This window comes from Balaenoptera physalus, assembly GCF_965194825.1.
Source record: "Balaenoptera physalus genome assembly, chromosome: 16".
NCBI classification, from domain to species: Eukaryota; Metazoa; Chordata; class Mammalia; order Artiodactyla; family Balaenopteridae; genus Balaenoptera; species Balaenoptera physalus.
In genome coordinates this window covers 26,415,335-26,665,950 of record NC_138898.1, presented here as the reverse complement: position 1 = coordinate 26,665,950, position 250,616 = coordinate 26,415,335, and the positions used below count along the sequence as shown (strand labels likewise).

Here is a 250,616-nt window from a genome sequence, read left to right as displayed (position 1 = left end):
TGTCTTCTCATCTTCCGGGTTGTTTAAAAAAAAAAAAAAAATCAAGAAACTACTCAAACCTTGTGTGATGTAGTAAGAAATATGTAGGGTCTTTATCCCCCCAAACAAGCCCCTTTCAACCATACCTGAGCTTATGCTAATAAAGTGACCCATGGGTAGCTTCAGGATGGAGGCTGGTTGCCAGAGGAACCTGATCTCCAGGGAGGGGAGAGGAACTGTAGATTGAGTTAATCACCAATAGTCAATGATTCAATCAATCGTGCCTACCTAATGGAACCTCCATAAAAGCCTCTAAACGATGGGGGTTTGGAGCGCTTCCAGGTTGGCGAATGCACGAAGGTGCTGGGAGGATGGCATGCCCGAAAAGGGCACGGAGGCTCCGTGTTCTTCCCCCAACCTTGCACTATGCATTTCTTCCATTTGGATGTTCCTGAGTTGCATCCTTTATAGTAAACCGGTAATAGTAGCTACAGTGCTTTCCTGAGTTCTGTGAGCCATTCATTCTAGTAATTATTTAACCTGAGGACAGGACTGTGGAAACCCTCGACAGTTACAGCTGGTTGGTCAGAGGTACAGGTGGCAACCTGGGACTTTGGACTAGCATCTGAAGTGGGGGCAGTCTTGTGGGACCAAGTCCTTAAATACTGGGAGTTAGTGTCAGTACTGAATTGAATTGTAGGACACCCACTTGGTGTCTGGAGAATCAGAGACTTAATTATCGGGTGGAGGGAGAAAACCCATACATTTCATCATCAGAAGTACTGTGAATAAAAACAGTTGACCTTGGAAACTGTTTTGAACTTCACACTGGTATTTTGTCTCGGGGCGCGTGATTTTGGCAGGTCCTTTTGTATTAGAGTTGCCATCTGATTGAATTTTACCCTGAGAATCTGGTCTCCAAGGACTATGCGGTGGTCACATCTGCCAACTGGGTTGTCGGTGGCATTTATCAAGGACGTAACTGTAGCTCTCACAGCTGCTCCTGTTTCATCCTCTGTTTCTATCAGCAGCCTGTGGTAAACCGTCCCCGGGTGCTTCGGTTAGGCGAGCTGACTGGGGACTGGCTTTTGGGGCGGGGCAACGGGCAGAGAGCGAGGTGGCTCACCCGCATGGCTGGGGACAGTGCAGCCCACAGGAACTTGTTGAATGCTTGTTGAGTGCCAGGTGTCTTACTCTGCACGGGAGACAGAGAAGAGTGAGATGCTCTCCAGCCCTTCTGAGGCGGGGAGAGACAAAAACACCGAAGGACGGTGATTCAGAGTGGTTAGGACCTCCGAGAAGGCCGGCCTCCTCTCCTCCCGCTGCTCTCCCGGGCCTCCTTTTGGTTCTGGGTTATGCCAAGCGCTTTCATGGCGTGACACCTTCACATGTGCTGTGCCCTCTCTCTGGAAATTTCTCTCCACTCTTTGCTTGGCTCACTCGTACTCATTGATCAGGTACCAGTTTAACGTCATCTCTTCCAAGAAGCCTTCCCCAACCATCCATTCTGGTTTCCCCCCATCTCCACCTGGCTGTGTGGTGTCTCTCACTAAATAAACCGTGCTTCCTTCTTAGCCCTTTCCCCAACTTGCAATGAATGTATTTCTTTGCGTTGGTCTCCCCCACTAGACAGTAAGTTCCCTGAGGGCATGTCCTGTTGTCTTCTTAGGTTTGACACTTAGATGGGTCAGATGGTTGGATCGGTGCTGACACCCACAGCTCGGGACGGAGTGTTTTCTGTCAGAGGAAGGAGTGACAGGACAGGAGAGGTGGAGGAAGGCTTCACAGAGGAGGTCGCATTTGAGCGGTGCTCCTGAATATTGGGTAGGGTTTCACCTGCCTGAGGAGGGAAGGACATGCCAGACGAAGGCAACAGCATGAACGAGACACGGGGCTCATGCTGGGGAACCCGAGGCCTGGAGTGCTGGGAGTGGAGAGTGAAAAGGGGTTCAACTCCAAGGCACAGCCTGTAGATAGAGGGGCAGCCCTCGGAGGCTTTTGGGGGTGTTTGTCGGGGGCTGGGGTGACGCCCAGCCCTATTTCTTGCACTCCAGCGTTTTCTCCTTAAGCCAGCCTCTCATGCTACTATTTCTCTCTGAGATAACAGGAAGCAATTTCACTAAGTGCTCCTTTAAGTTTGCCTGCTGTTCACACAGGTTTTCTGGGCTCGGTTGGCAAATTCCATTCTGCAAGGAGCTTTCCCTGGCACAGCTCAGAACCCAAGGCATTCCAAGGGTTGACTGTGGCTTGGTTCCTTAGGAATGGGGCTGAGGCATTTTTCAGGGTAGCAGAATGGAAGGTGGTTCCTTTGCTACGTTTAAGAACAGAGAAATTAAACTTCTGCCATTGGTTTTGAAATTCATCTTCTTTGGCCAGTGAACAAAAGATTTACATAATGCTGTTCAAACTGTGTGCCAGATGTCATGGGCTACATATGGCTCAGGGCTTCCGGAGCTCCCATTCTGGTAGGGAGGTATCGTCATTCACAAATACGTACAATTCAAAGTGATCCGTGGCTCAGATCCGGCGCTCGGAGCGTGCTTGGGGGCGGGGGGCGGGGGGCGCAGATTTCCGAGGAGGGTGTGTTCAATGCAGTGATCCGTCTTCTTTGCTTGGTTGTCCTGGGGCAGTGAGAAGAGCCAGGGCGCCAGATTCCTTTCTTCATTCTTCTGAGTACCTACCATGTTGTGGGCATTGTTCTAGTCCTCGGCATCCAGGATGATGATCTAGTCCTCGGGATCCTGCTCCCAGGGGTGGCACATTCTAGTGGGGGAGACAGATGGTTAACAAAGAAGGATGGACTGTCAGGTGGTCAGAGGTGCCCTGAAGGACAGCAAGGCAGGGCAGGGGTTAGAGAGTGAAGAGCTGGGGGTGGTGGCTGGGTTAGGTTGGGAGGTTGGGAGGTCGGCCGGGGCTTCTCTGCAGTGGTGACATGCTCTCTTCAAGCAGAGGCCTGAGTGAAACTGGGGAGCAAGCGTGTAGGTATCTGGTACTGGGAGGAAGAGTATTCCAGGGAAATGGAACCACGGTGCAGAGGCCTGGCGGTGGGGTTGTGTTTGGGGACAGCAAAGTGTGGCTAGTGGGCAGTGGGGTTGGACAGGTGGGGGGGGACCAAGGCTGAATTGTAAGTGAATTTTATTTTTAGACCATTGGAGGCTTTTAAGCAAAAGAGGTAGAGAGCAAGAGAGGGAAATCCGACAGGAATGCTTAAAAGAATCCCTCTGGCTGCGCTGTGGAGAACAGAGCAGAGGGAGCAAGGGGAGAGGAAGGAGACTGCCTAGAAGGGGTGCGGTGGTTGGGAGGGGAGGTGGTGGCTTGGACCAGGCAGTGGGAACGGCGGAGAGAAGTGGTAACATGTCTTAAGATGCATGCTGATTGCTGATAACTGTATGTGAGAGGTGAGAGACAAAGAAGAGGCAACAGTAGCTCCAGAGTTTTTGATCTGAAGCTGGTGAAAATTCCACCTCTGCCACTTCCTTCCATGTGCCCCCCCGGCCCGCTTTTAAGATAAAAGGCTTTATTAAGATATAATTCACCTACCACGCAATTTGCCCATTAAAGTGTCTAATTCATTGGTTTTTAGTATATTCACCTAGCTGTGCAATCATCGCCACTACCAATTTTAAAACATTTTCATCACCCACAAAAGTACCCATTAACTGCCACTCCCCATTTCCTCCCAACCACACAGCCCTAGGCAACCACTAATCTACTCTGTATCTCATCTGTCTGGTGCTTTTAGGGTCTCAGAACTCCCCGTTTCCTCATCCATAACTTCACAGGGTGATTGTGAGGTTGAAAAGAGAACGTGAAAAGAATACAGGAGAGCATGCCTAACAGGCCAGGCCGAGTGGCCTTGGCCTTAGTAAGTGCTCCGGAAATCCCAGCCCTCCCCCACTGCTCTGACTCCTGCTTTGCCATCTTACGAAGGCAGCGTGGGCAGTGGTGAAACGCGTGGGCACTGGACCCAACTGCTGGATTGTGAATTCTGAACTCACCATTGACTAGTTGTATGATTATTGCAAAGTTTTTTTTAACCTCCCTGGGGCTTCCGATTCCTCAACTACCAGAAAGGCATCATAGCAAGTACTTCCTAAGTTGCTCTGAGTCAAAATGTGTGAAGCACTGGGAACAGTGCCTGGCCTGTAGCAAGTACTCAGTGAGTGGCTATCATTATTAGTCAAGTAAGGAGCAGGCAGGTGGCGGCTCCCAACGTCAAGGCCAGAAATGGACATTTCTGAATCCAGGCTGTTGCAGGGGTAATGGGGAGAGAGAGAGAGAGAGAGACCACGGATGTATTTTTAGTCTTGTCCTCTTGTTGGATCTCTACCTTTGGAAAAGTCACTTGTCCCTTCTTAGCCTCAGGTTGCTCATCTGTAAAGTGGGGATGAAAAATCCTCCTTACCTTGTGGAGCTCTGTGGAGGATTCAGTAACCTATTCAGCAGTAAGTACTGTTTTGAACACAACAGGAAAAAAATCCCTGCTCCCCTAGAGCTTGTGTGGAGCTAGTGGAGAGAGACAAAGTAAATATTAATCATAAAGACAATAACAATCATAATAAATAAAATACATGAATAAGAAAGCAGATGTGTAAAGCACCTGGCGCCTGGCATGTGGCGAGCATTCTGTCAACAGTAGCTGTTATGATTATTATATGAAAGCACTTTGTAAAGCTGGACAGCACCGCATGGAGGTGGGTCTCCAGGTGACTTTGCGAGCATGTTGCCTTCCCTTCGTCTAAGCCTACCCTCATCTCCGCTCAATTAAATTTCACTCAGCCTCCAAGGCCCCTTTCGAGTTGCCTGGTTGAGATCTTTGTCTCTCATGGTAGAGTTTTCTTTTTCCCTCCCTTCAGCTGGCGTTTACTGAATGCCACTTTGGGCCAGTCCTGCTGCTGGATGCTGGGGCTTTTATGTTGAAAAACCCAGGAGGGGCGTGGTCAGGAGTGTGAATGGAGGGAGCCCAGGGCACTCTGGGCTAGACGGTGTAGGAGACTGGCTGCCTTGGTTTTAGTCTGCCCAGGGAGACCCCAAGGCTTCTGAGCCGAGTGATAAAATTAGCAGATAAACTAAGACTTCACACATTCTTCTTCAAATACTGCATGGTAAAAGTAAACATTTGCATTATGGTCAAATACATAATCTCTGTTTAAGCACTATAATCTATCCAAAGAGCTACAAGATGGAGATGTAAGGACATGTAGAAGAGCAAAGACCTCAGGGCAAACAGTGTCTCAAGGGTAAGACAGTGTTCTACCAGATCAGCAGGAAATGTGGCAAAACGGAGCAGGGAGGTTTTGGAGCTAGATAAACCTGGGTTAGCACTTATTACCCGAAGCAAGCTATTGCACCTTGGTAGGAGGGTTAATACCCACCCTGCTGCTCTCAAGAGTTGCTGGAAGGATTAAAGAAAACATCCATCAAGGATCTGGCACTTAATAGGCATACAATAAGAGGCATATATTATTAAATATTAATAGCAGTATTAATTATTAGTAACAGTGCAGCATTATGGAAAGAGCTCGTGTGTCAGCCAGACCTGTGTTCAAATCCTGATACTTCCATCGCAAGTTGCTTAACCTTTCTGAGCCTTGGATTGTGTCCCTTCCTGTAGAATGAATAATACCTTCCTTGTAGGGTTGATATATGTTGATATATGATAAATGTGATAATATAAATTTCCTAGGTTGTATAATAAGTGTTAAGTGCTATTTCAAAATCAAAATATAGCAAGCTTTATTGAATATTCTGATTATAAAAATTATATATTCTGATGGTAAAACATTCAAACAATACAAAAACACTTAAAGAAGTAATTACAGATCACTGGAAATTCTATTTCTTATAGCTGATAGCCAGTTTTTTAGATATCTCTTTATGCAAACTCTTTTAGTTCGACCTTCATAATATATATGGGTCCATAGTACACACCTGTCCTGTTTTCACTCAATAATATGTTATGGACATATGTCCTATTAATAAATATGGATTTATATTATTATTCTAAATGGCTTCCTAGTAATCTATTGTATGGAATACCAGAATTTATTTAACGCTATAGATAATCATTGAAGTCATTTTCAGATTATTTTGTTTTATACAATACTGTATAAAGCAACCTTATATATAGATCATTGTTCACTTGTTTAATTTCCTTCCTGGGATAAATCACTATAAATGAATTACTAGATCAAAGGGTTTTCCCATTATAATTTTGTCCCATATTGGTAAACTGCCTCCCAAAATGCCTATATGAATTTGCACTCCCACTGGCAGTGCATAAATTATGCCCATTTCCCTATATCCTTGTTAACACTAGGTTCTGCCAATCTTTTTAACCTTTTCCAGTCTGAAAATTTTCAATTCTATTGAAAAATGGTATCTCAATTTTGTTTCTATCTGTAGTTCCAGGATTACTAATGAGGTGGAAAATATTTTCAAGTATTTATTTCCGTTTGTGATTCTTCTTTTGTTAATTGCCTTTTTAGGCCATTGTTATTTGACTGTTTTTCTAATTCAGGTGTTTCCTATTGACTTTTAAAAACTTTGTTTATTAGGAAGCTTTTTAAAAAAAAAAAAACTTATTTATTTATTTGGTTGCACCATGTCTTAGTTGCAGCAGGCAGGCTCCTTAGTTGCAGCTCGCTGGCTCCTTAGTTGTGGCACACGTGTGGGATCTAGTTCCCTGGTTAGGGATCGAACCCAGGCCCCCTGCACTGGGAGCACGGAGTCTTAACCACTGCACCACCAGGGAAGTCCCTGTTGATTAGGAATCTTAACTCTTTGTCATGTATGTGACAGATATCTTCCTCCACTTCATTGGTTGTCTTTAACCTTGTGTGTGGTATTTTATTGCCACATATGAAGTTTTAATTTTATAAAGTCAAATCTTGACTTGATTTTACTGGACGGATTTTTTAAAAACTTTTATAACATGCTTAGAAAGTCTTCCAGTTCCAGGATTATTAAAACATTCACTTGTTTTTTTCTTCCAATGCTTTTATTGTTTCTTTTATAACATGTACATCTTTTATCTAAGAGGTGGAATTTAGATTTAGGGAGGGAGATGGAGCTCCAACTTAATTTTTCTCCAAATGGCTACCCAGTGGTCCCGTTCTGTTTATTGACTTCCATCTTTTCTCCACCAATATGAAATGTTACCTTTACTGTACACTGAAATTCCTTATACACTTGGCTCTATTTCTGTACTCTGTTCAGTTTAATAGGTCTGTCAGTTCCTTTGTCAAAACTGTACTGTTTTAGTTGGTGTAGCTACCTAATGCATTTTAATATCTGGTAGAACAAGTCCCAACTCATTAATCTTCAAACTTCTTTTGGCAGTATGGCGGAGTGGTTAAATTCGCAGAGTTTGGGTTCGTTCAGCCAGCCTGAGCTTTAATCCCAGGTCAGCCACCTGCTAGCTGTGTAATCTTGGGCAAGTTATTTTTTTCTCTCTGAACCTCTGCTTCCTCGCCTGTCTAAAGTTAATAGTAACCGTATCTACCTTACAGTGTTTTTTGTGAAGATGAGATGAAATGATGCATAGCAAGTCATTGGGCCAGAGTCTGGCACATGGCAAGTTGTCAGTAAATGTTCAGTCTTTTTGTTATGAAAACGATGCATCTATTTTTCCAGTTGAATTTTAGGATCACTTTGACAATAAAATCTCACTGGGATCTTGATTGGGATGACATTTACTGGATAGGCTAATTTTGAGATAATGAATATCCACATGTTATAGGGTCTTCCAGCCTGAGGCAAGCTGTGCTCTTTATTGATCTAAGACTTTATGCTCCTTGGTGGAGTTTATAGTTTTCTTCATATAAGATGTGTGATTTTATATTAACTTTATTTCCAGATGGTGTAAGTTTTGTTGTTGTTGTTTTTGTGAATGTGACTTTCTTAGTACATAAGAAAGTTATTCATTTTTTTGAAATTGAGATATAATTGACATATAACATTATATTAGTTTAGGGTGTACAACATATTGATTCTGTATTTGTATATATTGTAAAATGATCACCACAATAAGTCTAGTTAACATCTATCAGCATATGGAGTTGTACATTTTTTTTCTTGTGATGAGAACTTTTAAGATCTACTCTCTTAGCAACTTTCAAATATACAATACAGTATTATTAACTATAGTCACCACGCTGTACATTACATCCCCAGGACTTATTTTATAACTGGAAGTTTGTACCTTTGACCACCTTTACCCATCTTGTCCACACCCCCACCTCTGGCAACCACCAGTCTATTCTCTGTATCTAGTCATTGATTTTTTTTTTTTTTTTTTTTGGCTGTGTTGGGTCTTCGTTTTGTGCGAGGGCTTTCTCCAGTTGTGGCAAGTGGGGGCCACTCTTCATCACGGTGCGCGGGCCTTTCACTATCGCGGCCTCTCTTGTTGCGGAGCAGAGCTCCAGACGCGCAGGCTCAGTAGTTGTGGCTCATGGGCCTAGTTGCTCCGTGGCATGTGGTATCTTCCCAGACCAGGGCTCGAACCCGTGTCCCCTGCGTTGGCAGGCAGACTCTCAACCACTGCGCCACCAGGGAAGCCCTAGTCATTAATTTTTAAATGTTTATTTTGCACCCAGAGTAGCTATAATTGTTGATTTGGGAAATAATTTCTCCTCTACATAGTGTCAGCTTTGAGATATCCCCTTCCCTCAGCTCCAGGAGCACCCCAGGTTTCTATCACTAGGGCACCTCCCACATTGACTTGCCATCACTTGAAATCCATCTATAAGATGCAGGAACTGTGTCTAATTGGACTGTTAGTCCCCAGGGCTCAGCACAGGGCTTGTATCAGTACTAACTTATCAGTGCCAATTAAAGAAGGTGCCCCATGCTGTACTACTGTTTTCTGGGATAGAAGAGCCTCTCTTCTAGGACAGAGGGCAGGACGGTAAATAGGCCCACAGTCCCTGACCTTATCTGGCTGATAGTCTAATTGGGGAGCAGACATTGAGCAAGTCATTATTAATGTCAAGAGTGAATTATATTTTTCCTCATTACATTTTGAAGGAAGCTTTGGATGCTATGGGAGTGTAAAGGACTTAGTGAGTATAGGGCAGCAGAGAAAGCCTTGCCGAAGAAATATTCAAGGAGGAGGCTGGGGCGACTCTGCACCCGTCTTGCTCCCCCTCCACTGCAGACCAGTGTTAGCACCCAGTCCTGCTTGAACGTATCCATTCAGCAAACAAAGAGCATCTGCTCTGTGTCAGGCCCTGTGCTGTTGGGTCTGGGACCACAGGGTTGGGTAAGAGTCAGTATCTGAGCTCAAATCAGAGTTCTGTTGATTCCTGGTAGTTACAGGAGGCAATCAAAACTCCTCAGCCTGGGGATCTACCTCCTGTCCCTCCCTTATGCCCCTACTAGGCCCCAGCCCACCTTTCTGCCCTTGGGTCCTCCTGCCCCACTGGACTGCTGGCCCCTCCCCAACTGAACACACTTGTACTTTCACACACACGTGGAGGCTGCCACCCCCTTCCCCCATCAAACTCACTGTCACTTCTACCTAGAACTCCCCTGAGCCACTCCTTTTTCCTCTGGGCCTTCAAGAACCAGGGAATCACCAGCTCTGTGAAGTCCGCCCTCCCAGCGTTTGTTACTTCATCCTTGTCCAAAATTGATGGTGGGTCTTAAGAATGTGTATAGTTATTTGTTTCCATGTCTGTGATCCCAGTAGACCAGGGCGCCCTCAGAGTCAGTGACCTTGTCTTTGTCTCTTTGGTGAGAACTAGGACGCAGTGGATAACTTAGGAACTGCCATTAAAATAGGGTAAGAGAAATGCAACTTCTATAATTAGAGGGGAAGGGTACAGAAGTTAGAGAAGGGATGGGATTACTTAGCTTAGAGCAGTGGTTCTGAACCTAGGGCTCCGGGATCATAGGAGCAAGGTGGCAAAGAGTGTGAGGTATGTGCAAAGTTAGGTTACTTGGGTTTCAACCCTGGCTCTGGCATAGAGTAGCTCCACAAGTTGGGACAAGTGGTTTTATTTCTCTGAGCCTTTGAGAAAAGGGGGAGTACTACTGTTACTAGCATTACTATATTGGCTTCAGGGGGTCTGGGCACACCCTGAAATGCTATAAAGAATTTTGTATAAATAGGTGTAAGTAAAGTTTTTCCAGAAAGAGGGTCCCTTGATTTTCAGCAGCTTTCACAGAATGTACAAACTAAGCAGAAGGGAGGCACTGTCTTTCTCAGTTGTCTAGTTCTGTGTAACAGATTACCTGAGAACTTAGTGACTTAAAACAATAAACATTATCTCACACAGTTCCCAGGAGCAGCATATTTGGGTGATTCTGGCTCTGGATCTCTTATGAGGTTGATCTCTCAAGATGTTAGCCAGGGCTGAAGTCATTTGAAAGCTTGTCTGGGGCTACTGGCCGTGTAGACATCACCTCTCCATACGGCTGCTTGAGTGTCCTCACGACAGGGTGCCTGGCCTCCCCCAGAGCCTGTGATCTAAGAGAACAAGGCAGAAGCTGCAATGTCTTTTATGACCTAGCCCCAGAAGCCACACATGGTCATTTGCAAAATATCCTATTGGTTCCATAGTTCAGCCCTATTTCAAAGTGGGAGGGGACTAAAAAGGATTTGAATGTCAGGGCTGGGAACCATGTGGTGGGGGGCATTTTGGAGGCTGGCTACCACAGTGCCTTAGAAGGAATTTGGAATGAGGAGTTTTAAGTTTAAATCTCGACTCCAACAACTAATTGTGCGATCTTGGGGAAAGCGCCTTTGCTTTACTGGCCCTGCCAATTTTCTTACTCAGCTCACATGGTGGGTTGTGATATTCAAGAGTTAAGGCCTGTGAAAGCCATTTATCCAGACCCTCAACTTCACATTCAGTTATTAGCAATCATTAAAGATGAGGGGGGACAAAAGCCATTTGAGGCAGTGTGTAAGTTAATGTTTTCAGTATAAAAAATTGAAAATGAAGAAACAACCCAATTTCATCAAATTAGCACCACTCTTAAAAAATTTTGGTGTTTAAATGCACTTTAAAGTTTCTTTTCCTTCTTCACAGAGAAGGAATAGAGGAAATGTCTTAAATTGAGACGAGGAAGATTTATGGTAGATGAGTACATCTCACTGGCATTAAGAGAGACTGAAAATTGGGATGGGCTCCTCAGTGGGGTCCTGAAATCTCCACCTGAAAACCTTAAAGAATCAGGCAGAGGGCTGTTATTATCTATACTTTTAGGAAAAACTAGCTCAGGTCATCCTTTGAGGCCATTTGGGAGGGGATTCCACAAATCTTTTTAAGTAAAATGAAAAGAAGTATTATTAAAGGTGTTCTCACACTGTTAAGCATTAAAATCTTTATTTTCTTCATCATACTCAAATGAGTATGAGTAGCACATACTCATTCTAGAAGATTTGGAGACTACAGACAAGTGTAAAGAAGTGAAAAACATTATATCTGCCACCTTAATCTAAATGCTTTGTTTTGTGGTTTAGATGAAAAATAATTTTTTTCAATTAAAAAAATGTAATACTTTGTAGGAAATACCCTCCCCCCAAATTGGCTGTAGTCTCACAAACCAGAAGTAACCATTATTAACATTTTGGTGGCGTAAAATGGGATTTAAACACTTTTTCAGCCTCATGGGAGACTAAAAAACAGGAATGGATTTAAGTGATGGTGAATGGCAGGTAAGCTGAGTTAGGGCTGCCCATCACGTGGGCAGATTCTGTGCCTAACAACCACAGTGAGGTGAGGAGGTCTCCACCCCTAAGCATCTTTACAACTCGCATAGGTCTGTTTGGGTGAATCCTGCCCCACTGTTTACCAATTCTGCCTGGGCAGGTTCGAAATACTGGATGGGGCTCATTCCATGGGAAATTAGTAGTTAGGGACTTTGTCCAATAAAGTAATTATTGAGTAAAGTCATCCAGATTGAGTGCCTACCATGTGCCAAGACTGTGCCAGATGTTGGTGTGATGATGACCCCAAGAAGATGCTAACAAGAGCACAGACGTTAGACCAAAAATCATACAAGGAAATGAAATGTGGGAGGTACCAGGAGAGGTGCACATTTGTGGATCATCTGCTATACTGGAAGTTTAGCAGATGTGATCTCACTGGGACTGGAGGGAGGTAATTTGACCGCTCTGAACCTCAACTTCATTTGAAAATGGGGACAGAGTCACTGGGAGAGAACATTCGTTAGTGTGGCAAACTCTGTTTTAGGGTTCACTGAAGGTTCACTGAAGTATAAAAATGAGGCACTTTTTACACTTCAGACTCTAAACCTTCTCGGTGGCAAAGAGAGCTGGCCTTCAGTGAGTCTGCTGTGTTCACGGTGTTTTACAAAGGTCCCATTTAATCCCAATTCCACCCTTTGGGTTTATGTACCCCATTGTCTAAATTGATGGCTCTGAGTCAATGGGAGTTTTCATAACTTGACCAAGACCACACAGCTGGAGAATGACTGCAAGAAGATTCAAACCCAGGCCTGCTGAAGTCCAAAGCCAGTGGCAATGAATTATCTCATAGTGAGGTTTCAGGGGTATATGTGTCCTTTTGGGAATGCTTGGGTCTGCTGGTGGTGTGTTTGTTATTCAGATTCCTGAATGTGTGCTTCGCTCGTAACTGTGCAGTTTGAAAACACTGACTCACCCCCAAACAGGGCAGGTTGAATATCAGTCCCGTTTATCTTATACTGCCCTGTGGCACCTGTGTGACTTCAAACAAATTTTGTAATAAAAGCTCTGTGATTGGGGCTTCCCTGGTGGCGCAGTGGTTGAGAGTCTGCCTGCCAATGCAGGGGATACGGGTTCGAGCCCTGGTCTGGGAAGATCCCACATGCCACGGAGCAACTGGGCCCGTGAGCCACAATTACTGAGCCTGCGCGTCTGGAGCCTGTGCTCTGCAACAAGAGAGGCCACGATGGTGAGAGGCCCGCGCACCGCGATGAAGAGTGGCCCCCACTTGCCACAGCTAGAGAAAGCCCTCGCACAGAAACAAAGACCCAACACAGCCATAAATAAATAAATAAATAAATTTAATACTTGCTACTCTAACTAGCTCCTCTGACATCTCTCTGTATTCACTATAAAATAAAAATAAAAATAAAAGCACTGTGATTAAAAAAAAACACACACCAAAAAAATGTATAGGTTTGTCTTTGGTGCTTGTGACAAGAGAATATACTCATGAGTGTCATTAACTTTAAAAATGACAGCTATTTAAGGTTTAGTGACTAAAGCCAATTTTCTACCACATCTTGTATAGTCCTCTGAACATACTCTTTTCACACTTAACTATGATGTTGTCATTAGTTTCCGTTTGATTCTGCAAGGGCAGAGACCTTGAAACATTCACATCTGGATTCCCCCATGGCTTGACCCAACTGAGAGCCAGGCAGAATTGGCTGAAAAACTTAAAGGCGTTTCCACGGTGCCTGCCTGCATTAGCTTTCTTTTGCTACTGTAAAAAGTTACCAGATTTAGTGGCTTAAAACCTTCTGTCTCACACTTTCTATGGGTCAGAAGTCTGGACTGTGTGGCTCAGCTGGTTCTCGGATGCGGCTAAAATCAAGGTGTTAGCAGGACTGGACTCCTCTCTGCAGATTCCGGGGTTGGGGTGGGGAGAACCTGCTTCCAAGCTCAGTCAGGTTGTGAAAGCTCAGTCCCATGAGGCCGCAGGACTGAGGTCCCATTACTTGCTGACAGGGCTTGTTCTCAGCTTCTAAAGGCTGCCTACATTCCCTGGCTCATGGCCCCTTCATCAACAGTGGGTTGAGTTCCTCTCGAGCTTCGAATCTGATTCTTCTCCTGCCTCTTCTCTCCAAAGCATCTCTTTTGCATTCCTCTTCTGCTTTTTAAGGGTCCATGTGATTACACTGGGTCCACCCTGATAATCCAGGATAATCTCCCTATTTTATGGTCCTTAGTTCCATCTGCAATGTCCCTTTTGCCATGGAATGTAACATTCACAGGTTCCAGGGACTAGGGCATAGATAGTTTTCATTTTTTGGGGGGGAGGGGGCGAGGAGGACGTTATTCTGCCAACCACAGTGCCTGTACTAAACATGTAAATTTTAGAATGAATCTTCTCTAGTGACTCCTTGGAGGTCAGAGGGGTGTGAAGCTACTCAAGAAGAAAACATTTGAAACAAGCCAAATGACTTGTCAAAGGTCACTGTGTCTGCTGTAGATTAAACCACCACCACCACCACCACCCCTTTGTGAAAAATCAGGTCAAACAATTTTTTGGTCGTGGAGGTGGGGTTCTTCCTTGCCCCCTCTTGGGGTTAAGTTAGAAGGGGACAGAAGATTTAAAAACATGTCTATTTCACCTTCTACAGTCTATTCACTTTGCAGGGTTTTGTTTATTGGACGTGAAAGTCTTCTGGGTGACGAGCATTAGAAGCAGGAGCACTGAACTCCGTGATGTTAGGCTTTGGCAGCACGTGTTGATCTTCCCTAAGCACTGTGCTAACACCAGGGAGTGGAGGGTGTGCTTCCTCACCCTGGGAAAACTTTCAAATGTGGCCATTGACCCTTCCTCCCTAATTTTAAAGAACTGGCCACTACCCAGTTTAGGACTGATGCTAGGAATGTTTCTGGATGTTGATTGATTCAACAAATAGGCACAGAAAACCTATGTGTTGGGTACTCTGAACCCTTATTTCATTTCATGCTCTGCAACCAAGGCTCAGAGAGGGTAAGTACAGTGCCCATTGCCCCTCAGCTGGTACCAATTATTAAACACTTGCTTTATGTCAGGAGCCAAATTATATGGACCTAATGTCATGGTCCCCCTTCACACCCTCTTCCAACCTGCCAGGTGTTTTATGTTGATTTTAATCTCAATAATGCTGTGAGGTATTAGGCTGATAGCCATGGAGTGGCTTAGCCAGGATTCCAGTCTAGGACCGTTTGACTCCAGGTTCTGTGTTCCCTTCAGGGTATTGCCTCTAAAAAGGCCTCAGGTGCATTCCGGTATGTCCCCAAAGTCCAAGTTCTTCACACAACCCATAATCGTATCACCAAGTTCACCAGGTGGCATGAACGCTGTAGGCTGCGTGTGCAGCTTCTGCAAATACAGCTTCTGCAAATACATAGCGGCATGAAAGCACAGGAGGAAATGGGGAACTGTCTAGGTTCATCAATCGTGAAATAACCGTTTTACTGGTATGAGTATCTTTTTGTCTCATTATTATGCGGCAGTGAGTCATTTAGGGGAGGACCAAAAGGGAAAGTCCTGTCTCTTGTTACCTACAAGAAGTGTCAGTGAAAACCGCTCAGGCGGAGAGAGGCACAAAGTGGGCGCTGGAAGTCGAGCTACCAGTTCTCGATCCCCACCTTTACCCGCGTGGCGGCCCCAAGGCGAGAAGCGCCGAAGGGGTTAAACAGAGCTCAGGGTGGTGGGGCACAGGGCCACCGCCCCTTCCCAGCATCGCCTCCCAGAATGCCTCAGGCCCCCAGCCAGTTCCCGCACCTCGCGAGACTCCGCCCAGCCCCTTTCCCGAACGACTGTCCGGCCCCCTTCCTTATCGAGCTCTGCGCGGGGCAGAGGAAGGGAGGGGAGGGCGGAAAAGACGGGCCGCGGGGCACGCTGGGAAGTGTGGTCCAAGAGTTTCACTCAGCCATATTCTTCCGGAGCGGGGGAGGCCAGAGAGGCAGCCGGGACTACGACTCCCAGCCGCCCTTTCGGTTTGTTTTTGTTCAAAAAAAAAAAACCCCACACTCCCCCTCCTCACTCTTCACACACACTCACACACACCCACGGCAGACACGCACACACCCGGGCGCCGAAGGGAAAGCCGCGTCTCGCCTTCCCGCCCCGCCGCCAGTCCGGTCTTGGCCTCGCAGCAGAGCGGGAAAGCGGAGGCCGGAGCCGTGACCTCTGACCCCGTGGTTATGCGGAGCCGCCGCATTCCTTAGCGATCGCGGGGCTACCTCCTCCTTCGCCGCTGCTGCCGCCGCCGCGGGCAACTGACGCAGCGCGGGCGCGTGGAGCCGCCACCCCTCCCCCACCGCCGCCCTCGCGCCGGGTCTAGCGCCAGCCGGTCCCCGCGCGTCCGCCCCCTCTCCCCGGCCGCACCCGACTTCTCGCGCGCCGCCGCCGCCACGCGCCCCCCGCCGCCGCCACCGCCGCCGCCGCCGCCGCCGCCGCCCCAGCCCCAGCCCCGCGCCGCCGCCCCAGCCCGCCCCGCCCGGAGGTCCCGCGTGGAGCCGCCGCCGCCGCCGGGGAGGAGGAGGATGAAGGACAAACAGAAGAGGAAGAAGGAGCGCACGTGGGCAGAGGCCGCGCGCCTGGTGAGGCGGGCCGCCGAGGGGGGCTCGATGGGGGGCGTGGGGGGTTGGCTCGCCGAGCACCCCCCACTGGGAGGGGGGAGGGGCGAAGCCCTGCCCACTGTAGGAGGGGGCGGGCCACCCTTCCTGCTGGAAAGGGACAATCCCCCAAGGCGTTGGGTGGGGAGAGGTCCCCCGCCGGGTCGGAGGTGGCGCCTTTTTCTGCACGTCCCCCCTCTAAATTCCTGCGGAGGGGTCGAGCTGGCAGGCCGGCTCCTCCCCCTCCGGGCGGCGGGGCCCCCGCCTCCCCTCCCCCACTATTTGGCAGCTTCTAGGGGGTCTGGGGAAGCTTCGTTTATGCACTCGGGGGAGTTAGGTTTCCGGGAAGGGTCGGAAGCTCCTCCCTCGCTTCCTGGTGGGCAGTGGGGTGGTGCGTTTGACTCCAGGGGTTGGAAAGAGCCCCCAGTTTCAAGGACGCGAGTGGCATTTTGAGCTTTCGCAATCTAAACCAGGTGTATGGAGGGAAGCAAATGCTTAACTCCCAGCTTGAACCCTGAGCCTTGGTTCTCAAACTTTAGTGTCCTGTGGTGACACCTGGGGAGGTTGTTAGGAATGCTCATCCTAGGGCCCTACTTAAGACCTACTGAGTCTGAGATTCTGGAGTAGAGCTTGAATATCTTCATTTTAACCAGCTTCTCGGGTTGGTTGTAAAGCAGGTGGCCCACGTACCACGCTTCTGAGATTCTGCTGACCGGACTTCACAAGCTAGACTGGAAATAGGCACTCTGCAGAGAACTAACTACACTTTGCAAAGAATGTATGCGTGTGTTCTCTATTCCTTAGTGTTCTGGTGCATGTATACATGAAGTGTTGGGCAAAGACCAAGTGTATCTGAAGATAATGCTCAGTGAGGACTTAGCAAAGGAGAGAGTAATTTGAGTATTTGAAGCTGCCTGGTAATGGGGGTTGTGAATTTTCTGTTCTTAAAGTGTTAGAGGACTTGCAAGTGAAATATATATTCCTTTTGGATTTGCACCCAGAAAGCTAAGACACTTTGAGACATGTTCTCATAAAATCTTGCTGATGACAATAGTAACAGGTTATGCTTGTCTCAGAGATGTCACTTTCTCATAACTGTCACAAAGCAGGGTTATAGTGCAGATAGTATACTTGTCTCATGACACCCTGTAGTTTATATGTAATTGCTGTAATTCACTTTTAATGATGAATGAAGCTCAACCTTCTAATCTTTCATTTTATTGGGAAGTAGGGTTCCTGCCTCAAAGGTGTTGTGCAAAAAAAGACAAATATGTGTTGGAGGTTTTTACAAATCTTTGGTACACCTTTTTCTTTCTTGGAGCCTGTAAAACTCAGTTATTGACTTAAAAGAACTAACACTGGTTTATAGGAGAAATTAAACTGGTGTACCTGATCATCTTCCCCAGGCATTTGTTCCCCAAGAAACAGAAGTAGCAATTAGTTTGTATGCTGAAGTTTTGTGCTTCAGTTAATTTGTTTGGTTTGGCATATGAAATTTGAAGATTTTGAAGTACAATACTTTTTGCAGGTTCAGTCAGATTTGGAAGCTTTGGTTAGCTTTCAGGATCTCTTGGTAGTTTCAGGATTTCTCCATTGTTGCTTTACCTGGAAACAAATTTAGGCCTGAAGGAGAGTAGAGGAGAGCCAAAAGGACATGCTCTCTTTCTTCTGGAGGTTGAGTCTGTTCATTGAAATTCTCCTCTGAGTTCTGCAGGTGTTTATGACTTTGGGCACCAAAAGGAAATTTGCTTGCCAGAGTTTTACTTGTTAGAGGTAGGTGAAAGTACCTTTAAATCCTGTGTTATTTATGTCTTGACAGAGTTCTAAAGTCTGCTCGTCTCAAAGCTTTGTTGGCTCTTCCTAGTTGAAAGTCTCTAGGAATTTGGGGTCCACTCTTAAGCCTCTTTAGTTTCTTGAATTTACTGTGATCTGCACTCCAGTATCTAGGTTGCTATTTCTGTTTTATCGTTGGCTCAACTCATGCCAGATTATCCCAGTAAGTTCTTTCTCTTCTTTTACTTCTGTGGTTCTTCATTAAAAAATAGTAAGTCCTACTTGGAATTACTTGTGGTGCTCTTAAACACATGAAAGATGACTTGTGGGAATATGGTGTGTAGTTTTGCCTGTCTTTTATTGTTTTTTGTTTAGAATTTTCTGTCCCTTTGGATGGGAGTAGTTGGTGAGCAAGGGGGAACTTTTAGAGTTCTCTCCTCATTTGGGGAAAAAAAAATTGTTGTAACAAACCAAGTGCTGGAGAGTTGTGAGCGCTTATACTGGCTAGAGAAAAGCTTGACTCCAGTGAGCTATAATGGTAGGGCAGTAGATTAGATCTAATTACTCTTTGGACAGGTGAATTTGGAGTGCTTGCAGTGGTGATCAGATGCACTTGCTTGGGGGCAGTTTCATATTGCTCCCAACCTTGCTCACATTGGTGGCTAAAGTGATACCAGGAACCCTTTTAAAACTATTTTGGTAGGAAAGAAGAGACTTCTGGACAATTTCAGTAGTGTAGTAAGCCCCAGGAGGTTGATTTTTGCAGCTGTTAATTATGTTGTTGAGAAGTAGATATTCTTCTTTCAAACATTTTGTAGTCTTGTTTTTCCTAGATGTAGGAGGTAGACTTTTGGGGGTTGGGTGGGTATAAATCCTCCTACTTGCTAGGAACAATTTGTTTGGGAGAAATAGCTGAGTGGATTTCCCTTTAGATTGAATGCCCTTAAATGGATTCTCCCTGGCTTTGAGAAACTCTTCATTGCATGCTTTATCTTTCACTTTGATTCATGACTGACCATTCTTACATCAAACATTTTTTTCCCTTTGAAGTTGGAGAAGAGATACTTTTTTTTTTTTTCTTAAGTGTGCTTTAGAAAGACAGACTAGGGATAGAACACTGCTGAATTGTCTTTATACTAAAAGCCCGAGGCATATACAGTTTTAATAAAAGTGAAAACTTTGTATCTTTTGATCTAACTTCCCTTTAGAGATTTTGTTTCCTCTCTCTTAGATTCTCAGGCTCTTCCTGACTGCTGTTTAAATAATTGGTAGCTAATTTTTCAGAGTCATGCTTCTTTAAAAAAAAAAAAAAAAAATTAGCATACAAAAATTCACTAGCTTAGCTTACAATTAGTATCAAAGAAGTTATATCTGTGGCAGTGAACATTAGTAGCTTGTATTGTGGGTTTGTTCAAGTCAACACTGCTTAACTTGGCACTTAGGTTCTTGGAATACAGAGATGGATAAGGTTTGCCCTTGAGGAGCTTATGGTTTTTCTGGGGATGGAGAAGGTCCAGACAGGTGAATAGAATTTCATTACAGGCATGGTAAGTGCCATCATAGATGTATAAATGGTAATAGACATCCTGGTTCCTGCTCATTGTCTAAGCATAATTATGAATAGCTCCTCCTTTTACTCTCAAGTGTCCTGCTTTGGAAGATAAATTATCAGTGTTGTGCAACTATGGGGCACTGAAAAGAGACATTGAACTGTCTGGCAGAGAGCAGAGAAGGCTTCCTGGAGGAAGGTGATTTCCGAACCGAATCTTGAAGGGTCAGTGGGAGTTAGGCCTGTCACAGAGGACGTAAGCAGGAGCTGGTAACAAAAAATAGGAGTGTGTGTGTTTATTTGCAGGGTGGAGAGTGTGGGAACTGGGTAGAACTACACATAGTTATTGGAACATAAAGTTTGTGGAGTATCAGAGAGACAGGCAGAGATCAGATTGTGAGGGCCTTGTACGCCAGGCCAGCACACACCTACTTTGTGCCAGGCACTGTAAGCACTCATACATTATCTCTAATCTCTGCAGCAACTCTGAGAGGAAGATCTCAGCATCCTTCCTTCACAAACGAAGGAGCCTAGGCTTAGGGTGGGGAGGTAACTTGCCCAAGTTTAGAAGACCAGAATTTGAATTCCTTAGAACCAGGTCTGTCTGGTTCTAAAGCCTGTGCTTTTCCAGTGGGCTAGTGGTCTCTCTGGAAACTTCAGCTTTCGCTGTATATAATTAGGTTGCTGTTGAAGGACTTTAAAGTGGGAAAGTGATGAGGGCAGGTTTATTTTGTTGGACTGAACTGGGGCTATAGCAGGGTAAGTTCTGCAAAAACGGGGATTTGGTCTTTTTTTACTGGTGAATTTTTAGAATTGTCCCTAGCACAAAGTGAGTATTTCACGTATTTGTTGAATGAAGGATGGCAGCGGAGTACGAGTGAATTTGAGGAAAGCAGGGCTGGTTGCAGGGATGTTAGCGAAAACGCTATTGTGTCAGGTCGGGTCAGAAACTGGTGGTGGGGACTGGGGGACAGGTGAGAGTGAAGGGTGATGCCTGGGTTTCTGAATTAGGTGATGAGACAGGCTGCCGACCAAAGAGAGGAATGTTAGAAGGGGGGGGATGAATTAGAGTAGGTGAGCATGTGGGACGTCCAGTACAGAACTGAGTATTTGGAGTCTGAAGCTTGGGGAGCAGTCTGCAGTCCAGGCTAGAGGTAGAGATTTGGGAGTTATTAGAATTTGGGTAGTAGTTGAAACTGTGAGAGATGATAATGACGCCCAAGGAGGATGTAAAAACTGAACAGAGAGAGGCTAAGAATGGGACCATGGTAGACAGAGGTTTTATTTCAGCAGCTACTCCTCCAAAACTTGACTTCCTTTAGTGCTCAGGGTTCATGTTCTTCCACAGAGAGAACCTTCGCAGCAGTCCTGTCGGGCTTCTGGCTGTACATTTTACTTGTGACAGAGCAGTACAGTACTTCGTTGTTACGGTTGTTAAATGACTGCAAGATGTTGGTGTGGTTTGGAGTAACCTCAGCAGCTGCACTGGTAGAGATGGTACAGAGATATTGACAGCCTCTCTTTTTTCCTCCCTGAGAAGAATAACATTTCTAAAACAACTCAGCTTCTTCAAGTGAGAGAGCTCCGGCTGCTCACTATGACCTTACTGCCAGGACTTAGTTATAGATGTCGCTAACGTAAGTGGGATGTTCCATTTCTCATTGTTTGCTTGCACCAATCATATAGGATCACAGCATCATGTTGCCAAATGGCAAAATGTACTGTGGCAGTTAACAACAGAATTTCACAACCCAGTGGCACAAAAGCCATCATTTAAAAAATATGGGTACTGGGAATTCCCTGGTGGTCCAGTGGTTAGGACTCTGTGCTTTCACTGCCAAGGGCACAGGTTCAGTCCCTGTTTGGAGAACTAAGATCCCGCAAGTGTGGCCCAAAAAAAAAAAAAAAAAAGATAAAAATATATGGGTACTAATCAAAGTTCCTTGGGAAAGAAAATCTGAATGCATTTCTGTCTTATAATTTATTGTGTAGAAAACTATGTATTCTATGGTTTAACTGTATTAACAGCATCAAGTTAAGCGGTAATCTCAAGGTTGCTAAGGCCCCACATACCATAACATGTATGCTAAGAGGTTGTGTGTTTTCAGAATTGAGAATTAGAATATTTCATCTAATTGCAGTCACTTTCAGCAACTAGTTAAGATATATGTGTAATTTAGTTTCGGAAGTAATTTTGTCTGTGGAAAGACTAAATTGTCAGCAGCGGGGCTTCCCTGGTGGCACAGTGGTTGAGAATCTGCCTGCCAGTGCAGGGGACACGGGTTCGAGCCCTGGTCTGGGAAGATCCCACATGCCACGGAGCAACTGGGCCCGTGAGCCACAACTACTGAGCCTGCGCGTCTGGAGCCTGTGCTCCACAACAAGAGAGGCCGCGATAGTGAGAGGCCTGCGCACCGCGATGAAGAGTGGCCCCCGCTTGCTGCAGCTAGAGAAAGCCCTCGCACAGAAACAAAGACCCAGCACAGCCAAAAATAAATATAAAAATAAATTAAAAAAAAAAAAGAAAAAAAAATAAATTGTCATCAGCGGTACCTCATAGCAGAATTGTAGCCCATGTTATATAGTGATGGATGTAAATAGAAGTTGCACACTGAAATCAGAACATTTATATTTCTTCAGGTACTAGAAAACTACTCAGACGCTCCAATGACACCAAAACAGATTCTGCAGGTCATAGAGGCAGAAGGACTAAAGGAAATGAGGTTTGTATGGCTCTTGTTGCTTAATGTGAGGGTTTCATAGGACACGTGTCTTCCTGCACTCAGGCAGTGATATTAGAAAGTCCGCATGTGCATATATGTGTACACACACACACACGTCTGGTGGTGGTGTGGAACTATCTCCCATGTTGTGTGTCCTCTGGGTGGAAGGCGGGAGTGGCTAAACATTCATTTGTTTTCATCAGAGGTGCAGTGGCTTTCCCTATCCTTGCTCTCCCATAAATTTCGACATGGAGCTTGTTTTTTGTGTAAGGAGTCAGCACATTTTCTCGTATACTCTGTTTTGCAAGTTTCAGTGATAGAGAAGGGACAGACTCTGATAGGCTCCATCGTGTCTAAAACTTCCCTTCTCTCTATACCATATCTTTGAAGTCCTTCGTTTTAGGATCAAAGAAGGGTGGTCTAATCACCATAAAACCCACTGGCTTTTTTCCCCCCTACTGATTGTAGGCATTCATGATATGAGCATACTAAATTTGGAGGTGACCTTGATTTTCTTATCCTATGATATATTTTTCCTAGAGAAGCAACAAATTGGAAACACAGAAAGAATTGCAGGCACAAACAAAAACCAGTGCCTGTCCTGGATCCTTTCTCTCCTCACCCCAACCTTTTTTTAAAATTAAAATGAAAGAGGAGAGCACAACACAGTTCCTTCTTGGGATTCAGAACAGACAGCATATATTTTGCTGGTTAAGCTTTAGCTGCTTGAAATTGATCTTTTAGGATCAAAAGATCCTCACTTTCCAGTTGTCAGTTCAAACATTCTCTAGCTGACGTTTTGTGGGGAGGGAAGATCAGGATTGTCTAGATACATCCATTTAAATACTACCTATGCACTGTGTAGTGTTATAATTGTTATTTTTGTTTGTTTTGTTTTTATGGGCTGTTTCCCATCATGCTGCTGTCTGCACTGCTGTTGGACCACTGTGCCTATAGAAGGTAAATTAGTCCCTTTGGGACAGATGGAGTTGAGAACCTAACTTGTTTCTGCTTCTAGCTCTTACAGGAATTTTGAAGTAGTCATGGTGGCTCGTGATGAGTGAGCAGCTCTGTGATTTGTAGACAGAGGTATAGTGTGTAGGAGTCACACTGTTTCAAGAAAGACTCTGCCAGCATGCCCTTCCCCACTGTAGCAGAGACATTAGCACACCCACTTGATACTCCAGATTCTGCACAAGGTTTCTTTTAAAGATTGGTTCTTGGTGAAATTTTTTTTTTTTTTTAAACATCCAGTGTGTTCCAAAGCCAAATAAGTAATAGGGTTTTTTTGGATGGCTTTTTTAGACTCAATTTATTTTTAACACTCTGCATAAATTAGGGCCTCTAATTCTGAAAAATGCTGAGAGGCTTTACTTGAGATATTTATATTTATTTAACCTGCTGGGGAGAGGGAAGAGAAGGTGCACAGGTGAACCCTAGCACTAACATACTAGCGCCAAACTCAGTTAATATTAATAATGGGCATTTGTCTGTATTTTTGACAGCTTTTCTATTTTAAGATTTAGTAAGTAGTCGCTAACTCACATGAGTTGTCATTGTTTTGCGACCTTCTGTTGTAGCAGGGACCATGATATAACTTAATATGCTATCTCTTTTTTTTTGGTTTAATGTTTGAGCATTATTGGGTACTAAATCCATTTGACTTTTTATATTCAAATTTAAATTATTGCTCCTGGGTAGATATAAAATAAAACCCATCTTTCCCCCTTCCCAACTGAGAAAAAGCAAATGAAATACTGTTCCTTTTGTGTGTTTATTAGAAAATGTTAACTGGAAAAAAAAAGTGTGCTTATTTTCTTGGGACAGCACCAGTGATTCTGTGGTTTTTGTGTTGAAAATGTTATGTGGCAGTTTCTGAGCATGATATGCAGGTTGGAATATAGATGCTAGGAAACTCTCGGTTTTGTTTTTAATTAACATTAAAATTTAAATATTTTGGGTAAATAAAAATATTGGGTAATTTTTTTTTTCAAAACTCCTGAGTGTACCTGAAAAATCATTGTGTAGTGTTTCTAAATTTCTTGAGAGTTTGGTTCATATTGTCAAAAGGCACTGAAGTGGAGATATCAGATAGCATGTCTTATCCCAGAGCTCTCTGGGTGTGATTTATGTGAATTTCATTTGTTGCTCTTTTGCCACTTTCAAAGTAGAATTCTTGTCATGGGATGTTTTCTTTTATATTTCTTCCTCTTTTTCTTGATTTAAGAGTGAGTTAAAGGGTATTAGAGCTTTGAGTAAGTAGACATATTGATTTGTATGACCTTCCATCCTTGTATGTTTTTACAGTGGGACATCCCCTCTTGCATGTCTTAATGCCATGCTACATTCCAATTCAAGAGGAGGAGAGGGGTTATTTTATAAACTACCTGGCCGAATCAGCCTTTTTACACTCAAGGTAAGTAATATAAACTCTACTTTAGTGCAGTGGTTCTTCAACTTTTAGTGTTGATAAGCATCACCTGGTAGGTCTGGACTGTGGCCCATGAATTTGCATTTCTAATAGGCAGGCAGGTGATGCTGATGCTGTTTTTCTGAAATGGCGCATTGAGATGTTCTAGTGTGAACAGAATATTAGGAATTATTTAGTCATATCAGCTATTGTGTCTGTATTCAGTTTTTCCTTGTTTATATCTTTGCAGATTGTATGCAATAGAGGGATAAGTATGTGTGGGGGTAATTGCAAATGTGCCTTAATTATAGTTTTGTTTGTAATAATATGTGAAGGATAAATTACTGAACAGCCAAGTAAGACCTACTCTATGGAAAATAACTGAAATGTGAAAATACTTGTGGAAATTCAAAAACTCAGCATTTACCAAGTGACAGTAATTACAAAGGAAGAGAACTTAAATCAGGTTCAGTTCATAAGCTTAAATAGAGCTGAAATGAACAAGCTAATTATTTTTCTACCATTTGTGATATACATCATTTAAACCAGGGATTGGCAGATTTTTTTCTGTAAAGGACCAGAAAATAAATATTGTAGGTTTTGTGGGCCACAATGTCTCTATCGTAACTATTCAACTCTGCCACTGAAGCAGGAAAGCAGCCACAGAGAATGCACAAACGAATGGGCATGGGTGTGTTCCAATAAAACTTTATTTATAAAAACAAGCAGTGGGCTAGATTTGGCTTGGGGGTGTAGTTTGCTGACTCCTAACTTAGACATAGTTGACCTGTTGATGGTGAGAAACTGAAAATTTGATGCTGATCCTTATAATCTTCCATAATGTAGTTATAAATTGCAGTAGTCCGTAAACAGACTTTTCTCTTTTAGTTTTGTTTTGATAGACTTGTTTTCTTTAATTAAAAATTAAACACTTGAACAAATACCAACTGTATAACCTGTGGTCATAAAACTTGATCTTTAGGTACACATCAGATGTATCTTATGTTCAGATATCTGTGCTGTTCTCTATATTGTTTTTATTTGTAGTATTTCAGACTTTAAAAGGCAGCATAATGTAATGTCAGGAACTGAGCCTTGGAAGAGTCAGAGCCCTGAGTTCAAAATTTAGCTTTGTAACCTGGGACAGATTTAACCCCTCTTTATGGTGGTGTATGCCTCCCTGACACAGTCAGTCCTTAATAAATGGTACCCTGTATGATATTCCTTTAGGTTCCTTATCCTTAATTGCTTGTTAATGGCATTTTTCTATTATATATTATTATATATATTGTAATTATAGGTAATTATGTATAGTTATAGTTGTGTGTATTATATGTGTTACAAATGTGCCTGTTAATGGAACATTTCTCTTTTAAGAGGGAGGAGAAATACCTATTTCTATGGATACCTTAAGGATAGGAATTGAGTTTCATTTGTCCTTGTAATTTGTCTCTGGGCAGAATTCTTGGCATAGTCCATGCTTAATAATTTTTTTTTTTAATAAATTTATTTATTTATTATTTTGGCTGCATTGGGTCTTCGTTGCTGCATGCGGGCTTTCTCTAGTTGCAGTGAGCGGGGGCTAGTATTTGTTGCGGTGCGCAGGGGCTTCTCATTGTGGTGGCTTCTCTTGTTGCAGAGCATGGGCTCTAGGCACATGGGCTTCAGTAGTTGTGGCACGTGGGCTCAGTAGTTGTGGCTTGCGGGTTCTAGAGCGCAGGCTCAGTAGTTGTGGCACACAGGCTTAGTTGCTCTGCGGCATGTGGGATCTTCCTGGACCAGGGCTCGAACCCGTGTCTCCTGCATTGGCAGGCAGATTCTTAACCACTGCGCTACAAGGGAAATCCCTGGTAGACTTTTAGCTTGATTGATTATCCGTGCGTGCTATCCGTGCGTGTCTCTTTTAATATTTTGACCTGTTAGAAAGTGATATGTACAAATGCAACAGAAAGTAAAATGCAACAGAGAAAGTGAAGGTAGCCCATAAATTCTGCGACTTGTAACCTAAATGATAATTTATGTTAATGATGTTTGAAAAAATTGGATTATAATTTCCTTATAACTTTGCTGCTTGTTGTATTCAGTTAATATATTTGCCATGATGGTATTGATACATACAGGCACACCTTATTCTCCACCGCTGCCCCCGCCCCTCCCGGGGCTCCTTGAGAGTGTGAAGTGTCGATTAGTCTTATTAATTGCCTCATCACCACGCTATCTTCCAGAAGTTGTGCAGGCATTTACTTTATTGTTATTTGGGAATGGATAAGAAAGGATACCAAAAATCTGAACCAGCTGATTACCATCCTCATCACCCGAGGACCCAGGTCTGCTGAATAAAGTGCAAGGTGGTGCATTTTTTCCTTTTTTATCCTCATTTGAAGAAATTTCAAACCTACAGAAAAATTGGAGTACTACACTGAACACCCCACCTATCTTGCTTTCTTCCTAATTGTTACGGGTTTGCCACATTTGCTTTATCCCTCTCTACGTATGTATGCTTTTTTTCCCAGAACCATTTAAAAGTGTTCAACTAGTACTGGTACTTCACCCCTACATATCTTAGAATGTATGTCTTAGGAGCAAGGACATTATCCTACATAACCACAATACCATTGTTATAGTCAAGAAATGTCATGATACGGTAGTATATAATATATAGTCCATATTCAGTTTTTTTCTAGTTCTAAAAATATTCTTTATGCCTTTATTTATTTATTTATTTTTGGCTGAGTTGGGTCTTCGTTGCTGCGCGCAGGCTTTCTCTAGTTGTGGCTAGCGGGGGCTACTCTTTGTTGCGGTGCGTGGGCTTCTCATTGAGGTGGCTTCTCTTGTTGCGGAGCACGGGCTTTAGATGCGCAGTCTCAGTAGTTGTGGCGCACGGGCTTAGTTGCTCTGTGGCACGTGGGATCTTCCCCGACCAGGGCTCGAACCCTCGTCCCCTGCATTGGCAGGTAGGTTCTTAACCACTGCGCCACCAGGGAAGTCCTGTGGCATTTTTTTGGTCTGTTTTTCTCATGTGTTAAGGAGAAGCATGTGCAGAATGGCTTGGTATTTTTCTTCCCACTGCTTGGAAATCTCTTCTAGTGGGCCATCAAGGTCAGAAACCATGTGGTTCCACTACTTAGTTGAAAATAGGAGTTTTCTCAGTTCTGAATACATTTGTGTGACCTTATCTATGGTTACCAAAGCTTTACTGATAAGCTGGAGTCTTTAGGGGCATGCCACAGGGTTCCTTCTCTGATAAAAGTTGTTCTGGGTAATGTGATGGTACATTTGACACTTTATATGTAGATGCTTGCATCAGGCCTTAGAATTAGTCCTCAGGGATGTGTGGGATAGATGAAATCTATCCATGCTTTGAATTCTTGTTTTGAATTGCTTTTCTTAAGCTTTTCCTGAAGTCAGCTGTCAGTGTCCATCATTGCCTGGTTAGAGGTGGGATTTATATTGTTTTTTACACTTGGAATTTCCTATCCTTGTAAAACCAGTGAGAGCTCCTTTGTAGTGTTCTACATTTTTATGACTTTCATGCTGAACTACTTTGCTTTTGTGACTAGGTGTTTGTGTCATTGGTGAGTTTAACCTGGGTTGGTGAGTGGTCACTGCAGCACTCGCTGTCAGGCATGACTGCAGTCATCTGAACATTGTTCAGTTTTATTGTGGAATGATGCTCAAGTCAAGGTGTCATGGCCATTTGCACTTTATTATACCTCATGTAGTGATACAGGGCTCAGCCTTAGGGGGTCCTTTAATTCAATTAACAAGTCCAGTTGAATCTTTTTAATATGTAGAATATATATTTATAAAGTATTAAAAAATCTTCCTGGTAAAAAAATAAATGACTACACTTAAAGTATCCATCCATTAAAATTCACTGTTTGCAAATAAAAGAAAAGCAAATGGAGGAAGAGAGGTAGGTAATTTTTGCAGTTTCACAATGTTATTTATAGATCTACAATTAAATTTTTCACATACAACTCCACACTTGCAGTGATTCCAGAACTATATATATTACCATTAAATACTGAGGAGACTTCCATACAGTCAAATCATAGAGTCTGTCATTTGCAAGGCAGTACCAGAATCCATTTTGATTTCTGATAGGTGCACATCAAGCAAAGTGGGCTTCTAAAAATGCAAGTCATGTCATACCACTATCCTGCTTGGCCCTTGCCTACCTCTCTGATCTCTCCTGGCACCTTCTCCTTGGTCATTATACTTCAGCCACCCTGGCCTTCATTCACTCTGTTTCTCAAAGGCCCCAAACTTGTGTCCACCTCAGAGCCCTTGCACTTGCTAGCCCCTCTGTCTGGAAAGCTCTGGGGTAACTTCTTGTCATTTGGTTGTTAGTCCAAAAGTATCTTCTCAGTGAGGCTTTCTCTAACGGTAGTTCCAGTTCCACAACACTATGAGGGTTTTGGTTGTTTCACAGTCCTACCTTGTTTGTTTGGTTACTTGGTTATCATTAGCCTCCCTCCACTTGAATGTCATTGCAGGGACTTGGTTTTCACTGTATCTCCTGTGTCTGGCAAATAGTACATAATGTAATAAATATTGGCTGAATGGAAGGTAGAAGATAGCATCATCAAGATCTTAAGCCAACTAGTTCTCCTTGTAGTCTACCTTTCTTTTATGTTTTATTATAGAATATGCATATTCTGGGTTATTTTTTCTTCTCAGCAAGGCAACTTCTAAGAACCCTTTTTTTTTCTTGCTGTCTTTAGAGCAATTCTACGTTAATCTGTGAAAGAATCTGCTGACACTAGAAATAAATCTTGGGACTTCCCCAGTGGTCCAGTGGTTGAAACTCCACGCTTCCAGTGCAGGGGGCATGGGTTTGATCCCTAGTTGGGGAACTAAGATCCCACATGCCATGCGTGGTGTGGCAAAAAAGAAAAAAAAGAAAAAAATCTTTCTCAGGCTGTGGCCATAATGTGGTTCTTCTAATTGCTGAAGGCAGAAACTGAGCCATTCGAAACAGTTTGAATGTTTTAGGTATCTTTTAGATATCATGTTATGCTTTTTAGTTTTGAACTTTGGTCATCATCTTTGTTAGAAAAAAGAATTTCTTCTTTCATATATAATGGTAGTGACGTTTTTAGATGATGTCTCTTATAGTCCGTGTTAGCTTTATCAAATATATGATCTTTTTAGTGCGTAGAATCCTAGAATTTTACTGTGGAAGGGGCTCTCAAATCATCCGGTTCATTTGCATTTTGCAGGTAGAAAACTGAACTTCTAACAGATTAGGTTTATCCATGACCATGTGTCCTTGCAACAAATGCATTTGGCCGAGTTGGGACTAGAACCCACGGCCCTACCTTTTGAGTTTGATTTATTTTCATTATGCCAATTCAGAATAAAGAGTTTTTCTTCAGGTTTTAGGATCTTTGGTTACTTCATCTTTTTGAAGCGTCTTATGAGTACCTTGATATTTCTCAGAATGTTAGTTTTATTCTTGTAATGAAAATTCTTATAATTGTTAAGCAAAAGTAGCTTTTCATATCCTTAGATGTGTACTCTTCAGTTATGGGCGGTTGGTTTGAATTTCTGCCCTCTGCATTAATCATATTGGCATTTCTGATCGTGGTCGTTCTTTTCTGTACCAGAGTGAGTGGTATACGGTGGTAGTAAGAGCACTGGAGTCAGCTTGAGGTCTGGGGTCCAGCATAGTGCCTCAGGTCCTATGGAATATCTCCATTTATACTTCTTTGTCTCTAACACTGAGAAGTTGAAATAGATTGGCCGTTTAAATACTTCAGGTGTAAAACCTTTTATATCATGAAATGGAGCTGCGTGATGTAGATGACTGTGAAACTCCTCTGGTTGAAACAAACACGAAGACCCCGCTTCTCCATCTCTCATGGATTCTGCCATCCCCATCCCATTCCCCAAGCACCCAAGGCATCTTTCCCAGACCCAGGAGCTCTGTTGAAAACCTCCTAGAGTGAAAATTCAGTGAAGATCCTTCCTGTGCTCACATTTTAGCATCTAGACTATTTTGTGTGAAAAGTAAGTCAGCCCTGGATATTTTTCTTTCCTGTTCTTTTGTGATGCATTCAGTATTTACTGGAGGCTGACTGTTTTATTGCAAACCCTTTCCCACTCTGTACTGCATAGAAGGCCTACTTAGTAGAGCAGTACCATTTACTCTGGTTAATGGTAGCAGTAGTTTGGTCTTGATGGAGGCTTTGACCCGTCAGTTGGTAAAAGTTTCCTTATTGGAGTAATTCTCAAGGGCCGCCTGGATCCACCTTTGAAAAATGGGGTATTCTGTTGTCTGACAGGATATTCAGCAAGCTCAGGGAGAAAAGAGAACTTGATTGTTAATGGAGCCCTGGTCAGGCTCTGGTTTGCCTAAGAGGTGAGCAGCCTTTTGTCCTGCTACCTCCTGAAGTTCAAAGCCCTGTAAGAATGAAGTGGTAAACGATAAAGGTCAGGGAACAGAGATTTGGAAAGCACTACCACTGGAATTATTTTTTGTAGCTCAGAGGGGTGGCAGGATGATGATTTCAAGGTTTCTAAAGCAGTATATATATTTTTAACAAAAAGGTTATAAACATTTTTTAAGTGTGATTTTAAAGCATCAGGGTTCTAGGAAAATGAGGAGCTTGTATGTGCTTCAGGCTTCCTTGGGACTGTGTGTGAAAAATGCTTAAACTTTTCTATGGTCAGCCAGTATGAAAACTGCGTTTGAGCTCTTCTCAATCCTTCATATCAGACTTTTTGGGAGGGTTGGTTGAGGAACTTGTTTAGTGTAAGAAAGTTGCTTCTTATTCTAGTTTAGATAATCTGGTAGAAAAGATGGAAACTAATGCTTAATTGAGTGCTAACTATATTCCAGACAGGCATCATACTGCTCATATTGGTCTTTTGAAACATAAATATGTTTCCTACTCCTGTACTAATGGGGGAAACAGCCTGAGAGAGTTTAAGTAAATGGTATGAAGTCACGTTTTTGGTTATTTGAGAGGTTGGTATTTAACACCCGGAGGACAGGTCAGGATATTCTAAGTTTCTACCAAATGAGTTGGCTCTCAAATAGGTGAGATGCATACTCAAGGTTCTGAAGGAATAACTTCAAATTCTTTGTCCATCATGAGGCAGGAGAAGAATAGGGAGCCAAAAAGATGTCTATTTGCTTCTGGAAGATGCGGTCTTCTTCGATTCAGTTGTACTAGATGGGCTTTGAAATGTGTGCCTTTCAGTCAGGTAATCCTTTTGTTTTAGTTTTCTCTTTGGCTCTTTATGCCAGCTTTTCTTTGGTAAATTAACTCCTGACAATTCTTTTAAAACTACTTTTTTTTTTTTTTTTTGGTCTGCATTTCCACTGCCACCTTAGTCTAAGTTATCCTTGTATGCTAGCTACTGAAAGAGCTCCTGCCTAGTCTACTTGTTTTCACTTTTGCCTCCTTAGAATCCAGTTTGCTCTTTTGTAATCCACAAAGCAGCCAGAGGGGTTTTTTTAAAAAACAATTTGATCATGACACATTTCTGTTTGATTCAAGTCTGTGGTTTCCTGTGGTGTTTACCAAAAAATCCAAACCTTGCTCAGCCACACTGCCCTTCTTTCAGTTCTTTGAATTCCTTAAGCTCTTTCCAGGTTTAGGGTCTCCTATTTGGAACTCTCTTCTCTCCACTCCTGCCTGGCTCAACTTAATGGGTATCAACTTAAATCTCAGTCCCTTAGAGGAGCCTTCTGTCTAAATTGGGTTTTCCTGTTGTGCCCTGAACTTTACTTCTTTTCACTTACAACTTTATAATTATATAATTATTTGGGTGATTGTTTGATGTCTCTCCTGATCAGGCCTTAGGGCAGAGAATCTGTATTATTTTGTTCTGGTCTATATCCTCAGCATCTATCATAGTAGGTGCTTAAAAATGTTTGTTAGATAAATGCAGTGGAAAAAGCATAGAAGGAGGTTGTTATGACTTGATTGGTAGCAGTTCTCTATGCCAAACAGTTGAATTGGTTCAGAATAGTAATTTTAGTATTAAAATTGAAACATGTAGTACAGAATGTTTATCAGGATCTCTTTTTCAGGGAATGGAGTGTTTGAAAACCTCCAAAGTGTAAGCTTTGTTTTCTCAAAAGAAAGAAAAAGTAATGTCCAGTGTTGCTTTTGAAATCTAGTGCCGTATTGATTCCTGATATTCTGTGTTTGCCCGCCTTCTTTTTTTCTATTGCCTCTCCCTGAAAACTTTTAGGATCTTATTTCCATGATTATATGCTTTAGTGTGGGTCTTTTTTCACTCCGCATGTCTTACTCAAATGTCTGATGATTTTTGGTTGAGGGCTATTCTTGACTCTTAAATATTAGCAGGAAATTCAGTGTATTGTGGTTTTGTGGCTTCACTTGTCTCCTGCAGCAGTAGGTAGTGGTTGTCACTTAGATGTATGGTACTGGAGTAAGGGTGTCCATCTCCTCCTAATGTAGACTTAGCAATTCCCACGTTCTCAATTCCATACCTCATCCTTGTCTGCCATGTACCTGGTTTAAGTTCTGAGCCTGTCTGGAATTTAGGGGAGCAATCTGCTTGGGTCTTTTCAGTATCTCTTAGATTACTGTAGTAGCTTCCTAACTGGTCTCCTTACTTTGCTCTTGCCACCCTCCTCAACACTGGAGCCAGGAAATTTTTTTAAAAGTTCAGTCAGACTGTGTCATTCCTCCCACCCTGCTTCACTCAGGGTAAAGGCCAAAATCCTTGGAGTTGCTTGCAGTGCCCTTTCGCCATCTTCCTCCCACCCTCACTCCCATCTCTCTTCCTCTTACTCTCTCCCCTTGTTCACTCTGCTTGACAAACACAGTGGCTTCTTTGGTGATCCTTTAACATGCTGTCGCTATTCGTCTCCGGGATTTTGCCCATGCTGCTTCAGCTGTCTGCAGTGCTTTCCCCCAAACACCTTCATGCCTCGCTCCCCCACCTCCTTCAAGTCTGTGCTCGAATTGCACCCTGATGCCTCCACACCACATAGCTCTCCCAGTCCCCCTGTTCCCTGCCTTACGTTTTTTTTCTTGGTATTTATCACTGTGTGATATACCATATTATATATGTTTTGTTTATTGTTATTGTATGTCTCCTTTGACTAGAACTAGTCCTCTAGGGGAGGAGTTTTTAATTTTAGTTAATGCTATCTCTTCAGCCCCTAGGAAAAAAGTAGGTACTCAGTAAGTATTTGTGTGAGTAAATGAATCATAGTTTATTTCTTTTAATTTGGTAATATAGTGAATTAGTTCAGTAGAATTTTTTCCAGTGCTCAAGCATCCTTGTATTCCTAGGGTAAATGTCACTTTGACATGGTTTTCTTTTAAATAACACATCGTTGGATTTAGAGTATGAATAATTTATTGAGGATTTTTACATCTGTATTCGTAAGTGACCGATCTGATATTTTGATTTCAAACCTTGCCGTGTTTTGGTATTAAAACAAGCTGCGCTGTTTTCCCTCCGTTGATTCTTTGCAGTAGTCTCTTTAAGACAGAGATTATTTGGTTTTTTTGGTAGAACATGCCTATGAAACCTACTGGGTGTGATGTGTCTTACTTTGAGAATATGTTGTTTTTAACTTTTTAAAATTGTGAAATATATAAATTATACAAAAGAGAATATATGCAAAATTTGTTATTTTAGATAATAATAACTAAGAAATAAACTGCACACTCCTGTATCCACCAGCCAGCTCAAGAGCAGAACATCCTCTACACTCTTTGAAACCTCTGTGCACATCCCTTTCTCTCACTGTGGAAGATAACCACTATTCTAATTTTCATATTAATCATTACCTTGCTTTTATTTCCAGGTTTACCCACGTGTGTATGTATTGTTGAACATGCTTTAAAAATATCTTTATGTGAATGGAATCACATTGTATGTATTTTTCTCTCACTTGCTGCTTTTGTGCTTATCATTTCTGAGCTTGATGTGTGTTGGTGCATTTAATTGAAATACATCATATTTTCTGCTATATGCTGTCTTATGGTTTGAATATTTCACGATTTCTTTGTCCATTCTGCTCTTGGTGTGCATTTGGGTTGTTTCTAGTTCTCGCTGTAACAAACACTGCTGCATTGAATACTCTTGTACGTCTCTTGGCGCATGTGTGCGGTAGCTTCTCTAGGGTGTATACATTGCTAGGAATGGGACTGACCAGGAGGTTTTGCACCTAATCATCATGACTAGGTAGTACAGCTGTTTTTCGTATGTAATCGTATGAATTTGTAAAGTAATCATATGAATTTACATTGCTTTCATAGTACATGAGAATTCCTGTTGTTCCACAGCCTGAGTATTGTGGGTGTAAATAAGTATTTTTGTTCTGTTTTTAAATTACGGTATCATTTACCTACAGTAAAATTCACCCATTTTGATGTACTAGTGTACAGTTCTATGAGTTTTTTTTAAAAATTCATTTTTTTTTTTTTTTAGTTCACATTTGTTTGGACATTTTATTTGGCATTTTAACAGTGCTATTTAAAGGTATGCCATACGTGTCTTGAATGCAGTTGCTCCAGTAAATGCTTTTGCTAAAACATGCTTCTCCCTCCCCTAAAAATTCCGTTTTACATTTATGTACCGTAAAATTCACCCTTTTCCGGTTATAGTCCTTTGAGTTTCGACAGACACATACAGATGTGTAACTGCCACCATAATTAAGATATAGAACAGTTCCATCACCCCAGAAACTACCCCCTTGCTTGTTTGTAGTCAGTTCCTCTCCCGACCCCAGCTCCTGGCCAGCCATTGATTTGTTTTCTATCCTTGCAGTTATGCCTTTTCCAGAATGTCATATAAATGGATTTATACATTATGTAGCCTTTTGAGTCTGGCTTCCTTCGCTTAGTGTGAGGTATCTGAGATTTAGCTATCTTGTAATGTACAGTATAGTTCCCCCTTACCCGAGGTTTCACTTCCTGCAGTTTCAGTAACTGGTGGTCAACTGCAGTCTGAAAATATTAAATGGAAAATTCCAGAAGTCAACGATTCATAAGTATTAAATTACACACTGTACTGAGTAGTGTGATGAAATCTTGAGCCATCCTGTGCTATCCCGCCCGTGATCACCAGCCATCAACCTCATCTCCTCCTGGCATCCAGCCACTGATGTTGTCATGGCTCAGTGATCTAGGATTACCTGAAGCAGATGATCTTCCTCTTGAAGAAGATCAGTAGTAGCCTAACACTACGTCACAGTGCCTACATCATTCACCTCACTTCATCTCATCACGTAGGCTTTTTATCATCTCATATCATCACAGGAAGAAGGGTGAGTACAGTACAATAAGATAATTTTGAGACAGAGACCACATCTACATAACTCTTACTATAGTTCTGTTTTATTACTGTTGTTGTTAATCTCTTACTGTGCCTAACTTATAAATTAAACTTTATCATTGGTGTGTATGTATAGGGAAAAACAGAGTATATATATATATATATATATATATATATATATAGAGTTCGGTACTGTCTCGGTTTCAGGCTTCCACTGGGGGTCTTGGAACATATTCCCCGTGGATAAGGGGGGACTACTGTATATCAATAATTTGTTCCTTTTCAGTGCTGAATAATATCCCATTGTATGGATCTACCATGTTTTGCTTATTCATTCCTCAGCTGATGGACATTTGGGTTGTTTTCTTCTTTGGACTACTAAGAGTAGTGCTATGAATATTTGTAGACAAGTCTTGTGATAAACGTTTTAATTCCTCTTGGGTAGATGCCTAGGAGTGGAATTGCTGAGTTGTGTTGTAATTACTGTTTACTTTTCTAAGAAACAGCCAACCTGTTTTCCAAAGTGGCTGTACAATCTTACATTCAAGTTTTTTGTTCTTTAGTAAAATTTTTTTCTTTTTTCCCCCGGCAATATTATTTTTTCCCTGAAGTCTATTTTGTTATTGACATAGCCCATCCAACTGTCTTATAATTAGTTTTTGCATGGTATATTTTTTCCATCCTTTTGCTGTTAACCTGTCTATGTCTTTCATATTTTAGGTTTCTTTATAGTTTTAGTTGGATCTTATTTATTTTTATCCAGTCTAATAATTTCTACCTTTTAATTAGGATGCTTGGACCATGTACATTTAGTGTAATTACTGTGATAAGGTTGGATTAAGTCTTCCATCTAGCTCTTTGTTTTCTCTTTGTCCTATTTTCCTTTTTTTCTTTTCCTGCCTTCTTTTGGATTGAGTATTTTTATTTTTGATTCATATTTCTTTGAGACATTTATTAAATTTTTTTATTGAAGTATAGTTGATTTACAATGTTTCAGGTGTACAGCAAAGTGATTCAGCTATATATACACATATATATCTATTCTTTTTCAGATTCTTTTCCATTATAGGTTATTACAAGATATTGAATATAGTTCCCTGTGCTATGCAGTAGGCCCTTGTTTATCTGTTTTATATATAGTAGTGTGTATCTGTTAATCCCAAATTCCTAATTTATCCCCCCCCCACCTTACCCCTGGATTGAGTATTTTTAATATTCCCTTTTATCCTCACTGTTAGCTTATTAACTGTATCTGTTTTTTCCCCAGAGGTTGCTTTATTATTTACAAAATGCATCTTTAACTTCTCACAGACTACCTTTAAATAGTATTATACATTTCACATAAAATACAGCATCCTTGTGATGCTGTTCTTCCATTTACCCCCTCCTAGCCTTTGTGCTATTCTTTTCATACATTCTACTTCTATATAGGTTATACACTTCACAAAGCATTACTACTTTTGCTTTAAACAATTCTTGTAAAGAAATTTAAAAATGGGGGAAACGTCTTATTTTACCCACATATTTACCATTTCTAGTATTCTTCATTTCTTTGTGGAGGTCAAGGTTTCCATTTGTTACTGTTTTCCTTCCTTCTGAAGAACTCTCTTTAACAGTACTGTGGTGCAGATATGCTGTGACAGATTCTCTCAGCTTTTCCTTGTGTGACAACGTCTTTATTTTGCCTTGAAGGCTGTTTTATCTAGATACATTGAAAGGTCCCCCCCATCCCCCCAGCATTTTAAAGATGCCAATTCTTTGTTTTCTGGTTTGCGTAGTTTCTGATGAAAAGTTTGTGGTAATTCTTACATGTGTCCCTCTTTTTTCTGTTGCAGGTTTGAAGATTTTTCTCTGTATTATAGGTTTTGACAATTTGGTTATGAGGTACCATGGTGAACTCAGATCTGTGGGTCAAATTTGAAATATTTTCAGCCATTTTTTCTTTAATTTTTTTTTTTCCTGTCCTGTTTCTTCTGGGATGACGTGTATTTTTGACCACTTTATAATATACCACAGGTCACTGATGCTCTGTTAATTTTTTCCAGTCTTTTGTTTCTGTGCTTCATTTTGAATACTTTCTGTTGCTACTTATCTTTTCTCCTGCAGTGTGTAATTTGCTTTTAATCTGATCCAGTGAATTTTTCATTACAGAAAATGTATTTTACATCATTAGAAATTCCATTTTTTTCTTATTTTATATCTTCCTTTTTTCTCATTGTGTTCATTCTTTTAATCCTTGATCATAGTGCATGCATTTATAGTAGCTGTTTTAAGTCTTTGTCTACTAATTCCATCTCTGTCATTTCTGGGTCTTTTGCTGTTGACTCTTCTGCTTGTGAGTCATATTCTCCTGCTTCTTGGCATATCTAATAGTTTTTGTTTGGATACTGACAATGTGAATTTTACAATGTTCAGTGCTACAGTCTGTCTTCCTTTCAAGAGTGTTGGGCTTTATTTTGGCAAGTCATTAGGTTACTCCCTTTGGATTAGTTTACTCCCTTTGAGGCTTGTTTTTAAGCTTTGTTAGGGCAGGTCAGAGTAGCCTTTTCTCTAAGGATGATTTAACTCTCCTACTAAGATACTTCCCTTCTGGGGTCTCTACCAAATGCCTCCCATGGTTAACAATGTCCCTCCACTCTGACTAGTTGTTAACTCCTAAGTCTCTAGGCCTTCTGTTTGGCGGAATTACCTCTGGGAATTACTCAGCCATTCATTGCCCAGCCTAATGGAATTTCACCGTATACATATGCAGAGACCCTATGCAGATTTTTCTGCAAAGCTTCCTTCTCTCTGGAATTCTGTTGTGCAACCTCAAGCCATTTTAGCCAATCAGAACTTTGATTCGTGTCTCAGCTCAGGAAACTGCTGTGCTCTGCTTGAGATGCCCCATATATGTGTGTGTGTGTATTTTTTTTTTTTTTTTGAAGATAAACTGTTTCATGAGTTCTTGTTGATAATTCCAATCCAAGACTATAGGTTTTTTGCTTGACCTTTTTCAGTTTTACATGTATACCTCCTTTCTTACGTGGAAATTCTGGTTCCCAGTGAAACCACATAATTACTCATTTGCTTTTTCCAATAATCTCAGAATAACAATACCAGCACTACCACCACCAATATGAATACTCTAAAGGGTTTTTGTTGTTGTTGTTGGCCTTAGGTATATCTTACTAGGGATTTAACACATCACTGTAATTTAAAAATCACTTGAAATAATTCATTTGTGTGTGGTTATGCCATCAGCTTGATACACAGTTTGGTTTATTCGTTTTACCTACTTTTAGAGATTGCATTTATAAATTTTAATTTTGCTATATAATGATGTAAAATATTTATGGTTAAATACACAGCACAGTGTTCATTTAATGAATTCTGTCTCCTTTCCAATCTCCTTTACCTGCTTCTTTTCCCTGTGGGTAAGCATTTTATTTAATTTATTTTTTGTTATTTTCCTTCCTTTTCGGAAATATAAACAAATAACGTATTTGTATTTGTATCCTCCTTTTTTAGAATGGCATCGTTACACACTTTTCCCCACTTTATTTTTTTACTTAACAGTATGTCCAGGAGATCACATGGCCTATTATAGAGCTATTCATTGTTCCTCTTAACAGATGTTTAGCACTGTATTTTGTGGATTTACCATTGCCAGTAATAATCAAAGTGTGATCCACAGACTGCTCTCAGTTTGTGAACTATTGTTCCTATCTGTGATGAGCTAAGTACAGAAATTTGGTATTTAGAAACTTTTATTGCAATTTGACATTGCCACAACACCTGAGTGTGATTGGTGGACTCATCCCTACTCTAGAACAGTGTATAGATCAGCTTGGGTGTTTTCGGGCTTGCACAGTGAGTCACGTGGACTAGTCCTGTGCAGTGGGACCACATACTGGTCTTTGATGGGTTGGGGGAAAAAACCAAAACTGGTCCTTTAACCCAGATAGATTGAGAAGGAGTGTATCTACTCTGTGTACCCTTTTGGTGTACCTGGCGCCACAGGTTTCAACATGTGTACTTTTAAAATATTTCTTCAGTTCTAAATATTTTGAGATTTCTATTATGAAATCTTATTTAATTCATGAATTAAAGTGGTTTTTTATAAGTTTCCAAATATATTTATTGTGTTTCCCACCTCCCATTGTATCCATTTTATTAAATCAGTGTCAAAGAAGTGGTATGTGTGTTTTGGATTCTGTTGAGACTTCTGGCTTAATATTATGGTCAGTTTTTTAAGTGTTTAAGCTGTGCTTTAACAGTATATATTTTTTTACTTGTCTATGTTCTGTATTAGTATTCTATCTACTTTCTGTCTCTATGACTTTGACTACTCTAGTACCTCATATAAGTGGAATCATATAGTATTTATCCTTTTGTGACTGGCTTATTTCACTTAGCATAATGTCTTCAGGGTTCATCCATGTTGTAGCGTGACTCGCTTTTAAAATTCCTCTTTTTTACCCTCTGCTGGCTTGGAAGTTATTTATTCTCTTTCCATCATATAGGGTACCTTTACGTTTTTCACCATGAATACTTACAGCCTAAACTGAATATCTATCTTTCCTCATGAACGATAATTGCATTTTCATGTGTTTTAATTCTCAGTGTTTCATCTCTCCCATGCTCTTCTCTAGTTCCACCTTACTTTTAGCTCTCTCAAAGACAGGCATTAAAAAATGTTTAAAAGTTAGTATTTATGTTGAGATATTCCAAATTTATTGGTTTACCATTGCTTCTGGCATCCCATTCCTTCATTCTCTGTTTCCTTTCTTTTGTATTAATGTACATCATTTATCTAGCACTTCCAGTTTGGATCTGTAAGTAATAAACTACCTTTCTGTATCTTAAGGCCTCTTTGTTTTTACTCTTAGATGGCGTTTTACTTGTGTAATGATTTGTAGTTAACTGTTATTTTCCCTCATAGGAAGATGTCATTCCCTTGTTTTCTGGCATCCATTGTTGCATTTGAGAAGCCTGGTGTCCGTTGCTAGTTTATAATCATTCTTTTCTTTTGGTTGCTTTTACTACCTTTTGCTTGTCTTTATTGTTCTGCAGTTTTGCTATAGTGTATATTTGAGTAAATTACCCTGGCAATCTGAAAACTCATGTGTTCAATTTTGGTCAGTATGTCTTTGAATATAATCTTTCTTGCTTCCTCTTCCGTTGTTGATATTTATTGGTATTTCACCATGTTAAAACTTCTCATTCTGTCTTCCATACTTTCCATTGCTATCTTTTTGTGCTACATTCTGAGATTATTTCAGATCAAGAATACAGTTTACTAATTCTTTAGTTTTGACTGAGCATTCAGCTTTATAGTCACATTTTTATTTCTAGATTTTTTACCTGATTCTTTTTGAAATTTGTGTATTCTCATTCTATCCTGTTCTTGTCTTGTGGTTTTTCTTTCTAATTTTCTTTCTGTACATTTTTAAAATAATTATTTAAAAGCCTCTTTATTCTACTTTACTTAGATCTGGAGGCCTGAGTTTGTCTGTTTGTTGTGTCTGCTGAAAATCCTTCCTGTCTTTGAGGGCTCATTTCTTTATGTAGTTTTTAATTTTGACTTATAGGTTTATCATCTGTGGGATTTGTTTTTTTATGTGAGTCAAGTTGTGGAGGTGTCCCTGTAAGAGTTTGGAGCTTCTGCTGAACCTGGCAGGTGTCTGTAGTGTGATTCCTGTGGTTAGTGTAATTTCTTGGCTTGGCGTTCCTGGACTGCTTGGGTACAGTGATTTTTGGAACTCATACTTGTGATAATGGGGTTTCATTTTCTCAGAGGTGACTTTTTCACCTCTTGACTTCTGGCATATGGCATACTTCTTTTTCATGGACTGGAAATGGGAGTTCATATTATTCCTGTGTAGTTCTTTCGCGGCTTTTGGTATTTTATGCATTTGACTCATTTTCAATTTCTTGTCTCTTAGTTTCTTTCAGGCATTAAAACACCTGTCCCAAGCCCTAAGCCCTGTGTCTGGTTTTAGTAGCCCTATGAGTTATTTGGCCTTGTAGCTTGTTTCTAGCATCAGGGAATTTCCCTTTCTTGCTTTTGGGCTTGCCTTTGTGTATGTGTTATATTTTGCACAGTTTTTCTGTGTATTTGGATTGGGAAACGAGTGTTGCTGTGTCAGGCCTGTCTGCCATATTCACTGGAAGATCCGTGACACATTTGCTCACTTGCAGTTACATCCTGTAAAACAGGTGTAACTCAATAAAACATAGACGTTTCTGGGTTCTGTCAGAATGGTGCTACTAGTGATGCAGCTGTGGTGTCACTGAGATTGTTTCACCTCGCTCACAGAAAGCACTGTGTCAGACTGCAAGGATATATCAGTTGACATCATTAATGGGCTCTTTATAGTTTGATCAGAGTGCTTTTGATTGCCTTGTGTTGTAGCACAGTTCTTTCTCATCAGCCGTTCTTATGGGAAAGAATTGCTGCAGTGGCCCAGTGTTGTTTTCTGAATTTAGGTATATCTTGGGATAGACCTCAACTTTTCTTTTAGTGATCTACTCCATACCACGCGGCATGTGGGATCTTAGTTCCCCGACCAGGGATCGAACCCACGCTCCCTGCAATAGAAGCACGGAGTCTTAACACTGGTCTGCAAGGGAAGTCCCTAGTGATCTAATCTCCAGCTATCACAGCTGAATGGGCAGATGCCCAGGTTTCTGTCTGTAATTCAAGAACTCCAGATCTGCACACCCAAAAGGACATTTCCATGCAAAGATTCCACCGGTATCACAGATTCACCTTTCTCTTCATCTCGTGTCCTCTTACTGACATCCCAAGTCATCCTTCCTGTTATGTTTCCTGTTTCTGTCTACACCCTCACTGTCTTCTCAGTAACCCAGACTCAAAACCTGAGTTACTCCTGACTTCTTTTTCTTCTTCTACATGCAGTCAGCTGCTAGATCACGTTACCACTTTCTCATAGTAATCCTGTCTTTTCTCTTACCATGACAGAATCAAGGTATATATTCTAGATGACAGTCTCTCATTATCTCTCCTAATATTCCTCTCTGATCAGTCTGTTTATCTTATCTTTAGCTCAGACCAAGATCTCACGTTCTTATCCTCCTTTCTCATCTTAAACTTTTGGTGAAGTTCCACAAAATGTCCTGTTTGTGGCTGTTTGTGTGTGGTGGGGATATTTTTCCTTTAGGCATATTAGGACATAACTAGGAAAAGAACCAGAAATGTATTTCCCGTTTTTGTTCTGTTTTAAACAAGTTAGTGAGTCATTAGGAAATTGTGTCTGTGGTGGTCAGGGAGTAGGGGAAAGGCTGATCCTAGAGACTGGACTTTTAGTCATTAACTAATAGGATGACTTTGGATAAATTACTTATATTCTTTGAGCCTCAGTTTCATCGTCTATAATATGAGGGTTGGGAACTTCCCTGGTGGCACAGTGGTTAAGAACCCGCCTGCCAATGGCAGGGGACACAGGTTCAATTCCTGGTCTGGGAAGATCCCACATGCCGCGGAGCAACTAAGCCTGTGCGCCACAACTACTGAGCCTGTGCTCTAGAGCCCGCGAGCCACAACGACTGAGCCCACGTGCCACAACTACTGAAGCCCACGTGCCTAGAGCCTGTGCTCCGCAACAAGGGAAGCCACCGCGGTGAGAAACCTGTGCAGCGCAACAAAGAGCAAAGAGTAGCCCCCGCTCGCCGCAACTAGAGAAAGCCCGCACGCAGCAACGAAGGCCCAATGCAGCCAAAAATAAAATAAATAAATTTATAAAAAAAAAAATATAATATGAGGGGTTGAATTAGGTGATTATATTATAGTCAGCATTTATTGAGCTCTTAATTTGTTCCAGGAACTGGGCTAACAGTATTTTCATGTGTTGTTACTTTTAAAAAAACTTTTTATTTGGAAATAATTCTCAACTCACAAAAAAGTTGCAAGGATAAAATAAATAGAACAAAAACATCCTTATTCCATATACCCAGATTCATCTATTGTTAACATTTAATATTTGTTAGCAATGGAAATACTTGCATCTATGTTCATGAAGTGTATTGGACTGTAGTTTTCTTTTCACGTGAGAGTAGTGCTGTTCTTACAGAATGAATTAGTGCCTTAGTTTGTTTGGGTTGTTATAACAAAATACCACAGACTGGGTAGTTTATAAACAACAGAAATTTATTTCTCACCATTTCAGAAGCTAGAAGATCAGGGTGCCAGCATGGTAGGGTGAGGGCCCTCTTCTCTGAGTTGCAGACTTCTTCTTTTTTTCTTTTTTTTTTTTTCTTTTTGGCCATGCCACACAGCTTGCGGGATCTTAGTTCTCCAACCAGGGATTGAACCTGTGCCCCACTGCACTGGAAGCACAGAGTCTTAACCACTGGGAAATACCCTGAGTTGCAGAGTTCTTATTGTACCCTCACATGGTTGAAAGGGCTAGGGAGCTCTGTGGGATCTCTTTTATAAGAGTGCTAACCCCATTCATGAGGCCACTAATAATCCACCTCATGACCTAATCACCACTCAAAGTCCCACCTTCTGACACTATCACATTGGGCATAAGGATTCCAGCGTTTGAATTTGGAAGGGGGTGCGGGGGACACATTCAGACTATAGCAATTGGGAACTATCTTTTCCTTTTAGATTTTTCTGAAAGAGTTTTTATAGAATTGGTATTATTTCTTCTTTAAATAGAACTCACCTATGGAGCCATCTGAACTTGGAGATTTTTAATTATAAATCCAGTTTCTTCTGTAGACGCAGAGCTGTTAAGGTTGTCTATTTCTTCCTGGGTGCGTTTTAGTGGTTTGTGTCCTTTTCGTCCAAATTGGCAAAATTATTTTCATAAGGATATTCATAATATGTCTTTATTATCCTTTTAATATTTGTAGAATCTGTAATAATGTCACTGATCTCTTCCTGATATTGGTAATTTGTGTTTTCTGTCTTTACCTTATTAGTCTGGCTGGTGTTTCATCAGTTTTAGTAATTATCTCAAAAATCAGGTTTTGGTTTCTTTGACTCTGTTGTTTTTCTGTTTTCTGTTTCTTCGATCTCTGCTCTTGTTTTTATTATTTTCTTTCTTACACTTGATTTGGGTTTAATTTGCTCCCTTCTCCTTCCCATTTTTCTCATGAGGGAAGCTGAGGTATTTATTTGAGACCTTTCCTCTTTTCTAAGTTAAGCATTTAATCTGTACAACAAAATTGGATGTGTTTTTGTTTTTATTCAGTTCAAAATATCTTTCTAATTTTTCTGTTGCTTCTTTAAATTTTTGGTTATTTGGAAGTTGATAGTTAGTTTCTGTATATTTGGGGAATATCCAGAGATCTTTCTGTTTTTGATTTTTAATGTAATTCTGTTATGATAAGAGAAATACCTTATATGATTTGAACCCTTTTATATTTATTGAGGCTTGTTTTTTGGCCCAGAATACAGTCTGTCTGGGTAAATGTTCCATGTGTACTTGAAAACAGTGTGTATTCTGCTGTTGTGTTCTGTAAATGTTGACTAGCTTGTTGGTGGATAGCATTTTTCAAATCTACATATATTCTTACTGATTTTCTATCAACTTTTTCTAGCAGTTATAACTATAGGGAGGGGATGTGGAAATCTCTAATTGTGGATTTGTGTGTTTCTTTTAGTTTTATCAGTTTTTACTTCATGTATTTAAAAATTCACTTTAAAAGGTACAGGAACATTTAGGTTCCTCTTGATAACTGACTCCTCTGTCATTTTGAAATGATCATCTTTACCCCTGCTAATATTCTTTGCCCCAGAATCTACTTTATCTCATAATAATATAGCCAGTCCTGCTTTCTTTTGATTAGTATTTGCACAGTATATATTTTTTCCTTTTTTTTTTATAGTTAGACAATAATTTATTGTAGAACAAATAATACAGTTAGAAAACCAGAAACTATTTGGATATAAAAAGTTATACCACTTAAAAGTTTTTTTGGAGAGGTAATAGGAATAATTAAATACATATATTTTGTTTGTTTCTCTTTTTTTTTAATTGGAGTATGGTTGCTTTACAATATTGTGTTAGTTTATACTGTACAGCAAAGTGAATCAGCTATACATATACATATGTCCCCTCTTTTTTGAATTTCCTTCTCATTTAGGTCACCACAGAGCATTGATTAGAGTTCCCTGTGCTATACAGTAGGTTCTCATTAGTTATCTATTTTATACATAGTATCAATAGTGTATATATTGTCAATCCCAATCTCTCAATTCATCCCATCCCCCCCTTCCCCCTTGGTATCCATATGTTTGTTCTCTACATCTGTGTCTCTATTTCTGCTTTGTAAAGAAAATGATCTACACCAATTTTTTTAGATTCCACATATATGAGTTAATGTGTGATATTTGTTTTTCTCTTTCTGACTTACTTCACTCTGTGACAGTCTCTAGGTCCATCCATGTCTCTACATATGACCCAATTTCGTTCTTTTTTATGGCTGAGTAATATTCCATTGTATATATGTACCACATCTTCTTTATCCATTCCTCTGTTCATGGACATATAGGTTGCTTCCGTGTCCTGGCTATTTTAAATAGTGCTGCAGTGAACGTTGGGGTGCATGTGTCTTTTTGAATTATGGTTTTCTCTGGGTATATGCCCAGTAGTGGGTTGCTGGGTCAGACGGTAGTTCTATTTTTAGATTTTTAAGGAATCTCCATACTGTTCTCCATAGTGGCTGTATCAATTTACATTCCCACCAACAATGCATGAGAGTTCCCTTTTCTCCACACCCTCTCCAACATTTATTGTTTGTAGATTTTTTGATGATGGCCATTTTGACCGGTGTGAGGTGATACCTCATTGTAGTTTTGATTTGCATTTCTCTAATAATTAGTGATGTGGAACATCTTTCCATGTGTTTGTTGGCCATCTTTATGTCTTCTTTGGAGAAATGTCTATTTAGGTCTTCTGCCCATTTTTTGGATTGGGTTGTTTGCTTTTTTGATATTGAGCTGCATGAGCTGTTTGTATATTTTGGAGATTAATCCTTTGTCAGTTGCTTTGTTTGCAAATATTTTCTCCCATTCTGAGGGTTGTGTTTTCGTCTTGTTTATGGTTTCCTTTGCTGTGCAAAAGCTTTTAAGTTTCATTAGGTCCCATTTGTTTATTTTTGTTTTTAGTCTTATTACTCTAGGAGGTCGGTCAAAAAAGATCTTGCTGCGATTTATGTCAAAAAGTGTTCTGCCTATGTTTTCCTCTAAGAGTTTTATAGTGTCTGGACTTACATTTAGGTCTTTAATCCATTTTGAGTTTATTTTTGTGTATGGTGTTAGGGAGTGTTTTGATTTCATTCTTTTACATGTTTTCCTGGCACCACTTATTGAAGAGGCTATCTTTGCTCCATTGTATATTCTGATCTCCTTTGTCATAGATTAGGTGAGAAAGGAGGTGCGTGGGTTTATCTCTGGCTTTCTATCCTGTTCCGTTGATCTGTATTTCTGTTTTTGTGCCAGTACCATACTATCTTGATTACTGTAGCTTTGTGGTATGGTCTGAAGTCAGGGAGCCTGATTCCGCTAGCTCCATTTTTGTTCCTCAAGATTGCTTTGGCTGTTCGGGGTCTTTTGTGTCTCCATACAGATTTTAAGATTTTTTTGTTCTAGTTCTGTGAAAAATGCCATTGGTGATTTGATAGAGATTGCATTGAATCTGTAGATTACTTTGGGTAGTATAGCCTGTGTCTTTGTATTTCAGGTGGGTATTTTGGTTTGTTTGTTTTTGCAGGCATCATATAATTGTGTCTTGCTTTTATCCAGTTTGTTATTCTCTGCCTTTTTGTTGGGGTGTGTAGACCATTTACATTTAGTGTGATTACTGACATTAGAGTTTAAATCTACCATCTTGTTAGTTGTTTTCTGTTTGTCCCATCTATTCTTTGTTCCTTTTTTTCTTCTTTTTCTGCCTTCTTTTCATTACGGATTTAAAAATATATATATTTTAAATTCCCCTTTGTCTCTTAGTTGAACTTTTTAAAAAAAAAATTTATTTATTTTTGGCTGCATTGGGTCTTCGTTGCTGCACGCGGGCTCTCTCTAGTTGCGGTGAATGGGGGCTGCTCTTCATTGTGGTGTGCGGGCTTCTCATTGCAGAGCATGGGCTCTAGGCCCGCAGGATTCAGTAGTTGTGGCTCGAGGGCTCTAGAGCACAGGCTCAGTAGCTGTGGCACATGGGCTTAGTTGCTCCGAGGCATGTGGGATCTTCCCGGATCAAGGATCGAACCTGTGTCCCCTGCTTTGGCAGGAGGATCCTTAACCACTGTGCCACCAGGGAAGTCCCTGAACTTTTAAATTTTGTTTTAGTGGTTACATTAGTACTTACTGTATAGATATTTAACATCACAGTTTGCCTTCAAGTAGTATTATACCACTTTACCTGTATTTAAGAACCTTATAGCAGTATACTTTCACTCACCACCACCCCCCAGTCTTTGTGCTGCTGTTGTCATACACTTCACTTCCACAGATGTTATAAACTCCACAGTACATTGTTATTATTTTTCATTTAAAAAGTCTTTTTGAGAATCTTTTTGAGAGATTTAAAAAATAAGAAAAAGTCTTATTTTTACCTACATGTTTTCCATGTCTAGTACTCTTCATTGTCTAGCTGGTATTATTTTCATTCTGCCAGAATGACTTTCGTTAATATTTCTTGTAGTGCTGGTCTGCTGGTGATGGTATTTTAAAGCATTTGTGTGTCTGAAAAATTATTTCTCCTTCTTTCCTAAAGGATATTTTCACTTGGTACAGAATTCTAAGTTGATAATTTTTTTCTTTCTGTACTTTAAAGATCTTGCTCCACTGTTTCTGGCTTGTATTATTCTTGATCAGATGTCTGCTGTTACTGTAATCTTTGTTCCTAAGTAAGTCATGTATCTTTTCTCCTCCTTTTTGTTAATTTTAAGATTTCTCTTTTTTATTTCATTTTTTTTCTGACTGTGTGGTGCAGCTAGCGGGGATCTTAGTTCCCTGACCAGGGATTGAACCCGGGCCCACAGCAGTGAAAGCATGGAGTCCTAACCACTGGACCACCAGGGAATTCCCAATATTTTCTTTTCATCACTGCTTTTCAGCAGTTTCATTATGATGTGCCTTAATGTGGTTTGTTTCATGTTTCTTGTTGCCTGGGTTTTGTTACGTTTCTCGGATCAAATTTGATAAATATTCTGCCATCATTTCTTCAAATATTTTTCTCTTACATCTCCCCTCCCCCTTTCGGGACTATAATTACATATATGTTTGGCCACTTGAGGTTGTTCCAAAACTTATTGATGTGCTATTCATATTTTTTCCAGTCTTTTTACTTTTCTTTGTTCTGGGTAGTTTCTGTTGGTACGTCTTCATGGTCACTGATCTTTTTTTCTGTAGTGTTAGGTCTCTTTGGGTGTTGTTTATGTCTTACATGTCTCTGCTTAATGTGCTCAGCGTTCAACACATGAAATACAGTTATACAGGCATACCTTGCGCTTTGCTTTATTGTCCTTTGCAGAAGTTGCTTTTATTTTTTTTAAACAAATTGAAGGTTTATGACAACCCTGCATCAAGCAAGTCTGTTGGCATCATTTTTCCAACAGCATTTGCTCACATCATGTCTCTGTGTCACATTTTGGTAATTCTCACAATATTTTAAACTTTCTCATTGCTGTTATTATATTTGTTGTAGTGATCAGTGATCTTAGATATCACTATTTTAATTGTTTTGGGGTGCCATGAACTGTGCCCATATAAGACAGCAAACTTAATTGATAAGTGTTGTGTGTGTTCTGCTGTTCCACTGACTAGCTGTTCCCCCATCTCTTTCCTTCTCCTTGGGTCTCCCTATTCCCTGAGACATTACAATATTGAAATTAGGCCAGTTAGTAATCCTACAATGGCCTCTAAGTGTTCAAGTGAAAGAAAGAGTCTCATGTTTCTCATTTTAAGTCAAAAGCTAAAAATGATTAAGCTTAGTGAGAAAGGCACGTCAAAGCCCAAGATAGCCCGAAAACTAGACCTCTTGTGCCAAATAATTAGCCAAGTTGTGAATGTAAAAGAAAAGTTCTTGAAGGAAATTAAAAGTGCTACCTTAGTGAACACAAGAATGATAAGAAAGCAAAACAGCCTATTGCTGATGTGAAGAAAGTCTGAGTGGTCTGGATAGAAGATCAGACTAGCCGCAACTTTCCTTTAAGCCAAAGCCTTAGCCAGAGCAAAGCCCAACTCTCTGTAATTCTGTGAAGGCTGAGAGAGGTGAGGAAGCTGCAGAAGAGAAGTCTGAAGCTAGCAGAGGTTGGTTGATGATGTTTAAGAAGAGAAGCCCATCTCTGTAACATAAAAGTGCAAGGTAAAGCAGCAAGTGCTGATGTAGAGCCTGTAGCAAGTTATCCAGAAGATCTAGCTAAGATAAGTAATGAAGGTGGCTACACTAAACAACAGATTTTCGGTGTAGACAGAACAGCCTTTGATTGGAAGAGGACGCCAACTAGGACTTCCATAGCTAGAAAGGAAAAGTCAAAACCCAGCTTCAAAGGACAAGCTCTCTTGTTAGGGGCTAATGCAGCTAGTGATTTTAAGTTGAAACCAGTGCTCATTTATCATTCCAAAAATCCTGGGACCCTAAAAACTTATGCTAAATCTACTCTGCCTGTGCTCTAGAAATGGAACAACAAAGCCTGGATGACAGCACATCTGTTTATAACATGGTTTACTGAATACTTTAAATCCGCTGTTGAGACCTACTGCTCAGAAAAAAAGATTCCTTTCAAAATATTACTGCTTATTGACAATGCACCTGGTCACCCAAGAGGTCTGATGGAGTTGTAGAACATGATTAGTGTTTTCATGCCCGCTAACCCAACATCCATTCTGTAGCCATGGATGAAGGAGTCATTTCAACTTTCAAATCTTATTATTTAAGGAATACATTTTATAAGGCTATAGCTGCCATAGATAGTTACTCCTCTAATGGATCCTGGCAAAGTAAGTTGCAAACGTTCTGGAAAGGACCCACCATTCTAGATGCCATCAAGAACATTCGTGATTCATGGGAAGAGGTCAAAATATCGACATTAACAGGAGTTTGGAAGAAGTTGATTCCAACCCTCATGAATGAGTTTGAAGGGTTCAAGATTCTAGAGGAGGAAGTAACTGCAGACGTGGTGGAAATAGCAAGACAGAATTACAAGTGGAGCCTGAAGATGGGACTGACTTGCTTCAGTCTCATGATAAAAGTGGAACAGATGAAGAGTTGCTTCTTGTGGATGAACAGAGAAAGTGGTTTCTTGAGGTGGAGTCTACTCCCGGAAAAGATGCTGTGAGGATTGTTAAATGACAACAGAGGATTCAGAATATTACATAAACTTCGTTGATAAAGCAGTGGCAGGGTTTGAGAGGATCGACTCCAATTTTTTTTTTTTTAATTTTATTTATTTATTTTATTTTTGGCTGTGTTGGGTCTTCGTTTCTGTGCGAGGGCCTTCTCCAGTTGTGGCAAGCGGGGGCCACTCCTCATCGCGGTGCGTGGACCTCTCACCGTCGCGGTCCCTTTTGTTGCGGAGCACAGGCTCCAGACGCGCAGGCTCAGTAGTTGTGGCTCGCTCCACGGCATGTGGGATCCTCCCAGACCAGGGCCCGAGCCCGTGTCCCCCACATCGGCAGGCGGACTCTCAACCACTGCGCCACCAGGGAAGCCCCTCGACTCCAATTTTGAAAGAAGTTCTACTGTGGGTAAAATGCTGTCAAATAGCATTACCTGCTATGGAGAAATTATTCATGAAAGAGTCATTCGATGTGGCATATTTTATTTTATTGTCTTATTTTAAGAAATTGCAACGGCCACCCCAGTCTTCAGCAGCCACCATCCTGACCCGTCAGTAGCCATCAGCATTGAGGTGAGACCCTCCACCAGCAAAAAGATCATGACTCGATGAAGGCTTAGGTGATGGTTAGCATTTTTTAGCAGTAAAGCTTTTTAATTTTTATTTATTTATTTTTTAACAATTTTCTTAAATTAATTATTTTTGGCTGAGCCGGGTCTTCACTGCTGTGCGCGGGCCCTCTCCAGTGGCGGCAAGTGGGGGCCACTCCCCGCCGTGGTGCGTGAGCCTCTCACCACAATGGCCCCCTCCCATTGTGGAGCATGGGCTCCAGGCATGCGGGCCTCAGCAGTTGTCGCATGCGGGCTCAGCAGTTGTGGCTTGCGGGCTCCAGACTGCAGGCTCAGCAGCTGTGGCACATGGGCTCAGTTGCTCTGAGGCATGCGGGATCCTCCTGGACCAGGGATCGAACCCATGTCCCCCTGCATTGGTAGGCGGATTGTTAACCACTGTGCCACAAGGGAAGTCCAGTAAAGCTTTTTTAAATTAAGGTATGCACATTGTTTTTTTAGACATAACGCTATCATGCACTTAATAGACTACAGTGTAGTGTAAACATAACTTACATGCATTGGGAAACCAAAAACTTGGTGTGATTTGCTTTATTGTGATAATCACTTTATTGCAGTGGTCTGGAACTGAACCCAAACTCACAGTATCTCCAAGGTTTGCTTGTAATAACTTTCTGTAGAGTCTTCAGTAGTCCTACCATTTGTCATTTTTGGGTCTGTTTCTATTTATTTTTCTTGTCATTATGGGTTAAATTTCTCTGGTTTGCATTCTTTTTTTTTTTTTTTTTTTATTTTATTTATGGCTGTGTTGGGTCTTCGTTTCTGTGCGAGGGCTTTCTCTAGTTGCGGCAAGCGGGGGCCACTCTTCATCACAGTGCGCGGGCCTCTCACTATCGCGGCCTCTCTTGTTGCGGAGCACAGACTCCAGACGCGCAGGCTCAGTAATTGTGGCTCACGGGCCCAGTCGCTCCGCAGCATGTGGGATCTTCCCAGACCAGGGCTCGAACCCGTGTCCCCTGCATTGGCAGGCAGATTCTCAACCACTGCGCCACCAGGGAAGCCCCTGGTTTGCATTCTTAATAATTTTTTATTAGATACCAGACGTGAATTTAACTTTGGGTCCTGGATATTTTTGTATTCATGTTAATATATATTTTTAAGTTTTATTTATTTTTGGCTGCATTGGGTCTTCGTTGATGCGCACAGGCTTTCTCTAGTTGTGGTGAGTGGGGACTACTCTTCCTTGCGGTGCACGGGCTTCTCATTGCGGTGGATTCTCTTGTTGTGAAACATGGGCTCTAGGTGCACGGGCTTCAGTAGTTGTGGCTCATGGGCTCTAGAGCACAGGCTCAGTAGTTGTGGCGCATGGGCTTAGTTGCTCTGCGGCATGTGGAATCTTCCTGGACCAGGTCTCAAACCCGTGACCCCTGCATTGGCAGGTGGATTCTTAATCACTGCTCCACCAGGGTAGTCCCCATGTTAATATTTTTGAGCTTTGTTCTGAAATGCAGGTAAAGTTACTTGGAAATGTATCCTTTTGGGTCTTGCTTTTAGCTGTGTTAGGTGGAGTTTATCCTTCCTGTGTTTATTTTTATAAAGATACACAGATAAATGTTTTCTGATTTCCTTTTCTTTCTTTTACAAAAATAGCCTATATGTGTTCTTTTCATTCATTCTTCCTTCATGCTCATAACTGTCTTTTTCCTTACAGTTCTAATATTCTTACTCAGGCAGTAATTACCCCTGGCCTAACTATTGCATTTGTCTCTTAATTAGTGCTCTAGTTTTCAGACTCTTACCATCTCTAATGCGGTGTTCCAGTTGCTGTCGGAATGATTCTAAAGTACAACTCTGATAATGCCACTGCACTGCTTTTCAGTGCCTACAGCAGTGGGATTCACATTTTTTTAAATTATTTCCCCAATGGTAATAAAAAAAATATACTGAGTTCACATCCTCAGTGTGTGTATGTATATATTTGTTTATTTATATATCATATATATAGACTATTAGACGTAAGCATATGTTCTTTTATAATATGTCCATTGTGAAATACACCCTAAAACAAATTTTAAAGTATTTTAAAATTACACTATATTTTGAAAATAAATAGTTAACATTACAGTGAAATTATTAAATGGCAGAAGGTATGTTTCAACTAGTCTTATCTCATTTTGAATGTTTGGGCTAACATCTTTTTGGGCATGATTTGCTCGTTGTTGACTTTATCGTGTATCATACCTGATGAAGAGTTTATATACTTGCTATAAAATTGTCAGCTCTTCTGTTTTCTTAGTGTCCCTTGTACTTGCATTAATAGTATTACCTCAAAACTGCCTTTTCCTTATGGTAATGTTAGTAAGCCTGGTTAAAATTAGATAGTAAAGTCTGTTAATCTGCCTAACTATGCATATGAAACTTGCTGAAAAGAATTACAGAATACTGAATATGATGTAGGAGTGATGTAGGAATTGAGGAAGGGCAGCTGTGTCATTCCATATACTAAATGGGTAAAGCTTAATTTCTTGTTCTATCTTTGGATTAAAAATGTGTGGGGAATTCCCTGGTGGTCCAGTGGTTAGGACTCTGTGCTTTCACTGTTGAGGGCATGGGTTCAGTCCCTGTTTGGGGAACTAGGATCCCACAAGCTGCGTGGTGTGGCCAAAAAAGATGTTAAAAATATGTGTGTATGTACATTTTATTTTGGCAATTACTGGCCCCATCGATAGACACATCTCTGCCTAATCCTTGAGCACCTCCTGATTATTCTGTATGGTTAAATATTTTAGCATTTTGTATCAGTTAGCTTTGCTGTGTAACAAATCATCTCCAAATGTGGTGCTTTAACTCAGTTCCTTGGGAGAATTGGTTGAATGGGCTGTGTTTCTGGTTTGGTCTGGTTCAGATTATCCGATTATCTGGGCTTGGTCTTTCATGTATCCATGGTCAGCTGGAGGGATGGCTGGAGGCTGGATATGTTAGGCAGAATTCTAAAATGATCCTAGGGGGCTTCCCTGGTGGCGCAGTGGTTGAGAATCTGCCTGCTAATGCAGGGGACACGGGTTCGAGCCCTGGTCTGGGAAGATCCCACATGCTGCGGAGCAACTAGGCCCGTGAGCCACAACTACTGAGCCTGCGCATCTGGAGCCTGTGCTCCGCAACAAGAGAGGCCACGATAGTGAGAGGCCCGTGCACCGCGATGAAGAGTGGCCCCCGCTTGCTGCAACTAGAGAAAGCCCTAGCACAGAAACGAAGACCCAACATAGCAATCAATCAATTAATCAATCAATCAATCAATCAATCTTTAAAAAAAATGAAGAATAAAATGATCCTAGGACTTCTCTGGTGGTCCAGTGGTTAGGTCTCTGTGCTTCCACTGCAGGGGGAGCGGGTTCAAGCCCTGGTGGGGGAACTAAGATCCTGCATGCTGCACGGCACGGCAAAAAAAAAAAAAAAAGATCCTAATAATTCATGCCTTTCTATAATCTCTTTCTTGGGCATGGGAGTGAGATTTGCAATTGGCTTCTGACCAATAGGATATGGCAGAGGTGAAGAGAGTTTACAGATGTATTTAAGATCTCTAGTCAGTTACCTCAAAGAACTATTATCTTGAGTTGGCCTGACCCAATTAGGGAAGCCCTTTAAAAGAGGACCTGGAGGTCAGAGATGGGAGAAGTAAGCTGCTGTATTGTGAGAGGGCCACATGGCAAGAACTGCAGAGGTCCCTAGGAGCTGAGTGAAAGATCCAGATGACAGCCAGCAAGAAGGTGACCTTAAGTCTACACCACAAGAAATTTTCTGCCAATAACCACATGATCTTGGAAAAGGACACTGAGCTCCAGAAAAGAAAGCAGCTTGGTTGACACCTCGATTTGAAACTTTTGAGCCCCTGAGCAGAGAACCCAGCTAAACCATGCCCAGATTCCTCACCCCTGAAAATTGAGATAATAAATGTGTGTTGTTTTAAACTACTAAGTTTGTGACAGTTTGTTACACAACAGTAGAAAACTAATATACGTGATGTCTAGGATGGCCTTAGTATAATTTTATCTTTTCCAGAATGGAATAGAATCATACAAAAAGCCTTTTGAGATTGGCTTTAACATAACACCTGAGGTTTATCAAAGTTGTTATGTATATCAACACTTCCATTTTACTGTTTGATAGTATTCCACTTTATGGACATATCATAGGTTGTTTAGTCATTCTTTTTTTTTTATTATTTGTTTGGACTTTATCTTTTTTTTTTAAATTAATTAATTAATTAATTAATTTATGGCTGTGTTGGGTCTTTGTTTCTCTGCGAGGGCTTTCTCTAGTTGTGGCAAGCGGGGGCCACTCTTCATCGCGATGCGCGGGCCTCTCACTATCGTGGCCTCTCTTGTTGCGGAGCACAGGCTCCAGATGCACAGGCTCAGTAATTGTGGCTCACGGGCCCAGTTGCTCCGTGGCATGTGGGATCTTCCCAGACCAGGGCTCGAACCCATGTCCCCTGCATTGGCAGGCAGATTCTCAACCACTGCGCCACCAGGGAAGCCCTGTTTAGTCATTCTTATACTGAAGAACATTTGGATTCTTACCAGTTTGGGGCTGTTACAAATAAAACTACTGTGAAAATTTGCATGCAGGTTGCAGTGTGAAAACATTTTTATTTCTTTGGGATAAATCTTTGAGTGGAATTGCCGGGTCATATGGTGTGTGTGTGTGTGTGTGTGTGTGTGTGTGTGTGTTTTCACTGTTCTCATCAGTTTATTATTATTTTTTAATTGGACTGTAATTGCTTTTTACAATGTTGTGTTAGTTTCTGCTGTACAATGGAGTGAATCAGCTATATGTATACGTACCTCTCCTCATCTTGGACCTCCCCTGCCCCATCCCACCCATCTAGGTCATCACAGAGCACTGAGCTGAGCTCCCTGTGCTGCTATATATGTGTTTAACTCTATAGGAAACTGCCACACTGTTTTCCAGATTGGTAGTACCATTTTTTGTTCTCACTAGCAATGTATGTGTGAGTTGTTCTGCTTTCTCATTAGCACTTGATATTGTTGGTATTTTTCCTTTTATCCATTCATAGTAGAATCTCATATGGCCTTTGATTTGCATTTCCCTTATGGCTAATTATGTTGAATATCTTCCCTTATGTTCCATCTGAATATCTTTTTTTTGGTGCAGTTTATGTTCATGTCTTTTGTCCAATTTCTAATTGGATTGTTTTCTTATTGTTGACTGTAAAGTGTTCTAGCTAGAAGTTATTTGTTGGATATGTGACTTGCAAATATTTTCTCCCAGTGTGTGGCTTCTCTTTTCATGTTTTTAGGAGTGTCTTTTACAGAGGAAAGGATTTGAATCTTGATGAAGTCTAATATCAGTTTTGAAAATTTATAGATTTGTTTTTGTGTTTGTGTGCATCATGTCTTAAGAACTCTTTGCCTAACTCTAGGTGATAGAAAATTTTTTCCTTATATTTTCTTCTAAAAGTTTTATATTTTACATTTAGGTCTACAACTTATTTTGAGTTAATTTTTTAATTAGGTGTAAGGTTATGTTAAGGTTTTTTTTTTTTGCCTCTCGATGGCCAGTTGTTCCAACACCATTTAAATTGCTTTTACACCTCTGTAAAAAATCAGTTGGCCATATTTTTAAAAGGTTCTGCTTTTGGTCTCTCTTCCATTAATCTATACGGCTTTTCCTCTGTCAGTACCATGTTATCTTGATTACTGTTGTATGCCCATATGACAAGTTGTAAAATTAGGTGATGTGCTTCCTCCAACTTTATTCTTTTTCAGAATTGTTTTACCTATTATAGTATCTTTGCCTTTCCATATAGAACTGTCTTAACTATATCTGCAAAATACTTTGTTGAGATTTTAGTAGTAAATACATTAAACCAATAGATCAGTTTGGGGAGAATAGACATCTTAACTATGTTGAGTCTTCCAGTTTATGAATGGTATGACTTTTCATTTACTTAGATTGTTTTTGGTATTTTCATCAACAGTTTTTGGTTTTTAGCATACAGAGTCTATACATGTTTTGTTAGATCTATACCTTAATATTTAATTTTTGGAGAAGCTATTGTAAATGGAATTGTGTTTTTACCTTTGGTTTCTAATTGTTGATTGCTAGCATATAGATAGTACTGATTTTTTTTTTTTTTATGTTGACCTCTGTCCTGTGAATGTGATAAACTTACTTGTTCTAGGAGTTTTTCCTTTAGATTACTTGGGATTTTCTATGTAGATTATCATGTTATCCGTGAATAGGACCAATTTCATATATTCTTTCTGTTGTGTGTGCCTTTTATTTCCTTTTCTTGACTGATTTCACTGGCTAGGATTTCAGGTGTTGTGTTGAATAGGACATCCTTGCCATCTTCTCAATCTTAGTGGGAAAGCATTCAGTCTTTTACCATTAGTATGATGTTAGCTATAGATATTTTGTAGATGCTCTGCATTGAGTTGAGGAAGTTCTATTCCTAGTTTGCTGGAAGTTTTTATCATGAATGTGTATTGAATTTTGCCAAAAATTATCCAGCTTTAATAAATACATGGTTGCTTTTTTTATACATATCTCATCGTTTTAATTGATATTTCTCGTGATAAATGATGATGAGTACCTTCTCATGTACTTATTGGCCATTTGTATCATCTTCGTATGTGAATTGTCTATTAAAGTGTTTTGCCCATTTAAAAAATAATTTATTTTTATTTTTTAACAGTGATAAACGTTCAGAAAAGTCTTAAATACAATGCAAAAAAGACTTCTCTTCCTGAACCATTTTAGGACCTTGTTACAATACCTTAGTACTTTAGTGTATATGTGTTACAATTAAGGACATCTGCTACATTTCCATGATACATGTATCAAAGTCAGAAAATTACATTGAGTCATTTTTGCCATCTAATCTTCCGATTCCATTTAAGTTTTGTTAATTGTCACTGTAATATCCTTTATGCCTAAAGGATCTGGTTCAGAATTACATGTTGTGGGACTTCCCTGGTGGTCCAGTGGTTAAGACTCTGTGCTTCCAATGCAGGAGGCGTGGGTTCCATCCCTGGTGGGGGAACTAAGAGCCCACATGCTGTGCGATGCGGCCAAGAAAGAAAAAAAAAAAAAAAAGCAGAATTACATGTTGTATGTAGTTGGTATAAGGAGTTGGTCTCCTTCAGTCCAGAACAGTTCCTTCATCTTTCCTTGACTTTCATGACCTTGACTCTTTTGAAGATTATTTCATAAAATGTTGTTCATTTGCGGTTTTCTTAGGTTTTCTCATGATTCGATTCAAGTTATGCATCTGTGTCAGGTATTATCAGAGAAGTGATGCTTCTTAGTGCATCTTGTCAGTTGGCTCATTATTTCTACTTGTCCTATTACTAATGATGTCTACTTTTATCACTTGGTTAAGGAGCATCTGCCAGACTTCATCACTGTAAAACTCCTCTTTTTCCTCCTTTTAATAACTATTTTGTGGGAGGGGCTTTTAAGCTCTGTGATATCCCATTCTTCTAAATTTTGGTTTGTTTATATCGGTATGAAATCATGGTTTTCTATTTTATTCAGCGTGTTATAATCTGTTATTATTACTTATTTAGATGTTCAAATTGCCCCTGATTTGGCTGGTGGGAATTTTGTCAGTATGGCTTCTGTGTCCCTTTGACATATTCTCATCATTCCTGGAGTGCTGTCTTCTTTCTGGCAAAAGATGATCTAGGCTCACTGTGTACTTTCCCTGCCTTAGCCCTTATTATTAGCATTTCTCCACAGAGCCCTGGTTCTTTTCATGTGTAGTGGCATTCAGAAGCCAAGATCTAGGTTTTAGAGGTGCTTGCTGTTATTGGGGTGTTGCTGATCCCAGTTCCTCTCAGTGAGAAGCAGCTAAGGAATATTTGAGTGTATTTACATACATATGCATATATGCACTTACATACATATATGCCCTTACATCTATATTTATGTGTAGTTTTATCTAAATATATTGAAAACCATACGTTTACACTAATAACACAAATTCTAATGCAAGCCCAGAGGGTTCATTCTACTTTTCTGCCTTTCCATATTTAAAAAAAAATTTTTTTAATATTTAAAAAAATATATCTATTTATTTATTTTTGGCTGCATTGGGTCTTCGTTGCTGCACACAGGTTTTCTCTAGTTCCAGCAAGCGGGGGCTACTCGTTGTTGTGGTGCGCGGGCTTCTCATTGTGGTGGCTTCTCTTGTTGCAGAGCACAGGCTCTAGGCGAGCGGGCTTCAGTAGTTGTGGCTCGCAGGCTCTAGAGCGCAGGCTCAGTAGTTGTGGCGCACAGGCTTAGTTGCTCCACAGCATGTGGGAATCTTCCCGGACCAGGGCTCGAACCCCGTGTCCCCTGCATTGGCAGGCGGATTCTTAACCACTGCGCCACCAGGGAAGTCCTCCATATTTTTTTTAGCATTTATTTATTTTTATTTATTTTGGCTGCACTGGGTCTTAGTTGTCATACGAGGGATCTTCATTGAGGCATGTGGGATTTTTAGTTGTGGCATGAGGACTTCTTAGTTGCAGCATGTGAACTGTTAGTTGCATCATGCATGCGGGATCTAGTTTCCCGACTGGGTATCGAACCCGGGCTCCCTGCATTGGGAACACAGAGTCTTACCCACTGGACCACCAGGGAAGTCCCTCCCTTTCCATATTTGTAACTCACTTCTCCAGCAGTAAGAAATCCAACTCCTATTTTCCCTGTTATCTCTATATATCTAGTATATCTCTTAATATATTTACTTGTTTAATTTTCCCACTCTCTTATATAACTAATCTCTCCCGTCAGTGTTGCTGCCTTACCCTCATGAAGATGCCCTCTTGACGCCTCTTGAATTCCAACACCCTCTGCTAGGTTGGCCCCCATGGATGATGGCCTCACCTGCTCAGACTCTGATCCCCTACACCAGGCGGCCGTCTCATATAAGCGCCCTCCTCACCCAACTTGGGTTTTGATACTCTGCCCCTTGTCATTCCTTGTTTGGGAATTTCACCCTTTTTTAGCGCTCATTCCCACACCATGCTGCCCTCAAATGTGAATACCTTCTGTTCCCCACTCAGGCTCTAACATCCTACTCTTGGCCACTGGGGCTCCTTTCCCTACATTGCTCGTACACACACCTAATGGGAGGAAGAAAATAACAGCCCTTCCCCTTTTATTTTTAAATTGAAGTATAGTCATTTTGGTTTCCATTTGTAGATTTTTTTAAAAATATACCCTGGATACAAGTCCTTTGTCAGATATATGTATTGCAGGTATTTTTACCAATCTGTAGGCTGCCTTTTCATTTTTTTTTTTTTTTTTAAGATCTTTCTTTTTTTTTGACCGTGCCACGTGGCTTTCGGGATCTTAGTTCCCCGACCAGGGATCAAACCCAGGGCCACAGCAGTGAAAGCACCAAGTCCTAACCACTGGACTGCCAGGGAAGTCCCGCCTTTTCATTTTTATTAAGCTGTCTTTGATTAGAAATTTTCAATTTTGAGAAAGTCCATTTTAAAAATTTGATGAAAGTATATAGTTAGTGTTTTTAGAAATCTTTCCTTTCCAATGAATGTTTTACTACATTTTCTTCTATAGAAGCTGTATATATTTGGCTGTTATGTTTAGGTTTGGCTCCCTACTTTATCTACTTTGTATCTAGTTATTTACTCAGGTCTAGAATAAACATTTAATACTTTCAGAATTGCCAACCTATTCTCCTATGAAAAATCTAACTAGAGCTCAATATTTGTTTATAGTTCATTTATTTCTTTAGCCCAAGTGTACATAGTTTAAATACTGCATTTAAGAATTGCTACTTGGGGCTTCCCTGGTGGCGCAGTGGTTAAGAATCTGCCTGCCAATGCAGGGGACACGGGTTCGAGCCCTCGTCCGGGAAGATCCCACATGCCGCAGAGCAACTAAGCGCATGCGCCACAACTACTGAGCCTGCGCTCTAGGGCCTGCGAGCCACAACTACTGAAGCCCGCGCATCTAGAGCCCGGGCTCCACAAGAGAAGCCACCGCAATGAGGAGCCTGCGCACCGCAACGAAGACCCAACACAGCCAAAAAATAATAAATAAGTAAATAAAATAAAATAAATAAATTAAAAAAAAAAAAGGGCTACTTGAGGGACTTCCCTGGTGGTCCAGTGGCTAAGACTCCACGCTCTCAATGCAGGGGATCCGGGTTCGATCCCTGCTCAGGGAACTAGATCCTGCACACATGCCGCAACTAAGAGTTCGCATGCCACAACTAAGACCCAGTGCAGCCAAATAAATAAATAAATATTTTAAAAAGAAAAAAAAAATGGAGTTGCTACTTGGGTTAGATCCACCCCTGCCCCCCTTTCAGTGTGGTTGTGTTATTTGAATACATAAAGCAAAAAATTTTTAAAGTATCACAGTATATTTTCTCTTTTCAAGGCTGTAGGAGAACAGGCATGTCATACTTTGCTGTTAGGAACACAAATCAGAACAACGTTTTTTTCAGGGGAATTTGGCTGTTAACAAAATTACATTTACATCTACCTTTTGACCCATCATTTCCACTTTAAGAATTTATTCTGAAGATGCACCTTCAATAATATAAAAGCACAGATTCACAAGGTTATTCAAGGCAGTGGCATTTCTATTTGTAAAATATTAAAAAGACATCTAAATACCGGCATGTGGGGAGGTAATTGCATAAATAAAGTTCGGTGTGTCTGCATCATGGAGTATTATGCAGCTGAGAAGAGAATGAGGAAGAATATCTATAAAATGAAAGAGTCATTTCCAGGATGCTTTTTTTTTTTGGCTGCGCCTCACGGCACGTAGGATCTTAGTTCTACCTGAGATCAAACCCGCGCCCCCTGCATTGGAAGCGTGGAGTCTTAACCTCTGAACTGCCGGGGAAGTCCCAGGATACATTGTTAAGTGAAAAAAGTGTTTTGAACTTTGCTATATATAGCATGACATTTTTTTGTCTAAGGATGAAGGGGAAATTAGGTGAATATATTATCATTTGTGTAAAAAGAAACACAAGAGAAATAAGCTGGAAACTAATGAGATTGGTTACCTAACCAGGGGATGGGTAGGAATGGATTGGAAAGCTGGGGAGTTGGGGGAGGAAGAAAGGGATAAAGGGGGGCAGTGTCGATTCTCTGAGTGTAACCCTTTAGATAATTGTGACTTTTATAACCATGTTATAGTTCATTTACTTCAAAAGTAAAATGATAAAGATGAGGAATAAAAAACAACATAGATTACAAACAGAAAAGATGAAGCCTAATGCTATTACTAGCTATAAAAGTCCTCTTGATATGGTCAGACACAATGGTTTTGTTCTTCTTTCTAAAGGTGGTCCTATTGCTGTCCTTATTCCTGTTCCCAGTATGGACTGTTTATCGGGTGGGCAAACATCCTGGTTTGCCCAGGATTGAGGAATTTCCTGGGGTGCAGGACTTTCAGTGCTAAAATGAGGAAAGTCCCAGACACACCTGAGGCAAGTTGGTTACCCTGTCTGACATGCTTATAGCTGTTTTCCTGGGAGTTCCTTTCATTCTCACCTTAGGAATTCTCATCACCTTTCTCCTGTGTTATAACCTCTCTTTCCTATACCTCATGCAGGTGTTGTTTTTGTTGTTTATTTATGTAACACATTCTCCAGTTGCTTCCTGAGAACAGGTGCATAGGAGGTAAATTATTTGAGACCTTACATGTCTTTGTTCTGTGTTCCATACTGGATTATGGGTTTGACTCAGAATTCCAGAAGATGTTATCCTGTTACGTTCTCTAAAACTGCCCTTGAGACGCGTGATGCCATTCTGACTTCTTTGTCATGTAATGTGTTCTCTTTGATGAGAAGATTTTAGGATCTCTTTTTCAATCCTGTATTCTCAAATTTCATGGTGAGGTATTACAGAATGGGTCTTTTTTCATTCATTGTGCTGGGCATTTTGCCTTATTAAACCTGGAAACTCAGGTCTTTTAATTTTGGGAAAACTTCCTGTCTTTTTCGGTTTTCTCTTTCTAGAACTTTTGTTTGTTGTATGTGGGACTTTTCTTGGTGCAGCAGCCTGTTCTCTTTTTCTTTCGAGTCACTTCTCTGAGAAATAGCCTATTGGTTGTTATTGCTGATTTTGGGGGGGGGGGTATTATTTTTAATTACTAGCACATTGCTCATGTTCTCTGATGTTCCTTTATTTTTTTAAAATAGCATTTTGTACTTGTTTTTGGACTATCTCTTAGAGGACATTTGCTGTGAGATCTTCATTATCTCTGTTTCCTTTCAGTTCCTCCTTTTTGTTTATTTTGGTTGCTATCCTTCATATAACAGTAGTGCTTACTTATCTGGTGGTCGTTGATAGTTCATTTACCGTGAGAACTGACAGATTCTGTGCTTGTGGGCACTGCTTGTTGACTGTGGTAGAGCGAGGACCTGGATGTTCTTTTGGAATCCCCCAATTATCTGTACTTTGAAGGTGTATTTTTTTAGGCTGGGCACTTTTTGCAGGAGGAGAGATCCTCCCATCTCTTGCCAGGTAGCGGAGAGTAGGCTGGGGCTGTAGGGCTGCCACTATTTGCGGAGCTTTGGGAGCCGTAGTTGGGGGAGAGAGCTAATGGTGTCACCGTTTTGTATATGGTCTTTGACTTAATGCTTCTGTTTATGGAGTGTGGCACCTCACTGTCTCCCCACTCCTTGAACTGGTGTCTTCTATTCCAGAACCTCTCTGGTTTAGTCCAGTCAGAATATAAATCTCCTGTTTTCTTCTGGAGCTGGAGGAAGGGTATTGCTTGACTGTTTGGGGACAGAGAGGAGATCTGAGGGGTCTGACTTCTTGTTCGGACTTCCAACCACTTCTCCTATTTTCGTTCCCATGCCTCACCTCTGTCTACAGTGGTTCCTGGTACCTCTTAATCCCTGCCCCCTTGGGGGTTTTTCAGTAGAACTGGCTTGCTCTTTGTGGCTTTTCCCTCTGCAGTCTTAGACTTTGGTTTTCTTTCCCCTGCTGAGTCATCACTTCTTGTCTTCCTGTTATTCATCTTCTAGAATTTTATTGATAGTTCTCATCTACTGCCTTTTCTTCGCTCTTTCTCTTTGTGCATTTGTACTTTTTAAAATGCAGCCATTCTAAATGAGGCTTCAGGAGTTTGCAGAGAGCTGTGTGTGTTCATTTCGCCGTGTTTAAATGGAAGCTGCAGCCTTTGTGCAGAGAAAGTGGAAAATGCCTTTGACTTCCACACCAAACCCTACCCTTGTATATGCCATCCAGGCCTATGGCCCTTGTTCCTTCCCAGTAGCAACCAACTACTGTCATCAATTTAATGTGCATCCTTCTTACTCATATGTGTCCATGAAAAATGTGTGGTTTGTTTATATAGATGTATTTTTTTATTCCTTTTACCTACTGTTTAATAGTGCATCATATCAATATATCTTTTTATTTATCCAGTCCCCTATTGTGAACATTTAGGTTTTTCACAATTTTTCCAGTTTTTCATTATTACAAACTATAGTAGTAAAATTGCTGCAATAATCATCCTTTTACTTTTGTAGTCTTCATATGCAAATGTGTGAAATTTTTCTAGGAGATACTTCCCTACCTTTTAATGGGTAAAATGGAGGTGATTTGGAGGTGCTGTGTGGGGCTCAAAAATATTTCATTACATTTTCTTTACGTATTATATCTGTGATGAGAAAAGTTGAATTATAAAACTTCCAAATCTTTTCAAAAATTTTATCAAGAAGCATGTGCTTTTTTAATGGTCCAGTAACCCCTTATTAACAATACGGAAATCCGAAATATTTTGAGAACTGACAGAATTTATTCCTAACTCACTTGGCAGTAAAACCTGACTTGCTTAAACTCATTTGGTGGCAAATCTCTGATCTAGACTGACAAGGACACTTTAAACCTATTTATTTCATCTGATATGTACATATATGTTAATTCAAAAATATTACTGTGTTTGATTATGGGTTGCTGGTGGTGTTAATATGATATATTGCCATTGTAAAATTCAAGAAATCCTAAGTTCTAAAACACATTTAGACCCAGGGGTTTCAGAGGAGGGATCATGGGCCTATGGTCACCATCAGCTAGAAACTTTGTTTGCAGATATGGGTGGCACATCACAAATGAGAATTTTTCTGGTTGATGGAATCTACTTTTTTGTCATTAATGAGATCTCAGACAATTTCTTGTCTTTAAACTGTATTCCAAGAATGTGTTCATTTTTTAAATAACAGCTCTTTTCTTTGACAGCTGTAATATTGAAATTGCTTCTGATAATGCAAATGGATTTCAAATTCAAAGAACTTTTTTTACATTAAGTATTTTAAAAAAGGATAAAGCCTTTTCTCAAGCATACACAGAGGTTGCTTTACAAGTTTTAATCTTTCTTTAGGATTCACATAAAGTTAAAACATAATAACGGACCATTGTCTAAAAATGAGTTTTAACTTTTGATCTATAAACTTCCTATACACTTTAATGTTTTTTATGTGGTTTTTATAAATTTTGATTCGATTCTTTCATGTTTTCAGAGCTGTCAAATTTAGTGAGCAAATTTTTATCCAGGTTTTTTGGGATGTAACTCACAGACCATATAGTTTACCCGTTTAAAGTGTACAATTCAGTGGCTTTTAGTATATTCATAAACTTATGCAATTATCACCATTATGTAATTCCAGAACATTTTCATTACGCTTAAAAGAAACCCTTTAGCAGTCATTTCCTATTCTCCCCTCCCTCAAGCCCCTAGCAACTGCTAATCTACTCACTTCATTACTAGAGCTTAATTAAAAAAAAAAAAAAATGCAGAGCCTCTCATCTTCTTCTTCAGGAGTGTCTTGGCTTATTTGTGGCCCATTGCTTGTCCCTGTACAGTCAGGTTCTACCAAAAAAAAAAAAAAAATCTGGTTGAGAGTTTTATTGAAATTTCATTAAACCTACAAGTCAATTTGAGAAGAGTTGACATCTTTACAGTGTTGAGTCTTCTTAATCAAGAACATGGTGTAGCTCTCCGTTTACTAAGTTTTGAACCTTTCTCGATAAAGTTTTGTTTTCTTCATAAAATGATTGTTTCTTTTGTGAGCTTTATCTCAGAGTAACTTTTATATTCTTTGTTATAAATTACATTTTCTAATTGCTGGTTTTATTGCTGGTGTTAGGATCGCTTGCGTTTTTAATGTGATTTTGAATCTTACAGCCTTGCTGAATTTCTTACTAGGTCGGAATCCCTTTCATCTTCAATGTAGATAATTATACTTACCTGGAATAACGACACTCTGGTTTCTTCTAATTCCTTCTTGTTTATTTTTCTTATGCATTGGTTAGGAACTCTAATATACTGTTGAATGGTCAGTACATTCTTAGTTTTTAATAATATACATTAAACAACCCTCAGATCAGCCTTCTCTAAGAGAGTACAGATTTCTTGCTGAGGACAGGTTTGTCAGACCCATAAGGAAAGCAAAGGCATACCTGAAATTTGCTTATCGTTTTTTAGTTGTGAACCTAATCCTGGGTGGTTTAAAACTCATCGGTTTAAATTTTAGCGTTCCATTTTATTCATGTTTGGGGCTTCTTGTATTTACAGTGCATTTTATTTTTTAAAACATTTGACTTATGGGAAAATATTGTATCTGGGTTTATTTATTAATGCTGGTTGCTTTTTTCCCCATCACTAGCCTCTTTGCCAGTAGCCTTGCCAAACTAATATATTTTATGTATTTTAAAAACATTTATTTGTGTTAATAGGTGAACACAGGTAAAAATTATATGGCAGGTGTTCTTTGTACTATTTTTATTCTTACAGCTTTTCTTTAAATTTGAAATTATTTCCAAATAAAGGTGTTCCAAATGTATTTGTTTGTAAAGGTAATACATGCCCATTATCAAAATAAAAAATGATTCAGAATAGCTATAATAAAAAAAGACAAGTAACTCTTTTTCTTTCCTTTTCTTTTCTTTTGTTGTTTTTGGGGTTTTTTTGGCCATGCAGCTTTCAGGATCTTAGTTCCCCAACCAGGGATCGAATCTGTGACCCCTGCAGTGGAGTGCTGAGTGTCCTAACCACTGGACCACCAGGGAATTCCCTTTTTTTTTTTTTTTTTTAACAAATAAAAACACTTGAACAAAAACTTCAAAAAGGAAAATATGAGAATGGCCAGTAAGCACATAAAAATGCGCTCAATATCTTTAGTCATCAGGAAAGTGAAAATTAAAGCCATAGTGAGGTACTCACTGCATTAGAATGGCTAAAATAAGACTGATACCACCAAATGTTGGTGAGGATGTGGAGCACCTGGAACTCTCATACGGTGTTGTTGGGAGTGTAAATCTTCGGCTTTTTTTTTTTTTAATAAAGTTGAACATCCATCCTATACCCCCACAGTTCTATTCTTAGATATTTACTCAGGAAAAATGAAAACATGTCAATAAAAGCTGTGTACAGAATGTTCAGAGTAGCTTTGTTCATAATAGCCCAAATGTGGAAATTACCCAAATGCCTTCAACAGGAGAATAGATAAACAAATGGTTGCATATGAATGCTACTCTGTAATAACAAGTAATGAACTACTGATGTATGCAGCAGCATGGATGACTCTGATAGACATGAGACTGAGTGGAAGAAGCCAGACAAAAGAGAGTACCTACTGTATGATTGCATTTACATGTAGAACAAAAGTAGGCAAAAATAATTTTTGGTGGTAGAAATTGGAACAACCATTGTCTCTGTGGGGTGGGAGGGGCAGTGTAGAGTGGGGATTGACTAGGAAGGGGCACAAGGGAACTTTTAGGAGTGTTGGGTGTGTTCTATATCTTGGTATGCATTTTTAGAAATAAACTTATTGGGCTTCCCTGGTGGCGCAGTGGTTAAGAATCCGCCTGCCAATGCAGGGGACACGGGTTCAAGCCCTGGTCTGGGAAGATCCCACATGCCGTGGAGCAGCTAAGCCTGTGTGCCACAACTACTGAGCCTGCACTCTAGAGCCTGTGAGCCACAACTACTGAGCCCGCATGCCACAACTACTGAAGCCCACATACGTAGAGCCCATGCTCCGCAACAAGAGAAGCCACTGCAGTGAGAAGCCCATGCACACTGCAACAAAGAGTAGCCCCCACTTGCCACAACTAGAGAAAGCCTGTGCGTAGCAACGAAGACCCAATGCAGCCAAAAAATAAATAAGTAAATTTAAATTAAAAAATAAAATAAAATAAATTTATTTATTTATTTTTGACTGCGTTGGGTCTTTGTTGTTGTGCGTGGGCTTTCTCTAGTTGCAGTGAGTAGGGGCTACTCTTTGTTGCAGTACATGGGCTTCTCATTGCGGTGGCTTCTCTTGTTGTGGAGCACGGGCTCAAGGTGTGCGGGCTTCAGTAGTTGTGGCATGTGGGCTCAGTTGTTGTGGCTTGCAGGTTCAGTAGTGGCACACGGGCTTAGTTGCTCCACGGCATGTGGGATCTTCCCAAACCAGGGCTCGAACCCGTGTCCTCTGCGTTGGCAGGCGGATTCTTAACCACTGCACCACCAGGGAAGTCCCTTGATACGCATTTGTCAAAACTAATCAGATAGTATACATTTCAGTCTTTGTAAATTGTACCTCAATTTAAAAAAATAAGGGAAAGGACACAAGGGGTATACATTGATCCAAGGACATTCTCCTGCATAAGCACAATGCAGTTCATCCATGTTGTTGTGAGTAGCTGTAGTTCGTTCTTTTTTTCATTATTGTATGATATCCACTTATTGAGTATTGATCAATACATCAGTCAATCCATGTAGTGATTCTGCTGATGGGCACTCTGTTTATAGCCGAAGTTACAAATGACGCTGTCATGAACATCTGGATGTGTACATGCATGTATTTCCCTAGGGAATCCAAACCTAGGTCTGACATTGCTGCGTTATAGGATGTTTGTATCTTCAAGTGTAGCAGATAATGCCAAACCACATTCTTAAATGCCTGGATCCATTTTCAGTGTACCTGTTCACTGTTCCACATCCTCATTAGCACTACTTGGTATTGTTAAACTTTAATTTTAGCCATTCTTGTGGATGTGATATCATCTCATTGTGGTTTTAATTTGCATTGTTTTGTGTCTTCCTTACTTTATTGAGGTTAAATACCTTTTCGTGTGAATGCTGGCCATTTGGATATCCTCTTTGATACAGTGCCTAATTCAGGTCTGCCTATTTTTCTTACTGGTTGCCTTTTTCTCTCTCTCTCTTTTTTTTTTTTTTTTTTTTTGGCCGTGCCGCGTGGCATGCGGCATCTTAGTTCCTGAGCTAGGGATCAAACCCATGCCCCCTTCAGTGGAAGCAGAGTCCTAACCACTAGACTGCCAGGGAAGTCCCTGGGTTGCCTTTTTCTTATTGACGTATGCAGTCTAGATACAAATTCTTTATTGGTTAGATGAACTGCAGATCTCATCTTCAACTCTGTAGGTAGCTTGCCCTTTTTACTCTATTAATGGTATCATTTGCTGAACAGAGGGTATTAATTTTAATGTAGTTCAATCGATTGATTTTCTCCTTTTTAAGATAATATCCTGGGTGAGTCTTACAAGTGTTGGGTTAAAAGGTATATACCGTTTTTAGATTTTTGCTTGCAGTTTACTTTCCCACTGGCTGTGTATAAACCTTTTTCTACCATTTTTACTCTCACCAGCAGTGTATGTGTTTTTTTCCCACACTCTTGCCAGAACTGGAGTTTTGGGGTCAGTTTTGACGATGTAATAGACCTCTTTTCTTCATTAAATGAGTATTTTGTCTTAGTTTGCCTGTATGATTCAGGGAATAAATTTGTTGCATCATTCCAAGAACATGGCAGTCAGTAAGCCTAATTGCAAGATTAATACTAAAAATATTCTTTAGCTTTTGATCCTGTGAGGAGCATTTATCGTTGGTAGGGAAAAGAGAGAAAGATATAAAAAGCCATTTTCTTTTTTATTAATTTAAGTCAGCCTGATGTTGGCTTAAATTAATGAAAATAAACTGATGAAGACTTAATACAGTAGTCCCCCGTTGTCTGTGAGGGAATATGTTCCAGGACCCCAAGTGGATGCCTGAAACTGTGGATAGTACCTAACTCTATATATACTATGTTTTTACCTATACATACATACCTATGATAAAATTTAATTTATATATTAGGTACACTAAGAAAGTATAAATCAGGCAGAGCAAGAAGTGCCAGCACCACTACGCTTGCCTTTGGGACCATTATTAAGTAAAGTGAAGAGTTTCTTGAACACAAGTGCTGTGATACCATGACAGTCGATCTGATAACTGAGATGGGCACTCAGTGACTAATGGGTGGGCTACACTGGACAAACAAATGATCCACGTCCCAGGTAGGTCGGAGCTGGACAGTGTGAGATTTTAGCACACTGCTCAGAACAGCGTGCAGTTTGAAACCAATGGGTTGTTTATTTCTGCTACTTTCCATTTAATATTTTTCGACCATGGTTGATTGTGGAAAGTGAAAAAACCCCTCAGATAAGGGGAGGCTACTATATAGTGGATCAAGGAATCCATGGAATTGATGAGTTAGAATTTTGTGGATTTTCCTTGTAAATTTCTGGCATATTTTTAAGTGATAGAATATGATTTTACCTACTCTTTTTCACACACTTTTACTCAAAGAAGACATCCCCACCCCAATCTATATCTGCTCCTCCTCTCTCCATCCCCCAATATTCATTCATACTCCTTCCTGGTTTCGAGGTAGCTCCTAAGTTTTCCTTGGGGATGGGTAGAGTTTCATTTTGAGACTCCATGACAGAGACTGTTGGAAGAAGTATTTGTTAGGAGATGAAATTTGGAGTGGAACTCTCCTCTACACTCTAGCCTGGTTCCCACTATCTTACTTTAGTTTAGATCTTTATCCTTTTCAATAGATTTCTGTCATAGTCTAACTCCTCTTCTGCCTCCAGACTTCCCATGGTTAACAGAATGAAATTCCTAAAACTCAGATCATTCTCCTGATTAACATCCTTCAGACTCTAAAAAAATCACAGTCTTAATCCCTCAGCACAGAGCCATGATTATCATCAGCCCTCTTGCCGTCTCTCTATCCTCCTCACGTATCCAGTTTCCCACACACCTACTGAAGTCTGTGGTTTCTTTGAATTTGGAATGTTCTTCCACATTGGCTCATCACATTACCTCAGACTCCCTCTCCCTCCCCACTGGCAACCCATCTGCATATTTACTGACTTCTTTTAAAAGTGAGCTCAGGCAACACATCTCCTTGGAAACCTTACCTCCCTGATCCTTATTCCCCTTCTGTACCTCCATGCCCTCTTCTCCAGCTCAGTGAGTTAGATGCTCCCTGTTCTGGGCTGCTACAGTTCTCTCTGTATCCTTCTATCACTGTGCTTTGTATTGTTATAGATTGGACTTTGTCCTCTACTCATCTGAGCTCCTTGAAGGCAGGGCCCTGATTCCCCTCCTTATTCCCACCCCACCCGCCGCCCGGAACTAGCATGGTGTAGTTTATAGGAGGCACCCCATAAATGTTTAATGAATGATTAGATGCAAAATTGTATCTAACTTTTTTTTTTAATTTATTTTTGGCTGCATTGGGTCTTCATTGCTGCACATGGGCTTTCTGTAGTTGCGGCGAGCGGGAGCTACTCTTTGTTGCGGTGTGCGGGCTTCTCATTTTGCGGTGCCTTCTCTTGTTGCGGAGCACAGGCTCTAGGCACGTGGGCTCAGTAGTTGTGGTTCGTGGGCTCAGTAGTTGTGGCTCGCAGTTCTAGAGCTCAGACTCAGTAGTTGTGGCACATGGGCTCAGTCGCTCCACGACATGTGGCGTCCTCCTGGACCAGGGATCGAACCCGTGTCCCCGGCATTGGCAGGTGGATTCTGAACCACTGTGCCACCAGGGAAGTCCCTCTAACTTTCTTAATGTACGTATGAGAAGAACTTTCTGAGAAAAAGAGGTCAATTAGAAAGGGATAGGAATTTAATCAATATTCTAAATCCCTCTTCTCCAAAAGCAATACACATTTAGGAATGACTACTGTGCTTGTAGGATTTGTAGGGTTTTGCTCACCTGAGTTGTGCCTTGCTGTCACAGAAGGATGCCCTGCAGTGGTCTCGCAGTCCGGCTGCAGTGGAGGGAGAGGAGCCAGAGGACACAGCTGATGTGGAGAGCTGTGGGTCTAATGAAGCCAGCACTGTGAGTGGTGAAAATGATGGTAAGTGCCCTTGACAAGATGGGTGAAGAGCCACAAGCAGTCGCTAGGGTCTAACCTTTATTTCCCTCTCTTCCAGTTTCTCTCGATGAAACATCTTCTAATGCTTCCTGTTCTACCGAATCTCAGAGTCGGCCTCATTCCAATCCCAGGGACAGCTACAGAGCTTCCTCACAGGTGGGGGGAGAGTTGGTGACTAGGCTGGGTGGATAAGTGAGGCAGGCACAAGACAGGACTCTTCCTCCTGTAGTTAACTGAGCGTGTTGAAGAGTGGAGAAAATCACTTTGGTCTCCACCTGTTAGTACCATTTAAAAGTGGGCCATAGGAAAAGTGGTTAGTAGATCTGAGAGCAGAGCAATTTGTTTTTTCTCTTTACCATGGATGGATAATTTTGTCTGTATTTATGAAAAACCTGGGAACATTCAGGGAGAAGTTGGAGTGGGGAGAACATGAGCTTGGGAGTCATCAGTTTGAATTGCAGCCCCGCCACTCACTAGCTTTGGGCAAATTCCTTACCTGTAAAGTGGGGAGAGCAACACATTCTTTTCAGTGTGGGGTGATGCTTGGCACAGTGGCCTGCACCTGGCTCAGTAGAATGAGTCATTGCTACTATTGGCATTACCTGCCTGTGCTGCTTGAACACTAACTCTGTTTTACAAGACAGCGAGGGAGACATGGTCGAGAGGGACAGCTGTTGTGGCCTGCAGGTGACTCAGGCTCCTTTTGTATCCCCTCTGGGAAAATAGGCAAACAAGCAGAAGAAGAAGACCGGGGTGATGCTGCCTCGAGTTGTCCTGACTCCTCTGAAGGTAAACGGGGCCCACGTGGAATCTGCATCAGGTATGTGTGAACTCGTGATTGTGATGCTTCTTCCTCAGGTCCTGGGGACCTGCCTCCCTCTGGCAGCAGCTCTTGGCCTAGGTAGCGCCGTGCCAGTAGAGTCAGGAGCCCTCCTCTGGCAGGCAGCACGCCGTGGCGGTGAGAGCCGACCTAGCTTCCGGCATGGGCTCTGCTGGGCGCCCTTCCCCTGGCCTCACGGGGCAGTTGTGAGGGTCCCGTGAAGGCGTGTGCAGGTGCTTTGTAGAAGATACAGTGCAAACTAAGATGGCGGTTTGGCATTCTTACGTGATCATTTAAAGCCAGACCAGGAGGTGGTGATCTCTGACAGCCCAGGGCTGGGCCATGGAAGCACCGGTGTTGCTGGCAGCATCTCAGGGAGAGCTGGGAGAAGTAAGCTTGTCTGAGAGCCGTGGGCGCGGCGTGTGATGCTTTTGACCGGTGGAATGCTGTGCCTTCAGGGTTCTCAGGCCGCCACGCCGATGGCGAGAGCGGCAGCCCGTCCAGCAGCAGCAGTGGCTCTCTGGCCCTGGGCAGCGCTGCTATTCGTGGCCAGGCCGAGGTCGCCCGGGACCCTGCCCCGCTCCTGAGAGGCTTCCGGAAGCCGGCCACAGGTAGGTGGCTTGGCACTCATTTCTCTGCCTGTAAGGGGGCCCCTGCAGGCCTAGAGAGAAGATGATGTCTTCTACTCCACTCCTTTACAGTTTATTTTTACTTCTCAGGTGGCCCTCTATTTTTTGTTGGTTTTTACCTTGTATTTTGGTTATGTCACATACAGATTTTTCTCTGCTAGACTGAGAGAACTCCCTGTGGGCAGAGATGGTGCCACATTGCTCCTTGTATGTCCCTGTAAGGGCCTAGCCTGTGCCTGCCTTGATACTGCTTAGTGAGTGCTCAAGTGAGTGAAAATTGCTTCTGAGTGTCTCAGTGAAGAATTCCAACATTTGTTTTCTTTCTTCGGTAGCATCCTGCCAAGTTTGTTCTCAACGTCTGCAGTCTCTGTCAGACGCCCTTTTTTATAACCTAGTTAGTATATGGGGTGGAAGCCTATGCTGAATTTGGGCCATGCAGACAAGTTCAGTAGTGTGCACCTCCCACCCGCAGTAGGGCTATTTGCAAGGCTAGTATGCTGTTTGCTATTTCCGGATTTATATCTCAAAGCCCACATGCTGGGTTTTTGTAGATGGGCCACATGAAATCATTAAGAAGACTAACCTTGGCTTCTGAAAATTAGAATAAACCATCACCCAAGTGGCAGCTAGGTTTGCTGTCTTGTAGGCTCTCCAGCTCATCAGCCTTGCTCAGTCTTAAAGCCTCAGAGGTCTCTGTTCCATTTGCTGAGGCTTTTGTGAGAGGTATTGACATTGCAGTGGGCTTTAAACAACCCTTAGCACCTTTCTGCCTGGAGGTCAGACCTCTCCAGCCCATTCACAGAAGACTTCTGCAGATTTTTCTGTAGGACGCTAACCGGATTCACTTTTAGACTTCCCTCGTTCTCCCACTGGGCTTTGTGGAGCCTCTTCTCCAGCTTTGGAGGGAAGCTCAGAGCCTGCCCCTTGCCTGGTTTTCTGTGGGAAGAGTGTCCCTTCAGGCTGTGACACAGCGTGCTACTGGGTCTTGTCTGAGACGATGCAAGCCCAAGTGTTCTCTTAGGTTTGATGGTAGCCGATAGGGTAGGGTAGACTGGATGATTGAGCTCACTGTGTGCAGATAAGTTCTGGGTAGCTTGAGTGCTGCCACCAAAGTTTTCCCTCAGTTGGCATTTGCTTTTTTGGTTTAAGAAGCTGAAAATCTACATTTTGCTTCCTACTGCTTGAAAAATCACAGGTCAAATGAAGCGCAACAGAGGGGAAGAGATAGATTTTGAGACGCCTGGGTCCATTCTCGTCAACACCAACCTCCGGGCCCTGATCAACTCTCGGACCTTCCATGCCCTGCCGTCCCACTTCCAGCAGCAGCTCCTCTTCCTCCTGCCTGAAGTGGACAGACAGGTACAGATGGGTGGCTTCCTCTTTGCTCTCTCTGGGCTAGCTTCTGTTCTCTTTCTAAGTTTCTTTATTGTTTTTTTTGCCTTGATCCTTCCAGGTGGGGACCGATGGCCTGTTGCGTCTCAGCAGCAGTGCACTGAACAACGAGTTTTTCACCCACGCGGCTCAGAGCTGGCGGGAACGCCTGGCTGATGGTGAGTAAACATTCTCGGCCCAGCGGCTTGGAAGGTGCCTGCCATGTGTGGTGTCACTTGTCTCCTGGTATTTAAAACCCAAAACCCAAATACTCATTTTTCAACAGTCTTTTTCTTTTTTTTCCAAGGGGTATTATTTAGTATAAGGCAGGCTTTCCTCTAATAGACATGGTGGATGTTAATGTGCCCCGTAGCTCTAAAGAAGGTACAAGAGTATTTGGGCTTTCACTATTTTGTGTGTATATATTCATCTGCATTGCCTCTTCATCATTAAAACTATAAACTCCTATTCTTTCCAGTAAGCATGGCATTGACCTACTCGGTAAGTTCCACCAGGTGCTCTGTCTTTTTAGATGTTGCCACTTGGAGTGATTGTTAGCTTCTCATAATTCAATTTCGTGGGGAAGCTACGTGGGAAGTGCACTGGGAGGCCCCCAAGACTCCCCTCCAGGTTCGATGACTTGCTAGGAGGACTCACAGGACACAGCATGTAGTTGTCCTCAATGGCTGTAGTTTATTTCAGTGAAAGAATACAGAACAAAATTAGCAAAGGGGAAAGACGTCTGGGGTGTAGTCCAGGGAAACCAGGCGCACACTTCCGAGATCCTCTCCCGGTGGCGTCCCACAGGATGTGCTCAGTTCCCTCAGCAAGGAGTTGTGACCGCACGTGTGAAGTGTAGTCTGCTGGGAAGCTCGTCAAGGACTTGGTGCCTATGGTTTTTATTGGGAGCTGATCATGTAGGAAGCCTCTGTCTGACCCAAACCCAAATTCCAGATTCCCCAAAGGAAAGCAGGTGTTCGCCATAAACCATCTGGTTTGCTTCAACTGTTCAGGCACAGTGAGCCATTCCCTGTCAGTTATGGGGTGGGGACCCTCCTGAAATCCAAGGTTCCAGATGTCAGCCAGAGGCCCACCTTGTCAGCAGGCCTGTCTGAGCCTGCTGTGTTAACTTTTTTCTGCGCATGGAGTAAGAACGATTCTCTTGTTTATTTATTTTTGTTCTGCTTTTTTGATCAATGTGTTATTTGCTGTTGAAGCACTGATTACCTGAGGGAAGAATAAATTTCCCTTATAATAGGTGTGTTAGTTCTGTCCTGAATAAGAGCACGATGTGAGAGATCTTCTGGGGGAGACAGGAGCCAGCGTGAGGAAGATAGTGAGGGTTAAAAAAATGATTTCCGAGCTCACCAGAGTCACATGTTATTTTGAAAACTCCTCACATGGTAGAACTGCAAAATTTGGCTTTTCCTAAGACAGACCTTAATATCCTTAATGCACCACTTGAAGAGTTTTGTTTCTCTCTAGGCGAATTCACTCATGAGATGCAAGTCAGGATACGACAGGAAATGGAGAAGGAAAAGAAGGTGGAACAATGGAAAGAAAAGTTCTTCGAAGACTACTATGGACAGAAGTAAGGCCCTTGGTGCTGTGAGTCCTAGTGTGGTTTCTGGGGGGACAGAGGCAGGTGTTCTCAAAGCCATGCATACTGCTGTGTCACCCAGGAATGTGGAGATTGCAGTGACTCTCATTTAGCTTAATGCCATTCATGGGGAAGCTAACATAGGTTTTTCTGTGGTTAGTGTTACATACCATGCAGATTTATTTTGTTCTGAGAGATCTAATATTTGGGTGTATATTATTCATAGTGGATGTGCCCTCTCTGCCCTGTAACTGATAATGTGAGTTTGGTTTGCAGATTGGGTTTAAGCAAAGAAGAGTCGTTGCAGCAGAATGTGGGCCAGGAGGAGGTTGAAATCAAGAGTGACTTGCGTGTCTCGGGAGAATCAACACGACCGCAGCGTGGCCCGGCCACCCGGCAGCGAGATGGGCATTTCAAGAAACGCTCTCGGCCAGATCTCCGAACCAGAGCCCGAAAGAATCTGTACAAAAAACAGGAGCCAGAACAAGCAGAGGTTGCTAAAGACACACAGTCTGTGGCACCAGACATCCCCCTGTACAAGGATGGGGAGGCTAAGACCGATGCCGCAGGGGTGGGCGGTCCCCACCTGCCTGGCACATCCTCCACAGCACCCAACCCAGAGAGTTCCGAATTCCCGGTGGAAACTGTGGCTTCCCGGATCCAGCCCGATCCAGACGACCTGGCACGTGTCTCCACGTCTCCAGACAGAATTCCCAGCTTGCCTCAGGAGACTGTGGATCAGGAACCCAAGGATCAGAAGAGGAAATCCTTTGAGCAGGCGGCCTCTGCATCCTTTCCCGAAAAGAAACCCCGGCTTGAAGATCGTCAGTCCTTTCGTAACACAATTGAAAGTGTTCACACCGAAAAGCCACAGCCCACCAAAGAGGAGCCCAAAGTCCCGCCCATCCGGGTAGGAGGCTGTTTGATCCTGGCTGCCCTGAGCCCAGGCCCCTTTGAGGGACAGGAGATTAGTGGGGCTCCTTTGCAGGGACAGAAAGCCCCCTGGGCCCTTGTGTTAATTATGTGGGAGTGTAGAGCTCTCCGTATGAGAGGCGTTCTTGAGACTGACTTGAGTATCGGGGGATAAAGTTCTTTTCTTCCTCACTTGGTTGTTCACTCTGTTGAAGTTATCTCTAGAGGTCAGAATCCTTTGGGGTTTTAAAATCTTTTATTAGGTGGTGTTAGATTTTTTGTGTAGTGACTCACACAGTCCCACCAGAAATTAAATTTAGAAGTGTGGCATATAACAGCCCTTGAGCAGAATCTTCTCAGAATGGTGTGGTATCTTGGACAGCCATTTTACCATGATTATTTCGTTTTTAAGGAAAATGATTTGATTCCCTAGGCCATGACCTCTAAGCTACTAAGGTCACGATTTAGCTTTACAGTTCCTAGGTCAGAGCGCTCAGTCAATTAAAACTTTTCTTATTTTTCTCTTGCAGATTCAACTTTCACGTATCAAACCACCCTGGGTGGTTAAAGGTCAGCCCACTTACCAGATATGCCCCCGCATCGTCCCCATCACGGAGTCCTCCTGCCGGGGCTGGACTGGCACCAGGACCCTTGCAGACATTAAAGCCCGTGCTCTGCAGGTCCGAGGGGCGAGAGGCCACCACTGCCATCGAGAGGCGGCCACCACTGCCATCGGAGGGGGGGGTGGCCCGGGTGGAGGTGGCGGCGGGGCCACCGATGAGGGAGGTGGCAGAGGCATCGGCAGTGGTGATGGTGGTGAGGCCTGTGGCCACCCTGAGCCCAGGGGAGCCCCAGGTACCCCTGGAGAGTGTGCGTCAGATCTACAGCGAACACAACTACTGCCGCCTTGTCCTCTAAATGGGGAGCATGTCCATCCTGGAACTGCTGTGTCCAGAGCCAGGAGAGAGGACCTGGCTTCTCTCAGAAAGGAGAAGAGCTACCCACGACAGAGGGTTCCAGATGGCCTCAGAAGCGGGCTGGAAGATGCTTCCCGACTCCCCATTGCTCCCACTGGGGACCAGCCATGCCCGGCTTTACCCCCACTGCCCTCCAAAACCCCGGCACCTGAGCGATTAGTTGAGCAGCCTGCGTTGCATCTGGGAGGTAGAACTGAATGTGGGTCTGGTACCACTTCCTGGGAAAGGGGTAATGAGGAGCGAGGACCCACCATCCCCCTGGAGAACAGTCCTGTTCAGGCTCTAGCGGGGGATGTTGGATTAGAAGAAGGAACCGGCCAGGCTCTAGACAGTGACAGTAATCCCACCGTGAAGGATCCTGTGAATGTGACCCCCAGTCCCATCCCTGAACCATCATTGGCCGGTTCCCTGCAGGACAGACCATTTGATGACGAATCAGGACTTGGTGACTCGGGCCCACCCACGAGGGAAAGTGCTACTAGACAAGAAAACTTGAAAACCGAGGCTCCCGTCTCCGCTGGTGCTGCTCCTTGGATGCCTGGCCTGTCAAATGACAAGGCAGTGGGACAGCCTGAACCCGACTCTAGAGAAGACGTCCCGTCTGTTAAGCCGCAGGTTGGAGAGGAGTGGGAGGAAGCTGCTCCCCTCATTCCAGCGTCACCTGGGGGGTTGACAGCTGAGGAGGGTCTGGATCCCTCCGACAACTTGGCTTCACTCTGGACAGTGCCATCTCCAGGGTGCGTTGCCAGCACCGGCCATGACTGCAGACAGCTGGAAGGTGAAAAGCTGAAAATCAGTGGAGACTCTGAAGCGCTGAGTCCTCACAGCGAGTCCACAGACACAGCCTCTGACTTTGAAGGCCACTTCTCTGAGGACAGCACTGAGGCCGAGCCTAGTGAAGCTGCAGCGCCGAAGAGGTCCTCAGCGGTGGAGCAGGGTGAGAAACACATTTGGACCCGCTCCACCTCACTCTCCAAGGCGGACGGTGACCTGAGTCTGGTCACAAGGACAGACGGGATGGTTGCTCCACAGAGCTGGGTGTCTCGAGTATGTGCGGTTCCCCAGAAGATCCCGGACTCCCTGTTACTGGCCAGTACCGAGTACCAGCCGAGGCCTGTGTCTCTGGGCAGGCTCGCGTCCTCGGTGGAGGCCACTAACCCCCTCGTGATGCAGTTGCTGCAGGGCAGCTTGCCCCTAGAGAAGGTTCTTCGTCCAGCCCACGGTGGCAGCAAACCCGAATCCCCACGACTCCCACTTACGACAGAGCAGAGCCGTGGCGGCTCCCTGCGTATGGGATCTTTGCAAGACCCTGGGGAAAGCAGTTGTGAGGTTGGCAGTAGCAGTCCCAGTTCTTTAAGACCTTCGAAGGAGTCTCTTCTACCTGAGAGCCGTGAAGCAAGCACCGGCCTCGCCAGGCTGGAGGCCGCCCAGGCTCCTGGAGCGCCCCCAAAGATTTCCAAGCACGCCCTGAGTTTAGACTCCCTGTATCCGGTGACAAATCCAATGGCTGCCTCTGGGAAAGTAGAAGAAGTGGATTCCAAAGAGCAGCTCTCTCCCTTTAGTTTTGAAGATCAGAAGGAAGCTGGTGACCTGTCCCAGTGCAGTAATTCAAGTGCTGCCCCAGGCACGAGTCCGGGAAATCTCACTACCTCGAGAGCCCCTTGTTTCTCATCTCCAAATGTGGTCTCCTCAGGTCCTGATCAGGCAGGTCGGGCCCTGGGTGATCAGAACAGTGCTGGAGGCCAAGGGAAGAAGCTCTTTGGCTCCAAAAACGAGGCTGCAGCCCTTCAGTGCCCCCGGCCTGTGGAGCCAACGCCTCTGCCTGCTGATGCCTCTCCCGATTTTCCCAGCAGGAAGTCGGGGCCAAGCAAAAACTCTGTGTCTGGTGGGGTACAGACTGCCAGGGAAGACTGGGCTCCAAAGCCACCGCCTGCCTCTGTTGGCAGCATCAAGAGTGAGAAGACTTTTGGTGGGGGGCCTCTCAAGGCGAATGCAGAGAACAGAAATGTAGCGGGGCCTAGTCCTCGGGAGCTGGTGGATCACTTGCAAGGGATGCCCTTTGTCCTTGATTTGCCCTTCTGGAAATTACCCCGAGAGCCTGGGAAAGGGCTCAGTCAGCCTCTGGAGCCTTCTTCCATCCCCTCCCAGCTCAACATCAAACAGGCATTTTATGGGAAGCTTTCCAAACTCCAACTAAGTTCCACCAGCTTTAATTATTCCTCCGGCTCCCCCACCTTTCCCAAAGGCCTTGCCGGAAGTGTGGTGCAGCTGAGCCACAAAGCAAACTTTGGTGCAAGCCACAGCGCATCACTTTCCTTGCAGATGTTCACCGACAGCAGCACGGTGGAAAGCATCTCACTCCAGTGTGCGTGCAGCCTGAAAGCCATGATCATGTGCCAGGGCTGTGGTGCGTTCTGTCACGATGACTGTATTGGACCCTCAAAGCTCTGTGTATTGTGCCTTGTGGTGAGATAATAAATTATGGCCATGGGAAAAGTTGTATATTTAGTGTGTGTATTTTGATAATGACGGATCTTAAATCTGTATACAGAATATCATTGATAAAAATAGACTCTGTCTCTCTAGGCAAGAGTTCTCTTGCCTCTCCCTAAAATCTGTAGTGCTAAAGCCCCTCGGCCACTTGTCAGCCTTCTGGTTTTGCTGGAAGGGTTTCCTGCAGGGCAGGTTGCTGGGCTGCCCAAGGCTGGCCGGCCAGCCCGAGCTCTTGTCACACAGACAGAGCGTGGTGCGGCGTGCGGAGCCTCCTTGAGACTCAGAGGGACTTGAAGCTGAAGCAAGAAGGTTGTGTTCTCCACCAAGGGGACTAACCTACCCGAACTGAGTAGAAATGTCAGTCTTCCACTGCCCCCTCCCTGCCGTCTTTCCTCCCGCTGCTCCTCCGGGAGTTGATGGGGAAGAAGCCAGCACAGGGTTAAAGCAACTCCCAGCAGTGCCCACCAGGGGGCTTAAGAACCTGCTGACCTCAGGGTCACAGCCATTTGCCAGTTGATGGAGCCAGTTTGACCTTTGGTTCTGTTGCTGAAGCCAGTTTGGGACTTGCCTGTCTCCGAATAATCCACTGGCCCACAGGAGTTTTCGGAACCTTGAATAGACCTGCTTGGACAATGGGTCGGGCATAGGATTGTCTTTCCTCCTTGTAAGTCAGGTGTCCAGACGTTTGGCAGGTGAATTTGTCTGCTCGACACCCCCTCCGTCACTTTGGACTCTGTGGGAGTGGGCATCTCCACGCACCTGTGTATGTGAAAGTCATTTTACATTTCAAAGCAGTGTGTTTTTCTTATTTTTATATTTTTAACTCTTTACCCTTGGATGTATAAAGTGAACTTCTGGCTTCTGTAAGTATGCTCTATGCACCTCTAATGTTTTATCATGTATTTATATGTTGTACACAGTACTGGCCGATTCTGTAAATGGATGTATTGTACAGAGAACACGAACGACTCCCTTATTTTACGTCTTCGGCATCATTGCATTAAAGTGGTGTAATTGACTTCTCTCCACCTGTGTCAGAGCCACTGCGTGCTGTGCTGCCCGACGTGAGGGGTGGAGTGATTGACTTGGGACCTGCCAGTTGGCCCGGTGCCCTGTCACCGGTCAGCCGGTGGACCTGCTGCAGTTGCAGAGCCACGGGCAGCCCGGCTGCTCGCTGCTGGGCGAATGCGTCTCGCTCCTCATCTCTTCTCCGACCTTCACTGGTGGCTCGCTGCCGTGTGTGGCAAATCACCACAACCAGTGTCAAGTGCTTCTGGATTCAAGGGTGAGTGCCCTGGGCAGCCCCCAGGTGGGCCTTCTGGACCTGGCTCCGGGCTCCCCACCTGTCGGCGGTACCTGGGACCACGCTTTCCTGGGGCCACAGGGCTCCACTGGACATACTTTTGACAGCAGGTTAAGGAAGAAACAGCTATGCCAGCTGCCAGCGTCTCTCCCAGCACGTTTCCAGCAAGTAGATGTCTCCATAGCTGTGTCACCTCACCCTGCTTCCTGCCTTATTTCTTGTACCTCGACTTGTGAGTTGAGCATCTTCCTTGTTGAACTTAGGTCTCCCTGTGTGAGTGCATCTGTGTGAGCTGTAAAATTGGTATGACTTCAGCAAGTCTCATGTCATCTGAAAGGTCTTTTCTTTCCCCCACTTTTCATCCATTGTGGCATTTCTGTCATCTGAAGCATGAGTGGGAAGTTGGCAAAGATGTGGTGGTGATTTAAATGCAGTATTGGCCAAGTCCAGGTTGTCAACTTCAAGAGTCTGTTTACCAAAGACAGGGAGCAGAGGCACAAGCGTGTTTGAACCTCTTCTTCCTTCTGCTGTGACCTTTGGGGCCACCCTAGGGGACAGTTGGAAACTGGTCCGCCAGGGAAAGCACTGCTCTTGTATGTCTCTGTGGTCTTGGAAAAATAAACCTGTACAACCTGCACGTGTGGTCTCGGTCATCTTCTGCGGCCGCCCTGCTGGGCTGGGAGGAAGGTTGGCAGACCCCGGCTCACTTCACCTCGGCGCTGGAGCTGATTTTCTAGTGTGTGGAGTTCTTTTGAGACGTTGGTTCCAAAGGTGCGACTTGTCAGTGTTGCTGGTCTTCATCAGACTGAGCGTGACGTGGCGAACTTACCCATTTATCCACCGTGTGGACTGGAGCAAAATCAAATGAAGCCGATGGGGGTCCTTTTCGCCCGTGAATCAAAGCCGTGAACTGTGACGTCCCTCCACAGCGCTCATCCCAACCGCCTTGCTGAGACTGAGGTTGCCCGAGGGATTCCTCCTGGCGGATGATCTCGGGGAGGGTGACCAGCAGCAGTGAGGGAGGGGCCGGCCCGAAATGGGGTCTGATGCTGGTTGACGAGCCTGAGTGGATGGCAGACTGCAGGGGTTGACTTTAAAGATTAATTAAAATATGTATCCATTCATTTGTTCCCCGTGAACTGGAGAAAGTAGATTTTACACGCGTTGGAACATGTTTTGGGGCAGTGCGAGCTGCAGTTTTGCGGTGCTGCGATTTGATCGAGGTGCGGGGGGCGAAGTCGTGGTCAGGTGGCTCTGTGGTGCCTGGGTAACTGCCTGGTGGTGGTGAGGTGTACATGCGCCTTCATGTCATGGAATCTGTTTGCCCAGTTACTTCTGCAGGAGCTTAGAATGCGTTGGAAGCCAGGGCTGGGACCTGACGTTGCCAACTGCATCTCAGCAGGGAGGCGGAACGTGCGCTGGGCTAGAGTGGGGGCCTGGCTACTTGCCAGCTCAGTGGTTGGGGTAAGTCACTAAGCCCCTGGCAACTTTCTCATCGCTGATTTGGGCTGAGAGTTGCTACTGCGTTAAGTCATAGTGTGTGGCGCATAGGACGTACTCCATCCTGTTAGCTCGCATGGGACTGAGACTTACAGGAGAGATCAGTATGGCTCCTGTCGTCTGCTTGACCCTCACCCCAGGGAGGAGCCGTGGAAAGGGGGGCCCGTGTGGTGCGCTGAGGGCTGGTGCGAGCTGAGTGGATGTCTGACTTTCAGCCTCTCACTACAGTTGAGTGCATAGTCCTGGGTTTAGAGACTGAGTACTTGGCAGGAGAGGCTTATTTTGCTCATGGTCCAAAGGACAAGGAAATCGACTGTTTCAGAATCTGGAAAGTGTGCTGTCTTACTGGCCAGGCACAGTGTCACCCGCTTGTTTCATGTCCTACCTGCTCATGAGGAAGTCAGACCCTGCTTGAGATAGGTGTGCGTGCGTGCGTGTGTGTGTGTGTACACTCAACAGAGTAGCCACGTCCCTCCGGCCTCGGGGACCAAAGCCCAAAGCGTCTGTGTGCCTTGTGCCCTGAGAGGAGGCTGCACGGGCCGTGTTGCCCTTGTGTGTGTGTGTGTGCCATTTAAAGTGATGGAGAGGGTAGGCTCTGTGACCCTGGAGGTTAATACTTGAAACCAAATGGTGACAGCGCCCTGTGCTTCCTCTTTGTGCATCATTTTGAAAGCCTGGAACGAACATCTCTAACAACCAAAAGGTGTAGACGGAAGCTCTGTAAGGATGACAGTAACAAAAATACAGCTGTCAGTGCAGTGATTCTTAACTTTTCTGGGAACATGGGCTCCTTTGAGAGTCCAGTGGGAGCTCTGGACCCTCTCCCCGCAGGAACGTGCACACGCGCGTGCGCGCAACCACGCACACACACGCACACACACAAAGTTGTATTATTTCAGACGGTTTAAGAGCCCCCCCTCCTCCCCGCCGGCAGCTGGAGCCCCTCACTGAAGAACCCCCTGACTGATAATAAACCTAATAAAATCTGGGTTTATACAAAAGAGGGGAGAGAGGACTTTGCAAAGGATTCTCCTTCAGTCTGTAGCTACTGACCTTCACTAGTGCATTTAGATTTAAAAGTGCGTTACAGGCATGGTCTCCCCTCCCCCTCACCGAGTAAGCTGAGCTTCACTGCCTGCTCGGTCACTGCGTAGCCTTCATCTCACTGTTCCATGGGGGCGTCCCCTTTGATGTCATCCTCTGCATTTAACACCATTGGTCTGGAGCTCCATTTAAAGAAGCCGGGACGGGACCAAGCAGCCCTTCTCTGTCCACAAGCACTTCCTCCTTGGATCCCAGTGTCCCCGTGGCTGGCTGCGGCTTCGGCTGGAGGTGAGTGCTTTCCATTGGGCCAGTGAGGACCGTGTGCCGTGGACCCGGGCTCTGGCTGTGTTGTCCCAGGTGGGGGAGTTCGTGGTCCCTTGGTGATTCTCAGCAGTGGTAGTTTTGGTGGGACAGGCACTGTCATGGCATCACTGAGGATTTGCTGCTCTGGGTCCCTACCTGCATCTGAGAAGATGAAGTGCCACCTTCTGCTTTGACTGTACCTGCTCCTTTTCCTACGAATCTCAGCCCCAGGGTATGTAGACTCCCGCGGGGCAGCGCTTTCAAACTGTTGGCCCCTCTCCCTTTACCTGTTTAATATATTTGGCTACTGCACAGAATTTCATTTAAAAAAAAAGATTCTTCTGCCATTACAAAAAAAAATAAACGTTTAATGACTGCCACATAGTGTGTGGGGGTGTGTGTATATACAAGCAATTGTTAACAGTTACATTTATGCTTTTAACTCACACAGAATTGTTTTTAAACTCCTGATAATCAGGTTTGGTCCCAGTCACATTCGTGAAAGTTTTCCTTAAAGTTTAACCTAAATTGAATGCAGGATGAAAAAAAGTCTGCACACAAGTAAACGTCTTTGGGAAAAAAAAAAAAAGCAGCCCTTTTGTTTCCTTCAAGGGCATCCCAGGTGTTGGGTCGAATGGAGTGTCAAGTCCTGACGGTTCAGGACCAGGGATGGTGTTTCCTCGGTTTTCCCAGCCGCCTGAGTTTGGTTTCAGTCTCAGAAGAGCTGCGCCCTGGGCAGATGGGAGTGGAAAGAGGGCGATTTGCAGGGAAACAGCTGCATTTAAGACCTTGCTTGGGTGCTGGCTGAATCCAGGCGAGGTGTGCACCCGGCGTGCCCTCTTTCTCATCTGTAAGCGGGGCTAGAGCACCTCCCTGGGAAGGCAACGGTGAGATTTCAAAATGATGTGCGCCTGTGCTGGGCACCTGACGAGGACCAGGAAAGGTCCATTTCCTTCCCTTTCTGAAGGGTGAGGCGCCAAAAAAAGTGACAAGTTCATTTGTTCAAGAAAATCTACCAAGGACCTTCTGTGTGCTAGCTTATTGGCTAGGCAAAGGTGGAATCTGGGACTTTCCTGGTGGCGCAGTGGTTAAGAATCTGCCTGCCAATGCAGGGGACACGGGGTTCGAGCCCTGGTCCGGGAAGATCCCACATGCCACAGAGCAACTAAGCCCGAGCGCCACAACTACTGATCCTGCGCTCTAGAGGCCGCGAGCCACAACTACTGAAGCCCGCGTGCCGTGCCTAGAGCCCGTGCTCCGCAACAAGAGAAGCCACCACAGTGAGAAGCCCGCGCACCGCAACGAAGAGTAGCCCCTGCTCGCCGCAACCAGAGAAAGCCCGTGGGGAGCAACAAAGACCCAACGCAGCCAAAAATAATAAGTATATAAATAAATTTTTTTTAAAAAGGTGGCATCTACTGGTAGAATGGTGTTTCAGTGCCAGACTAGAGTTGGAGGGAACAGAACTGGCTGGCAGTGCTGCTGTTGAGAGGACACAGTGGAAATAAAGCATTCAGTTTGTTATTCAGTGTTTATTAAGTAGATTCAGTCTTATATATGATATACAGATTCAAAAGAAAAAGGATTCCACATACTTATGAAATCAGTGCATTTAGCAAGTAATACCATGGAGATAACAGCTCGATTAACAGCTCATTGGTCTTTTGTTAAGTGAGGGGAGAGGGAGTTGGCCTGTGCTAGTCATTCCACAAACAAAACAGAATTTAGTTGCATCACATAGAGAAGACACATTCTAAGAATTAAAATATTAAGCCACATTTACTGGAAAAACTCACTATATAGAACACAAATAATTTTTATAGAGCATTGAGGAGGAAGTCCTCACCTGCTTAGAAGAGCCACGTTAAGTTGCATAGGTGCATATCTGTAAAAATATAATTTAGAGGTGAAGCCATTGATTAAGTAATAAAGAGTCATCTTTAAAAGTTGGTGCCATCTGCTGTTTGTCTTAAGTGCCATATGCTTACTGTCTGGAGCCCCCTGCCCATCCCCAGAGGTGACACCTCATGAATGAGCTGCCTCCAGGGGACCCTGAAGAAATGCTTATACCATCTGCACTGGAAAGTCTTAAAACTCATCTCAGGTAGGGAACTTGCGCTCTTCCCCAACGTGTCTAAATTATGCCAGGGGATTGGAAACCTCTCGGGTTGTCCCTAAATCTTGGGTGGCTTCACCCTGAAGCTCCCATGAGTCAACGTGACCTTCCCACTCCCAGGCTGTCAGGAGAAGAGCTATATCCACCCCCAGCTCTGCAGCCAAGTCCTACTTTCACTTTTCATGAGTCCACGCAGTTTCCCACCTGCAGCCGGAAGGAAGTCTCCCTTCTGAGCCCTGCTCCTAAATGGACCATATGACAGAGGCATATGGGCCATCTGCCGCATGGAGATTTTTCTGAGCTTAGAAAAGTATTCTTCAGCAAATCTGAGTTCTGTGTGGTGTAGGTTTTTTGTTTTTGTTTTTAGGTGGAAACATAGGTAAAAAGTGAGAGGTTTTTGTTTTGTGGCTTTGCTAAGCAGATGAGCTTTGAGGTGCACCTTCCTCCTCAGGAGCGAGTCTTGCAGGACACACAGGGACCGGGGCATCTGTACATGTAAACAGTACACTTTCACTGAGTCCAAAATTAGGAGCAAAAATACAAAGGTTCACATTGGTCTTAGGTAGATACAGGCGAAAAAGGACTGAGCTGTTTAGCTCATAAACAACAAAAACAAAGTTTCTAAAGCACCACTAAATTATATAAAAATCAGACCATGGACGGATTGAAACTGGTATTCTGGTGAAATACTTTACTATCTTGTAAAAAGTTTTACAAAAAATTACAAATTAAAAGTATCAACCCTCTGAGTTCAAAGCAGCATTTTGAAAATGAACTGGTAATTAATCCTATAACCACCCCTGGAGTCATAAGTGGCCCTTGGGAATAGGGATGGCTGGGTTCCACCTGTTTGAAATCTTCTGAAACCTTCCAACACCCTGCCGGTCCCCCTCCCCCTCAACACTGTCCTTGGGTATAAACTGAGTGGTGATGGTAAGATGAGTTTTAGATGGGTTGTACTCTCACTGGTCTACCAGATGATCCACCACTAAGACCAAATTCCCATTTCTCCTCTGATTCTAACCTTGTGGGATTAGCCCCCTGCAAAGACTCTGGAACTGGTATATTCTATTCTTGCATTACCTCTTAAATGTAGGATCCCAAATGATCAATTTGTGCCCTGAGGCCCTCCGTAAGAACTGGCTGTGGGGCAGGGCTTTGGACGCTCCCTTTAGGAGAAGGCAGTCCCTGGGGTGAGGGGGGACAGCAGCGAGCTGGGTTCAGCAGAGCCAGCTCTTTGGTGCTTCTCCAAGTCCGGAGGAGAGGGATGGGGTTGACGCTGCATCTTTTAAAACAAAAGCAAAACTGAACAAGTTCCCTGACTGGACTAGCTAATGGAATCCTGTTTCCACACAGTAACTTGCTCCTGATTCTGCCGTCACGAGGGCTTCACGTGCAGCTTCACTAGGAAGGAGCCCACCCAAGAGGTGGGGTCAACGTGACGGGATCCACTGTCCTGGAGGGGCTCTGGGAGCCCCAGTGGACCTTGACCACTATCATCATTTGCTTCCTTTCTCTTTGAAGCACACTGAACCTACATACACTCTTACCGCGGTGCTAAGGCCGCCGAAGGTGGTCAGTTAGTTAGGACAAGCTTGACTCAGAAAAACACTTCACACTGTAGCTTATACGGAGCTTCAGATCTAATCCCTTGTGCGGGTAGTGGCGGAAGCCCCTTCCCCAGTCTTTCTCACTCCTGTGTGTTCAGAAAAGCTAACCGTTTGTGCCTGGCTTGGGTACTGCCTCCGGGAGGAGAAATGACATGTGAAGCAGTTGATGTCAAGAATTCTAAGGCGGCGATTGTCTGTGCCAGTTTTCAACATTAAGATTTTTCACAAATTGCCTGGGGTAACATTTTGCAAAAGATCTACTGATTACTTTTTGTAGTATTGTTCACACACAAAAATAAATATTTACACAAATTCAAACGTCCGGGAGTAGTACTGAGCAGATGGGGGCGGGACGTGTGGACGCTGGGGGGGTGGGAGCGGCCTCGGGCACTGGAGCTTGTGCTGTGCTGACGGCGGGTCTCGGCGTCCCGGCCCCGGCTGGAGCCTGGGGACTAGTCAGATGGAAGGCAGAGGTGGTGTGGCTGCGTGGGGTGCTGGAGGCCACTTGGGAGAGCAAAGGCCACCCTCGACCTCTCGGGGCTGGAAGCAAGCAGGGGGCAGGACCCCCTGCCCTTCCGACTTTCTGGATCCGGGGCCCGTAGCTCAGTCGTGGATCCGAGGAGGGGGAGGCATCCACGCTGGAGCCCCCTCACCACCCCTCCTGAGGGTGGTCTGCCACAGTGCCGGGAGGCAGTTGGCTGCAGAAAAGCTGGTTTGGGAAGGGGGTGCCTGCTTTGGGGTCGAGCGGCTCTCGACCCTAGGGTCCCCTCGGCCCTGGCTCCCCTGGGACCTCTTTGCTCTGAGGGCGGAAAGGCAACAGAGGGCTTCTGCCAGCTCCGGGCAGGGGCAGGCAGCAGAGGGCTGCTGTCATGGCTACGGAGTGTTGCATGGAGAGGCCCTGTGGGCCTTGTGAGGTCTGGGCAATTCCCTGGTTTTAGCAGCACTGGTAGGTATTGCACTGAGCAAGAGGAAGTGCCTATCGGGGAGGAAGGAAGCCAGGCCAGCCTTTTCTTTTTGCCCTTTTTCACACTCCAGGGATTATGGGTTTCTTCCAGGACTGGCCCCTGCAGAAGGGAGGGTCCCAGGAGAACCCAGGTGGCTTCTCCACTTCTGCTGATGGTCCCTTTCCTCCAGCCACGGGGGCAGGGGACGGAAGCTGCGGTCCACCCGGGAGCTCGCAGCTGCCTTTCCTGACAGCCAGGGGAACACCCTGCAGAAACGAGGGGGGTGGGGTCGGGGGCCCTTCCCGGCGGGTGTCCGAGGGGCCAGAGCCTGTGCGGAGAAGTGTTCAGACCTGGCTCCCTGGGGGCAGGGTGAGGGCAAGGGCCCAGCTGGCCGGCTGCCGTGCCCCAGCACTCTGTCCTGTCAAGCGCCCGGGCCAGGGGACGGCCAGCGGCTGCTCGCGAGGGCCGAGGTCCTCCCTGGGCTCCAGCTCCTGGCCTCCCCTCTGGACTTACCTCCCAGGCAGACACACTGGGTGGGGGAGGTGGGAGACAGCCGTTCAGAACAGGCTCAGGGCACATCCTGGAAAAGCCCACGCTGGAGTGTGAGGTAGAATACGGGTGACCGTGTGACTGGGGCGTCTGTGGGATGGGGGAGGGGGAGCCGCTTTTGTTTGTCTTTGCTCTGCAGTGGGTGTGGGTGAGGTCCTCCTGCTTGGCGGGGCTGGGCGCTCAGAGGGCCAGCCAGCCCGGCACCCCCGCTGCCCCCAGCCCTGCCGGCCCCCAGCCCGCGCCAGTGTAGTGATATGGAATGTTAGGTCACAGGGATACATCCTTCTGATCAGACAGACACAGACTGGCAATCTGTACAAACACAAAAGAATCCATTTTCAGAAAAATAAATTACTAAGGGGAGAGGAAGAAAGGGTCCACTTTGTTTTTCTCAATAAATATGCAATTCTGCTCACCTAAGACTTGAAAGGTAATTATCTGGGGGTGGGATTCTAACATCAGGGTCCACGAAGATGATTCTAAATAGAGCTGCGGCCCCAGCGCCTTGTCAGGGGGAGCCCCAGCCCTTCCAAAGCTGCCCCGTTGGCCTCTTCCAAGCAGGTCAGAGCACCCGTGTGGTGAGATTCCAAAAAAAAGTGTCCTTGTGCCCAGAGTCTCAGGCGCTTGGAGTGTGGCTAGAAACAGCTCTTTCGCATCCACCTCTTTCAAAAAACAAAAGGTACCAACTGGTGAGGCGGGAAGCCGGTCCGGGGCTGGGAGAGCCTCCTTCCCTAGGGTAGTGCACTCCACGTGCTGCTGGGTCAGTTCTGCTGTAAAATGAGGTTTTCCAGTTCATCTGCTGAGCGCAGCAGGAAGGCGGCGGACTCCCGGTAGCCGGCGATGAGCTGCCGCACGGCACTGATCTCGGTGGGGCTGAGCTGGGCAGTGGGCATGGTGCGGCTGGTGCTGTTGCTGGAGGGCGTGGGCGTGGGCGTGGTGGAGGTGGTGGAGGCCCCGCCTTTCATGCTGAGGTCCGTGGGCCCTGCGAGGAGGGGAGCCAGGGTGAGGAGGGGCACCCTTTCCCCTATCCTGCGGGCCCGAGGCCCTTGTCTGTCTCCACGGTTGTACCCCTAGTGCTTAGAAGGGGGCCTGCAGACAAGACGTGGGGTTCTCTGTTAAGCCCGAGGGTGATCCTGCGTTGGGGTCGGGGGGAGGCTTTGGCCTCGGGCCGGGCAGGACCCTGATGCCAGCTCCCTGGCACTCATCGCACCTCGGCTGCTCTCTGAGGACTGTCAGGCCTCCGCGCTCTGGGCTCTGGTCTCCGGGTGAGGAGGCGGCCTCGAGCTGGCGGGGGGAGGGAGCGGCTAAGACACTGCCGGTAGGTGGGGGTCCGACGCCCCCGAGGGGGACAGGGTGTGGAAAGCCCCGGACAGAGCCCAGAGTGCAGCCCCAGAAGGCCAGGAAAAGAAGCACCCATGTGTGCGCCTCGTGAGACAAGGAAGGGGCTTCTCAACCGCCGCCGCCGGGGAAGAGCAAGAAAGAGGCTGGCTGCCCTGGGCTGCCCTGCTTGGGCCTGGGAAAGAGGCCGGGGCTGGAGCGGCCAGACAGAGCGCGCCCTTCCAGAGAGCGGCTGGAGGCGCAGGTGGAGGGAGGTGCTGGGGGCTGAGCCTCCTCCTGATGGGCTGCAGCACCTCGAAGCCCCTTGCCTTTGAGAAGTTCTCTTGTGCCCAAGCGAGGTGGAAGATTAATGCTGCTGGGACGGGAGAGCGTAGGGTGGGTGTGTGAAGGTGGGAAGGTCAGACAGGACCCAGAGGGGCCCTCTAGAGAAATCACCTCCCCTTTGCCCTTGAACGGTGGCAACAAAGAGGGAGCCTGCAGTCTTACCGAAACACACTGGGGGTGTGTGCTGGGGCCACCAGGCCTGGTCTCCCCTCCACCTTTCCCAAACGGCTCTGTGGGGTGCACCGTGGCTCTGGAGTCAGCGAGCCCGGACTGGCGGCCTGCTCGGCCCCGCCATGGGCGATTCCTAACTTCCCTGGGCCCCCGGCCCTGGGGCTGAGCCACGCCGGTGAACCCCTCGGCGCGGCTCGGGATGCTCGGCCTACGGCCTACGGGAGGCCCACTGGGAAAGGGCTTCCAGGAGACACAGAAGCTCCTGGAATTGGAGCATTCTTTCGAGGTGTTCAGCAAGAAAACCGCCAAAGGAGAGGATCTGGCAGTGTGGGAGCGGAAGCTTGCTTGGGAGGCCTTCTGTGACCCAACTAGGTCCGTCTCCCTGTGCCCTGCCCAGCCCCCAACCCCCATAAGCAGAGATCATCGTACATGGGTGTGTGAGGCAGTTCTCAGTTACCAGCCAGCTCCTCACTACCCCACTGGTTCTGACAGCCAGTTTGAATCATTATTGCACCTACAGTGGCAGCTTTCTTTCTTTCTTTTTTTTTTTTGGCTGCGCCATGAGTCTTGCAGGATCTCAGTTCCCTGACCAGGCGCTGAACCTGGGCCATGGCAGTGAGAGCCCGGAATCCTAACCACTAGGCCACCAGGGAACTCCCTATAGTGACAGTTTTTATGCTGCTACAGAGATGGACAAGCCCTTGTCACTGGAGACACGTAGACCAGAAGTAACATCTTGGGAGAAATTGTGGAAACTCGACTACTGCTAAAAGGAAGCTGGTGCAGCCCCCAAATGGGGAAGGAAGTTGGAATCTAAGATGGGACAGCCTGTCACATGGGGTTATTTCTTCTCTAATCAGAGAACAGGGACGTCAAGCAGGAGGTCCTGGGAACTGGCCTGCTAAGGAACATCCTTGGAATTGAGGGTCGAGGGAAGTCCGTTAAAATGAAACACAGGAGGAAGGACTGGGGCTGGGAACTGCTGGGAAGGGCAGCCAAGCAGGTGGCTGGCTCCCACATGGGTGGCTGCTGGGATAGTCTGGGAGCAGGCAGGGGTGCCTGCGGGGATAGTCTGGGAGCAGGCAGGGGTGCCTGCGGGGATAGTCTGGGAGCAGGCAGGGGTGCCTGCGGGGATAGTCTGGGAGCAGGCAGGGGTGCCTGCGGGGATAGTCTGGGAGCAGGCAGGGGTGCCTGTGCTCGCTCCCGGCTGCTGCAGGGTCTGGTCCCCTCCAGACACTGGCTGGGGGTGGCAGAGGAAGGCTGGAGCCACCTGCCACATGGGTGTGAGCTGGCCCTGGGCTTCCTCTCTTTCCTCCCTCCACCCCCAAGCCTTGTCCTCTTCACTCCTATGCTCAGAGCAGGCCTTCCGTCTCTTCCCCCAGGGCTCTGGTTACAGGCAGCCACTCAGGTGGCCAGGTGGTTGCTAGAGGGGCCGGTGCGGGTGCGAGTTGCCCAGCACCCCAGGTAAGACAGGCAGAGCCTGAGTCTATCTGGGCTGACCTGGATTTCCAGATCCACCCATGATCTAAGTGAGGAGCTCTAAGCCACCAACACGACTGCCCAACCAAGGTGCCAAATGGACTGAACCCTCGTTTAAGGGCTGCTGCTGGGAGGGCAGTGGGACTGGGACTGCCCGTGGTGTTCTTCCAACTGCTGGACCCAAACCCAGTGCTCACAGGATGCCACTGCCCCAGGCAGGAGGTCAGTGAGCAGATCTCGGCCTCCGTGACCTCACCACCCACTTCTAAGGAACCAGGGAGACTGAGGTACAGGGGCAGAGCTAGTGGTCTTTCTTGAAGCCTCTCCGGCAAGTGTGAACAGGGTGGGAGGGCAGCAGGCCTGGCCCTCAAGAGAGGCCAGAGCAGCCCTGGCAGCTGCGGCCCGAGACAGGCCCTGCTGTGTGGTGCCAGGTGGGGGCCTATCACCATCGCCTGCCCCCTGGGAAGGACTCTCCCCATGCGCAACAGGGGGGGGCTCTAACTTCCCGCCCCGCACCTGTCTCCAGACACACTCTACCAGGGTCCCCACTCAGCAGGGCTGTCAGATCGTGCTCCTTCCCGGAAGGAAAGCAGCCCGCCTGGGACAGCCATTTCACCCCTGCTGCAGCTGGCCACTCTGGCCTCAGCCTCAGGGATTAGGGCCAGGCAGCCTCTTATTTCAGGTTAAGAGGCATTAGGAAAGGATGAGAAGTTAAGCCCAGGCAGGAATCTTCCAGGGACCCACACGTACTTGCCGGTGGTAGGGGGCAAGGTGAGAGAGGGTGTCTGGGCTTTCTGCCATGGGTAGGGACCAGCTGCCTCCATCGCTGCCCAGGAACAGTAAGGGGTCTCCCATGGCCAAGGACAAGGGCCTGAGAGGAATTCTCAGGCACGTTCAGCCAAGACCTAGAACCAGAATTCCTTGGCCTGCGGGCGGCACCTTCCTCTAACCTACTCGTCGAGCAGCAACTTGCTGTCACCCCCAGCCTTTCCTCTCGCCTCTGAACGACCCCCAAAGCACACTGCTTCTGCCTCCTGTACTACCCATTAAAATCTCACCACAAGGGCAGACAGCACAATTCATAGCCTCCTTTGGTTAAAGCCTATCTGTGGCTCCCGCTGCACACAGAACTAAATCCAGATGCCTGGCTCAAGAGGCCCTGGGATCACCCCCACCTGACCCCGCCAGCTCCGGGAGGCCGCCAGGCTGCCCTCCACCGGGGGAACCCGCTCTTCCCCTGCCGCACCTGCCACCCAGGCCTCAGCGTGAAAGGGCCTGAGGTCCGCACTCAGGGCAGCACCTAGCTCCATGGGGAGGTTTCTATCTTTTGGGGACTGTTTCTCCAATATTGGCCTGTGTTCCGTCTGCATCAGAGTCACCTGGGCAGAGTTACAGGGGGCACCTAGGGAATCACCAGCTCCTGGGGTTAGAGTGGGGGACAGACGGCTAACCACTGCCCCAGGTGACCTAGATGGGGCCCCACAGTGCAGCAGAAAGGGCTGGGGCCCTGCTCCCAGGTGAAAGAACCTTCATCTCGGGGCTTCCCTGGTGGCACAGTGGTTAAGAATCTGCCTGCCAATGCAGGGGACACAGGTTCGAGCCCTGGTCTGGGAAGATCCCACATGCCACGGAGCAATTAAGCCCGTGAGCCACAACCACTGAGCCTGCGCTCTAGAGCCGTGAGCCACAACTACTGAGCCCGTGTGCCACAACTACTGAAGCCCGCGTGCCTAGAGCCCGTGCTCTGCAACAAGAGAAGCCACCGCAATGAGAAGCCCACGCACCACAACGAAGAGTAGCCCCTGCTCGCTGCAACTAGAGAAAGCCTGCGCACAGCAACGAAGACCCAACACAGCCAAAAATAAATAAAATAAAATAAATGTTTTTTAAAAATTAAGAAATGCTTTTCAAAAAAAGAACCTTCATCTCACAAGTGAGGTCCTACGTGGTGGCCTGGAGAGGGAGGTGACCTGCCTGGGACCAAATCCTGGCTCTGCCATCAACTCTGCAAGACCTGGGCCAGTGACCGTCTCACTGAGACTTGGTCATTTTGGGTGAGACGAGGGTGTGGAGAGGCTCAACTCAGGTGAAGAGCAGGGCCTTGGCTGGGACTGTGCTCCCAGTGGCCCGTGGAGGTGGGAGTGGGGCAGCGGCGGGGGACCAGGGAGAGGCCCAGCAAGCCTCCGGGGAGGCCAGAAAGGAGTGGAAGGCTGTTCGTTTTAACCTTGCTTTCCAAGCTAAGGACTGGCTAAGATTATGAGATGGGGAGGGTCCCTGTGCCAAGAAAGAGTCACTTTCCCGGCCTGCCTCTGCTGCTTCCCCGCCTGCCCCGCCCCCTTCCCAAGGCGGCTGGTCAGGGAGCCGCAGAGCCTGGTGTCCCGCACTCACCATTACTGTGATTTCCTGTTTGGAGGGAGGCAGGGGGCTGCAGGTTGCTGCCCAAGGCCCCGTAACCACGGTAACTGTAGTTCAGGCCACCGTTGACGTACACAGGGTCCTGGGAGTAGGAGGAGGCTGGCAGTGAGTAGGTGGAGTGGGTGATGGCTGTGGAGTCCCGGGAGTGCTGCTTGTCCAGGGCTATGGGCTCGTCCTGCAGAGCGGGAGGCAGGCGCTGGGGAACCACAGGCGCAGCAAGCCCTGACCACGGTTCCTGGACGGGGGTGGCTGGTGGCCCCAGATTTGCCGGGACCCGGCGTGGAACCTGCAGGACTCTGCCTCTCCCCATGGCTGCCTTGCCCAGGGCCTCCCCCAGCCCCCCATCTGCTCATCTATCTTCAGGGCAGAGTTAACCTGTCCCTGCCCGGCTGAAGACACTCTCAGGGCTCGGGATGAAGTCCAGATTCCCTTCCTAGGTCTGCAAGGCCTTTGTGTCTGGGCTCCTCTGACTCCCCCCCCACCGCCCCACTCCCCCCAGCATCTCCATCTCCCATCTGAGGATGCCCTCCCTGCTCCCTCTGCACCCAGGGGCCGTGGTAGTATCTGCGGGATGGCTGAGGACACCCTCCCAGTGGCTGGCAGCGAGCAGGCACCTGAGAGGACTGGTAGATCTCCAGGCGCATCCTTTTGGCTGCTTTTCTCGTCTCGCTCTCACAGGCAGCTGCCAGGATGTTTTCTGCCATGGCCGAGGTCAGGTGGGGAGGTGTAGGTCTGGTCTGCAGGCAGAATGGGGATGGAGCCAGTGTTAGGGCGCAGAGACCCTGCCCTAGAGGTGGGCAGGGCAGCACTGGGCTTTGGGCTCCTCTGTGAACCCGGGGCCACAACGCCTGCTTCCAGGGGTATTGGGAGGGCTGTGGGAAAAGCGCCCGGGCGGCCGGGAGGGTGCGGGGAGCCTGGGGCTCACCATCTCCATGCCGTTCTTCTTCATGCGCCGGCAGGACTTGAGGTACGTGCGGATGCGCTTGCGGGCCCGCTCCTGGAACTCAGGGAACTGCCGGCTGCAGGACTCGATGATGGCCTGGATCTTCTCCTTGGGCTGCTTGGAGATGGGCACCATGCGGTCCAGGTTCTCGTCCACAAAGAGACGCACGAACATCTGCAGGAGACACAGGCTGTGGGAAGGGCTGGCCCGGCTGAGCCCCCGCCCCAGCCGGCCGTCCCGGGCGGGCGCTCACGTTGAAGGCCTTGAGGCGCTCAGGGTCCATGCCCTCGGAGTCATTCATCTTGTCATTGTCCTCATGGTCGTCGTGGTCATCGTCGTCGTCATCTGCTGTGGGGGCCCGGCCCACCGTCAGGTCCTCAGGGCAGCCACTGACCTCGGTTTTGATGGAGTCGTAGCTCCCCGAGCTGTAGGGGGGGGACTGAGAGAGGGCGGTGGGGGGGGGCAGAGGGTCAGGCCACGGTGAGCGTGGGGGCAGGCGCGGCGAGCACACCCAGCTGCCACGTGAGCCACGCTGCAAGGCCCTGAGCAAGTCACTTTCCTTCTGCTCCTTTCCCCTGTGGCACGGGGACAGCGACGCTGCCGCCCCTCCCTGGGCGGCTGTAGGAAGGACTGCCCACAACCACACATGCAGAGGCCTGGCGCCCTGGAGGACTTCAGTGCAGGGGATAGTGGTTTACTCCACAGCAGTACCCACGCCAGGACGTGCCTCATCGCACGAGGGAAATGCAAACACAGAAAGGGCTCCTTCCCGCCACCAGCCAGCCTCTCCTGCTTGTGCCAAGATCTGTTCTGGCTTCGGGGTTTTCCTCCCTGGTCCCCAAGGGGCTGCAACCCTGAGTTGACAACCGAGCTGTCACAAAAGCAGTGAGTGTGCTGTCTGTCGGGGATGAGGAACAGATGGGCTGGGAGAGAACCAGCCAAACAGACAGGCCCATCAGGCAAAAGGGCATCCCTGCAGCTCCCCGGCTGGGCTTCTCCTGTCTGCCTCCACCCCTGGAAGTCACCGTGAGCCCCGATGCAGAGCGTGTGTAGGAAGGGGAGAGGGAACCAGGCACAGCCCACTGGGCAGTCACCTTGTCCTGCAGTAGAGAAGGGACCCACCCCCTGAGCCCCTCCTGGAACAAGACCCTTCCCCAGCTCTCCTGGGAATGCACTTCCCCACTCTCCTCTCTGCTTTTTCCATCTTCTTCATCCTTTGCTGCTCAGTTCCCATCCGGTCTCCTGCCCCCTGCCACACGTGCTCTGGGAAGGCTCCCCGAGGACCATTGTCATTTGCCTTTTAGAAAGTTTGCGGCTTTGGCGAGTCCTGACTTCACTCAGTGGTACCCTGACTAGCAGTGTCCTGGAGACACGGTCCCTGCCCTCAAGGAGGTGGGCATCTAGTAGGCAGTCAGGCCCAGGAAACAAACAGCCGCAGATCACACCCTGCAACGTGGCCACATAGTGGCCCAGACGGCATACAGCTCTTGCTGACAAACGTATACAGACAGACACTGATTGGTGCCCTGCCCCACGGTAGCTGCCACCACCAGCCTCCATGTGACCACACCCACCGGGGTCGGCCCTCCCAGGGTCCCTGGCCTCGTGCCCATCTCTTGATCCACACATAGACTCTGAAGGGGAAAGGACACCCAGGTCCTCTGGCCTCCCACTGGGCTGTGTCAGACTCGCAACCGAGGGTCAAAGGCGCCTTGGGCAAGTCACATTCCCAGGTGCTCTTTGGCCAATCCTCTGCCAGAGTCAGTGGAGACAGAAGAGCTATCAGTGGCGCTCATGCTCCCATCTCACTTCCATGGTCCACACACATGGCCTAACGCCGCGGTGGCAAACTCATGCTCTCTGGCTCTCTGCCTGCCGAGGCAGCAGCTGTGCCTGCCCCTGGGACCCAGTCAAAGAAGGGAAGACAGTGCTCTGGCCAGTACCTGCCCCGCAGCCTGGGCTCAGACACACAGCGACGACTGAACACCCGTTCATTTGTACAGAACCTTCCCACGAGACACGTCATTGGAAGCCAGCACTGGCACCCACCCCACACCCTCTGCAGAAGAGAAAACAGGCCCTGGGAGGGGAAGGAAACTGTGCAGGGGCCCGTGGCTGCAGCCCAGGAGTGCAGGGCTCTGAGAAGGCACCTCTGGCCCCCCTAGCCCGGGCAGAAGAAAACACCCCCCAGGAGAGCTCCCGCCCCCCCATGCCGCACTGCACTGCTGCAGGAGACCTCAGTGGCCCGGAGATGGCTTTCGGAAGCAACAGGGGAGGGGGAGGGGAGCGCCAAATGGTGGGGCACCTGTCCGCCCCCCGTTAGCCTGGTCTATTGAGTTTCACACATCCACATCCCTGGGGCCACAAACAAAGGCCTCACCTTTTTTCTGCACTATCTGTAGAATGGGGACAGGCATGCAGAGTAGCCAGAAAACATGAGGCCTTGGGCCTCTGTGCTGAATGTAGCCCACTTGCTGCTGTTCCTCACAGCAGACTCTGTTTTGGAGGCAGAGGGGGGCCAGGCCACACGTCACCCACCACGTCCACCAAGGCAGAGGCCAACAACCCCACTTCACAGATGGGGGTGCAGGCTGAGAGAAGTGAGGACCTTGCTCGAGGTCAACTGAGCGGTCTCCCATTCCAGAGCCTCCCCAGGAAAATGATGGCAGAGCAGCCACGGCTACCACCCTGACTTGGTGTCACAACCCCGGTACGCGTGATTTCACCTCAGCCCCGCACAACCCTGCCGTGTATGGGCGCGGCAGAGGCTCACAGCTCCGGCGGGCCAGCAGCCCGCAGCCCCACACACCTCGGGGGTGGTCTTCACCCCGTACTTGACGCGGCTCCGCAGTCCATCGGCGTCGGAGGGGTAGGAGGGCGTGCCGAGCGCTGAGCCCTGCGGGAGCTTGTCGCAAAGGTTGATGGGCTGATCCTCGGCGGTGGCGGTGAAGTCCACGGGGGCCACGGTGCCGTTGCCATTCATCTCGGGGAAGGCAGGGTCTCCCTGTGTGCTGCTCGAGGTGGACGGGTTCAGGGTGGAGGAGCCATTGCCGCTGCCGCTCTCGGAAGAGGAGTCGTCTGAAACAAGAGGCCTGGGTGTGAGGCCCCACCACAGCACCCACTGTCCCCTGAGACCCCCCCCAGCAGGTACGTGGCCACGGCAGCCACAGGGGGTACTTGCCCTGTGTTGGCCTCACGAGCATCCCTGGGCACTAGGTGAGCGCTGCCGTCCTCGCCGGGGGCGCCAAGAGGCTAGCCTTGCCCCAGCCTGAGGTGGGGGCAGGGTCCCTCTGCCAGAAACTAGGGCCATCAGGAGCGGAGCGGCCATGGAGCGTGCCTCCTGCCCTCCACCCCACAAAAGCCATATCCAGCTTGGAGGGCCCGGGAGTGAGTGGCTGCAGCCTCAAGTCTGACCTGCCTGCCGCAGGTCCAGAGGTCCTCGGACACCCCAGGGGCTGCATGGGGCCTGGCCAGTGCCCCCCTCTTCCTCCAGCTCACCACTGCCTTGCCCCTTTACACCCTCTCCCCACAGGACCCCTTCCCCAAAGCAGACCCTCGAACTTCTCCATCCTCTGCCTGAGGAAGGATGGCTCCACTGTGACACCCCTGCCCCAGTTAGTCACTCCCTCCAGCAAGCAGGCCCAGGCCAATCCTGGCAGCCTGTGCAGACAGAGATCTGCCCTTGGTGCACGGCCACATGGCACTGAACACCCAGAGCCAGGGCTGCGGGTGCATCCCTGGCACCTCATGGGCCATCCCTGCTTTCCTGAAGTGACAGCCCAACAAAGCTCTGTGGAGGGCGCCCCCTGCTGCAGACAGCACGGCATTGCTGGGGGATCTAGGAGGACAAACTTTTAACTAGGGGCCTAGACACTTCAGATAAATTCCAGGCCCCTTTCCCCCACCCTGCCCCAGCCTCCTGCTTGATCAGCTGAGAAGGCAGAGGCCCAAGCTACGCTCAAGATCCCGGGGTCACTGTCAGGTGAGTACCGCGTGGTTCCTGGTGGCGCCCAGGTGCCCAAGCGGCTCTGCACCTGCAACCAGAGTGGGTGGGGGAGGGGCGGCCACTGTGAGCCCTGACCGCCTCCCAGGCCACCCCCTCCCCCAGGCCAGGGTCGCGCACGACCCCACCCCCACCCTCCCAGCCGGCAGATTATGAAGATTTAGTTCCTGGTGCTGGGCACTGGGCACGCGCACCTCCGGAGCGTCCCCATGGCGACCAAGCGGCTCTAGCTCGCCAACCAATCACTGGCCTCCCGGCTGCCCAGGGGCGGGGCCGGGCTGCCCATCAAGCAGCCAGGGCCCAGGGCGGGCAGAGGGGGATGGGAAAGGCCTCCGCGCCATGGCACCCCTCCCCCTCGGCTGCCGCAGGTCCCCTGGGCCAGGATGCCCCTCCTTCTCCCCCTCTTCCTCTGGGCAGTCACTGCTCTCTCCATCCTCCTGCAGGGCAGCTCTAGGCTCTACTCAAAGCCACCCCAAAGATCCCCTCGCCTTGCTCAGCTACACCCCACAGTCCCCAGGCTAGCCGCCCTGCTACCTCTGGAACCTCACCGCCCATCCCCTCCTCCTCAATCACAGATGGGTCTGGTTTTCTTCTGGCAGTGTCTCCAGCGACCAACCTAGATATTTGTGGAATGAGTAGTATTTACTGAGCACCTACTGTGTGCTGGCTCTGTCCCAAGCTGAGAAACAAAGTAGTGACTACGACCAAGATACCAAGATGCCAGCCCTCCTGGGGGGACAGATGCACATTACTGAAACACACAGAAAGTAAATGGGCCACCAACTTGCCAAACCACATCCACCCCACCCCCACCCCATCCAGCCTCCTTGGCCGACCTCCCCCCTCAGCACCCCAGCTCCCCTCGCTCACCCCACCCTTTCCCAGCACCAGTCTAACGATCACTCCCCTGTTCCCTAACCTTCCTGCTCCCCACAGCCTGCCCAAGAAGAGTCGGCACTCTTGCCGGGTGTGTTCTTGGTCCCATGATCTCTGCAGCCTCCCCCAGCCCAGGTCCCACTATGCTGGGCCACTTCTGAAGCCTCACACCTCCAGGCCTCTGCTTGGGCTCTGCTGCCTGCCTGCCATGTTGCTTCCAGCTCAGTAAACGTCAGTCCACCTTCAAGACCTGGCTCAATGCTACCTTCTCAGAGCAGGCCTCCTTCCTCCACTGTCCCTAGGAAGGAGGTACTCAGAGCCCCGAGCCCAGCCTGGTGCCCATCCTTCCGAGGGATACTTCATGCCTCCTTCAGTGGCTCAGGGTCGGTCCTGAGAGCTGCCTACGTCCCCACCAGGGCTGGGCCCGTTGCCAGAGAAGCCCCAGCACCCGGGATTCAGAAGTCTCTGCCAGGGTCGAGGAGCTGGAGGGCAAGGACTGACACCCCTCCTGGCCAACTGTCTGAGCTCCTCTGAGCTCTGGCCGGTGTCCATTCTTAGCTCACCTTGCAGGTGTGACTTCACATCCTGGCACCACCCCCAAAAGGCCACTTACTTGACCTCAGAGGGCCTTGTCTTCCTCCTCTGGAAGGAGGGGTTGCTAGGAGGGTCAATGGGCACCACACCAAGCACAGAGGGAGCCAACTGTCACTATGCTCAGCATGGGCGTCAGGCCAACGGCCTCCTGCAGCATCACACCAGGAACGGGCCCAGAGGTGGCACCCCGACTGCCTGCCTCCCGGCCAGATTCCCTCCAGGGAGGACGGACCCTCTCGCCCTGTGCATCTCCAGGCATGAGCATGAATGAGGCTCGGGTGCTGTGAGGACACACGCACGTGGGTGTGTGTGTGTGCGCGCACGGGTGTGTGTGTTCCCAGGGCCCTCCAGCTCAGGAGCCCAGGGTGCTGGCCCAGACTCTTGAGCTGCCAACACCCTCACCCCAGGGCTGTGCACCTCAGGCGCTGGCTCCAATGGTGGCACGGCCCCTCCGAGTAGGCAGATGCCACCTCGGTCTGATAGGGGAAGTGGCTGGGCAGATGAGACCCATGAGGTCAGGAGCCCGGACCTCGTGTAGCTATGCATTCCAAGTTTTTAGAAGAAACTGGAAATATGCACCATTATGTAAATATCCAGATTTTTAAATATTGGTGACTGACTTACATTGTTCACATTTTGAAAAACCTTACTGGACAAACGGACAAACAAAACGTGGTCTATCTATGCAATGAAATACTATTCAGCCATAAAAAGTAATGAAACTCTGATACATGCTATGACATGGATGAACTGTGGAAACGTTACGCTAAGTGAAATAAGGCAGAAGCAACAGGACGGGTACTGAATGAGGACATTTACGTGCAATATCTAGAATAGCCATATTCATAGAGACTGAAAGTATATTAGGGGACACCAGGGACTGGGGGAAGGTGAAATGGGGAGTGATTGCTTAATGGTTACGGAGTTTCTGTTTAGAGTAATGAAAACTCTGTTTTGGAAATAACGTGTGCTGGTTGCACAACATTGTCAACGTACTTAACGCTGCTGCATTGTACACTTAAAAATGGTTAAATGGCAAATTTTATGTTTCACAAAATTTTTCACCACAACAAATTCCCCCAGAACAGAACAAAACAAAACAAAAATCCTTGAGTAGGCCAGTGGGCTCCAGTTTACAAGCTCCATTTGCTGCCACCGCCATGTATCCAGGGGCCAAGCCTCTCCCGCCTCCACTCTGCATCTGGGGTCAGGAAAAGCCAGCGACACACACAGAGCCCTCCTCTGGGGCAAAGGTGAGTCACAAGTGCCTCCCCCCGCCCCCCAACATGCCGCCCTTAACCTGCTCATGGGCTGCCTGCAACCCAGGGTCCACTTCCTGCCGACGAGGGAGGCCATGGGCTTTAGGCAGAATGCAGAGAGGCTGTGTATCCTTGAAGACACCCCTTCACTTCCTTTCAAAATGGGTGCCATGTCAGTAAAATAGGATTTATAAGGTGTAGACAATACCTGGCACAAAGAATAGGTGCTTAAAAAAAACCCCGACTCCCTGCCCCTGCCCAGGCCTTCTCACTTCGTAATGCACTTGCTTCCCGAGCATGGCTTTTCCAGACTGGACTGTGGGCTTCCGGGGTCCCCTCGGAGCCCAGCTTGGTGCCAGATCTGAGGTGGGCACGGTAAGGGGAGGTGGGAGAGGGACAGGGCCGGGAAGATGCTGTTCCTGCCCTCGTCCCTTCCTTTCTCGAACACTTACTGGGCGTCAGGCCTGTGTGGGGCACTGGGGACACTGAGGTGAAAAGATGGGGGTGGTCACTGTCCTGGGGCTCATGCTCTAGGGAGCAAGAAACCAAACATAAGGTTCTAGAGGACACTGGGCTCTGGAGAGAGCCTTGGATTTTCTCGCCCTTGATCCCTGTCCCCCCCCTCCCCCTGCAACCCCTTCCTCCTCTGGGAAGCCCTCTCTGACTGCAGCACCCATCGAGGCCCCAGTTCTGGACCACCCGCTGCGGATCTCACCCCAGGGAGGGTGGAACTAGGGTGGGTGCTGGGCAGGAGGGAGGAAGGGAGGCAGGGCAGGCTTTCTGGGAGAAGCCTCCAAGGACAATGCTGAGAAGGCCCTGGGGCAAGGGCTGAAGCCCCCTGACCAAAGCAGGGCAGAGGGCTGCTGAGGACAAGAAAAGCAGCTGCATCTGTCCAGAGGCCCCGAGGCAGCGGCTGTATCCGTCCAGAGGCCCCCGAGGCAGTGGTGATGACCCGGCCGCAGTCCACGGACTGAGTTCAAACCCCCAAGCTGAAGCCAAACTCTCCCCAGGCCCGCTGGGCCCTCCCACCCTCGCTGTCACCCCATCCAGCTGTGTGCCCTGGCCTCTGCCCTTGTTCCCTCTTCTCGGGACACTCGGAGTTCCCTTCCCTCCAGGGCTTTGTTGAAAGGTCACCTTCTCAGTAAGACCTCCCTGCCCCCACTCTGACACGCTGACCCCTTTACCTGTTTTTTTCAGAGTGTTTATCACCTTCTTACATATTATGTCTATGGTCTGTGCCCAGCGCCCCCGTAAGCTGCCCCAGATCGTTCCTGCCTCTCCAGAAACCACATCCCTTCCTCTGGTGAGGGCACCCCGAGTCTTCCAGGGTGAGCACGTGTCCCAGGCCCAGCCAGTCAGCACAGCCCATCACAGCGATCCGTGATGGGCATCTGACCAAGCTCGACCCATGAAAGTCAGTCCAGGGGCTTTTGCAGAAACGACTGGGAAGAGGGACCCTCCCCTCACCCCAGGGGCTGCTGAGCCCACTCAGCAGGGAGGCCCTCACCCAGAAGGCAGGGCTGACAAGCTGGCACAGACAAATCCCCCCTAAATCCGTCCGTGCCCAAAGCCAAAGAAGGCCCTAGACTTTCTGGTTATAGGAGCCAATGATTTCCTTAACTGCTAAAGCTGGCCGGAGGCAGGTTGCATCACGTGTGCCTGGTTTGGTCTCTGAGTAATCCACGGTCCTGCCCCCGGGAGGGCCCGAGGGAACGGAGCCTCCACTGGCCCTCTCCTCACTGTGGGCCACCCCAACCCCAGGAGGGGCTGGCTGCAGGGCCCGCCCTCCCCCAGCGCCCGGCACAGCCCTGGCCCAGAGACCTGCCTGGCACTGTGTGGGGAAAGGAAGAGGGAGAAACATCATCATCCCAGGCTGGGGCAAGCTGGGTTCTGATCCGTTCCTAGTTCTTTCCTCCTCCCAACCCTCTCCAAAAAAATGTGACTTAGGGAGTCACGCACGCAAACCCATGCCCAAGGAGCAGGGCCGGGGGAGCAGGTGCGGGGCCGCGCTGTCTCCCGACCTTGGGCACAGCCCGCCTCCCTGGCTCCTCTTATCTGCAGTCTAGGGAGTTGCCGCTGACGCCCTCTTGGGCTCTGACACTTTATGACCCTGTGAAAGAACCCAGCTGGCCCCATGGGCACCAAGGGCCCAGTACACGGAGTGCAGGAGTCGGGCCTTCCGGGGGTGCAGGCCTCCAGGCACGGGACACGGAGCTGGAAGTGACCCTCTTGTCTCCACCTGGTCCTTATCTGTGCAGTTGTGGCAGGAGGCCCCTCCAGGGTGGGCACCCCACCCACAGCCGGCCGGCCGGAGCCCCGAACAATGCCAACAGGACAGGACTGCCCCCAGCCTGTGACCGCAGTGACAGGGACAAGTGCAGTGCGGGGCCACGGGGAGGCGGCGGGAACGCACCCCTGCCGAGCATGTCCACAAAACCAGGCCTCCCTGGCTCCGGCGAAGGGCAGCTCCCTGGTCTGGGCAGGACACAGGGCCCACCACCTGTGCCCGGAATGCCTATGGGCAGGGAAGGACTGCGTGCCCATCTATGTAACGTGGGGCAATGCGCTGCTATTCAAATGGGGGAATTAGCGATGAATGGGGGAAATTGTTCCTCCTTCTGTCCAGTCTCCAGAAGGAGACAAAAACCCCTTTTACCTCAGCAAACAATGCCCTTATGTGGGCGCCAGCGCCCCGCAGTCCGCACAAGCCCGGCTCTGTGCGAGCCGCCAATCGCCACACCGGGCTCTGGGGCCACAGCCAGCGGCGCCCTCTCCCAGGGGCGACCCTCGCAGGCTCCCAAGGAGGGCTGGGCAAGAGCGCGAAGGTCCACCGGCCCTGGGACCACGGGCCGGGCGTACGGCCCCACCAGCCCGGAGTGCCCGCTGCAGGCTGCCCGCTGTGGCCAGAGGTGCGGCTGGGCTGCCGCAGGAAGCACCCCTTCCTCGGCGGGCTTCCAGGCAGGGGAGAGGAGGGGGCGTCGATAATTCACACACACAGGACGTGGGCCCGGAGGAGGCGGGGAGGGGAGAGTGCTGGAGCCGCAGCCCCACCGCGGCCTGGCGGCCCCCAGGATGTGGAAGAACCAGCCCCTCCTCCCCCCTGCCACGTGGCTTCGGGCTGCAGTCCGGGGGCACTGACTCTGCTCTGAATTTGGGGTGCGCGCCTCGCCAGGGCTGGCCTCCGCTCTGACAAAGGCCAGTGGCCAGGCTGTGTTGACATGATGCATAGTTCCCAGGAGCACCAGGCTCCTGGCAGGCTTACCCTGCTCTTCCTCCCGGAAGAGGGCCCTGGGGTCAAACGGGGGACACCGAGGAGTTGGGTGAGGCGGTGTCACTGGGACCCCACCATCCTGGGCGGTGGGGCCACACCGGGCATCTGCCCCACAGTGTGCCTTCGGACCCCGCTGCCCACCTAGCTGCCCCTCCTGAACGCTACCCAGCTCCATCCCTGTGGTTCCAAAGGCCTGGCCCAGCCCCTGCTCCCCATCCCGGCTCCACTCCTGCCCCCTAACACCCCCAGCACCTCTATTCCACAGCATCCACCTTCCTGCCCTTTTATGACTCGTTCCTGAAGCTGGTATCAACACCTGAGGCCCTCAGAGTCCAGAGCGGCGCTGTCCAACAGAAACTTAATGCAAGCCACCTACGGAATTGTCAGTTTTCTAGTAGCCACGTTAAAAAATGTAAAAAAAAAAAAAACAAGTGGAATGAATTTTAATAAACTACTTTATTTAACCCAATATATCCAAAATATTATCATTTCAACTAATAATTAATACCATGTTAAATCTGAGATACCTTACATCCTTTGTGCATACAAAGTCTTTGAAACTCAGTGTGTATTTTACACGGTACACCTCAATTTGCACGAGCCCTTTTCGATAGCGGTCTGTGGCTCCCATGTTAGCGCAGACCCAAATTTTTGTGATTTCCCCCTAAAACTGAAATCATTTCGCTCAGTGCAGGGACCCTGGGGTCTCAGCCCCTAGAGAGGTGTCCAAGTTGCAGATGAGAGTTGGGGTCTTGGGGCAGGTGGCCTGAGCAGGGCTGGCGGCGGGGCACTGGGGGCGGGCGCCGCCTTCGGTGGGGGGTGGACACCAAGTATGTGGCAGGCGCCGGGCAGACTCATTGTGCCTGATTTGCACAACCACCCCCCGGAACAGACATCATGAAGGAACCAGAGGATCCCAGAGGGAAGTCATCGGCTGTCACACAGCATGAATGGAAGAGCACAGATGAGCCCCGGTGCTGCCTGATTCCCCGAAGCACCCACCCCTCATGCTCTTTCTTCTCTTGGCCTCGATTTGCCCATCTGTACTATGGGACAGCCCCCACCCCTGCCACTGTCCCACTTTCTGCCGGCCCTCCTCAACATATCCTGGCCTAATGTGCCCTGGGGGAAAACACTCCCAACATGGACTGCCTGGGTCTATGTCTTCCCAGGCCCAACAGTCTCCCTGGCCCCACCCTCAAGGCCAAACACAGGCAGTGAGCCCTCAAGGCTAATTCAGTGTGCAAATCTCTAGCTGAGAGGTCCCCTGCACCCCCTCACCCCAACCCTAAAACAAATGATGTGTTCTGAGAGCAAAGAGAGCCACTTCGGGCAACCATGTGTGAATGATTCATGGGGCAGGGCCCTAGCCCCAGAGCCTGTGTGCTTGTGTGTGGCTTCTGAGGGCCTGGCAGGCCTTCTGCCAGCCGGCCAGGAAGCCCGTCTGGGTTCAGTGCATCCCAGCCCTTAGGTCAGAGTGATCACGCCAGCGTGGCCCCGGCCACTTCCTTGTTCCTGGGAACGTCGCCTGTGGACAGGCTCGGGTGGCAATGCCTCTCCGACACACCCCTCCCCTGGCCTCCTCTCCAGCACAGCAGGCCTGCCTCCACAGAGGGGCAAGAGGTAGTTGGGTTTCCACATGTCCTGGGCTGGGGAGGGGGGCAGGTGGGAGCAGGGCTCTGACACCCCGATGGCTCAGCAGGCCTAGGCGAATCTTCCAGGTGTCGGGGGGAATCTCCCTCTCCCTTTCTCAGCAGGTGAACTTTACCTCTAGGGCCCTGGAGCGTGTCCTGCCCTATGCCCCCACCAGGCATCTGGGGGCCTGTGAGGGCCTAAGACCCTGGCAGCCTGCACAAGGCCAGGGCTGTGCAGGCCTGGCCTGCTCCAGGGATAAAGGGATCTCTCGGTGCTGTCTCCCAGCCTCCCTTACCCCGCAGCGGCAGGAGGCCAGGACAGCCCAGCATTGTCTGTGCCGCCTGCAGCCCAGCTGATGATGGACACTTTCCTGTGACCCGGGCCTGGCAGGGTGGCCCACGGCCAATCCCCGGAAGGGCTTGGGCCCTAGTTCTGGGGTTGGGGGGCGGGGGCAGGAGGCCGCCGCTGCCAGTGCCTCTCTCCATCCGGTGCGGATGTTTGGAGCCTTGAATAGGAGCAAATAGCTACTGCTCTAGAAGGAGGGAGTATGTGACCTGTAGCCAGAAAATGAGGCCCAGACACAGCTTCCAGTCTCACCTGAGAAAGGTGGAGTCAGGACCAAGATCAGGTGTGGGGGAGAGGAGGCTCAGTTTAAAAGCCCACTGCAGAAAAAAAAAAAAAAAAAAAAGCCCACTGCAGGAAGCCATCCCAGGGAGGCCACTGCGAAGGGGCCACAGTCCTCCCCCCATGTGACGGTGACCAGGGAGGATGCCCAACCACGAGGGTCAGGTCCACAGTGAGCAGGGTGCAGCAGGCTGTGAAGCCTTGGGGCCCCGGCTGGGGAGACAGCTGCTCCAACCGCAGGGGTGGGCCCGTGGGAGGGTGGGTGCCATGCGCAGAGAACACGAGAAGTGGCCGAGGCTCAGGGGTAACGCGGGCGACTGTCTCCGAGCCTGCCTGGCCTGGCCCCAAGCCCACTCGCGGTACAGCCTCTTGCCTCTTCCCTTGCACCAGCAGCTTCCACCCCCGGCCGGGAACACTCCCGTGGCATCCTCAGTGCCCAGCACAGTGGCCAGCACACAGGAGCTAAGCTGCTGCCCGGGCGCCTTCTCCTTGGACAGAAGAGCTAACTTGCAGCTGCCCGTGGGGCTGCCCATCAGTGTGGGAGCTTGGGATGGGCCTGGGGTTTGCAGATCAGGGAGCAGGATCCTGGGAGACGTAAGGTCCCCCAACAGGCCCTGGCACATGTGGGTGGTGAGCGGGACAGGAACTCAGGAGATGCTAGAGCAAGCTGTGGGTGCCCAAGCCGCGAGCTTGTAAAGAAAGCCGTGGTCAGAACCCCACAGGGCGCAGTGGGCAGAAGGGATCAAGAAAGACCTGGATGGATGAGGAGACAGGACTGGACCGCGTGGGGCAGTGAAGGGTCGGGTGGATGGGGTAAAGTGAGGCGGACTCCTGACCCACCTACAGCCCCCTCAGCCTGTGAATGCCAGCTGGCCACGGACCCCAGCCTCCGGCTCCTCAGCAGAGCCTCCTGCAGCTGCCTGGCCACCTGAGAGGAAACGATCCCATCTCCATTCACCCAGCCTTCCTTGTCCACACACTGTCCAGTCCTCACCCCGCCATCCAGTGATGGGGAGGGATTGGCCCCAGGCCACACAGCAGAGAGGGAGCAGAGGCAGAATCTAGCCTGGGCTGGCTCACCGTGGCTGGGGTTAGGGCACACTCCCCCTGCAGACCCACCCTCCGTGGAGACTGGGGAGAGAGGCCCAGGTGGGTGAGGACAGGGGAGGCGGCACTGCTGTAAATACCGAGCCCTGGGCAAGCAAGTCACACACCTGCTCCCCAGGTGACCGCCCCTGCTGCTGCCCAGTTTGCGTGTCTGGGTTAGTGGAGCGCCACACCCAAGGGCAGCAAGAGCCAGGAGGCAGGAAGCCTTGGTCTTCTCACAAAGGGCTCCTGAGACACACCAGGATTAATGGCTACAGTCACGCAGGCCACGCTACACACAGCAGCCAGGGATCAGAGGTGAACAACTTGCTTAAGACCGCACTGCAGGACCAGGGCAGGCCAGGACCTGCTCGGGAGAGCCACGGCAAGGTGCCAGGGGCCGCCGGCAGGGGGCCGTGTCCGGGAGAGACCCTGGGCCCACAGAGGCGGCTTTACCTCTCTCCTTCTTCCCGGACCCCTTGCATGCCAGCCCCTCGCCTGGCCTGGGCCCTCTCTCCTGGCTGAAGCTTGGGGCCACAAGGAGCTTCTGGAGACATGTGACCCAGGAAATCCCCAACCCTGGCATGCAGCATCTTCCTCCCTTCCCAGCCTCCTCCTGACGTGCTGCCCAAGCTTCCCAGGCTGTTGAACACCTGCCTTCGACATCACAACGCAGCCTCCTCCGAGAGGCTTCTGCTGGTCGCCCGTCTCTGCCACTAGCTTCTCAAGAGCCGTTTGCTGGGCACCTGCTCTGAGCTGAGGGCTGGGGATAAAGCCCAGAAGAGGACACTTGGTCCTGAGGCTGCTCCGTGCCGCACTGTTTGTGACAACAGAAAAGGGGGGCTGGGATGTCCTTCCCCATGAGTGGCCCAAACATAGGCTCTGGAGTCAGAGACACCCTTGCGGCCACTTGGAGTCTGGGTAAGTTACCTATCCTTCTGCAGGTCAGGCCTAGTCACAGCTCTGAGCCCACAGGGTCGCAGCCAACCTGCCACCAGCGCAGAGCTGAGCAAACAGTGGGCTCAGGAATGGGACCTTCAGTCACTGGGATGACCAGACAACCTTTAAAAATGCCATATCAGCGATGGGGAGAGACGAGACACCGTGTGGAAAAAAACGTGGGTCCAACACTACACGATCCCTCCCCCCACCTTTTTTTTTTTTAAAGGAAACAACTTTGATTATATACACAGAAAAGACTAAGAAAAATAGCACTGGTAACATTGGTAACTTTGACTGTCTTTTTTTTTTTTGCTCCTGTTTTTTTTCTGTTTTCTACAATGAATGTAATACTTGTGAAATAAGGTAAAAAATAAGATACGTTTCTTCAAAGACACATCTCCTGCCCTCAGAAAGCTTACAACCTGGCGAGGATCCCACGTTCTGTGTGCCTGTCCCTCTCCTGCAGGTTCCTTGAAGGGGTGAGGGGTTATCAGCCTCCCAGGCCACAGGGCTTGATATTCATGTGACAAAACTGGTGGAGAGCCCTGAAAGAACCAGAGGCTTAAGCCAGGACCCTCAGTGCCTTGGTCCAGCCTCATGACGTGGTGATGGCCACTGGAGGAGAGACTCCAGACGTCCAGTCTGAAGGCAGAAAGTGCTGCCACCATGTCCCTGGAGGGAGGGAAGCTCCGAGGTCCAGTGGGTCCCAGAGGCCCAAGGCTGGAGGAGCCTCTCATCTGAGAGGCACAAACAAGAGGTCCCCCAGATGCCTCACAGCTCCTGCCCAGCAAACCCCAATGACTCTGCAGGAAGACAGAAGCAGGACCCTCGGTTCTGCCCTGGCGGTGACTTCCTGTCTGCCCGGAAGGTGAGTAATGTCCACTCCCCACCCCCCGCATCCCTTCTGGAGGCCAGACCTCACATTTTCCGCTCAGGAAGAGGCAGAGCAAGAGGCCTGGTGAAGCACATCAAGGGGAAATGGAAGGAGAGGGCCCTGGCCTGGCCATGCATCTGACATCCAGCAGCCTGCTGGCTCACCTGCCCGGCCTGGGCCCTCTTTCACTTATTCATTTAACAGCCACTCCCCCCGACTTGCTCTGTGCCAGGTGCTATGCTGGGCACCAGGGAACTGGCTCTCAGGGTGCTTAGTCGGTATCTGGGGAGGAGACGGTCATCAAACAGATAATCCCACTGACGGGGCATAACTACAGATGGATGTGCTGTTTGGTCCTAAGTCAATGCCAGACCACCGTGTCTCTGGACAGAGTCTCAACAGTTGGCTTCTTCCAACTGTCCACCTCTCCACCCCCAAAATGCACCTCCTGGGTGTTTTTCCAGGCACCTATGATGAGACCAGGGCTCTGTGTGGACTCAAAAGAAAGCCCGAAGCCTCAGCTGGGGCTTAGTGGCGGGTCTAGAGGGGACCTGGCTGTACGTAGACTGCAGGCAGTGGTGGGAACGGCCTGGATCACTCAGCCCTGGATCACGACTCAGAGGAGGTAGTGCTCTGAGTTTGGGGGGACAGCCTCCTCTGGTTCCCAGGCTCCCGTGCCCATCTTCTGGGGAACCTCGCACACGACCTCGACGCCTGCCAAAGAGGAAAGAGGAGGGGAGCAGCCTTGGCAACCCCTCCCGACTCTGGCCAGATCACCCCAGTTCTCTCACTGATCAACAGTTCCCTCCCCTGAGACGGGACAAGAGCCCTGTGCTCACCCACGGCAGCTCCAGCCGCCAATGAGGAAGCACCATGGGGTTCCCCGGCCAAAGCACCCGATGCTGTGATTTCAAGAAGCCAGGAACGGGACCCGTGAAAGAGATCTGTGAAGTGAGGCCTGGCAGGCAGTGGCAGGCTTGGGGACAAAAGCACAACCGTGTTTGTGTTCGTGGCAAGCACACTCCCACACCTGCTGAACGTCAGACAAGCTCCCAGGAGTGAGAACTGGCCTGATTCATTCCTGGTCTCAGCCATGGGACCTGCCTTGCCAAGGCCCAGCCCTTATCTGCCTTTGCTAAAATTTGAAAAAGGGGGAGGAGGAGGTGTTGGAGGAAGAGGAGGGCCCCAACACATCCACCAACAGGTGTGAATCTGTGCAAACTGCCTGGTTTCTTGAGATGCTCTGGCTGTATCCCTGACCAGCAGGGGTGGGATGCTGCTCCCTGGCACCGCCTTGGGAGTCCCCACACTTTCTGGCTAAAGGAAAAGACCCAGGTGCTCAGACCGGGGATATCCTCAGGAACGAAGAACCCGACTTGGCGGAGGCAGACCTCTCTCCCCTCTGGATGGTGTGCTGGGGGTAGGCCTCAATAAACGTTTGTTCCTTTATTCATTCGGGCAACAAACATTCAGCAGGCCCCTATGACATGCCAGGCATGCAGCCAGAGTCACCGGGGACGGAGCAGAGAGCAAGATCCACGTGGTCCGCCCCTTGCAGAGCTCACAGTGGGGGCCTCAGACTGAGGACCCCAGATGGAGGACCGAGGGCCAGAGACCGAGCACCAAGCCATCCTGGGGGTCGGTGGCGTTGGGGAAGCTTCTGGATGAAGGCACATGAGCAGGGAGTGGAGACCATGGAGGGCTGTGCCTGGATGCACACAGAGCCCCTGCTTGGCCTGTCCCTGCCCAGTCTTTCTTTAACAACAGGGGACATGAGAACACCCTGAAGCCCCCAACGGTCTCCCACCGATTCACTGATGGGAGTGGGATCTCAGCTCACGTCTACACTGCAGGCACCTTCAGAGGGAGGGCTGGAGGGCTGGCCAAGGACTCCAGGCCGGGTCTGCGCCCAGCTTTGGGAGCCCACTGGTCTGGACAGACACGGGAGTCACCACCAGATCTAGGACCAGAAGGGCAGCAGAGACCAAGCCAGCCGGTCCCTCAAAGCCTGCGACCCCCTGCACTGGGTCTGGGTCAGCCTCTGGCCAGCACATCAACCCACAGCCTCCAGACACAGCCTCTGATGAAATTATTAAATCGATGGTATCGTGGTCAACACCATCCTCCCTGTCTCCAGCTCTGGCTGCCTGCCCTGATAAACACCCTCGTCCTGTCAGCGGGCCAGCCTGCCCCGGCCCCAGCACCCACAGTCAGGAGGGACCTGGGCGGCTGGAGGGGTGGGGGACACGTGTGACGACACACACCCGGGTCGGCGCCCCCACCTGGCTCCTGCGGGACCGGCTGCGGGACACACTGACCCCATTAGCCTCCGTGGCTGAGGAAGCCCTGTAAACCCCACAGAAGCACTCCCTTCTGCTACCTGATCCTGAAGGCCCCCCCAAATCACCACATCTCCCTGGAGAGTGTCTCTGACAGAGATGAGACACCCCCCCCAACCCCGCTCCCCGCCAAAGGGTGGTTGTAAGCAACAATAACACGAGTTTTTGGAGAATGAGTTGGGGGACTATGGTCCCCATTCAGTCCTACTACTGTGGGGTTTTTAAAAATAAATGCACTGGATCCTTCTTGGGAAGGTGTAACCGACAGCCTTGGGCTGAGCTTTGCTGGTGTGGCCCTCGGTGAGGTCTTTGGCTGTGGCCCTCAATCAGCTCAGATGAGGCGGGAGGTCAGCTGCTGGGCATGTCCCGGCCCCAGAGCCCCCCGACAGCATGCGCTGCCCCAGCTTGGCTCCCCACCCGCGGGAACGCTGGAGCTGGAAGGCGGTATCGGTCTGGGAGGCTCGCAGCACGAGGGGGTCGTGCTGACCTCATGAGGCGTCAAGGGACAAAAGCCTTTTCTTTCCCAGCAGCCTCGCACCCCACTCCTCACAGAACCACACCCTGGGCTCCCCAGCCCCAGGCGCAGCCACCCCAGCGGCCTCCGGGCTGGGTCTCCTCCCAGACAAAGCCGGATTCAGGCCTGGGAGGGCTGTGGGGAGGCAGGCACGCGGGTTCCGCCATGGAGACGAACTTTGACCCAAACTGCAAGGCTCCTACCCCTTATTTACTCTTTAAGGCTAACCCGTTTCACAGAGTTAACATTACACCCCTTTTTAACCCTGCACCTCCCGCCCACATTCCAGGCCCCGACCTTCGACCCCTCCTAATTGCAGCTCTACACCCCAGTTCTCTCCAGCTCATCCCCCACCCCCAATCACCTCCTCTGGGAGAGCAGAGCCCTGCCCAACCGGGACGCTCTGACTACAGGTGCCACCCCATGCCCACAGCTGCATCTAACTGAGGCAGGCACTGGAGTCCCAGAGCCCAGCCCCGGGTCTCAGCGTGGGAGCGCCAGAGTGGACCTCTGGGGTCTGACTCTGACCCCAGCGCTCCCACCCCAAGAAAGGAGCCTGTGTTCCAAGGCAGGCAAGAGAAGGGTGGCTGGCAGGCCCTGGCGGGTGACGGGGGCCAGGGCCGGGGCAGTCTGGGCAGCTCCTCACCAGACCACCTCTCATCCCAAGGGGCCGGGCACACACGTGGACAAGCGCACTGCCTGCTCGCTCACCAGGGGAAAGGCAGGGACCCTGGTCCTGTAGCCTCAAATCCAGGCCACAGAAGCCCAGCTCTTGCTTTCGTTACTGGGCAGCTGGACTGTTCCGGGTCAGGCACACTGTTAACCTTCCCAGACCTGAACCGTGATAACTTCGAAATCCATATCCCACCAGCCCATGAGCATCAGAGCAAACGGGCAGGACACCATCAGGCTGCCGATCCCCGAAGAGCTCTGAGCCCTTCACCTTTGGGAGGAACAACTGCTCTCCCCGGAACTAGGGGCTGGGGCAGTGGGGCCTGTGGAGACGCTGAGAACACTGGGGGCAGCTGTCAGCCTGGGCCCAGCCGCCCCCAGAGGCTCCAGCCCAGATTCTACCCCTGCCCCCACCCTCCTACCCCCCCCCCCAGGGATTCCTAGGACCCTGCAGGCGGGGACACAGCCCCTCCCCCACCAGCCGCAAAGGGACACTCACCGTCCTCTTGGCTGTGGAGGTTCTGCGGGCTCCGCATCCTCTCCTCCTGGCTGGGACTCAGGCTGGAGGCCAGGTGTGGGTCAGCTGACATCCATGTGGAGTCGTTCATATCAAAATCTTCACTGCTCACAGAAGTTTCATCCTGATCAGGGACAAAGAAGGTGGGCGTTCAACAGGGACGGGCTCTCTGCAGCCCCTCGGCAGCATTCTGGGTGAACCCCAGGGCCCGTGGGCGTTTGGAGGTGCCCCCAAAGGCCGTAGGGCGCCCCCAAACCTTGCAGTGGGGGCTGGGTCGCTCCCCCTACCCTCCCATGGAAGTGGCTCGGGCTCTGGTTCCTGTCGGAAGCCGGGGCTGAGGGCCGGCGCTGTCTGTAATTGAAGACAATTACGAGGTTTCGCATCCTGTAGGGGCGGATCGCAGGGCCTGGCTCTTACCCCTGTGAGCCAAGGCTGAAGCAACCGCTGTAAACAAGGGCCACTGCTCCCCACTCCCTGCCCACAGCCCACGGACGAGGGCTCACTCCACGCAGGGCCAGGCGAGCAGGAGTGGGCAGCAGGACATGCCGGGCACCACCGAGGCCAGGCTGATCGCGCCCACCACGCCTGCTTCCCGACTCCCGTGGAGCATGCATGGAATTCCTTTCTCCCACTCCCCCAGCCCAGAGGACATTTCTGTCTTCCTCCTTCCTAACCTTTGCTGTGCTTCAAAGATATGCTCTTGGGCGGCTTCCAGAGCTGAAAAGGCCAGCCCCAGAAGTATAGAGAAGGAAGGGGGTGGGGCAGGCGAGGGTTCGGATCTGACCGCAAAGGGGGTTCGGCTCAAGGGCCTGGGGGGCCGCCAGGGCCTTCCAAACAGCCGGAGGGCCTGCTGGAGAGGACCACGCCTGCCTCCTCTCCCCTCGCTGGCTTCAGTAAGCCCTTGGCCAGTCATCCGGGAACCCCCGGGGCGGGGCCCCTTCAACCCAGCCCTCCAGTGGGAAGGGACCCCACCTCCTCCTGGCCCAGCCTCTTTCAGGGGCAGCAAGCAACTGTGTTTGGGAGCTGGCTGTAAAATGCAAGAAAGATGACCCAGCGGCTCCCACACCCTGGAGCTCTGGCTTTGCCCCTTCCCCTCCCCCAGCAAGATACAATGGCCTCTGTGGGCCCCCAGTAAGGACCTCTGGCAGAGCACTACCCCCCAAAGGCCTCCCTCCAGGGGCCCCTCACAGAGGTCTCTTTTACAGCGAGCAAACACACTTTGGTTTGAACTTTCTTCTGCTGCTGTCCGAGGCAGACACATCTGCTCTCCAAGTGCTAGGGAACCAGCGTGGATTATCCTCACTCCCTCCCCCACCAGCCCGGCTGGCAGGGAGTTTCCTGGAATTTACAGCTTCTGTGCAGCACGAGTGTGCACCCTCTGCGGCTGAATCAGGAGGACGCAAGCCGGGCCAGAACGCCAGCTCCGCCCAGCTCAGGGGTCCCCCAGAGCCTCAGGGGACGGGGACCACATGTGCTCTCGTGCCCTCTCCCCACACACGCACGCACTCTGCTTCCCTCCCACAGGCCGCCCTGCTCCTCATGCACAAGCACGCGCACCCACAGCCTTCCCTGGGTGAAAGCACGCTCACTCACACACTCACTCAGACAGTGTTCTCACACCCGGAGGGAGAGACACACGTTCAAAAGGTTCTCTCTGCACAAAGGGCAACACGACTCTCCCTACGCTAACAGGACAGGACCCAGAGTGACGGGTGGCGGGCAGGTGGGGAGAAGGACCCTTGGAGGGGTAGGGCCATACAGGTTCTGGGAGCCAGGAACTAGGCCATCCTTGCTTGGGGCCCTGGCTCCTTCCTGGCTGCCCAGGGGTCACTGTGCTCAGGGTATGACCTGAAGTCCCTGCTGAAGCAGGAAGGCCCTCTCCTGGCTCTTGGGTATTGTCGAAACACTCACGGTTTAAAGGACCAAGTATTCTCTTCACATCTGGGAGTAACACCTATTCAAAATGCTCCGTCCATTTACTCAGCAAGTATTTATTGAACACCTGCTATGTGCCCAACACCTTTCTAGATGCTGGAAAATTCAGCTGTGCACAACTCCTGGCCTTACTGGTGCTCACTGTCCAGTGGGGGAGATGGACAATCAGCAGAAAAAGTCCTAATACCGGGGGCGATGAGGGCTACAAAGTAAAGCAGAATAAAGTAGAACAAGAGGGGAGAGGGGCCTGCAGGACTGTGTTTGCCAGGGTGGCCAAGAAGAGCCTCACTGGTCAGGGGACAAGCAGAGCAGAGGCCTGCAGAAGTGAGGGAGGTTGCTGGGGGGGGGAGGTCCCCGTGGGGAGTGCACCACGCACTGGCACGTGCTGGTGGGTTCCAGCAAGCAGCCCGGAGGCCACAGGGGCCGGGGGATGGGTGAGCGGCGGGCAGTGGAGCCATACGGGGGTGTCCCCTCCTCAGGGGCACATAATCTTGGGCAACCATCTTCAGCTCAGAGAAAGGAGTGTTCCATAAACACACAGGTTCTCACTGAGAAGCAAGGAAAAGTCAGAACTGCTGGGTGCAGCGCTGAAGGCTCCCACATTCTAGCCCCACTTGGCAAGCGTTTAAAATAGTAACAACAGAAGCCAATGTTTATCAGGTGCCAAGTGCACCACAGGCCCACTGGGTAGGTGTAGTTATCAGCCCCATTCTACAGATGAGGAAGCTGAGGCTCCAAGGGGTGAAGGCACCTGCCCAAGGTCACGCGCTAACAAGCGGCAGAGCCAGAGCGTCTGAAGGCCCAGACGCACCCTCCTTCCTGCCCCTCACCTGGAACACCTGCACTGCCTCGGCGCCCCACAACCCAAACTCCAAACGCACGTCCCCCTGGCTCCATCAACTCCAGCTCAGTCTCCATCGTTCCTTTCCTTACACCCTCTGCCTGCCTGTACCATCAGCCCTGGCACTTAGGCAGGCACAGAACTCAGCTGCAGCAGGCAGCACAGCGGCTCTCTGCCCTCTCTTTCCCCAAGAAAACCTTAAGTCCTCCCAAGAGCGGGGACCAGGCTCTATGCTCTCTGGACAAGGCCAGCGAGACCAGTCAAATTGGCTGAATTGCCTGGCATGATACCGGTGTTTAATGAGGACGCGGCAACAGTTTGACAATCAGGGACTTGGACCCGCTGAACACAGTTCCTGAATGGAGACCATGTGAAACCTGGACCCTGGCTGCTGCCGGGCAGCAACCCCCTCCTGCAGCTGCCAGGCGCCCCCTTGCAGAGCCTCAGGTTTCTCTGGCTCAGATCACTTAACTATCCACCAAAATGGCCCCCCTCCACTTCTCCCTGCCCTGACAGGTCAAACTGGGCAGAGGTGGGCTAAATTTTACACTGAGTTGCAATCACCCGATAACGAAGAGCACCCAGTGCCCACACGTGAGGGGCTCTGCGGCAGGGGTTTTATGAGATTTCCTCGCAACAGCCCCATAGAGAAAGCAGGCACCCGTGTCAGGCCTATCTCCAGATCTGGTGCCTGCCCCTTGGAGACCTGCCTCAGCTGCCCAAGGGCACCGTAGCTAGTGGCAGAGCTGGGATCTGAACCCAGGCAGTCTGTGCCCAGAGCCCACCTCACTGTCCACCACACCGAGGGGCCCCCTCACCACACTTCCTCCCTTCAACTGAAAGAATCAGATTCCTTAACAACAAAGTGTCTCAGGGCAGAGACCCAAAGGAAACTCCATGGGAGATGAAGCTATATTTACATCCATACCCACACCCAGCTCACTCTCGTCAATGAGTCGACGCGCACTTATGGAGCATCTACTATGTGCTGGTGTTATGTTAGGGGCACTGAGACTGTGGCAGGGCTCCTTTCCTCCAGGGCCCTGTTACTTAGGGAAGGACAGAGAAAAATTCTGACACACTTGTAAGTGCAGAGAGAGAAGGGGGCTGGGGAACCCCCTCTCCAGTTATCTACTGACCATCAAGCTCTCCCCAGCGAGTGTTCCTACAACCCCCAGGGTTCTGCCACATGAATCCCTGTTTTGTGGGTGATGGTTCTAGCTAAGCTTCTGACACCACTGATACAGCAATTTTTTAAGTGAGAAATCAAACTTATTAAACCTAACTTAAAAAACCCGCCAAACTCTAAGTTCCAATCAAAATTAGCTCCCACACCCTCACTTCCAGGGCTGACCTGGGAGAGAAGGCTTCCCAAGCCCTCTTTGCCACCCATCTGCTACAGCAGAGCCCCCAGCTGCAGAGGGCAGACTGTAACCTCACCGGCTCACACTGAGCCCAGGCTCCAGGAGCAGCCCAATTACACAGGCAATTACCAGTACACAGTTCAGAGCCCATCGACGATGAGCAGAGGGGGACACAGCCGGGCCTGAGGGACCTGCGGGAGATGCCAGCGCAGGCTATGAGGGGCTGGGTCCAGAGGTCACAAGTCAGGCACTTCTTGTTTTTCCCTCTGGAATCTCAAGGGAACTCAGCCTACTAATTTCTCTTTCTTTAAACAAACTTCAATGAAACTTTCATTAGAAAATTAGAGTGTGTACAATCCATTACTTCCAGGTCCCCTCTCCCTAGACCCCACGTGACTGGCCAGCCAGTACCCCTGGCTCCTTTTACCTCTACCTTCGGACACCCTGAAGCCTGCAGCCTTGCCCACCTGTTGACAAAAGTCCATCATTTATTAGGCACCAAAGGACCTGAGCCACTTGCGGGTCACAGGGCGATCAGGTCAAATGCCCTTCTGAAAAGGGAACACAAGAGTTGGGGTGGGGAGAGGGGGTAGGCAGACAGCACCCAGACAGCCCCTGGGACACACCCCAATCTGGCAGCCCTGACTCTGGGCAGAAGGAGAGGAGCCGACCAAACCCTCCCTGCTCTTATCTGTAGTCCAAAATTCACGGGCAGGTTCAGTTTCTCTCCACCCAGGTTCTGAGGCCCTTCCTCCTCTGCAAGCAATAGCACCAAGCGCTGCCCAGCCTAGGAGGAGGAGAAAATGGGAGACCAGAGGGGAAATGGTGGAAACGCGCCTGTATCCATGGCGTGTAACCAGGGGCAGGTGCTATCAGTAACCTGATTATTTTACAACTGGGGTCACTTTCTCGGGAACTGGGTTCCTGGTGCCTCTGAAGTTGAGCCATTTGCATCCTCCAGGACAGGGATCCTGGGCTTTGCCTCCACAACATTTTCCAGGCCTTTCCTCAGAGCTGTAACTCTATCTCTACCCCTTGCTTTGAGAGAGCAAAGGAGGAGGATTTGTTGTGAATTTAGTGCAGTTGTGAGCCAGTAAGCCCTGACCAGGAGCCTTGGGTGTGTGTTTCAGAGGAGGGGTGGAAGGCAGGCATGGGCCAGGCAGGAAACAGAGCCCCTCTCTGTCCAGCCCTTGGGGTCTGTTTGATGAGAGGCTGAAGCTCCTGCCAGAAAGACCACCAGGCTCAAGGCAGTTGCCCTGGCACCGGCTCTAACCCAAGCAGGCGGGCACCAAGATGGAGAAAGTGAGCACCTCCTTCTGGAACACCTGCAGGCCCCTTCCAGGTCCTGGAAATTCTTCAGTGCGAGGCAATCCCCCCCCTTGTCTCCATGTCAGCGAGCATTACACACACAGCCTTCTGAGCATGCCAAGGAGGTACTGAACCGCATTTGACCCCAACTTAACCACTTCAGTTCATCAGATGGCTTATTAATGGAAGAAGAAAACCCTCCAGGATCCAAGGCAACAAGGGTTCAAATCCCTGTTGGGAAGGAACAGCACAAATGAAATCTTAGGGTGGTCTGAGCCACAGCTCCTGGGAGCTGCAGGGTCCCAAGGCTGCTGCTCACGCTTCATCCCAAGCCCACCTGGCCACCAGGGAGGAGGTCAGCCTCCCGGGGACACTCCCGCACAACTCCACTCCTTTCTGCCAGCACACCTCCTCTGCTTCCTAGTCATACAAGCATACAGGCTCATCTGGGAAATGGGAAGTGGGGAGGGCTGATACAGCTAATCACCTAGCACATTCTAGGTACCCTCTCTTTCTCTCTCTCTCTCACACACACACACACACACACACACACACATGCACACAGAGTCTGTCAGAAACATGTTCGCATCTACACAGGGACGCTCTGTTGTCTTTGCTGTCATGGGTGCCTGGATGCTGGGGTGAGCATTTTCAACACCTTCCTACTAGTGTATTGAGTGTAAAATGGGCTTTTGTTTCCCAAGCAAAGGCAACTGGCTGTTTTCCCAGCACTCCTCACCACGAGGGCCTCACTGATACCCCAGGCCCTGCCTTGAACAGGGGTCTCTTTAAAAGGGAGGCTGGAGAGATGAGCTTCAGCAGACAGGGTTCTTCCAGCCAAAAAGAGGGCTGGAGAGAAATCACTCTGCACTAATCCCCTGCAGAAGTTTCCTTCCAAGAAAAGGGCCCAGACAAGACAAAAAAGTTCTTGAGCAACTCAGGGGCAGTTCAGCTCCACATGGCCCCAGGGTGACTGAGACCACAAAAGTTTCCCCAAATCAGCCTTTCCAGCTGGGAGGAAGGCCCTGGGTGCTCTGCTCCCGCTGTTCCTCAGGAAGGTGCTGAATGGGGTCTTGGCACCCAGCCATGGTGCAAGGGTGTGGGAGGAGGTGCCGTCTCAAACCCTGACTCTCCAGAACAAGCCCACCTTGACATGGGATTAAATTAAGCTTGATATTATTCATTCACGGACACATTGAGGCCCTAATGGTTTTCCAATATAGGGGTAATTTACTACCTGGGGGCTAAACTACCACTGGGGCCTGGGCCCTAAATGGGTCTTTCTCCCAGAATGACCTGAAATCCAGAAGCAGGGGGCAAGGCAAGAAAGGGCCCCTGGTCAGGACTCTCTCCTGAGGAGCCGTGAGAGCCCCACAGCCCTCTCCCCATGTCCCCCACCTCGAAGGACAGGGGCCCAGGCTGGGGTTTCCAGCTGATTCTGGGATAAGTAGGGCTTTATCTCAAGGGAGGATCTATTTCAAGCCACAATCCTTCTCAGAAAGAGGAGGAAATCACAGAGTCCAAACACCATTTCAGGTGAAATCAGGAGGTTATTAATCTCCCCTCAGAGCAGACAGAAAGAAAAATCAATGTTTTAGAGGGGGGGACAAAAAGGTTCCATTTGAATTAATGGGTTTGTGGCTTCTCCATTGATCAGTGCCTCTTCACACTTTCTTTTTGTGCTTTTGTGTTCTTGGGGAGGAGGGAGGAAGAAGGGAATGGGGAGGAGGGGGGTGGGCCTCCCGATAAGGAAAAGGACGCTCTAACCTTAACCTTTCTCCAGGAATAATGCTAATTAGCGAGGCTTAGTGAGAACTTCCCCCAGGAAGCGCGGCCCGCTAGGGATGACCGGACTCGGGCACACGCAGCTCCAGGTGCGATTGGGGGGTGGGGAGGGGGGTCACTTCTGAACCTGAGCGGCTGGAATAAGAACGCGAATGGCACTCCCCCACCCCGCCGCCGGAAAAAGTGTCCAGCCTTGGAGAAGCGGAGAGCGGCGGACAGAGGTGTAAATCCAACTTAACCCGGGCGCGCGCCCTCACTCTGGCCAGCTGCCCCCGCCCCATGTGCCCCCTTCAGTAAGGAATGCCCCTCCAACAGGGGCCGCCGACGCCTCCAGCTTCTGCTCCGACCGAACACTTGCCAGGGGCATCAGGTCCGCTCCGGGGAGGGGCGGGGGCCTGCCGAAGTGGGCTCAACTCTGCAAACCTCGTCTCAACTCCCCGCGCCGAGGCAGGGAGCCCCTCCCTGCCACTCTACGCTTCCCGTCCTCAACATCTCCAAACAGTCCACTTCCCTTCTCGCTGCGGCCGTGGTGGCGGCAACCCGAGCCTGACCCCCACCCCGCCGCCTGAGAACGCCTTCCTCACCGGGACGCGGTGCCGAGCCCGCTGCAAACCGTGTGGCCGCCGCACAATACCGCGGCGCGGCGCACACAATCACCGCCCCCCAGGACCGGCGGCGCGCACGGCCCGGGAGTGGGGTGCGCCCGGCGGCCCCCGGCACTCGGGGCCGGGCACACCTCGAGCACCCCGCGGCCTCCAGAGTGCAGGCTTCACGGCCCCCACCCCATTCGATCACACTCACCCGCCCCCCGCCCCAGCCCACTCCGCCTAGGGCGCAGCCGCTTCCGCGCGCCCCCCTCCTCAGCCCCGGCGCAGGAAGCTCCCCCGCGTCCCCCTCCCCGGAACCCCCCCAGCCTCCCGCCCCCCTAACCGCAGCTCAACGGCCGGCAACAGCGGCGAGAGAAGGGGGGCGGCGGCCGGGGGCCCGGAAACGGCCCGATCGCGGGGATCCGGGCCGGACTCCGTACCTGGGCGGGAGGCGAGGCGGAGACGGACGGTCGGGCTCGGCGAGTGAGCGGTGCGGGCGGCGGTGACAGCCCTACAGCTCCAGCTGCTGCTGCTGCTGCCGCCGCGGCCGCCCGGGGAGAGGGACTGGCACCGCCGCGGCGCGTCACTGCCCGGCCCGGGGGCGGGGGTGGCCAGGGGGAGGGCCCAGGCGAGCGGCGGCGGCGGCGGCGGCAGCGGCGGCGGCGCCGCGGCCGGGAGGGAGGAAGGGGGAGGGGGGCACCGGGCACGGGGAGGCGGGGGAGGGGGGCGGGACCCGGCACGGGGCGGGGGCCGGGGGGAGGGGAGCGCTGGGAGGGCGCACGCTGGGGGAGTAGGAGGAGCAGCAGGAGGAGGAGGTGGAGGGGCGGGCGAGAGGGAGGAGTGGGCACTGGGGGAGGGGGGAGAGAGGAAAAGGAGGCACCCAGAGAGAGGAGAAAGGAGGGAGAGGCGGGTGGGGAGAGGAGGAGGAAGGAGCGGGTGCTGGGCCAGGTACGGGGGGAGGGATGAGGGCGCGCTGGACGCGCCGCCGTGCGCTCGGTGGGGAGAGCTCTCTTAAGGGGGAAGCGCTTGGAGGAAGATTCTTGCCGGGGTCTGAGCTCGGGAAAGAAGGCGGTGGGGTCTGTGCCCGCCCCTAGCTCGCGGAGGACTCAGTCTCCGAGTCCGGGGTGGGGGTGGGGGGGCGCCCGGTCGGCTCTCCGCGCTCAGACCAGAAGAGGAGACACTTGGCCCAAAGAAAGTGACTCGGGCACCATTAGGAACTCCCGGCACCCTGGGGCCTTCGGACAGCCCTCGACCCCTGCGCGTCTTCTGGTTCCCCGGGGACGCGGGTCCTCGCTGGGCGGGGCTGCTGGGCCAGAGGGCTGGGCCCCCCGGCGGTCAGAGCGATACCCAGGTCTGGGAAAGACAGGCACGTGGTCGGCTCTGTGCCGCCCCCCCACTTTGGGCCCCCCCCTTTTCTCGATCAAGTTCAAGCTCGGGCTCCTCGGCTTGCTGCCCATTCGCTGCCCCCTCCCCTCCCCCTCCTCTATTCCGCACTATCTCGCCTCTTCACTCTTCCTTTGTCTCTTTCCCACCACTTAGTTTACACCCTCCCCTGCTCCCCTTCTTCCCACTGGCGGGCGCCGAAGAGTCCGGCTGCGCTCACCTGTCAGACCCAAACATTTCAACCATCTCCAGCGCCCGCCGCCGGCCTGCTCCCGGCTCTCTCCCTGCCCCACCTCCCGCCGGACATTGTGCTCCTCTAGACCACACAGTTCGGGCTCCTTAAGACGCGCAAGATACAGTTGTGAAGTAATAGGATAACATCAAGAAATGCTGCTCCATCCCAGACCCGGGCGCGCACTGTCCACAGACACAGAATCGCAGTAGGGGAAAGACCCACGCGGATCAGAGACGCAGTGCTCCGCGCAGACAGACCTCATCCACCTGGGGTGCAGGAGAAGACCGCACCGGGCGTCGCGGGGGTGGGGGACCCTGGACCTCTGAGCAGCCTCAGACTCAACCTGAAACGTAACACGCTCGTACCCCGACAGCAGAATTAGACCCCGACAGAGAAGATGGGTAAGGGCGGATTCTCCCCTCCCCAAATCCACACCCTCCAACAGATCAGCCTTCAGAAAAATCTTGTGCTTTAACGGGGATGGAGAGCTGCCCTCGTGGAATTCTGTGAGGAAATGGCCAAAAAACAAAACAAAACAAACCAATAACGATCCCACCACCTGGTTCCTCTGGTCGCATCCAAAGAGGAGGGGCAATTTCTACTGACTTTACGCTACAATTCATTCACAGTGAAACCAGCGAAGAAGAGAAAACGAGACAGCCACCGCGATTGTTTGCAATTTTGAAACAGACTGCCTTTAACCCTCCAACTTTTTTTCTGTAAAAAGCCTTTTTCTTTCTTCCACTGAAAGCTTTGCATTGTGAACAATCCGAGGTAAAAAAGGCTCCCTCTACAGATACGAGTTGGAAGTACAACACCGCAGGTTCAGGGCTCAGTATTCACCCATTAGAAAAATAAACAGATGACAACACATCAGATTAACAGCACACCGACTTCCTTCTGCACACGCTAAAGATTTTACTGATTTTACTGTCAATATAAAACTCACACTTTGTTTTTAAAAGAGGCTCTAAGCATGTTACTCATTAGCACCTTTTATCCCTAAAATCAAATGTGTTTTCAAACCAATTCACTCTTCCCACTTTTCTCTATGAGATCTTTACTTCTCATCCTTTGTGGTGGGGGACAGTTTGGAAACTTCATTGTCTGAACGTCCACACACCAATAATGATTTTTAGAATTAATTAGTGGCCACGAATCTTCAGTTCATACAGGGAAATGTGGGTGTTTCCAACATGGGAACTGTCCTTCCTCACTCTGAAAATGAGATAATTCAGGCCCAGGATTTCCCATCTCTTCCCACCACATTTCTAGACACCTTTGACTTCTCCTGGCCTGAGTATTTCACAGCGGTGGTGGACATCTGGGCTTGAAATATAAAGCCAGATCCAGCTGACGTTCAAAGGTGGAATTGAACCCAGATAACCCACCTCTTCTCTGACTAATAAGAGAAAGAGCTAGTACGCCCAGGAGGGCAGAGCAGTGATTTTTCTCTAGGCATGAAATGTGAACTCATTTACCATCCCTGAGATAAAACAGCCCCAGCCCCACTCGATACACAGGAAGCGGTTGGGAGCCCTGGAGAAGCCTGGCTATTTAGTAGCACGGCGAATTAGGTGAGTTTTCATGTGTGCTGAAGCCTGCAGAAATCTCCCGGCTCCTTAATTCCTGCAGGAGCTGCCACTCCTTGAGTAACCTTGTGTAGGTTGCTCTCTGTCTTTGCGCATCTCCTTAAAGTGGCCACAGCATGGGTCCCAACAAGGAATGGCATAACCTAGTTTCTTGACCACTAATTCTCCCAGTGATGTGTCTCTTCTTCCAGCCCCAGTCTGGTGGGAGACCATGACAGAGAAGGGCTGCTCTAGTCTGCTTAAGGGGGCGGTACTGCCTTCATGTCCCCTCCAGGCTCTGCAAACAGTGGGTGCCTTTGTAAATGGCAAAATTGGCAGGGCATTTGCTCTGTGGAGCTTCTTAAGCAGCAAACCCCTCCAGGCGGATTCCCATATGAAATGAGCACGCTCCGTGAGCAGGGACCTGGCCATGGGAACCAGAGGTTGTGATTAGGAATAACAGGATCTTAGTGTGACCAAACGGATGCTATTCAAGCATCTCAAAGCATTAAAAAAAAAAATTATCCCAACAAATTACTTATTAATGATAAAAGGCACATGTACCTGCACAGTGTAGAGACTGGTATACACCCCCCAATCAAGTGATCAAATTCAGCAGACCCCGAAGTGGAACCACCTGACACGATGTGCTTACTTCCTGAAGGGATGCAATGAGAGAACATAGCATTACCTATGTTATGTTCTCCCCATGTCAAGTCCTCCCCTCCAAAATGCTTAACCTGAATCTGATCATGAAGAAACAACCAGACAAGAAATACTGAAAGAGACTCCATAACACAAGTATCCTGGACACTTCAAAAGATTCACTGTCATCAGTTTGACTGTTCTTAATCACGAGACTAATGAGAAAAAACAATGAAATGCAAAGTTTGAATCTTGGTTGGATCCCACAGACAAGGAGTGAGGTGGTGACGGGGTGAAGGATACGCAGAGGATGGGGGCGGTGAGGGGTGGAGGGGAGACAGGGGTTGAGGGTGGAGATAAGGTGGGCTCTGGGCTGAGTGGTCAGGGAAGGCCCCTCTCAGGAGTAAGCCCACGTGTGCTCTGACCCCAGGATGCTGGAAGCTGACAGCTGGGTGAAGACTTGGGGGCACAGTCTTGCAGGCAGAGGAAACAGCTGGTGCAAAGGCCCTGAGGTGAGAAGGGACTTGGCATGTTTGAGGACTTGAAAGCTACCAGTGTATTTAGAGCGTGGGGGAGGGTGGGAGGAGGTAAGGGTGAGAGGGCATGCAGGGCCAAGCACTCAGAGCCTTGGACACCACCATGAGGTGTGTGGATTTTATTCTAAGAGCAAGGAAATCATGCCATCTAAATTATGTTTTTAGATCAGAGGAGATGAGATTATAAGGAAGCAGGAGTGGCATCCGGGAGACCATTGAGGAGGTGGAATAGAAAGAGTCTAGTCAAATGGGACTGGTTCCAATTCTGGCTCTGACACCAAACAAGTGTCCTTGGGCACCAGTTTCCTCATCTACAAAGCAGATAATAAGATAGTATGTTTAATGTATTTGACACCAAAACTTCCCCTTTGACATTAGAAACTGTGGTATCTGGCCTCCCAGCTCTCCCAATGATCCTCCCCCCTCCTGGTATCACACCCTTGGTCCCCTGGCACAATGGATAGGGCTGTGGAAATGAGGGTCTATGACTTCTGAGGTTAGGTCATAAAATACAGCTTGCTCTTTTCCCCAGAGGGAGTACTCGGTAAATGGTAGCTTTTATCGTCATCATCAGGAGTCTACATTTTCACAGTGCTTGTCAGAACCCTCTCCACAAACGCTGTACCAGTTTCCTCAGCAGCCAGCAGCATCTGGCAGTTCTCCTTTCACTACACACTTGTCAGCGCTTAGTATTAGCAACCTCTTTTATCTTTGTCAATCTGAGAAGTGAAAAATGGTGTCTCTCTCTGCCCTCTTCATTTGGGAACGTGAGCCTATATTTATGTGTATCATGTGTTTATTGGTCACTTGTAATTCTTTTCTTTTTTTTAAACAATCTATTCATATTCTTTGCCCTTTACTTGAGTTGGTGGTTTGTTTTTTTTTTCTGTAAGAACTGTTTAGAAACGAAGGAAATTAATCTTTTGTCATATATTTTGCAAACATGTTTTCCTTTTGTTGTCTTTTTATGATGGGATTTTTCTGCCATATGAAAATTTTACTTTTTTTTTTTTTAATATTGTCTCATTAGTTTTTTTTTCCTTTAGGGCTTTAGGATTTCACATCAAAACAAAGGTTTTTCTTTTTCCACTCTAAAATTATAAATGTAATTCACCCATATTTTCTTCTAGAACATTTATAGCTTCATTAGAGTTAAATCTTTATTCTATCTGTAATTTCTCTCCGTATAAGAAGTGAGGTGAAGATCTAGCTTATTTTGTTTTTTAATGGCTATCCTAGTTGTCCCAATACCATCTTTTTTTTTTTTTTTTTTTCGGCCACGTTGGGTCTTCGTTGCTACTCACAGGGGCTGCTGTTCATTATGGTGTGCGGGCTTCTCATTGCGGTGGCTTCTCTTGTTGTGGAGCATGGGCTCTAGGTGTGCGGGCTTCAGTAGTTGTGGCACGCAGGCTCAGCAGTTGTGGCTTGCGGGCTCTAGGGCGCAGGCTCAGTAGTTGTGGCGCATGGGCTTAGTTGCTCCGCGGCACGTGGGATCTTCCCGGACCAAGGCTCGAACCCGTGTCCCCTGCATTGGCAGGTGGATTCTTAACCACTGCGCCACCAGGGAAGCCCCCAATACCATCTTTTAAATGACTCATCTTTATCCACTGATTGGAAGTGCCATCTTTATAGTATACTAATTTCCCCTTATTTTTGGAATTGCCTATTCTATTGATCTGTCAATTCCTGTCCCGATAGCATAGCTCTGGAATATATTTTAATATGTGGTAGGGCCAGCACTCACCTCTACCTGCCATGAACTGTCCCTGCCCCCAGCATAATAAAGACAAACCCTTGCCACAGCAGGGAAGGCTCTAGGTGCAGCACAATTATGGCAAACGGCGAGGGGGGCGGGGCACGTTTCTGACTGAGGGGCTGTTGGGGGGTGGTTCCTGGAAGAGGTGACATCTACTCTGAACCAAAGAAGGCGGGAGGAATGTGACAGGTGGCAAGTGGAGAGGACATCTCAGTAGTAAGAGGAGCGGGGATAGAAGCTCCAGGGCTTCACACATGCCTGGATTCAAAATAGCTGATCTGCAGGTTGGGTAGTAACTCAGCTTATCCATTTATTCTTCACATTCGCTGATTTTTGCCCAGCGGGCTGCAACCTCATAGTTGGTTTGACACCTTTGTTGAAATCTAGGAGAAAATGTCCCATGCCGTTTCCTCACTCCTTCTCTATTCAGATAAATTTCCCATGGTGTGTATCACTAAGAGTCTGACTTGTTGAAATACACTTTCCTAACAACCATGACAAAAGGTAAAAATTACAATTTCATCAATTGCCTTTTCAGAAATGTGTTGCTTTAAAATGTCATCAATTAATCTCTCCTACTCCAAAACCTTCAATGGCTCCCAGTCGCTGGCAGAATCAAGTTAGAGCTCTCTGGCCTGGTGTTTAAGGGCTTCCACAGCCCTGCTGGCCTTACAGCCTTCTGTTCCAAACTGTGAACTCTGCTTCAGACTCACATCTTCTGTCCCTCAATTGCCCATGTGTGCCTTTGATCATGCATGCTTCCAGACACACGTTTTTTCCACAAATATGTATAGACCCCCTACCACATGCCAGGCACCATGATTAGTATGGGTGACACAACAATGAACAACACAGATACAGGTCTTCCCACTTGTAGCCTGCAGGCCAGCAGGAGAGAGAGAGATTAATCAAATGACCACGAAGTTTTTAGTCACAGTATATATATTTGGTTTGTACTTGACAGCTGTGGGACCTGCTAGGAAGGAAGTGCCTAGTTATGTGAGAAGGACATAGTGGATCCTGGAGGGCTCCACTGAGGAGGTGACATTTAATTTGGGCATTGAAGAATGCATGGGCGTTCACTAGGTAGAAAGATACTCTGGGCCATTAACAAAGATATCCTCCACCCCTGCCAGATCTAGGCCCCTCTGAACTCAGAGCGTCAATCTCACAGACCACCCAGCTGGCTCTGGTGGCAGATCTCCGTCAGTCTTATATCACTTAATGCACTTGTGGTACTTCCCATTTCCTGGGCTATACCTCATCTCCCCAACTGGACCATGAACTCTCAGGGGCTGGGACAGGCTCTTAGGTGGCAGAGTCCCCGGCAGCATCCTGCACACAGTAGGGACCTACCACTGCATCACTCAGGACCCCATCCTGCCCACTGCCCAGCACAGCTCTGATGTCTGCAACAGAGCTCTGAATTAAGCACACCCCCCTTAATGTAGACCACATTTTGCAGCTCCCCAGAGAGGGCACCTACCTCCTCTCTCCCTTCTTTCCTAGCACCTTTGGAGAGGCTCAGCCAAAAAGCCAAGGCCAGCTGCAACCTGGCACTACCGCTCCTGGGTGTGCACACAACAAAAACGAGTACAGATGGTCCCCAAAGAACACGCCAGGATGGTCATAGCAGCACTATTCACAGCAGCCCTGGCCTGGAAACTACCAAGTGTCCATCAGCGGAGAATGGATGATGGTGGTACATCTACACTGTGGAATACTGCTCAGCAATGGAAAGGAACAAACTAGTGGTGCAGGCCCCAACACAAGGACTCTCACGAACTCATGCTTGTGGGCAAAAGAGCACACACATGCCGTAGTAGAACAGGCAGAAGCAATCTGTGGTATCAGAGGTCAGGAGAGTGGTCACCCTTGCCAAAGGTTAGTGACCAGAGTGGGGCTCAAAGGGTCTTTGTGGTGCTGACAAAGTTCTGTTTCTTGATGTGAGAATTGGTCACAAGAGGTGGATTCAGTTTGTAAAAATTTACTGAGCTGTCCACTTAATGATACGTGTTCTTTTCTGTATGCGTGTTATACTTCCATAAAAGTATGAAAAAGGGAAAAAAAGCTGAGGCCAGTTACCATAGCTGAGCAGCTTAGAGCTTGGTGTAATCCATTATGGCGACCCACACAATACCAGGCACCTGTGCTGGGTGGTAGGATATGTTACCTTATTTGACCAGCCAAATAACAAGGATGATATTAACTGCCATTTTGCACACGAAGATAGTGGCTGTGGGAGGGAGATTAAATGACACATCGAGTCCCCCAATAGCTCACAGACCAGGGGACATGCTCACAGTCACAGAGCTAAAAGCTAGTGGCCGTGCTGGGGTTTGAAGCAGGGTGCGCTGGTCTCCAGGGTGCATGGTGGGCCCTGCCCAGGTGGGACTGCTGAGCCGGACCACGGGGCACTGTGCTTCACCGACCTCCAGCAGAGCAGAGAGAGGAACCCTCTAGAGCGAGTCTGGGGCTGGGTGGGCAGAGGTTTCCCCCGGGGTTGGGAGCTGGGAATGGGCTGAGGCTGCTCCGAGGTGGTCAGATCCTGCCTGGACTCCCAGCTTCTCCGTGCAGCCCCTGAGGGCGGCTGGGCCTGGGAGTCTCCTGGGAGGCACCTCTGGCTGCTCCTCAGCAGGTGATTGGAGGAGAGGCGGGGCCCCTCTGCGAGCTGAGCGAGACGCTGGGAAACTGGGGCAGGTGGTCCCTCCGTGACGGAGGCTGCAGGTGGGGGTTGTGTGGGGGGACGGGTAGCAGCCAAGGCTTTGGGGCCAGAGAGGCTGCACAGAGGCCTTGCTGGTGGCTGGCGTCCTGTGTTTGGCGGTCAGCATCTAGGGTGGGGGTAGAGCAGGGGACATGTTTTGCTTACATTCAGGCCCTTCCTCGGTGTGATCTCAGGCAGGAGACTTAACTTCTCCAAGCCTCAGTTTTTTCATCTCTGAAATGGGGGCACAATAACAGGAGCTTGCTTCTGAAGGCTGCCATGCGCTTAAATGCAGGGATGCCTGCAGGGCGCTGGACTGATGCCTGACGTAGAACACCTGCCCAAACCCTAGTTATTGTTAATGATGATGATGTGAAAGATAAGTAATTAATGATACAGACATCAGTCAACAGACATTTATTGAGCCCCTACTGTGTGCCAAGGCCTGACCCAGGTGAGGGACTGTGGTGGTGAGATAAGCAGACCCAGGCCTATGCCCATGAAGCTGCTGGTGCAGGGGGCCTTGGCCTGGCCCTACCCTCACCATCACTTTCTTTCTCCTTTCCCTTCTCCCCCCCACCTCCCCACCCATCCCTTGGGAAATAGCAGCATTAATGTGGGAGGGAACAAGGCTCTACCTCTCACTCACTTTGGGTGAGTTACCTGAGCTCTCTGACACCGAGCCTCAGTTGCCCCATGTTGCCTGTAAGGGACCCAGCACACAGAAGGCCTCAGAAGATGGTTCCTGCTCCCCTCCCTGCCACCCCCTCCTCTCTTCCCTCCCTCCCTGCTTCCGCTCTGTTTCCTTCCCTTACTATTTCTTTTTTTTCTTTTGATGTGGACCATTTTTTAAAGTCTTTATTGAACTTGTTACAATATTGCTTCTGTTTACATTTTGGTTTTTTTGGTTGTGAGGCATATGGGATCTGAGCTCCCTGACCAGGGGTCGGACCTGAAGCCCCTGCATTGGAAGGCGAACTTTTAACCACTGGACCACCAGGGAAGTCCCTCCCTTACTATTCTTCCCCCTGCCCAAGCCTTTGGCAACTTAACACCCAAAGGCATTGTCAAGTTCAGCTGATGGTGCCCAGGCCATGGCAGTTACTGTGGACTAACTTACCTGATAGCTAGACTCAACATTTCTCTCTCCCTTGTCTGAACTACAGAAGGTGGGAAGTGAAATTTTTTCTTTCCCAGCCCCCGCCCCCCACCTGCACCCCCGCAGCTGGAAGTGGCCATGTGGCCCCGGCCAATGAGATGTTAACAAAAGTCTATTGGCAACTCTCTGGGAAAGTTTTGCTTTGCTGGACTAAGCTTATGCCACCCCTTCCCGTCTTCCTCTCACTCTGAATGTGGACAAGATGGCTGGAGCAATAGCAGCCAACTTGTAAGTGTGAGGAAAAGGTCAATAACATCATAGAGACACCAACCCAACATGGCTGACATCAACACCAACAGCTGTGCCACCACTCTTCCTATTTCAGGTGTAAAAAATCTTCATGTTTTGTTATAGAGCCAGCTGGGTTTTTGGACCTGTAGTCAAAAGCATCCCTGTCTGATTCACAGGGCTCCTGTTCATGGATGGACTGGACAGTAAGGACCCCACACCCATGTGGCTTTTTCCCTAGAGTGTCAACTCCTTAAAGAGACTGAGGAGGGGGGCTGTGTCAGGGCACCTGCTGTGGCTACTGTGGTGCAGGGTGGGGGGGACTCTGCAGAGGGAAAGGTGCCAGGCTCTGCACAGGTGTGCCCGGGCACTTCCCGAGCCACAGCAGTGTTCCAGGTAAAGAGGATCTTCTGTTTCTATCCTATTTTTTCTTGAGGCACTTGGAGCTGTTCCAAACATCCAAGCCTCCCAGCAACCATGGGGCTGGCAAGGCATAGGCTCTGTCACTCAAATCTACTGAGGAGGAAGCTGCAGGAGAGAGAGGAGCGGCCAGCCTGGGGCCGGGCTGCCTGTGGTCATGCTGGGCTGAGCCCCTCTCCCGCCTGTCTGCAGCACCCCAGCCCAAAGCTCAGGGCTATCCAGGCCCTGTTATTTACTGCTGAAGGCTGGAGGTGGGCTGGCTGGGGGCAGGAAGGGCAGGTGGGCAGAGCTCTGGGCCCCTTTCCCAGCGACACGCCTGCCTCCTGCTGACCCTTGACATACTAACTTCCTCCCCAGAAGAGTTTCCTTGAAGAAAGGGGTTCCTCTGTCCAAAAGAAAATTTTGAAAACCGCTGAAGTCTGGCCCAAACCTGCTGTTCCAGTAACAGGAAAGCTGCAGCATGGAGAAGTGAAAGTTAGGCAGCTGGTGCGGGGTAGGGCCACACCTAGGGTCTGAGTCGATGGGCTCTCCTGGCCGCTCATCTCCACTTGCTGTCACCTCCAGTTAAGCCCCTGCCCTCCTCTGGAAGAGGAAGGTGCGCCTTGAGGTTCCACATGCACACGACAGGTGGGCCAGAGAGCGCTGTCCTCTGCAGGCTGCCCGGGCTTCTCCCAAGCACATCTGCCCCCCACTCCCCTGTCCTAGCCCCCTTGCTGTTCCCAACCTAGGGCCTTTGCACCCACTGTCTGCTCCACCTGGAAAGCCTTTCCTCTATAGGGTGGGCCACCTCCTATCAATTGGGTCTCGGCTTGGATGCCATCTTTTCAGAGAGGCCTTCTCACCCAGAGGCGCAGTCTCTCAATGGTCTCTATTTTAATTCTCTGCCCTGAACATCTCACTTTTGCATATCTTTTTTTCTTCCTTGTCTTGTTTATCATCTCTGTGGCCTGTGAACTCCCGGAGAGTGGGCTCCCTGTCTGTCTCAGAACAGTGTCTGGGACGTTGAAGGAACTTAAATGATTGTTGAATGAATGAAGGAGGAGATTTTTTAAAAACTATACACACAGGGGGTCGCAGGGAGGGCAAGGGTCTGGAGGGCTGTGAGCAGAAGCGTGGGCCTTTGCCTCCTCTGAGTGGAGGTTGGGGAGCTCCCAGCCCGCCGTGGGTCGATGCCTGGTCACCCTATGAGTAAAACAAGGCAGCCAGCACAAACAGTGTGACACTGCTGTGCCACCCTCAAAAAGAAAAAAAAGAAAAGAAAAAGAAAAAGGCCCGTTAATGAGGTAAACACAATCACAACCAGGAAAAACCTTGGCCGTGCTTCTTCAAGTCCACCCAGAGCCATTATCTCTAATTGATCTCCAGACATCAGCTGCTGAAGCGTCTGAACCCTCCTGCATTTTCCAGGTCTGGTTACAAAGCCCTGGCCCACCCAGCCACCAAGTGGGGTCAGGTCTCCTGGAGCAGCTCTTTGCTGGGGGCCGGGACCTGTCTGGGCCCCACCTGAGAAGAAGGAGCCATCAGGCTGGCAAGGTCGGGGGGTCAAGAAGCTGTGGAAAAGCCACAACCCATAAATGCTCGGCCCCCCACGGGAGCCAAGCAGCCTGCCTTGCGATGCCTTAAGCAGAAGCCTCCACAAAGCCACCGGGGGTTTCGCCCTCAAAAAAATGTGACAAAAAACAGGGAGGGCTGGAGAAAGCGCCCTGCCCAAGGTATCCCCCTTGAACTGGGGGATATCCAAGAACTGGGGTCAGGAGTTCCATTGTTAAAAACAACAGCAGCAATAACAACAACAACAGGACGTGGCCATGGGACAACAAGGCCCCTCTGGGTCTCGGTCAGGCTGGACCCAGAGTTGGAGGGGGGTGGGTCACAAGGTCGGCCATTGGTTCAGTGACCATCTGGATGTTTTGAGCAGCTCCTTCCTGGCCCAGCTGGGGAGAGACACCTCCTTTCCTGTTGGGTCCTTAGAGACAGAACAGGGAGTCAGCTACCTGGGTGCCCTGAGGGGCAGTTCACAGTCAGAGCTCTGAGAAGACAGAGCTGCTCCCATGGATGGAGGCCCAGGTAGCGGCTCCTGACCTTGCTCCCGCCTTTTCCCTTGACACAGATAAAGCATCTCCAGGCCAGCCCCGCATGCAGGATTCTGCTCCGGGCACCAGGCAGCTCTCCTGCCTGCACCAGTAAATTATGGGCACTGCATGCATTTTTTCCCCCCAGATAATGAAGTTGAAAGGCTGCGTCAGCATCCTTGCAAGCATAGGGGCGGATCTGGTAGCCTGGAAGGGGACTGAGACTTTTGGAGCAGACAGGGACAATGCGTTGTTTAGGTTCGGGGTATCTACTAACTGCATCAGGCAACTGGCTTTGGAGACGGGATGCTGGTCGTTTTCTGCTTCTTTCCCACACAGCTTCAGGGAAGCAGGAGGAAAGAAGAGAGACGCGGACGTCTCTGAACCCAGGCTGCCCTGGCGAAACATCCGTAATGCTCATTTTCTTCAAGTATTTGGAAACTGCAGCAAGTTTCTTCAAAGCACCCGAGGAGTGTCAGGGAAATATATTGATCACTAAAACAATGCCCTGTAACAAAGGTGTTTGACAATGGGTTTTGCACTTCCCTTTTTGTCCTCTCAAAAAAGAGGTTTCCCAGAAAACGTTCCCTCTCAAGTTTTAGCGATGCCCTATTTTGCCTGTCACCATCTTTAGGAGGATGGGAACGCTGGGCTGTCAATATTTAGAGCCCCCAGATTCCAGCACGGAGCTGTGATGATCCTGGTTCACAGCCCACCCGGTCTGCTGGGTGAACAGAAAGGCCTGCAGTCGAAGTGTTTCAGCCTCATGTTTATGTGGATGGGTCAACGGTGCCTCAGTATCCTTCCCTCACCAAGAACGGTGTACGAAATTTTTTAAGGCATTAAACATTTTTTTTTCCAAATACTTCTTTTTTTCAAGCCAAGGAAACTTTAAAAAATAAGGACAGGGCTTCCCTGGTGGCGCAGTGGTTGAGAATCTGCCTGCCAATGCAGGGGACACGGGTTCGAGCCCTGGTCTGGGAAGATCCCACATGCCGCAGAGCAGCTGGGCCCGTGAGCCACAATTACTGAGCCTGCGCGTCTGGAGCCTGTGCTCCCCAACAGGAGAGGCCGCGATAGTGAGAGGCCCGCGCACCGCGATGAAGAGTGGCCCCCGCTTGCCGCAACTGGAGAAAGCCCTCACACAGAAACGAAGACCCAACACAGCCATAAATAAATAAATAAATAAATAAATAAATAAATAAATAAAATAAGGACAACAAGGAGGGGAACCATTCCTGCTACGTAGTAAGATATATTAATTAGATGTATTAGATATTAAGACATATTAGTCTCAACACTTAAAACAGTGTGGAGCTGGTACATGAACAGACAAAGAAACCGATGGACTGAATAGAAGTACATTCTGTTTCAGATGGAAATTTAGTAAATTATAAAGGTGGCATCTCAAATCAGTGGGAAGAAAATAGATTCCTTAATAAATGATGTTGACACAAAAGGGTAAAGCAGGACCTGTATCTCAGAATATACTAGGATGAGCTCCAAATGGATCAAAGATCAAATATGAAAAATGAAAACACATATATTTTTTGGCTCTGTTAGCTGAGAGGGTCTAAAAGAAAGGACACCCCAGTAGCAATAAGTACACTTATTGCCCAGATCTTGGTTTTTAATATGATTCTATAATATAAGGAAGATATGGCTGATTCTAGGATTGGGGTAGAATATATACAAGATGAGCCTGGAGCATCTTGTAGTACCAGAAAGTAAAGAAACGCTAAAACAAAATAAAATCCTTCAAAAAACAAAACAACAAAAAACATCAATGGGAGTATGTCAAAAGAGCACAGGAGCCAACTGAAAGAGCTCCCAGTGGCCAAAGCTGGAACAGTTTAAGCATCAAAATAGATACAGCAGTACTGAGTTATAACCCCAAGTATAGAATAAATAGCCGTATAAGTAAATGATTGAATAGATTTATAAATGAGGAAGGAGAGACAAACCTCCCATGCAAAAGAATTCCAAATAATGTATGTAGACACTTTACCCTCAAGGAGGGAAATTATAAACCCCACTCCTGAGGTGTGGGCTGCACGTGGTGACTTCCTTCCGAAGTGTACAGTACGGAGGGAGGTAAAAGAATAACTTTACAGTGATGACACCAGACAAACATTATGTCAGCCGGTGTGGCCAAGGCAACATCAACGGTCATGAGTCATGGTGACAGCAGGTATACTTGATATGATGTGGTAAAAATGGCACTCTGAGTTTGGGATTGGCAGAGGCAAACTATTATATACAGGATAGATAAACAACAAGGTCCTACTGTATAGCACAGGGAACTATATTCAATATCCTGTGACAAACCATAATGGAAAAGAATATGAAAAGAATATATATATATATATATGTGTGCGGGTGTGTGTGTGTATATGTATAACTGAGTCTCTTTGCTGAAATTAAACACAACATTGTAAACCAACTATACTTCAATAATTTTTTTTTTAAATGGCACTCTGTGTCTGTGGTCTTCCTCCTAATAACCCAAAACCCCAGTTTTATATTGAGAAAAACATCAGACAAATTCCAAAATTCTACAAAATACTTGACAGTATGCTTTAAAACTGTCAAGGTCATCGAAACCAAGAAAAGGCTGAGAAACTATCACAGCCAAGAGGAGCCTAAGGAGATGTGACAAGTAAATGTAATAGTGTATCCCAGATAGGACTGTGGAACAGAAAAAGGACATTAGGTAAAAACTAAGAAATCTAAATAACATATAAACTTTAGTTAATAATGTATCAGTATTGGTTCATTAATTGTAACAAGTGTATCATACTAATGAGATATTAATAATAGGGGAAACTGTGTGTGTCGGGGGATAATGTGGGAATTCTGCACTAGCTTCTCAATTTTTCTCTAAATCTAAAACTGTTCTAAAAAAATGAAAATACTAAAAGAGAACACGGAGGCAGAGTGGAGTTAGGTTTTTTTTAAGACTCAAATGCAGAAGCTATTAAAAAAAAAAACTGATAAATTTGAGTACATAACAATAAAAATGACACACACACACCATAAGCAAGCTCAAAAGATAGAGGGCTAAGGCTGGAAAAAAAGAGGCAATGGCTAACTCTGGGGAATCAAAAGAAAGAAAACGTAATCACAGTGTGCTAATTGGCTCAGCTATGAATAACCTATACAGCCATAATAATAGAAATATAATAAATTACCTAAATAGGGAGGTATAAATAATACTGAGGGACTGAAGAAGGAGAAATAATACATGTGTTTATGAGAGGGTGTAATAGTGTACATACTTATCTCCTCCAGCAGGAAATTAAACAACAATAACCAAAATAGCCCAAACTGAAAAATCAAGAACTAGCAGCATGAGCACATGTTATTTAGAAACAGGAGATAAATACCAGAAGAGACAGCTAAAAGATAAGAAAGAAAGGAGGCTGTCTCTGAAGGGTAGAAATTGAAGTGGGGAGGCTGGGACAGGATCTGCTGTTTTTCTATATGATTTTTAAGATATGTATTTTTTATGGATAAAAATAAAAATGAATACAAATAAACAAAAAAGATGAACACTTGAGAAGCTGTTTCTGAGGGTTAGCTGCCCTGGGGTGATGCGGGAGGGCCTGAGGGGCACAAGGCAGGACCTGAGATCAGCTACCCCACCTGCACATCTTCTCACAGCAGAAATGTGCCAAGGATCATTCTTTGCCTGGAGAAATCCAAACAGCAGCCTTGGTCAAGGTCAGTATTTCAGTGGCTTTTTGTTTTTCTTACCATAGTACAAACCTTCTACAGTGCCAGGGATTTACTGCGATGGGAAAAGGTTTGTGCTACAGCTTCTCAAATCTTGATAATGGGGCCAGTGGCATTTCAGGCCTTTCTTGGGCTCTCATGGAGGCAAGCTGGGCCCCCTTCACTCAGCTACATAAGGCAGGCTGATCCCAGAGGCCTGTGGGGGGTGTCTGAGTGGAGGGAGGCAAGAAATGGAACATGAGAAGGAAGCCAGCAGTGGACCAGGAAGGCCTGGAGTTGGGAAGAAGGGAAGGAGGCTGGGAACTGAGAAAGTGGCCCCAGCATACCTCAGTGGGTGAGCCCAGTGGGGAGAGGAGGAGAGGGACTAAAATTCAGGCAGTTAAGGCAGCAGACCACACATTCTCACAAGTTCCACAGGGTCCGCCCCTCATATTGTTCATGCACGTTTCCAGAGAGCAAACACTGATGCTCAAAGTACAAATACTGGTTTAGAGAAGTAGCTACAGCAAGACAGTAGCAAAAATTGCAAAGGTGAAGAGACTGATGATGGGTAGATGCTGAGGGATGTGAAAGAAAGGTGCTGCCTCCACCCTTTGCCCATCCTACTCCCCTGATACGTCCAGGGACCAGTAAAGGTCCAGAGTATGTTCACGTTTTGCTTACATGCTGGGATTATAAAAGATCCTCACAAGAAAAAGGGATAAAACATGAGCGTTTGGGAAAGAAAGAAAGAAAGAAGGAAAGGAAGGCGGAAGGAAGGAAGGAAGGAAGGAAGGGAGGGAGGGAAGAAAGAAAGATGCTGCCTCTCACAGTGAAGCCCAAGTTACTCTTTATGTCCATAAGACCTACTGCCCTCCTTGACCTCCCCTCAGGGCAGACCACTGAGGTCAAGAGCCCTCAACCTCCCCAAGGGCAGACCTCCAAAGTCAAGAGGCTCTGAAATCTTACTGGGAAACTGTGCTTTTGATCAACATAAAATATCTCACTTTGCCCTATTTAATGCTTTTTTTGCCTTGAACATGTTTGCCTTGAACTTGTTTGACACTAATAGCACTGCCCTCTCTTTCTTATGCTTTAATCTTCCTTTTTGTGTCATTTGAAAAGTCTTTTATAAATACCAAATGGATTTTATCATTAAAAAACCTCATCTGAGCCTTTTTGACTCTTTGTAGTGGAATTTAACCCATTTACATTTATTGTGATTTACTGGTGTTTTATCTTGTTCCTGTTAGTTTACCTATCTTTTCCATTTATTATATCTCTTTTTGGTTGCTTCTTCTTTTATTCCCTCATTTAATTACTCTTGCTGGACTGATCAAGTTTTCTTTGGTTCTTTTATTTTTCTCTAGTCATTTAGAAGTTCTACATTCTATTTCTATTCCATGAAGATTACTGTTTAATTTTCAAGAACACATTGGCTTTTTCACAATGATGGCACCGAAGGCAAAGAGGGAAGCCCCTGCCCCTCCCAAAGCCGAAGCCAAGGGAAAGGCTTTGAAGGCCAAGAAAGCAGTGTTGAAAGTCATCCACAGCCACAGAAAAAAGAAGATCTGGACGTCACCCACCTTCTGATGGCCCAAAATACTGCAGCTCAGAAGGCAGCCCAAATATCCTCAGAAGAGCGCCCCTAAGAGAAACAAGCTTGACCACTATGCCATCATCAAGTTTCCCCTCACCACCAAGTCAGCTATGAAGAAGATAGAGGACAACAACACACTTGTGTTCATTGTGGATGTCAAGGCCAATAAGCACCAGATTAAACAGGCTGTGAAGAAGCTCTATGACACTGGTGTGGCCAAGGTCAACACCCTGATCAGGCCTGATGGAGAGAAGAAGCCCTGTGTTCAACTGGCCCCTGACTATGATGCTTTGGATGTTGCCAACAAAATTGGGATCATCTAAACTGAGTCCAGCTGGCTAATTCTAAATATAAAAGTTTTCAGTATTTAAAAAAAAAACAAAAAAAAACCACACATCAGAACTGCTGCTTCCTTAAGAGACCATTAAATCCTTGGACATGGCAAAGTTCCATTCTGCTATTTCTCCCCTGAGCTCACACCTTGCCTGGGCTTCAGGGTGGCCTGAGGAAGGGGAAGGAGGAGATTACCATTGCTATCAAGCTCTTAAATCTGGGTGTCAGAGTCAGTACTCACAGGTTCTCCACAGGTGAAAGTCCTGTGAGTCAGGCACTGTTTAAGTAAGCGACAGGCTCTCACTGTAACCCATCAACTGTGCTTCCTCTTTAGGTCTGCCCATTTTGGGGGGCCCTTTTGAGCAGGAAGGAGGTTGAGAATGTCCATGAGAAAAGCAAGCCACAAAGAGGGGTAAGGACTCAGAGAAGGAGCAGATCCCTGTTTTAATCCCTCCCTATCCCATAACCTGGTCTAAAATATTAAAAAGTGAATGTGGCTAGCCAAAAAGTGGAAACAACCCAAATGTCCATCAACAGATGAACGGATAAAAACAATGTGGTCTATCCATACAACGGAATATTATCCAGCCATAAAAAGGAATGCAGTTTTGACACATGTTACAACATGGATGAACCTTGGAAACATGGTAAGTGAAATAAGCCAGACACAGAAGGACAAATATGTGATTCCACTTATATGAGGTACCTAGATGGTCAAATTTATAGAGACAGAAAGTAAAACAGTGGTTACCAGGGGCTGGATGTGGGGGGAATGGGGAATTATTGCTTAATGGTTACAAAGTTTCTGTTTGGGGTGATGAAAAACTTTTGGAAATAGTGGTAATGATTGCACAACATTGTGAATGTACTTCATGCCACTGAACTGTACACTTAAAAATGACTAAAATGGCAAATTTTACATATATTTTTACCATAATTAAGAAAACAGTGTATGTGGAGAGCTTTTCAGAGTGGACTTGTTTCCTTCTCCCCTAAGGAAGATGCAAGCCTGAGAAAGTTTCACACTTGGAATGTGCTCATTTCCTGCCCCAGATCCTTGCCTGGCTCCCGAGTGCTGACTGAGGAAAGGGCTCTCTCGTGGCCTTGCTTGCAAGAGGTGAATGCTCTGAGTCCCCTCCGCCTCCTCTTCTTCCTTCTCCTCCTTTTCCCAAACTGGCTCTGTTCTTCCCCAGCCCAGGTCCTCCTAGAGCTGTTACCCCTCAGTTTCCCCTCACCTGGGCCCTCTTTGCTGGTCTAAATCTCATTTTAAAATAAGCGAGTGTCCCCTGAACCGCCTGGCAGGTTCCTGGTCCCTTCTTGTTTCTGCTTTCTTGTCCTGGATTACAGTTCCCTGGCTGTTGTCTTGTCCCCTCTACTAAGAAGAGCTCCTTGAGACCAGCTACGCTGTCTTACTCATCTTTGTGGCTCTGGTCTCTCGGACAAGGTCATTCACTGTGTCTATTAAACTGAGGCTGCATAATAACATTACCATCAACGGTAGCAGAGGGCACTGAGATTTCCTCTGTGCTTCTGAGGTGTCCAGCACGGTGCTAAGCACTATGCCTGCTTTGTGTCATTTAACTCTTGGAATAACTCAGTGAGGTAGCTGTATTGTTATTATTCTCAAGGAACGTGAGGAAAAAGGAGCATGGAGGGGTGAAATGGTTTGCCCAGAGTCACACAGCTGGCAGGCGCCAGAACTGGTACCGTCAGCCGGACTCCAGGGTCTTTGGTGGGTGGGCTGGAGTCTCGGCTGAGAACAGTACCGCTCCACACTGGCCTGCTGAAAGGAGCAGGAGGGCCAATACTTTGCAGACCACCCCCCTCCGGGGCTCTGGGCAGGGGCTACCCTGCAGGCCCCACTTGTGTGTGGGGGAGGGGGGAAGCCTGCCCTCCTCCCCCAACCTCCAGGATCCAAGGAAAACTCAGGGCCAGGCGAGAGCTGCAGAGGAGAGGGAGGCAGACGTTAAGGAGTCAAGTAAGAGCCTCCATCACGTGGGTTTAAACAATGGAGCAGCGCACCACTTCACACGCTGCTGGGAGAACCATTAAAACCATTAGCGGGACATTAGTGCTGCTCCAAGAACTGGAGACGCTGGAGGCGGGAGGCGAAGGAAGGTGCTGACAGCCCTCCCGCCCTGGAAAGAGCAAGGGGTTGGAGGGGCGGTGGGCACCGAAAAAGCCTGAGCCAGGGGTTGCCCTGGGAAAGTTGCTGAGCCGCCCCGGGTCTCAGCCTCCGCTACTATAAAATGCAAGTATGTGTCAGGGAAGGAACACAGATGATTTGTCTTCCTCCTTCGGATCTGGATCTGATTTCTACAACAACGGGGTCTTGGTTCAAACACTGCGATCTCAGGAAAGATCAGGATCACATCACCCGTAACGTGGATATCAACTTATACACGCACCCCTGCAGGTAACTGAGCGTTCACGAGGTAGGGGGCGACCTCTACCCCACCCCAGCCCCCTACCAAATCCCTCCTCCCGTATTTCCTTAAGCATTGTATATTTAAGGCGGCTCCCGGTTCCCAAGCCAAACAAAGCTCTCTGCCTGCTCTGCCAGCGTCTCTGCCAAGGACATTTTCTCTCCACTAGCCGTGCCGGTGATCTGACACTCAGTACCCAGGTGGCACACCGCCTCCCATTCTAAAGAGCACACCCTCATCCAGGAAGTACAGGGAGAAGTAGGGCTTGCGGCCGTGGCAAGTGCACAGGTTTGAATGGAAGAGGTCTGAGTTTCAGCTCATGTTAGTGGCTGTGTGACCTTGAGCAAGTACGGAACCTTTCTGAGCCTCAGCTACGGAACCTGTAAGGCAAGGATGACAACGTGACCCTGCTGAGCTGTGAGGGCGAGGGGTGAAGTGTGTAAAGTGCTGAAACAGCATCCACCCTGCTCACTCCGTGTCCCTCCTCTGTTCCTCCTCTAAGCTCTTCCTACAGACCCCACAGCGTTGATTCGGTTTTCCTTGTCTCTCTCACTGAACTCTGAGAGCCGGCAGGTCAGAGACTCTGTTCACCAGTCTCCTCAGCGCCTGGAACCATGCCAGTTCAAGTGCAGGATGGATGGATGGATGGATGGATGGGTGGATGGGTGGATGGGTGGATGGATGGATGTGTAGGTACGGGTGAGAAAGGAGTGAATGACAGGAAATTATACAACCAGCTTATCTGGTAGGTGGAAACATCAGGAGGGTAAGGAGACTGAATAGGATGGAAAATCAGCATCAGAAAAGCAAAGCAGGTTGTAAAATGGTGCATACAGGATAATTCCCTTTTCCATTCAATAGTCTGGAAGGGTGGACACCAAAATATGCACAGTGATCTGTGTGGTGAGATGATGGTGATTTTTGTCACCATGCTTTTGCTTTTTGGCAACTGAGGCCATGTGTATTTGTGTAACTAAAAAAAAACGTATGAAAGAAAATAAAATGAGACAGAAAACAAATCAGTGGCTGCGTGAAGATGAGACCCAAACAGTCCTCTTGGTGCATCTTGCACACAGCCCCGAGAGGGGATTTAAAACATCGGCGGCTGGGGGTGTACTTGCTGGCCGCCTCTGGCCCTATGAGCTCGGCCTGCACCCCTCCCTAGGACCCCATCTTATCAGAGAATGCTTTGGAACATTCTCTGAGACAGTCCACATCTCATGAAATCTTCACACCCTCCCTCCTACAAGAAAATGTATTAATCATCAGTACAACTAAATGTGATTTCAGTTTTATATCTTTATGACTGTTTTCCCAAGTAAGGGGGAGAAAAACCAGTTTTATCAGGCTACCCTCACCTATTTTCAGCTCAATGTGGCCACCGCAATGACAGCTCCTGGGGGGTCTTGTGTCTTAGGATGGAGCCCCTGGGAGGGTGGAGTCTGACCCCTAAATGTCTTGCATGTTGAGGACACCACAAATATTTGCTGCACTGGATCAGACGTCAAGAATCTTTTTTGTTCGTGTGAACATTATTATTAGATTTTCGTATTACCTAATGTCCTCTGTGGAGAAACACCCACTTCTCAGCACATTAATCCAACACAACTGGACAAAAGGTAACGCGATTCTGTCCAGTTCACAAGCACACTCCACCACCTGTTTGTTGTCTGCTCAAAGCCAAGTGAGGGGAGCATGTTCTACTTGCCTCACTATTATAGTGTCTCCTGGATATCTAATGCTGGAAAAAAATGAATTCTTAGATTTTTCTCACCCAGCGTTTTTAGATGTAGAGCTTTGCTCAGCATTAATAAAATATCATTTATCCCAGCTCCCGTAACTTTAGATTTGGGTTTGTTTTCCGTGTAGCCTGCATGAGTGATTTGTAGACACTACAGGTGTCTTCTGTCGGCAGGCCTTTCGGGGTCGCAGGGATGCTGCAGGGAATGAAACTACTTTCAGAACCTTGTCTTGGGACATGGGGTTTGACCGCAGCAGAGGTAGTCCTGTGGCTGCGCTGGGATAGGGAGCCGTTCACCCAGTCCTGCTCTGACTTCACTGCAGGAAAGAAGCTACCAATTCAAGTATATGTATTTTCAGTTCCAACTCAAGCTGAAGAATCAAAGACATCTGGGTCCTTGGCCCTTCCTTGCTGCTGCAGATAAATAAACTAGTGAGCAATGCGACTTCTTGTTTGCCACGTGCCTGGCTATAGAACCGGGCTAACGGTGCTGGCTGAGAGGCTGAGGCCTTGAGCGCTCACTGCAGTGCGTGGAGTGTGGGAGACTGACAGCTGAAGGGCCCCAGGCACGAGGTGGGGTGCCGCTTCTCCTGCCAGGTGTGTGCAAGGAGGGTCTGCGCCTTTATTCCCTACTGCGGGAATGTTCAGACGATCCCCACCTGGGAAACCAGAAATGGAGGCAAGGAAGACACAGTCAACTCCACTGTCCACTGAGGCCACCCCAATCTCAGCCTCAGCCCCAGCCGCAGCATCCTGGGGACAAACACCTCCCACAATTCTCCCTCCCTTTGGGAGTAGCCTGAACCTCACCAGGGCAACTTATCCATCTCGTTACATGAATTTCCGTTCATTCACAGATGCGCATCAAGCGCTTATATGCCCAACACTGTGCTCCTCCCACTTTCCTTTAGCTACAGAACTCCTCACACTCTCCGCACCAGCCACACCAGCCTCACAAATTCTCACTGACGCTGTCCTCCCTCGAGCCACAGGGCCTTTGCACAAGCTGTTTCCTCAGCCTGGAGCTCTCTTCCCTTCAGATCTTGATCTCAGCTCAAGCACCCCCTTCTGCGGCAAACCTTCCTGACCCCTGCCTCAGTCCCTGCACCGTGTCCATCTAAGTACTCATGGCACCATGAGTCTCCTGCCTGGCACTTGTCACAGCTGCACCGTGATGGCTTATTACCATTTGTGTGTAATTTTTTCATTAGTGTCTGTCTCCATCCTAGATCATAAGGAGAGCTAGGAATGGTGCTGTCTTTGCTCATCCCCAGAGCCTGGCTCACGGAGTGGGGCTTCATAAATATTTGTTGAATGACTGAATCCTTGCTAATGTCCCTAACCTACAGTCTTAATGCCCCGCAGACAGTAGAAATTTGTATACCAAATGAAACATAACAGAATCCATTAATGAAGGATCACAGAGTGGGCTACACTGACCACTACTGGTTCTGGTGGTGAGCCGGATGGAGCGCCATTTTGTAGAAAAGAAAGAGCCACGGGGCTGTACTCCCGGCTGTTTGGCTGTTCGAGCGCCTGTGCTCGTCACCCTGCGTGGTGGTGTTTAGATTTTATAACTATTAACAAAAGCAACACCCTTATAACTGGCATTCCTGCACAAAAACAACTTTGCCATTGTGAGTTGAAAAGCCAACACCATTTTCCCCGCAGACATTGTTTTTGAGTACATGGGTTTCTTAGGGATGCAACCATCACAGGATAGACCATCTCAGATGAAAAGACGCAAAAAATGCAGACAGCTCTACTACCCAGAGCCAAGCTTACTTCATTTGACCTTTGGAGGCTGTAAGGATGGGAGGGCACACCATGCCTCCTCCTCAGGGGAGTGCAGAACTCAAGCCAACCAGCTCAGATCCTCAAACTGGGTGCCAGAGCCCCAGATGCCACCTGAGCACGTCCTGTAACATCACCTTGGAGCTGACTGCGGAGCCATCACCCCCTGGGCGGACACATGCTCAGGTTGTCAAGGAGACCAGCCGTACCCAGGACGGAATGCACCCAGGGCTGGAAGTCAGACTTTCAACGGAGGAGAAAGAACCCATTCCTCTAGGCAGGCCTCAAAGATACAGTAAGTTCATATGTCACAACAGATGACAAAGCTTGAAGCGAGAGGTTAAGACATTATTACTCTAGTGTTTTGGGCAGTGGCGGAGGGAGGGGGTGGCACTCACCTAGTCCTTCTCTGAAAGACAGTCAGGCTACTTGCCTTGCAAAGGGATAGAAGGTGGGCTGTGTAGAGAGGCAGGCAGGAGGGGTTTTCTTTTCATAACCTGTTTCCATGGTGCCTGACAGCCCTGGGCAATCCACAGCTGGGGAGTCTTGGACAGCTGGGGAGGGGGAGCCCAGGGCCTTATCTCACCCAGGCCACCCTCCAAGGCCCATCTTCCTGGCCTGTCTGGGCCCCAAGGGTGACAGAGGCCACAGGCAGGCAGCAAGGGCCCCCCTCTCTCGGGAGAAAGGAGCCGAGTGATGTAGCAGACAAAGGGCAGAGCAGAGAGAGAACATCCCAAGAGCCAAGGTGGGCAGCTCTTACCCACCTCCTCCCTCGCCCCTGCCCTGAAGGAAAGTTTCACTGAAGACCCGGCAGGGCTGTCTGCCCAGCAGACCCTCTAACTAAGAACACATTCCTTCCCTCCCCTCTCAGCCTGGACTGCACGGCCCAGATAACCAGATAAGGGCCTCTTTGATTTCCAGTGTGTTTACACAGGCTGTGGCCCTACGTCTCGGAAAGGATCAACCACATCCAGGCAAGTCAGGGCGCCTCCAGGTGGGGTGAGGGGGGCAGAAGCCTTACCTGCTCCTGTGAATTCATCACGCGCAATTTCATCTGCTTCAGGTACGTAGAGGTGAGGGGCATGTTGTAATCGATAATCCCGGAGACCAGAGGAGAGGGAGGCTCGTTTTCTGGTGGAAAGAAGAAAAGGAAGCCCCTTTCAGCCTGTGCTGTGGGCCACCAGCAGCCTGGCACCCATGTGGGGGCCCAACACAGGGACTGAGCAGGAGGGAAGGGAGGCCGGAGGCCGCTGACTGGGGGCTCGCCCACCGTGCCTGGCCCGTGGACGTGGACTGCACGACGCTGAAGTGCCAGTGTTTAGTGAGAGAGTTCACCTTTGAAAACCAGGGATTTCTGACTCCTTTGAGAAATGGAAGGTCTGGCCGCACAGGGCCCTCACTCCCACATGGCAGACACCCACTGCAGCTGAGCAGCAGCCGCTCCTTTTAGACAGGGTGTGAGGGCTCCATTTTGCCACAGTTCCCACCCCTCCCTATTGCACCGCACACTTTCACTCAACGATGATGCCTGCCAGGCCCCTGAAGTCATTTAAGTTTCCAACGCCGGCCTAAGCCAGCTCACGTGCCACACTGTCCCACCCCGACCCCAACCCCCACGGTATCCCCCCCCAAGCACCGTCAGGGACCACAGCGCTCGCAGGTCTGGACCAGGCCTCCAGTATGCCCAAATTCTAGTTCCTCTTTCATCACACAGAGAGGAGCATTGTTCCTCCCATTTATTGCTTTCTTGTCCTGAACATCAAAGTAACGCATATCCCTTTTGTAGAGCATTTGCAAAGTGTGGAAAGATGTAAAGAAAAATTTTAAAAACCATAATTGCACCAGGAAGCTTGGCATATGCTTCTGTTTATTTTTTCCCTGTGATTTCTCTTTTTTACATACTTGATATCACAATGCATACAGAGAATTACAGTCTGCTTAAAAATTTTTTTTTTTTTGCTTAACTTTTTCTCATAGGCATTTCCCCCACCATCAAAAATCTCGTTTTGCTTTGCAAATATAATTTTTATAGCCCTGTACTATTTTATCATATTTTCCTTAAGTCATCCCCTTACGATTGATTACTTAGGTTGTTTGCTATTGGGGGTTACTATAAACACTGCAGGGAACATCCTTGTGCAGGAATATTGGTCTGTATTTATGATCGTTTCCTTTTTAGACCAGACTCCAAGACGCGGAATTCGTGGGTCAAAGGGTAGGAATACTCGGAAACTCTTGAAATGTCTGGCCATGCTGCCTTCTGCAAAGGCTCCTGCAGTGGACACTGCCCAGCCATTGTGTTCTGCATCTTGGGTGCCACTGTGGGTGCCATTTAGGAGAGACTGCGATGGCACAGGAATAAGTCAAGAAGACGAGAAGCATGATTCGAAGGGAGCCCATCACGTCTCTCTCCAGTCCAGCTTCCCCTTCAGATGTCTCCTGCTGTGACCAAGCTCAAAACCCTGGAGTCACCTGCTGGGACCCGTCACACGAAGCAGGGCCTCATTTTGTCATTTAGTCGCTTGACCCGGCTTCACCCTCTGTCCAGGGAATAGTCGTGGTTACCTGTTCTCTGGCTGCCTCTTCCCCCTGCCTCCAAGAGTGCCAGGCCTTTGACCCATGTCCCCCCTAGTGCCTAGTTCTGTTCATGGGCTGGGGTTTGAGTGGTGCGAGAAGTGGGGACGACTTCTGGATGGGCCAAAGCCTGCACATCACCGCAAGCACCGCGCCCAGGAGATGTGCTGGACAGGAGCGGGTGAGAGGGCCGAGGTGGAGAGAGGCAGGGATCTGCAGAATCTGCCGCTCCAGAGCCAGAGCCCAGGCCAGACAGGCCCCTGCAACCTTGAAAACGCTCTGCTGAGGGAGAGAAGCCAGACGCCACAGGACAAATACTGTGTGATTCCACGTGGATGGAACATCTAGAACAGGCACATTCACAGAGACAGAAAGTAGAAGAGGGCTTCCCTGGCGGCGCAGTGGTTGAGAATCCACCTGCCAATGCAGGGGACACGGGTTCGATCCCTGGTCCGGGAAGATCCCACAAGCCGTGGAGCAACTAAGCCTGTGCCACAACTACTGAGCCTGCGCTCTAGAGCCTGCGAGCCACAACTACTGAGCCTGCATGCCACAAATACTGAAGCCCGTGTGCCTAGAGCCTGTGCTCCACAACAAGAGAAGCCACCGCAATGAGAAGCCCGTGCACTGCAACAAAGAGTAGTCGCCGCTTGCCACAACTAGAGAAAGCCAGTTCGCAGCAATGAAGACACAAGGCACACAAAAATTAATTAATTAATTAATTTTAAAAAAAGAAAGAAAGTAGAAGAGTGGTTACCAGGGACAGGTGTCTGGGAATGGGAAGTTACTGCTTCACATGTCCGCAGTTTCTGTTCGGCGTGACGAAAAAGCTTTGGAAACAGACAGCGGTGATGATTGCCCAGTGGTGTGACTGTAACTAACACTGAGTTGTACACTTAAAAATTATTAAAATGGCACGTTTTGTGTTGTAAATATTTTGCCACAAAAAAGAAAAAAGGCAAAAAAACCCCAATAAAGACGTATTTAAAAAAAACCAATAAAGGTGTATTAAAAAAAAAAAAACCAATAAGGATGTACATTAAAAAAAAAAAAAAAAAAAGGCCCCTGCAAACAAGGGGGAGAAACTACCCAAAGGGCACCGGGCAGTTCCTACTTGGCGCAGATAGGAACAGCCCTGCAGAAAACAGGGTCCATGCGTCTTGGGGTGGTGTCCTTCTGGTGACTGTACAGCTTGAATAACATTTCTTATCAAGTTTCATAAAAATGCAGAGCTTTGTTTTGTTTTTGTTTTTTTTTCCTGTGGGCCGCGCCATGCGACTTGTGGGATTTTAGCTCCCTGACCAGGGATCAAACCCAGTCCCCCTCAGTGAAAGCGGTTGAGTCCTAACCACTGGACCACCAGGGGATTCCTTGTTTTGCTTTTTAAAGCTATGCTGTCTTACGCAGAATTTCTGTTTGTCCAGGAGGAGGTAAATGTCACTGATAGAATGTCTCAGAAACTGGCCTGGAATGGGCCAAACCTTTCTTTTTATTAAGGGATTTCCTCCTGGTCTGTGGCACAGGGGTGCTCCAACACCAGTGCGCACTGGCCCCTCTGGCACCGATGCCCAGTGCTGTGGGGAAACGAAAATGCATTTTCGTGACCTTGGGTCCTCTTCTTGCCGCCCCACCATCAACCCAGACTTGACCTCTTTCAACCCAGGGGTGTGTTGGGACCTGGCCTCCGCAGCTCCATGAGGTTGGATACAATATGTGAGGCAGACATTGCAGCCACACTGAGATGATGTCACTCAAAAGAGCCGTGGTTCCTGTTTTGGAATGTGGGCCTTCAGATGGAGGATTCTGCCATTTCCATTTCATTTCCTCAAAGACGTGGTTGTCTGCTGAAAAGCTGTTAGACAACATGGTAGGTGAGAAGGGACCCCCACCCTAAGGGTCGCCGGTCAGAGCCTCAAATGAAGACTTCATCAGGTGCCATGGCGACGCTCTGTGTTTTGTTGTCCATGGAGGCCGGACACTGTGTTCCTTTATTGATGGTCACCCGTGTCCTGCCTGAAAGCCATGACTACTTAACGAAAAGGTAACTTTAAAAAAGCCAGGTATAGCTAGGTTTAGGAGAAAAACCACATGGCTGGGAAACCACTCTTGGGGGGTGGGAGAAGGGGTCTTCCTTGACCTGTTCCCTCCACAGCAGGTCCACAGATCAGAAACTGCTTCCAGTGCCCAGAGGTGAGCCAGGAGAGCTCGGGAAGAGGAGGCCGGATGCCCTCGTCTGGGGAAGCAGGGACATCCCGGGCACACACACGAATCCATCCGAGATCGGTGTGCAGTGAAATGCTGGCATCTGCAGTTCCAGAAGTGAGGGTTCTGTCGGGGAGGTGGGACCTTGGCAGGCGGGACACATTCCAGGTGAGGGAACGTGCCAGGGAGCTGGCTGTGGGAGGCCAGAGCTCGGTCACACCACAGCAAGAAGACAGGCAGGCAGGGTTTTTGGCAGTGGGGAGCCAAATGGTTCCTGGAGTGATAAGTGCCACACACGAAGATGAACAGCTTACTAGGGAAGAGCTAAGTAGCAGGGCCAGTGGGGGCTCCATGGAGTCCAGTGCTCGTGGGGGGATGGGGGATGAGCTAAGGTGGACACACGAACAAGGAAGAAGCGGCTTCCCTGGGCTCTGATGCGCAGGCCAGGTCCCCGCTGTGGTCAACAAATACAGTGGCCACGCCTGAGCCACTACAAGTAACCTGAGACCACGGGTGAGTTAGGAGCTAGGAAGGGTCACGGAGCTGAAATAACCCAGTAGGTTGCTGGTGAGAGAAGCAGAGGAACCACACAAAGAAATGTTTCGACACCTTTTTGCCAAGAAAAACTGAAACCAACCCAAGCACTAGTCCTAGTTTTACAGGCCTTGAAAATAACCAACGATGTAGAGGTTCTCCCAGGGCCAAGCCAAGAGCTGATCACAGCTGGGCTCCAGTGACATTTGCCAATCAATGCAAATTCCAGCTGAGGTGGTGGCCCGGATCCCCCACGTGGAACACAAGGTGGCAATTCTCATGAGTTTCTACCTACAGGATGGAAGAACTCCTCCGTCCAGAGACATCTGTAGCTTCTGGATGCCAGGGTGAGACCTCTCGGTGTCAGAGCTGGGGGTTGAAGGACGCGTGCACGATGAAGGCCTGACACAGACGAGCCTCGAGACTGGCCAGCCTGCCATGGGGCTCAGATTTGGAACTAGAGAAGCCAGGCCTGGGGCTGATCAGATGAAAAAACCTCTCTCCCAGGGAAGCGAATCAATAGGTCAGCAACTCTTCAAGGAGCACTGATGTGTGTGCATTCAGGGTGGGGACGGTGGGGGAAGGGCGTAGGGACGGTGCCTGTGCTCAGCAGGGCAGGACTGATGGCGAGTCCATTAGCGCTCCAAGGAGGAAGAGCTCAGAGGGCTGTGAAGTAGCTCCAGGCAGCCTTGTGGAGAGGGGATCTCAACAGGACTTCCGTTCAATCACTCAGACGACAGCTACTGAGCCCTGCCAGAGCGCCACGCAGACCCTCCTGCGTGATGCTCCCAAGGACTCCGTGCGGTGGGTGCTCGTGTTAATAGGCTATGCAACCTCCCCCGGTCATACAGCTATGAGAGCCGAGAGGGGACAGGCCAGCACAGGAGACACTGCAGGGGTAGAGGAATGAGCCGGGATGGGGTCACATGGGGCAGGACAGGAAGGGGGGATCTGCAGGGGCCAGGCAGGGAGGGGGTTGGAAACCACAGAGGAATCTGGGCCCGGCTGCAAAGGCGCTGCCACCTGAGTGGATGGCTCTCGCTGAGGAAGGGACCCTTCGGTAGGTGACTGGCATTGCCCACTGCTAACTCCTAGTCTGCAGCCATGCAAACAGTATTTCATCACATCAAAGAAACGTGAAACGTGCCCCAGGGGCCCTCGCCCCTGCAGCCAGAGCTGGGCCCAGGGCACACCCAGTTCTCATCTCTGCCTCCTCCAGACCAGACTCAGGGGCTGGTGGAAGAGGAGAGTGGAGGCGGCAGGCCCTGGAATCTCCCATCCTCAGACTTCCTGACCCTCGGCAGCCTCCTTTGTTCGTGCTTCTGGCGCTGAGGGAGGGCACAGGACTGTCCAGCCCCCCACCTCCCCACCCCCCCCACCCCGCCCCCGTGCCGGGACAAACCACTGAGCAGGGGAGGCTGCTTTGCTTCCTTTCTTTCTTTATAACATGAGGCCAGGAAGCGAGGCGTCCTCCCAGCAGCCCCTCGAGCAGTCTCCATCCTGTTCCCTGTCCCCCTCCGGCCCCACCTTCCTGGGACAGGAACCTGGGGCCTGCCTCTGGGCCTTGGGGCAGGCTCTGATTTCCCGGAGGGCGGGCGAGGGAGGAGGGAAGGCTGGCAGAGCAGGGGTGCCTGTGAAAGAGCGGTCGGAGCAGCTGACCACATCCAGAGAGGCCAGCATGGCAGGCGGAGACAGGATCTCCAGGCCCTCAGCTGCGGCAGGAGACGGGAGAACTGCCAGCTGGTGAGGGTGGTCCAGGCACTAGTGCCTCTGGCCATCAAGCAGACAGGGCAGCCTTTCAGCCTCTAAGGCTCTCCACTGGCAGCCTCCAGAAACCAAACCCTTCCCTTTTGCCCAGCGGCCAGGCTGTGGACCCAGGGTGCTCACCTGGTGGGTGACTGACCGTGCGTCTCCCCGTGGGACACCTGGACATTGGCAGTCTTGTGCCTGGGTGGTACAACAACATGGGGGTAGGGTGGGGGGCAGGCTGATGCTCCCTAGGCACCCACTGCACCAGGCGCCTGGCAGAATGGGCTCGTTCAATTCACTTGCATCCTCATGAAAACCCTGAGACGGGGGAATTCCCTGCTGGTCCAGTGTTTAGGACTTGGGCTTTCGCTGCCATGGGTCTGGGTTCAATCCCTGGTCGGGGAACTAAGATCCCACAAGCTGCGTGGCGTGGACCAAAAAAAAAAAAAGAGAGAGGGAAGCGTTACTCCCATTTGTTGATGGGAAGATAAGTTCTCCTGCCTTCTGGGGACCTCGGACAAGTGATGTCACCCTACCACCTCTCTGTGCCTCCTTTCTTTAGCTGTAAAAAGGGACAGAGCCCTCACAGGATCAAAGGAGCTGTTATGAGCAGTTGATGTTCAGGGAGGTCCCTGAACCTGCTGAGGGACACACAGCAGGGAGCAGGGCAGCACACCCAGGCCTGCCAGACCCCAAACCCACGTTCTGAGACACTGAGGCCACACAGTCTCCTGCTCCCTCAGCATCTCCTCCTCTCCCTGCGCAGGAAGCTCCACTCCTGGGGACAGGGAAGTGGCATTCTGCCCGAGGACAGGCAGGGATGGGCACGGTGCAGCCTTACTCTGCCTGCCCTCTGTCTTGCTGGAGCGAGCCCCTGGACAGAGAGGCTCCAGCACTGAACCCATGAAGCTGGCGCGTGTGCTCTCTGCCTCTCCCCCTCCCTTGGTCCCCCCCCCGCACCCTGGGGGTGGGGGCACGGTGGTGGCAGCAGGAGAAGAAGCAAGCTGCTGCTGTGCTCGGCATCCTCCTCAGATGAGGAGGAGCAGAGCTGTAGCCCTGGAGACCTCGCTGCCTCTACTGGGGAGTCGGGGAGGTGAGGATGGTCCTCCACACCAGCATGGAGAAGGGAGCAGAATAGACAGAGCCTGCAGACGCCCCAGGGCAGCCCACAAACACAGCCCCTCTTGCCCTGCCTCTGTTCGCCCAGGTTCTGTGTCTGACTCTGCCAGTTGCTATGGAAACGATTAGGCCAGCGCTGGCGGGGACAGGCGGATGGGCGGGCAGGGACCAAGCAGCCACCACCAGGGCCCGCGTCCCTGGGACCCAGACCCGGGCAGGGTGGGGAATGCAGCAGGGAAAGCCTCCTGGCCCATTGGCAGGTACCAAGTGCTGTCTTGGTGCAGGGGTTGCAGCTGCTCAGCGGGGGCCAGGCCACGTGGGGCAGGGGCCTCACTCAGGCCCCACACGTTATCACAATAACTGCCACAGCCATGGCTCACTCCTCCTGCATGGTAGCCCTGTGCCAGGTACAGGGATTAACTCTCAGATTTCATCAGAGGGCTTCCCTGGTGGCGCAGTGGTTGAGAATCTGCCTGCCGACGCAGGGGACACGGGTTCGAGCCCTGGTCTGGGAAAATCCCACATGCCACGGAGCAACTAGGCCCATGAGCCACAACTACTGAGCCTGCGCATCTGGAGCCTGTGCTCCGCAACAAGAGAGGCCGCGACAGTGAGAGGCCCGCGCACCGCGATGAAGAGTGGCCCCCGCTCGCCGCAACTAGAGAAAGCCCTCGCACAGAAACGAAGACCCAACACAGCCAAAAATAAATAAATAAATAAATAAATAAATAAAAAAAAGAGATTTCATCAGAACCCTGCCCCCCCTGCCGCCAGGTAGGTGCCATTATTAACTCCATTTCACAGATGAGGAAACTGAGGCTCAGAGAGGCGAAGCCACTTGCTCAGAACACACGGCTGTTGAGCGGCAGAGCTGGGATCCGAACCCACCCAGTGCGGCCCTGAAGCCCCTGCTCTTAAACCAGGAACCCAGCACTTACGAGGGATTAACTAGATTAATTCCTGTCCCTCATACTTTAGTGGCCATCCAATGAGCTCAGTGAAGTGGCCATGGCCTAATGGCCCCCAAGGACAGGAAAGCCTCTGGGTTTGGTGAGGTGGCTGCTGTCAGAAGTCGTATCAGGGACTACCAACTAGGAGGAAAACCTCACTCGACACCTATGCTCCAATTCCTTTGCTGTCCTCGGGCCTCGTTGTCGGTTTTTCCACATATTTGGTGGACGCCACTTGGGCACCACCTGAGTAAATGGCTCACCCTTCATTCCGAGTCTGTTCCCATCCTCAGGCAAATGCCCACCGACCTCAGCAACCTTTGCGGGCCTGATGCCTAGAAGCCCTGATAAGTCACCCACCGGGGCATCATTTCTCAGCGCTGAGTTGTAGTCACACCAGCCAAACATAATGGCCTGTCTCGCTATGCCAAAGCCACCTGCGAACAGATGGCCCAGACTTACTGGAGGCCTCTGGGACGTTCAGGTAGAGGCTGTGGGGGACTGAAGCGGGGGTCCTTGTTGCGTCTCACTGGGCAGGGTAGAGCTGGGGAGCGTGGATGTCGGTCTAAGGGACCACCTTCAGCTGATCACAAGTACTCTGGGCATTTTCAATTCTAACCAATCCCCACAGATCTCCTGGGTGTGCACTGGGGGTGGGGGGCAGGGGACAAATACTTAGGGAGGCCTGCTAATGGCAGGTGGGTGGCTATAGGGTAGGAGGGTGCACGCAGCGGGGGGTGTGCTCCTGTCCTCAGAGAGTGTACAGTCGGGTCCGTGAGACCAGATCCATGTGCACACCGCCTGGGGTGAAATCTGCGTGGCGAGTATTGCAGAGCTTAGGGAATGGGGCGAGGTGGCCATTTCCATCTGGAACCTCGGTGGGAGAGGAGAGTCTTGAAGGGCAGTAGGAATGCGCTATTGGTTTTTAAGTGAAACTTGACATTTAAAAAAAGTTTAAGAAAAACAAACCTAAAATGAGGCTCTCTGGGCAGCTCCATGGACCCACACTGGCCTCTGGGAATTGTGACAAATGCTGGCCATACACTTTTGTGTCTGTGCCAGCAAAGGGCAGGCCCTTCTGGGGGAGAGCCCCTCTCTGCAGAGCCTCCCCTGAGCCTCCAGCACGCCCACCTCCTCCCCTACCTTTGGGCTCCAGGCCGTTGGAATTAAAGTGCATCCTCTTCTGACACTCTGTGCAGCTCATCAGGAACCGGGTCACAGCCTCTCGCGGAAGGAAGGCATAGGTCTCGGCGATCTGGGGGAGAGAGGAGGTTTGCTGTTACATGGATCCGTGGGGAGGCGGCTTGGTCACCGGTTCACCAAGGGCTGTGCTTTGGTGGCAGGCACTTTGCCCTTGCCAGGAAAGGCAGGGATTTGAGGAGCAAGGAGCAGATGTCTTAGAGTCTCAGCCATGGAAATGAGTCAGTACTTTTGCAGAATACCAGCAGTTTTAAAATTTTAAATTAAAGAAGCTTAAAAATTGAAAAAGCAAAACATTGAAACATCATCTAGTCTTTAACCTATGTTCTCATAAGTTGGGAATATTCCTCTCAACATATCATTGCTACTACTGAAAAATGACTTGATAAACATTGGTCTAGGGTAGGAGGAGACAACTTCCACAATTAGAGATGAAGAAACTGAGCCTCACTTATAAATCTACCGGCTCCGGGCCTATAAACGGAACCCAAAGCTCTACAAGCTACTCCTTGATCTACTCACAGATCAAGAGAGCTGTGAAAGGCTAATGCCAAGGGGTCCGATTTTTCAAATTGGACAGACTCTTAGGGACCCCCATGTTCCAGGTGAGTTTATGAGGCCCAGAGAGGTGAACCAATTCGCCCAAGGTCACACAGCTCCTTAGAGCAATGCCAGACTAGAACCCAAGCTCCAGGTCACGCCCCATAGCTGTCTCCAGGGGGCCTCCCCTGACTAGGGAGAAAGAGTAAGCAGTGTGGGAGGGAAGGTGAAAGAGATGGGAGGCGACACAAGAAAGAGACAGGGTGGGGGAGTGGGGAAGAGCGGGGTGTGGGCCCAGAAGCTCAGTCTTCTCCTCTTGCTTTGGGTTTTGGGAAACCCACTGGTCCTGGTTTGGCTGCCTGAGGGGGCCAGAGGGACCTCTTGGACCCAGGTTTCCTGGCTGAGGCTGCTGGCTGCCCAGTTGCTGGCTTTCACGTTTCCCAGAGCCCAGGTCCTCCCGCTCCTCTCCACTATGGGGCAGCACCACCATAGCATTCCGCCGTTCTCGCCGCAGCCCAGCCGGGAAAGTTGGCCCAGGGTGCTGGTCAGCCCACAGCAGGAGGGGCTGCTCTCCAAGACGCACCTGGTCTGCTCCTGCGGGGTGGACACGTGCCCAGCCCCATCTCTGTGGTGGCTAGGAAGCAGGGCAGGGTGAGGCAGAGTGGATGGGGTTGGGGGGTTGCCAGGGGGCCCCTCCCCCGGCTGCAGCCAGGCCCTCAGAGGACCGGCTTAGGCTGTGCTGCCTGTGGAGCTCCAGGGGCCACTCCTGCCTGGTGGCCGGCTACAAATGCAGGGTTAATTTTGGTGACACAATTGTTATTTCTCAGCTGATTTGGTGCTCTGCGGAGCAGGCAGGCTCCTTGATGAGTTACCTCCCTTCCAAATTCCCTGTCTGATTGCCTTCCTCTGGAGGTCAGGGACAAGGGCAAACCCCTGCTCTCTGACTGGAGCCGGTGGATGGGAGGGCGTGAGGGCCGAGGCACGGGGGCTCTCCTGCCACACACGCGGACACCTTCATCCCCAGCCAGGGGCTGCCTGGCAGTCTTAGGGGTGGCAGGTTCTTCTTGGGCCTGCGGGGTTGGGAGGGATGGGTCCTGCTGAGGGGCTGACAGCTGCAGGAGTAAACGGGCAAGAGGGGAGGATGCCTGCTGTGCCAAGCAGAGGGCCAAGGCTCAGTTGGGCCAACAGATGACCTCCTAGGTGCCCGAGGTGTGGCATCTCTGGTCAGGCCTCAGAAGAGCTGAGGTGAGGACGTGGAGGAGGAGGGTTGCAGTCTGCTGGGAAAGGAAGGTTGACACCATGGGGAAAGAAGCCCTACTTTACTACCCGGAGCTCACCGGCCGCTGGGCAGAGACAGAGTTTCTGCAGGGCTCAGGGAGAGCCTTCCTGGGTGGGCTGCTCTGCTGAGGGCTGCCTGTGGCATAGGCAGAGGCCCTGCTTGCCACCTGGCCCACTGTGGGTACAGGGACAGTTACGAGAGAGCGTCCTGCCCACGGGCCGGAGTGGCAGCCCCAGCTCTCCCGGCCTTGGCAGGTACCCAGCAGTATACAAAGGCTGGCCGGAGTGCCACAGGGAGGTGGCGCACTGGGCACACGCCTTCTGGCCCTGGGTCCCATGGGTGGGCAGGTGGGCTGGACCAAAGGCGGGTGGGTGAGAAGTCCTTGGAGCTCTCCGAGGGCCCGGGAGGGAAGCCCTGCCCTGCGTGGCTGGAATGTCTGAAGCCTCGCTAAGAGCTCCCCGGGGAGCCAGTAAAGTGCGGAGTCCAGCTCCACGCTGCTGCAGGGACCCGAATGGAGGACGATGCCTTCCCCCACTGGGGCCTTCAACCTCCTGTGGGCATCTCTTGGTTCCCGCTCCTGCCTTGTCCACATGAGAAATGGGACCTCCATTTCTGTTTGACTGCACAGATGCCCAAGGCCACAGGACCACAGGATGAGTTGAAACAAGGAGGATCATCCCAGCTGATGCCCTAGTCAGTAGGATGGTGGTTTTCAGATAGTTTTAGAGCTACAGACACTGTTCTGGAAATAGACTCTTATCCTGAAGCCCAAAACATGACACAGATAAAGATGGAGCTGTTGCATTTAAGAAGGGAAGCTCCAGGACCCCTGTCCCCACCCAGCTGCCCTTGGAGGCCCTAGACTGTCTGTTGCCTTGCTCTCAGGCCTCCTGCCTGGACATTGAGACCCATACATGAATCTGCCTTTTACGTTTTTCTTAGTAGTAAAAACTGAGTGAGATTTCGTTGGCAGGGAGAGCAGAAGCTATTTGCAGAGTTGCTGACTTGCAAGGCCCCATTTTCAGTCCCCAACTCAGAGGTCAACAAAGACAGATGAGGCCAATTGGGGGGATTTGCACCACTTTACAAGATCCTCCTTCTGCCCTGCGGGTGGATTAGCACGTGGTGGGCCTGGAGCAGCTGCTGACCACATCTGGCCCCAACTCCAAAGTGGTCTGGGCAGCCAGATCAGGACTCCAGAACCCGATCTAGCCTACTAGCACCCTGGGAAAGCAGCCAGATCAGGACTCCAGAACCCGATCTAGCCTACTAGCACCCTGGGAAAGCAGCCAGATCAGGACTCCAGAACCCGATCTAGCCTACTAGCACCCTGGGAAAGCAGCCGGATCAGGACTCCAGAACCCGATCTAGCCTACTAGCACCCTGGGAAAGCAGCCGGATCAGGACTCCAGAACCCGATCTAGCCTACTAGCACCCTGGGAAAGCAGCCGGATCAGGACTCCAGAACCCGATCTAGCCTACTAGCACCCTGGGAAAGCAGCCGGATCAGGACTCCAGAACCCGATCTAGCCTACTAGCACCCTGGGAAAGCAGCCGGATCAGGACTCCAGAACCCGATCTAGCCTACTAGCACCCTGGGAAAGAGGAAGGAAGCAAAGGGGATCACCCTAATTCACAGGGGTGCAGACACCAGAAGCGCCCCTTGAAAAAGGACCAGTCCTCTATGTGGCTTCAGGGAACTTTGTAGAACCCATACCCCTGCCTTGGCAAGACTCCCTGGGATCCTCTGGACCTCAGGTCACGCTACGTCAGAGGCAAAGTAAGGCAGGGGCTTCTTGCCCAAGACGGGACTCCCCTGTACTGTCCGTCGTAAATGGCCATCTACCCCTGGCTCAGAGACCTCCAGTTTCAGAAAGCTCATTACCTGCCCTCTCTGATCCCTAGAAAGTTCTTTTCCCACTGAAGAATGTGCCTCCTTTAATGCCCTGAACAAGCCTGCCCATCTCCCTTCCAGTGTCCTGCTCCCTCAGGCACCCCAGGCCTGTAAGAATCCAGAAGGTCCCAGGTGTCCCCAGAGACAGCAAGGCAGTCCCAGGATTCACGTTTGGTAAAGCACACACAGGCAGATCCAAAAACCCCTCCTAAGGGCCTGATGCAAAGCCCGCAGCGCCAGGCTGTGCCTCTCTGCAGCCATCAGCACGGAGTTTCCTTGGGTGGGGGCGGGGGGGGTCTCCTTCCACAGGCATGGATGGGGCTGAAGAGCTAGGCTTAGGTGGAGGAAAATGGGAGCAGGTGAAAAGAGGAGGACAAAAGCATGCAGGCACCACCCCATCCCCCCCAAAAGGAAAAGGGTGGCATGAGAAGGGTGACAGATGGAGAAGAGGGGGGAAGGGAGAGGAGGCACACAGGGGAGGAAGGGGGTACGGCGGCCCCCCTGGCCTCACACCCACTGCAGGAGGGCCTGGCCTGCTCCCTCAGCCTTGGCCCTGCTGCTGAAATTCCAGCTCTGCACGCAGCCCAGCTGGCTCGCTGCCAGTCATGTGCCAGCTCCAGGCTGGGCAGCGGGAAGTGGGGCACGCGGCGGGCATATGGACGAGAAGCCAGGAAGCGCAGAGCCAAGGGCTGGACGTCCGCTTGGCCCAGAGACGCAGAGCCTGGCGGATGCAGCCAGCCCCGCCCTCTCCGCAGCACAGAGCTCGAAGACCCCAGCCTTCATAAACACCCAGGAAGTGCCTGAGGGTGAGACTTAGGGCTGGGCACCCAGGGGACCAGGGAAATCCTGAGGTCTGGTTGGTCCAAGACTGTCTTCTTCGACAAGCAAGTCAGTGGACCCCACTAGCTGGCCAAAGGAGGTTTGTAGAGAGGTGGCATGTGTGGTGGTCAGGGTGTGGGCTCGGGGCCAGCTGCCCGGCTCTGAACGTCAGCTGGGTGACCTCAAGGCAGGTTTAATCATCTCTCTGAGCCTCGTTTTCCTCATCTGTAAAATGGGGGTAACAGCAGCACCTGCTTCATCCGTGTGATGGCTCAGAGAGCTGGTGCAGGGGACATGCTGAGCGCAGAGCCTGGCACGTGCCGGCTCCCAGCAAGGCAAATTCAACGCTGAGAAAGTGTGCGGGGTTGCATCAGTACCAAGGGGCCCACACAGGCCCCAGCTCGGGTATCCCTCCCTTCATTTATGACCCTCTGGTGGAAATACCCTCAGAACTCCCTTCCCACAAGCCGCTGCCCAACGCACAAGTGCTGAGAAGCAGGACAGGTCAGGGCAGATAGTACAATCATCCCCTGCTTCCCTCAGCCCGACCCCTCATCTCTCTGAGGTCCTTGTCATGTGGGTCCATCCTTAAGACTCATTTAGGGCAAAGGCCATCTTCTGAGGACAAGGACAAACCAGATTATTGGATTTTTTTTTTTTTAAATCAGGCCATATGGGGAAATTACAGACTTATACAGGCCACCTCCGCTGCACTCCAAGGCTATTTATAAAAGAACTTGGAGGGTTCGCATCCGCTTTGGGTGAGGTAGCCCCATCACAGAGGGGCAGGTCTCTAGGAAGCCAGAGAGAAAGTCAACACAGAGCTGACTGCCACTTCAGTGCTGTGTGACCTTAGAGCGGTAGCTTAACTCTCTGGGTCTCAGTTTCCTCAACTGTCAAATGGGCCACAGCACCTCTGTCACAGGACTGCTGTGAGGCTTGAATGAACATAAAGTGCTCGGCTTTACTGGTATAGTGGTGGGTGCCAAACAAGCGGTTCAGAGCTGTGCATGAGCCATGGCAATGGGGGTCAATGAGGGGGCAGGACCAGAACCCAGGCAGGCCCCTCTTGCTCTGGCCACCATCCCCTCCAGTGCCCCATGTGTGATGTTTCCCACCCTAGGTTGCTGCCTCTGCTCTCTTCTGCCTACCCAAAGTTTAGACTGCTAGCTCACCTGCCACCTTCTCCACGAAGTCCCCCTGGCTTAGCATTGAAAGTTGGTGTCTGGAGGGGCCTTTGCTGAACGACCAGGCGTACCTGGGTTCTTATTCCCTCGAAGCTAGTCTTGGACACATTTCTGTTTCTCGTATCTTGGTTTTGCTCTCAGCCTCCCCACCCCAAATCGAACTGTGCTTTCCTAGAAGGTGGGGCCCAGGTCCTCAGACTTCCCCTGGGGAACTTCCAGCACTGACTTCACAGGGTCGTAGGGGACTGAATGAACTCACACATAGGGAGTATTCAGGACAGGCCTTGCACACAGTAAATGCCATGGAAGCATTTGCTCTGATGATTATTATTATCTAGCCACCCCACCCCCAACTGCGGCCCCAGGCTGGGGCTGGGGGGATGGAGCGAAGCAGAAACCAGGAAGAGGAGGGCTTTCCTCCTTCCCTCATCCTTCTCCTTCCCTCCCTCTCACTCCCTTCAACCTGCTTCTCCTTTGTGCTCAGACCACAGAGCCCGCCCCCTCGCCCCATGAGCCATCTCTGGCTGCCATGCCCTTGCCCTGTGCCCCCCTGGGTCCCCAAAGGCTGTTTCATCACGCCTCAGCTCCCTGCCCCACCCCCCTGCCCAACATGTGCGGAGCCCATGGCCTCCTGCCAAGGCCTGGGGCTGCCAGCAGAGGCAAAGAGACAGAAATCTCACCGCTCGGTAGGTTTTCTTCTGCCCAGCGTGCTTGGGGGCTTTGCCTGGCTCCGCTGAGCTCTCCACATGCATCGAGTAGATGATGTCAAAGAAATCTTCCACCACAGCGACCCGCTTCAGAGAGATGCCCTCCGGCTCCGACAGGCCATCTGCCCCCTGCGACAGGGTGGACAAGCTGTGTTAGTGTCAGGGATGATGGCAGGGTGAGAGCTGGGCCCCGTGGCTGGGCAGTGGGTCAGGGGCAGGGACACCGCTGCTCGCTGACCCCGTAAGGCCTCCGATGGTAGGTCTGGGGGGCTGGGGGACAGGAGCCTGCTGAGAGGGCCGCAGGGAGGGGGCTTCCAGAGTCAAGGGTGGCTGCTGCTACTAAATCTGCCAGAAACAATGGGCAGAGAAAAACAACACATTAAAAAACCAAGAGCCACCATGTTCACAATTTCAGACAGATTGTGCCAGACTCAGAAGGGAGCTTTCGAATCACACACTGTGCCAAGACCATCCTGGAAGTCTCTGGGGAGGGGGGCGGTGCTAAATAGATGCGGCCCCATCAAGAGCTCCCCAATTAGCAGTAACCTTTCGCTGTGGTCCTGGGCTAGGGTCCCAGGGGAACGGCTCGGCTCACCTGGGTGACTCCCGCCTCGCCCTGGCCTTTCAGAAAAGCTTTTCACCGCTGCCCACCTCCCCACTCCAGCAGCTGAGCGCCAGCAACAGCACCCGGGCTCTTTGTGTGTGGAGATGTAGAGAATAACAGACACAAGGCCATGTGGAGGTGGCAAGGCCACATGAGAGGGGTGGCCGTGGACGCCCCGAGCCTCTGATTGGGCTGGCACGAGTGCTGTCAGCTGGCCCCAAAAAGGTGTGCCAGGATCTCAGGGACACTGGGCTCTCAGCCATCATCTCCCTAAGTGGAGACTTGGAGGGCTCTGGGGGTTTCAAAGAGGAAGAGCAAGCAGTGTCTAGGAGGGGGGATTTGGGAAAAAGCAGGCAGGCTCTTCTCTAAAAGTGCTCAAAACACAAATCTCCAAGAGAATTCTTCACCAAAGGATCCCACTCAAGAATGTTGGCTCGGGCTTCCCTGGTGGCGCAGTGGTTAAGAATCCGCCTGTCAATGCAGGGGACACGGGTTCGAAGCCTGGTCTGGGAAGATCCCACATGCCGCGGAGCAACTGGGCCCTTGAGCCACAACTACTGAGCCTGCGCGTCTGGAGCCTGTGCTCCACAACAAGAGAGGCCACGACAGTGAGAGGCCCGCGCACTGCGATGAAGAGTGGCCCCCCCCTCGCCGCAACTAGAGAAAGCCCTCGCACAGAAACGAAGACACAACACAGCCATAAATAAAAATTAATTAATAAAAAAAAAAAAAAAAAAAAGAATGTTGGCTCTTTGGAGGGGGAAAGGGGGTGTTCTTCTGGGGGCTCACAGCTGTCTCCCCAGCACCGAGCACAATGCCTGGCACATAGTAGGCTCAATAAACAGCTGCCGAATGACTGGGTGGTTATAAGCGGCAGCCAGGCAGGGTAGTTTAGACACACACTTCTCCAGTTTCAATGGGGCCCCATCATTTAAGTGGCTGTGTGACCCTGAGCAGGTATTTTGCTTTTCTGAGCCTCAGGCCCTTTACCTAGAAGATGGGCATAACAGAAGCACCTTTCCCATGAGCTGCAGAGAGGAGTAAATGAAATGTGTGTGCGGCACTTAGCACCAAGCCTGGCCACAGAAACTGCTGGATAAATATTGTCATTAAGAAGTGCTTTGCCGATTGCCAAGCTTCCCCCAGCCAGGACGGGGCTGAACAACGCGACAAGCCTAGGAGACCATTAGGGTCAGGACCTGCCGGTGGGATGATGGCTGGTAAGGGTCAGAGCTGGCTCAGGACTTTGGTCTTTGTCATCCGAGGAGAATCGAGGGCACGCTGAATGGGACACTCACTCACAATACATTCTGGGCACAGGCAGGGTTTGCTTTTATCCAGCAACTTTCTCAACGTGCCATGATAGGATAGCAGGGCTATCTCTTTGCCAGTGGCCCACTTGAGAGCAGGTGGGAAAGGAAGGGCATCTGGGGCGTAGGGACCAAACCCTAGGGCTAGTGGGCAGCGTCCATGAGTGATGACCCTGGATGGTGACCTCACTGGCCCTGCACAGGCCCTCTTGCCAGTGGCTTTGTTCCAAGTCAGGATCCACTGCAATGGGGACTTCTCAGCAGGTACCTGGGTGTGTGTGTGTGTGTGTGTGTGTGTGTGTGTGTGTGTGTGTGTGCGCGCACGCGCCTGTGTAGGAAGAGCAGCTTGCTGGTCCTGACTGCTTGCTGTGAGATTGTAGGCAAACTCTTCAACCTCCCTGAGCTTCACTTATGAGATGAGGTGTAAAATTCCATGACTGCTATTCTTAAACCCTCTCAGAAGTTACTGTTATCTCTGTCTTGAGGGTATCTGAAGTCCTGGGCTCATCAGTGACTAATTCATTAGCTGACTTGTAACTACCAGCATTTTGGAGATCTTCAAATACTGCTGTGACAGAGCTGCATGGGACAAATATTATGACAGGTCAGTTACAATGCACTTCTAACCAGAGGTTCACATTGGCAAAAACAAACGAAAGAAACTTAAGAATGAAAATACAACTGGGTTTCTATTTCTTGAGCGGGGGTGGGTTCAGTTTATAAAAAGCCATTGATCCGAACACTTACAATTTGTGTACTTTTCTGTGTGTCTGTTAAACTTAATTTTAAAGTATATTTTTTAAAAGTATAATGGGGTGGGTAGTTCCAGATTTCAATAATCTGAGTCCCAGAGGCATAATGATGGGTTTCACTGCTTACAAGTGAATAGACCTCTCTGCTCATAAAATTGTTTCAGGCCAGAACACAGATACTTCTGGAAAAAGTTGATAAAATTTGATGAGAAGGAAGAGAGAAAGAAGACAATCTGATGAAAGATAATATTTTAGATAGGTGAGATGGAAAGTGCCCCCTAACCAGCTTGGTGATCTTGGGCAGGTCACTTCTTCACCTCTTAAAACTCAGTTTCCTGGGCTTCCCTGGTGGCGCAGTGGTTAAGAATCCACCTGCCAATGCAGGGGACACGGGTTCAAGCCCTGGTCCAGGAAGATCCCACAAGCCACGGAGCAACTAAGCCCATGCACCACAACTACTGAGCCTGCACTCTAGAGCCCGCAAGCCACAACTACTGAAGCCTGCACGCCTAGAGCCCGTGCTCCGCAACGAGAGAAGCCACTGCAGTGAGAAGCCCACGTGCCGCAACTAAGAGTAGCCCCCGCTCACTGCAACTAGAGAAAGCCCGTGCACAGCAACGAAGACCCAATGCAGCCAAAAATAAATTAATTAATTAATTTTAAAAAAAACCAAAATTCAGTTTCCTCTCACCTGTAAAATGAGCCTAAGAAAGTCCTAGTTGGATGTTCCAAGGCTCAGGTAAGAACATTAAGTCAGGCATCTGCCACATAGAGGCTTGTAAATGTTCATCTCTTCCCTTCAGACCCACTGCGTTTGGACATTTTGTGTTTAGGAATCTGTTCTTATCTCCTGTCCCTCTGATCCATTCAGGTTACAGAAGGGGTCCCCCGAGGTAATACCCACCATCAGAAGAGATGCAGAATCTTATGCAAAGTAACATGCTAAGGCTGTCACACAAACTTGGAATAAGCTTTCCTAAAGTCAAGGTATAACTAACCAACTCAGATTAAACAGCAAAACACATTGCCCAGTGCCTGGCCTGCCTCGGTCCTAGCCTCCCACCTCCATTCACAGGCAGACGCGGGTAACCAACAGCTTTGTACCTGGCCCAACGTGACCATAAAATTAACCCAGAGAAACTCTTCAGGGATGCTCCCTCTTTAAAAATGGATTGTGCTCTCCTGTGCTGTTCAAACCTGGGTCCTGTAATCGGTCTATCTCAACTGCAGAGATGTACATGGGAAAGGAGAGGGCCCGTAGCAACCAGAATTCAAACCATACAAGGTCTGCAGAGCCACACCTTGAACTGTCCTCTGGTGAGCTGTGGACACCTGGACACCATGTGTACTACACCCTGACGGTGGAACACCAGGATATGTGTTTGGCCTTCAAGGAGAACCCTGGGAAGAGAACAAAGGGATCGCACGGCAGTCACGTGCTGCAGACACCTCTGCCATGCCCTGTATCCACAGAGGTAATAACCTTCATGCTAAATGCTGCAGGAGAGGCATGCCTTTCCTAGCCGAGAATCCAGACGCAGTACTACAAGGCTTGAGCTGCTAATTAGGGAGTGGACAGCACCTTCCGCATAGCCTTGGGATGCCTCTGCCAACCACCTCTGCTTTGTACCCAAGTTAGCTTAGTCTGATCCACAACCCTAAGCAAGCTGGGCCCTGGGTTGACAAAGGAAGCTCACTTCATTTACAGGCTGGATAAAGAGGGGGGCTGGAGCCTCTTGGCTATTCCCCACTTCCTGGGAACGCCAACCAGGAGTGATGGAATGGAACCCTGCAGCACCCCATGGGAAAAGCCATGAAAAACACACGGTCAGTTGTGCAGGACCGACCTCTGGGGCCTTCCTGTGTGGGGAAGAATATTGCCATGGTAACTTACTACATCCTTTTGAAACAGCTAACTCCAAAACAGCCAGCCAGACTTGGGCCAACAAAACCAGACATGGCAATAGTTGTTAAAAATTCATGGAGCGCGACTTCCCTGGTGGTGCAAAGGTTAAGAATCTGCCTGTCAACGCAGGGGATACAGGTTCGAGCCCTGGTCTGGGAAGATCCCACGTGCCGCGAAGCAACTAAGCCCGTGCGCCACAACTACTGAGCCTGCGCTCCAGTGCCCGCTCGCCTACAGCCCGCTCGCCTACAGCCCGTGCTCCGCGACAAGAGAAGCCACAGCAACGAGAAGTCCGCACACCGCAACGAAGAGTAGCCCCTGCTCGCCACAACTAAAGAAAGTCAGCACGCAGCAACAGACCCAACACAGCCAAAAATAAATTAAAAAAAAAAAAATTCATGGAGCTACAAACTTTCTTGGATATTACCATCTTCCTTAACACCAGCCCATCTGGGTTCCAAACTAAAGGCCAGGTTGCAAGTCATTGAGGAAACCACCAAATGTCTACTTAAGCAAGGTTGGTATTTCAGAATATTTATAACAATGGTTCGCAAAGTGTGGTCCCTAGGCATCACCTGGGAACTTGTTAGAAATGCAATTCTCAGGTTCCACCTCAGACCTACCAAATCTGACACTCTGAGGATTTTAATAGACCCCCCCAGATGATTCTAATGCATGACAGGTTTGGGGAACTGCTGATTAGAATGTCTCCGTGATTGAGACAGGGAGGTAACTAGTAAGGAAACTGGCATTGGATATGAATATAAACATGTTCTGGGACTTCCCTGGTAGTCCAGTGGTTAAGACTCCACGCTCCCAATGCAGGGGGCCTGAGTTCGATCCCTGGTCAGGGAACTAGATCCCGCATGCCGCAACTAAAAATTCCGCATGCCACAACAAAGATCCCGCAGGCGGCACAGCCAAATAAATAAATAAATTTTTTTTAAAAAAAAGAATAAACATGTTCCATGCTGCCAGGCCTAATATATTAATATTTTCTTCTCCAGTGAAGGCCCATTTTCCTAATGGTGGGAAGAAAAGAATCTTATTGGAAAACATTAGTATGAATTCAAAACACCTACCCAGAGACTTAATGTGGATTATGGATAGAAAGAGTGGGAGTGCCCAGCATCCTGACATCTGATTTTTAAGTCCTCCCTGGCAAAATTAATTAATACTTAAGCAGGTCATCCCTTGACGAGTCTTTTATTGGCTTCCTCAGTTTCCTCAAATGATCTGAATGCTCGGCACAAAGAGGACTGCTGTGCCCAGGGCTGCAAACCTAGGAGAGAGATGAGCATATCTTCCCAGGCCCCTGCCTGGGTGGCCTCGTGGTCTGTCGTTGGGAGTCATCCCTCAGGTGAGCTCCTGAATCTGATTGAGTCTTGCCTGTCTTCCCACTAAGCCAATTAAATGGACTCCTGCCCTTGATGGCAGGTGAGGTCCAATTGCTAATGGATTGCAGTTCTGTCATCTCCGCTGGAACTTCAAAGTCACTTGCTGGTAATAAGTTATACACTTATCAAAGTGGGCTCACCGTTTCAGGCCACCGGGGTGCCGTTTAGTGCACCACCATCACTATAGTAGTGGCATATGCCTTCCAGCAACGAAGTGTCCATGATTAAGAGAATGAGGCTCAACAGTGGGGACATTTCTCAATTGGGTTCCTAAGGTAGAGGAAGAAACCATGCAAACAGTCCTTAGGATGAGCCCTTTTGGTGCAGCTCTCGACAAAGAGTAAAAATCAACGAGATTGGGCTTCCCCGGTGGCACAGTGGTTAAGACTGCGCCTGCCAATGCAGGAGACACGGCTTCGAGCCCTGGTCTGGGAGGATCCCACATACCGCGGAGCAGCAAAGCCCGTGTGCCACAACTACTGCGCCTGCGCTCTGGAGCCCGTGCGCCACAACTAGTGAGCCCACGTGCTGCAACTACTGAAGTCTGTGCGCCTGGAGCCTGTGCTCCGCAACGGGAGAGGCCACCGCAATGAGAAGCACATGCACCGCAACGAAGAGTAGCCCGCGCTCCCCTCAACTAGAGAAAGCCCGCGCATGGCAACAAAGACCCAACGCAGCCAAAAATAAATAAATAAATAAATTTATTAAAAAAAAAAAAAATCAACGAGATTGCCGTCAGAGGAGAAAGTCAGTGAGCAGAACCTACCCCTGAGGAAACACACCTTTGGCTACCACTTGTTTGGGAGCCCAGGACTTCAGGGGGTTGACTGCACAGGCAAGTGTGAAGATGCCGCTCCATCCCATCAGGGCCAGATTACAGGCAAAAGCTACTGCGAACGCTATTAGCTGCATGTTCCTCCCAACTTCTGGAACTCTGGCTGTTCCTCCCGTGCCCCAAACCACACTTTAATACATTCAGGCAGCACCAAGGTTTTGGAAATGGGGGTAGCAGTTTTGGGGGGTTCCCACAGAGTCTCATTCCAACTACTGGTAGGGCTGAAAGAAGACCCAAGGGGAGAAGTCAGCTTCCTGCAAAGGGTCCTCAGAGGGAAAGGAAAATGGTGGAGATGAAATTTAAAAAGCAAACTCAGTGGAGAGAACGAAAAGAACAGAAAACCAGAATGAAGACCTTCACCCAAATATCCAGAAATTCTTTCCTCAGAATCCCCAAGAGAAGCCAGTCACAGTTTGTAAAGGGCATTCAGATGACTGAGAGGGGCCGTTACTTTAATGGGACAAGGACAGTATTTGAATTTCTCTCCATTATGAACACTACCTACTGCAGACTGGAAACCAAAACCAAAAGCAAAAAACTCCAAGATAAAGATTCACAGCAGAATTTTCGGACCCATGGTTGCACTGAGCTCTGTAGGCCTGCATGGGGCGGAGGGATGAGACCACTCCCTCCCCATAAATAAATAAATACAAAAACAAGGCGTGGAGGACTTAATGTAGCACCTGCCTCTTCTCCACCCCTGTGCACAATCTCCAACTGTTAGTGCAGAGCCGCCACCGCATCGCACCTGCCATCTGGAACAGGCCTCATATATTCCAAGGCCTCCTTTCTGCTTCGCTGAACCTCCATCTTCTTTCAAATCACGCCGGGGACCGAAATGCACACCCCGGGGCCACAGGGCAAGGTGCTGGGGATCAGCCCCCAAACAACAGCACTACCTTTGAGGGATGCCGTATCCTTCAAGCAGCTCTGAATGTTTTTCTTTTTCCTTTTTTTTTTCTTTTTGGTTTTGTTAACTGTGGGAATCCCGTCTGGAAAGGGTGAACAGGGAAGGAGTGGGAAGAGAAAGGGGTGTAGTGGGCCAAAGTGTCCCCCTCTTGGCAGGAGAGGGGCAATGACCCTGGTTTAAGGGATGGAGGGAGGGAGTAGCTAAGGCACTCTCAAGCAGGATAGGGTAGGGCCTGGGGGATAGGAATTCTGGCCTGGGCGTGCCAGGAGGGCGAAGGTGCTCTAGGTGAAGTCACAGGCCTGAGGACAATGAGCCCTGACCCTGGGCCTCAGTTTCCTCTTGTGCAGAGATGACACGATATGCGCAGTGCCTTTCGCCACCTCACAGGAAGGTTGTGGGAACCCAAAGGATGCACAAATAGCCCCCACCCTGGGCGAGACATCCATAAATAACCGCGGTCACCGCTACTATGGAGGGGCGCGCTCCAGGATTCTGGGCACCCGCCTCCCTCGAGCGAGCGCCGTGGCCAAGGGCAGGGGAGTGGGGTCGCTGAGGTGGGGGTGCTAGGCGGAAGGGGGCGACCCTGAGCCAAGCAGACCCAGCGGGCGGGTCCCTTCGGGGCCGCGGCGGGCGGCCGGGACGCGCTAACGAGCGGGGCCCCAGGTGCGGGCCCCACCCCAGACTTGGGGGGAGGAGGAGGGGCTGGAGGGGGAGGGGAAAGGCCCGCGCTAATGACTGTTGACAGCGCGCGCTGGGACTGGCCGAGCCGCGCGCGCCACTGACAGCTGCTCCGGCGGGGAGCACGGGGACGGGGGTGAGGCTGCTCGCGCTCCCCCCACGGCGCACGCGCGTGCGCCTCGGCGAGGAGGGGCCGGGAGGAGCGCGCGCGCCGGGCCCGGGTTCGGAGGGCCTGCTGGAGCGGCTCGCGCGGGCTCCTCGCGGGCAGGCAGGTAATGAGAGTAACCATGGCAACCCACCAGAGGAAGTGTATTCTGCAGGAGACGTTAATCCCCTCTCCCCGGAGCTGGGACAGCCTGACTTTCCATTCTCACACAGTAATTAGATACCAGCTGTCAGTGCAGGGGGGACGGCTCCGCGGCTGCAGCCCGGCTGGGGGGGCGCACAAAGAGGGCGGGGGGGGGGAGGAACGCGGGGAGGAGGGCGTTAAAGACACAGGGACGCTTTCCGGCGGGTGGGCCAGGGCGGCGCGCCTCCCCCAGTCTCCGGCCTCGAGGCGCGCTCTCGCTCACCTGGAGACCCCGCCCGCGCGGGGCCCCGCCCACTCGACACGCACCTGCTGCGCGCGCGCGCCCGCCCGCCGGCCCCTGCGTTCCCCCTCTTTCGACCCCGCCTCCCCACTCTCCGCGCACCTGCTCCGCTCCCCGCCCTCCTGGGACGCTGCCCACCTGTCCTTTGTGCGGGGCGGTACCATTCGATCTGGCCAGCTCTCCTTCAGGGAGCGCCCGCTATGTGCCAGGCGCCGTGCCAAGCCTGATCTGTGTAATCCTCACAGACCCTCTGCGGTAGGCGCCTCTGCTGTTCCCCGCCCAGGGCGCAGCGGGGTGTGGCCATTTGCCCAGGGTCACGCAGACTTGAACTCCCATCCCGATGCCCATTTAACCACCAAGCTGCAGCGCCTCCCCATCGCGTCCACATCCGTTATAGCTCCAGGGGCCTCCCAACCGCCCAGGGAGACAAAACAATCACGCTGGTGGCTGGCATCGTGGTGCACTTAATGTGTGCCAAGCATTCACTGCCTCATTTCACTTTCCCAGCAGCCCTGGGAGGATTATTACCCCCATCTTACAGATGAGGAAACTGAGGCACAGAAAACTGAAGTGACTTGTCCACAGGCATGGAGAACAGAGTGGAAGAGCTGGATTCAAACCCAGGCGCTCAGACCCCAGGATCCATGCTGTCAGCTACCGGCACTATTAACTCCACCCCCAGGTTCCTGGTGTCTGTAATCCAGCCCAGGCCCTCTCCTTTCACCCTTCAGCCCACCCACATCCTGTCCCAGCATCAGTGAGGAGCTGCCTCTCTTAGCCCTACCTGAGAAACAGAAGAAGTTCCTAGGCCTAAAGCCACTGCCACCTCCCTAATTTCTGCCAGACCTCCCAGAAACCCTGGCTCTCAGTGAGGATAGCCACTCAGAAATCATTGTAGGCCAGCCTCCCCATTTCCCAGGTAGGGAAACCAAGACCACCAAGGTGTAAGGCTAGCCCAAGGAGGAGATGGCCTCGTGGAGCCTTTTGGGGGGAGTTCAGTCCCCGCAGGCCTAGCTATGCCTCCTGCCCCCCCACCCCACAGTCAGGTCTGGGGGGGCACGCCAAGGAGGGGCAGGAAGTGCTGAGAAGCAGAGCGGGCTCCTGTCCCCAGTGGCGGCGGGTGTCTGGGGCAGGAGGAGGCTATCTGATCCCTTCCCCACTGCCCCGGCCATGACCTCCTCCCTCCCTCCATCTCTCCCTCCTCCCTCATGGCCGGGGGAGCCAGCACCCTGGGCTGCAGCTGAGAACCCAGCGTTCCCCAACCCGGCCCACATTCCTGTGGGAGGAGGAGTGGGGGGGGGCGTTGGGCCAAGGGCTTTAGGGACGGGGCACCCCTGGGGCTGCCCCACCCTGCCTGGGCCAAGGCCGGGCTGTCTCCAACCTCACCATTTCCTGCCTCCGCTCTCCGCATCTCTCAGTAGCAGAGCTGCCTAAATTTGGCTCCAGGAGGGAATGGGGGAGGTGGCAGCAGGCGGGTGCTGTCAGAGGCCAGGGCGCAGCTCCCTGTCTAGCCGGCTGGCATTTTTGCTGTCTGGAGGAGGGCAGGGGGGCCCAGCAGCCCGCTCCAGGAAAGGGAGATGTTCGTACCTTCTGATGTGAACTGAGTAATGTGCAAACGACATGCAAACCAGGCTTCAAATCAGCATCTCAGCCAGGGAACAGCTTGGGTGCTGCTTTTGGGATGAGAACAGAAGGACCAGTGAGTGGCCCACTCCCCAGGGCTCCAGTGGGGGCTGAGGGTGGGTACAGAGTGTCCAGGGCTGGGAGCTGGGAGACTCCGTTTCTTGCTGGGTGGAGATTCAGGGCTTTAGATCAGTGGCTGGATGCCCTGGGTCCCAGCCTGAGGGCAGGGCCATGGCTTTCTCTGCCTGCTCTGGCACAGTGCTTGGCACACCCTGTTACATGGTTAAGCACATGAGTTTGTAGCCACCCTGTCTAGGTTTGAACCTTGGGTCTCTACTGGCCAACTCAGTGAATTCATCAACAGCGTATCCAGGCAAACAACTCATGTAATTGGCATCCCTTTTAGGACTTCCCTTCCCTAGAAGGTGGGCACAGGGGCATGGCCCAAAAGAACATGGGCTTTGGAATCAGACCTGGATTCCAGGTCTGGCTTAGCCAGTGAGGCTCTGTGGGTCTCACGCCCTCCTCTGGGAAATGGGTTCAGGATCTCAAGCTCAGCTGTGATGTCCACGTGAGGGCCTGGACACTCCAGAAGTCTTCTCACCAGCGTGGTCTCACTGCTCTCTGCATTCATTCAACACCTTCTCTGTCCTGGTCCCATCTCCCCTCTCCTCTTTGCTCTCTGTCTTGGTTTTTCTCTTGTAGATTTCTTGCAGTCTCTCCCCTCCCGTTCTCTCCACTTGTCTCGGTGACCTCAGGGAAGCCACTGCCTCTCCCAGTCTCAGTCTGCACATCTGCTGCATGGGGGTAATGGGAGGTGGATGATGACCTCTGTCTGGGGTCTAGGGCCCAGGAGAAACTTGATGGGCGGCAGCACTTCATAAGGCCCATTTACATCCCAAATGACCAGGAGGGGTGGGCTATGCCCCCAGCTCTATCAGGTATGGGGTGTTGGGGCCCCACTTCTCGGTAACTCTGTTTAACCCCAGATAACTGCTCTCCTGCCCCTCGGCCAGGGCTGATATGAGCTGAATCCAACTTCCTGCCACCCAAAAGCCACTTCCTGCCAAACTCGAGCTGATACCAGAAGAACTTGTTTTCTGTGCACAGAGCAGTCCCGCTGGGGCGGCCACCCGCCTGCCCCGGGTGTGAACATTTTTTCCATCTGCAGGTCTGCCTGGTGGGGCTGGGCGGAGGAGGATGGGGACTCTGCCCTCCTCACCTCTGAACCTGCCTGTCCTGCCCCGCCATAGCCTCCAGGCCTGCCAGCCAGCCCAGGAAGGGTGCCAAGTGGCCCTTTGGGCCCAGACAGACGCGTGTAGGCAGCCATACACAGTCTGACACAGCCACACACACAGCCGGTCTGACAGTCCTCACAGCCACCGGGCGTTTGGGTGAAGACTCTGGGAGACAAGTGTGTGACCCTGTCAGACAGCAGTCACACACACTCAGAGTCACAGACAACCGCACACGGAGACAGTACACCCAGTCTCAGTCACTCACACACATGCACACGGAGCTCCCCACACTTGCCCAGCGTCCCCCTTCCAGATGTATTCACTAATTCAACAAACACTCTCTGAGGGCCTGCTCTGTGCCAAGCCCTGGGCTAACCCAGAGTAAAAGCTATTGGAATAGTAACACGTAAGTAGCTGACCTGTGCTGTTCCCTCAGTTTCCTTACCTGTGAAATGGGGAGAACAGCCCTGCCCCATAGGTCTGTTGGGAGGATTAATGAGCTAATTCGTGCAAGGCCCTGGTCCCCATCTGGCCCGTAGACAGCACCATCTAAGTTAGGCTATCTTAGTTAGCCAGGAGCTTCCTGTGCCCAGCTCCGCTGAGATCTTACATACCTTATCGCCCTGAGTCCTGGCCCAAGCCCCCCCCCCCCACGGCTCAGGTCCTCATTCCCATTTCCACAGATGAGGAAACTGAAGCTCAGGGAAGAGGCCCACAGGTCCTCAGGGTGCCCGCATGACCTCCTCTCCTGCCACATCACTCTGCTGCCCCAGCCTGCCTCACTACCCGCCTCGCCACACAGTCACTGTTGCCTCTGCCTGGAATGCCCTTGCCACTTGCCACCGGCTCCTTCTGACCTGCCTACTTCCCCAGCTCCCCCCCAAAGCCCAGGCAGCCCCTGTTCACTTCCCTCAGAACACTCATCACCTGTGGAGCACTGGACCCCCCACTGGCCTTTAAGGGCCAAGAGTCAGAGCCATTTTGTCCATCCTCTGGCACCTAGTAGGTGCTCAACAACTTCAGAGCTAAATGAATAAACGAAGGGGCCTGCTCCTCACAGCTACTGAGGACAGAGTCTGGAACCACGCCAGGACACCTGAAGCTGGAGCTCACTCCTGTGCTATCTTGCTTCTCACACCACCAGCACTTCATAGCGTGTCAATGAATGAATGAATGGATGAAACCAAGATTTCGGGATCCCGGTCCAGTGCTCTCTGGGCAAAACCTCCTTCACTTCCTGGCAGCGTGGACAGGAGCCAAGCTCCAGCCGCTTCGGATGGTGGCGGGGCTGACGGGCCGCCTGAAGCCGGCTGTCAGGAGCTCGTCTGGCCACAGCCGCCAGCAGGGAAGACCAGCTGGCGGTGCAGGGTCCATCGGCCCAGGCCTGGAATCTGAGCCGCCCTGAGAGGCCCAGCTTCTCTCCAGGCCCCCACAAACTGGCCTTTGTTTCCCAGGCCGGCCAAGACCCAGCAGCCTGGGCTTTCTCTCTGCCTGCGGCACCCGCACTGAGCCGGCGGGGTAAATGGGCCAGCCTCCCCTCTGTCCGGGCCCAGGATGTCGCTTCAGGACTAAATGGAGATGTAATTTTCTATACAAATCCATGACAATTTAGATGGAGTGATTGTAATTGGCTTTTCAATGGGGGTTTTGTCCAGTGCTGGTGGCTAGAACTGGGTGGCCTGTTTGAGGCAGGCTCCATTTAAATGACAATAAAGCAATAATATTGAGGACTTGTACAGTGCCCAGAGCCCCTCGTGGGCCCAAGTGGAGCCTCATGTTTATGGATCTGGTCCTTCCCTGGGGCTGTCTGGACAACCGGGTAGTGGGGGGCACGGAGCCCGGGAGAGGGGCTATTCCAGACATAAAGGCTCTGGGGCGGCCAGAGCGGGGTCGCATGTCCACCGGCTTCCCTGCTCCACACTCATCACACAACCACTGACTAGTGCCGCCCGAGGGCTGGCTGCTATTCCAGGTGCCGGGGGTGCCGAGAGCCAGAGAACCCTCCCGGGCAGGTCAGAGGCAGGAGGGGACAGTGGCTAGCTAGCACAACATGAGGCTGGATGGAGAGCGTGACCCAGAGCCAGATGGCATGGGTTCAGATCCTACTGCGCTCCTTACTAGCTTCCTGGGCTTTGGCAAGTTACTTAACCTCTCTGTGCCTCTGTTCCGCCAGCCATAAAATACAGTTGCAAAGTCCCTGTGAGGACGAAGCACCTGTCGAGGGCTCAGCACAGCGCCTGGCGGGTGGAAGGGGCTGTCGGTAAGTTACCGCCTTGTTTGTTAAAACTCCAGCTCTGGTGTCAGACTTGCCGGGGGGTGACCGTGAGGTTGTGACTTAACCTCTTTAAACCTCCACCGGCTTCTCTTTAAGGTGGGGCTTTTAGGAGAGCCGACCCCACAGGGTGGTGGGGAGAGGATGCAGGAAGTGCTTGGCTCAGTGAACGCGAGCTCTCACTTGCAGTGATGCTTTTTGGCCTTGAGGAGCTTGCCATTCTGTGATAATTATACTGTTGGGTGTGGGAGACAGAAAGGGAAGGAGAGAAAGCTCACAGGAAGCCAGGACAGAGCTGCCTCTGCTGGCAGGGGCTGCACTGGGAGGGAATGATCTGGAGGGGCCTCGGGAACAGGGTGGGGCTGCAGGCTGTGTTAAGGAAGGAAGGCTTCACAGAGGAGGTGACATTTGGGCTGAGCCTTGAAGGATGAGTGGCGGGTTTTTGCCAACATAGGACGGATCCCAGTGCCAGGCACCGTGGCTACAGAGTCACAGGCAGACCCTGTAGCCCTGCCTCCTGAGCACGTGTTTCGTACCTGTGGGAGTGGCCGAGGGGAGGAGATAAAGGCAGGCGGTCAGGGAGACCCTCCTGAAGGAGAGATGCTGAGAGCATGTAGGAAAGGAAACAGCCTGTGCAAAGGCCCGCAGGTGGGAAGGTGGCTGGCGTCTTAGGCTTTGGTGAGTGGACAGTGGGGAAACTGCAAAACATGGCTGGAGGGACTGGACAGGGGCTGTGGGTTTACTCACAGTGAAGTAGGCGGCCACAGAGGGATTTTAAGCAGGCGGGTGACACCATCCGCATTACATTTTTAAAGGATCCCTCCGGCTGCTTGTGGAAAATGGGCTGCAGAGAGGAAGGGGTAAGAGGGAGACCTTGGAGAAGCGGGCGAGTCACTGGAGGGAGGGAAGTGGTTGGATCCACAAAATAGCAGGCGCTCGGTAACCGTTGGCTGGATGATGGGCAAGCAGAGCATGGTGAAGGGCTGGGTGCAGCTGGCACATAAGCAGGGTTGGTGAAAGGAGTTGAGAGAAGAGAGGTGAGGGCCGCCTCCCACCTCGCCTTGCAAGGCTAAGGCTCTGGGGCTTTTTCCTGAAGGCAGCAGGGGAGCCAATATGGGTTTGTCTCCAGGCAGAGAAAGACCATGCCGCAATTTGTGCTTTGGAAAGATCATTCTGCTGCAGGGTGGAAGGGTGGGAGGTGGTGGGTGGGCGAGGCTGGAGGGAAGGAGGCAGGGAGGGAGAGGGGTTGGTGAGGGCTCAGAGGCCTCAACAGGCAACCTGGCCATCCCTCAACTCCAAGAGCAACAAACTTCCTCTTCAGCAAGGTCTAAAATCTAGTCCTGGGTCACAGAGTTGTCAACGCAGAGCTGGGATCCGACCCCAGGGCAAACTCAAAGCCCAGTGCTGTTCCCCTTTATTATCATTCCCATTCTGCAGATGAGGAAACCAAGGCTCCGAGAGGCTGAGTCACTCATCTAAGGAGACAGAGCTCAAATTGAGATCCAGGCTCAGACCCAGGCAGTCTGACTTCAGACGCATACACCAGAGGTCCTAACCTGTATTTGGGGGGCAGAGGTTTACTACAATTTTGAATTTATTGCTAATACTTAAAAGTTGGGAAATTTCATGGAAAAAGAAAACCTGAACTTTGTACAGAACCTCCTGATGTTGACAGCCCCAGGACCCAGTCCTTGAACCTTGTCCATCTAGTGGCTCCCAGGTTTACACCTCCAGCCTGGGCCTCTGCTCTGCATCCACTCAGCCGATTGGACATGTCTGAAAGCAAGTGTGTGTCTAGGGCCCCTGTAGAGGGCCAGGGAAAGGCATCCATCTATTCATGCATCCATTCATTCATTCAAGCATTTGGACCACCGCCACCCCCTCCACTGTCCGGCCATCGCCACCAAATCTCCTCCACCAGAAGCCTTCTCCATCTCCACTTACTCAGGCCAAATACCCTGGAGTCATCCTTGATTCCTCCCTCTTTCTCTCACATCCCCCCATGCCCATCTCATCCATCAGCAAATCCTGTTGGCTCCATCTTAAACTTTAACCAGAATCCAACTGCATTCCACCACTTTCCCTGCTCCTGATTTCCTGTCCCGGGACCTGCGGGGCTTCAGGGAGAAGCACATGCTGGCACTGGAGAGCCCTGGGGCCCTCCCCACTGGGTCTCAGTCTCTTCATCTGTAGGAAGGGTGGGATACAGCAGGTCATTTTGACTCCCGTCATCCTTTTGTCCAGATTTTGGAGCCGGGAAGAGCCTGGTTCACAAGACACTTCATGTTAAACTCCTAATTCCTTTCTGGCCTGGGCAGGACACAGGTGGGACAAAGGAATAGACTGTGAGTGTCTGAGACAATGACAATCTTGACTTTCAACACCCTGGGGTGGGTTAGGAGCCCCATGGAGTGGAGGACGTCTTGCTCACCACTGACCAGTCCCCAGTATCTACTGGAGCCTAGCACAGAGTAGGTGCTCAGGAAACATTTGTTGAATGCATAAATGAATGAATGAAACTTCCTGGCCCTCCAAAGGCACCCTGGGCATTCACTCAATTTCAGAGGGCCTTGATTTTCCCATCTGAGAAATAGGTAGAGTAACCTAATGCCATTGCCTTCCTTCTGTACAACAACTAACATGTACTGAGTGCCCGCTGTGTGCCGGGCACATATTAACTCATTTATGCTTCACTGTAATCCCAAGAAGTAGGAACAACTCCCTTTTATGATTGAGGAAACTGAGGCCCAGAGAGGTTAAGTGACATGATCAAAGTCACACAGCGCATAAGTGGTTGAGCCAGAGACCATCCCAGGCAGCCTGGACCTAGAACTCTCATTCTTTTTTTTTTGGCTGCACCGCGAGTAGCTTGCAGGATCTTAGTTCCCCAACCAAGGATTGAACCTGCGCCCTTGGCAGTGAAAGAATGGAGTCCTAACCCCTGGACCACCAAGGAATTACCTAGAACTCTCATTCTTAAACACTGTTCCAGGCTACCCTTCAAGAAGAAATGAGGTCTGGGGAAGCCTGCCCCAAGGAGGCAGCCCACACTTTATAGATGGGGATATGCTGAGCAGGGCTGCCAACTCAACAGTCCTTCCATGGCTCCCACTTAATACCAGTCAAATAAAACCCAAATACCCACATCTGGACTCAAGGCCCCTGGAAGGAGCTCCAGCTGCATCTTCTCCTTCCATAGGCCGGCCCCAGTGCAAATGTGATACTCCAGCCATGCTGGCTGCTTCTCTTCCGCATCAGCCTGGGGCTGTCCTGCCTCTGTGCCTGGACACACCCTGTCCCCTCTATGTAGAATGCCACGCCCTGGTTCCTGGGCCGTCCTTCCTCCAAGTTTCATTCAAATGTCCTTCTCTCCCCTTCCTCCCTTCGAAGACTTCCCTGACCCCCAGCCATATTTCTTATCTTCGATTTCCTAAAGCACTTTGCCAGCAAGGATAACATAGTTAACGTGTCTCCATATGCCAGTACGTACTATTAACAATGCCACTTTACAGATGAGAAAATCGAGGCACCAAGAGGAGAAGTAAGTTGCCCAAAGTAACATGGGATAGAGTCAAGATTGAACCAACACTGGCCTGACCCAAAGCTAGATCGCCAAGCCCTGAGTCAGACCACATTTCCTGAAGTCTGTCCTTGAGTCTTAGCTGCCTTACCAGGAGGGATGCAGCCTGAGGGCAGAGGCTACTTCTCACCCATCTTGGCACCCCTGGCTCCTAGGACAGTGCCAGGCATACAGTAGGTGCTCATTCAAGACTCCCTAGTGACTGAACAGTGTTTGCCTTCTGCATGAGTAAATGTGGTCTTAGAAACAGATTTTCCAGGCACCATATGCTGAATTTGTGTTCTTCTGGCAGTTATTTCGGAAGGCGTTTGAGGCACTGTGAAGGCATAGGAGCTGGATAGGATGGTGGAAAGTGAGTCAGGGTCAGAAGTCAGACAGACCATGTGACCTTAGATCACTGTAGAGTGGGGATTTTAATTCTGACCTTCAGGGTCATTGTGAGGGTATACACAGTGCCAGTATATAGTGAGCATTCAATACATAGTAATCATGATTATTAATTAACAATTCATATTCTAGACATTGCTGCCAGGAGTGGAAGGCAATCTAGCATCATCTACCAAGGACCAAAAGCACATGCCTGTGGACCCAGCAATTCTACTCCTTGGTAAAAACTCACATGTGTCTGAAATGGCCATCTGCGTTCAAGGAGGTTCACTGAGGTCTTGTGAGAGAACAAAATGCTGGAAACAACTTAAATGTCCATCGACAGAGGGCTAGGTAAATAAATTGTGGTACATCCATAAAATCGAATACTATGCAGCTATAAAAAAGAATGAGAAAGTTCTTTACGTTCTGACATACTTATACACTGACAGCACATAGATCTACTGTTTCATGGGAAAACAACCTGAAGAATGTAAGAGCTAAAACTATAAAACTCTGAGAAGAAAGCATAAGGATAAATCTTTGTGACCTTGGATTAGGCAATGAAGATGACACTATAACACAAGCAAAAAAAAAAATTAGACAAACTGGACCTCATCAAAATTAAAAACTTTTGTCCTTCAGTGGACACCATCAAGAAAGTGAAAAGACAACCCACAGGCTGGAAGTAAATATTTGCAAATCATGTATCTGATAAGGGACTTGCATCTAGAATACAGAAAGAGCTCATAACTCAATAATAAAACAAATAATGCAATTAAAAATCAGTCAAAGGATCTGAATAGACATTTCTCCAAAGAAGCTATACAAACAGCCAATAAGCACATGAAAAGATGCTAAACATCATTCGCCATCAGGGAAATGCAAATCAAAACCACAATCAGGGGACTCCCCTGGTGGTCCAGTGGTAAAGAATCCACCTTCCAATGCAGGGGAGGCGGGTTCGATCCCTGGTCCGGGAAGATCCCACATGCCACGGAGCAACTAAGCCCGAGCGCCGCAACTACTGAGCTTGCGCGCCTCAACTAGAGAGCCTGCGTGCCACAAACTACAGAGCCCACGTGCTCTGGAACCCATGCGCCACAACTAGAGAGAGAAAACCCACAGGCCACAACTACAAAGAAGCCCGCGTGCCACAACGAAGAGCCTGTGCACCACGATGAAAGATCCCACGTGCTGCAACTAAGACCTGACGCAGCCAAAAAAAAAAAAAGAAAAACAACCCACAATCAGATACTATTTCACACCCACTGGGATGACTCGAATAAAAACGACAGATAATAATAAGTGTTGATGAGGATGTGGGAAAATTGGAAGCCTCCTACGCTGCTGGTAGGATTGTAAAATGGTGCAATGATTTTGGAAAACAGTCTGGCAGTTTCTCAAAAGGTTAAACATAGAATTACCCTATGATCCAGCAGTTCCGTTCCTAGGTAGAAGAGAATTGAAAACATATGTCCACACAAAAACTTGCACGTGACTGTTCATAGCAGCATTATTCATAATAGCTAAAATCTGGAAACAACCCAAATGTCCATCAGCTGTTGAATAGATAAATAAAATGTGGTATATCCATACGATGGAATATTATTCAGTAATAAAAAGGGAAGAAGTACATGCTACAGCATGGACAAACCTTGAAAAAATTATACTAAGTGAAAGAAGTCAGGCACAAAAGTCAGGCACATGTCGTATGATTCCATTTATAGGAAATGTCCAGAGAAGGCAAATCTACAGTGAAAGAAGTAGTTTCCTAGGGCTGGGGAAGGAGGTCTAGGGGAGTGGAGAGTGACTGCTCTTGGGTGTGGGGTTTCTTTTGGGGGTGATGAAAATGTTCTAAAGTTGATTGTGGTGACACTTGCACAATTCTGAATATACCAAAAAACCACTGAGTTGTATTTTAAATGGGTGAATTGTATGGTATGCGAAGTATATCTCAATAAAGCTATTACAAGAACAAAAAGCAACCTACAGAACAGCGTACAACATATTTTGTGTAAAAATAGAAACAAACCCCAGAAATACATGTGCATATGTGCTTATACATATGTATAAAACATCTCTGGAAGGAAACCAGAGAAATAATAGTGGCTGCCCCTGGGGAGGGGAACTGGGTGGCAAGGAGGGAGAATTTTTTTTTCACTGTACGCTGGTACCTGACGAATTTTTTTTTTAATAATGAGATTTTATTACCATTTCAAAACGTTATACTTAAAAAAAAAACAAACTAGTGGTTTATAACTGGCCCTCAGCCAGAGGATGGGTTGGGCGAGGCAGCTCTGAAACACAGGAGGTGGTGAGAGAAACCCAACTTTACAGTTTTCCAAGCCTTGCTAACATCCATCGTCTTTTTTATTCCTCACGCAAGCCCTGTCAGAGGGTTTCAGCACAAGCCCTGTTTCCAACAGCAAATCCTGTGGGTCTTCCTTCAAAAAAAGCACAGAATTTGTCCATTTCTCACCCTCTGCAGGCACCCTTCTGGCTCAGGCCACCATCCCCTTCCACCTGGCTGACCTGGATCAAGGCACCAGCCTTCTCCCAGCTTCCACTCTCTCCAGTCTGTACTCCACACAGATCCGCCCTTGGCTCCCACCACTCGCCCCCACAGCCTGGGCTCCAGCCCACTGGCCTCCTCACGGTTCCTCAGACTTACCAGGCACTTCCTGCCTCAGGGCCTTTGCACTTGCTCTGCTCGCTACCTAGAATACTTTCCCACCAGATATCCACCTGAAGGCTCCCTCACCTCTGGACAGTTCTCTGCTCCAATGTTTCCTCATAAAGAGGCCTTCCCAGACCTCCCTATCTTCTTTCCCTGCTTTATTTTTCTGTATAGGACTGACATATTTAATATTTACATTTACTTGCCTGTGATCCGTCTCCCCACCCCCAAATTTGGCTCCATGAAAGGTAGGCTTCTGTTTCTTTCCCCAGCACCTAGAACCATGCACATTGTAGGAGCTCAAAAATATTTGTTGAAATAAAACTGGTTCCTAAGAAACTGTCACAGACCAGAGGAGCACAGGGAGATATAAGGACTAAATGTAACGTGGTCTCTTGACTGGGATCCTGAAACAGGAAATGAAAGTTAGGGAAAAACTAGTGAAATCTGAAAAAAAAAAAAAAAAAAGTGTGAACTTAGTTTATAGTGATGTACCCATGTTGGCTCCTTAGTTGTAACAAACATACCATAATAGTGTCAAATGTTAACAATAGGGGAAATTGAGTGAGGGGTATATGGGAACTCTCTGGACTATATTTGCCACTTTTCTGTAAATCTAAAATTGTTCTAAAATAAACCATTTATTTAAATTTTAAAAATGTGTTTCATGAAAGCACATGTGTGCAAACTGAGGCTCAAAGGTGAAGGCATTTGCCACAGGCTACATAGCCAATGAAAAGCCGCAGCTCACGGGCAGAGACCGGTGAACATCCCCCAAGAGAAGGAGGCCCCTGTCGCTGCAGATCCATTTATTTTGCAATGAAAGGCAATGTTGTATTGGGGGAAGGTGGAGGTTTTCTTTCCAAACATCACAGGAGACTCAGACATTTTACTGCGAATCCACGTCTGGTCCTGTAGAGCTCAGAAGACAGGCATGCTCTCCCAGCAACTCCTCAGGAAATTGTCCTTTTCTCCTTGGATCCCCGGAGGCCCAAAGGGCCTCTCCAAGTCATGATATTGTTTGCCAAGGGTTCTTGGCCCTGTGGCTCAAGATCTCAAGCCGGGTCATACAAATCAGGTTAGGGGACAAGGAGAGGGGCTAGGGGAGACAAAGGGTGGTCTAGGAAAGGAAGAGAAAAGGGACAATTCTTCTTGAGCACCTACGAGGAGGTGGCACTGGCCAAGGCATTTTAGGCCTGTGTGACTTCATTCCTGGCTCCCAGCCCAACAGGCTGGTTTGGTTATTCCTGTTTCCCTGATGAGGAAACCGATGATTGGAAAAGGATGCAGTTACAGGGTGATGAAGCAGACACACTGGGGTTTGATCTCTTGGGCCTCATCTTGAACTTCTCTCCACACCCTTCCTGCCCTCTAGCGACGCTGGCTGCTCTCAGAACCACATTTGTCACCTGGCCTTTGCCCATGCTGTACCCTCTGCCTGAAACACCCTTTCTTCCCTATTACTAAGCTAACTTCTACTCGACCTTCAGGTCTCAGCTCAAGTATTACTGCCTGTTATGGGCTGAACTGCGTCCCCCCCAACTCCTTCCCACTGCAAATTCCTATGTTGAGGTCTTTAACTCCTGTACCTCAGAATGTGACTGTATTTGGAGATAGGGTCTTAAAAGAAGTAATTAAGTTAAATGAGGTTATTAGGGTGGGCCCTAATCCAACATGACTGGTGTCCTTATAAGAAGAGGAAATTAGGACACAGAGACACACAGAGGAGAGACTGTGTGAAGACACAGGGAGAAGACGGCCCTCTGTGAGCCAAGGAAGAGGCCTCAAGAAACCAACGCTGACGACACCTTGATCTCGGGCTTGTAGCCTCCAGAATTGTGAGAAAATTAATTTCTGCTATTTAAGACCCCCAGTCTATGGTACTTTGCTTTGGCAGCCCCAGCAAGTGAACAGACTGCCTCAGAGAACCCTCCCTGAGCCCCACGCCCAGGTCAGGACCTTGAGAGCCCCATTCCTTCACGGCACCTCTCACGACGGTGACACTCTGTTTATTTGTGTGACTGTCTGGTTAACAGCTATCGCCCCCAGCAGACGGTGAGCATCATGAGGGCACAGACGGGGACTTCCATGGTCTCTGCCAGGGCCTAGCACAGTGCCCGCACATAGTAGGTGCTCCATAAACGAGCACTGCACGAAGCCATGAAGGAGTAAAGGACAAGCAAATCTCCATGGCCTTGTCTCCCTTCGTGCCTCTGTCCCTGACCACAAAACAGCCAATGGAAGGCTTCTGGAACTCTTAAACTTCATTCCTCTTCTGAAGCAAATATTTCTTTTTGTGGGGGCTTCAGGTCTGTCAGGTTCAGGTTTGCCCAGCAACTTTAAATCCAATCCTTGCTAAAAAATGTAAAATTCATTCCTGGAGGCAACAAAGGAAAAGGTACCTCGCCCTTGGCTACCTGTGCCCATGCCTCCCTGAACCCTGTTCTTCCTGCTCCCCAGTTCCAGCCCTGCCCAAATCCTGCCATCTCCCTGGGGCTACATCCAAAAGCTTCACTCCCAAAGAGCTCACCCTGGGGAGCCTAGAGACATGAAGTGGAAGCTCAGAAAGGGAAAGAGAGTAGCCCAAAGTCACACAGCCAAGCAGAGGCTGGTGCATCTGTGAACCTCAGCTCTGGGCCCAGCCCATCCCTTGGGGCATCAGCTATGGCATCTCCCCACATAAATGTCATCAGCCCCGGGGAAACTGACCTACTTCTCTGACCTCAGGTGCAGAAGAGGTCCTGGGGCTCAAAGAGGATGTGACCTGCCCAAGGTCACACAGCTGGGGAACAGTGGAGCCAGAGCTGGAAGTCCCGGAGCTCAAGCTGCCGACCATTCAGCCACCCTGACCTTCCACGTGGGCTGCCGGAGCTGGGTTATGTGATGCTGATCGAGCTCCTGCTGCAGGGTGGGTGGGGAATCTTAGGAATCAGACAGACCTGAGTTCAAGTCAAATCACCACATGACCTCAGACAAGGGACTCCATCTCTCTGGGATGTTTCCTCAATTGTAACATGGGGTTAATGGAGTTCACGTGGTGGGGACAGGGTGCGGGTTCAACAAAACAATGTTAAGGTTAACGTTCATTCGTTAACTATGTTAAGGGGGTGAAACCATCAACAAAGAGCCTGTCCACTACATAGAGCAGGTCCACCTGCTCAGCCCATTCCATAAAGCGGGGTCCACCCTCCCATCCCGCCCCCATGAAGGGGCCCCTCGCTGCTATGCCTGTGCTGGGGTCCTGTCTGCTGAGTCACGGCACTGCCTCTCCCCACCATTTGCGTTGCGGATGGTGCCCGAAGGCGCTCGGGGTAGTTAGTTAGAATGTTCTTAACATCTCCTCGGTCGCTACTACTTGTACAGAGACACACTCTGAAAGCAGGATCCTCTCTGCAGCGGAGTCAGGGACAACCCAGCCAGCTTCCCGAATCTCCCCATGTGGGCATGCCCAGTACTTAGGCAGGGGGAGGCTGGTGGGTACTCTATCCCCACCAAGCTCTGCGACCTCTGGCAATCCCTTAAGGTGGACGGGGGCAAACTCTGACACCGACCAGTTCTTTCCAGCTCTAAAAACAGGTTCTGTACACTAGCACTTGCCTTCGTACACATCAAATATCCCTGGAAGGACAGAGAAGAAGCTGTTTGCAGCGGTGCCTTCTGAGAGTGGGACTGAGCAGCTGGGGCAAAGAATGTAAGATTTTTACCATATCTTTTTAAACTTTCAAATTTCGAATCATGTGAATGCATTGTGTATTTAAGCAAAATTAAAATTAACAATAGTAACAGAACCTAGGATTCTGGGTGGAAGGATTAAAACCCCTGGCTTGGGACTTCCCTGGTGGCGCAGTGGTTAAGAATCTGCCTGCCATTGCAGGGGACACAGGTTCAAGCCCTGGTTAGCTGCTCGAACTAACCAGGTTAGTTCGAGCAACTAACTACTGAGTTACTGCGCTCTAGAGCCCACGAGCCACAACTACTGAGCCTGCGCTCTAGAGCCCGCAAGCCACAACTACTGAGCCCACATGCCACAACTAATGAAGCCCACGTGCCACAACTAATGAAGCCCACGCACCCAGAGCCCATGCTCCACAACAAGAGAAGCCTCCGCAATGAGAAGCCCACGCACCGCAACGAAGAGTAGCCCCCGCTCACCACAACTAGAGAAAGCCTGCCTGCAGCAATGAAGACTCAACGCAGCCAAAAATAAATAATAAAAAAACAAAACAAACAAAAAAAACACCCCAGCTTCCTGAGTTAGCCTGACCCTTCTGCCATGACTGCAGATAACTGACACTGGCCAGAGCGGCTTGGTTACTACAGGGTGACCTGAGTAAGAGTCCTTTTACCTTATGGGCCTCAGTGTCTCCTCGGGATCAAGTGAGCTATTGAAATCCATGTCCTAACCTAACCCTGATTTGCTAGTCTCTTCTTTGGATCAGATCTGGGGAGGGCAGGAAATAGTCCATCATGGGAGCCATGGGGTGAGGGGTGGGGGGTTAGCTCATGAGAGCCCCAGTGGCCCAGCGCTTTGAATGAGACTCTCCAGGGCACCACCCAGGCAGTCCCCTTGTTTTGCTGATGGGGAAACCGAGGCACAGAGCTGGAAAGGGACTGTGTGCTGAGATGGCACTGCCAGGCTGGGCATGTCACCACCCCACTGGCCTGTACCTGACAGTCACAATCACGGGGCTCTGTTTGCATTACCTTCACCCGTGCACCCTCAAGAGGCTGCGTGGGCAGGTGGAGGATCTGGCCTGGACGTGGCCCTGTCCGCAGCCTGGGGAGGCTGGAAGGTCAGCTGTGCTGGCCCGCCTGGGCCTTTCAGGCTGCGGTATGGCGTCTGGTCTTTGTCCTAAGAGCCCCTGGGGAGCCACTGAAGGGTTTTAGGCTAGGAGTGATATTGTCTGATTTATGTTTCAGAAGATTGTTCTGGCTGCTGGGTGGAGAATGGACCGGAGGGGCGAGAGGGGGAGCGGGAGAATGACGCAGAAGCCGCTGCAGCCTAGACCAGAAGGGGAGCGGCGGGAGAGCTGTGAATGGGTCCAAGGGAAGGTCAGCTCATTGCAAATGGAAAAAGTATATTCCTCCTTGGGTAGTGAGTCCCCTGTCCCTGGACATGTTTAAACTGAGCCCAGACCACAACATGACAGGGCTATTACAGAGGGGACTTGATAAGGTGGACCACAAGGCCAAGGTTCTGGGTCACCTCCTCCAGGAAGCCTTCCCAGACTCCCAAGGCTGGGTTGGCAGCCCCCAGGGCATCCCACATCACAGCACTGATCCCAGGTCATAATCATCAGTTTGCAGATTTCCATGCCCTTCCCTGCCACGAGGGCAGGGGCCACTCTGCTCCTCTCTGGATTCCCGGCACTCAGCAAAGAGGCTGACTCGCAGTAGGACCGCATACATCACTTCCTCTTCCTTCCTTAGCCTTCTCTCCCCAGCACCCCTTCCCCCAGGTCTTTCATCTGTGTATCCCCAACGCCCAGCCCAGATACTGGCACAGAGTAGGTGCTCAGCAAATGCTTCTTGAGATGGATCATCTCTCCAGTGGATCTAACACACAGTAGGAGTTCAGTAAATGTTCAGCCCTTCCTCTCAAGAGCGTAGTCAACAACAGTGCAGTAACACTTGCTGGGTGCTTTTCTCGACCGCTCTAAGAACTTGAGGTAGGGCTAGTGTCATGTTTATTTTGGAGGCCTAGAAAGGTGTGGGTATTTGCCGGGGCCAGCCGGCTGTCAAATAGCAGAACAGGGATTTGAACTCAGGCTGTCAGGATCTAGCACTGGACTGTGTGGCCTTGTTCTGAGGGCCCAGCTGCTACCACCGCTGTTCCTGGCACATAGGAGGTACGGAGACCTTTCTGTAGTGGGCCCCAGAAGGACAAAGTCACCCCCAACCTGGCTGCCACGGGGAGCACCAGCCTGATCCCACTCTCCTCCCAGGCTTGGGTCTCCCTCCCGCCTGAGTGGGCCAGGCTGTCCCAGGGGGCCGCTGCCAGCCCAGGCCTGCCCAGGCCCACCGCCCACACAGCCTTCCCTGAGCCGCCAGCCGGCGGGCAACGTGGCCTGCCCCGGGGGACTGAGCCTCGGCCGCCGGGCAGCCCAGACAAAGGCCGGCAGCGTGCCCGATCCCCTGGCACTTGGGCTGCTGCCGCCTCCTCCTCCTCCTTCTTCTCCTCCTCTCCCTCCAGGGCCCGGGCTGGGGGCACTGGCAGAGGTTGTTTTCAAAAAGGAGGTGGAAGGAAGGATGAGGAGCCCCAAGGGCAGAAGCTGGAGCAATCAGAATGACGGGCGGGAAGCAGGGCAGTCCTGCAGGGCCGAGCAGCCCAGAAATCAGGTGGGTGGGGGGCTGGCGAGGCCACAGCCTGGCAGGTCTGGCTCCTCTCCCTGCCCCCACGCAGGCACCCAGCAGGCGCCAATCCAGGTCTGTTGAATAATGACCACTCTCGGTACTGAGTGCTGTCAGGGTGGGGCCCTGGGCACACGCATCACTGATCCTCCCAATAAGAGACAGGGCTTCGAACCTGCCCGGAAGAGAACAGGTATGGAGATAGCTATTAATTATCTCCCCAATTTAGCCAAGAGGCAACTGAGGTTCTGAGAGGCAAAATGACTTGTCTAAGGTCGTACAGTTGGAAGTGCGGCAAACAAACCCTACCCAGACCTATCTGATTGCAAAAGCCCACATGCTTCCCACTGCCCTGATTGTCTCTTTACAAATAATTAATTAATAATAATAGTGGACACAACAATTCGTCTTTATTGAGCATTTAACATGTGCCAGGCACTGTGCCTAGGGCATTGTATGTATTAAGCCATTTAATCCTCACAACAACACTATGAAGTAAGAACTATTATTGTGACCATTTTACAGACGAAAAAACCGAGGCCTGGCAAAGTAGAGTAACGTGACCAAGATCAAACAGCAAGTAGGGTTTCGACCCAGCCATCTGGAGCCTGCACAATACACCACCGTTCTATCCCGAATGGATGGATAGAGGGATGGATGGATGGACGGTGGGACGGACAGACTGAGTGGGAGCTCTGCCCTGTGTGCACCAGGCCTACGGCTGGGCACCCAGTAGGTGCTTGGCCAGCAGTAGCCATGACAACGCTGTACTTTCTCCTCCAGCCCCTGCCAGAGGGGCCTCATGTCCCCAGCAGGGCTGGAGCTTGGGGGCCGTGGGCTGCGTGCCCGGGCTGCTGGGGCCGCCCAAGCTCCCTCGCTGAGCCGAGCAGCGGCATGACGGATGTGCCTGCCACCGCGGGGAGCCCGGGGTAGAGCAGTTGCCTGGAAACAGGCTGCTCTGGCGGCCCACACTCAGACCTTTGTCACCATCTCAAGGACCTTTCTTTCCTCCTCCTTTCTCGCTGGAGCCAGACCCGGCACGCAGGTGAGAAGCTGCAGCCAATGCCACCAGCAGCCCCCATCATGGGGGACCCACAGGGGGGCCAGGGCCCCAGGTTGGGGAGAGGGAGGCAGATGCGGGAGAGACAGGAGAGCCTGTGGCGGGGGAGACCGAGCTCTGTGGGCGGCCCAGCCAAGGCTTGGAAAAATCCTGATGCCGGGATGCTTCTCTCACTGGCTTTATTTCTCCCAGCTTCTCTGACAAAAAAATGATTCTCAGTCCTTCTTCTAAATGGTGCAATACTGGAAGCATCAGCTTCTAGAGCTGAGGGTGGTTCCCGAAGAGATCCGGGCAGGGCTGGGCCTCTGGGGGGCCCAGGACAGGGGGACAGGTGTGGTGCCCCCGCACAGCAGGCACTAATTGGCTCTCGTGCTGGTGGGCCCTGACAGGGGATTAACTGGACGCTGGGGGAACCGGCTGGGGACTGGGCCATGCCCCAGCCAGGGCCCCACTTGGGAACAGGGGTGTGGAGGAGCTAAGAGCAAGGACTCTGGGGCCAGACCAGCCTGGGCTCAATTCCAGCTCTGCCCCTTGGGCAAATCATTTCTCTTCTCTGTGCCTCAGTTTCCTCCTCGATGAATGGGGAGGGGCTGCCTAAAAGGGCAGTTGTGAGAATGCAATGATATATAACCTCTATAAAATACCTAGCACATAGCGAGTGCTCGATGAAAGATCACAGGGAACTTTTTGCTGAGATGCCTCAGGGTGCCCGGCCCCAGGCATATCATAAGGACGATTTCATGCTCATCCCAAGCATTCAGGGAGGCAGGAGGTCTACAGCCCCCTCGGACACACACAGAAGCCGAGGTTCCCGAAGGGATGGGGTTTGCCCAGGTCGGACACCCCGGAAGATAAGAGGCCAGGCTGACTTCCACCCCTGTCAGGTTTCCAGTTTGAACAACCACTATCTAAACCTCCCTGATTAAGGGGGCTGCACCTTGACTTTGCAAATCAGATCTCAAGGCTGCCTGCCTCAAACCTTCCTTGTCTCCCCAGTGCCTGGATAAAACCCAGGCTCGTTCGCTGGGCATTTGAGATCTCTGTGATGTGGCCCTACTCACCCCAGCTTTGAAGTGTGCTTCGTGCCTCTGCAAGGCTGTCTCCTCTGCCTGGGATACCCACCCTCCAACTCGGCTCCTTGCTGAGTCTTGGCCCTAAGGTACGCTCTTCCAGAAAGGCTTCCCAGCCCAGCACTCCCCAGGCCAAGCCAGGGACCCCTTCTCCTGTGCTCTGTTCACCAACACCCCTCTGTCCCATAGGCCCGGAAGATCTCCTCCATGGAATCTGGGCCCCGAGGGGAGAATGCACCTGGCCTGGCACCCAAGGCCACACAGTCAGACCCTATCTATCTCCCGAATCTCTGCCTCGCCTCAACCTGCCACAGTGCCCGGCTGCAGCCGATGTCCTGGGCCACCAGCCTTACAGCCTCATGGCCCCAGAGCAGACTGTCTATCCGTTTGCGTTCCACTCCTCTGATCACACAGAACCCCCACCGCACTGTCCCCAGGCTGCTCAGCAGCCCCCTGGCCCGCTGAGGCCCGTTCAGACCCTCCCTCCTCTGGAGCCTTTTCCTGACCACCCCAAGACAGGCAGCCCTTCAACCCGATTTTCCCAATTTTCCCGCAGGAGTTGCTGCTGCCCCCCTCCTGTGTGTTCCTGAGGCCTGGGGAGGGAGGGACAGATGGGGGAGGGAGAAAGGGAAGGGGTGGGGGGAGGGAGAGACAGGGGGAGGAGGAGAAAGGGGAGGGGGAGGGAGGAGGAAGAGGGGGAAGGAGCTCCACCTTTGTTAGGCCCTGTTCTAGGCACATGACCACACAGTATCTCAATTATTCCATCGCTTAAGGGAACAAAAAGAGGCTCAGGCTCTGAGAGATTAAGCATCTCTCTTGCTAAAGGTCTAAGGCCTAGCTGGGCTTCTCCAGCTGCCTGTGACACTGAGGTAGCACTACACTGTCCCCAAGGGTTATGGCTGGGCTTGCACTCCTTGTATTCGCCACCTGGGCCAGCACAGGCCCAAGGCAGTGACAGTAGTAACATGACTCGCTGATTACACTGAGGTTCCGGGCCCCAAACTCACACAATCTAAAGTTCAAGATGAGGAAACTGCCACCCAGAGAGGCAAAGCGCCTTACGCAGGTCACCCAGCCAAAAAGCCACAGAGCCAGGATCTGAACCCCATGATCTAAAGGCCATGATGTCCCGGAGCCCAGGACATCGCCTGGCCTCCCAGCCGAGCTGACACTAGCCTCAGGCAGCTGTAGCCCCAATTCCAGCCACCAGGTCCTGAGCCTGTCCCCGGCGGCCACCTGCTAATTAGCTAGGCGGCTTCTGCTTTCTCTGTGGCTGCTTTGGAGCAATTCTCCCAGGAAAGGCCGAGCTTGCAGGAGCAGGAAAGGTACTCGTAATCTGCACAAGAGGCGACAAAGGGCACAAAGGCATCCTTGGCTGCCCGGCGCAGCCTAAGCTGGCCTCACATCCATGTCCCAAGACTACCTGCCACTCGCCACCACCACAGCAGGCTCCCTGGATGTCTGCTGTCAGCAGGACACATCCACACAGAGTCCCCATCCAGTCTGGGTCACCCGGCCACCCCCCAGGAAGAGCAAAAGTGAGCATTAACATGGCCCCAGCCATCCTTTCAAGCACTGCAGGGAGGGGTGGACAGGAAGCTCAGCAATTTCAAAACCTGCCACCCCTGTGCGCACCCCTCGCTCTCTGGGCAATCGGCATGGCTGCTCCCTGGACCTCACAGCAGCTCGAGGGGCGATACTGCTCTCAGCCCGATTTACAGGTGAGAAAACTGAGGCATGGGGAGAGGAAGCGACTATCCAAGGCCACCCCGCTAAGAAGTGAAGGGGCCAGGATGCACATTCAGCCTGTCTCACACTACAGTTTGTGCTGTTTCCACCCTGCTCTAAATTGAGGTCATCCAGTTCCAGTCTCCCATTTTGCCACTGAAGAAACGGAGGGCAGGAGGCTACATTATAGAAAAAGCATGGGCTTTGGAGTCCCAGCTCTGCTCTCATGGCCTGTGTGTTTTAGGACATAACCTTTCCTCTTTGTGCCTCAGTTTCTTCATCTAGAAAATGGGCCTAGGGGGGCTTCCCTGGTGGCGCAGTGGTTAAGAATCCGCCTGCCAATACAGGGGACACGGGTTCGAGCCCTGGACCAGGAAGATCCCACATGCCGCGGAGCAACTAAGCCCGTGTGCCACAACTACTGAGCCTGCGCTCTAGAGCCCACGAGCCACAACTACTGAGCCCGTGTGCCACAACTACTGAGCCTGCGTGCCTAGAACCCGTGCTCTGCAACAAGAGAAGCCACTGCCATGAGAAGCCTGCGCACCGCAAGAGTAGCCCCCACTCCCTGCAACTAGAGAAAGCCCACGCGCAGCAATGAAGACCCAACGCAGCCAAAAATAAATAAACAAAAAATAAATAAATTAAAAAAAAAAAAAAAACGGGCCTAGGAACCCCTGAGCTGTGTGGGCACTGGGCAAAGGCTGTCTGGGGCCTTAAAGGCACTAAATAAGGATGGGCTCCCTGACGTCCCCTGCAAAGGGTCAGATGGTGAGTCCAGTGCCCACAGTGAGCTGATGCAGGGTGGGGCTAGAACCCGCGGCCTTGAGCCCCACGAGATGAAGGTTGAGTCTGCAGCAACTAAAGAGCAGAGAACGACTGGTCTGCAGGGCCCTCCATCAAGGGTTAGGAGGCCAGACTGTGGCCAAGAAGGTGGGCCAAGGGAGGAAGGGGTCCCCCTGCACAAAGCCTGCCTGCCAGTCCCTGCCTGAGCTGTGACCAGGAATGGCCAGTGCTGGGGCTAGGTCAGGCACACCTGGGTCCAAACCCTGGCTCCCCCCACCAGCTGGGCACACCCCTCCCTGAAGCTTGGCTTCCTCATTCGTAATGCAACCCCCCCCACCCCGTTCCTCCCTCCCCAGGCTGTCCTGATGCTCAGAGGCTGATCAGGTCGGGCGTCTGGACAACAAAGCACTGGGGGCCAGGCTGCTCAGAGTCCAACCTGGAGACCCAGCCGGCCCTGCCCAGGAAGGCCAGACACCGGATGGACAGACAGGCCGAGTGGACAATCACATGAGCCCAGACCTCTTCCTCTTCTCAAGGACCTGCCCGACTCCGCCCGCCTGTGGCCTGAGCTTCCCCATGCTCTGGGCCTTTCAACATCCTTACAACAGACCTCCCGACCCACCAAGCCATGCCTTACAAAACCTGCTCGGGGACCACAAATCTGAAAGTCGCTATTGTTGCTTGGTGCGTGTGATGTGTGCGCATGTGCACGCGCGCGCGCACACACACACACACACACACACACTCGTGGTGTGGTGGGGGGTGGGATGGGCGGGCTCTGCACAATCTCCACTCCCTTGGCTCCCAGGCTTCCCTGAGCCAGGAGACCCATGTCTTAGCCCTCCATCAGCCCTGCCTCACTGTGACCTTGGGCAAGTCACCCTCTTCAGGCCTCAGTCTACCCCTCTCTAAGTCGGGGCTATTATTTCCTGCCCCCTTTTCCTCATGGAGTTCTTAGAAGACTAAAGTAATACGACAAATTCCCAACAGCTGTGAAAACAGTTTGAAATCATATAAATGTTAGGTCTGGCTTTAAACATATATTGAGCACCTCCTCCAGGAAGGCCCAAGGCTGGGCACTTATACACGAGCTTCCAGGTGTGTTTCCTGCAAGTCCCATCCCATCAACCCTGACAGACAGACACTGTAGCCTCATTCTGCAGATGAAGACACTGAGGCGCAGAGAAGGATTTGCCTAAGGTCACATAGCCGCAAAGCAGCGGACCCAGGATTTGAACCCAGGGCCGTCTGATTGTCAGTCATGTGGAGCGACGAGGAGCATAGCGTTCTCTTTTCTAAGCCCTCACAGGCCTTAAAATTCACCCTTTGGGTTGAAGAAACAGGCAGCAAGGCCCCTGCCCCAGCCCCATCCAGGAGGCTGGCATCACCAGCGCTCCCCAGGATGGGCTGCGGGGGCTCAGAAATAATTGTGTCCTGGGGCCTAAGGTCCTGAGAGGTAAAATGTGGTCTTTTGATTCCCAAATACAGGGGGTGGGGGGAGCTGTGGACACTGGCCTCCTCACTCTTCCTCAAATCCTCCAGACATACTCCTGCCTCACGGCCTTTGCACTTACTGTTCCCTCTACCTGGAATGCTTTTCCATCAGTTACCTGCCTAACTTGCTCCTGCACCTCCTTCAGGGCTTTGCTCAAAATGTCACCTTCCCAGCGAGGCCCTCTCTGACGCTCTGATTAAAATTCCATTATCTCCCACTCCAGCACCTCCGATTAACCCCACTCTGCTTGATTTTTCTCCAAAGCATTTGCCAGCATGTGATAAGCTGGGAGCTTTCCTTGTTTATTACGTAGTGTCAGTCTCCACTAGAATGTCAGCTCTCCGAGGGCAGAGTTTTTCATTTGTGTCTCCAGAGCCTGGCATAGTGCCTGGCACAGAGCACCTGCTCTGTATATATTTGAACAAATGGATAAAACTGAGGCCCAGAGAGGGACAGCGGTGGGCCCTAGGCTACACAGGGAGCGCAGAGGCAGCATCTGTGTCCAGCCCTTCTGCTCCCAGCACCCACCTTCTGTCCCCTCTCTTCACTGTCATGGGATTACTTGGGTTTGCTAGAACTGGGGGTGTAGGAGCCTGGGTCCCAGAGGCAGGGGAGTCAGCAGCAGGTGGGAGAAGAACAGCCCCTCCCCTGGGGCCTGCACAGGGGAAGCAACAAGTGGGTGTGTGTGTACTGAGTGTTCATCCATCCAGGGGCCCCTGGCTCCCCACGTGCCCCTCCCCATCCCACACCTGGAGGCAGACTCCGAACTGAGTCTTTCTCTCTTGCCTCCTGATTAGGGAATGGGGTCTCCCCCTGGAAACATCAACTGCTCCAGTGAGGGCTGGAGTTCCTTGACCTTCTGGCGGCCTCCCTGGAGGTTCTTCCCTTTCACAAATGAGGTGCTAAGGGCAGAGGAGCCAGGGCATCATTTGCCCAAGCTTGCTGGGGCAAAGCCTGACCTCCAACCTTGTTCAGGCAAGTCCAACTCATACGCTCTCCCTAGCACTGGGCCCCGTGCTAGGTGCTGGGTTCAGGAGGCAAGAAAGGGACCTGACAGTGATCACAGTGAGGGGGAGCTGCCTGCTGGAAGTGGCAGGTGGCCATGGCTAGGAGCAGCTGCTGGTCAGCCTGCCTGCCTGGGTTCACATCCGGTGCCGCCCTTGGTTCACAGGGGGCCTCAGGCAAGCTGAGTAAGATCTCAGTGCCTCACGGGGTGGTTGCAGGAGCCCAGAGCGCAAACACACAGGAAGCATTTAGAGCAGCCCAGCATCCAGTGAGCACTCAATAAATGGTAGCTGACACACCACCCACCTCACCATCACTATCACCGTTATCACCACCAGCATCGTCACCACCATCGTCACCACCATCACCAGTACCACCACCATCACCATCACCACAACCATCCTCACCACCGCTACCACCACCATCACTACCACCACCACCACCACCATCACCATCATCATCCTCACAACCACCACTGCTATCACCATGTCCTGTAGCATCTGTCTCCCACAGTGCATCCTGAGCTCTGCCAGGGCAAGAGCCACATCTGTGAGGCTCACCACTGCACCCCAGGAGGTCCTCTCCAAGTTGTCAATGAGTAAATGAGTGAATGGATAAATGAATGATGAAGAGGCTTTTATGGAGAACAAAGCAGCTAATACAAGGAGGAGACTGTTGGATCCATTCCTCCAGCCCCCACCAGCCCCCTCCTCCTCATTTCTGTAGCTTCTGCTCCCATTTGGGCTGTTGTGCCCTAGAACCCAGAGCTTCCCTGGGCCTCAGACTCCAGTCTCTGCTCACATTGGACCCAACTCGGTTCCCTAAAAGCCTCCCTCTCCGTGTTCCCCTGCTCTGTAATACTCAGTCACTCCCACCACCTGAGAGCTGGCATTCTGGGGCCCCATTAAGGGACCACCCAGCCACATCTCCTCAGCCCCAGACCTCCTTTCAGGCCAGCTTCTCTTCCCCTCTTCCCACAGCTGTGTCCCTGCCCCACCTAGGCTTCCCAACATGGCCAGGACAAGTCCAGACGCCTCCATGTGGGGCTTGGAGCCTTCCCTGACCACCTGCTGACCCTGCCAGCCTTCCTCTGGCTCTCTCAGCCCTAGGACTGGAGAAGCCTGCTTGTTGGGTGGGTCAGACAGCCCTTGATGGGATCCTGGCCAGCAAACCAGCCCTCATGTAGGCCCCATAACAGCCCTGGTCCCCCATTTTGCAGAGGAGGAAACTGAGGCACAAAGAGGAGAATGAAAAAGTTAGAGGCATTCATTTAACAAATATTTTCTGAGTGCATACCATGCACCAGGTGCTAGCAGGGGGTCCCTGGGACCTGCAGAGATCAAGTCTGTCCTATTCGCCACTCCCGGTACATAGTAGGTGCTCAGTAAATCTTTGTGGAATGAATGAACAGGACCTGGCACACGGCAGGTGCCAATCAAAGTGTGCTCAGTAAATCGGTGAATGAATGCACCAGGGAATGCAGCAGGGAGCAAGAGAGCACATACCCCTGTCCTCATGGAGCCCAGAGGAACACACACAAAATACAGCATTAGTCAGTTATTGATAAGCGCTTCATAGTTGGAGCAAGGGGCTTGAGAGTGATGCGGAATAAAGGGCGTTTTGGAAAAGCAGTCAGGGAGGGCCTCACTGAGGAGGTGACATGTCAGCAGGGCCCAGTGAGGGCTGGGGGACAGCCTGGAGGCTAGTGTGGCTGAAGGGCAGTGAGCAGAAGCCCAGAAGGTGGAGAGGGGCAGAGCTGGGGCTTGTGGGTCTTGGTGGCTTTTGCTCAGACAGTGATTGGGACCCACAGAAGGGTTTGAGCAGAGAAGGAACATGGTCAGGTTTACATTTTTAATACTGCGCTTTGGCCGCTGGGTAAAGAGGAGAAAATAGGAAGGACAATGAGTGTTGTTGCTGGGGTGGGGGTGACAAGAACTGGGGTGGGAGGGGCTGAAGAAAAAGGCCCTGCACACTCCCCCACCCCCCCGAGTTCTACTTCTCTGGGAAAGGGGGAGTCAGAGGAGCCAGACGTGGGGGCAGCAGGGCTAGCTTGGGGACACCGGGCAGAAGTGGCCCCCTTGAGCTCAGCAAGTCCACCACAATGGGGACAGGGGCCCAGCTGCCTGAGCCAACCAGCTGGATGACACGTCAGGCCCTAGGTGCCCCCTGGCCAGCAGCTAGTGGAGGTACCTGGAACTCCCAGCTCTGGGAGGGCAGAGATCAAATCTGTCCTATTCACCACTCCTGACACATAGTAGGTGCTCAGTAAATCTTTGTGGAATGAATGAACAGGACCTGGTACACAGCAGGTGCCAATCAAAGTTTGCTGATTGAATAGGTGAATGAATGGATTGCCTGCACCCCTGTATTGTTTGCTGGTGGTTTCTCACCTTTGTCTGAGTTCCTTAAAATAACTGTAAGGCTCTGCCAATCACAGAGTCTTACTGTGAGCCAGACCCCTGCCTCCGTTTCTTACCAACAACCCCACAGAGCAGGTTCTATTGCTATGCCCATTTTACAGAGGAGGAAACTGAGGCCCAGAGAGTTAAATAATTTCCCCAAGGTCACTCAGCTACTAAGTAGCACTTTAATACCTCCCAAATTGGGATCTTATCAATGACACCATCAACTCACTTGTAAATCCCCTGCGGGCAGAAGCCTGAAGGTGGTGTTCTTATCAACAGCCCAATGGCCCATCACATCTGAGGCGTTGCCCTGGCTCCTCACCGCAGCCTGGTACCACCTTCCTGATAAGGAAACCAAGGCTTGGAGCTGGGAACTTTTTCAAGAACCTTAGGGGTGCGAAGTGGCAGAATCCCCATCTTCTGGAGCCTGGCCCAGGGCTCTCTCCACAGCCCCTTCCTCCTTCCTGTCCCCGCCGCCACCTCATGTCTCCAGCACAGGGGCAGGAGATGGAGTCCCTGAACCACAAGCCCTGCATGGGTTGGTGGCTAGTTCCGGGGGTCCAGCCGATGACGTAAAGTCCCTCCACATCAGAGGCTTGTCTCAATATGCAGGACCATTGGGATGACCTCTGGGCTGACCTCTCACCTCTGCCTCTTCCTAAATGGGCAGAAGCGATGAAAACTGACCTTCAGGACCTGCCAGGGGAGCTGGGCATTTAAACTGCACACCCAGTGTGCGTAACTACACTTGCACAACAGTAATCACAGCGGTAATAGTAACAGCAACAGCAGCAGAGACAGCCCGTGCTCCCGGAGCACACAGCCATGGGCCCTGCCCTCTGCTAGGCTTTAGGAGCCTGGTCCTCACAACAGTCCAGAGAAGCAGTTCCTATGACCTATCACCCCCACTTTTTAGATGTAGAAACCGAGGCACAGAGAGGTGGAGTAACTTGCCCAAGTCACACAGCGAGTATATGGCAGGTTCAGGATTCAAACCCAGGTAGGCCAGCTCCAGAGCCAAGTATATCAGGGAAGACACATAAGGGACTGGACCCCTCTGGGCAGGGGAACTAGGTGGAGGGGTGGGCTGGGCACTTCTCACTGTTTGGAGGCTGCTGTTTGGTGGTTGTTGCGTTAAGTCAGGTGTGTGTATTACCTTAAAAACAAACTTCTCTTGTGCTCCTTTGCCCACAGCGCCCCTTCCCCATCCTGGGAGGCCCTATCCCCTCCTCTGCTGTTTCATGGCTTACCTCCTCGTAAGAGCCCTCCTGAGTTCTTCCCCAGCCTCCGTGAGTGCCGCCCAGGCCAGGCACTGGCCACCCACACCCTCTCAGGGCTGCTGGCAGCTGCCTGTGACCTGGTCGTTGAGCCACGCCTTATGTCATGCTGGTGGGCACAAAGCTCCCCAGCCTGAGCTGGGTGCAGCACGCTGGCTGGCTGGCCGGCCGGCCGGCTGGCTGGCTGGCTGGCTGGCTGGCCGTGGGGTTCCATGCCGCAACCTGGCCCTCCCCGAACCACAGAATCCCTCGGTGACCCCCGAGGGTCACCTCTACCAGTAGATCCCATTTGCGCCTAAGCAGTGTGTTCCAGAGTCCGTACACTCTGCCAGACAGACTCACGCCTGCCTCCCCATCCTGGGAAGAGCCACTGTCCAAGCCCGTGTAATACCACAGGGGACCCCATGATCCTCATCTTACTGTCAAAGAGGATGGGTGATTTAGGGAGTAAAGGACATGACACTTCTCCACCGCATGGGCTCAAGTCCCTGCTCTGCCTCTTACCAGCTGTGTGGCCTCAGGCATGTTACTTAACCTCTCTGAGCCTCAACTTCCTCATCAGCAAGAAGAGGATCATGGGACTTCCCTGGTGGCACAGTGGTTAAAAATCCGCCTGCCAGGGGCTTCCCTGGTGGCTCAGTGGTTAAGAATCCACCTGCCAATGCAGGGGACACAGGTTCGATCCCTGGACCAGGAAGATCCCACATGTCGCAGAGCAACTAAGTCTGTGTGCCACAACTACCGAGGCTGTGTTCTAGAGCCCAGGAGCCACAACTACTGAGCTCATGCGCCACATCTACTGAAGCCCGTGCACTCTAGAGCCCATGCTGAGCAACAAAAGAAGCCACCGCAATGAGAAGCCCGCACACTGCAATGAAGAGTAGCCCCGGCTCACCGCAACTAGAGAAAGCCCGCGCACAGTAACGAAGACCCAACACAGCCAAAAATAATAAATAAATAAAAATAAAATAAATTTATTAAAAAAAAAAGAATCCACCTGCCAATGCAGGGGACAGGGGTTCGATTCTTGGTCCGGGAAGATCCCACATGCCGCGGAGCAACTAAGCCCGTGCACCACAACTACTGAGTCTGTGCTCTGGAGCCCACAAGCCACAACTACTGAAGCCCGTGCGCCTAGAGCCCATGCTCCGCAATAAGAGAAGCCACCTCAGTGAGAAGCCCGCGCACCACAACAAAGAGTAGCCCCCCTCTCACCGTAACTAGAGAAAGCCCGTGCACAGCAACGAAGACCCAACCCAGCCAAAAATAAATAAATTAATTAATTAATTAAAAAAAAAAAAAGATGAGGATCATAATGGTAGCCATGTTTGGACAAGCACATGGAGGCATGTGCATGTGTTTAGCAGAGCGCCTGGCATTTCGCAAGCACTCAACAAATACTAGCTGTGTCATGACTGTCATTGTTTGTGCTCAGCAGCAGGCACTGACTGAGAATGTATCTCAAATGATCACAACAACCCTAAAAGGTAGTCGATATCACTATCCCCATTTTACAGATGTGGAAATGGAGGCTCAGAGAGGTTGAGATGCGTCCAAGTTGCACAGCTGATTGATAAGACAGGATTTGAACCCAGGGTTCTCTACCCTGGGGAGCACACCCACTCTTAGTCCCATAATAGGCAGCCTGGACTCGGGGAAGCCCACGGCCCCTCTCGCCCTCATTCCCTGACAGCCAACTGCTGACTGGACCAGCAAGACTTCTGGTCTCTCCTTCCCACCTGCTTTGGCTCAGCACCTTCCCTCTGCCCTCTGGCTTCCATCAAAGCCTTCTCTCATCCAGATCTGGGGGTGGGGGGGTTGTTAATCCTCGGGGCAGACCCAGCTGACCAGCCCTCCTCCTAGAAGTCCTCCCCTCCAGTTCCCTGCATATTCCTTTCTGCCTCTGTCCTCTCCCTCTTCTGTACCTCTCTGCTCCAGCATCCACTGGCCCTGCCCCAGACCCCAATCCCTAGCTCTAATTGCCACTGGCCACATCACAGGGGCAAGTACAGAAAAGCTCCTGCTTCCTGTGCTGAGCACTTGACATGGAGTCTCTCTTCACCTCCCCAGAGCAACCCTGTGAGATGGGGAATACTACTGGGCCAATTTTACAGAGGAGGAAACTGAGGTTCAGAGAGCAACTTGTTTCAAGGTCATCCAGCTAGTGAGTCACAGCTCAATGCAAACCTGGGGCCAGTCTGAGCTCCAAAGCCCAACTCAGCCGCACGGCTTGAATGGCCTTGTCACAGATTCGCGGGTTATTGATTGGCTCACAATCATAACCCTAATTATAGCTCCCTTTTATTGAGGGCTTTATTATGGCCACGCCTTGTACAGATGCTTCTAGATTATAAAATATAGTATACAGTATAGTGTATATACATACTATAGAACACAGTATAGAAGGAGGATATAAGTGAGCCACAGCTATTATCACCCCATTTTACTGATGAGGAAACTGAGGCTCAGAGAGGGGAAGTGACCTGCCCAAGACTGCACAGCAGTAAATGGCAGAGCCTGGACCCAGCCCCTACCTCCACACTCCGTACTCCTCTGCTGACCTATAGGGGCCTTACATTCAACACAAAATCCTTTGCCCCTCGCTCTGCTCCTGTCCCAGCCCCCAGATCTCCCAGAGAGACCCCACTGCCCAGGGAGTTTCCTAGCCTGAACTCTCTGAGCTGCCTCCCCTCCCCTCTCCCTCTTGGTTCGGGCTTGAAGCACACTTGGGAGGTTAACAGCTGTCTGGTTTGGGGATCTTCACACTGGGGTGGGGGGAATCCTCTGAGGAACCCTGAGATGGAGCGACAGCCCCTACTTGGTGGCCTGTCTGTCAGGCTTGGTGTTATGTCATCTTCCCAACTACCCCCCAGGGTGTGGGTCATCACCCGCTTACATACAAGTGGTCAGGGGATCAGAGCAGGCAAGCCATTTGCCCAGAACCAGGAGCTGGTGGCAGAGCTGGGATCCAAATGCAGGTCTGTTGTTGGCTATGTTACCCTCTGGCCTTCCCTATGGCTGCTCTACCGAGTAGAGAGCTCCTGTTGCCTGGGCGGACCCCTCTCCACATCCTCATGAAAATGACAATCCCACTACTTGAGCATCACATGATTTCCTCCTTCAGTTTTTCCCAACAACCCTATAGGAGAGGGACAATCATCAGGCCCATTTTAAAGATGAAGAAACCGAAGTACCAAGTGGTGACTTAGCCGGGTGCCCAGCAGAGGCTGTGCCTTGGTTCACTGACCTGTAGAATGGGGTCATGATGGCCTCCCAGGGCAGTTGAGGATGTGTGCGATTGTGGAAGCCAGGGGCTCTTGGAGACACGCACTCAGGATGCTCTCAGACAAGGCCTGAGGCCGGGTGTGTTTTTCTCGACCCGCCAGCATCCAGTCAGGGCCTGGCCTGCCAAAGGAAGGGCCCCATGTCTCCTTGAACATTTCCTCAGCCTGGGGATGCCGAGAAAGCGGTGAGTCATCCACCAAGCACAGGCCTCCCAGGAGCCTGCACCAGGTCCCAGCCGGGGCGGGGAGGGTTCCAAGCTGGGAAGGGGGCCCCACGAACATGATGACTCCTGAGCTGGCCCCACTGAGACCTGAGTCACCAGGTCTCCTCCATGGCCTCTCACTGCCACATGCTACCAGCCTTGGGGACAGCTCTTGGGTTCCGCCCACTGGACCCTGCCCCTGGGCCATCACCCCAGATGTGTGTGTCTGCCTGCGTTCCTGGTTTCCTAAACGCCTCTCTTTCCACCCAAGGATACTGGGTCAACTGTGACTATCAACCATCAAGCTTCCCTTGCCCCCCTCTCCCCTCCCCATGTCATCCAGCCCTGGACACTCAACCTCTTGTCCTACGAAGGAACCAGCCCCTCCTCTTCGCCCCAGGCCGGCCTTCTCTCTCCGCGCCTATTTCCCGGCCTCCTGTTTTTCCTTCTCTGTAACACATCTCCCTCTTGCCACATCTCGCATTCCGAGACTCCTTCTAAAACATGAATCTAACCTTCTCTCCCCTCTACTTAAAAACCCTCCTGCAAACTCCCAGCTCTCCTTGATTCTGACGCACCAGCTCCTCTGAGTGGCTTTCCAGATCCTTCTCTTCCATTTGGCCCCAAGTGATTTCACCAGCTCATCCCCCTCAGGATCCCCAAGTGGTTCTCAAGCTGATCTGACCATTCACCCACCCCCCACCGCATCTGAAATGCTCTGTAGAACCCGCTTCTCCAGGAAGGTGGCCCCGGTCACCATCATACACAGCCTACACTGATCCCCCAAAACCTGTCCCACCCCTAGCCCTTGCTCACATTCCCACCCCCTGGAGTGAGCTTTCCCGTGTTCTGTTCTTGCTGAACAATTTGTTTTGGCGCTCAAGGTCCAGCTCAAATGTCGCCTCCCTGAGGACTCCTTGGACGCCCTCAGGCAGGAGGATGGGTCTGGGCCTTGGGGCTCCTGAGGCCCTCTGAGTGCAGAAGGCATGGGCGACTCTCAGACTCCTGCTCTAAGGCATTTGCTGCCCCCACAGTGGGGAGTCCCTTAGGAGCAGGGGCTATTCTGGGCCCTAGGGATAGAGCAGTGGACCAAGCAGGCTGGTCTACCCTGGCAGAGATCATAGCCTTGTGGGGAGAAAGATACTAAATATATAAACTAGTAAAATACATACACAATGTCAGAGGGTGGTAAGGGCTATAGAGAAAATTAAGTAGAAAGAGAGAGGGTCCAAGGAACCTAAGGTGGTCCTGGCTGGGTGATCAGGGAGGGCTTCTCTGAGGAGGTGACATGCGAGCAAAGATCTGAAAGAGGAGGGGAGCAGCCATGTAGAGATCTGGGGGGAAGAGTGTTCCAGGCTGGGGAAACAGTCGGTGCAAGGGCCCTGGGGCAGGATCGCGTTTGGTAGTTTTTAGAATAGCAAGGAGGCCAGTGTGGCTGACACTGAATGAGCAAGGGGAGGGTGGAGGGTGGTGAGGGCAGCAGGCAGCTGGGCCAGATCATGCAGGGTCTGTAGGCTTCAGGAAAGACTCTGGCTCTTGCTTTGAGTGAGACGGGAATCTTAGAGGGTTCTGAGCAGGGGAGGGAGAGAATCTGATTTGCTTTTTGCTTTTGCTGATTTGCTGGTTGTGTGAGCCACAGGGGATTACAGGGGGGCAGCGTGGACACAGGGAGCCCAGTGGGGAGGCTGACGCATCTCCAGGCTTGGACGAGGCTGGAGGCAGTGGAGGTGGTGAGAAGGTAAAATTTGAGTTGTAGTTTGAAGGTAGAACCAACAGAATTTGCAAATGGTTGGATGGGGAGGGAGGGGTGGTAAGAGAAAAGAGTCCAAAATGATGCCCAGGTGTGGCCTGAGCCAGGGAAGGATGGAGCCGCTGTGATGCGGAGGGTGGTGAAAGGAGCAAACAAGCGAGTGAGTAAGCGAATGAATGAATGAATGAATGACCCCCGGCTTTGTAACCAGATGGGCTCACCCTCAGCCCTGGTGCTCTGTGGGACCTGGAGCTCCCTCCTTCGCATTTGGCCTTAGTCCCTCCATCTGAGGCTGAGGAACCCGGAGTACCAGGGTGGCCGGGAGGACTGGACGCTGCGGGAGTCGCTGACCTTGTGGGGAGAGGACAAGTGCTCTCTCTCCCCGCCCCCTGCAGCCTGTCCAGGCCACGCTGGGCCTGGAGCTGCAGTTGAGGTGAGAGGGTGAAGGTGTGGGCGACGGGGAGGGGTGGCATCTGTCTCCCACCAGGCTGGGTCCGGACAGGTAAGAGGGCTACCTCGAGCTCTGGGAAGCTTTGGTAGGGTGTCCTCAGATGAGGGGCCACCGTGAGCCTGGGGTGGGGAGGTGGGGAGAGCCAGGGCACCTGTGGGCCCCTACCTCCGTGCCCCGGGGCTGAGAGGGTCAAAGAGCCACGGAACCCAGGCCCTGCCGCTTGCTCACTGTGGTGCTCGGGGAGGTTCCCTGGCCTCTGTGATGCCAAGTTCTCATCTACCTCACAGAATCTGGGGGAGATTAAATGAAATGGAGTGTCTGGCACGTGGCAGGGGGTGAGAACATGAGAGATATGCTCAGACCCCTGCCCCGGGGGGGCAGTCATTACACCAGCTTCACTGTGTTCTCTGGAAGAGCCCAGAGCCCGGAGCTCAGGCTCCCGGCCAGGGACTGGGGCAGGGGTGTGGGGGGGGCGTCAGGTGGTGAGAAGCCTCTGGGCAGCTCACCCTTCTACCTTCCCACCTGGCAAGTGCCTCCAGGCCTGGGTAAAGCCCCCACTCTCACCTCTCCAGCACCCCTCCTTGAGTTCTGGGATTGGGCAACCCCAGCGCCAGGAAGGGATTCAAAGGCAGGAGGGGCCACAGGAGGCTTCGCTGTGCAATGACTAGGGAAACTGAGGCTCAGAGCAGGGCAGGAGCCAGCCAGGGCAGAGAGGGACCCTGTCTTCAAGTTCCCAGCCCTGGCGGCTCATGCCACACCTATGGCCCTCACCAAGACTTCGCTGGTGTTCTGTGTAATTCAGTACAACATTAACCAGGCCCCCAGTGGCACTGGAGACACAGAAATAACCCAGACACAATCTCTAGGGAACCAATAGTTGCTTCCCACCAACTACATGCCAGGGAGGGATTTGGCTGGGGGCTTTATTTCCATTATCCCACTTAATATCCATGACATTTCATTTCCATCCCCATAATCCAGATGAGGAAACTGAGGCTCAGTGAGATCACATAGCAACTAACATTTTGTAAGACTTGCTCCATTCTTAAGGCTCTATATGCATTAATGCATTCATCTTTATACCAGTCTTAGGAGGAAGATAGTTTTCTCATCTGTGAAATGGAGCTGATAATCCTAAGGCCAAACGGGTGGAAGGGCAGAGCTGGGATTTGTATCCAGGACCCTGTGGCTTGACACCCCAAGCCCTTCACCTTTTCTCTATGTCAGGGTGGGCCAGGGGCAGAAAGTGGACTCAGAAGTCCTTGTTCTAACAAGCCACCCGCCTTGGTGGGCCCTCTCCCAGCTGCCTTTGGCTCCTTCTCCTGTTTTGGGGCCTAGGGCCCAGGCCTGGCTTTGACAGAGGTTGGCAGAGTGACCTCCTGAAATGATAACAGAGCCTCTTCCAGTTTGCCAAGCCTCTTGGAAGTGGGGCTTTGAAGCCCATTTTCCAGATGAGTAAACTGAGACTTGGAGAGGTCAAGCAAGCTATTTGCCCGAGGTCACACGGCAAGGAAGTGGGTGCGTTAGGATCGGTCCTGGCCCCCTCGCTTCAAGTTCAGAAGCCTCTCTCCCACCCTGCCCCCCCATGGGGCTTAGCTTTGGGCTTGGTAAGTGCCACCATGGCAAAGGTCACAAGTTTTACCTGCTGCCCTTGTGGAGCAGAGAGTAGGGGGGAAGGAGGAGGAAGGCTGCTGGAAACAAGGAGGTGCTTTGGCCACAATCATGGGGACAGGGACATGGCACCACCTCTTGTGTCCACTCCCTCCCTCACACTATGCTTCAGCAGCTGCTGAGACCCCAGGAGCAGCAAGGGGCCAGACCAGCAGCTCCGGCTGACTTGGTTATAATGAAGGACACCCCGTCAGCTCCTCACTGCCAAAGGACAGGATGTTTTTCAATAGGATCCTGAACATGTGGCATGCACACGCAGTCACACTCGTGGTCTGCCAATGCCCACACCCCAGGTGCTTGCACATCTGCCAACACAGCCGCTCACAACCACACACAATCACAAGCATGCAGTCCCCCTCCACCTGTACACACACACACACACACACACACACACACACACACACACTGCCCCGGGCACACAAGCATCCCCAGCCTGCACATGGACAGGCACAGGCGCACTCAGGCCCACACAACCACACTCCGGCATGCACACCCACATGCACACACATGCTCTAGCCCAGGAGTGCACGTGCATGTGCATGGTACTCAATCAGTCCCACAACCTCTAAGCTAAGAGCTGGCTTGGAGAAGCCCAGGTTTGCCTGAGGCTGGGTTGGACCGTTGACCTTTGTCCCTGGGCAGCCCCAGCCACAGGCCCCCACCCCCCATCCTCCCAGCAGGGTTTTTAGGGTCCCAACTGGGCCTCCTGACTCCCAGACGCTCAGGGATGGGAAGGCAGCCTGTAGCGAAGGAGAGAATGTTCATGCCAGGCCTCGCCCAAGGACGAGCGGGGCATGCTGCCCCCACCACCAGCAGAAAGTGACCCAGGATCTGGAGGAGTGGCCCCGGGAAGGCAGAGCCTGATCCACCAGCAATCACCCAGGCTCCAAACTGCAGCGTCCCGCCCCCCCGCGAGACTCCAAGACCACATTCACCCAAATCACTGAGGCTTAATTAACAAATTAGCCCACTTCTGCCATTCATGAGAAATCCAAACAGGGCCCATGTCATTGCCAACCTTCTCCCTGAAAGCCCCCAGGACCCAGGACAAGATAGGCCTCCTCCCTTCTCCTCACTCCATACCCACCCTTGCGCGCCCCAGGCAAGTCCCAGACACCATACACTGAGCCAGTCCTGCCTCAAGCACCAGCCTGTGATTACAGACATCTTGACTAGAGGATTCTTCTACACTAATTCAGATTAGGGTGTAATGGACTGAAAGCTTGTCACGAAAAGCCCTATGAAGCAGATCAGGCTGTAAGACATCCAGAGAGGGTCAGAGTAGAGGGGTGTACAGACGGCACCCAAGCTCAGCGTGCCCTGTCAGCGGTGAGGCCTTAGGGAAGTTCTAAACCTCCCTAAGCCTCAGTTTACTCATCTGAAGGATGGCAGTGACAGCAGCAGTGACCTCTGGGCCACTGTGAGAACCTGACGCACAGGGACAGGCACACGGTAGGTGACTCAGAAAGGGTCACTATAGTGACAATTTAGAGAAAAGTAGGAAATACTGAGGTATTCAACCGAAGGTCACAGCATATATTATGTTGTGCTAAGTCAGAGGCCATTTCCTGCCCAGACCAGCGGCCGCAGGTGCCAAAGGTTTACACAAAAGCTCTGGGGAGAAAGGCTGAAGACTGTGAAAATGCTCTCCACTAAATGAACACTGTCTGCAAACTGGGAAAAGACCACCATTAGTCAATTTGGCCAGCGGAACACCTGGGGTCTGGCTCGCAAAAGCCCGGTGCTGAGAGTGGAGTTTGGCAATCTGGCGTTTCCCCCTCGGGGGACGGGGCTCTAATGGGGGGATTTCTGGCATGTAATGGGCCCACAGAAAAGCCTCAGTGGAACGCAGAGATCTGTGTTCCAGGCCTAGCTCCCCACCAACGGAAACTTCCTCTCTCAGGGCCTCAGTTTTCCCATCCGGAAGATGGTAGAGTTGGGCTGAGAACATCTATCTCCAAGGACCCTGAGGGCTCCCTGGTCCTGGGAGTTGACAGATGGCCCGGGGCCCCACCCCAGACATAACCTGTGGCCCTTGCAGGCGCCGGGACAGCCTTGTTCCGAGAGACCAGAGGAAAAGGAAAGGGGTTGGTTCACTTTTGGGCTGAGGCTGGAATGGAATCGGAGGGTCTCGCTGGCAAAGGGTTTGCTTCCCACCCGGCCCCCGCCTCCGGGCTTGGCAGCCACAGAGGTCGGAACAGGCCAAACGCAAGAAATAATAAATCCTAACCAGGCTTTGCCCAGTCAGGAGGCCCGGCTGGCTCTTGTCACAGAAAGATCTTGTCCCCAGGAGCGCCCCGTGCTGCCCGGTGGGGGACTCCGCCCTCCTCCCCTCAGCCCTCCGCCTCCACATCTATTTCCTGTGACAACCTGCAAACCGAAGACCAACTTGCCTCTCCCCCCCCCACGCCCTGGCTTCTGCTCGACCCCCGCCCCGCCCCACCCCGCCCCCCAAGCGGGCCCCAGCTGCAGGAGGCCCCGCAGAGTGTAATTCCCCGCGCCCTGCTCTCCGCCCTGGGCCCGTCCGGACAGATTAAGCCTTTGTCACACACACCCAGAAAAGCTCAGGGCCAGATGGGACGGGACAAGTGGTGTCAGATCATCGACCCTCCACGGCCGGGACTCGGAAGGGCCCCAACCGCAGCACCACATATGGCTGTGGGAAGAGGAAAGGGGGCCCACGCAGGGGGCAGCCAGAGAGCAACATGGAAGGGAGATGACATACCATGGCCACCCTGGGGACCTGAGCCCACGCAGGGGCGCAGGGGGCCCTTGTTCTGCGGCTGCGTGACACAACTCCCATACCCCCTCTTGGCCGAAATTGCTCTGCCTGCCCGCCTGCCCTCCCTTGGACCCTCCATGGGCTTCTTGATCAGATCCTGAGCTATGCCCACCCCCACCCCCAGCAGCTGGGTGCCCAGGGAGCAGGCTCTGAGTCCAACCCACTCCAATGCCCCAGTGCCCCCACAAGGCCTGTGGATGCCAAACAAATGTCTCAGACAAAGGTTTGTGGCCCAATGACCTTCACAAAAACCCACCCAGGACAAAACTATAGGATATCTCCCAACTGCCACCAGAGGCAATGATAACTTTACTCTGTGTGTGTGTGTAAAAGCCAGTGAAGGTAGGGAATGTCCTTTGCACCTTTCAAAGAAGGTCCCATTCAGCTCCTCCCAAGAAGAGTCCATGGCTGCCCCAGAATTCCCAGCAGGATTTGTTCCTCTTAGATCAGTGAAAAGGAAAATGGAAATGTAAAAATAATAACTGAGCCCCAGGAAGGTGCTTGGAGCTGGGGGTGGCAGGACTAAGGGCATCTCCTGCCGCTGGCTCCGGTTGACTGGGCGAGTGCAGGTAACTAACGGGCTCCCTGGGGACCAGCAGGCCAGCCAGGTGGGCGTGGGTAGCTTGAGGGGCGGGCTGTCGCAGGAGGGCACGTCTGTTGTGTTTGCCGTCCCCCTGGCAGCCTGGGCAGGGAGGCCTGGGTTCCCTTTCTCTGCCTCCCAGGCAGGTGGTCCCTTGGGAGGGCTTATTATTGGTCTGGGAGCTAGGGTGGAGTCTTTCAAGGCCCCTGTTGCCAGGCAAAGCGGTCGGCGTGGGCCTCATGGAGGATCCGAAGGCTGGCAGGACCTGGGGCCCAGGCCTAGCACCCAATTTCTGCATGTGGCCTGGGTGGGTGTGTGTGCACTTGCTCCGCCTTGATAGCTCTGTGGCTAAAGGGGTAGGGGGACTGATGGCCCCATGATGCCCACTCCCTAGGGGAGAGGTGGACCAGCTCAGAGAACCGGTGAGCTAGCTGCCCTGTCTGAGGGTCACCTGCCCTCCCAACTCCAGGAGTGGGTGGAGTGGGGGCTCCTGCCTCAGGCAAGAAGGAGGTTGAGCCAAGACTCCCAGCTCCCTGGGGAGGGATAACCAGAATGGGATGGGGGTGAGGGGCACTAACTGACCTGGGAAGCCCGGAAGGCTGAGGGCAATGACCCAGGGTAGGGGGTGTGGACCCAGCCAACCATCTGGTGGGTCACTGACCTCGAAAAACCACACTTAGGCTGGGGGCACTAGCCCAAGATGGAGGAGAACCGAGGCGGGTTAGCAACTGGCAGAGTGGGGAGGGCTGACCTAGGCTGGGGAGAAGCAATGACCCCTACTCCCCGTGTGGGAGAGTGGGCACCAATTTGGGCTCGGGGAGGGGTCCCTGACTTGATCGGGGGAGGGGGGACAATGACCCAGACTCCCCGCGTTTGGCGGAGAGCACTGATTTAGGCTGGAAGGTCCCCGACTCGCTCAGGGTGGGACACTACCCCAGCCTTCCCCCGGGGAATCCGGCCCCAGCGCGCCCCTCGGCCCGGCCCCCTGCTCTGTGTCCGGCCGGAGGCGGCAGCGGCGCAGATGGGCCGCTGGCGGCCGCAGCGGCAGCGGCGCGGTTATCAGCGCTCCTCGCAGATGGGCCGCCCGCCCTCTGCGCTCACGGCTCCCCACTCCCCGCGGCCTGCAGCCCCGTCCCCTGGGCGAGGGGGGAGGCGCCTCCGGATCCGCTCCCCGGCTCCCGCCTCCCTCCCTCGCGGCCCCCTCACCCCGCGGGCCGGGCCCGGGCGGCTGCCGGAGGGGGAGGGGGAGGGGACAAGTGCACTTTTCGTAACGACCGAATCAATTGTGTGTGAAGAGCCCGCTCCGGCCGGGGACTGGGCTGAGCGCGGGGCGGGCGGGCCGGACGGGGGAGGAGCACGGAGCGGGGAGCGGGGGAGCGAGGGAGGGAGGGAGGCCGGCGCGGGGCGGCCCCGCTCGCTCGCTCGGGCCGGGCGAGGCCGGGGAGGGAGCGAGGGGGGCAGGGAGGGAGGCTGGCCTGGCCCGGCCGGGCCAGGGGCTGAACGCACTAATGGAGGGTCTCCGCGACGGAAAGTTCAAAGCTCAGCAGCACCCCGGGAACAGCCGCCCCCCCAGCCCCCACCCGCTGCAGAACAATGAGGTCCCGGCGGGGGAGCCGCGGGGCCCACGCCGCACGCCCTCTCCAGGGCGCCCCGGGCCGGAGGGGACGCCCCCGCCCGGCCGCCCGCCTCCTCCCTGTCGGCGGCTGCGGTTCCCCGTCCCCTCCCCCACGCCACCCCGCCCGGACCGGGCCGGCCCCGGGGACGGGGGAGGGGAGGGGATGGATAGGTCAGGCCGCCCCCGTCCCAGGGAGGGGGGAGCGAGGGGCCCGGGGGGCGGAGGGGGCGGAGGGGGCGCCCCACCCACCCGCGGGAGGCTGCTCCTGCGCCAGGCTGCGGCTCGGGCTGCCCCTCCCCGGGCCAGCCCCGGGTGGGGTCGGGTAGACAGTGCCCGGGCGGGCCCCCTCCCCTGGCGCTGGGAAACCGAGCTGACTCCCCGTCCCGTGGCTGCCCCTGCCCCCCCGCCCTCGCGGCACCACCCTCCACACACACACACACACACACACACGCACGCACACACACACACACAGACACACACACACACACCACACCGCCCAGCCGGCCCGGGGGCGGGAGCGCGAGGCGCCCGGGACAGGCAGCCCCGGGGCGGGCGGGGGGAGGCTTGGGCTTCTGAGCAGCCGCCTGCTGGCGGGGGGAGGGGACGGGAGAACGGAACATGCTGGGGTGAGCAGCCCGGGACAGCCCGCCCGGCACGGCCCGGGCAGCAGCGCAGAGGGGGGCAGGGACGCCCCGAACCCGGAGCGCTGCCCGGGCTGGCTGGGGCTGGCGGGTGAGCAAGGACGCGTGCGCCTCGGGCGGGCCAGACCCAGGGACAACCTCAGGGACACACGTTCGGACACACATCCACACCCCCACCCCGCCCCCGCCCGCCCCGAGCCCCGCGGCGGGACCGGCCCGCGGCCGCCGCGCGCGCACTCACCGAGCCCGTCTTGACCGGCACATACACCACTTGGCCCATCTTGGGTTCCCGGCCGCTGCCCAGGCGGAAGCCCTTGGAGCGCACCCAGAACTGGAACTTGCCTTTCTCGCCGGCTGCCGGGCCGCTGCCCGCGCCGGTCCCGCCGCCGCCCTGCAGGACCTCGGCGATCCGCTGGTATTTGCTGCGTGTCACCGTCTTGGTTTTGGCCGAGTCGCCGTAGGTGCGCAGGCACCAGTCCCGGAACTGGCGGCCCAGCTCCGAGTCCCCGGGGCTGCGCTCGCGCTCCCAGCCCCCGCGCAGCAGCAGCGTCGGTTTCGGCATCCTCCCGGCGCGCCCGGCGCCCTCGGGGGCGGGCCGGCCGCCGGGCCGCCCGGTGCCGGGACTGGGCTGGGCTGGGCCGAGCCGGGGTGCGCCGCGGCCCGGGCTGTCCCGCGGTGTAGCTCCGGCGCGGCTGCTTGATGGGCACGGGCGGCGGCCGGACGCGCGGGGCTGCGGCGCGCTCTGTCCTGCTCGGGCGGCGGCGGCGGCGGCGTTGGCGGCGGCGGCTCCGGCTCGCCTCCTGCTCCGCCTCCTCCTCCCCCCCGGCCGGGATGCAGGAGCGATGGAGGCAGCTCCGGGCCCGGAGGTGCAGAGGGGGCGGGCCGCCCCGCGGGCGGCCGGGGGAGGCGGGAGGCGGGGAGCGGCCCCGGGCGCGGAGAGCGAGACCGAGCCTGGGCGCGGGCGGCGGCGGCGGCGGCTGTCAGCTCGCGCGGCTCATCCTGCTCCTGCTCAGGCTCCCACTGCCGCTGCTCTTCCTCCTCCTCCTCCTCCTCCCGCGCCCGCCTCCACCACGCCGCGGGATCCCACCTGTTAGAGCTTCGCAGCCTTCGCCGCCGCCCCCCTTCCCGCGCCCGCCCGCGGGGCCCAGCCCCCGCCCTGGCCCGGCCCCTGGGGGCGCGGGGGCCGCCGCGCCCGCAGCCGCCGGTAGGGCAAGAGCCGCAGGCGCGCAGTGCCCAGCCCAGGAACCGAGTTCCCTCTGGTCGGGCCTGGCCCCGAGCCTCGCAGGCCGCTCTCAGCCCGGACCCGGCGGCCTCGCAGGGAGTAGGGCGCAGACCCCGCCCGGCCACAGGCGTCCCTGCCTCCCCGGGCGGCCCCGCCCGATTTTAGCCTGGCGCTGGTGGTACAGGGCAGGGCCCCTTCCCTTCCTCTCGGCGACTGGCCTGACCTCTCCAGTGCGAGCCCGGCGCCAGAGGAGCAGTGTTCCCCTGGGGAACCCCAAACCGCCGCCCTTCGGAGGCCCCCAAACTTCCTCCCCTCTCGCCTCACCTGAATTCCCCGAAGTTTGGCCGGTCTTGGTTCTGCTAACGCCACTGCTCTGGGACAGCGCCAGGCCCCAGAGAAGTCGTCAACATTGACCGGTGGCCTCACTCAGGCCAGCCCCACCAAGGCTTGGAGCAACGCTCAACACACCCACAAATTCATCCCGAGACACCCTGCCTTCCTGGGTGCACCTTGGCCTAGAATCACTGGCTGAGTAAACTCAGGTGGATATGCCATCCCCCTCCTCCCTGGGCAGGACTGACCTTGGGTAGAGCCAGTCCCCTTCCCCTTAATGAGATTACTAACATAAATAAAGGCACAGGCCAATTCCCCGGGATATCTGCCCTCCTTTGCTTAACAGGTTTGAGAAATTGCTGAGCTTCTCTTCCTGCTGCTTCTCTTCCACCCTCAATGTCCCCAGGCCACTCCTGCAAGCAAGTCACCACCCACGCCTGAGTCCCAGATTTTGCCCAGTGCAGGACCATTTTTTGCCCAGGAACTACTGGCTACCCTCATCCCAAGGTCCCCCACCCTGGTACCTGCAGAGTGCCAGGTCCTGGCAACTCTGAGCGGCAAAGGAGACTGGCCCATTTTACAGATGAAGGCCTGGGGCTTGGAGAGGTGGCCTGACCTGGTCAAGGTCACGCAGGGAGGAGAGGAGGGTTCTGGCTCAGGTCTGTCTGGCTCCTGCTACCATATCACACATGAAGACTCCCCCTGACATCCCGCTGGGAGGGATACCCGCACTGTATGTGGCTGGCTTACGTCCCCCAGTAGACTGGGAGCTCCAGATGCTCAGGGTTCGTGTCTGACTCATCCCGATACCCCAGGCCCTAGCACAGCACCTGGCACACAGTAGGTGCCAATAACTGCCAAAAGAACCCCAGAGGTCTTCCAAGTCCCAACCTCTCTCTGCATTTCACATAGATTTATTTTTAGATAATTTACATTTCTATGTTACTTTATATATACCAACAACTCCACACTCATTTTTCCTCTTTATCTTCCTAAGAGCTCTATTTGGTTCCATGCTGCCATGCCCATTTTTCAGAGATGACCCCTGGGGCTCAGAGAGGGCAAGGCACTACCCAAAGGCCATACAGCCCCCTCCCCTGGGGGTGGGGGAGGAGGGGCTTCTGCATGATTTAGAAGCCCACTCCCTGACTTTTCCAATACAGCCCTTGACACATAACCCCACAGTTGACTCTTCCTGAGAACAAAGGTGCTCTAGCCTAGCAATGCTAATGATTACTTTCAGCAAGGGTGCCCTGGTGCCTAGGTGGTGGGTCCCCCCCTCTTTGAGCCCGGGTCTCTGTCCAGTTCCAAGATACACCAATAACCACTAAGCAAGACCACCTCTCCATGCAATCTGGGTCTTTGCCTGCCTTCCAGAACCTAAAAATCTGTTGTTAATCTTGAGCTGAGTTCTAGTGTGACAGAAGGTGTAGTACGATAAAAAGAATGTAGGCTTCGACAAGGACCTACTGTATAGCACAGGGAACTCTGCTCAATGTTATGTGGCAGCCTGGATGGGAGGGGAGTTTGGGGGAGAATGGATACATGTATATGTATGGCTGAGTCCCTTTGCTGTGCACCTGAAACTATCACAACATTGTTAATCGGCTATACTCCAATAGAAAATAAAAAGTTAAAAAAAAAAAAGAAAGAATGTAGGCTTCGCATAGAGTCAAACACTTGAGGTTGAATCCTGACTACCATTTGCCATGGCATTCTTCATGCCCAGAGATCCCAGTTGACTGCTTCCCAACTAAATGAACCCATCAATCCACCCTTTGCTGGGTGACCTCTGGCAGGTCACTGAACCCCAACTTCATCATCTGTATAATGGACAGACTGTAAAGGTTCAGCAGAATAATGTATGTGAGAGAGGCTGGCATATTTAACAGGTGCCCAATATATGCCATTTTCACCTCCATAGAAGCTGCAAAATATTCAAGGAGGAAGATGAACTTTGTTAATACTTTTTGTGTTTCGTTCCATCAACAAACACTTCTTGAGCAGCCATTATACACTAGGTGCTTGGAATATAGCCGTGGGATCCCCAAGGTCCTTGCCCTCTTAGAGCTTACCGATGGGTAAGGAAGAGGGCCATTGAACAAACCAATTATCAATAATTACAGCTTAGGGAAAGAGCCATGATGGAAATAGGGAGCTGTGATAGCAAATAAGGGACAAGAGGGACTGCTGTTCTTAGGGGGATCAGGAAAGTCTCCTCTGAGAAGGTAGATCTGAGCAGTGATGTAAGTGACAAGGAGCCAGCCATGCTATGTTCTGAGGGAAGAGCATTCCAGGCAGAGGGAACAGCATGTGTAAAGGCCCTGAGGTGGGAAAGAGATTGGTATTTTCCAGAAGTTGGAAGGAGGCCAGTGTGGCTAGAGTGAAGTAAATGAGGAGGGCTTAGAGGGCAGGAGACCATGGGAAAAACCTTGGATTTCAGTCTAGATGTGCTGGGAGGCCTTTGGTGAGTTTTAAACAGGGGAGAGATTGAGGAGTAGAGAGGACTGGAGGGCAGCTAGAGTGGCCCAGGGGTCTGTGATCTAGGGGCTTGGAGGTCAGGGGCCTTGGTTTCTCCTCCCATGTGTCAGCTCACTCTACACCAGGCACATCTCAGCCTCTTGCCCCAAGGGGTGCTAGGAAAAGAGTGGAGGGGGCTGAGCCAAGGATGAGAATGGCCTACTGCAACCCATCTCCACTTCTGCGGAAGCAGTTCCCTGGACCTCTGGCTTGTTCGTGTCAATGGCATCCTTCAGCAAGGGTCCTGCCCCAGAGCACGCTAGGTGGAAGGTAAGTTTCTCACAATGCCCAGCTATTGGGCAAGAGCAGGGCAGTGGATGGACAATCATGGTCCTCGGGGGAAACTGCTCCTCCTTTCTTCTCATTCCAGACAGCTGCCAAAAGGACAAAGTAGGCTGCTCCATTAATCGTGGGTTATTGGATCCCTGGATTTTTTTTTACCCTTAATCCAGATGTCCAGGGGAGGCTGGGAGTCCAGATGTCCACAAGGAGTCCAGACCACCAGGGCTCATGTCCACTTCCAATACTGACAGTAATGTACTGGGTCACAGGAGGTTAAGTGAGAAAGGGTCTGTAGAAATCATACAGTCTAAAGTCTGCCCTTTACAAATGGGTAAACTGAGTCCCACAGAAGGGAAGAGGCTCAGGGCTACCAGCAGAGCAGGGCACCTGGCCTTTGCCTGGTTTGGCCCAGATCACTGAGCTCTGACCCTGGGCCCAGATGAATGGGAATGCCTGCAACTCGGAGGTGAGGTGGCCCCGACCCAGCCTGGGGTGGGGCAGAGTTCCAGGCCTGGGGTGGGGCAGAGTGACTCAGGCCCCCACGGAGGCCTGTCCACCAAAGGCTGGGAGGAGCAGCGAGGTCCCGGAGCCTTGGGGCAGCTGGGGGGAGGGTGGTTTCCACTGTCAGGCACTTGTGCCACTTCCATCGAGAACTATGCAGCCATTCCCCGCACCCCACCCCCGACCCCCGCAAGCATCTCCCCCTGCGGTCTGCTCGGCCACGGTGACCTGCTGCTTCAGGTCCACCTCACACAGTGTGTTTCAGGGGCTTCCATGGCTGCTCACAGACCCCTGGGCTTTCCCCATCCTGGCTTTGACCACACAGTATCATGATTGCCTGGTTACCTGTACCCACCAGTGCCCAGCACACGGGCTGAGGTTTAATAATTATTAAATAAATGAGTGAATGAAGGAATGAATGAATGGGTTGGTTCTCAAAATGCGCATCTCAGACTGACAACTACAGCATTTCCCACCACACTACTCTGCCTCCCCCGTAATCAATCAGTTTGTGAGCATTTATGTGCTCCTCCTTAGAAGGCTCTGCCATTGAGTGACCTGCCATGGGTGCCTTGATTTCTCTAAGCCTCAGTTTTCAAAACCGGTAAAATGGGGATAATAATTATACCTAACTCACAGTGCTGTTGTGAGAATAAGCACTCAATAAATGTTAGCTCCAGTTATCACCATGTCCATCTGCCATTCATTCCGACGGTTGTTTGAGTAGCCTCTGTGTGTCAGATGCTGTGCCTGGTGTCGGGATCACAGCCATAAACAAGATGGACCTGGCCCCAGCCCTCATGACACTCAGGGACCAGCTGACTTCGAAAAGATCATGACAAATGTGTTGAGAATTAGAAAACAAAAAGCTGCCATGAGAACACATGAGGGGGGCTCAGATGAGCATCTTCTGAGAAACCCTGCCCTAAGGGTTCCCTGGATGGAGGCACTCAGAGAGAAGACAAGGGGAAGGAGAAAAATGTCTCCACACCTACAGTGGCCCTGGCTGTGGAACCACACCCGAGTGGGAAGCATCGACCCACCTTCCCGCAGAGTTTAGGAAGCCCTGGAGTCCAGCATCTCCCTTTCCAAAAACTAAAGCGTAAAGAGATAAGGATTTCCTTCAAATGTCACTGCCCCAGCTGAGCCCTCCTTGACCACCCTGTCAAAAATAATCCCCAGTGTCTCTCTCTATCCCCTGCTCTACTTTATTCATCTTCATAGACTCAGCACCACCTTCTGTTATAATGTGTATTTATTTGTTTCTTGTTTCTGTTCATCTCATGCACTGCAATGTGTCAAAAAGGTGGGGATTTTGTCTTGTTGACTGTAGTATCTCCAACACTGAGAACAGCCTGGCACATAGTAGGTGTTCAATACCTATTTGTTGAATAAATGAGTGAATGAAGAAACCCTAGTGTGTGTGTGTGTGTGTGTGTGTGTGTGTGTGTGTGTGTGTTTGCATGCACATGCATTATAACTAATATTTGCAATGATATCCACAAAGATTTATGTTGAATTGAAAAGGAAGGAGGCTTTTCTTTCTGTTATTAATTTTGTCTACTGCAAGTCACTTCCCTTCACTGAGCCTCAGTTTCCTCATCTGTAAAATGGAGCCAGTATCTACTTTGCAGCGTCATTGTGGGACATCAATGCGGTGCAAAATGCCCAGATGGGGCCTGGCACACAGTAGGTGCCCTGTGGGCAACTCTGTTATTCTGATGGAGCCCTTAGTTGGGGAGGCTCACAGAGGGGGATACCCAGGGCCTGAGCCTTCCTGTAGGACACAGAGGCAGCTGACACTGGATCTGTCCCGTCACCTGAACTCGCCAGTAATTTATTGATGCTGGATGCTGGCACCTAGCAGCTTGCCGGGTCAGCCTCAGGGAGCAGGTGTGGGGCCATTGGGGCCTACCCCCAGCCTCACCCAGGAGGAGCGGGTGGGGAGAGTGGGTCTGCACAGCCCAGGAAAACTGATAGGTCAGCCTTTACAAATCCCCTACTATGTGCCAGGCACTGGGGGACTGGGAAAAAACCAGGTGAGTTCCTTGCCTGACCAGAGCTGATAGAGGGTGAGAGAGACATAATTCATCATTTGAACACCCACAGAAATAGTGACAGCTGCATGCGGGCCTACTGTGTGCCAGGAACTTTGTACATATAACCACATTTAAGCCTCATATGAATAGGCCTTGTTCATATTCTATAGGTCAGAAAATGTCACCAAGGAGACATCAGATGATGTGCTCAAGGTCACATGGCTAGTGAGTGGCAGTCTGAACCCAGATCTGACTGGCTCCAAAGCCCACGCATATGTTACTGCCACCCTACCCCCATCAGGCTGGCTGGCCTAAGGGGCATGTAAATACCCTAAATAAGGAGCACTGCAAGGTCAAAGTGAGCAGAGACCCATTCCACTGAATCTTCCTGGAGACCAAGGCCTTTAACTGCCTTTCAGAGGATGTGTGGAAATACCAAAGGGAGGTATATTTCAGGGCAGGGAAAGAGCCAGAGCAAAGGTTTGAAGGTGGAAAAGGGACTGGTGGGTTTTGTGTGTGTGTGGTGCGCAGGCCCACCTGGGAGAGCAGAGGGGCCCAGTAGGAGGCAGTGAGCATGCAGGGGCTTTGAATGCCTGGCCAGCTCTGGGCCTCCCTGCGTGGGCCGTGGGGAGCCCAGGGGGGTCGGGGTGGGGATTGTTGCTGAGCAATGGAGCCACCATTTCCCCCTGACCTGTATATTCTAAGAGGCTGGCCAGTTAGGCCAGAGGAGGACTGGCATTCAAGGGCCTCTAACGTCTAATTGCAGCCTCACCTGCCTCCACTCCCTCCACCAGCCCTCTGGGCCTGGCATGCTCACTGGCTCTGAAACACATCCTGCTTGCTCTCACCTCTGTACCTCTGTTCTCCCAGATCCCAACTCCTGCATCCTACCCACTGCTCAGGCCTCACTGTTAGACCTGTTTCCTCCACGAAGCCTGCCCTGACCACACCAAGCCTCACTTATATGCCTCAGCCTCAGAGACCTGGGTTGAGCAAAGGCCCATCCTCCGCTACAAGCCACAAGCACTCGCCATCCACGGTGGTCGGCTGTTGCTTTCACCTGCCTAGCAACATTCTTCTCCTGGTAATCTGAAATGCCTTTGAGAAGCTGCCCCTTCCCCTTCTTTAGAGCGTGTAGCTGGAGCAGGACAGACCTGAACCCTGGCCATCAAAAACATCCCATCCCCTTGACCACTGTGATAGTGGCCAGATTTCTGACAACGTTATTTGAGCCCCTTGATTCAGTCATGCCTGGAGGCCCTTTTTATTTTCACTTAGGTCTCTTTGTGCTGGATTTCTTGCAACCCAAAGATTCTTGTCAGATGTACCATCTGTGCAATGCAGTTTGGGCCTCCTCTGGTCTGGCCCAGACAGCTATACCAACCTCCTCACTGGACTCCTGGTCTGTATGTCTTCTCCTCCACCCTAACCCAAAGGGTCTCTTCTCTTAATTATGACCTCTGTCATTTCCCAGAATAAAGTCAAAGTCCTCAGCTTAGCATTCAAGGCCTTTCACCGTCCTGTTCTGGTCTATCCCTCTCTGTGCCAGCCACACTGAGCTCTCCATTCCTGTGAACAACACACCCTTTATGTGACTATAATTTATATATGCTGTTCCCCTCACTGGGACTTCCCTAAACCCCCTGCCCTCAATATTCTTTCTGGCGAACTCCTACTCACCTTTCAAAACCCCATTTGACTGTCACCCTGTCTGCCATATTTTCCTTGAACCCCCCAGGCAAGGTGAGATGTCTCTCCCTGCCACCCCGGGCACCTCAAGCTCCCCAGCTGGTCTCGTTCAGGTCAATGACCACATAATTTGCTTATTATCGTCTATTCTCCCCAGATAAGGAGCTCCTCAACAATAGGGACATGTCTTATTCACTTCTTATCTCCCAAAGGGCCCGTTAATAGCTGTCAACTAACTAACTTACTACCAGGGGGCTGAAGCAAAGTCATACTCCTTGAGGCCTTGTGAACCATTAAGTAACTATTTTTGCTGGTCAACTCTTCAAGTCAACCACTCACTATTTTTTTTTTTTTTAACTTCAGGACTTCTCAGTGCCTTTAATTTGCTAATGGGCACTGTGAACCTGTGCACCAGCTTGCTCCATTTCAGGAGTGGGGAAATTGAGACCCAGAGAGGGACAAGGCTTCATTCAGGCAGTTGACAGCAGAACCAAGCCTGGGGTCCAGGCCCCTGCCCTGCCTCACCCAGTGTTCTCCCCCCTACACCTCAGGCCCCTTCTAGGCACAAGTCACCTCTGTAGCAAAATGTTAAGAGCAAGGGCTCTGAGTCTTGCACCCCCTTTTGCCAGCTGTGTGGCCTTGGCCAAATGTCTTAACCTCTCTGAGTTTCAATTTTCTCACCTGTAAGGTGAGAAAGCACCTTACCTCATGATGTTGCTGTGAGGGTTCAAGTCCATGTAGGAGCACATAGTACAGCACCCAGCACACAGTAGGCTCTCAACAAATCACTGCCAGCATCGCTATGGCCTCAGCTTTCTCGGGAAATACTGGGCACACTGAGCCCTGACATCTTTGGGCGGATGTGGGTCTTTCTGGGGAAAGATGCCAACGAAATGCTAGGTCCGGGCTGGGCTTACTTCCACAGGGTTCAAATCTGGGTCTCAGCAGGGGCCTGCTCGTCCGGATGCCCAGCTGTCAGGCCTGCCTCCTTCCTGATTTGAAAAGAGGCATTTTTTGTTTAGAGGAATTTTCCCCCATTTCATACTGGCTCTACAAATTGGATTTTGGTGAGTGGTTTCTGACAAGCAAGTCGAACAGGCGTGTGTATGGAGGAAACGCAAGGCCGCCTCTGGCCACGGGGGTGGATCTGAGGCCTTGAGTTCTGCTGGCCGCTGGCTGTGAGCTCAGCCCCTGGGCAGCCGCATCCTAAGGAGAGTGTGTGTCCTTGGGGGTGATCCAAAAGGACTTCTTCCCCAGGAATTCTTTCCAGAGGTTTCCCAGAAGCTTCCCTTAGAGGAAAGGCCCCTATGGCATATGGATCTGCCTACCTACCCTCCTCCAGCAAACCCGCACACTGGATTCAGATTCATGGTGGCCAGGGGCTGTCCCTGAGTCTCCTACCCCAGTTCAGTCCTCCCGAGATGATAGTCAAGGATCATGAGAAGGATCACAGTGCTTTTCCACATCTTCAGCCACCCAAACAAGGGGAAACTGACATAGTAAAGCAGGAGAGATTTCAGTTAGACAGCAGGAAGAACTTCTTCCCTTCCAGATGGCTCAAACTTGAGCTATGCATGACCTTGGAAAGTGCACTAAACTAGGAGCCAAGGCACCTTTGGCTGATGATTACTGTGGTACTTTAGGTCAGTGTCTCATTTTCTCCTTCCCTTGGTTTGCTCATCTACAAAATGGGGATTAGAATTTCTATTCACCATGCCTCCGTGTCTTCAAATAAGACAGTGGAATGATGCGTTGAGGGCAGTGCCCGGTGGGGCTTGATCAAATGACCTCCATAGGTTCCTTTTCCTCTCTTTTTTGGAAGGAATTCTCAGGGCCATGACCCTGGCAATAGGCCCAGGGACCCAGTGGTGAAGTGTGTGTGTGCATGTGTGCGCATGCACAGGACTCTGAGTCACATAGTAGGTGCTAAGTTAACGTTTGGTTTTCTCTCACTTCTCTTGGGCCGCTCTCCAGATGCAGAAAGAGCCCTGGGGAGATGTCAAGAAGCCTGGATTCTAACTTTGGGTCTGCCCCAAATTGATTTGACCTTGCCATGTCCCTTACCCAACTGAGTCTCGATTTCCCCATCTGTACCAGGAGGAGTTTGGATGGTTTCCAAGACCACTTCTCTCCTGAAACTGTGAAACCCATGACTGACTCAGTGAGGTCTGACCCCTGCTCCCTTGTCTCCCACCAGCCATTACAGGAGGTTTCAGATACAATGACCTTCCTATGCTTCCTTGAATTTGCCAGGGCCTTGGGAGTGGCCTCAGGGCCCTCTCACAGCCATATGACCCTGGATGTTTCTCTCCCCACAAGCCGAGTGCCTCTGCCCAAACCCTTCCTCTCTTGCCACAAATTCACCTAATTAACTCCAACTCATCTTTACAGCTCTCAGCTCAATCATCACTTCCTGAAAACCCCTCCCTCCCTAAGACCCTCCTCCATGATTCACTCTCATCGGGGGCTCCGCTGCACCCCTTCTTTGTAACACTTAACCACCTGTGCATCTCACGTTTATGTGGTTCCTTTATTGATATCTGTCCTTCCCCAGACTGTGAATTCTAGGAGGACAGGGACTGGTTGGATCTCGGTCCCCACCATGTCCGGGTGCCCAGCACAGAATAGATGCTCAACGCATAGCTACTGAATGAATGGATGGACGGCCTCCCCATTTTTGGTCAGGAGCTGAGCTGCTGACAGGCCCTACCTGCAGAAGATGGGCTGGGGGTATATTGGGAGCCCCTCACATCCACACCCAGGCTTTCCTGTGAGGCTCTCCCAGCTGACCTGAGACCTCGGGAAAGGCAGATACGAAGCATCAGCTCCATTTTTCAGACAAGGAAAGTAGCCCCAAAGGCAAGTTGGCTGGAGGGAGGTCACCTAGCAAATACATGACAGGGTTGGGGTAGGATCCCAGGATTAACAAAGCTGGAACGGTTTTCTAGTCTCTTTTTGACAGAGGTGGAAACTGAGGCATGAAAGGGGAAGGGATTGCCCAAGGTTTTCCTGGCGAGGCAGCAGCAAGGTGGGGATGGGAATCTGTCGTTCTTGAACTCGGAGAACTTTCTCCTGCCGGTCTGAGGAAGAAGATCTGTGGGCTTGACCCCGGGATGACCAGGTGGCTTCAGATAACTGATAACACCACACGGCAGCCTCTGGGAGTGGACAGTGCTGGCAAAAAGCCCCCTAAGGCTTTGGGTGTCTGTATAGAACCAGGCTGCCTGGGTTTGAATGCCAACTCTGTCACTCACCGTGAGTGACCTTGCTTGGGTCACTTTACCTCTCTGTGCCTCAGTTTCCTCATCTGTAAAATGGAGGAAATCTGGGTTAATACGTAAATAGAACAAAGCACTGAGAGCAGGAAGTGGTCTGGGACGACTTCTAATACACGTGAACTGCAGAGCTGACCTGGCCAGAAGCAGGAGGAAGTGATTCATTCTCTCTGTACCAAGGGACTGGTATCAGCCTGCTTCTCGCCCCCAGGTCCACAAGATAAAATGTACCAGAAGGGTTTCAATCATCATAGCGACCTTTTTTTTTTTTTTTTTTTTTTTTTTTTTTTTTTTTTTTTTAAATTATTATTATTATTATTTTTTAATAAATCAGTTTATTAATTGTCACAATGGTATAATGCAGTATTTTTTTTTTCCATTTTTTAAATTAATTAATTTATTTATTTATGGCTGTGTTGGGTCTTCGTTTCTGTGCGACGGCTTTCTCCAGTTACGGCAAGTGGGGGCCACTCTTCATCTTCATCGCGGTGCGCGGGCCTCTCACTATTGCGGCCTCTCCTGCTGCGGAGCACAAGCTCCAGACGCGCAGGCTCAGTAATTGTGGCTCACGGGCTTAGCTGCTCCGCGGCATGTGGGATCTTCCCAGACCAGGGCTCGAACCCGTGTCCCCTGCATTGGCAGGCAGACTCTCAACCACTGCGCCACCTGGGAAGCCCCATAGCGACCTTTTTTGAGTCCTCTGGTACTTTACAACCCACTGAATCCTCAAAACCACCCCAAGAAGCAGGCTCTGTCATTATCCCATTTTATAGATGTGAAAACCAAGGCCCAGGCAAGTCACCTGTCCAAGTCCCACAGTTTGTGACCGGCAGAAGCGGGGCTCATGTCCAGAGGTCAAAGGATGAAGGGCCCAGGGGTCAAAGGATGAAGAGAGATGTGTTGGCCAAGGGAGTGGAGTCCTAGAGGAGGTCCTGGCCGGGCCTCGCACGCTGAGGAGACCTGGGCAGTTGGGGGCTGGCGGAAGCTGCAGCTAGAGCCCCCATCCCCCCTGGGTTGGGATCCTGGGTGGGCCCTGCTTGGTAATCACACTATTTGCCAAGTGTCTGCTGGGCAAGCTCTGTGAGGGCAGGGCTAAGTCTCTCATACCCACCATTGGGCACCCAGCCCAGCCCCAGGCAGGTGCTATGAGCGCTTGCTGGGTGAGTAGTGTGCCAGAAACCCTACCCACTGCGGCCAGACCTCCCGACAATCATGAGCCCCATTCTCCAGGTGAGGAAACCAAGGCTCAGAGAGGGGAAGCGACGTGTCCTAAGCCACACAGTTCTGTCCAAATCTTTACTCTCCTCCAGGGACGTGAGCCCAGGGACCACGTCTCCCCACCTCCAGCAGTCAGCGCCCATGACAGACCCCGGAAGGCAGGTGAGCCTGAAGGGTAGGGAGCATGAAGCATCTTCCCAAGGTCTCACCAGGCAGGAGCAGATCAAAGAAGGGCAGCTTCTCCATGGCTCCCAAAGCCCCCAAAACGTGGAAATGTAAGGACTGTCTTTAGGGCTCAAGGAGTTCAAGCTTCCCCTTTCACAGATGGAGAAACTGAGGCCCAGAAAAAGGATAAGCCACATCCAGGGCCATCAGGCAGGTAAGGAACAGACCAGAAGCTAGCAGAGCAAGTACAAAGGGCCTGAGGTTGGCACAAAGTATGAACTAAGGCCAGCAGGCTGAAGAGAGATGAGGCTGGAGAGGTGGGCTGGGGCCAGGCCGGGCAAGGAGTATGGTCTCTAGGTCAGAGCAGCGGGAAGTCATTGAATTGGAAAGGTCTGTCCACCTCCTGGTTTTGGCGCTTTAGAGACCCATCTGGTGGCCAGGGACTGACTGGCCTGCAGGAGGGTGGGATGGGAACAGGAGACCCGGGAGCGGGGCTGACACTGAGCCCAGCCTGCTCCTCACCCCTGCCCTCCAGACCTGCTTGCCGGCCTGCCGACTCAGCCTCACCGCTCAGAGGGCTGAAGGCATCCTAGCAGCACGTGTCCAAGCCCGAGCTCCTGATTTCCACCCCCAGATCTGTCCCTCCACTGTCTTCCCATCTCAGTAAACACAAACTCCATTCTTCCCGTTGCTCAGGCCAAAAACCTTGGAATCATCCCTGCCCCTCCTTTCTCTCACCCGCTACACCTGATCCGTCAGCAAATCCCTTTGGCTCCACCTTCAAAATATAACCGGAATCTGACCACTTATCACTGTGCTGCTGCCCTCCGGTCCCCCGGGGGATAGTTGCGCCAGCCTCTCCCAGCCCTGTGGTGTCCCTTCCATCAGGCAGCTCCAACACAAATCGGATCACGTCCCTCCGCTGCTCCAAAGCATCTTGTGGCTCCCCACCTCCCTCAGAGTAAAGTCCTAACTTGGCCCTTGAGGCCCTCAAGCTCCGGCCTCCCTGTCCTGTCTGGCCCTCTGTCCCCAGTCTCTGTGGCAGCAACTCCATCCTTGCCGTGTTTGTATTCTTACCTCAAGGCATTTGCACGTGCTGTGCCCTTTGCCTGCAATGCCCTTCCCAGATGTCTGCAGGGCCGGCTGCCTCACCTCCTTCAAGTCATCAGATGTCACCTTCCCAGGAGGCCTCCTGTGACCACCCGACTTAAAAGGGCAAAGCCCTTCTCCCATCTCACACACACACACACACACACACACACACACACACGCACACACACACACGTCGTTTGTCAGCTTCATTTTCTCCACAATTTGCATCATTTTTTAATACACTATTTAATCGACCTATTTGCATTGCTTTTTCTCAGCTCCCTTGGCCCCCCTCTCACCCACAGTACGATTTCAGCTTCCTGAGGGCAAGACTCTTTGGCTCACCAGTGCCAAGAACGGCGTCTGGGCAGAGCTGTTAAACCTGATTCACTCTCATGTAGTTCTAACAACTCTGGGTGGGAGGCTGCCTTAGTGTCCTGTCACAGACAAGGAAACCGAGGTCCAGGGAGGGAAACAGTTTGCTGGGGGTTACAAGGCCAGGACACAGTGGAGCTGGGACTTGGACCCTGCCCAAACCTCCCACCCTGACCAGCTCAGGCTGAGTGTGGGCTGGAAACAGGACCGCTGAGCTAGCTCTTGGGGAGGAGGCTGCAGGGCCGCAGCTCCTGCCAGCCCCCTGCGGTCAGTGCCCTCCCCGAGGGGCCACGGCAGCCGGGCAGGGAGAAGGCTCCAGGGCGGTGGTGTAAGAGGGGCATTGGGAAAGGCCCGGGGCACCAGGTCCATTCTACGGTTGCCCAGTCCTCAGAGCCTGAACAGCCATGGCTGAGAAAGGAAGTCAGCAGGATCCAAAATAGGTCTGAGTTTTGGGAAGTGAAACCGGGTGCTGGGGACACTAGGCCAGAGGAAGACCTGGGCCTCCTGGGTTGAGGCTGTCAGGCTGGCGGGGTCTTCCCCTGCCTTCTCAGCCTGGGGAGAGTGGGTCTTGGGAATGGGCTCAGGCCCCTCTCACAAGCCATGGCACCCTGGACGCGTCATTCTAGTTCTCTGACCCTCAGTGTTCTCATCTGTAAAATGGGACTAAGGGAAGGACCTACCTCACTGGGGACTGGGAAGGTGTGATGAGACCACGCCCTGAAGCCTGAGGCTGTTGCTCAAGAGATGGTAACAGTTACTACCGTACTGATGTTCCAGATCCATCTCTGGTGAGTCCTCCTCCAGGAAGCCTCCCCAGGACCTTAGGTCAGAATGCATCTCTCGTCCCTGGTGTCCCAGTCCCTCTTAACTTCTCTTTGTTTCTCTTCACGCGTGTCTTTTCCACTAGAGGAGGCCGGGACCTCATCTGTGTCCTCTCAGTGTCTCTAGTGCCCGGGAGAGGGTCCGACACACGGGAGATGCCACAGAGTGGGGCTGAATGGGGGAACGAAGGGCAGATGCTGCTGTATGCCCTTGAGGGTCTGATGTCTGCATCCTGATAGCCAGCTCCTCAGGGCTGGCCTGGAGTTGCAGCAAGAGGTAAGTAGGTGAGCTATGTTTCCTCTGAGCCAACTGGCTCATCTTGTAAAATGGGGACAATTGGAAAACGGGAGCCACGGTTTCTTTGTCCCAAATCAAAGAAACACAGGCCACCCAAGATGCCACCCCAGGCACCTCAGAATGTGCCTGGGGACAGGGCTGCCCCAGGGTGGGACCCTTCAGACCGAGGTGGCCCTGCATTCTGCTTGCTCCTGTCCCCATCCTGCTCCAGTGATAAGCAAGCCTTTGAAGCTGAAAAATGTCCCAGGTATAGCTGAGGACTTGCCCCCTACTGAAATCAGGAATCTCTAAATAACAATAGAGTCAACAGTCTGCAGAGGCCCTCACATCATCCAGGTTTTACAGATAAAGCCCAGAGAAGTCAGGCTACTTGTTCAAGGTGACACAGCAAATTAGGGCAGAGCAGGTAGGTCCAGTCCTCCTCTAACTCTCGGTCCTGGGACTCACTCAGCACATCTTACAATCACCATGTCTCCACAAAGTGAGACTCAGGACACCCATTCTACAGATGAAGACCTCAGGCTTCTAGAAGGGAAGGATCTTTCCCAGGACCATCCCCCAGAGGCCCCACTCTTGGAGCTTCTAAAGGACTCTTGGGGTCCCTTGAAGGCTGGGCCTTCAAACCCAGGGACTAAACTCAGAGCTGAGGCTCCTCCAGGAAGGACCCTGAAGGGTCTGTGTGGTCCTAAGTTTCCCGTCAGCCCACCCCCTCCTGCCAGCCTCACCCATGAGCCAGCTACGGCTGCACATTTGGAAGCCCCACTGTGTATCCGACCAGGCAGACTCAGAATAATGAGACCCACATGGCATTTCCTGGATGCTGCGCCCTGTTCTAAGGGCTTTACTACATCAACTCATTTGAGACTCAGAAGAACTCAGTGAGGTCAACCCCATGATTGGCCCCATTTTACACAGAGGAAGACTCATGCACATCCCAGACTGAGCTCAACATCTGAAAAGCTGCTCCTCTCCTAGTTCCCAGCCCAGAAAGTGGCTCCTGAAGCCCCCAGGGAACCACTGAGAACAGGAGTCACTCCGGACCTCCAACTCCGCCTCTCCCCCAGCATCCCGTCAAGTCAAACTCCTAACCTGGGCCCTGGAACTGAGCCAAGGAACTGAACCTCTCTGGGCCTCATCTGTCAACCAGCAAAACAGCCTAGGCCCGTGAAGGGGATGGCAGAGTTGCGGAGATTCGCCATCACTGCCCAGCTGTGTGACCTGGGGCCGGAGCACCAACCTCTCTGAGCTGCGGTTTCCACATCTATGAAGTGGAAATGCTAACGTGGCTCACCTCCTAGGCTCGTGGGGATGATTCAGTGGCCCCTTCCCTCCGTCCTCCCTGAGACATTGCTCCAGCCACTGTCCCCTCCTGTTAGGACTCCTCAGCCTTTCCCTCTCTACCAGATCAACCTGAACAATGTACAAATGGCTGATTTGTTTCTCTGAGCCCACATCCCCTCCCCTGCTGCCCGGCTTCTCTCCCGCCCTGCACGGGAGTTCCCTGAAAGCGTGTCTATCCTCGCTGTCCCCGCTCCTCCCTTGAACCCGCTCCCCTCGGGTTTTCACACCCCCTCCCAGGACACCAAGGACCGCCACAGGGCTAAACCGGTGCCATCTCTAGCCCTTGCCCTTCTGGTCCCATAGCAGCATTGACGCAGTAACTCTCCCTGCCTCTTCAATGCCTTCTTTACTGACTGTCAGAATGTTCTGGTTTCCTCCGACTTCCTGGCTGCCCCTTTTCAGCCCCTTTTCTGCTTCTTCCTCCATCTCGCCCTCACCTCTCAAGGTTAGGGGCCCCGGGCTCGGTCCCCAGTCCTCTGTCTCTCTCCATCTGCCTTCCTCCTTGGCGGACTTTAGAGAAGGCTTCTCTGCGGGTCCCCCGCACTGCTGTTGCCAACCTGGACTCTCCGCTGAGCTCCAAGCCCAGCATCCACCTTCCTCCTCCGCAGTGCCTCCCACCTCCCCGCTTTACCTTATTCCAATCTGATCTCCCAATACTTGCACATCGACCTGTTCCACCCTCAACCTTCCTCATCCCAATGAAGGGCAACTCCATTCTTCCCACGGCCCAGGCCAAAACACTAGCTGCCATCCTGCATTTCCTCTCTCTGACTCTCTCTCACATCCCACATGAGATGCATCAGCAAGTCCTGCTGCTCTAACTTCTAAATCCATCTCAGTCTCCAGCACTCGTCAGCCTCCCCTGGACCAGCCTCCATCATCTCTCTCCTGGATCTTTACCACAGCTGCCTCCTGCTCTCCTGGCTGCGGCCCCTGCTGCCTGTAGTCTATTCTCCACACCGCAGCCGGAGGGACCCTGTTCCCAGCAGAGTCGGACGCAGCCTCCTGTGCTCCACCCTGCAGTGGCCCCTCACTCAGAGAAGCCCTGGTCCTGATAAAGCCCCCCGGAACCCCGCATGCTCCCCACCCTACGGCGCCCTCCCTCCTGCCTCCCCTCCCCAGGTTCACCCTGCTCCAGCTCCTGCCTCGGGGAGCTGGCTTCCTGGAATGTTCCCCCAGCAGCACGTGTGCAGATGGCTCCTCCTGGGGAGGCCTTCCCGGGTGCCCTACCCACAAGTTCAACCTGCCACTGCCACCCCTCATCCCCTCCCCACTTCCTTCTTTCCCCTTAGCACTTACACTGATCTCACATACCATACAGTTTACTTGCTTATCATGTTTACTGTTGGTCTCTCCCAGGAGGGCGGGGATTTCTGTCCTACGCCTCCCGGCCTAGAGCAGGGTCTGGCCGGCAGTGGGGGGCTTCGTGGGGACGGCGTTGTAGGGACGCTGGGTGAGAGCTCACTGAGCCTGGGATGAACGCGGTCCCCTCCCGCCCCCAGCCGTGCGGGGCTACTCGAGGCATCCTGCTCTCCCAGGGCCCTTTCCGTCTTCCCACTGCCTCCCGTCCATCCCCTGGCCCCGCTGAGATCCACTCCGTTCTCCACAATGGACGCCGGAAGAGTTGTTAAAAGCCTGGATCTAACCGTGTCATCCGCGCCCCCAAGCCCTCCAACGACTGCCCTTGGCCCTCAGGATAACATGCCGATTCCCTACCTGGCGCCGGAGTCCCCTGAAGGCTCCGCTGCTGCGCCCTCGGGAGCCTCCTCCTGTGGAGGGGTCCCCAGCTCCCTCACACCCGGGACCCCGGGACGGCGGGTGTCCTGAAGGCTTCGGTGTGCAGCCCTGCACGAGAGGCCCCATGCGGTCCATAATCCTCCCACCACCCACCGTGACAGCAGTGCCAGCTTTTCTTAAGCACCTACTATGTGCTGGCTGCCCAGAATGGAGCAATAACCAAGATATTCCTTGTCCTCTCCCCCTGGATGCACATTCTAGAGAAGAAGGTGTCCTCCGCCCCGGACACCTTCCCCACAGGGCCCCAAACTCTTCCTCTGCTTCTTTGTGACTCTTTGTGAGCTCTCCCCCACGACCACCACAGTCCTCCCCAAGTCCCACACCCGCTCCTGCTTTCTTTGTCTTAGCATATGTATCTCGTGGGGAAAAGCCGGCAGGGGGTGTCTGTTCTGTTCTCTGCTCATCCCCAGCACCTAGGACAGTGCCAGGCACAGAGGAGCTGTGTGCTGAATAGAGGAACGCAGTCTAGAAGGACCATGAACACATAAAACACAGGACAGGGGTACAGAGGAGTGGGGTGGCTCTCTTCTGACTCGGTGGTCTAGGAGGCCTCACCGAGGAGGTGGCATTAAGCGGAGACTCAAGGCCGTAAAGACTGAGCCTGAGGAAGCAGTAAATTGCAAGGCCCTGAGGCAGGGTGTTACAGAACAGCAAGGGAGGCTGGAGTTGAGTGAACCAGAGGAGAGCTGGGGTGGGGGGCGGGAAGAGTCTTCCTAGGCTCTTTTCCAGGAGGGTCCATGAGGCTCAGGGAAGCTAAACGACTTGTCCAAGGCCACAAAACAAGGAAGGGGCAGAGGTGGGCCTGCTGGTGGGATGTGAGGCCAGAGACCGGGCCTCCCCTCACCAGGTGGGGCCCCTCCCTGTGGCTCTCTGGGGCTCACCTATGCTCTGCTCATTAATAGCTAACCCAGGTGGGGCCCTGCTGGCTCAGGAGCCTCCAGGTATTGGCTCAGCCCAGCAGCCTCTGGGGCAAAGCCCAGCGAGTGAGTGAGTGAGCAAGGGGCCCACTGGGGAGCAGCTGTTGTCCCCTGCCCCCGCCCCCCGCCGAGCCATCGCCACTCAGGGAAGGCTCAATTTGCTGGAGTTGAAGCTGACTGGCTGGGGCAGGAGACATCACAGCCAGGCGTTTGGAGACTGTGCGAAACTCAGACAGGTGGCCCCTGCCCACCCCGCCCCGAACCTACCTTCCTAGGGCAGGTGGGCCCGCGATGCGCCGTGGCCTGCCTGCAGCTGGGACTCCAACTTCCTTCCCTCTCCTGGCCCCTGTGCTCATACCCTGTGGGCCACTGGGCTTCCTTGCTGCTCCCAGGCTGTGGCGGGCCACGCTTTTGCCCTTGCCTGTCTCTCTGCCGGGGACTCTCCTCCCCCAGTGCTGCCTGGCTGGTTCCTGCTCAGCCTCAGGCCTCAGCGTCCCCTCCTCAGAGGCCTTCTCTGACCACCTGTCCAAAGCAGGTCAGCCCCACCACCTCTTACTCTCCATCAGAGAACATTTTGAGGTCTTTCATGACAACAAAAATGACAGTCATCCTATATGTTGTATATTGTCAGTGTCCCCATCCCCACACTGCGATGTGATCTTCCCACGTATCTTGTTCCCTGGAGTCTCCTTAGGGCCTTCCCCAGGGCCTGCTGCACATTAGACGATCAATAAATATTTGTGGAATGAGGGCATGAGAGTCTACCCCCCTCATTGTACAGAGGCAGCAATTGAGGTTCAGAGAAGGTGAGTCACTTGCCCAAGGTCACACAGCAAACCAGAAGCGGACCCGAGGCAATGGCCCAATTCAGCCCACCTGACTCTGTGTCCAGCACTCTTCTGCGTTAGTCATAACTAGCACTGAGGACTCAGCCAGTCCCACTCCAGCCTTTCAGGTAGGACCTCTACCCCTCGCTACTATCTTTTAGTTCTGGGGAGAAGGAAGAAGTGGGTAGAAAGCAGGGAAGGGAGCAAACAGGGGAGAGTGAGTGTCAGAGGTAAATGGGTCCTCAGGAGTCACCTAGGCCCATCTGACCAGGCCCAGAGAGGTTGGGTGCCTGGCCTGGGGCTTCTGGGCCCCCAGTCCAGTCTTGCCCTTGCCTGCCTGAGCTGCAAGGGGTTAAATTTTGTGCTTGGCTCCTGGCTCGCTGTGGACCGTGGCTGGGACAGAACATCTGTCTGTTGCTATGGTTGCCGTACACTTGAAGGGGATGGCTGGATAATTATGGCAAATGCTGCTGAGCAAGTGAGCGGGTGCCCAGAAGTGGCTCAGGACCCCCTGCCCGCCCAGTGCGGTGGAGACCGCGGGCCCTTTGCCTGGCCAGTTCACTGTGGACCCTGTCCCCAGGCTTCAGGTCCTGGGCCAGGTGGAGGGGAGTCAGCCAGAGCCAACTTGACCTTTGCACAATGAATGGGCCTGGCCAAAGGACTCCTGGGAAGCCTGGAGCAGGGCAGACACTGCAGCCTTGGGCACTGGAGCCTGAGGGCAGTGGGTAGGCTCTGAGGGTGTCCCAGTGCCTCTGTGTCCTCCCCCCGGGGGAGAAGCCCTGTCATCTGTCCCTGTCTCCGTGGGTCCCATGGAGCCCAGGAGGTGGCAGGTGGAGACTGGCGGCCTCAGGCCCGGCCTCTCTGCTCTGCCCACTCTCTGGGCAATGCAGGTGGCCCACTGGCCCCCTGAGCCTCAGTGTCCTCATCTGCCCGTGGCGGCAGAGCTGAAGGAGCTCTACGTGGGACTGGGGCAGGGCAGAGGTGGCTCTGGGGCAGGAAGTGGTTGCCCCGCTCTGGCTCACCAGGCCGCTGGTGGACCTCACTCAAGCGGCCATGGATGTGGATTCTAAGCTGCAAAGTGTGGTCCCACGGAAGGGCTGGATGCGGCTCAGCGCTGTGGCCAATCACGATTTGTCTTTGGATCCAACCCCTGCCCTGCTGAGCTAGGGGCAGGGCGGAGGGGCTTGCACCAGGGAGGGTCATTTCCCACCCCACCGCCCCTCTCAGCTTCCGGAACGCTCCGTGCAGACTCACCGGCAGACCTCAGAGGCCTGAGAGTTCCCTCTGCAACAGCGGGAAGTGGGAGGGAGATGGAGCCTGGCACTTTCCCCAAGGCCACCCTTACAGGTTCCTGGCTCTCCCCACCCCACTGCCCCCTCCTCCCGGCAACTTCTCTCCTCTCCCCCCATCTGCTTCCCTCACATAACAATTGCAATAATAATAACTGACATTGTGCAGGTGCAAAGCTCTACGAGCATCAGCTCATTTACTTCTTTCAACAACCTATGCAGAAGGTGTTTCTAATGCTGTTCTTGGATGAGGAATATTGAGTCATGGAGCAGTATAGAGATCTTCCCAAGTTCCCCTGGTAGGTAGTATAAACCCGAAGCTCAGAACGGGGCCACTCTGGGCACCGACTCCTCTTCTGTATCCCTTCCCTCTGAGGATGACCTCCTTGGTGTCAGAGATGGGTCTAGTTCTTCTGTTTCACCAGCTCTGTGCACAAAGGAGGCACAGACACATGGTTAACTTTCTGCTCATTCACTCATGCTTACATTCATTCATTCAACAAGTGCGGAGCACATCTTTTTTTTTCTAATTAACTTATTATTTACTTATTTATTTATTTTCGGCTGCGTTGGGTTCCCACTGCTGAGTGTGGCCCCTCTCCAGTTCCGGTGAGCTGGGACCACTCTTCGTTGTGGTGCGTAGGCTTCCCATTGCGGTGGCTTCTCTTGTTGCGGAGCACGGGCTCCAGGCGCACAGGCTTCAGCAGTTGTGGCATGCGGGCTCAGCAGTTGTGGCTCGCGGGCTCCAGAGCACAGGCTCAGCAGTTGTGGCGCACAGGGTTAGTTGCTCTGCGGCATGTGGGATCCTCCCGGACCAGGGCTGGAACCCGTGTCCCCCGCACCGGCAGGCAGACCCTCAACCACTGCACCACCAGGGAAGTCCCGTGTGAAGCACATTTAATGCGCCAGGTCCTGGGCTGGGTGAAGCAATGATCCCCTTCCCCACGTCGGCTTATCTAGAGGTCTCTGAGGATATCTGAGCCCAGTGCACAGAGGTTGATTCAAATGAAGGCTCAGAGTCACTCTGGCAATCTGGACGCTCCCACTGGCCTGAGGTGGGCAGGGCAGTGGCCTTGCCCTCAGGTTACAGAAGTTCACGGAGATTAGGGGCCCTGCCCGAGGAGACACAGCTATGTCTCAAGAGGGGCAGTCCCTGGGACCCAGGAACGTCACACCCTATGGAGCTGTCAGGAAGGGGATGGCTTTGATCTTGGAGTGCATACAGTAGAGCTACCAACTGGTCCTGGTTTGCCTTCCTCAGACCCAGGCAACCTGGACGATTGGTGACCCTCCCTCAGGACCTCCACAGACCCAGGCTCAGGTGCCACAGATCCAGGCTTTGAGTCCGGCTGCCTGGTCTGGGATCCAGGCTCCTTCCCTTCCTGGGGGAGTGGTCCTGGAAAGGGGAGAGCCCCTCTGTGCTGGTTCCTCCCTGCCCTGCCCAGGGACCTGTGGGCCCCGCCCCAGGCTGCCTTAACAGGTTGGAGTCACTAGTTCTGCACCAGACCTGCTCAGTTCCTGTTCCTCAGGGAACGCTGGCTGGGTAGGGAGGCCCAAATCTGCCTTAAAGAGACAGGCGCAGGCCACAGCCACGCTCTTATTTAACAGGCAGCTCCTGTGAGCTATGAATCAGCATCCCAGGGGCCCTCTGGGCAGCACCAGACGCATTTTCCCAGCCAGGCCCGTCCTGCAGCCATGGGGGTGGATGCGTGGTGGGCCAGGAGGTCTGCAAGGAGGGGCCTGTGGGCCCCAGAAGGCTGCTCCCCTCCCAGCGGCAGGGCCTCCTTGGGGCTTGACAGGTCCCAGGCAGGGCTTCCAGGAGACCTGCAAACAGGGCTGCAGTGGGAGGCATGGGGGGCGGGAGGGACTCTGGTACCAAGCGTGACCCTCCTGCTTCCTGGCCATGTAAACTTGCATGGGGACCTGAGCTTCTCTGGACCTCAGTGTCCCTAGAACAATAGCATCTGGCCTCTGTGACCTCTCTGGCCCCTTCCAGCCTTCCTAAGATCCTCTAACCGAAACCGGACTTCTGGATACCCAGTGACACTGGCTGAATCCTGGGCCTTCCAGTCCCTGGGTCTCAATACTCAGTCCGATACACGGTAGGTGCTGAGAACGGCAGAACAGAAAGATGGCTGGTTGGATGGCTGGATGATGGGAGATTGGTTGGGAAGATGGATCTATGGATGGATGGATGGATGGACGGATGGATGGAGGGGGGGACCTCTGGGCCAGTGGACCCCTAGTGCTCAGTGAGGGCACTGCCTGGCTCGGCTTGGGTGAGGGATGACTGGGGGGTGGGGGGAGTGAGTCCTTGACTCCTCCCTTGCTCTTAGCCTCACATCCACTCCACCCTCAGGGCCACCTATCTTACCTCTGACTTCCTCTCCATCCCCCCTGCTACCTTCCAGCTGAGGCCACTACCCTCTTAGGCCTGGACGACCACAGCCCTCTTCTCATTGGGCTCCGCGCTGCCTCCCCACCCCGCTTCAGATCATTCTCCAAGAGCAAAAGGAGTGAGCATGTAAATTAGCCCCTGCTGCCTCCTGCCTCAAATCTCCCCCCACCCCGCTGCCGCCCTCCTTACCCTCGGCCACAGGCCTCACATAATCGCGCCCCCAGTTACCACTGGGCCTCATCTCCTGCCCCTCACGCCCCCCACCCCACCCTGACCTCTCCGTGCTCCTTCACACTGACTGGTCTCCTCGCGTGCACGCTTCTCCCGCCCACCTCACAGGCTGGGGATACTCTTCCTCCACCCCCCCACACCCCGTAACCAGTGCACCCACCCTGTACCCGCTTACCTCCGCTCTCCCTTGGATCTCAGTTCAGTGGCCGCTTCCTCAAGGAAGCCCACCCTGACCCGCAGCCTGTACCAGGCACTCCCAGACCTCTATTTTATAGCTCCTCTTGCCGCCGCAAGCTCGTGCTTGTCTGACTAATAGCATCTGTTCTCCCAGCGACGTGGACCTGTACAGGCCAGAGCCCCACCTGTCTCATTCCCTGCTGGGTCACCTGCACCGAGGACAGGGACTGGCACATAGTTGGGGCTCACTGAGTGTTTGTTCAATGAGTGAATGAACAGATGGAAGGATGGATGAATGGGAAGGTGATGGATAGACAGATGGAAGCCGAGTAGAAGGTAAAGGATGAGGTGACGGCTGTTTAGACAGGGTGGTTGGGGGCCGGCAGCCTCAGTTAGGAGGTGACATTTGGGAAGAGTCATGAAGGCGGTAGGGGCCAGGTTGTGGGCATCCAGGCGAGGAAAGAGCATTGCAAAGACCCGACGGGAGGCCAGCACGCATGTCCAAAGGACACGGGAGAGAGTGGAGCCAGAGAAGGCAGAGGGGTCCAGCAGGCGTGTGAACCCTGAAGCTTGTCCCAAGTGAAGCGGGAGGAGCCTTTCGAGGGCTCTGAGCAGAGCGGTGGCTTCGTCCCTTTCTCCCCCTGGAGTGGAATATTCGCTCAGTGAGGGCAGGCCCTGCTCTGCCCGGTTGGCTCACAGTGGTAAGTACGGGTTTGGGAGGCGGCCGAGTGGTCCTTGCACAGGCATCTGAGAGGCGTCTGCCATCCCTCTCCCTGGGGTGGCCCATTTTCCATCCAGTCAGGCCACTGTCCTCCCTCTGCTTACAACCCTCCTGTGGCTTCCGGATCACTTGGAGTAAAAGCCAGAGGCTTCGTGACAGCCCTCAGCTCCTAGAGCAGGTCTTCCCCGCCACCGCACTAGTGACATTCAGGGCTGTGATCCTCTGCTGCGGGGCTGTCCCGTGCCCTGCAGGATGGCGCCATCAGCAGCCCTGGGACCTGCCTGATGGATGCCAGCAGCACCCCATGCCCAGTTATGACAAACAAAACTCTCCAGACACCGTCTCCGGGGGGCAAAATCTTTCCTGGAGGGGGCAGGGGAACAAAAACCACTGCCCTACCAGATCTGTACCGTCCCCCCATCCCACCTCTGTCCTGGACATTCTGCTGAAAATAGCCCACCTCCATTTCCAAGCCCAGCCCCAGCTTAATCTTCCTCATAGATCTTACCAACATCTGACATTTCTTTAGTTCCTTTGTGTGTTTAGCTGGTCTGAATCCCCACTTGCAATGAATTCTACGAGGGTGGGCACCAGCTTGGATCCCCAGTGCCCAGCACAGGGCACTCTATGCATCTGATGAGCGGATGCCTGAGTTTGGATCATCACTCCCTGTTTTATGGATGAGAAAACTGGTCAGGAAGGGAAAGAACTGGATCAGAAAGGTTTGGTGACTTACCCAAGGTCACTCAGCTAAGTCTGTGGCACCAGCAAGACTAGAACTAGGGCCTCTGACTCTAAATCTGGGTTCATTTAACTCCATCTGTGCCCTCGACAGCTAAGGCCTGGGACAGGGTGGGCAATGCAGAGGGAGACCAGAGAAGCTGGATCCCAGGAAACAGGATTCCAGTGGGGCTCGAACCCATGACCACCTGGATGTGAAGCAGGTATGTCACCAGGTGTCACAGTGTGGGGCTGAGGGAGAGGGGCATTGCTGGGGGATGCGAGCAAAAATCTTCCAATGATTAATTCATCTTAATTGACAGTGTTTTACTGAATTCTTAAAAAGCCCTGGGCTGGGCATTTTGGAAAACACAGTTGCAGTGTCTCCCCGGGAAATGTCCTCCAATATCAGGCAAGCAAGCAGACACTCTTTAAGGTAAAAGTTTGGTGACTTTACCAGTAGACATTCCATCTGGGGTCGGGGGAGGCAGTGCTCAGGAGAAAGGGGTGTGATTTCCTGAAGAAGAGAATACGCTTTTCATAAATTACCGGGAGGAAAATTGTATGTGTCGCAATAAACTCTGTCAAGAAATATTGCAGGGCAGCCAGATAGTTAATAATTCAGAGCTGTTCCCCAGCACGATGTGGGATTTAAAAAATATTTCCTTGGGACTGTTGTTTAAAAATACTGTTAATGGCGGGCACCCTCTCATCCCATTAGATGGCCATAATGGGCCAGCCGGGTGGGGCCTCTGGTGGAAGGCAAAGGGCAGTGACACAGTGACCCACTGTGGTGTGTGAGTGAAGCTCTGTTCCCCAGGAAAGCACCACGACGCCCATCCCATCCTCCTCACAGTCCCCAGGATGGGAGGTGAGGCCCTTGGGGCTCAGAGAGGGCAAGAGCACAGCCCCAGACCACACAGCTAGGAAATGGAGGACCGGGTTCAGATGAGAACCCAGTTTGCGGTGGTTGAATTGCAACGACCCCACCCTGACTTTGGGCAAGGGATTCCCCTCCTCTGTGCTTCGGTTTCGTCGTCTGTAAACTGGGGATCTGTTTATTTGCTTCAACAACAAGTATTTATGGAGTACTTGTTAAAATCCGGGTGTTGGGATGGAGTGTGACCAAGGCAGACCCAGTGCTTGCTTCCATGGAGCTCCGTCTGGTGGAAGAGTCACAAGTGGTAATCAATACTATCAAGAAAAATAAAGAAGGGACTTCCTTGGCGGTCCAGTGGTTAAGACTTCACCTTCCAGTGCAGGGGGTGCGGGTTCGATCCCTGGTCGGGGAGCTAAGATCCCACATGCCTCGGGGCCAAAAAAAAACCCCCAAAAAACATAAAAAAAAAACCCAGAAGCAATATTGTAACAAATTCAATAAAGATTTTTAAAATGGTCCACATAAAAAAAAATCTTAAAAAAAAAAAAAAGGAGAATAAAGGGACAGGCTGGTGGGAGGGTGGATACTTGAGTTAGGTGAATCAGGGAGATCCTCTCTGGGCAGGTGACAGTTGAGTGGAGACCTGAAAAAGAGGGAGCTGAGAGGATTTCTGGAAGAACAAGGCAGAGGGAACAGCAAGTGCAAAGGCCCTGGGGTGGGGGACTTTGCTGCTGTACTAGAGGAGCATAGAGGAGGCCATCGCAGCTGGAGTGGAGGGAGCTGGGTGGAGAGAGGTGGGAGGTGAGGTCAGAGATGCCGGCAGGGGCCAGATCATGGAGGACCCTGTAGAAGTTTGGGTTTTATTCTGGGGACCCACCAGAGGTCTGGTTTGCAAGGGAAGGACCAGCTATAGTGCATGTTTTAAAAAGACCCCCTGAAAATTCTTCAGACTAGACTGTCAAGTGAAAAAAGCACGGGCAGAACCACGTGCATGGTACGCTACTGTCTGCTTTAAAAAAAAGGAGATAAAGGTATGCATTGGCTTGTATATGCATAAAATTATCTCTGGCATGATAGATGAAAATAGGAGGAAACAGTGCTTGCCTCTGGGGAGGAGTTCTGCCAGGCTGGGACTGGGTGGGAGGGATACTTTTTTCTTTATTTATTTTCTCTTGCACCTTTTGAATTTTGAGTCATGTAAATTTGTTACCTATTCAAAAAATAGGTAAATACATTTTTGGAAGCAAAAGAAAGAAAAAGGCCCCTCTGGCTACCGTGTGGATAACGGATTATAGTGCACCAGGGTGGCAGTGGGGAGGGAGAGGCAGAGGATGCTGAAGCCCCTTGGTCGGTATATTTAGCACCACTTTACAGATGAGGACTGTGGGGCTCAGAGAGGGCTAGTGCTGAGCCCCAAACCACACAGCTAGGAAATGAAGGATGGGCTCAGGGGGGAATCGAGGTCTGCTGGGTTCCTTGCTGTCTCCCTTCCACTCTCTGCTCTGTGTCCTTGGATCACCTGCCTGGTGATGTCCTCCTCAAGGCCTGGGTGTGAGGGCTTTGGTTTCCAGGCCCTGTACCAACAGCAGATCTTGCCTACAGTAAGTGCTCATAAATGTTTGCTGAATGATGGATTCGTTCACTCGTTCATTCATTGAACGATGGTATCGGGTGCCTTCTCTGGGCCAGGCCCCAGGCCCCAGGATTCAGCCATGAAAAAGACAAAGGCCCCTCCTTCGTGGAGCTCACGTTATCGGGGTAGGGTGGGGGGAGGGTGTGGGGAGGCAGCCGATTAGACATGACCTGAAATATGCATAATATAAGGGCCAGGAAGAAAACTAAAGCAAAGTCGGGGGTAACAAGTGAGAAGGGAGGTGCCTTTAGATGATCAGCGATGGCTCGTCTGAGGAAGGGGGCATTAGAGCAGAGGCTTCAGGGAAGTGCAGGAGTTTGCCCCATGGGGATCTGGGGGAAGAGCGTCGCCGGCAGAGAGAACAGTAAGTGTGTAGGCTAGAGCAGAGCACTCAAGGGGGGAGTCCGCCAGGCGGAAAATCCCAGAGTGGTGAGGCCAGAAGGGACTGTCCCATCTTTTGAGGCTCCTGGGGTGTGCTGGAGAGGACTTGGCCGTGTAGACAGAAGCTGGTGTCCGTTCCCAGGCCTCAGCTGTCTGCTTTGTCATAGAGGGACAAGGTCACGGATGGAGAAGAGCTCCCGAAGGCTGGCAACACTTAACACCAAGATCAGCGGCGCACCCGCCACCAGTAGAGACTGACCCGGGCAGCTGAGGCCCACCGTGCGGAAGGGAGGGTCTGGAGGCCGATGGAGCCCCTGCCGCCACCATCGCCTGTCCTACTACAGTCTGGGCTCTGGCTCTGGAGACCTGGGTTTGGCCTCCTGTGCTTTCACCATCTGTGATCCACGTCTGGCCAGGCGTGCCCGGCTCTGGGGTGCCCATCTGGACGTCAAGCTGACAGCACATCCGGCTCAAGCAGAGCATCTTACAAGCAATCATTCACAGATTCATCAGGCTTCTAGCGATTTTATTTTGGTTTTTTGGCCCATCTCCTCTCCCAGTTGCACTGACAGGGAAAGGGAGGGGAGACAGGAGCTCACACTGCCTGTCTACTCTGTGCAGGAGCCGGGCTGGCCTCGACACCCATTACCTCATTCTGTCCTATAACCTCCCCCGCAATTTGCAGGTGTGTAAACTGAGGCTCAGAGAAAATGGTGGCCAGCTGTGTTAAGAAGCAAAGCCAGGATTAAACCTGGGGATGTCAGATTCCAAACCACCACTTTCCACCAAATTCCAATTCTGCTGGCAGCTGATGCCTGGAAGGGGCTTGGCGGGGGGCGGTCAGGGGTTGACAAAGCCACACCTTCATCCCAGTTTCAGGGAAGCCCACAGTTCCGCCATGGTAGTGAGGAGGTGAGCCTGCCAGCCCGTTGTGTGAACACAACTCCCTCCTCCCCCTGGGGCAGCCATGACCTGGTCTCAGGTGACACAGCACCTGCAGCTCGAGCCACCGCCTGCCTGGCCTGCCAGCTACAATATCCCCAGAGCAACGGGTAGGCAGGCTGGGGGCCTCAGTCCACTGGCCCGGCCTTGGGAAGCCCAAGAAGGGAGGTCAGGAACGCCACTGCCAGGTTTCCAGAAGCTTCTCCAATTTCTGCAGCCCTAGCAACTTCTGGAATGGACCCAGAGCAGCCTGACCCCCAGCCCAGCCCAGACCTCCTCACAAGTGCCACCTCCTACATGCACACACACACTGCCAGCAAGAGTGATGCCTTCTGCCCTTGGCTTGTTAGGGGCTTTGAAGATTCTGGGGAAAACTCACAGAGGTGCCACCATGCCTGAAATCCACCATCAGCCAGCATCATTTTGGGTTAAGAATTGCCTTGTCCCAGCTACCTTTTTAAAAAATATGCCTATAATCTCATGAGGGAGAAAATGACAAGTCTTTAACGTATCAGTGAAATAGGGAATTCCCTGGTGGTCCAGTTAGAACTCTGCACTGCCACTGCCCAGGGCCCGGTTTTGATCCCTGTTTGGGGAACTAAGATCCCATAAGCTGTGTGGCACAGCCAAGAAAAAAATAAATTTAAAGTAATAAATAAAAAACTATAACTGGCTGCTGGGGGAGGAAAGAGCATCAGCTTCCTGTTAGACTCTTCAGACTTGAACTCAAATCGTGATCCAAGCCTCCACGCCAGTGGCCTCTCTCTGCTCCCCCAACCTCACATCTGTCTTTCGGTCCCCCTCAAAGGCATTCCTTCCTCTCCTTCCCCAGGCACTCCCGTGGAGTCAAGCCCTCCTTATCCTTCACGTGGACCGTTGCAGTATCCTTGCAGCTGGTCACGGCCACTCCATCTACACTCCACAGAGGCCACGGAATCTTCTCTCTCAAACACAGCCCTGACCCTCCCCCTCTCCCATTCAAAACCCTACTAGGGCTCTCCAGAAGCCCCAGGAATGGGTCCTGACACCTTAGCTTGGACTTCAGGGACTTTTGTGGCCCAGCTCGAACTGTCTATCCAACTCCACCTCTGGGTGTTTGAGAGCATGGGCCCTGTGGTTGCTGTGTGACCTTGGGCAAGTGATTTAACTTATCTGAATCTCAATTCCTCATTCATGAAAGTGAAATAGGCCTTTGCTGCAAAGGGAGCAGTGTTTAAATTGTGTGATTCCAATGAGCTCCTGCCTGTAGCACTTGGCTAGGCATACAGTCAGTGCTCAATAAAGCTAGCTATCCTTATTTATCACTGGCCCTAAGAAACAATGAAAAAACAATCCCCCACCATACTATACTGTTTCCTACCTCTGAGCCTGTGCAAGTGCTATGTCCTCTGCCTTGACAGCCTGGTGAACTCCTGTTGATGCTTCAATGCCCCTCTCAGGCAGTGCCCTGACCTGTGTCAGCTCTCCTTCCTCAGAACGCTCTTCTGTACTGGCCAAACAGCTGATCTGGAATTTTTCTATTTACTTGTTGATCCTCCACCATATGACTGTGGGCTCCCAGGGCAGCAGCTGACAAATGACTGAATTGAACCAGTCAGGGAGGGATGGTGTGATGGGGGAGGGGGTAGAGAGAGGAAGGAGGGAAAGGTCGGGGGAGAGGGGCTCTGTGGTTGGGCACTGCAGAATAAAACTTCCATTCATTCAATCATTCATTCATTCACTCATTCATCCAACAAATATCTTCTGACCTCCTTTTCTACCTAAAGCCACTTGCTAACTTTCCACAGCTTTTAGAATCACATCCAAAAACTCTCCTCCATGGCCCACGAAGCCCTGAGATCCAACCCCAGGCCACCTCAGTCTCCCTGTCCCTCTGTGCTCCAGAGGGAACTGGTTCCCTTTGGCTCCTCAAGCAAGGTCACATTCTAGAACGTCCTTCTCCTGACCTTTCCAGGCTGGCCCCCTGGAGAGGCCCTCCCTGATCACTCTGTGTAAATGGGGTCTCAGCCCACCCGGCACCGGCTCCATCTCAGCCCGGGTTTGTCTCCTTCCTCACCATCACAACCCACACCCCAGACACACTTGTGGGATTAGGCGATTAACACCGCCTCCTCGCCAGGCTGTGAGCTCCCCACGTCCCAGCTCGCTGTCCCGACTGGCGCCTTCCAGAGAGGCCACGCCTTCAGAAAGCCGCCTGGAGAGCACAGGGAGGCTGGAGCCAACAGGGGCCTCGGTGAGCATCTAGGTCCGCCTCCTTATGTTGTAACGACAATAATAAAAATAATCATATTTCCAACTATAACAACAGCTAATGCTGCCCATGTGCCAGGCCGTGCACTTTCCACTCACTGTCTTCTTTAATCTGAACAACAGCCCCATAAGGGGAGGTTCAATTATACCCCCATTTTACAGAGGAGAAAACGGAGGCTAGGAGAGGTGGACTCACATCCTCAACCCAGGCCACAGAGCCTGTACTCTTAGCTAACCTCCGGGCAACACTGCCAGGTGACAGGGGGACAGAGAATAGCTACAATGAACACCACAGCAATGGCAGGGCAGTTGCAAGACTGAAGTGGGTTGAGGCTCCACATTTTTAGTTGTGTGACCTTAGACAGGTCACATAACCTCTCTGGTCTCAGTTTACCCATCTGTAAAATGGAAATAAACACAGTCCCCGTCATCAGATTGAATGTTCACAGGAGGGAGACCGACAGAGCCTCTACTACGGAGTGGAGGGGAATGGGTGCCATGAGGGCAGGATTCTGGGAGTCCCCAAATACGGCCCCAGGTTCAAGGCCTTTCCCACAGCAAACTCCCCACAAAGCCAGTCTTGCCCAAGGCTGCTCCGGGCGTGGCTCCACCAGGACCCCAGCAGGGCAAGGGAATGGGTCATAAACACCCTTCCCTAGGAGTGCCCAGGGATCCCACTGTGGGTGGTGAGACCCAGGGGTCCTGGGGTGTGCCATGGGCACCCAGGTGGCAGCACCAGTCCCGAGTTGAGCCCTGAGCCACAGGGACCCCGAGCACCCCCAGCCCTCCTGACACCCACTCCCCCTCGCCCCAAGGGCCCCGGCAGCAGAATGGGCGTCTGGGGGAGCCTCCCCTGGGCGGTGCCAGCCTCCCGGTGCCCAGACAAAGCCCCCTCCCCCTGGCCTCCGGGGAGGGGGGCGGGTGGGCGAAGGAGCTGACAAAGGGAGCCAGTGGGGCTGCACCCGGGGCTCGTGCCACCCCCTCCCCGACCCGCCCAGAGCGCCAGCACCCCCTCCTGCCACTCGGCCGCTTGGCTGGGGCGCCCGGCACCGTTGCTATGGCGGCAGCTCTGGGGAAGCTGCAGCTGGGTAATTATTGCGAACATCCATCCTGCCTCCTGCCCGCCCCGGAGAGCAGGGTAGCGAGGAGCCGGGGCCAGGGCAGCCCCTCCTCACTGGCTGCCGGGTGGCCGCACCCAGGCCTGGCACGGCGCCCGCCCGAGGTGCGGAGCAGAGGAGAGCCACGCAGGGAGCGCGAGCAGCGGGCAGGCGGGCTCCCGCGGGGCCGGCCAACTCCGCTTCCGCCCCGGCCCCCCACCCCAGCCCCGTGCTGGAGCTGGCCGGCCAGCCCCGAACTTATTTTT

The 250,616-nt window shown here is 50.9% G+C and overlaps 2 protein-coding genes, 1 long non-coding RNA gene and 1 pseudogene across 11 annotated transcripts; 3 read left to right on the top strand and 1 right to left on the bottom strand.

The window, feature by feature from the left end:
• The first annotated feature begins 15,688 nt into the window (after positions 1 to 15,688).
• On the top strand, positions 15,689 to 83,828 carry ASXL1 (ASXL transcriptional regulator 1). 3 transcript variants are annotated; one of them, XM_082432126.1, is made up of 12 exons: positions 15,689 to 16,258; positions 22,236 to 22,333; positions 24,626 to 24,734; positions 72,948 to 73,068; positions 73,145 to 73,242; positions 73,813 to 73,906; positions 74,365 to 74,517; positions 75,731 to 75,894; positions 75,989 to 76,085; positions 77,392 to 77,497; positions 77,783 to 78,416; positions 78,949 to 83,828. In XM_082432126.1, exons 1-12 carry the CDS (start codon positions 16,202 to 16,204, stop codon positions 81,868 to 81,870), a joined length of 4,653 nt encoding a protein of 1,550 aa, XP_082288252.1. In that variant the 5' UTR covers positions 15,689 to 16,201; the 3' UTR covers positions 81,871 to 83,828. The 3 variants fall into 3 exon arrangements, with proteins under 3 accessions (XP_082288252.1, XP_082288250.1, XP_082288251.1); XM_082432124.1 differs by lacking the exons at positions 15,689 to 16,258; positions 22,236 to 22,333 and having other exon boundaries at positions 23,322 to 24,734; XM_082432125.1 differs by lacking the exons at positions 15,689 to 16,258; positions 22,236 to 22,333; positions 74,365 to 74,517 and having other exon boundaries at positions 23,322 to 24,734.
• Positions 83,281 to 217,947, bottom strand: NOL4L (nucleolar protein 4 like). Of its 6 annotated transcripts, XR_014255192.1 has the most exons (12): positions 217,161 to 217,847; positions 165,998 to 166,153; positions 159,542 to 159,653; positions 150,292 to 150,401; positions 117,116 to 117,257; positions 100,737 to 101,005; positions 98,181 to 98,366; positions 97,910 to 98,101; positions 97,599 to 97,721; positions 96,958 to 97,159; positions 91,674 to 92,239; positions 83,281 to 91,569 (listed from the first exon to the last, which is right to left on the bottom strand). XR_014255192.1 is itself a non-coding variant. In XM_082432151.1 (11 exons), the coding sequence occupies exons 1-11, from the start codon at positions 217,479 to 217,481 to the stop codon at positions 92,019 to 92,021; spliced, it is 2,034 nt and encodes a 677-aa protein (XP_082288277.1). In that variant the 5' UTR covers positions 217,482 to 217,847; the 3' UTR covers positions 83,281 to 92,018. The 6 variants fall into 6 exon arrangements, 5 of the variants coding, with proteins under 5 accessions (XP_082288277.1, XP_082288278.1, XP_082288279.1 ...); XM_082432151.1 differs by having other exon boundaries at positions 83,281 to 92,239; XM_082432152.1 differs by lacking the exons at positions 150,292 to 150,401; positions 159,542 to 159,653; positions 165,998 to 166,153; positions 217,161 to 217,847 and adding an exon at positions 125,394 to 125,546 and having other exon boundaries at positions 83,281 to 92,239.
• On the top strand, positions 138,876 to 150,277 carry LOC309646190 (large ribosomal subunit protein uL23 pseudogene; annotated as a pseudogene). The gene is made up of 2 exons (XR_014268638.1): positions 138,876 to 145,725; positions 150,142 to 150,277. The product of XR_014268638.1 is annotated as a large ribosomal subunit protein uL23 pseudogene (transcript).
• Positions 174,606 to 185,325, top strand: LOC309645566. Its single transcript, XR_014254960.1, has 2 exons — positions 174,606 to 174,688; positions 184,239 to 185,325. It is a non-coding gene; the product is annotated as an uncharacterized lncRNA (long non-coding RNA).
• Positions 217,948 to 250,616: the final 32,669 nt, after the last annotated feature.

Coding starts and splice junctions, on each gene's coding strand:
- ASXL1 (XM_082432126.1), top strand. CDS start 16,202: ATGAAGGACAAACAGAAGAGGAAGAAGGAGCGCACGTGGGCAGAGGCC. Junction 22,334..24,625: donor ATGAGGTTTGTATGGCTCTT/GTTGCTTAATGT, acceptor ATGTTTTTACAG/TGGGACATCCCCTCTTGCAT. Junction 73,907..74,364: donor CCACGTGGAATCTGCATCAG/GTATGTGTGAAC, acceptor CTGTGCCTTCAG/GGTTCTCAGGCCGCCACGCC.
- NOL4L (XM_082432151.1), bottom strand. CDS start 217,481: ATGCCGAAACCGACGCTGCTGCTGCGCGGGGGCTGGGAGCGCGAGCGC. Junction 159,654..165,997: donor AGAAGAAAACCTACCGAGCG/GTGAGATTTCTG, acceptor TCTCTCCCCCAG/ATCGCCGAGACCTATGCCTT. Junction 98,102..98,180: donor AGCGCCTCAAGGCCTTCAAC/GTGAGCGCCCGC, acceptor TGTCTCCTGCAG/ATGTTCGTGCGTCTCTTTGT.